The sequence below is a fragment of the Corylus avellana genome, chromosome 2 (genome assembly GCF_965113065.1).
Source record: "Corylus avellana chromosome 2, dhCorAvel1.hap1.2, whole genome shotgun sequence".
NCBI classification, from domain to species: domain Eukaryota; kingdom Viridiplantae; phylum Streptophyta; class Magnoliopsida; order Fagales; family Betulaceae; genus Corylus; species Corylus avellana.
The window spans coordinates 7561470-7802153 of record NC_142491.1 but is presented as its reverse complement, the minus strand read 5'-3'; the positions used below and the strand labels follow the sequence as shown (position 1 = coordinate 7802153).

The following is a 240684-nucleotide window of genomic DNA, read 5'->3' as shown; positions in this document are numbered from 1 at the left end:
GCAGAAGATATGAGGAGCATTTTGAAAATATCCCTACGGAATCCCAGCATGACGAAAATGGTGGAGTCGTTGGTATTATGAAGGACCGTTTTGAAAAACAGTCAATCAACCTTAATGAGGAGCGTACTCAAGTCAAACAGGGAAAGAATCATGGGGGAGTTAAGGAGGCAGATTATTCTGAAATTTCAAAAGGAAAGGATCGGAATTCACCAGCTGGAGATGTGTTGGCGGGACAGGAAATTGAAAGAGAATCCAGCTCTCAACAGGCGCTGATTTTCAGCAGTCCTGGAGGCCCATATTCAGGCCCAATGCTAGCAGACGTTGAAAAATCTATGAGGGGGGCCCAGATAGGAAATATGGCAGCAAAAAGAAAATTTCGCGAAGAGGAAACACAGCTGGAAGGAACGGTTTATAGGAGGAAAAAAACAGGAAGTGAAGGTGATGACTTAGTAGCAGCTCGGGGAAGAGGGGAAATTGATTATGGATCGGGATTGGCGGCGGCTGAGAACCAGCCCCGCCGACCGCAATGATCGCCCTAAGCTGGAACTGCCGGGGGCTTGGGAACCTCCGGACAGTTCATGAACTTCGCCGTATGGTGAAAACAAAGAAACCCAATTTGGTTTTCATCATGGAAACCAAATTAAACAAAAATAAAATGGAGGTGATTCGGATGAAATTGGGATTTGACAACATGTTTGTGGTTGAGAGTGTGGGACGTAGTGGAGGATTGGCGCTTTTTTGGGAGGAGGGATGTGACGTCGAAGTTCAAAATTTCAGTCACCGACATATAAACGCAGTAGTGTATGATCGGGCTGTGGAGGTTGAATGGAAATTCACGGGCTTTTATGGCCACCCGGATACCACCAAACGCCATGAGGCATGGTGTCTCCTAAAAAAATTGGCTCTTTTGACTCCGGACCCTTGGGTGTGTCTCGGGGACTTTAATGAGATTTTGACTTCTACAGAGAAGGTAGGGGGACAAATACGACAAAACAACCTCATGCAAGATTTCCAAAATACACTTGAGGTTTGTGAACTTTTTGACTTAGGCTATGTGGGACCTAAGTTTACATGGAGCAACTGTCAAGAGGGGAGTGCACTTATTAGAGAACGGCTTGATAGGGGAGTAGCTAACGTGGCATGGAGAAACTTGTTCCTGGATGCTGAAATAGGCGTGCAAACAACTACATGCTCTGACCATGCAGCTTTAGTCCTATCTCTGTTTAGGCCTCGAGCAGATATGGGACGACGAGCAAGATTTTTCTATGAGGCGAGCTGGACCTTGGAAGCAGGGTGTAAAGAAGCCATTAACTCAGCCTGGAATCACGATCCTACTGGAGATACTAGCTGGGCGTGTCTTAATAAAAAGCTGGCGGGATGCATACAAGAGTTGACGAGCTGGAGGAGAAAATCGTATGGCAATGTGCCCGAAGCTATTTCCAAGCTGCAAGGGAGGCTTCAACAGATCCAGACCAGGGAGGATCTCTCGGTTTTCCAGGAGACTAAGACCATCCGGGCTGAATTACAAGAATTATTAGACAAAGAGGAAACATGGTGGCGCCAACGAGCGAAAGAAGATTGGCTTAAAATGGGGGATCAAAATACAAAATACTTTCACGCATGCGCAAATGCCAAACGAAGACGTAACCATGTGGGGATGATTTTGGATGAAAGGGGGCAGCGATGGGAAAATCCAGAAGCAATAGAGGAAGCCTTTGTATCGTACTTTACAAGCCTTTTTACCAAGGGACCGGATGGTGACTTTACTCCTTGCCTTACACCTTTGGCTAGCCGGGTAACTGATGATATGAATTCAGCATTGATCCAGAATTTTTCTGTGGAGGAGATTGAAGCAGCTATGTTCCAAATGGCTCCGCTCAAAGCTCCAGGTCCCGACGGGCTGAATGCGTGCTTCTTTCAAAATAATTGGCCTATTATGGGTAAGGAGGTATGTCAAGCCATTATTGATATTGTGAATGTCGGAGTGATGCCACATGATTTGAATTTGACTCATGTCACTCTTATCCCAAAATTAAAAAACCCCACGAGAGTCACTGAGTTTAGGCCTATAAGTTTATGTAATGTGCTATATAAACTTATCTCAAAGGTCCTAGCAAACCGTTTGAAAAAGTTTTTGCCCACTATCATTGCCCCTTCCCAAAGTGCTTTTATCCCGGGGCGCCTCATTTCGGATAATGTCCTTGCAGCATATGAAACACTCCATACCATGCACACGGGAATGAGGGGGAAAAACGGTTTTATGGCGGTTAAACTTGACATGAGTAAGGCGTACGATAGGGTGGAATGGGGTTTCTTGGAGGCGGTGATGAGACGGATGGGTTTTCATGATCGTTGGATTTCTCTTGTTATGATGTGTGTTAAATCGGTGAAATACTCAATATTAGTGAATGGGAAGCCTTGTGGATTGATTACCCCATCTAGGGGCATCCGACAAGGGGATCCCATTTCACCATATCTCTTTTTGTTGTGTGCAGAAGCTCTTAGTTCCATGATCACCCAAGCAAACCGCGAAGGTGTGCTATCGGGCGTGCCCACTTCAAAACGGGGTCCGAAGATAAGCCACCTTTTTTTCGCAGATGACAGCTTACTATTTTGCAGGTCGAATGTATCGCAATGGAATCACCTGTCCACTATTTTACAATCATACGAGCTGGCGTCGGGGCAGAAAATGAATACAAGCAAGACGGCTATATTTTTTAGTCGAAACACACCCCATAGCGACAGAGATCAAATACAAGGGTTGGCTGGAATCCCTGTCAATCAACAATATGATACCTATCTTGGGCTGCCTGCTGTAGTGGGGAGATCACGGACGAGAGCTTTTAATAGAATAAAGGAGAGAGTTTGGAAGCGCCTGCAGGACTGGAAACTAAAATTTTTGTCCCAGGCGGGGAAGGAGATTCTAATAAAAGCGGTGATTCAAGCCATGCCAACCTACAGCATGAGTGTCTTCAAGCTTCCAAAGGCTTTATGCTCCAAGATTAATTCCCTCATGATGAAGTTTTTTTGGGGTCATAAGGAAAGAGACAAACGGATTCATTGGGTGAATTGGAATAAAATGAGCTCCTCAAAAGCTATTGGCGGTATGGGATTTCGTGATATAGAATGCTTTAATAAAGCTCTGTTGGCAAAGCAACTATGGCGATTATGGAAAACGCCGGACAGCTTTATAGCGCGGATAATGAAAGCTAAATACTATCCAAATTGTTCGGTGTTAGAGGCTGTTTGTGGAAAAAAGCCGTCTTTTGCGTGGCGTAGTATACAAAGTTCAAGTGACCTGATCAAGGAAGGGCTGGTGTGGCGAGTCGGCAATGGGAAAAAAGTCAGAATCTGGCAGGATCGTTGGCTTCCATCCCCGACCACTTATCGAGTGATCTCCCCACCACGGCTATTGGATGATTCAGCCACTGTGAGTACTTTGATTGATGAACAAACTAAATGGTGGAATTATGCTCTGTTGGAACAAATTTTTTCGAAAGAAGAAATTATCTCCATTCAATCCATTCCTATTAGTGTTACGGAACAAGAGGATGTTCTAATCTGGAGGGGAACGGCTAAGGGATTATTTTCTGTAAGAAGTGCATATCACCTACAAAAAGAATGTGAGCAGCAGCACAAAGCCGAGAGCTCTGTTCCACTTCAAAATTGTACACTATGGAGACACCTGTGGCAACTCACCATTCCTAATGCAGAAAAGCACTTTATATGGAGAGCTTGCCATGATTCCCTGCCCACTCGAGTCAATTTATATTCGCGCAAGGTTATAACTGATCCTCGCTGCCCAATATGTGAACAGGAGCCTGAAACTCTTTTTCATACATTATGGCAGTGCCCTGCGGCGCGTGATGTCTGGACTGACGGTGGAATTTGCTTCCAAAAGAGCAGTTTTGAGGGTCCTGACTTTGTCCAAGTGGTTGAAGGAATGTACAGCAGGTGTGATCGATCAGAATTTTTACAATTTGTGGGACTAGCTCGGCGAATATGGCTCAGGAGGAACGAGTTTATTCACAATGGCTCGTTCACCCACCCGAAGGTCCTGGCCAAACAGGCTCTTCAGGCCACAGAGCTGTTCCAAATTCTAAAGGAAAGAAGGCAAACCGAGGAGGCACCAATGGAAGAGAAGCAGGCTCTCGCATGGACAGCTCCACCTCCTGGTTGGTTTAAAGCCAACTGGGACGCAGGGGTGGACCTCACGAGAGGACGAGTGGGGCTTGGAGTTGTTATTCGTGATCACAATGGCCGTATGTGGGCTGCTCGTAGCCAGACACGACAAGGATACCTGGACCCGTCAATGGCCGAAGCAATGGGGGCCCTGATGGCAGTGCAACTTTGCCTGGAAATGGGGATCCACCAAGTCCAACTAGAAGGCGATGCAAACACGGTAATAAGGGCGGTAAACTCAGAAGACCCAGATGAGAGCAACAGGGGACAACTGACTGCAGATAGTATACGTAATCTCTTGCAAGCAGATTTCTCTGCTTTGCAAGCTCTGCAATAAATGAATAGCGTCCGCTTCTGATTCAAAAAAAGAAAAATATCAGATAGTGCTCTAACTAAAAAAAAAAAAAACAAAACAATATTATAGATACAATTATAAATTTTTTCCATTCAAATCTAATCTATGTTTTGTTTAACTCTCTCAATGTTCCTATCCCATTCAATTTTTAGATTTGCAGCATATTTCGACGAATCACGTCCCTGGTCACTGTCCGGTCTACCAATACCTTCTCAAGTAGATAATAATTTTGTTCAAAAAAAAAAATAATAATTAAAAACTAGACAACGATTTCCTTGCTTTCCCATCTACCACAAGTGCATTCCCAAAAACAATTTACTTCCTTGCCTCTACCATTAGTGACAATTCTTCAATATGTCTGATAATTCATCTGTCATTGATCAGTGATTTGCTCCCAGAAAATAACCAAAGAGAAAACAAAAAGACAGACAACAAATCTAAGAACACTACTATGTAGGTTTCGTGTAAGCAAAACTTTAGAAAACGACTAAAGAGAATAAAAATAAAAAAAAATAAAAAGAATAAACTTCACCCCCATAGTTTTCTTTTTCTTTTTCTTTTTTCTTTTTTTTTTTTTTTCTTTTTTTTCTTTTTTTCTTTTTTGTTTTTTGATTACCATAGTTTTCTTAAATATACACTATTATTATTTTTTATTTTGTGGTTAGTAATATTTTGTTTAATGTCAAAATAGCAAATGAAATTAATATATATATTTGTCTATATTTTTATCTTATTTTCTTGAGGGACATATATTTTATGTAATTCTAAAATATATAACTTAATGAAGTTATAGTTAATCTATGAATAATGTTATATATCACATTTTCATCATACCATTATTTTATAATGTTGATATGATAGTCACAATCAACTCTTGATTTTATTTTATTTTTAACAATGATTAATCCAAAAATTTGTTGGGACTATTATATCAACATGATGGTATAAAAATATAGTTTCTAACATTAATTTTTAAGCTATTTAGAGTCACTTATATAGTTAGTCTCATATATACTACCTTCATAATCCACATTACTTTTTTAAAATTTTAATTTTAAATTTTTTATGTTTATGTTTGTCGGATTTGTAATTTTTGTTTTATATGTTTGTTAGATTTGTAGTGTTGTTGGATTTCATTGCGCGGAAACTCTTTTAATTTGTTATGACTTAATTGCTTTATATGTTCTTCCTTTATTATTAATTATTATTATTATTATTATCTTTTCAAATATGCGAATAGCCAATACGCATGATGTAGATGCAGATACTTAAAAGTAATAATCGCATTATGTGGATGCGAATATTGTTAATAAATGCATTCACATTTTTTACCTCTAATGGATTAACTCTTATAACATTTGTTTTGATCAAACAAAAACGCCACTTTTACACTATTACTTTAAAAAGACCAATCAAAATTATAATTGGAGTTATTTAGAATTACTTATATAATTTAATCTCTCTTAATAAAGAATTAATGTGGAAGTTTTTGTATTCGTATAATACTTTTATGATTTACTAACTCAATGTGATGCTTTAACTTTATAGAGTATCATGCTTTAACTTTATCAAGTACCGTCCTTCCCTCCTCAAATTATCGCTCAATAAATAATGTTCCCCCCAAACTTTCATTTGCCAGAAAATGTCCTCATCGAACTACTAAAAATTTGATAATGTCACTCCAATGACTAGAATACCCTTAATAAAAAAATAAAAAAACTAAACAATTTCTTTTTTAAAAAGAAAAATCAAGGTATGAAAATTTAAATTTGGAAAATAGTTTAAGGTTTTAAAAAAAGGAAACTATTTTATAGAAATTAAAGAAGGTTTTCTTGGTCAATCAAAAATATTCTCAATTTGACCACAATTTTCCGTCATACTAAACCTGAAAAAAATAAGAAAAACGTTTTTCATAAAACATTTTACATCGAAATAATCAAAGCCTAAAATTAGCGCATATAAAATAAAGGAGAAAATACATTTTATCCTTCCCCAAGTTTCATCCAATTTTCAATTTGGCTTCCAATGTTTAAAAATTGGCAATATACTCTAATCGAGTATCAAAAATTCGCAATTTGACCAATCCATTAATAATTTCCATTTTATCTTACGAAAATTATTGAAAAGACCTAATTGCCCTTATATTTTTATTTTTTGAAAGAAAAAAAAAATAGAAAAACAAGAACAAAAAAAAAAAAAAATTTGGGGTGGCCGTAGCGACCCCCAAAAATTTGTTTTTTTAGTTTAACTAATTCAGGGTATTTTTTGAATTCCTCCAAAAAAATATGGGGCAATTTAGGAAATTTTAGACCAAAAGGCCGCAAGTGAGTCATTTTCTGTTAAATTAGACAAAAAAAGGTTAATGGAGTGGTTAGATTGCGAATTTTTGATATTTTTTTAAGATACATTGCTAATTTTTAAATACTGAATCCCAAATGAAAAACGTGGTGAAACTTTAGGAGGTAAAGTCCATTTCCCACTAAAATAAACACTCCCAAATTAAAGGTGTAATAATATACATTATGTACTGTGGATACGTAAATATAAGATTATATAGGTGAACCATAACCCGACCAATTTAATTAATTAAATGGATTAGACTCCGTAACCCTAACATTTTAATTTATTTTATTGGGTTAATGTCGAATTCGCGAATTGTATCAAAAGCTATCGGCCCAGAACAATAAAGTAGTAGTTTGACTTTTTCCTTAGTTATTGGTAAAACATGAACATATGTGTTTCTCACATGTGAAAAGTTCCTACTGTTACGATATCTACTACAATGCCATCCTTATCTCATCCTCTCATTTCAAATATTGAAGTACAGCAAGATAAGGACAACACACATACAATACAACCCAACCACATCTCTACTTCCGCACAGAACTTGAGATATATATCAAGGCCAAACCAAAGGAAAACCCATGGAAGCATATTTATCCAGTGTACCATGCCTACTTGAAGTCTAATTGTCTATTGTTTATCTCTCTTTTCTTTGTTGTCTTTCGTTTGTTGATAATTGTAAAGCTACGTTTATAGCTTAGGATTTATCTTGTATATAGATTATGATTTATCTTCTCATTCAAACAACTGTACATACATATCAGTTGTATACTTTTTCCTATATATATGACAGTAGTCCAACAGGAAAATTATCCTTGCCAAAATATCTCTTGTTCACATAATTTCACACCTACAACTACAACACAATTTGTACACAATTTGTTGGAAATTTCTAGGATTTTTTCTTTGTTAGAAGCCTGAATATATATATCCACTTAAACTCGGTTTTGTATTGATTTGGTTTCAGATATTCCAACAAAAAGACAGCTTTGGAATGTGAAAACAAGGCAACATAGGATGGAAAGAGTGCTTGACAATATATGAGTACTATTGCAAACACTGCTTCTTCTTTTGGCAAGTTCACGACCGAGGGAATACTCTTCAAATCCAATCCAAATGAAGAAATCTTCGTCGTCACTCCTCACCGTGCATGCATGTATTGACTTTGACCTCCGTTCAAGTCCTCCGATCCATTTCTTTGCAATTGCAGGGTTCAAGGAAATTATTATTATTATTATTATTATTTCTTGCTTGGCAGTTAATTTGTAATCAACCCAATATATATATATATATATATATATACACACATATATATATCAAATTATATATCAATGGGTATGAATACAATTTTACAAAACAGTTTTGTGAATATATATATATACACAAGCAAAATCTCCTGGTTGGTATAGTTTAGGAGTCCAACCAAAATTAAATATGGAAGGAAATAAATGTTTAAGCTCAAAAAAGTATCTAAGAATTTTAAGTGATCAACTATTAGTTTATTAAGTAGCGCAGCAGAAGAGATGATTTTGTATGGATGATCAGATAAGAGTTTGTTTTCATATAATTATAAATACGAAACTATTATGAAATAATAATATTTAATAATATTATTATAGGTAACAAAAGCCTAAAAATCCATAAATAATGGGCATGATATATATCATAGATAGTACATTAAGATTAGAGTTTGTTGAATGAATTTTAATGCGCTTATTGCATTTCTTAATTTCTTCATTCAAAAATATCTAATGGTTTTAGGGGAATAACTTGATAAATTAAAGTATCAAAAAATGATTTTGTACCATGATCACCGAGCAACATATAGGCCAGGAAAACTTCATAATAAAGTTGAAAAACATTGATGAGATTATATTTGAGAAATAGAGATTTTAAGTAAAAAAAAAAAAGTTTTTTCGGCAAAAGCTTTATTTTGAAGCTTTTGCTAAAAGTGCGTTTTGGCAATTTTTAGGCTTTTTGAATTCTTAAAAGCGCTTTTGATTTTTTTATTAAACGAGTATTTTTTTCTTCAAATGAATTTTTTGAATGATAAAAATACTTTTAAGCCACTCAAACGCATCCAAAACAGGCCTTTAATTAGGTGTGATAAATACTTTAATTTTTTAATGGTCTAAATTTAATTTAATTTAATTTTTCTCGATCTTTTGAAAAAACTTGAAGCCAACTTAAGATTGTTGAAAAAACCACAGCATAAGTGCTATAATTTTTTATTTATTTATTTTTTTAAAATCTGATAAATCGCTATTATGGAGCAATATTTAAGTTTATAAAATTGATTTATACTTTTCTTTTCCACGAATTAACACACACACACACACATATATATATATGTGTGTGTGTGTATATATATATATATATATATATAGAGAGAGAGAGAGAGAGAGAGAGAGAGATTGGTCTCCGAAGAAAATGGCTTTCCCACCATACCGTACCGTACGTACGTTTTACACATGTTCTTGAACTCAAATTATCTTTCATTTTGAACTTATTAAAATACAAATATTTAAGATTTACGAGTGCTGAAACTCTAACAAAACACCAATATATACCATGATCATGAATCATGCATGCATGTTACCTAGCCAGGCAAAACATCCATCCATGCATGCATGCCATGCATGATGTTACCTAGGCAAAACATCTCGCTGCCGGCTGCGTACTGTGATCTTCATGATAACTCATAACTCCCAGGTAAATCCATGTAAATATAAACTTAAAGAAATGACGTGCAGCTATAAAAGCCAGAAGAAGCCATATGATGAAAAATAACCACCAAAAAGTGTCCGGCAGAAAGACCGATAACAGTGAGACCGCTACAAGTGCAGCTGAAAGAACACGAAAAGTGTCGATGATTTGAGAGCATGATGATGATGATGTTGTCCAAACCCGTCTGCTGATTAATGATGTTCTTCATGGTTGCATGTGAGAAGCAAAAGATGAGCAGGGCAGCTACGGAGATCCACATGTTTGCAGGGTGTTCCTTAAATTTATCCCCCCCTTGGAATAGCCCAATCACGGAAGAAATCAAAAATAGGAAGGGAATATTACAGCTTGATATGGAAGAATTAATTACTCCTTTGCTCACTTGCTCACTGCACAATCACCAAAAACATATCAAAGGTTAGAATATAAATTAAACAATTAATTAATTAAGAAAAAAATTTATTATTACTTTTCATTAAAGTAAGGTTTTGGAATATATAAGGTGGTGATTTATTAATTAATTACATGGTGCGTATATATTCCTGTGTTTCAACCTTATAACTGTCGTTCTCACACCATTTTAATTAAATATTTCATGTAAAAATTTATTATTTAAGATAAGTAATGATTCAACAACAAACACAGTACTTCTAACTCAAATCGATGCTTGTTACCCTTTTCATTAAAAATAAAAAAAATACTCAAATAGATGCTCAATGTGAATGATAGAGCACACCAAATAGCTAAATGGGTCTTAATTATCTTATGCTAAGCAAAACAATATTTATTTTAAAACGAAATCCATAATCATCGACTTGTCACTCCCACCACAATAAAATCAGTATTAATTCTTAGTTAATTAGAAACTGCATGCAAAATTAACAAGTCATTAATTAATTAATTAATTAGGTTACTTGTATCCCACAAAATCTGTCTGTTTGGTTGCATAGAAACTGCATGCATAGGTTAAATAAAAATGAGAGAGAAAGAAAGTAAGAGAGATGTAGAGAGCAACCTTTTCTTTCTCTTCACCCATTTTGCCACGGCCGGCAGTACTCTAACTTTGTGGATGATCACTCTGAAACTGCGAGTACTTGGAGCTCTAGGGTTTCTGAGCTCTCTCACCACTTCAGTATTATTGTTTAAAGCTGACATTTCTTTCCTTTTGTATTTGGTATTAGAATTCACTCACAGCAAAGCCCTTGTGCTGATAATCTCCCAGTTAAGGAGATGAAAATGGGAGATATATCTACATAGGTGGCTGATGCAGTATATTTTGAACGTGAAAATGCATGGAAGATTCCTGCTGCTTCAACAGGCCAATTCTCATTTGCTTTTTTCTTGTTTTGGACACAGCTTTTTCTTTCTTGTTTGCCAAATCAAGTAAGTGTATATATATAATCACGACCAAAAAAGAAAAATGTAAGTGTATATAATCTGGTCTGTGAATATATAATTATTATACGTAAGATTGTTTGTGTACAAACATGATGTATAAGCTCTTTCTCGATCTTGCCTAAGCTCATTTTGAACACTATCCACCCATTTACAACCAATTACCTTTAAAGACCTAAAAAAGTCTTAAAAACCATTAACATTAATCTATTATCTTATAAATACAACTGCAGGTAATTAATCCTCTTCTTATTAATAACCATAATAGATTTAAAAGTATTAATTATCAAAAAATATTGCTAGTTGATTAAATTGCAAATTTTTGAAATCTATAAAAGTTCCATCGCAAAAATAAGATTATTTAGATATTTTTCAGTTGAAGGATTTAATTAAACAATGATCATGATTTTTATTAAAAGAACTACACTAAACTTACAATAGTTTTTTTTAAAAAAAGATCAAGAAGGCCTAGGGTAAACGGGCCCTAGACAGCTTGCATAAGCCGAGGATCACATGTGCTCTCTTAAACCGAGGTAACGTGACCTAACTCCAGCCACCAAAACATCAATGAGACTAGCCGGTGTTTCACAATAGATCATCATGAGCGCTTTTTATTTCGGGTGTCAAACTTAGGTCGACTTAGTGCCCACCAAACCGCCTAAGGATAAGCTTAAGGACTATTGAACTACCGCTCTTTAAACTTTTGAAATTTCATTAACATTCTCAATTGGAACACAACTTTTACGTATTCATGAGCTTGGAGACTATTAGCATATATATAAATATAACATGAACCCATTAATTGAAAATATTTAAAAAAAAAAAAAAATTAATAGCTATAAAGCATAAAAGTCACATTAAAAATAAAATCATGATGGGTTTTGGGTGTTTAATTAGGCCTCTTTTATTTTTTGGCATCTTTGGAAACCCTTTTCCCTCATTTGATTGTTGTAACAAATGAAATGAGAAGAGAAAAAAATACAGGGAACGTAAAAAAGGTAGTTAATTAGTAGTTATTAACCATCTCTGCTTAAGTACTCTAAAACCGTTAACCCGCTTCGCTTTAGGCGTTTAGCATTTTTTTAAACCACCTACAAAAAAAAGGTTAAAATTTAACAACAACAACCCAATTGTTGGCTTTTAATGTGTGCGAGAGAAACCAAAATCTTAAAAAAAAAAAAATCCAACACAACTTATGCATTGTCATTGATCAGCTTGGAAAGTAGTAGCATAAAAGTCAAATGAACCCATAATTAATTGGAACTATTATGTACTATATATGTTGGCACCCATAGTCGGCGGGCGTTTCCCTAGCTACATGCAACACATGTATAACGCCTAAAAGAGTAATGCATGCTTAGCAATATTCCACAAGTGATGCTCATTTAGCTCAATTGGCTGGGACCACGCTTAATGAAGCGAAGGTCATTAGTTCAAATCTCTCTCCCCCTTCTTGTGCGGACATGTCAAAAAAAAAAAAAAAAAAAGTGACGCTCATTTAACTCCCATATATATAATGATGGCTTGACTATATGTGTGAAACAATTCTATATTGCTACACAAATTAATGTGTGCGAGAACATGCATGTATCCGCAGAAGGAGGGCCAGCTAGATCATTAAGCCAATTAAGCAATAGTATAAGGCCCCAAATAATAATGAATAATAAAGATATATTTTTCTACAAAAATAAATAAACCTTTAATTATGGTTAATACTCTTAATTAAGGCCTCCAATTATATAGTATGATGATATTAATATTATACACAAGACATGATAAAATTTGTCTTATAAGTCAGGCCAAAAAGGCCCTAAAAAGAGGATAAAAAACCAAAAAAAAAACACTAAACTAGTCCCAAAAAATAGGTTCAAAAAAAAAAAAAAGGCCTAAAACACCCATATATTAAAAAACGGGTTATGATTATTTTAATTTAAAACTGCTAACAACTTATTAACGTGAAGCAGTTGTGATTATTAAAAGAAGATAACCGTGCATGTAAGACGGTTATGATTACAGTAAAGCCCTAGTATGCTTTCGATTTACAAAGAGTTGGAAGGCAACGGGCTCAAAGAGATGCTCGGTGCAAATGATAAGAGCACACCAAATAGTTAAATGGATCACTTCCCATAAATTCTTCGGAATCAAAATTGGGAAGGATATCCTCGATCCTCCCTAGCTAGCCCTTCTCCTTTTGTATTTCTTAAAAAATAAAAAAGTGGAGAAGTATGAAATATATGTACTACGGACCCTTTTTAAAAGTTGACAAATGTACAGAAAGTTTAACCTATGTCTAAAGGTCTTACATGTGCAGATTCTCATTCAAAATATGAGAGAGAGAGAGAGAGAGAGAGAGAGAGTAACAATGGATGATGGATGGGGATTGGGGAAGGACAAAGAAATTAAGGGAGATGTAGAGAGAGCAACCTTTTCTTTCCCTTCACCAATTTTGGCATTGTCACTCTTACTTTACTAGGGCTTCTAAGCTCTCTCACTTCTTCATTATTCTTTCTTTCAGCTGACATTTCTTCTTTTTGTGTTTACTTAGAATTCATTCACTCACTGATTTGAAGAATGGCAGCAAAAGCCCTTGTGCTGAAAATCTCCCAAGGAGTTGAGTATGGAGGTAGGTATAGGTGGCTTGATATACAAGCAAGCATGAGAGACCTTCAGAATTTGTGAATGTGAAAATGCATGGAAGATTCCTGCCTCGATCAACATGCAGGCCGGTTCTTTAATCCCGATTGGTTTTTTTTTTTTTTTTTTTTTTAATCCTTTTATGGACAGAGCTTGTTTTTTGTTAATTTGTTTCCTAAATCAAGTGTTTATATATAATCTGGTCTCTGAATATATTATCATACATGAGCTTGTTTGTGTACATAAATGAAAAATGATTATCAAAATTACCTTTAAAGACGTAAAAAAATCATATAAATTATTCATATATATGGTCTTATAAATACAACTGCAGGTAATCCTCTTATTATTAATAACCATATAATAGATTGAAAATTTTTAATTATCAAAAATATTGTTATAAGTTGATTAAATTACCATCTACAATTTTTTCATGGATAAACAATTTTTTTTTTAAAAAAAAAATTCTATAAAAGTTCCATTGCAAAAATAAGATTATCTAGATATTTTTCAGTTAAAGGATTTAAATAATAATGATTTCTTTCTTCTTCTCTCGATCTGGTTGCTTTCCTCTCTATTTGCTTGTTTTGTTTCTGTCTCCATCAAAGCCAATATTTGCACTATGGTGCATGGTGTATATACAGTAGTGTAATACTATTGATCTTATATACTATTAGCAAAAAATACATGCTTTATAACAATATTCTTTTCAATTTCTTCAATTAGAACTTAGAATATTTAAGAGTCAAGCCTAGGATTCCTGTCAAACGTTGTTTTTCCATCACCATCAACATATAGTCTTTGTGTTCATTGATAAACAGAAAGCATAAATTATCTTAAGATCAATGCTGGACCCTACGTACCATGATCTTATCACATTTCACAAACCAAGAAACCAATGGAAATGTATATTGCACAAATGGCTTACATAAGCAGCACCAGAATCCATGCCACTTTATATTCTCCATGGTACTGTAGTACTGTGAAGAGAAGTCATACAGGCTAGTTATGTAATCACTTCAAAATTGATGATAGCTCATAAGTTTCATTTTAATTTTAAAAAATAAAAACACATATTTATATTCATAAAGAAAGGTGAATTTAGAAGTAAAAATTTTGTTCAGGAAGCATTCCAATACATATAACTATGAGATGATCATTGACTGTCCATGTTAAAGCAAACTGCATGCAGCCAAATTTGATAATATTCAGGAACATAATTACCTCAACTAGGACCACTAAACCACCATGTACCCTTGGTGGTGCAATAAGTATAATTTATAGAAAAGAAGAAACAGGATTATGATCTTTATTTCTAGTGAAATGGTGAGGAGGCATTTTATGGTAAAAAATTTATTTTGTTTATGCCTCTCTTCTCTATATGATTGTTGGCTTTTTATGCGTGAGGGAGAAAGCCATATGTAAGGCTCCATTTGTTTCGACGTAAAATAATTTTTGAAAAATGTTTTACAAATTTTTGGTACGACAGAAAATAATAGTCAACAAAAATTATTTTTAGTTTGACTGAAAAAACTTTTTTAATTTCCATAAAATGATTTCCATTTTTGAAAACTGTAAACTATTTTCTGAGTTTGAACTTTTCATTCTCAAATCAATTAACCCAATTGGGATGTCGCCTGAATCCTACCAGGACTTTACCTGCACGCCACCATCAGGACTTGACCAAGTACCGCCAAGACCCACTCGGGACTCGCCGGGACCCACTCGGGACTCACCGGGACCCAATTGGGCCACCACCTGAACTTTGCTCGAACATAAACGGGACTTCACTGGGACTTGGTCGAGACATCGGTGGGACTTAGCCGTGAAACAGCCGGGACCTGATCGGGTCTCAGTCAGGACCCACTGGAACATGATCGGGACTCGTCGGAAACCGACTAGGCCACCACCCAAACTTTGTCAGACCTCGCAGGGACTCGATCGAGACTCAATCAGGACTCCGTGGGGATTCGATTGGGACTTGCCGAGACCAAATTGGGACTCACTGGGACACGACCGAGATTAAACCGTAAACAAACATGGCCTAAAAATCAAAATCTACCAAATCTGATACAACTTAATTGAGCTTGGAGAGTATTAGCAAAAAAGTCAAATGAACGAATTTATTGAAATTATTATGTTCTTAATGTTGGCGTCCATAGTGGGCAACCGTTTCCCTACACACTAAAAAATATTCTTTATGCACACTGTAAAGTATAAGGCGAGCTGTACCGCCTAAAGTAATAATGCGAAGCATTATTCCACATAATGATGCTCATTAGTCTAGATAATGTAGTCCAGATAATGATGGCTTGCTATAAAGCATGTGATATGAAAATCAAGTATTAGGAAAGACAATGGTCATGTGAAACAATTCTATCTTAATTGCTACAAAATGTATGTATGAGAATGTGTATCCATACAAGTTCTCTTACTTTTTAGTTTTTTTTAGCATGTGAGAAATTTAGACTGTGAATATTGTAAACATCACTCTAATTGTTCAACAATATGGTGAAGACTTAAGCGTGAAGGTATATGAAAAAACTACATCATATCTCGTATTTGATGCATTGGAGGTACTAACTTTTATTCTGTTGTATTTTACAACTTTAACATTGGTATTAGAGCGACACTTAGTCACTCTCGTATATATTATTTATAGAAAAATCCAGTAACTTTTGAGTGCATGTAGTGTTCTGAGGCACCACCAAGTAGTACAATCCCACACAATGTTTGCACCATCATACAACACTCAGAGTGTGACATTAGCATTTCAAGTGCAACAATAGTGATGGCCAAAGTGCAAGTCAATCTTAGAGGACACACGCGCTCCTTGCAATTGATCCAACAGGTTGTCAATCCTTGGCAAAGGATACTTGCTCTTAATTGTGACCTTGTTCAGCTCTTGATAGTTGATGCATATCCTCATCGATCCATCATTCTTCTTTACGAACAACACCAGCGCTCCCCACGGTGATGAGCTAGGGCGGATGAACCCCTTGTTTAGTAGCTCTTACTGTTGTTCCTTCACTTCCTTCAACTCCGACGGTGCCATACTATACGGTGCCTTCGATATAGGATTAGTGTCGGTACACATTCGATTCCAAATTCAACTTCCCTTTGGGGTGGCAATCCAACATAGTCTGTTGAGAAGACATTTGGAAAGTCTCGCACCATAAGGATGTCTTGCAGGTTCTTCTCTTCTTCCTTCGTTGGGGTGATGACAAACGCCAAAAATGCCCAGCCTCCTCCTAGAATAAGCTTCCTGGCCTGAACGGCTGAAATAGTGGGAGGTAAACACCTCACTTGCAATCCAACGAATGTGACTTTTCCTTCTCCCTGTGGTCTAAGCATAACTTGCTTTCGAGCCCAGTCGATAATCGCAAAATGCTTCGCTAGCCAATCCATCTTGAGAATAACATCGTAACTATTTCATAGGGAGAATAACTAAGTTTGCGGAAAGTACCCATCCGCAGATGCTCACGGGGCATCCACAAACTGCACACTTACATACTACAGTTTTACCTACGAGGGTAGCTATAGCAAGACTGGTTTTCAAAGTTTGTACTACAAGTCTAGAAAGTCTTATAAACATGATAGATACGAAAGAGTGTGTAGCCCATAAATCAAACAAAATTGAAGCCTCAAAACCGAAACCTATCACCACTTTCGATCCCCCTTCTATCTCTCTCGGAATAAGCGAGTAGGATCATACTAGCGCCAAAGGCCTCTAAGTATTCCCCAACTGAGGAACTACTTTGCCCACGCAATCCTTGCTGAAATTACCGAACTGGCCGCACCAGTAGCACGTCCCCCGCACCCATCCTACAGAGTCCCCAGTAAACCTTGTTGCACTTCCAACACAAATTCGTCGTCTGACCTTTTTGGTGTTGCTGGGCCTCGGAGGTACTCGGGGCATGTCCTTGTGGTCGCTGGGGTGGATAACTTCCCACTGCTATTCTTTTACCTGGCCCGACTACTCCAAACAAAGTACCAGGTCCTTGAGCCCTTCTCTTCTAGTCTGCAAACTCCACCACATTCTCCTTCAAGCTTTCCTCATAGATCAAAGCCCAATCCACTAACTGAGAGAAATTGCGAATGTCAAAGCAGGCCATCATGTCTGACTACAGGTGCATGTTCAAACCCTGCTCGAACTTCTTCGCCTTCTTCTCCTCATCTGGGATGAGGTACATGCCGAACCTCGACAGCTGAAGAACCGACTCGGTTAGAACCAAGCGACCAACCTATGGACTAAGTCCTAACAACTAACTAGCCTATTCTCTGATGTGATCATTACTTAGGCTTTCTTTTCCTATATCTTATAGTCTTTAGAGCATAAGACTCTCATACCAACTATAACGCCTTATGGAAATCAATTCATTGGTAATTGACCCTATGGTTCGTCTCCTAACCTTATCCCTCACGGGACAAGACTTAGGGATCTTAACCCCTCATAATCTAGAGAATACAGTGGAAGACTTCAACTACAGGAATAAGGAAGTAATAACTATATACCACAATTATAACCACTAAAGTAAAGATAAAACCTCATAACATAGATAAATCTTTCAAGTGTACTAGTCAAAGACCGATCATCAAAATATATTACAGGCCATAAGATAATTGTATGAAAATAAGATAACAAAATCAACGCCTAAGTTTAAATAGTGCTAGAATGATCACTATCTCTATCATCTCTGCCTATGAGGTTCCTCCTTCATCCCACATGTACTTCAACCATACCAGGTCCATATCCTCAAAAATGACTTGGATCAGGTCCTGGGCCACCACTATGATGTTGTCCGAATGCATCCTTCTTTATGCTAGCTAAACCACGCAATTTACACATAATGAAGGGAGAAAATAAAATGGGTAAGTTTAAAGGCTTAATGAGTAATAATGCACATAATACCCATGTCATTTAGTGATGAACTCCTTTTGGTAAATCATGCAACAATTTAGGTATGACAGTTATCTATGAATGCAGTATAAATATAGTACATGCTATAATCATTAGAATCAGTGATAGTTCAACTGTATGGTTTACCCAAGGTATTACTCATTTTTAGCAAGGTTGACATTGTCTTGAAAAACCTGTAATACAATGTCGGTGCCTCCGACCATTGTATGCTACCATCTATAACATTAGCAGCCCAATTAAGTCCGACCTTGGGTGGCCCACGCAACTAATGATGTATGTCTTGTAGTGACTTGCTCGGTAAGGTTGCGCTAGTTACAAAATAACCAATAGATTCAATGCTCATATAACACATAGACCAAATATGTATAGTAAGCTCATGATCATTATCCCGCACGTACCAATGTATCATGCCATACAATGCAATTAGTCTTGTCCATATTTTACATGCATGCTTTTACAAATCTCATCGTTTCATTATCTTGTTAAGTAGCATATTTTCACAAATGATAGAGTTCATGATGCAACAAAATATATTTTATGAAGGTTGTAAATATGCATGTTTGGTACAAAAATAGTCTTGCAATGGGGGAAAATAAATGGATAGCATTATGTGAGTTTGTACTCACCCGGATCGTATAAATCCTTTAAAAATTCCTCCAAGGGGTCCGAGTTCTTCAAATCTATGAAAAACCAAACATTTGTCCTAATTTCAATCTAAAACGACCCTAGAGCATAAAAGCAAGACCGTAGAAGTTGGGGTCAAAATGGCATTCTCCTAAAACACTTTTGGGTGAGCGCTCGTGCCCTAGGCTTAGTGTTTGACCAGAGAGTTCAGGTAGAACCTCATTTTGGTCCAACCATCTCCTAAGCCTCTTCAATTGGTCCTAAGGCTACAAAAAGGCCTTCTAACACTCCCTAACCCAAAACCACATCTTCATGCAATAAGAATAAGTCTAATGGAAAGGAAAAGCTTATTACATGATCAAGATTTCCACTTCTAGGTATCTAGCAACTAAGCTACTATAAAGCTAGCATAACATCTAAAGAAAAATACTAGAGAGAGATTATTACTGTAATACAGCAAGAACCTCAGGAAGCTCATTCTTCTCTCCAAGAACACCAAGGTAAACACTCAAGGCTCACAACAACACTCAAGCAGCAATTTTAGAGGGTAACAAAGGCTAAATGAGCTTAAGGGTCGAATGGGGGGTCCTATTTATAGGGAGAAAAAGTTGAGGGCTCTGTAGGCGCAGGCCTGCAAAGCAGCAAGCGCTCGGTACTATAGTGCCAAGCAATCGCGTACTATTTATCTAGTTATTTTAGGGTTGCAGTCGTACGCTCGGGCAATATCTAGTGGTCAACCAAAAGTCAACGTACGCTCGGGCCGGGCTAGTCCCTACATGAGTGCTCATGTATTGTTTGCAGGTGAGTGCTTGTGTGTTTCTCACACGAGCGTTCAGCCAGAAGGTCTGAAATCCCCAAAATGACCCTCCAGCTGTCCCTAGTGACCCAAAGATTCAATTAATCTCATAACCAAGATATCTAAGCCTAGTTAATTATTTAAATCACTACAGTACGCATATACCACGTGTGTCGTTGAGCATGGCAGCAAAGTCGCGCACTGAGGCATCATTGTACATGACGACAACAACATTGCACGTGTGGCACTTGCAACATTGTGAGCTACCGCTCACATGCAGTAGAAACACCACTATGGTTGGTAGTAGATGGTCTACTCTATGCAGGCCGAGCCCCACACTATTGTGCACTACACCACATAGCCAAATCAGGATGGATAGCACAACTAGATGAGGTTGCAACATGCGGCCAGTTTAAGTCGCCACTGTTGATCGGTGACAATGGTAGCTGCGAAGTGTGTTAAAAGGAAAAAAATTCCTACGTACCATATATGTCTTGTCTTGTTATTTTAAAAGTTGTTAAAATGTATAGAAAGTTTAACCTGTGTCTATAGGTCTTATACAGGTGTGCAAATCAAACTCCAAATAATGTACAAAACACCCTAGGGTGTGAAGGAATGTGATATGTCAAATTTGCAACGTGTTAAATAAAACAGTTGCAACTTAAGATATGAAACTGAGAGAGGTTGTTCCCTTAAGATAAGAAAGGGAAAAGTTTTTGGATTGTAAAGGTGCCACAAATGTGCTCGTGGCTTGGAGAAAACTGTTGAAAATGAGGGAAGTTGTTCAAAACTTTATACTCTTAAGTACGAGAGATGGTAGTAATATCTTTCTTTGACTTGCTAGATGGCATTTAGATTGGATTTTATATGATAGATATGGACATAGGATCATCTAAGATTCTGGTAGCAAAAAATGATGCTAACTTGTCATATGTGATCAAAGGGCAGAGGTAGTGTTGGCCTCCAACAAGATCAGAGGAACTAGTGCACATTCAAAGTCAACTTCCCTTGGTAACAATTGGAGAGAAAGAACAACTTATTTGGAGTATAGTAAAGAGAGGTATATATAATGTGGTTGAAACTTGGGAGACCACTCGGATGAGGACTCCTTCTGTTAACTAGTGAAAATTGTATGGTTTAGTTCTTTCATTCTATGGCTTACTATGAAAGATGATTTAGTAACATGGGAGAAAATGGTGTGATTGGGAGATGGTGGGGATTTGCAATGTGTATTCTCTAAGGGGTGTATTGAATGGGGAGAACACTTGTTTTTTCTTTGTGGATTGAGTTAAAAACTTTGGATGGAGATTTTGAAGGCCTAATTGATAATATGTAGATTAGTTAGATTAGTTAGACTAATGCTCTGTCTTGGGGTGTACAGGATGTAAAATAAAAAAAAAAAAGATGAAAGTTTGTAAAGGAAGAAGAAGATGAAAATCACGAAGGTAAAACTAAAAGACTACATTTGTTTTGTTTCTATTAACTTTCCTTGGTTATAAGAGAGAATAACATATAGGCATATGAAGGGAACACATCTCATAAATTATGGATTGGAAGACTGCTTGTTGGAGTGAAAGCATGAGCTATTGTGGGCGTGAATCAGCGTAAATTGAGGGAAATAGTTGTTGAGTGTCAACTTGAAGTCTAGGATTGAGCTGCTGTCAGTCGTGACTTTTATCACTTTAACACAAGATTTAGTGAATGATAGTATGAAATCAGTGTTATGTAGATGAGGCTAGAAGCAGTTGTGTATCATATTTGGAAGCTTAGAAATGACATTAAACACGCAAATCATCTCAAATCAGAGGAATGTGTTTATGCAAATCAAGTGGGAGATTCGATCATGGTTGGTAGCTATAGGTCACTTTCAAGGAACAAGGGAGAATGAAAATTTGTGCGTTAATTGAAGGATCTTTACTAGTATTCTTGGTAAATAGTATAGGATGGTGTTTTATTTGTTTTGTATATTTTGAACTTAAATTCTGCTATATAGTTACATAATAATTGTAAATAGTGGTATGCAAAATATGGAATAAGAGAGCTTGTAGTTTGGTTGAATTCCTACATTGTGCAATTTGTTCCACATGTTTTAGCTGGAGTGTTTGTATCTCTTGAGTTTAGTTGGTCAAATTTACTCATTCTTCCCCCCCAAAATAATTAAGATAGAAAACATATATGAACTAATGCCCAGTCTATATGCCAGGGAAACAATTGCAATGGATAACTCTTGCAATTGAAGATGTTGATTAAAGATCCTTGCTTAAACTATAATCAGATTATTGAGTGGGGAATTCAAGACTGGATGGGGAAGGACCTTATGTCGATTAAGTTTAGAGGCTGTTGTTTATCATTTTGTTAGTTTTTATGCGTTGGCTAAATTTGATGTCAAAACTATGGTTCTAATAGTACAATTTTCTCAAAGCTTAGTTATGAAGAACCACCAAGAAACTCCTCTGTTTTCTCGTCTGCAATGTGTACGAATGAGAAGATCATAGAAGAGCCATCGAGAAGCTCATCTGCGATCTTGGTTGCAATCCGTCCGAACAAGCAATTTGATGAAGAGTCACTGAGATGCTCGTCCACAATGGTGTCTATAGGACGTATAGACGAAATGTTCAGATAAGAGCCACCAAGATGCTCGTCTACAATAGTGTCTGAAGGGCATACAGACGAGAGGTTTAGTGATGACCCGCCGAAATATTTGTCTATAGTCTTGTCTGAAGAGCATACAAATGCACCACTTCAGAAATTCATGCTTATTTTAGTCAACTTAGTTGCGTACAAACAAGTAAACCACTCGTCTAGATGCTACCTTAATATAAGCTATAATCCTATTTCAGTTTGTATTTCTTTAAGCTAGGGTTTTGAGAAGTCTATTTAAAGGGACTTCTAAGCACAATTTTTTTAAGGATTAAAACCTAGAATTTAGTGTGCTAAGAGATATTTTTAGAATGAGAGCATCCAAATTGCTTCTATCTTAGAGTTTTGGTTATAAATCTCAATCGTTCTTCACCAACTACTGAATCCTATCGGAATTTGGATATATGGAAGATCAAGTAAAAGAAATTTCCCGACGTTTTGATAACCTATTGCGGTAGTAAGTAAGTGGGTTGCTTATTTATAATTAATGGAAGAGAGTGTCAACTTTAAAGGTTTTCTAAGTGTGAACTTCTTGTAACTCTATTTCTTTTATAGTTGATTGATTTTCTGGGTTGGCTACTGCAAAGTGGTTTTACTTTTGAAAAGTTCTTCCAAAGGTTTCTACTTTGTCACCAAAATATATGTGTTGATTGATTTATCACTTTATTTATATTTGGTGAATGTTTGTGTGGTAGCTAAATTTTTTTAATTCTGCATTATTGTGCAAACACCTATTCAACCCCCCTTCTAAGTGTCATATGGAGTTTGTATTTATATTTTCAATTTGTGGATGCAAATAAATACTCTTAAACATGAGAATCAGCCAAAAACTGAGGAAGAAATAATTCATATATGACAGCAAAAACTACACCGAAAGAATAGATGGTCTCTCCCTCCCTTCCATAGATCCTCTACAAAAGACACATAGAACATCCCCATTATAACACAAACTAGCCATCATTTCCCCTGTTATAAGTCAATAGTTATATCCTCCACACCTCAAATTCTAATTCTACCCCTCCACTTTTGCAATTGTTTGGTTTTTTATTTTTTTTAATAAAAACTCGGACCTCAAAAGCGTACTAGGCCATGATTGCATTTCGTTTCAAAGATCGTCAACAATATTTTGGCTAAGTTTCACCAACTCGGGGTTTTTATTCCTCTTCTTCATCTTGTTAAACTTAATCGAATCATTATATTCATCATTTCTTGTTAGTATAAAATTTTGTGTAAAATAGTAATTTAACATGATTTTTTTTATATTATTCAATACCGGAAAAAGGAAAAGTGAGATTTTACATAATATCAAAAGCTAAGGCTTTGAGTTGAAACATTATCTTCATCATTCACTTATTTCAATAAAATATCTCATGTGTTAAACACCATTTATTGAAAAAAAAGTTTGAGTCTATGTGGGATAATAATAAGTCTTAATAAAATAATTGAATTTACTTTTTCATATTAACTTAATTTTTTTAGCATAAGTGATTATTTAACACAATTTTCATGATTTATCTTCATAATCTGGATTGTAAATATTGTTATACATGAACTTGCTTGTTAGCTAAATTAGTTAAAATAAAAAACAGAAAAAGAAAAAATATCAAAAAAAAATTGGAGGTGGCTATGGGTGGCTCTTTGGCCATTTAGGGGTGGCCAGGCCAGGCCACTCCCACCTGTCTGAATTGGTGGCGAGATGGGGGCAACCACTCTTTAAGGTGGCTCGGCTGTCCTCATGGGGCGTGGGATGGCTCGCGGTGGTGATGCAATAAGTTTAGTACGTAGAAAATAAGGAACACAATGATCTCAATAAGTTTATAATCAATATTTTATTTTGTTCCATTTAATTTAACTGCCTTATGTATTCCGTTAAAAAGAAAAAAATAAAATAAAAATCTTTGACGATGAAATATTACTTTAAGCACCTGAACACAAAAAGCAATCGCGTTAATGGCCACGAGGTCAAAATCTGAGTATTGGTACCTGTCAACGCCAACGCAACATCCATCGAACCTAGGCTACTTTTGAGACCAATTTATGAATATATTATTATCTACTTGTTTTCCAGTCAAGCATAAAAGAAAAGTTAGATTGGTATAAATAACATAAATAAATAAGCTTTTCCCAAAGTTCAAATATATGGTTTATGATCAATGAGGTTCGTTAAATCGTATCAACGAGAAACAGGTATCGAAATAGGATATTCTTCAGTTTATTTGAATTGGAGAGGATCCTAAGTTCCTAACTCTATCAACTATTAATTAAAAAATATAAGAATTATTAATTATTGAAAATTCCTTTGCCTAACCACAGCGACACACTTTCTTTTTTTTTTTTTTTTTTTTTTTTTTAAGAAATCTATTCTTAAGTTAATGTCAAAATAAATGGACTTGAATGTCCAAGAATTATTTGTTCAAATTCTAGAAAATTCAAACAGAAAATGAGAAAAAATTCGAGAGCTCAAGATGCCTTGGGCAAGTAGGGCCAGGCCATTCCATTATTCTCTAGCTAAGATACATGTACTTGTAGAAAATTTGAGGAGATTCAAGTCCAAAATAAATGCCCCACCATGAATAAGGAAAAAAAATTTTGCCCCACCATGTTATGCTTTTTAGAGTACTCCTTTCTAGCTGGTGAATTCTCTAAAGCACTTAAATGTAGAAAAATCCTAGGCATCCAATAATCATGTACAATTCTTTTACAATTTTCTAGTATAAATTTGAATGTGATTAGAGAGTGATAATTTTGTTTTAAGAAGCTAACTTTACTCAAATCATTTGGTTGCTTCTAGGTGTCAAAAAGTTATAGAAAATTTGTAAAAGGAGTTGGACATATATATAGCATTACCCCTTATCATAACCTCACACAACTAATGAACTTGTATTATCAGATAGAAAAAATTAAGTGATAGGGACAGCCTCTTTCACTAGGAAAAGGCCCCCAAATAATAATAAAATTAATATTAATTAGTAGTATTAAAAAAAATTACAATCAATCTAAAAAAAATGACATGTTTTAAGAAAATGATTTAAGGCCCCAATTATGCTACATAACTATTTGAAAAAAAAAAAAAAAGAAAAAAGACATTGCAATACAATTATGGTGTACACAATAGGCCATTAGGCCCCAATTATGCTACATGTATTCTCTCTTCCAAAAAAATTAGTCAGTACCCAATTGGCTTCTCTTCTTTATATGATTGTTGGTTTTTTTTTTTTTTTTTTTTTTTTTTTTGGACATGTTCAGGTAAGAGGAGGAGAAAGAGAGAAGGAGACTCGATCTAGTGATTTCAACTTCATAAAACGTAGTATCCCGCCGATTCTACCCATTGAAAATGTTGGTTTTCTGTGTCTAAAAGAAACACAAATCTAAAATTTAAAATATAAAAAGTAGTCGCGGTCTATCTCTCTTCTGCATCCAAAAAAATAATAATAATATAAAAATTATTTTTTTATACAAAAATTCTTAACCCCTTCCCACCATCAAATCCTTGGTCAAGGACCGTGGAATTGGGGGTAGAAAAAACCGTGTAAGTGGAGGTAGAAGTGAATTATATTATTTTATTTGATTAGAAGATTAACCAAGTTGGTAAGCGTGTTTGTGGACTTCATGATCTCTAATAGAATACCAAATGAATGTGATAGTGCTCATAAGCTATTAAATTTGTTTTTATTTAAAAAAATTAAAGTATAATGGATATCATACATTAAAAGTAGAGTTGATAATTTTTTACACAATCCGTGAATTTAATGTGAACCTAACATGGAATTAGAGCAACTCCAACAATGATGACTATTTAGCTACTCAAAATACACATTAATTTTTCTATTTTCGTTATTAATTTTTCAATACAAACTTCAACAAATTATCTATTTAACTCTATACTTTATTTAAATATTATTATTTTTATTGTTTGTTCAGGACAAACCGAGGGAGAGAGAGAAAGGGGAGAGAGAAATAATTAACATAATTGTAAAAGGTGCTAAACGTAGCAAAATTTTCAGACTAATTACTTTGCTGGAGACTAACTACCTTTTAGAGTATCTGCTGGAGACGCTCTTAGAGTACTAGCAGCAGCTTCCTTTTAATTTTTCCTAAGTTTAGAGAACAAAACTATTTTTTGCTTCCATATGAAAATATATTTCACAATAACTTCCATTCCATTTTCATATATTATTAAAATATTATTTCTTTACAAAATACAAATTTCCTACCTACCCTCACTTTTTTCACAAAATTTCAACACAATCACCAATTAAAGACAAAAAGATGAAAGAGGGAGAGAAAAGAAAAATGTTTATATTAAAATAACGTATATGAAACCACTTTTGTTTTCCTACACATTGGGAAATATTGTAGCAATTCTTTAAGGGTTGGTTAATTGTAGAGAATTTAATGTGAGTAAGTTTTTGTGATTTTTTTGAATTTTTTCCTAAACATAGGGAAGTGAGTGGCATTTAGGACATTTGCTGCTAGTGCTCTTAAAGGGCTGTAGAGTCTAACCTGCTTAAATAAATTAGTCAGATTAAGGTTGACCTATATAATCTTATACCTATGCAACGACATGTTTCGAACCCAACATGTGACATAATGATTGACAACTTCTAACATATATAACCCATGAACCTAATACCAAATTAGACGATTATGGTTAATGAATTTACTTGTTTAATTAAATGAATCAAATTATAATTAATCTATATAATTTTATACTCAAATCTTAACACGACATCAATCTGACACATGAATATAAATTGTAGTAGGTAATTAAAAGTAGGATGATGGCGATGTGACCCGTGCGGTGAAGGTCTCTGTTGCATGAATTGCATGCCATGTGCGCTTTAGTGCTGTGTTATAACTGGCTTCAAAGTAGATTTTCATATCTTTGTTCCCTTTCCTTAATTATTCCCAAATCTTCTTTTTATCCTTCATATATCTCCTTTCCTTATGTGATTACAAATTTTTTATTCTTAAAGATAATTCATTATCATTCATTCAATCCTTGATGGGATCGATGTAACGAACCTCATTATTCAATTCATGAACGATTTGGACTGAAAAAAAAATATAATAATAAAATAAAATAAAATTATATATATATATATATATATATATATATATATATATATATATATATATATATATATATATATATATATATATTTCCTTTAATTATACTATATATCATTATATTATATTGTTAATGTTCCCCACAACTTACTAATTGTGCTAATGTCTTCTTTAAATTAACAAGACAATGTCAATATCCTCAAGGACAAAAATACTCTTCATAAATTTTTTTTAAAATAGGGTCATTTTATTTTATTTTTAAAAATTTTTGTTTTATTTTTTAAAGTTCATTTTTATTCTTTTTTTTTTTTTCAAATTTATAAGGGTATTTTTGACTTATAAAATTTTTTTAAGGTTATTTTTGTCTTTTTGTTGACTTTGGGAAAAGATTCATATTGTTTTGAAAGTATAAGAAGAATATTGACAAAGTTAATAGTTTAGGGCGAGAGACATAGACAGTATTGGAATATTACTTTGAAGAGAGTATGCGTACTTTAAAAAATAAAAATAAAAAAAAAAAATAAAAAAAACCTATTTGTGTAATTTGCTTTTTACCAACAAACCAAGCTAGCTTTTCTTTGATGCTTGACTAGAAGAAAACAATTACATAAGACAAGAATATATTCATAAATTGGTCTTGTATATGAGGCTATATATATATATATATATATATATATATATATATAGTCAAAATTTGCAAGGTTTTCCGTTGGCATGGCATTGATGGCTCCAAGCCTCTTAATTTGTCTTATACCACCATGATCCTTACTTTTGATTCTTTGAAGTCCATCTTCTTAAAGCAATTCCAATCACATCGGAATTACGGAATTATTAGAAAAGGGAAAGATCGCACTCGCTCTAAAGAAGTAAACAGATAATAATTTTAAAAGACTGAAATGAAAAATAACACAACTTAGATGTCTTTTTTATGTGAGATAGCTAGGTTTTGAGTTTTTTCAAGCAAAATAAGTAAAAGAAAATACAAAAATATCTTTAAACTTGGAGACATAAAAACACAATCCCAAAATATTATGCAGGATTCTGGCCGGAGTAGATTTTCTTTGTTAAGATAGTCCAATGTTATTAATTCAATATCTGACAATTTTGTTGATGATCATTTAGTACCTTCTCGTGCATCAGAACCGAGGGTTGAAAGAGTATCATCTAGAAGTTTAACAAAACATCCATCATGTTATGACACAGTATGACGTAATTATGGGTTTGCAAAGATAAACAACAATAGAGTTACAACTCTTCTCAAAGCCAAGATTATATCGAGTATCAAGGATTCAAGATATATAACTCTTCTCAAAGCCAAGATTATAACGAGTATCAAGGATTCAAAATATATAGGATAGAAAGAAAACATCAATAATCAATCAAAATAACGTACATATTTATAGTAAACAAAACCCTAAACATAGTAAAACATTAAAGAAGTCGGAACTGAATAATTGGAACTCCATCTTCTGTCCAACTTTTTAGTTTTTTGCAGCCGGTTTTGACACACTTAAACATTGAAATAGCAAAACTTCATGAAACTTAACTTTGTAGGTCTTTGAATCAGCTTTCCAACACCACCAAGTTTGCCGTCATCAAAGCGGCTCCGATCAAAAACCACCCCAGATCATATTACTCAGGCAAAACATCTCGCACTGTGATGCGAGCGTTCTACGAATGTATTTGAAGTACTGTTACATAGTGAGTGAAATACTTTGATAATTCCCGGGTAAATTCCTGTATATATAAACTTAAAGAAGTGACGTCGTGTAACTATGAAAGCCAGAAGAACCCATATGCCGGAAAACAACCACCAAAACCGATCCGGCAGGAATATTGAAGTCAGAGACACCGGCACAAGTGCACCTGAAATGTCACGAAACCAGGCAACTGTTGGAGAGTATGTTGCCCAATCTGTGTGAGTAATCTTCTTCTTGGTTGAATGTGAGAGGCAAAAAATAACCAAGGCAGCTACTGAGATCCACATGTTTGCAGGGTGGCTCTTAAACAGATGGGCCACTTGGAGAAGGCCAATCACTGATGAAATCAGGAAGAGGAATGTTGTGGGATGATTACTCCCTTGCTCACTGCACAAGCACCAAAAACATAACAAAAAGTACACTTTTTAGAGTGGAGAAATCTGAAATGCAAATGAAGAAATATGTACAAACTGGGGTTTGTGAATATTATAGTTTATTGATTGATTTAGTTTAACTTTTTAGATAAGTGGTGATTTAACATTGGAATGGAAATATAGGGCTCCCCTTAAGGCTCACATGACAGTTTGCCCTCACCGAAACCCAACTTTATGTGAAGCATACGTCCAACAAGGAAACATCATATGATCAGTCATCTTAATTTATCTGGCAAGTAATGATATCACTTTAAGCTTTTGGACAGGTAGTGGTATAGCATTGGAATGGAAATATAGGGCTCAGCTATCAGGCTCACAGGACGTACAGCTAGCTCTCACCAAAACCTAACTTTACGTTAAGCATACGTCCAACCAGGAAACATCATAGGATCATCAGTCAACCATCTTTCTTTGGAAAGCAATGAGTGCACACGGTTAGGAAAGATAGTTTACTAAAGGAAAGTGGATCAAAATCACCCAAAGAATTAACCTGAAAAGAGAGGGGAAGAGGGGATATGACCTAAAAACAAAAACAGCAAAGGAAAGACACTGAAGATTGAAGAATTAGAAACTTGTTGCATGCGCACGTTATCAACAATATAAAAGTATGGGAGTTGAGCGTACGTTACCAAAATCAGCATCTCAGTCATACAGATAAACTGGCTGATCATCAGGATCATATATAATACACCCCTGTACGTTTTGGTAATTTCCATCCCATTTTATACAAAGAAAAAAGTAACAGAGATGTAGAGACCAACCTTTTCTTTCCCTTGAGTGCCCATTTTGCCACTGGCACTCTATCTTTACGGTTCAGTCTGAAACTGCGACTTGGGCCTCCAGAGTTTCTAAGCTCTCTCACTTCAACATTGTTTTTTTCAGCTGACATTTTTCTCTTTCGTTTGTGTTGAGCTACAACTCAATGAATATTGGCAGCAGAAGAGAGCCAAGCCCCAGAAACACCCTTCTGCTCATCTCTCCCAAGGACTTGAGAATGGCGGTATATATATATATATAGGTGGAAGTATATATAGGATAGAGGATGGCTTTGAAGAGGGTGATAAAAGTTGATGGGTGTAGGATGAGGGATATGCCTTTGAAGAGGATGATAAAAGTTGGTTCTGTAGAAATGAGCAAGGGGTGATAAAGTTGGATGACGATCGAATTTTTAATTTTGTTGCGGTAGACAAGGAAATCAAAATTCTGAAAGTGACTAATTAAAATTAAAAAAAAAAAAATGAAAAAGATTCTGAAAGTGACTTATAGAAATTAGAAAAAAAAAATTGTGAAAGTGAAAATGCATTGAAGATTCCTAGAGACAACAACAGCTTCTCAGGCGACTGAATTTTTTTTTTTTTTTTTTTTTTGACAAAAATGCAAAGTCACTTGCTTAATTACTCCCATGTATATAATAAGCTCTAAGTGGTATAAAAATTTTGTGAGAGTTTTATGTAATATGCAAAAATGATAAGTAGGTCTTTCCACTCAAGTTTTGTTTAATTATTATTATTATTATTATTATTATAAAAATGTCAAATGTTAAGTCAATACCAATCAAATTACGAGATGTGTTACCAATAATGAAAATATATAAAAGTATATAAAATAATAAAAAAATGGAAGAGAGGGTGGCTCTTTACCCAAATGTCAGGTGACTCAGGTGGCAATGGCTATTATAAGAGAATCATGTCATGAAAAAAAATTAAAATAACAAGTATCTGTGAAAATTTTACTCACACTGTTCATAATTTTCCATTGAGGGCCACCTGATAATCTCCACCCTCCAAATCAATGAAATGGTCAATTATTAATCACCGATGTTAAACCTAAAAGGTCCTAAACTCTAAACTCATTCAAAATGGAGTTATTGTTTAGAGTCAATCATTGGGTTTGACCATAGTATATCACCTACCCATTAGGAGCTGTACAGGAATGGCCAAGACAGTAGGAACAATAGACGTTCCCTCAAGTTCAATTGAGCTATAACTTAATCTAAACCTACCAGGACATCAATAAAAATCCAAGATAGCTAATACTAATCAGGGTAGGCCGGTAAAACACCTCACATTAAACCTAGTCCATATTGCATCCTTAATATTCAAAGCAAACTATTTGGGATACAATTAAAACTCAAATATCTCATAACAAAAAAACCTAGTCGCCAAAGAGAGCAGGAGGCCCTTCCCTCCTCCTCTCTCCCTTCCCCCTCTCCCCCCTCCTAATCCCCCCTCTCCTTTTGCGCGTTTTTTTTTTTTTTTTTTTTTTGGGTTTTCCTTGTTTTTGTAGGTGTTTTTCGACCAAAAATCAACAACTCTAGCCACTACCGCCCACCCTCCAAGATGATGCGCCTCCCTTCTACTCCATCCGCTTGATCAACCACGTGCCAACGCTAGCCAATGTCCATCATCTCCTCCACTCCGATCACTTTTGATTTGCTGGCTGTGTTGCTTGTTTTATTCATTTTAAATAATAGTTTTCTCTTTAGATCTGCTCTGTGAGCGATCTACGAGGAAAATGATGTAGTTTCCCGACCGTTTTGGGTCGATGAGGAGTAGATTTATGCTTTATGGCTGTTTTCTGTTGGGGCTGGGTTTTCTCTCTTTTTGTTGTCTGTATTTTTGTTTGAATAAGGATTGTCCAAACATTTGGGTTGTGGATGTGATCGATCTGTTTTTAGAGCAAGGAAGATGAGCTACCTATGCATTGAGTTGAGTCTGTTTGGAACAGATCTGTTGTTACAACTGAAAAGTAGTCATAAGTTAGCAGATATTGATGTCATAGATAGGTCTTGAATGTTTGATTTTTATGTAAGCATCTATGATTTGTAATCTCGTAGTTTCGGCTATGATTTTTCGAAGCTTTTTGCTCTGTGATGTAAAGAGTAGGACGTTATGCTTGTGATCCTTCTTCAATAAGACTGAAATTTTTTCAAAAAAAAATAAAAACTCAAATATCTCCATTCCCATCTTTAATTTTAACGCAACCTAACATAATTACATAGAAAATTTAAAATCTTTCCATTCTCCCTTTCCAATACATGCATGCCTAAATTCATTAAAAACACCAACCTAGAACCATGATACATGCACATACTCTTTTTTTTTTTTTAATATGTCCATACAAAGAAAGGGGAAGAAGGGATTCGAAGTAGTAATCTCTGCTTCATGAAGCGTGATTTATAGTATATCACCTACCCCGTGATTCACCCTCCAAATCATGCACATACATGGTATAGTTAAAGCAATTCACCCAATTTTGTATTATTTCTCACAAGACTTTCCATAAACATGTCTCCACTTAATTTTTTAAAATCAATTCAGTCAAAATGCATGTATGGTATTCCTCGTCAGCTAAATGTGAGACTAATTTATCAAAGTTTTATAAATTATAATATTTCTCGTATTAATTCCTAACACAGAGAGAAAAAGCTGGCAAAAGTTTGAAGTCAGTCAAAATTCTGAAGGTGAAAATGCATACAAGAATATTCCTCTTAACATCAACAGCTAGCTTCTCTCGTGACTGGCTTTTTTTTATAAAAAAAAATTATTTTTTTGACAAAAATGTGAAGTCACTTTGACTGTACCATATATAATAAGCTGATTTTAATTAGGGGGTACAAGGGAAGCAATTATTAATCGTTAACGACCGTAATCCGTTTGGTAACCAGCGATTCAAGAAAAAGTGTTAGTTACATATGTCTGCGCTATCATCTCAAAATGATTAATGCCTGTTTGAGATTGCGTTTGAGGGGCCTAAAAGTACTTTTAACGCTCAAAAAGTCTGTTTGAAGAAAAAAGTACTCGTTTAGTAAAAACATTAAACACGTTTTTAATGGTTTAAAATAGGGGTGAAATTTAAAACCGCCTAACCGCAACCGCTAACCGCTAACCGTTATAACCGTTAACCGCTAACCGCCTAACCGCCTAACCGCTTTGAAAGCGGTTAGTAAAAACCGCTAACCGCCTAGGCGGTTGCGGTTAGCGGTTAGTGGGTTTTGGAAATCCGCTAACCGCTACCCGCTAACCGCTTTTTTTTTATATATAATAACAATAAGTTGTGAGTTTATGAACTTTTTTTGGTTGATTGAAATGAGCCTCAAGCTTCAAATTTAACCATATATGTTGGTTTTTTTGGTTGCTTGTGAGTTTATGAATTTGTTTGTGTTTTATTTTATTTCTATGTGTGAGTTTATGAACTTGCTTGTGAGTTTATGTATAAGACTACAAGTGAAGTGATGATTTTGTTGTAATTTTATTTGTATATTATATGATGTGTAGATTTGTAGAAGGTGGCCAACAAGATTTTGGTATATAGCAATTTTTAATGCTAAAATAGCCATGGAAAGGGAAAAAAAAAATGTTTAAAATGAGAAAAAAAATGTTTAAAGTGAGCCCAAAACCGGCCCAAACCCGGCCCAAAATCGGTCCAAAGAAAAAAGCCCAAAAAAAGAGGTTAGAAAAAAAGCGGTTATTCCAAAGCAGTTAACCGCTAACCGGGCGGTTAACCGCTACCCGGTTAGCGGAGGCGGTTAGTAAAATTTACTAACCGCCTAGGCGGTTACGGTTAGCGGTTTTAGCCACTAACCGCTAACCGCAACCGCTATTTCACCCCTAGTTTAAAAGGCTTAAAAATAGCCAAAACGCACTTTTGGTAAAAACTTAAAAATGAAGCTTTTGAAGCTTTTGCCCAAAAGCTCTTTTTTTACTTAAAAGCTCTATTTCTTAAACGCAATCCCAAACAAACTCTTAGTCAATTTGGAGCTTTCTTATAATTTTTTATAAAACTCTAATGTAACTAAGCAATGATGTGAGATTTATCACTCATAACTATTTTTATAAATCAACTAAGTTATATATGTTGGCTACTCTTCACCTTCCCAATATGAAACTGAAAAAATTTGTGGGTCTAACTCATCTTATAAAACCGGTTTAATAAGAGAATGTTGCCCACTCTTTATAAATTTGCCCAATTAGGTCTTGTCTACAAGCAATGTTGGATTATTCCTTAACACCCTCCGGTCCTTCCCTGACGTGCAGGCCAGGGTCCTTGTTAGGGGGTAAGTAGTGTGGGCCTCATTCATCACGTGGTAGGCTCTAATACCATAAAAAAATTTGTGGGCCTAATTCATCTCATAAAACTGGTTCAATAAGAGAGGGTTGCCCACTCCTTATAAACATGTCAAAGGTCTTGTCTACGAGTAATGTGGGATTATTGTAGGGGTGAAAACCGCTAATGAAGATGGTTATGATTAGTAGTTTTAGGTTTTTTCAAAACCGCTAACCATTTTAGGGTTTTTCAAAACCGCTAACCGTATATATATATATAGAAACGATGTCATATGTAATATAATATTATCATATTACCAGAGAAACGACATTATTTTGGTTTTTTCTTTTTTAAATTTCTATTAAAAAGCAGTTAATGGATTTTACTAACCACCTAGATGGTTGCGTTTAGCGCTTTTAGCCAATAACCGTTAACCAGAACCGTCTTTTCATCCATAATTATTCTTCAACAGAAACCGGGGTGTTACATATAGTAATAGTAATTAAATTAGAGGATGGATGAGAGTCAATCTATGTTTACATTCCACCCAAAGGTTATGCCCTAAAATTTTATAATTCATTGGTCATTAGGAAATTACAACTTACCTTGCTTTGCTCGGATGTAATTATGACACAGGCCAATATTCCTAGTTCCTTTAACAATTTTACTTGCAATTATGTCTACAACAGCCCTTGAACAACTAGCAGTAGGGCATGCACAAGTGAATAAAGTACAATATAGTTAAAGTCAAGCTTCATTCTTTATTGACACTTTAGTTTTGAGAAGGAAGCTTCCTGCTAATGTTGGATAATCTAAAAAAAAACAGTGTTTGAATTTTTATGAAAAGTGGTTACCGGTTAATCACTGGCATTCAATAATTGCATAACTGTCGGTGGCGGTTAATCACTAACTAGTATAACGATTGCAGTTGCTTTTCTAATAGCCGCAACCGTAATTGTAAGGGCAGTTAGCAGTTAACCGTAACCAGTTTCAAATTTAGTCTCTTTTACTAATGGCTTTATTGTAGCGACTTGTGGTCGCCGTTATAAGTGAAAAAAGTTTTGATCCCTTTCGGCTTTAAGCCTTTCTGGGGCGACATTTTTCGACTTAATAAATCCCATACGCTAGCGCGAATTTTGATCCCAATCGTGAAAGTCACCACGCTTATCAAGAACCAGCAGGTCGTTTTACACGCAGAGAGCTTCACAAGCAGAGAACCATGGCTCCGCTCAATTCTACCAAACCCGAGGAGGATCAGGTCCGTCCAGTTCTTCGATTTTCAAGCTTTTCACTTTTCAATCTCACGCTACGTTCTAGAATTCAATTCATTTTCGTGCTTGGTTTGATTTTTCATCAGTTTGGCTGGCTTATGACAGGATTAGCTATCAATTATTATGTTCGAAGCAAGATTATGATCTTCAACATTTAGTAGAGCGATTAATTTGTTTATTCTACTTTCTCACTCTTTCTGGAAAACCAAACAGAGCGTTAGCGTTCAGTTAATTTCTTTTGCAATCACTGGAGGAAACTCCGTTTTTAAATCAAGATATTTCACTCTGATTAGCGGATTAACAGCATGAATTAAAACTATTTGGAAACTACGTGATATTGTTAAATTAGTTCTGAATTTTGCACTAACCTCCTATCATATTTATCATGATTAACATTGCATGTTTCAGGTTTTGGTTGAAGAGAAATCGTATGCAAAAATATTGACGTTGAATAGGCCTAGACAATTGAATGCCCTTTCATTTCAAATGGTATGGCATATAAACTATTGGATACTTTGTGTTTTTCTTGAATTATCCTTTGCATTAGAGATTTAGAATGCCTAATTTGTTCCTTGAAGCATCTATTGTATCAAAAATCTTATGCTTTTTAATTAAAGATTTTTTTTTTTTTTTTTTTTTTTTTTTGTGGCTTACAGCATTTTAAATGCCTAATTTGTTCCTTGAGGCTTTTATGTCTCCTTCTTATCAATATAACTGGTGGAGACATACTCTGCTCATAGCAACTGTATGAATAAAAAAAGAAAAAAAATCAAAGAAACTTGGAGCGTGGTTTATTCTAAGAACATCAGTTATCATTTCTTTTCAGGAAAATTTCTTGTAAATGATCACGCAAACATATATTGGTTGAGTGGCAATACTTTGTGCTCTTATTTTTCTTCAGGAAAAAAATAATAATAATGCAATAGAGATTGTTCTGTTTAGTGAGTACTTTCTACCAATTCCTTTGAGGATTGTCTCGTGAACCAACCTTAGGTTACCAACCGTAGTTGTTCTTATTATCTACAAGCTCAGCTTTCTGGTTGGTTCAGAAGTAATTGTCTAGTATTTACTTGGCTAAGAGTTATTCATTCCCTAGTCCAGTTTTTTCATTAGTTTCGAAGAGCAGTTTGAAAGGAGCCAGTAATTTGACATTTATCTCAGCACATTGTTCTGAAGTTGCCAGCCAACTCTATAAACGTGGTTGGGTTTATCAGGTTCAGTCAACATGTCGGGAAGCATGCATTATAGGATATCTATCCAAGCTTCTATCCAATACTTTGAGTTAATAATTTTGACTCTTTGATGAGTATATCTATCTGCAATCTATTTTGCTGTTGCCTTGGTTTAAAATTGGATTCACTTATCCTTTGAATACTATTTCTCGAATATCAATGATTTGCAATTTCTAGTCCCTTTTGGTGGATAAACCTTCTTCTGCTACTTTTCTTTTTTTTTTTTTTCTGAAAAAAAATTATTTTTAAATCTGTATGTCCTTCTCTTGTCTTTTATGTCCACCAACGATTGAACCTGGGAGTTTTTGCCCTTTTTGTTCCTCTTATGTGGTTTTTCTCATTCCTGTTACTGGTGATATATCTGGTTTGTGTAAGATATTGCTATATATCATTTCAAAAAAAAAAAAAAGAAAAAAAAGAAGAGATATTGCTATATATACCTGTTTCAAATGCAACAATACATGTGCATGAATGTGATGGTGTAAATAAAGTAACCAATTTGCTATAACATGAAATCTAGAACTAGAGTTTAATAGTTCTATCTTTTTCTTTTTAATTATAGATTTCTCAGCTATTGGAGCTTTTTGTTGCCTATGAGGAGAATTCTAATGTCAAGTTGGTAATTGTCAAGGTACTCTTCTTTTATGATACAGTCACCAAGTCTTATCTTCAAATTGTATTGTAAATAAACCAGAAAGAAATTCAGTTGCATCTTGGAGGATGTGAATTTAAAAATCTAAGTAACGGATATCATTTTTATGGAGATTATGTTTTATTCATTTATAATGTATCATTTTTTCATATTTTCTTTTAAGGGAGCTATTTTGTTTGATTACACTAAATACTAATATTCTCCTAGTGCATTATTGTGATGGTTGTTTTTGGTATGTATTTCTACCAACTCTTTTAAGGCTTGTGTTGTGAAGTTAACCCCTAGTTGTTGCTGTTGGTTCGAAATACAAGCCCAGCATTGTAGTGAGTGCAGAAATAATTTTATTTGATTTGATTTTTGTTAAAGAAAATTGATTTGACTCCTTTAGTTATGTTCACAACTTGTTTGAAAAAGCAACCTTCTTAAGGTTGTTAACTTGCAAGACTTGAAGAACCTAATAGTCATCCAATTTAGTTTGTTTCCTTTATATAGCTTGGAAATGTTGTTCATCTGCAGAATTGCAGGAGTTTTAAGAAAGTTTCTCATCCATTCATGTAAGATAGGTCTTTTACTTTGTTTAACTGATTCTTTTCATAAGTTAAAAATTGTACGTGCAACCTTTTGTCTCGGCTTCACTGAGAATGCAATCTTTATGGCATAATCTGTTGTCCTGTTTTTGTAGGGAAAGGGAAGAGCATTTTGTGCTGGTGGGGATGTTGCAGCTGTTGTTCGTGATATTAATGAAGGTATATGTTCTTTTTATTGCTTAATGGACCACTCTGATCCTTAACATTTAGAATATTGATGGCCTACAAACAAGGTTCAATCTCAGCTGATATGGAAGCATCTTCTTCTTCTTCTTTTTCTTCTTCTTCTAGATTCTAGCTTGAATTTCCTTGGAATGTTCTTTTCCCTTTTCTGGTTCTGTGGTGTCCTTCAATCATCTCTTCTTTTGAATATGCTCGATTTATGTGTCAATAATTTATTTTGTAAGACGTAAAGGAAATGAATGCAAAGCATATAATACTGTTCTTTCATATTTGTATGTATTAGGTAACTGGAGCTTAGGCGCACATTTTTTTTGCAAGGAGTACATCTTAAATTACATTATGGCAACATATCGTAAAACCCAGGTGACCCAGTTTTTTTAGACTAGTAGCATTTTTGGTTGAGTTAGTTTTTGCATCTATCTTCCGCATGTATATATTCTTTCTTACACATTACCATGAAAAATTGTTGAAGGTTTCAATTCTTAATGGGATTGTCATGGGAGGTGGGGCTGGCGCTTCAATACATGGTAGATTCCGGGTTGCAACAGAGAACTCGGTATTTGTCTCTTTATCTCTAGTTTAAAGTTATATAGAGTTTTACTTCACCTTGTGGAGGTGAATGTTTTTTTGATAAGTAAATCAATTTCATTAAAAAGCGCAAAGGGGTGCAAGTCTACGGAGGGAGCATACATGATAAATCCCCTACAATGGAGAAAAAAAAGAACAAAATTCCAAAAATTCCATGATACTAGAAAAATGAGGACTACTAGACATCGCCATCCATGCATAAAGGGATTTGAGCATAACAACGGATTTAAGTTGTTCCATTGATCTCTCACAATCTTCAAAGCTCATTGTGTTCTGCTCTAATATTGTCTTATGGGGGAATGGGGTGCCATCTGAACTGTCTGTTTCCCATTTTAACATTCTCTATGGGAATAAATATAAGTGAAAGATCATGTAGAAATGAGTTGGGTTCATTTAATCTACGAAAATGGTAAAGAGTTCTTGATTTCTCTGAATATCTCCAAATTTAGAAGTCCAAGAATTGATTTATTTTGCCAGGGTCTTTGGACCAAGTGGCATCTTCTCTCACTACAAACAATTGATAGTGGAGGGTGAGATCACAAGTTCAATCCCGTTTTGGTACATGAGTTGTTTCTACATATTAAAAAAAAAAAAAAAAAAAAGATTTGAACTGTTCTCTCCTTTTTCTATTTTTCTGAGGAGTATTATTTTAGATTTACTAGCTCTAGCTTTCTTGGTTAACATGTATTCTAATACTGTACTTGTTGCAGGTCTTTGCAATGCCGGAAACAGCTTTGGGACTCTTCCCAGATGTAGGTGCCTCTTATTTCTTGTCAAGACTCCCTGGATTCTTTGGTAATGCCATTTACATTCTTGATCAATCTACTCTCTTTATTCTTTAAAAAGGGAGGTGAAATTTAATTTCATTAGTCGTTCGTACGATTTTAGTCAGCTTATCTGCAGCTTGGGAGTTTCATTGGGGATTAAAGTATTTGGTTATAGGGATCCACTTATAAATTCCTAGCACAAAAGAGAGAGAGAGAGAGAGAGAGAGAGAGTGAGAGAGAGAGAAATAAAACAAAAGACAAAATTGGGATCAAGTACTCAAAATGGGTGGTTACATCTCACTAAAAGTTGAAGAAACAAAGAAACTGGTAACTAATATTTTGAATAAATAAAATCTTAGAATGAGCATTGGTGAACAGACCATCATGGGTACTGGTTCTGTCTACCATGCAAATAATCTTCTAGAAAACTCAAAGTTTCATAATTATCATCAGAATAATAGGTGATTTGACTTGCAATTCGAATGAACTCCAGTGTTTTCTCTCGCTCCCCCCCTCCCCTTCCCCTTCTTCATTTGCATGTAAGGTTATATTTGGTTTACATGAAGGTTTCATTTTGTTTTGATTTTTGTAGCTACTGTCATGAAGTTATAGATTTTGATCTCATTTGTGCTTGAATATTCATTATATTACTAAACCTTTGGCAGGAGAATATGCTGGTCTTACGGGCACTAGGTTGGATGGTGCTGAAATGCTTGCATGTGGTCTTGCAACTCACTTTGTCCCCTCAGCGGTAGTATTTCATCCTACTTTTAATTATTGGATTTTAGATATATAGTGCACAAAGTTCTAATGAAGAAAAAACATCACCTTGCTTGGTTGAGGAGTAGTGTTAGTTGGAAACAGTAACATGCATTGGCATGGTTTTGCTGGCATGTAGAGACTTTGCATGCACATTATGATTGATTGTAGTTTTTCTCTGGACTAAGTTTCCTGTTTAAGTTTTTCCTTTTCCTTTCTTTTTTTGATTGTAGTGTTTCTATTAAAGCCTTTATCCTTTAATCAGGATATTTATGCAATTTGAATGCCTTCTTATGTGTTTTTAGTTATTGGACAGAGATTGTCTTTGTTGGAAGAAGCACTGCACAAGATAGATTCTAGTGATCCGGCCATTATTTCTGCAATTATTGATAAATACTCACAGAAACCTTATTTGAAAGAGCAAAGTGCATATCACAGGTAATTTCTGTGTTCAAATTAATATTATTTGTTTTAGTTCTAATTAAATGGCCTCTATAGCTCGTTCATATAACTGTATTCCATGTATGCCAAGGATTTTTAACAATTGTGGTGGCACTTTAGTCAATCATGAAGTTAACTGCTCTAAGTGAACTCTGTATTGTCACAAGACTAAAATTGTCAATGGAAAATGCCTAGGTAGTAGTGCCCCCACCTCCCCCTTCTCTTCACCCACCCTTTTCTTTCTAATGATGGCCCACCCATGTAAATTAGGTTGAATGCAATAATGCAATTTATTTATCCATGTTATGCTTTAATTGTGGGGCTTGTATTAATTTTTTTTTTTTTAATGTGTATTTATTTTTTTGCCTGTTTTGCATGCATGTCTCTGAAATAAAATACAATTTAATAATCTCAATCCAAATACTTTTTGTTACTTGAAAAAAGACATAATAATTATAATAAAATGACAACCTCAGGTCTTAGATATCTATTTTGTTATGCCTCATATGAAAAAAGCTATATCGATAGGTTGTTTGTATCATCTTAGCATACAGCGATGTCACATACATATATATAAAGGAACTACATTTCAAATATCATATGGTGGAAAGGTTCATTGAAACCATTTTTGTTAGATAAATGCTATATACTGGACAAGTATCCACATTCCATCCATCAAAGCTGATGTGGCGTGGTCCCCCAACCGAATGGTGGGTGGAAATAGGTTTTTTGGTTGGAGGATCACTCCACATCAACTTTGATGGATGAAATGGAAATACTTGTTCATTATATAGCATTTCTCTTTTTGTTAAGCTGCCTATCTTGCCACCATCCATGATCGTCGAACTTCTATTTTTTTTTCTTGATAAGCTCAAGATCCTCATTTCTATTCATCCAAAAAAAAAGATCCTCATTTCTGTGGCTATATGGTTACAGATTGGATGTCATTGATAGGTGCTTCTCTCGAAGAACAGTTGAAGAAATTTTATCTGCCCTTGTAAGTTATTGATATTGGATTGTTTCCACGTTCAGGAACTGAATTTGATATCCTCTTTGCTAGTTGTCTTACGGAAAGTTTGCTTTTGCTTTGAGTACTAGTCTTTTACTTTGGGTGTTTGCAGTGTGCAAAGATAAAATTTTAACCACTTACCTGACTATGTTCTTATGCTTGCTATTGTAGGAGAGAGAGGCCTTGAATAATACAAAGGATGATTGGATCTCTGCAGCAATTCAGTCACTGAAGCAAGCATCTCCAATGAGCCTAAAAATTTCTCTGAGAGCAGTAAGGAAACAGAAAGCCTTAGTAATGCCATTTCATTCAGTGCTTTTAAGTGCTAAAGACTGCTTTGTTGTGTGGTTACCACTATAAAAGAAATTGAGTTCCCCTAATATTTTTTATAAATAAAGACAAATTACAGCAATCATCTGATGAAGAAGTTGTCTAAATCTGCTGAATATTTTTCCCATTAAATGTTGGTTCTCTTCTTGCAAACAGATCAGACAAGGAAGGCTCCAAGGTGTTGGTCAATGCCTTGTTTCTGAGTATAGAATGGTTTGTCATGTCTTGCGAGGAAAAGTCAGCAAGGATTTCATGGAGGTTTTCAGCTTACTCAAATATTTTTCTTCTCCTAATTTCTTCTTTTTGTGGATGATTTTAAAACCTCACGTTTTAATGTAGGGCTGTAGAGCTTTACTGTTGGATAAGGATAAGAACCCAAAGGTAGACCGACATTTTGTTTCTATATCTTTATATTTTGAGGAAAATATACTTTAGCCCTTTGAGCTACTACTACATTTTTATTTATGTTTCCAAACTTTAAAAAGTGTGACATCAGGCGTCCGATACTACCACCGCATGCCAAATGAGACGCTTTTGTGTTTTTCTCCCTAAAATACCCTCACAATTATCAAAAATAACCACTTGAAAAAAGTAATTAGGGGGCTAATTTGAAAATGGCCACCCTTTTTGGGAAATAAAAACGCAAAAATGTTTAATTTGACACGCAATGGTAGAATGGGGGAACTTGATGTCATTTTTAAAGTTTGGAGGTATAAATAAAAATGATTTTTATTTAGATTATCCATTCTCAATAAGTTTTATAAATATAGATTTCTATAGGCTTATTTGGTTATTTCCATCCTTGGTTTCCTTATTTATGGTTTTTCATTCAGTGGGAGCCCTCTAAATTGGAGCTTATTAGCGATGATATGGTGAACTCGTACTTCTCTATGGTGGATGATAAAGAGTGGGTGGATTTAAAGCTTCCTGCAAGATCCAAATTGCCTATATATGCCATTGCGAAGCTTTAGTGTATCATGGTGAAAAGAGGAAATTGCTTCACTATTGATTTCTAAGCCTAGTGTTTCCTAGTTTTGGGTTTTTTATAAGGTTTTGGGAGCCAAAACTTGAGGGAAAGGTAGAAGCACCCAACCCCAGTCAAATAGATCCGAATTTATTCTTACTCCAAACCCAAAAAATAAATATTTCTTTTTTATTATTATTATTATTAGAAAATGATATTATTAAGTGATATTCCAGTCATTTCTTATATTATTAGAGGTCTAGGATTAAGTACAATATGGAGTCTTGTGATATTTAAGATTCCTCTTAATCTTGTTAATATATATTAACTAGAGTTAAATTCTATAATCCCCATTCGCTTGGGCACATATGTTTTATGTGTTTTGCTTTCTGTTTTGAAGACAAATTATTTTTTTTTTTATCATTCACTCCAGACCAGCTGGTCTGGGGTGGTCGAAGCCACCCCTAGGGCAGCGGTGGTGGCTGGCTACTCTTTTTTCTTTTTTCTTTTTTTTTAGTTTTTATTTATTTTTTAAATATTAATTAATTTTTTTTATTAAAAGGACACGTGACACATTTGTGGCACTGGAATTTCTTTAAAGAAATCTCAGCTATGAACTGGATACCCTCCAGTCCATAATGGACTCGAGAGGATCCGGATCCCCTTCTTTGTTCATATAAGTGTATGCCATGAATGATAATTAAGGATTTTCATAACAACAATTGTGGTGGCAATCATGAAGTTAAGGATTTGTTTTTTGTTTTTTTATTTTTTATCATAGTGGATGGCTTCTTTAGTGGTGTAAAAGCCATTAATTCCACGTCTCATGATCACCACTTTGAAAAATCGATAATGCGAAGGGACATGGTAGAATTGTAAGAATTGAGATCCCTTTCAATTGGGGAGTAATTGAAGATTCTCTAATTGTTAATCGTGGCTCTTCATTTTAAATTCAATGGTGTATAAAATGCCAACTGCTTTTGTATCACCGAGGCACTAAATGTTGGCTTTTGTTTTTTCGAGGTTTAAATGATTTTATAGACCATTGGATTTAAAATAAAAGGTCACGATTAACAATTAGAAAATCTCAAATTTCTTCCCAATTAGAGGGGATTCTAATCTGAATTGTAATGGAGGATTTGTGTTGGAAAATTCATTTTCAAGACTCCAATGATCATTACTTTCTAAAGATATTAATGTACATTAGCTTTAATTGAACCACCAGCTTCGTGAAGCACGTTTCACTTTTTCTGTACAAATTTTTAAAAATCTCCTTAAATTTAATCATTTAATGAATTATTTAACACTCAAACTCTTTTCTTAATAGGTCAGACTTAACACGTGGAATATTTAATTGAAATAAGGAATGTATTGACAGAGTCCAGGTTCGAACTCAAGACTTTTAACTCGGAGTCATTACATTTGGTTTTGATACTATGTTAAATCACTATTTGTTTTTATAAGGCCTGTTTGGCAAAGGCCATTAGTGGTCCAGTATTATTCTTCAAAAAATTCAACTTCCCAATATTCATACTTTTTATATCACATCAATTACTTTTTACTACTATTCAAATAAAAAAATCACTATAAATTATTATTATTATTTTAAACTTTTCTATACCAAACATTCTTACTTTTTCCGTATCGATCAATTCCATGCCCATAAATTTCTTTGACTAAACCACCGGCCTATACTAGGTATGTAAATTGTAATAAATGTTATGTTGGATAATAGGACATAAATTATAACTAACGCCAAGTACAATGAGTTGGAGATGATTTAATTGGTTATATTTACAAGGGTAAAATTGTCCTTTCATATTTTTTGGACAATTTTTTTTTTTCAAATAAAACTAATTGTATTCCCTCCTGTTCAAATGAACTTGACAATATCAAAATTCTCTGTACTAGGTAGGTTGGGTGTTAGGTTCGTTAGGTTCATGAATGCCTACATATAGTAAGGACCAATTTTAGGCTTGCCAGAGAGCCAATGCCAGAGTGTCCAAAGACTTTATCACTGCAAGTGTAACATCAAGCCAACTTTTATGCTGGAAATTCATTACTAGTGTACAAGTTCCATAACCAATTTCATAAAGTATGGATTTACCCTTTTGAAGTGAGACTTTTTTTTTTTTTTTTTTTTTTAGCGTTTAAAACGTGACAATTAATGACCCATTTGAAGTTTTAAAATTTGGCACGTTTGTCCATCCGTTAGTCTTTTTTGTCTTTTTTTTGACTAAAAGTCAGTTACATGTGACCATAAACTTTTCAAAATGCCTTTATTTCTCTTTGAAACAAAATAAATAAATAAAATTGGAGGGTGGTTTCCATCACCTTTTTTCTTTAATTTATTTATTTATTTTGTATTCAACTATTTTTTTTTTTTTAACACTTTACCCCTAAGAGCATTTTGAGGACTTCATCCGCCCCTTAAGGGTATTTTGGGAACTTCATCTTCTAAAAACTCATGTGCGACGCACGTAAGTAATTTTTCGTCAGAGAAGACGAAAATGACTATGAGATAGCTAGGCAGACTTGCTACAATTTGAACTTCAAAATATGGATTACTACCTTTTTAACATTATAGAGGCTAAATGGAAAGAGTGGTCCAACTTGGAGGTAAAATGTACATCAATATATAAAAACAGCCACTTTGAGTAATTTTGAAAGCCAACCACCATGGGAAAGCAACTATATATATATGAGCACCTTCATTTTATTCTGAGTTCACCCATAGGCCAGAGCTTCACTTCAAACAACCATGGCTCTACCTCTACGTATCTCTACTCAACAGGCCAATGAAGACAAGGTTAGTACATTTTCATTTTTTCGATTTTCAGTTTCACACTATGTTCTAGATTTCAATGCATTTCCATGCTTTGTTTGGTTCTAAGATAACTGGGTAGAAAAGGAAAAAATAAAAATAAAGAGAGTGGCACAATTTTTATGTGGAATTCAAGATTAAGATCTTCAACCTTTAATTTATTTGTTTATTTACACTCATTTTGGAAACCAAACAGGGCATTAGCGTTTCATGTCCTTTCTTGTATAATTACTTGGGAGGATCAGTAGTACTATGCATGCATACAGCCTATATATATATATATACTGTTTATATTGAAATAATTGATGATGATAGTTCATGTTTTGTATCTTCCAAGGGTAATTTGGATGTAATGGATTTTATTTTTATTTTTTATGATTTCATGAAAGGAGAGAGTTTTCCTCGTGATTGTATTGGAATAAATTCTTCGAACCCAGTTTATAAGATTGTCATGTGTCCATTGACCATGTGTGTAAGTATTGGATTTTGGAAGAAAATTAACGTATGAACATAAAAGAGAATCACAAAACACTCTTCGGCCATTGTTGCTCAAGTACTTTAATTAAAAAAACAGATTGAACGTGTCAATTTGTAGAATCTTAGAACCCTCACAATATGTCCAAAATGGAGAGTGATGAATATAATTTTTAGACTATCTTATTCTCACATAAAACTAATGGAGAATCACAAACTTAGTAATATATATAGATAGGTCAAGACCCTTATTCACAATTTAAGGTTGCTTCCTTTCATCAAATGAGACAACTTTTAATGAAATCTCAAGGGAGACGACCTTTTACCTTTAGTAGTTAATTGTATTTTAATTAGTTAAAGTTTTAGTTTAATAAAAACCCCATTAATACAATACAATATAATAATATATAATATATGTGACATGCAGGCCACTTTAAATCTCCTTCTAGGAGATGTGTCCTAAAAAGAAGCACATACCTTTTTAATAGCATTAAAAGACATTGAGAAAATTCTATTAAAAAAATTATGTGGTTCGTTTTTTCTTTTTTCTTTTTTTTTTGTTTAACAAATACATGTGTTTTTTAAAAAAAAAAAACTAAACAAGAATATCATTTAGTTTCCAAATAATCCAAGTTATGCTGTTAATTTACGAGTGTGAAATTGGTTAATTTTTATGACTGGAGTTTCCTACTGACAAAAAAAAAAAAATCTAATCTGAGAATATTACTAACTGGATGCTTGAATAAATTACTTCTGAATTTTGCAATAACCTCCATCATATTTACCATGATTTCTTTGCATGTTTCAGTTACATATATTTCTCTCTGTTGACAGGTTCTAGTTGAAGAGAAGTCGTCTGCAAGAATATTGACATTGAATAGACCCAGGCAATTGAATGTCCTGTCAGTGCAAATGGTGTGTCATATATATTATTGGATGCTTTGATGTGGGTTCTTGAAATATCCTTGATAATATGAAAATTTCCTGTTAGATTTCATGATATTCTGCATGAATGTGTTAGTGTTAATGAAGTAACCAATTTACTATAGCATGAAATCTGGAACTAGAGTTTAATAGCTCTGCTCTTACTAATTTATTTTTTTCTAATTCTAGATTTCTCGGCTGTTGGAACTTTTCACTGCCTATGAAGAGGATTCTAATGTCAAGTTGATAATCATCAAGGTACTCTCCTTCTAACGATTGTCTGCTTATCTTCAAATTGAGTTGGAAATAAACCTGAATGATATTGAGTTGCATCTTGGAGTATATGAGTTGACAAATTAAAATAATGGATACCCTTTTTGGGGATCGGAGCTGATATTTCATACATTTATACTGTTCATCCATTCTTATAAGGGAGCTTGTGTTGTCTGATTATGCTATTTTTTGGCAGATCCTCATGAGTTTATATATGTTGGTAAATGACACTGCATATTACATTTACTTTTCTCAATTAAGACAGTGCTAATGCATTAGTGTGATAGTTATTTGTAAGGGTTGTGTTGTAAAGTTAAGTCCTGTTTGTTTCTGTTGTTTTGAAATACAAGTCCAGCTTTGTGGTGGGTGCAGAAGTAATTCTATTTTACTTATTTTGGCTCAAGAAAATTGATTGAATACTTTAGTCCTGTTCACAACCATGTTTGAAAAGTAATCTTCTTATGGATTTCAAGCTGCAGAGTTTAAGCACTTGGCACTAATCCAGTTTAGTTGTTGATATCCTTACTATAATTTTAAGAAAGTCTGTCATTTGCAGGAGTTTTAAGAAAGTTTCTCATGCATTCCTGATAAGTTAAAAATTGGACGTGTCACCTAATATTGTTTCAACTTCATGGTGAATGCAACCTTTCTGACTTGCATATCATTTGTGGTTAAATTTTTGTAGGGGAAGGGAAGAGCATTTAGCGCTGGTGGTGATATTGTAAGTGTGGCTCGCAATATTAATGAAGGTATAGGTCTTTTTTGTAAAGACTTAAAATTTAGGGAAGAGAAATGAGAACAAGGAAGAGAGACTTAGAGAATTAAGGTGGTTCACCCTATGGTTTACGTCTACACATCAAACATTTTCTTGGCTACATCTTTCTTTGATAATTTGATTATATACAAGATTCTATTTATAGAGAAAGAGTCTAAACGTTACATGTCTCTTTTACTTCTACATTAACAACTATAATTGCCAGTTGACTTCTTGTAACTCTTGTCTCTTGAACTCTTGTCTTAATATTTTTATTGCTTACTGCTCCACCCTTACTGATCCTCAACATTCAGAATATTGATGACCTACAATATCAAATAAGGTTCAATGTCAGTTGATATGGAAGTGTCTTCTTCTTCTACTAACCTAAAATTTTCATGTAATGTTCTTTTTCCTTTTTCCTGTTTTGTGGAGTCTGTCATTCACCTAGTCTTTAGAAAATGCTCAATAAATGCAAATGTCAAGAATAATTTGTGTAAGATTTGAAGGAAATTAATGCAAAGCATATAATACCTTTTCTCATACTTGTATGTACTAGGTAACTGGAGATCAGGTGTTAAAATATTTTGGGAGCAGTTCATCTTAATTTACGTTTTGGCAACATATCATAAAACCCAGGTGACTCATTATAATGACTTTGGAAGTATAGGCATTCTTGGTCAATTAGTGCATTCATCAGCTTCATGTTTGTGTCCTTCCTTATCCTAGTGCTCAAATATTCTTGAAGGTTTCAATTCTTAATGGAATTGTCATGGGAGGTGGGGTTGGTGCTTCGATACATGGTAGATTCTGGGTTGCAACGGAGAATACGGTATTTCTATACTTACCTGGTTTAATATTATACAGAAATTTTCTTCCATCTTGTAGAGGTGAAGATGATTATGAATTACACATTTTAGATTTTACACTGTAAAAATGCCTTGCCTTTCATTACTATAGCTCACTTTGTTGATGGTTATCAGTTCCAAATGCCAAATTGTGAAGTTTATATATGTTTGTCTATATCATGTTTTTTACTTTCCACTACTTATTTTCTTATTATCCCCCCCACCATCCCTCTGTGTTTTAAATGTTTACTGCTAATTGTAAATATTCATTTTAAATCATTCATAACAAAATCACAAGTGATTAATATGTATATTGGTTTATGCTTACTGTTTAGTGTTGATGTGTTTATGGTGCTATCTTGTGGCATGTGGGACTGTGGGAGTGCAAGTTATGAAAAATTACCAGAAATTAGTGAATTCTGACTGCTAATGCCTTTTTTGGTTAATTACACACATATCAAGAGTGTCTTAAACCCACAATTTCAACTTCTACTGTTACTTGTTAGGAACGAGGTGTCGTGCCATTTGAGCTCTCTCTTTTTCTTCTTGACATTATTGATGGGAAAAAAATGTGAATGAAAGATCCCATAGATTTGTGTTAGGTTCATTTAATCTTAGAAACTAGTGAGAGTTTATGAGTGCAAGATTTGAATCTGTTTTGTTAATGATCTTTAGACCAAAGGGCATCTCCTCTCACCATAAACAAAAATTGAGAATTTTCTTTTTAAAATTAAGTAGCTCTAGCTTTCTTGGTTAGGTTGATACTGGACTTGTTGCAGGTATTTGCAATGCCTGAAACAGCTTTGGGCCTCTTCCCAGATGAAGGTGCCTCTTATTTCTTGTCAAGACTCCCTGGATGCTTTGGTAATGCCAATTATATCCTTCATTAACTTGTAGATGTTATATTACAGTTTCATATTGTTTTGATTATTGTCATGAAGTTATAGATTTTGATCTCATTTGTTCAGGTTTTGTTGTATTTCTGAAAATTTTATAAGCTACATTGTGAATATTGATTGTATTTATAATCCTTTCGCAGGAGAATACGTTGGTCTTACAGGTACCAGGCTGGATGGTGCAGAAATGCTTGCTTGTGGACTTGCAACCCACTTTGTCCCCTCAGTGGTACTACTTCATCCTGCTTTGATTATTTTTTATTTTAGATACAGTTCTTGAAGTTCAAATGAAGGAAAGGGTACCATCTTGTTTGGTTGAGGAATAATGCTAGTTTGGCATCAGCATGGTTTTGCTGGCATATTATGATTGATGCATTAAAGATAAGGGTATTGAAGTTGCTTAAATGGTGCCTCCTCTTTCTATAAGAATGGAAGTGATGGTAAAATCAGGGGTTCAAGACTGAGTGATAAGTGTGCATGTGCAAGTTACCAACAAAAAAATTAAGTGGCAAATTTCCCTTCTCCACCCTCTCTCTCCTCTTTCCTGTTTCTCAACATTAACATCGCTTCAAAAAGCCACAACCAGGCCTCCAGTTTGAGACTTCCCTTCTTCATTTTCATTTCTTTTATCCTTCCCTACATGTACATTTCTATTTGAAAATTTTTGTGATTGTTATTCATCTTTGTATAACAATAACAGTAGGTGAAGTGCTGCTAGGCAAATGACATCATATTCTAGAGAGCATTTCAGGATGTGGTAGTGGCAAGTGTTGTCTGTGAAGCTCTTGCAAAGTCCCATAAACCCACAACATCCTTGTAGAATCTCAAACCAAACCTAATGGTCGAGAAAACCTTCTCAAGTACTTTTTATATGAAGATGTGTAAAACCTAAAATTAGATGGATGGAAGGAACTGAGTTTACATAGTGAGAACATAAGATTGGTGGGGGCTGGCCGATGAATTGGTCAAGGTAGAAACCCTAGACCATGCTTGAGGAATAAGAAATCTTCTTTCTATCATTGTATTTTAGGATCATTTGTTTTGGGATTGACTAAAACAGAATAATATGTAAATGAATTTTTGTCCAAGAAAAATGGGGATGATGCAAACCACTGCAATGCATGTAAGAGATTCTTATATTAATTTGTATGCTCTGTATTTGATAATGTTAGTGCATCCAGCTTTCGATTTCAAATATCAAGTATGGAGACGTTTCGATTGCAGGATATAATTGCCAATTTTCTTTAGAATCTTTTGTTGATCATGCAATTAACATGAAAGGCTATTCATGTTAGTCATGATCTATCTGCTTCTCTGCATTGAATTATTAAAGCTTGCTTCTCTTAATCAGGATACTTGTGCCATTTGCATGCCTTCTTATGTGTTTTTCAATTATTGGACAGAAATTGTCTTTGTTAGAAGAAGCACTGTGCAAGGTAGATTCAATTGATCCAGCCATCATTTCTGAAATTATTGATGAATACTCGGAGAAACCTTATTTGAAAGAGCAAAGTTCATATCACAGGTTATTTTTGCATTTATAATCACAAATACTATTCTTTTTTGTTCTAATTAGATGGCCTCTAAAGTTTTTATTCATTAACTGTACTCCATGTATGCCGTAGATTTTAATTATTTTATATGAGTACAGATTGGATGTCATTAATAGATGCTTCTCTCAAAGAACAGTTGAAGAAATTTTATCTGCCCTTGTAAGTGAATGATACACATTCTTTTGATCTTGAGAAACTGAATTTGATGTCCTCTTGGCTCTTCGTTACGCTTCTTTGGAAAGTTTGTTAAGTTCATTTACTTTTGGTGTTGTGTTCATAGATAAGATGTTTACCACTTACCAGACCATGATATTATGTTTGCTATTGTAGGAGACAGAGGCCTTGAATATGAAGGACAATTGGATCTCTTTCACAATTCAATCAATGAAGAGAGCATCTCCAGTTAGCCTTAAAATTTCTCTGAGATCAGTAAGGGAGAAGAGAGCCTGAGTAACACCATTTCATTAAGTACTTAAGTTCTAAAGACTGTTTTGGTTGTGTTTAATTAAGATTGTCATTCTGCCACACCCTACATGTCTATTGTAATCTAAGACCTCTGCCTTGTTAACTTGATATCATTGTTAGCATTAGGTGAAAAGGAAGTCATAACTTATTTAGAGCATGTTTGGGATTGTGTTTGAGAAATATAGCTTTTAAGTCAAAAAACATTTTTTGGCAAAAGCTTCATTTTTAAGTTTTTACCAAAAGTTCGTTTTGGACATTTTTAGGTTTTTTTCGACACTTAAAAGTGCTTTCAATTCTTTTTACCAAATGGGTACTTTTTTCTTCAAACAAGTTTTTTTAGTGCTAAACGCATTTTTAAGTCCTTCAAATGCATACCCAAACAGGCCATTAGTGTTGTATGCTCATTCCATCTAAGCTAAGAATTTGAGTTCCCTTAACACCAAACAGAACTAAGCAATATCTGAGGAAGCACCTGCCTAAATCTTGTGATTCTGATTCCACTTAATATTGCTTCTCTTATTGCAAACAGATTAGACAAGGAAGGTTCCAAGATCTTGGTCAATGCCTTGTTCGTGAGTATAGAATGGTTTGTCATATCATGCAAGGAAAAGTCAGCAGAGATTTTTTTGAGGTTTTCAGCTTATTCTCAAATATTTCCTCTCCTAGTTTTTTTCTTCTGCAGATGATTTTGTAAGACCTTACCTTTTAATGTAGGGCTATAGGGCTATACTGTTGGAAAAGGATGGGAACCCAAAGGTAGACCAACATTCTGATTCTGTATCTTTGCATTACTCTCAATGCTTTCCCTATACATAGATTTCATTAGATTCATTTGGCTAATTTTCATCTTTGGTTTTCGGCTTAGTGGGAGCCGTCTAGATTGGAGTTTGTTACGTACTGATGATATGGTTGAGTTGTACTTCTCAATGGTGGATGATGAAGAGTGGGAAGAGTTAAAGCTCCCTGCAAGATCCAACTTGCTTTTATCTGCCATTGCAAAGCTTTGATGTGTCAAAAATCACCGTTCCATGGGATCGAATGGTGATTTTGGTGCCACATCAGAGAGTATGAAATTGAGAGCGTAGAAGTGGGAGTGTGTAGCATTTCTCTACGTATTTAACGAGTACGGTTATTTTGTATAAAAACATGGACTAGAAATAAACAACCAAGTCCTAAAAAGGTAGTTCAATCGGTTGGGACCACTCTTAATGAAGTGGAAGTTTCTAGTTCGAATCTCTCTTCCCCTCTTGTACGGACATATCAAAAATAAATAAATAAACAGCCAGAGTCCGGCATCAAACTAGGCATGGTCTATTGGTCATAATTAGGTAATATTGTTAAGTATATTTAAAAGAGAAAAAGAAATGGAAAAAATAAAACAAAGTTTTTCACCCTTCAAATTTCTAATTTGATGCAATCTACCATTTATGTTAGGATTTAAGGCTATAAAAATACCAAAATACCCTCAATTTTTTTTTTTTTAATGTGAAATTAAGGGTAAATTTGAAATTTTATAAAAGTTTCAGGAATATAAAGATCATTTCATCTATTTTAACGTTTGTTTAATACCAAACCCTAACAGAGTGGAATAGATTGCATCAAAATAAAAGTTCGATGAATGAAATTGAGTGCTTTTAAACTTTTGGAGGGCCTTCTCAAAACTCTTGAAAATTCGTGAAACTTCTGTGAAGTTTCCTTTTTTATTTAAGGTTTTCGAGGTGGTCTTTGGTAGATGTTGCCCAATTATTAGCCACTTAACGAGCTTTTGTTAATTGTGCCTAGGCTACTTATTTCCCTATCAGGCTCAATGACATTTATAGATATAAAAAGAAGCCCCATCAAATAGAAAAAAATTCTTCGGATTATTTACAGTAGACGTCAAATCTTTGTATATGTTGTTTGTAAAAGAGTTGAATCTATAAACGTCCATTGTCAGCTGATGCTATGATAGATGGGACAAAAAAAAAGGATAACTTTATTTAAGTAATTAGAAAAGGGTATTATAGTATGGTCAACGAAGAGTAACGAATGAAAAGCATAGATTTTGGTACGTTGTTCTGAATATGGTTCAACTAAGATACCCATTGACCATATTCACATTAATTAGCAGTCATAATCACGTTACAAAACACAGATGTTGACCCACTTAGCCTAAACACTATCTAATGTAACCAGAGAGGTTATTAAAAAACCAAAGTAAAATGTTCAAGAAAAATGAGATCAAAATACCCAAAAAAAGGATGAAACAGAAAATACGGTGTAGAGAATACAACCAAATACTAGAAAATGAGTCGTCAACAATGACCCAATCTTCTCTGAAGGGCTGCAAAAAAAAAAGGTAACTAAAGCAAAGTCAATGAGTACAGAAAGGGACACAAACCTCGGAAGGCCTCAAAACCAGAGAAGGGTTTATCTTATGATCACTTTCGAGGCATGTGCAGAATGATGTTTTCATAAAATAAATAAATGATAAAGTTATCTGTAAATATCGATGTTATAGTTTGCTAATTTTCATAGATGCCGATACTATGAAATAGGGTACCCCATGTGAGACTATGGGCATGCCTTACTCATTAGGGCAAATCCTGAATCCCACCTGTTCAGATAGATAAAGCCTATACCATTTACTATATATACCACATATATATAATTTGTAACATGTCTACTTTGAATAAACTTTAATATAATAGAGTTAAGAGTTTATTGTATTAATTATATATTAATCCATGGGCTAGGTTTATTGCTAGTAAAGTCTTTAGATTTGTACCAAACAAAATATATATCTATTGCAGTCTTTGTTGGGTTTGAAAGTTGATGGGTCAAAAGAGGGCTTTCCATATTTTGTAATTTACCATCATATATTCAAATTAATAAATAAGAAAAAAGATACTAAATTGCTGCTCCCTTTAAGAATTGGATAGTCAACTCCTCAATCTTTTGATCGAAACAAACCTATTGGTAATGCAGATGGGTAATGTAATAGCTAGGTTGATGCAGCTTACCAAAAAAAAAACAGTAGTTGACTAAGGGTGATAATTTCTTTTTAGTAGTTAACGTGGCTCCAATCACATGCTGACATATGTTAATAGACCGTAAAAGAATTGTACATTGGTGTAGCATTACTAAAAAAAATGATAAATATATATGGGATGTGGATTATGAGTGTGGAAAGGGAAATGATTCTTAGGGGTTATGATTCAACTCAAGTATATGATATATTCCTAATTTCAAAAAAAAAAATGTGAAAAATACATATTTTCTTAATAACTTAAAATATACATATTATTTTTAAAAGCTAGTTTGTAAAAATTTTCTACAAGAATTTAATTATGTCCCAAAGAAAACGCTTAGCTATATATGTTGTCATTCAAACCTTGATTGATAGTGATCCAAAAGACAATATATTTGAAAAAGGGTTACATATGAGGGGACCAAATTAATAAACTTTGAAATCTTGGTCCTACGTAGGTAGTATTTATTGAATCTAGGACCATCAAGTTTAGGTCGCTCCCTGAAAACCTTTATGGCTTTATTAATTGAAATAAATGTAAACTTGGTCCTATAATTTGAAGTTTTGGCAATTCATTTTTTGACTTTTAAAAAGTGATTAAACATACACCTCCTTAATTTTTATCGCGAACCCTTTATGACTTTGTTTATCGTGTACGTAGAAATATAAATTATCTCAACGAAGTTTAATTGAAGATTTAAAGGTTAGCGGAAATATGATTTTCTCCATTTTTTAGGGTATATTCTATTCTTAATATTCACTATTAGATGTGTAAACTATAAAATAAATCTTTTTCATTTAGCATGCATGAAATGATCCTGCTTGTATTCTTTATAAAACTTGACTGGCCAACTACCAACCTCCAATATTGCACCATATTCTTTGAAGATTGTCCACAAGTCACTTGTTTTACATTCAACATATATATATATATATATATATATATATATATATATATATATATATATATAAAAGCTAACTACAAATATTGAAAATGTTCGCATTGAAGAATATGCGCTAGAATCGTATATTTTATTTATTTATTTGTTTATTTTTGTCTTTAATTAATAGTCGGCAAATTTTTCAAAATATTCAATGATTTCAATATTCGACAACTTTAATTTACTGTCCGACATACACATATTAAGGCAAAACTCTGGGAAGTTTGGTGATATATCCGGTCATTAGACTAATTATATATATATAGACGTCTAAGAGTAGATTCTTAATGTCAAAGTTGAATATATTTTCCAACTTTAATTTTATGGGGAAGACTAGCTAGAATTAGCGGAGATGATAGAGGATCTAGAATTAGCTTGACAACCTGCAAGTCCACTTTTCCTGCTACATTCATTAGCCTCTTTCATAGTTTTCATTTTCATTAAACTCTCCCAATTTCCTTTTTTCAAAGGAATATTCTTCTAGTTTTAACCACATAGCTAGAGTTATCCAACCACTACCAATATTATATTGCTCCTTTCTTTGTTGTGATTCTCTAAGTTTATTTATTGCTGCAATAAGTCTTGTTTTAAGCATTTCGGTCTTTAAATTGTCCTTACAAACCCTAGTTTCAGACAGACTAGTTTGTAATTAATTTTTGCCCATTTCAGACTACCAATTTCTTGGTCAATAACCTAGAATTCAATGGGTTGGACCATTTATTTAGTGAATTTCCAATAGATCTTAAAAAAATAATAATAATAATTCTATTTAATATGCAGCTATATATAAGACTGTCATACAATTGAAACTACGTGTCAGTGACGTGACAGTGAAAATCAGCCTTTGACATGAATAGACAAGGGGCTCGTAAAAAAAGAAAAATTAAAAACCAATTTTCACTATTATGTCGTCTCAGTTGTCTGACACCTGTATAACAGTCTGTAACCCAAAAAAAAAAAAAAAAAAAATCTATAGCTATCAAAGGTTCATAGATATGGGCATATTTGGAGCAGCAAAATTGGCAGTACTCCACAAGAAACCAACACGTTTTTCTCGTATATATTTAATTAATTAGAATGAAATAGATGTAAAAGTGTTTAAAATATTGATGACTGAGATATGCATAGATCATTCAAATTTCGAATCAATCAAAGCTGACAATCCTGATCTTGTCATGTGTTTTTTAGTCAGATTCTGGAACTTCTTATCCTGCAAAGGGGTTTAGAAAAAATCACCGACTTAATCAAGAATATATATATATATATATATATATATAGCCAAAACTCTGGTGCTCATCATAAACTATATGATTAAATTGTTTGATAAACTAACTGGATAAGAAATAGAAAAACTTGTTAACTTTAAATATGTGATATGTTTAACAAAAAAAAATGTGTTGGCAAAAAATTCAACCGGTTGTTTAACTGAAATGAATGACAAACGGTAAAATTAATGTTCGAATTATCCTAAAAGGTTAAATTGATAATTAAAAAAAAAAAAAAAAAAAAAAAGGTGATCAATTTAATTAATAAAATTGATCAAACTTTATTAGAAATTTACCCAACTACTAGACAATAGGTTCTAAAGCCTTTTGTACTACACAACTAGCATGTGTAGACTAGTTGCCTAGCTAAGCCAAGTGGATAAAGAAATAGGATGTAACGATCTAGAAAAAATGACCATTTAATTTGGAACTTCCGTAGAATCTCTTATAAAACTCAGTTTTATCTAATAACAAGTTATTCACAACTATCTTTATAAACCACATATTCTATGTAAGCTACCCTCATCTTTCAAATATATATGAGATTGGAGTGTTACATGAGATATCTTATATTCAAATTGTTTGTTAGTTGTGAGAAAGCATAACATTATGCAATAGCACTCCTAATTATATATCTTAGTAGCCATAAAATGTGTCACTAGTAAACACTCTCAATGAAGAATATGCTCTTGTACGCTAAGATCTAGAAATATTTCAGCAGATATTTCTTCTTATTTCTCCTTAAAAAGTCGATCCCATTTCATCACATTAACAAGCAACTTTTTTTTTTATATATACTTTTTTCCACAAAAAAATCAAAATTCATTTCTACTTTATATCAAATTAATCAATTCTGACTCTCTTTTAGGTGAAGACTAGAGTTAATCATTGTTTGGGTGTTAGCATTACCTCTCTTGTTGGTGGCTGACTGAGTTTTGGGATTTATCAAAACATTAGTCTCTTGCTATATGGTTGGTTGTATTGTATTGGTTAAGGTGGGCAGATTAACCGATTAGCGACCGTCTACCGAATTTGACCAAACTGATATTAACCATAACTGATAGTTATCGGTTAAAAATTTTATACCGATTAGCTTATCGGTTGGTTAAAGGTTTGTTATCAAAAACCGTTATAACTGTTAAAAAACCGATAGTAGGATTTTTATTGAAACCAAAACGACGTTGTTTTAGTTTCAATATATATACCTCTTTTTAGTCTTTTCCCCTAACCCTAACTCCAGACTCCACCCCCCCCCCCCCCCAAACAAATTCTGCATTCAAAGCCCATTTTTCTGAGCTTAGACTTCTAGGTGTCTGATCTCTGTCTCTGACCATTTGTATTTGCAAAGATGTTGGGGAGCGTTTGATTCATAGATCTTCTTGTTTTCTGGTTTTTTTTTTTTTTTTTTTTTTTTTCATTCTTCAAAAAGTCGTGAAATTTTTGAACACCCTCATTTAGATCTTTGGCCTGATGAATGTCCATGCTTCATTTGTTAGCAAAAAAGGTGAATTTAATATAAATTTGTTAGCAGAGATGCTTCATTTTGTTAGCAAAAAAAATGTGAATTTAAAAGCCCACAAAAACCAGTTTAACCGATAATTTTCAGTATAAATTCTTATCAGTCAGTAATCGGCTAGGAAACCGATTAACTGATAGTTATCAGTCGGTAACTGAAAATGGCCAAAACCAGACTGGTATGACCGATAATCACCCTTAGTATATGTGTTGTCATCACCCTTTAGTTAAGCGTTGAAATCCAAAACCCTTTTACTATTTGATTGCCCGCTCTAGTATAGAGGCTCCTCTATTTTCCTCTCTCTCCCTCCTACTAAACCTATTTTCCATTCCACCATTCCCTACTCTTCTACAACTCTCTTTCTTTCTCTACTCTTCTACAACTCTCTTTCTCTCTCCTCTTTATATCAAAAAATAAAGACTAGGTTTCGGAGTTAGAATTTAGTCGGAAATGGAAACCAACCTCCACTCCTACCTCCGAATTTTATGAGAAACTAAAACAGGACAATACCCTCGCCTCTGCCTGTCATCAAAAGCCTACCTGCGACGGTCAACAGCAAGTCGGCTGTCAAAAACGCCTCTGCTTTCACAACCCTATTTTTGGGGTTGCTTGATTTGTTCAGTCCTTGCCTTTGTTTTCTTGATTTTCTTCATCTATTTCAATCAATTAATCTTATTCATCCAAAAAAAAAAAAAAAGTCCTTTTGCTTTTCTATTTCTACTAGGTCGCCATGACAATGATGCTAACCACCCTCATATATATTTTATATCATAATTACAATCATGAATGGCACAAGGGATACGCATAATATTCATATTATTCAAGAAAATAAGAGTATACAAATAAATCTGAATGTAAGGTACCTCTCACAAGAAACACTCCCACATACGATTAATTACCCAATAGAAAAGTGCAAGCACGATTGATAATGATGATCATTGCAAAAGATAATATAATAATTAAGAACAACATAAAAATAAAAAACACAAGCTGTATACATTTTACTGATCACTCAAACTTTCTGGAGAATATTATAAAATTTTCTAATATTTTGCATCTTTTAATGGTCAAATTTCTCCCATCTTTCAATTTCCTTAATTTAGCAAGATCAATTACTCACAAAGGCCATATATTCCTTCAATTCACAAGGAAAACAAGGGTATCTCTTCCATGAATTCCCATGCAACTTGATCATCTTTATCACTTTATCCTTTGTTGATGAACTCCTTCCATCTATATGCAACAACACCAAAAGCTTCTTCACAGATCCATAAACCAGCATTTCCTCCAACACCCTTTCTGTTGGGTGAAAGCTAGAAATCACCCACAAAATCTTCACCACCATCTTTGTTGCTGTGGTGGAGACATGCAGCATTCTCTTGGATATTGCTGGAATTCCCATCCCATGCTCCACCAAGGCCTGCCTCCCTTCTGCACACTCACATAGCAACTTTATCAGCACCAGCACTTTCTCGCATTTCGATCGGTTCGAGTCCGGCAAAAGCTCGATGAGGACGCAAACCGCGCCCGCTTCGATCGCCCGTAACCGGCTTTTCTTCGACGACCCCAGAATTTCTATCAGAACTTCCAAGGCACATGAGCTTGCCTTGGTGCATATCTCATCAGAAACCATCTCCAGCAATGCCTTGAAGAAATCCACATCTTGAATAACAAAATGCCAATCATACCCACTTTTTGCCATCTTTTGGAATATTGTAATTGTGTAAAGCCTTGACTCAGCACTTCCTCTTTGAAGCATGATTGCCATGGACTTCATAGCTTCTTGCTTTGACAACAAATCAAAGGTTGTTTTTTCTTCCTCGGAGAATGGGAGATTTTGTAAAACTCCCATGGCCTCCTCACAAGCTCTAAACGCAATGAAATCATGAGAGCTCTCAAAAGCAACTTGTACAACAATTTCTACTAGCACTTCAACTCCCTTAGATTGAATAAAATCTGCCTTTACAATCTCATCACCTTTCTCAATAATCGACCGGAGTTTCTTCAAGGAACTCACCTTAAACGGCGACGTCTTAACGGTGTTGAGTAGGCACAACATGTCATCATGGTTGATCGAAGGTTGTCGTGAATATTGCAATATTATTGCTTTGAGGGTGTGATTCGGCGTGATGTCGAAATTCTTGATGCTTTGCATGGTGGCCGGACACGTCTTCTTTTTGTAAGTGAAGAACCATTTCTCGATGTTCTTCCGTTCGTAGCTGACGCCGGTGGAGATGGTCACCGGATCTTTCATGAGCTCCATGGAAATGGGGCAGAGGAAATCTGGTAAAATCTCCATCGTAGGATCTCTGCTTTCCTGGCCTCTCCTTTTTTCAGAGGATGCTGGTAGGTTATATAAAGAAGTAGAAAGTCAAAGTCAAAATGTAATGAGTGCCTTTGCAAGCTGTTAATTAAAACATGGAAGCAACAAGGAAGCTTACAGAAATTATCCAACTTTTGAATTTTTATTTTTTTTCCTTTTTTGCTTTTTAGATTCATATATACATATTAATTAATTATACTGTCTTGCTGCCACTTGTATACACCTAGCTGTGTATTTGACCCAAGTATTTAATTATGTATTCATACATTTTGCCCAACATTTAAAGTTTATTTGACTTACATCCCTTCAAAATTGCATGGCAATCAATAAGGTGGAATTAACAAAAGCAACCAAGCTCATAAGAAAAACTACAATTTCTTTACAAACTCACTTGACAATATTTTAATGGTAAAAAAATTGATAGACAAATTTAATTGTTTAGTGAATGACACGGTAAGTATCATGTCAGTTTGTAAAGAACTTGTTGTAAAAATTGTAGTACTCCTAACGTCATTTAAACTTATAAAAAACATTAATGAAGGGTTGTGCATGTTTGACTTGGAATTTATGCATTTTTATTGCCAGGGATTCAAATGACCATAGAATGAGTTAGTTATTCACTATTGTTCTTACTTTGCAAATCAACCAAGTCTGGCTGGAATTATGTATATATATATATATATATATATAAAGGTTGATTTATTGTTAAGGTACGTAGTGACAGATTTTTGCTGGTTGCAGATCGAGTTATAATTTTGCAGGGTAAAGATAATTGGATGTGCTAAATAACCATTTCATTGACACCCATGGAATTGAATGAGATATATTGTGCTAGAATTTAAATAGCATGAATTGGGCTCATTAATTTGTAGGAGTAATTTAAAATCTTACCATCTATTGAATATAATGGTTATAACTTATGCCAGCATTAAAATGATCCATTATTTATAATAGGTTTCATTTATAGGCCAACCTTCATATATTGCAATATTATTTATAATGGGTATGTCTTTTTTTTTTAAAAAAATGAATCAGTTCAGTCTCATTCATTGATAAACAAGCATAAAGTTCAAATAACACAAAGCAAAAGCTCTGAAGTAACCATACCAAAACTACGAGGTTACAGGCGTCAAAGATGACATTTTACATTCCAGACTCAAACAAAATCCGCTAACATATGACTAATTTTCAAATTAAACAGTAGATCTGCGCCAAATAGACTCAAATCAATGCATAGATAGCTCTTATTCCTCGGCACTGAAGGTAGAGAACCCCAAGCCAAAGCTCATCCTCCTCAACTCGAAAGCCAGATAACGTTCACATCCACAATCCAAAGGTCTGGATCAAAGCAACAAACCCGAAGGGCATCAGGCGAGCAGATCGAGAGAGAGGACCAAGCATTATTACAAGCAAAAACAAAAACGATTACAAGGAAACAAAACAAGACAAAAATAACAAAAAAGGAAAGCCAAACAAAATTACAAGGAAATAAACAACATAAAAAGCACATCAAGAGGATGACAGCAACCAGAAAGAAGAGTCGATCGCGCGCTCGCCGAAAACAGAAGGGGCGTTGGAAGCTTATCGCGGTGGGGGCACGAGAAAAGGCCCAGCAGAGGACAGTGAGCAGTGAAGCATGCGGGGGAGATTGGCGGCGCACTCAAATGGAGGGGGAAGTTTGAGTGAAACCCAGAGAGCATCACCCACAAAGTGTACCTAAACGAGCAGAAAAAACAACAAAAGCAAATATAGAAAGAAACAAAAATTAAGAACCAAAGGAGGGGGAAGAGGCAAAGAGGAAGGGAAAGGAAAAAAATCACCCAAAGAATTAGGGGTATCAGATAAATAGGCTAACTCGCTAAGCGAAAGAGGGCGATGGGAGGGGAGGGGAGGGGGGAGGCAGAAGAGGGAGAGGGGAGGAGGGCCGGAGGGGGAGAACAAAGGTTCTCTCCTTCTTACGGCTACTAGAGATGAAACCCTAGCAGAGAGGGGAGGGAGCTAGAGAGAGAGAATTAGTTGTGAATCCGTATTTATAATGGGTATGTCATAGATAGTGTTGGGGCCATAAAGTTTTCAACTTGTATCTTTGGCATTGTATGATGGAACATTTTGCTCCAAATTGATTTTATATCAATGACGATAACTCGTTTGGTCCCAAAAAAAAAAAAAAAAAAAAAAAAAATTCAAAATATGTCATTAGAGTTACTAAGAAATACTTCACCAAGCAATAAAGGTATAATAATGTATGTACAAATTTTTTTTCTCTAAACTAGGTTGAAGAAAACATATGTCAGTTAATAGATTAAATTGAAAAAATAAAAATAACATGGCAATTAAAAAAAAAAAAAAAAAAAACTTTGTCCATAACCGTTTATGAAATAAATGGTTGATAAAAAGAATTATTTTCACGGAGTTCCTCATTAATTGATAATTAATTATCTCTACTAGCAGAACTAATTATCTAATAATGCCTAAATTAATATCTAAAATTCCATGTACAAATTAGAGATTTAAGCTAGCTAGAAATAGAAGTGAATATTATATTGGTGCACAAAAAAAATAAAGCAAGTTTGTAGGGACTATATTTCAAAACTCACAAAATTATAAAAGTAGACGACCGTTTAGTGTTTGACTTTAGAAAAGGTGGCCCACTAATGTGAAATGGATGAGATCTTAATTTGCGGAAAACATGCATGGCTTAATATTTTTCAAACTATTCATTTCTTTAATGAAGGAAAAATCAATTTTCAACTGTTCCCCAAATATTTATTCAAACCCTACATAAAGAACGTCGGCGAGGACTCCCAGGGTTTACATGTTCTTTATTTTCTGTCATCTTTGGGCCGTTGAGCTGCCTTGCTGACTCTCTCTCTCTCTCTCTCTCATTTCAGGTGAGAATCTTACGCAAATTTAGAAAACAAAAACTGATGATATATATATATATATATATATATATATATATATATATATTGAAAAAATATGTTGACCCAATTAATAATGTGTTTAGTATATCTATAATCTGTGTATATAAAAGGGTTATAGGAGTTGATAAGCTAGGCTTTAGGTGGTAGCTAGCTAAATAATCTGTATATATATATAAAAGAATCATTAATTAGAAAGTACTTGTGAACAAATTAAGCAATTAAAGCCTATGAGCTAAATATACCTAAATATATATACTAATTACAAGATTAAAGAAAAAGAAAAAAAAAAAAGAAAAAAGAAAAAAAAAAGGACTTTGAATACCCAATAGCCAGAGAATATTTGGTGATGTATATATATATATTTACGAGTTTATATTGCCGGCGTCCAATTGATTAGGGCTGGCAACACTCGACCACTTGGGTTCTTTCTTATATATATATATAAGATTCATATGGCTTAATGTGTGGAGAGCCACTCACCTTCAATTGGGTTTGTCCACATATATAGGCGTACGTGTAGATAATGTCACGTCATTTATAAAGCGATCGAGTCATCCGACAAATTAGATGCTTCTGGTTTTCTTCAATAAAGCTTTCGGGTCGAGTCAAAGCGGTGGATTGTGCCTATTTTCAGAGTTGGGGTAATGGTTGTTTCATTATTTTGCTGCTACAAGTGGATTACACGAATCTTCCTTTTGAGCACATAGACCAAAACATTTTTGGAGAAATCATCAACAAATTGAGTTTGATTATCGTTTGCAATGTAAATGACATAACACAAAGTTGACAAACAAGACTTTTGGGAGCCAAATGGAAACTGCCTAATTATTCAAAATATTGTATAAATTAATTAATTAAAGTGATCAATTGCAAACCCATCTTCATATATCAGTATTTACATGATATCCAGATTCGTACGCGTGCACTTAATTATATTATACATCATTAAGTACCTAATTATTACTAGAAATTATGAAAATTGGCCAAGAACAACCAATTAGAATAAATTAATTATATATATATATTGTATGCTTGTTTCTAGTTAAGTATAGGGCTGGCAAAACTTGACCAGTTTGCTATAGTTATGACCATGAACACATTATTTGCTAGCTATTAATATTTTCTATATATATATATATATAGAAAATATATCATGCTGGCTTGCATCTTGTGTCTCTAAATTAGGTCTAACCAATGAGATTAAACCCAAAGCAACAGCTTAGATTCAATGGCCTAATAGGAGGGTCTGTGTAAAAGGAAAAAGAACAAAAAAGACTCAGATATAAAAGGAGAAGAGGAAAAAGGAAGTATATATAATAAACATTCTAAAACCTAAATTTGTGTGAGTGCTAGCTGCTAGGGGTATTAGAACTCCCTTACAAATTAAGGTATAGTCCATACATGTGGTACTTATCACGTCAACCACTAAACAATTGAATTTATCTGCCAAGTTTTGTTGCTTAATTTTTCACCATTACGATATTGTTACCTGAGTTTGTAAGGAAATTGTAGTATACCCCATCCCATTATGATGATGCGGTATTGTCAATTCACCACTTGAAATTTTTTTCCTTTTTAATTAAGATTGATCTTTTTTTAAAAGATAATTAAGATTGATCTAAGGGTGAATAGAATTGACAATGTGAGTATACTATATATATAGCCTTCCTCTTTTCCAATTGAAAAATGATTTTTTGCGCGTCCATCTCTACTGAATTCGCACGCTTCATCCACCATTAATTATCAAATCAATAAAGATATACGCGAGACGGATGCCATAATAAATAAATAAACATTTCTCAATCGGAATTGGTGTAGACTATAAATAAATTAAAGGCCGTCTCTTGGGATGATTTAATCTACAAAACCTGATATTTTAAGCATGATTAAAATAATAATTAAATTGAATATTTTAGAACATATATATATATATATATATATATATATATATATGTGTGTGTGTGTGTGTGGCTAGGTTGTAACAAGGGATCGAGTGTGGTCTGCGATATCAGTTAGGTCATATTCAGAATTAAGTAATAAATTTGTATTTTATATATATATATATATATATATATATATATATATATATGCATGGTTAATTAATTAATTTCCTCTATAATTTATTATCAGATATATTACATCAACCTGTACATGATGGTTAAAAGAAGGTAGAAGAATCAGTTAATCCCTGGTCAAACATCATTATTCTGTCATTTTTAGTTTGATTAATTCATCAGACCAAGGGACGATGTCATCCATGTGGAGATAGAATAGAGTCAGAAATAGTAGGGAAAATAAAATAAAAAACTTTAGTTAATTGGATAAATGACAAAGGGAGGAGAGTAGGCTACAATTGTTTTTCCTTATAGCTCTATTTGGAAATCTTAGGTAATCTATTAGGGCTTTGGTTTTAGTCAATTGGAATATGTTGTCTTTTAGCCAGGCTGTTGGGTAGAAGATATCCATGGATATCTTCTTTTTGTTTCTAGTTGTGATTAATTAGGTCAATAGTTTACACTATCATGATTTTCTTATAATTAGCCTGCAATTTCCTTTTCTTTTTTCCTATTACATGGGGTTTTATGAATTAAGATTGTTTGCAATTTGCTGAGCCAATTCAAACAACTCTACAGAGAAGTTTGATGGGTCTCACACTTCTGAACAAGTAGGCCTTACAATTAGGATTGGCTGCAATTTGCTGACCGAATTGCAGCCAACTCCATAGAGAGGGCAAATGAGTCTTACATTTCTGACTATTTATGATTCTCTACAATTTGCTGACTAAATTGTTGTCAATTCAGGCAGCTCAACAAAAAAGGTAGATGGGTCTTACTTTTCTGACTATTTATGTTTGGCTGCAATTTGCCACGGAGTTGCAGCCAACTCATCCAACTCCCCATACAGGGCAAATGAATCTCTCGTTTTTTGACCATTCGAGACAAGTGAGTCTTGCAACTATCTTCTCTATAGTCTTGCAACTGTTTGGTGCAATTCAATTTGCCAAATGAATTACAATCCATCCTTATCACGTGGTTTCTTTCTTTATAGGTCAGACAAAGTTGAAGTCATGGAGTTGGGTAGGCAGGCTCTCTCATTGGTGGTTTTGAATTATTAGCCGCACTTATGGGCTACACCAAAAAAAAAAAAAAAAATCAAAGTCAAAGGGAGAAAATTGATGCATAATGATGTACGTGACCCCATGTGTGGGTGATTGTTAAACCACAGCACCAACACATAGAAACTTTAAGCGGATTCAAAGTGAGATTTTAAACTAAATTGTAAAAAATATCGTTGAGGATTGCGTTTTAAAAAAATAAAAAGCAGACAAGATGGTACTTTTTTGAAAACATATAATTTTAAAGGCTAAACTGTAATTTTGTCAAACATTTAACTGCGTTTTTAACAATCAAGTTTTCAAGTTGCTAATTTTAAATCACAAATTCAAATAAACCCGGTCAAAAAATAATGCACTGACTTCTCTCTATCAGAATACAAAAGAAAAGTTCACAGGAAAAGAGATGATCCCAGATGTTTCCTTTTGTCCTTTCTTATCATTTTATTACCGGATCAGAAAGGGAATTAGAAGTACGTGGCCGAATTGGTGAGGCAATTACTGTTTACAGGTGATCAAATATATATATATTTTTTTTAATAAAAAAAGAAATGAATTCAAACTACCATATAAGAATAGTTTGTGAAATGGATGGCTAGCTCCCAAAATTTTAAATTTTTTAAAATTATATATTTTTTATGAGATACACCTTCAAAATTATTATTTATTTTAAGTTTTGCCTAAAATTTTAGTTATACGATACAAAAGAGATGTATACATAAAGGGTTGGTTTATGAAACTTTGAATGCCAAAAGAGTACTTGGTTTATGAGGTTCATAAGTCAAGATTCTCTTATGCAGCAGCTTGAACTGCAAATTCTGTCAAGCTGAGTTGAAAATATGCAGATTTTTCTAATATCTTGTACTTGTAGATTCCAAGAAGGCCCTTTAATTTTTTTTTTATTATTTTTTTTAGCGGGAATTAATGGGAATTGTAGGGAATATTTTCACTCAACCAACCCATCGGATATGGGCTTCAAGGCCAATGACAGGCTCATGGCCCAGATAGCAAGATTCTCGAGATTGGGCTTATTCCAGGACCGAAAGTCGTCACCCATTACACAGCCCCGTGACAAACACCTCTCGGGCAATCGATCATGCATACCCAGGACAAACACCTCCCAGGAATATTCATTTACAGAAGATTCCATTAATCTTTATTCCCTTATCTAGGAAAGCATTATTGGAATAAGAGTCTCAATCTAGCTTCAATTAGAACTTCTTGAAGAATTTAACATAACAGTCTTACTCCAAGACTAAGTAAAGTAGAACTCCATATCCAATTCAAACTCTCAAGACCCCTACATTAAGTTAAAGAAGGAGACATATAGTCTAAGTCTAACTTTACTCTTCAGCCTATAAATCGGCCCATGCACCAAGGCATAAAATGATCTCTCTCATATTGAATAATACTCAGGCTGAATTATTGAGTTTTGTTCGTCAAATTGCTCTTCTCCAAGGAACTGACTTAAGCATCGGAGTTTTTCCGGCATAGACGAAAAAAGAGTTGAGATTATGTGATTATGCTTGGGTTGTTTGAAGAATATAAAATTTTGAATAAAGTTGAAAATTTTTAAGTTGAGTTGAGTGTTAGTGGTGTCAATCAACTAAGAAAGAAAATAAAAATTTAGAAAAATTAGGAAGAATTGTCTTCCTAAACAAGCTCTAGCATCCTCATCCATTTTGCTCCGTGCGGTGAAGATAATTAAACAAATTAAAAGCTAAAAAGATCAAGCTAGTTTAAATTACTCGAGCACAGCCTGTTCAGCAATTGAGCTCCTCAAGAGCCTCTCAAAATTAAAGGAAATCTCCGACCTATGTTTGAACTGTATAACCATTTATTTGAACAGGTAAATTTCATATGAACTCTTTATTCTAAATTCTAATGGGTACCATAAGACATTTAAACAAATTAAAAGCTAAAACGACAAGGCGTATTACATTTTGGACACTTTGTGGCCGTATCTTTCTTTGAGAAAAGCCCTTTTGTTGCAAGGTGTAAATCATGCACATGGGCCTAAAGGCATTCAGATAACGGCCCATCTTAAAAGTTATACGACAGATTGAGATTATCATTACACGTGTAATTCCTAATCAGATACGCTTGATTGGCATCATCTGATTTGTCCTTCTGAAACCTCAGTTGACGTACCCTGTCATCCCTCACCACCACCCGATACGGGAAGTTGCGAAATCTCCGGCTCTCCTACGGCCGCGAGTACAGTAAACCCGGCCTCCATCGAAACCTCAAATCTATTTTCATTACGTGGTGTAACGCATTGGAGACAAATAAGTACTTGCAATGAAACTATTCTAATGAAACCGTAGAGGAGCAAAACCCTCTATATTTCTCACACTGTGAAAGCCTCTCTCTCTCTCTCTCTCACTCGCACAGTGTTCTGAGCTCTCTCTCTCTCTCTCTGTTTGTGTGACTCTGAGGAGACAACGGACCCAATTCAACGAAAAGGTTAGTTTCAGTAAGCATTTCATGGATAATTGTCTCTGAAGCATGAAAGGTTGTGTTTTTTTTTTTTTTGGGGGGGGGGGGGGGGGGGGGGGGTTATAATATGTGATTTTCTGTTTGTTGCTGTTTGGCTGCTGAGAAAATAATGCAGGAAAATGAAACAGAAGAAATACGAACTAAAGCGTTATATCTTTTGGGTTGTCGTTTATTCTATGGGAAATTTTATGTTATTGCAAGAAAAGACCAAAAAAAAAATGAAGCTTTAGAGGTTTGAACTTTCAGTTTCTTTATAGGAAATAAGAATCGAAAAATTTTGTTCTTTCTTGGCTTGTTCGGTTTCAGAGTGATTTGATTTCAAGACCCTTTTATCTTTGGTGGATTACAGTAACTGCAAATGTGAATTTTCCTTTTCTTCTCTCTTTAGTTGCTGGGAGAATTCTAGAAAAGGAAAAAGATGTCAGATAAAATGCCGGATTGTTATATTTTTGTCCCATTTTCTTTCTGTTGTATTTATGTTTTTATTTGCGGTTTAGTTGAGATTCTCACTGCTTTTGTCAATGACGGAAACCGAGAATGAGATAAAACTGAGGAACTCAGAATTTTTGTTTTCTTTTGTTGTACTCTGATTTACTCAGCGGCCAAACGGTGTTTTAGGGTTCTTGATTTTGATATTTATGTTGTTTTCTATCCAAAGATGGGTGGCTCAGAAAAACATAAAAAAGGCAAGCGAAAACCCCAATCCAAGAGACCCAACAGCAGCAGTGACAACAACACCAACAACACACCTAGAACAACGGCGTCCAAACCTGAATTGGTTCAAACTCTATCTGATAAAAGTACTGAATTGGTTCGAGCACAATATTATCCTGCTCCTAGTGAATGGGACCCAAATCCTGAACTGCGTCAAGCACCATATGGTGGTCCAGGCAAGAATAATGACGTCTGTAATGTAAAGCTGAACCCGTATGTGAGTTTGGATGTTGATATGAAAGACTGGAAATTCTATACTGAGGAGCAGTTAGAAGAGTTGCTTTTAAGGAAACTTGAAGCGATTTACAATGAAGCTTATGTGAGGTTAATGTCGTATGGTCATCCACCTGATGTTGTGCTGAAAGCGATTTTGACGAATGGACATGGGTTTGGTAACTTGGATATTTTGACAAACATTGTGCAAAATTCGCTTGGTTATATCAAAACTGGCTTCGTAATTGATGATAGACCTTATAGAGGACAACAAGTTTTTGGGGATATGAAGATGTTGGTTAAAAACTCGCTTACAGTGATGATTTACTTGCTTCGCCAAGTTCGGCCCTACTTGATCAAAGGAGATGCCTTGTGGTGTCTCCTCATGTGCAATTTTCATTTGGGTGTAGCAAGTACCATTAAACTGCCGTTTGTGACAAATGAGGGTGAGAACCAGGGGTTTGAGATTAACAGGTCACTTCATGCACCTTCTGGGGTTTGTAAAGTTCAAGGGGATCAGCTTCCTAGTGATGACAAGGCTCATGATTTCAGTGAAAATGGTCCTTCTGAGAAACTTGATGTTTGGATGAAAAGAAATCCAAGTATTGGTAAGAGCTATAAGCTTACACCATCCTTGGAAGCTAAGCTGAAAATGAACATTGGAAATTTTGCAGCTGCTTGCCGTGCTACCGTTAAGATGTCTCCAAAACAACTGCAGGCTTCTAAAAGCTCTTTGCCAAGCAAAAAGTCTACTGAATCATTTGAATGGGAGGACTCTTGTATGGTTAACTTAGTTTTGAGCAGCTTTGGTAATTTAAGTCTAAATGAGAAGTCAGAGAGTGAGCCCCTAGATCCTAAGGTTGAAATCATCTCAAGGTTAGTCCACAATATTAAAGAGATCAAGCAACAGGTAAAGGAGCGCAAGGAATGGGCTCAAAAGAAAGTGGTTCAAGCTGCTAAAAGGCTCAGCCTTGATCTTTCAGAGCTCAAGATTTTGAGAATGGAAAGGGAAGGAAAGCAGCAGCTAAAGAATTACAAACTAGAACTTGAGGAAGAGACAATGAAGAAGCTTATGCAACTGGAGGATGATCTTAGGAAGACAGGTTGTCAAGCTGACCTTGCAAACGCGGCAGTCAAGAGACTCAAGGTTGAAAATGCAGAAATTAGGGCAGAGGTGGAAGCTTTTAAGTTGAGTGCATCAGAGTCGGATAAAGTTTGTGTGGAAGTTGTGAGGAGGGAAAAGAAGTGCCTGAAGAAGATTTTGGCCCTGGAGAAACAGAACAACAAATATCGGGATGAGATTGAAGAAGAAAAAAAGCTGTCCATGCATTTGCATCAGCAGTCAGTTGACCTCAAGAAGGCTCAAGAGGAAATTGAGGTGCGTTACTGGCTTCTGCTGGAAAGTAGACCTAACTATAGCTTTTCATATTTCCCGTGTAAAAAGAAGAGGGCTTTATCCATAAGCATAACTAGATGCATTTCTGTTCTGGATGTTTTCACTCTCTCTTTTCTAATATTTCTGTAGGGATGAAAATTTAGTTACCAGGATAGGACAGTTCATCTTGGCTGCAGTATTTGTTGACATTATAGAAGTAGAGCTTTGTTTTATTTTATTTGGTGTTATTTAACCGGGTCTTGATAATGAACCTAGTTTGCCCTTCATACACCATGAGATTGATTTTATTTTTGTTTGAATTAAGTTTTCAGTTTTTTCTTTCTAGTCTTTGGTGGGGATATCTTTGCTTAATCGCAGTTCAGACTTAGCCTACCTTCCTATATTATCATCACCTAAATATGCTCTTCCCATATGCATGGAGCTCCTTTGTGTTATATGCTAGTAATTTAATGTTTATGCCCCACTTATCCTCAACAGCATGATGTGCAGTTTTCAGTGAGTTTCTTTAACTGGCTAGTGGATTCTAGGGCTATAAATTTTGAAGAAATAACTTGTTAACAGTTGCTTATTCATTCTTGGTTTTTCCTGTTTTTTTATCATGAAAAAAGGAAAAAGTAAAAAAGCCAGAACTTTAATTATGGTTAATAGAAATCAAGTTTACAGAAATAAAACTGCCATAAAATGTGTTTGATATCTACCTGTATTGTGCTTCGGTTACATGTTTCTCAGTGAGACATGAATCTGTGCATCATTTATCTAGGCTGCACTGCTTTCCTCTGAATTTTAACCCACTTGATAAGGGGGGGGGGTGGCATTTAATCTAGACAAGCTATTGCTTAATGCCTGATTTCAGAGACACAGACACAGTACAAGAAGAGTAAATAATGTATAGGACATGGATATTGCATGATATTGTGAAGGACATATTCTTTTGTATGCATAATTGTTTTACAGTTAACTTTCATTTCTTTCTGATTAATTTATTTACACTAATATGTTAAGCAACACATCCCACTGCTGCACCCCCAATATGTCCGTATTTGAAATTTTACTGATTATACATGTCATGTAGAATTAGGTCAACCTTAGTGGCTATCCAGGTAGGGTCTTTTAGGTTGACATGCTCTACTGTAATTATCTGATGCTTTATTCACTCTTATGTTGGTTTTTAAATCAATGTGTACTTTTCATTTCTTAAATGATTATCTAAAACTGTTTTTGAATTTGATAGCACCTATATATTTTATTCCATTCAGGGTAAAAAATTTATGAAGTTTTAATTACAGGTCATGTGGAGGCAGGGAGTAAAGGCTAAAGAGCTTGCCATAGCCCAGGTGCAGGAAGAACTGAGATTAAAGGAAGAAGTGGAAGCCAATATGAAAAGAAAGCAGCACGCATTGCACCAAAAGATGGAGCTAGATTCTCAGCGTTGTAAAGATGACGTGCAGCGACTTGAGATGGAAATATCCCATCTTGAATTGTCGTTGGATTCCAGCAATCCGCATTATCAACAAGATGTTTTCTTCACAGGGGAATTAGGGCTCGCAAGACCAGAGAGAGACGATGCACTTGAGATTATGCTTCCTGATTCACTAGATTTATCTGAGGAAGAAGTAATCCATGATCGAGTTTGCTTGATCTGTATGGAAAATGATGCTTCTATTGTTTTCCTGCCATGTGCCCACCAAGTTCTATGTGCCAATTGCACCGAGAATCACTGCAACAATGTGCAAGCTAAATGTCCATGTTGCCAGGACCCAATTGCACAGAGAATCCGTGTTTATGGCTTAAGCTCATAGATTCAGATTGACATATTTCATTGACTGGTAAGATCCCACCCAAACTATGTAATTGAAATGTCTTAAATTCCTGCTCTCATCATTGTCATAATCATCATTATTTGCATTATTTGAAAAATGAAATTACTCCGATTTTTTTTATATAATTTTTATAGCATAAACCTTTATCAATGTAATGGTTGTGGGAACTACTTCCAAAGTGGTGAAATACTTCCCACAACATACTGTTGGTGATAAGCCAAAGGAAGGTGAGAATCATATCAAACCATCATAAACCTTTGTCATGAGTTTTGATTCATTAATTTCTCTATTCATGTATGTGTTGTGTTATCACATGCACATGCTCGCATTTCTGGACCGTCGCGTCTCACCGACCTTATTTTTAATGATGTTTGTTTTCTATATGTGCAGAAAGTTAGAAGGCAAGAGTAATCCAATGACAGTTCGTGGTTAATGTTACAGAAGAAGAATACATATTCCTATAGTATGACATGCAAACATTAAATATTATGTAAAAATGTGAATAGCCCTTTGGTTTTGCTTCTTCTAGCCTAGTTATGCTGCTCTGTATCTCAGTTTACTTTCAGATATATATCCAGTTTTTGTACATGGGGAAGCTCTTTTTAATCAAAGTAAAATGACTATTAATTACACTACCCTTTGGTTTTCTCCTCGGTATTTAATTGAGTTTTTCATAAGTGGCAATTCAGGAAAAGCTTCAACCATGGTCATTTAATCCAACTGGTGAGAACGACAACGTTTCACTGCTCTCATTTGGGTTAAGATTGACGAGGGACGAGCTGGTGCTTTTCTGGGTAAATGGTACCTTGAACTCAATTGGCATTAATCTCCAAACCTTTCCAATATCAAGAATTTAGGGTTCATTACCCCAAGATAGGGATTTCCTATAATTCTATGCTTGGAGCGGGGAAATTTGTAAGGGGACAATAGAGGGTTCTACTTACCCGAATGGCCCCCCCACTCTGGTAGATGACTAGGTAGGCCATAATTTATTTAAGTAAATGGGTCTTACATATGATCTCTCACATTATCTGTCCCAATTGCTAGTAATTCGGGCAAGTAATTGTTGTAGATTCTTATCCGATTGGGCAGAAGAGAAGTTCTCTTAATGAAGCTTTGCCCAAGACAGAGATAATAATAGGGAGCATTGATTGTAGGGAATCTCGGTCAATTACATCTTCAAATTTTCTTAAGGAAGATCTCTTGGAAACTTAATAACACCAACCAATTCACCTCTTACTGAGTGGCCAAGAATAGCCAAAAAATTTCCGTGGATTTTGTGGTAGTCAAGAACAGAACTTCTATGCTAATATGTAACCAAAACCTTGAGATTGCTTTTTCAAAAAAAAAAAAAAAAAAAAAATTATAATAACTATTGTAAACAAAAACTATCATTTGCCAAAATAAATTACAAAAATAAAAAATAAAAAAATGGTATTCAAGAAAATGTATAGAATAGAAAACAAAAGCGTCATTGAGTGTGGCAGGGTTTAGGATCTATAGTATAGTGTCCCAGCCGTCCAGTACGATAGAGATTTAGTAACTTAGCAGCAACTTTATCTTGAGCCTCCTCACCAAGTTCCATAGGAATCCTAAAAGCTTCACGCAATGCTGTGAATTGTGTCTCAATAAGCCTGCACATGTCCTTCTCGTCTTCCACATTACCATCAAAAGATGAAATCGTCTCAAAGAGAGTTCGACGAATATCATGCACTATGAAATCCTGCATCAACAAGCATGAATTCAATTTCAAATAAAGATAAGAAGGCAAAGGAACCAAAAACCTAACATCAAAGATAATCCCAGTTGGAAAAGATATTCATGCTAAAGCGAGTTTTAATATCTGCTTTTAGAAACAATAATGATAATTGCAACAGAACTTGTTGGAGGGATTCTTTCTGGGGGCAGCAAGATTCCTATTTCTATGACTGTTTGAAGGAAGGATCAAGTAACAAATTGATTGATGTTATTTCAGGGATATTTCTGAATACTATATTTTGATTTATCCCATGAGAACTAAACATGGATAATAGTTACTTTATGATCTAAATATTTGCTACTTTCCTATATATTATTGTTTGAATTTGAGTTATAGATATGCCTTTTTTAACTTTTTGGTACTTGTTATTTATCTTCTAAATCAAAAGATTATATACAAATGTATAATTATCGCTTAATCAATTTATAGTCCTAGTCAAATCATATCTTAATTTTTCAAAAATTTCCATATTACCATATCAATATCATTTCGTATCTTTGTTTCATGTTTCCACAAAGTCGCAATTTTGTATATATCTTACTCGCTAATTTTAAACTAACTTGCTCAAAAGTCTCCCCTCCAACTCCTCTTGTTATCCTAAACCAGTAATAATGTTATTTAATAGACTACTATACGACTGTCATACAACTGGGATGACATAGCTATGAAAATTAATCTTTTTTTTTTTTTTTTATCTATTTTACAAATGTTGATCAAATGACTGATTTTCACTGTCACATCATTAAGTTATATAACAATCTAATAAACATATTACTCTCCTAAAATGAGAATTTTATGTTCCAGTCCCTGCACATGCGTTGCTTACAACTATTACTGTTGAGAGTCACTGCCTTCCGATGTCTTACATAGCAACTACAGAGAGTTACCAAGAAGAAAAGGAAACATAAATAGATAAATCCAAAAGAAGATAATTTACAACAATAATTCTTTTTAGATATATGATAAATTAATAGCTGATACCTGTGTGTGATCTGTGGGGTATTGTCTTTTCTGTTTCATGTCCAACTCAGAGCTACTTAAACACTCTGGTTTGTCATCTACGAATATTCTGTCATTCTCATTCATGGCCAACTTTGCCCATTTCTTGTATTCATCACTTAAGTTGAGGATAGCCAGAAAATACTGAGCGATTTCCCTTTCCCCTACTAAGCAATCTCTAATTGATCCTACAGTTTGGAATAAGCAAAACCTGAGCTGACATTGATCCAAGCTTTGGAATTTTCAACAATCTTATTCATCCAAGATTAGCCACTGTAGTCTATGCAGAAGTACTCAGGTTACAGGCCAAAGTAATTCTAACCCACAGAGTTAAACCAGCTACAGGACTCATCAAAACCCATGGAAGGAAAAAACCCTAGTAGGTATAGTCATACCTGTTAAAGCTAACTTGGAGCAGACCTCAGTGTCAAGAATTTTAGGAGGCAAAACACCTGGGGTGTCCAACACATAAATATTGGGATGGCTACCAATCTGAAATGAAAACTAACTCCCTCTTACAACAAGATTTAAAGGGAAAAAAAATCAAAAGATGAGAAGTCAAGAAAAGAAATATGCAGAAACTCTGAATAGCTATTTGATTATCTTATGCCCGTTTGTTGTAGAGAAGCTAGAGCAAATTCAAAACCAACAAAGTTGTACTCCAAATGTTTTATTCCTTTTCTTTTATTGGATTCAAATGAAGCATGAAAGGGAGTGATAACCACGGACAATAGATTTTTTGCTTCTAGGACATACAATGTACTAATAAATGAAGGACACACCTTCAAGCTGCTGATATCTTTCGTCTCACCTGGGTGAGGACTCACTATTGCATGTTTCAACTTTCCTTTCTCTACCGTCCAAAGATTAAAACATTAGTAATAAAATAAACATTTACAACTCAAAGAATAGAAGAAACTCAATTCCCGCAAAAAAATAATAAATCTTGAAACCAATACCTGCAGCACTAATCCTCCCAATTTGATGCAATGAGTTGACCAGGGCGGACTTACCGACATTTGGAATCCCAACAAGCATTATTGTTGTAGTATAACTAGAATGATCTGTCTTCTTCAATTCTCTGACTTGGGCTTGTAAAAAATTTAGGAACTGTAAGAAATGAAAACTCTGATTGCTACGGAAGTTATGAAAAACAAAAACTAGATTAACAGAATCAGTAACAAAACAACAGATATAAAGTTTAAACTGATCAAGTTGGTATTTTGAAAAAATCAACATACTAATAGAGACACGTTGTAATCACTAGTATATGCATTCTCAAGTAAAATAGGATAGAAGAAAGACATAGCTCAGTGACAAACAACAGATTATACCGCCTTATTTATATTTGCCGATGAGATCCACCTCTAGGCACTTCCACCCCAATAAGAAGGTGATAGAGGGTAAACTAGTGGGTTCAAGACAAATGGGGTGTTTGTGTAAATTATGGAGCATATATATATATATGAACGTAGTGACACTATTACAACCACTGGATGCCATTATCAAGCAAAACAGAACAGATGCAAGACAAGATATTTTTTACATATTTAGGTTGGTTTTAGATATCTAACTAAAATGAAATCACACACTTCAGTTCCTCACTGCATTTCAATGAGATATTAGACGTGTCCACCCACATGCAAACACACACAGAGTCCTCACGACAATGATGTAAAAGTATCAACATAATTTTATTGCATATAGTACTACAGACATCGATTCAGCAAATAATGTTGAGACTCAATTCATAAGCTATTGACAAAATGCCATGCAAAAAACTACCTAACACATAATGGAATACTCCCAATGTTCCAAAGAAATACATACAAAGTAAAAGAAAATCACATTACCTGCTTTATATTTTCCTTATTATGTGAATTCACTCCATAAGATATGCAGTTTTGTTGCTCGAAGTACCTTATCCACTCCTACAAGCCCAAAAAGAGAGAGAGAGAGAGAGAGAGAGAGAGAGAGATTATTTGAAGAGAAACAAGAGTGATCAATGACATGAATTAGAAATGACTATAAATTTTCATTACAATGAAAGTATATATAACTACTAGAGAAAGCTATTTTTGCCTTTTCTGATAAAACATGTCTTTTTTCTTTCATCAAAAGGATTAGAAGTCCCTCAGATGTTTCATATTTAATTAGTTTTAAATACTTAATGACTTCAAGATTGATGGCTATTTCTTTGAGAAAACATGAGAAGAAAAATACCCACCTTCATTTGAGATCGGTTTGCAAGATCCATCTTGTTCATCACTATGATTCGCCTTGGGGAAGATGGGTAGTTTCTTAATTGCTCATACTCCGATGACAATGGAATCTAGAAAGCAATAACAATAAATATTAAAATAATGCAAAATTTAATGAATGTTCCAGATCATCCAGTGCCCAACAGAACGGGGTAATAAAAAGGTTGTTAAAAGTTTCATTAGCTGATATTTAATAAAAACATCATAAGATACAATTCTAGATAACCATTTTGATCTCAAATGTAGCGAAATTTCTTTTTTGACCCATTAAGAAATTCACTTTTATAAAAACCGAGCAAGCAATTTTCTCTTAAAAGAAAGCAAATTACTCAATCTAGCTAAGGAAAATGAACCTACTTCAAAAGAAACAGAAAGAGTATCATTCTCTAAACATAGAGATGAATGACGGCTTTGGATCATTAAACAAAACTGAAGCCACCCCAAACCCAGATTTCATTCCCCACCTACTCCTCTGTGGATTCAACATTCATTAGAAACCCAAACCCAGATTTTAAAACAAGAAACTCTCACATACATTTCATCAAACATTTGGTATACGAAACCAAAAGGACCTTTTCAAGCTTATATAGACAAAGAAAAGTTGACAGAAACGGGAGGTACCCTTGCATCTCTGACTTCAAGAACGAGATCAACCAACGGGATTCGCTCAGCGATGGCACGAGAGGCTGCGGCCATGTGAGGGCCGTACCAGCCTCCGCCACTTGACCCGTTCTTTCTGGCTGCTTGCTTTACCGCATCGCCTATTTGCCTCGCCAAAGTAGCCGTTGCCATTTTGGCTGGAAAATTCAAAAAGTGGTTTGAACGTTACTTGACCCTAGAGTTTAGTTTTTAGGTAACTACTTGAGAGATTTTATTATTTAATGATCATAATTTTCAATTTCAATCAAAGAATTTCTTTGAGGCTTTGGAAAATGCATTAGGCCCATTCCGTAAAATTTTGATTACCAAAGTGTTTTGTACAAATAAAAAAAAAAAAAGAGAAATATTTTTATAAAAAAAAATCAAAATTTGTTGTACAAGAGTAGCGGCAATGCCACTGTGGTGGTGATTCGATAGCCCTAACAATGGCCACAAAATTGTGTGACGGCCACCGTGAGGCCACCAAATGTGATCACCACACAACACCACTATTTTTTGTTTAATTTCAACTTTCTAAAATATTTCTTATTTCTTATTTTTTGAGAAATATTTCGGATTTTGAAAATAGTATTAACGGTGGAAGCACTTAGTGTTTTGCGAAAAAGAAAAAAAAATCAAGTGACCAATGACAACCCCCAACAACCTACCTAAACATGTAGGTCTCATATATGCTCTCTCACATTAAACAATTTAGATAAGTAATTACTATAAATTTTCATCCGGAGGTCAGTTGGCAACGATCACCTTTTTTTCAAATGGATTAAGCCTCATTTACTTTAATTTTCTTTTAGCTATTATTCACAGAAAACAATTTTGCTTCAAATATACAAATATCTATCACATATTTGATCAAAGGCTTCTAATCATACTAGAGGACACATTTCAAGAGATTATAAAAGGCTGAACCTAATCACCCATAACATTTGGTTAGGTGTTCCTCCTAAGGCTGGAAATGGCATATAGTTTGGGGGAAAGGTGCAGAGTTCTCGTTAGTAGTTGATCAAAACGAACTGATCTATGTCTCCATTACAAATCTCACCTTGTAAGGTTTTTGCTTGTCTTTGGACTCAATAGGGTGGGATTTTTTGAGACATGATTTCAGATTCACCGGTTCCCCTGTCAATACAGGTGAGGGAACTGATTCAACTGAAGACTTGGTTCCTCTTCTCCTGTGTTCAAGTTGCTCAAGCCAGAACCGGATATTTGCCCCACCAAATAAAACCTTCTTTTTCTTAGCATATATATAAGCAGCAAATGCATCGAGGGGGCGTAAGAAAACCACCCGAACAGCATCTTTATGAGAAAAGGCTTTTGTCCTCTTGGGATCTACAGTGCCAAATGGACTAAATCTCTTTACCAGCTCCTGCTTCGATGGCAGCTTGAAATCCTTAGGAAACTTTATACACAAAGACGAAGAAGCAGCAATGGTGGCAAGTGCTTTCAATTTCTCTACCCTTTGTGACTTGAATGATGAATTAGAACAAACAGGTGGACATGATTTTGGACTCACTGGTTTCCCTGTCAACGATGTCGATGGGACTGAAAATTTCGTTCCTCTTCTCATGTGTTCCAGCGGGTCGAGCCAAAACCGGATATTAGCCTCACCAAACAAAAGCTTCTCTTTCTTAGCATATTGGCAAGCAGCCATTGCACCAGTTGGGTGTACAAAAACCACCTTGGCAGCACCTGTGCAAGAAGAGATTTTTGTCCTCGAGGAATCTACTGTACCAAATGGACTAAACTTTTTGATCAACTCCTCTTTTGACGGCAGCTCAAAATCCTTGGGAAACTTCATGTGCAAAGATGTAGAAGCAGCAATGTTGGCAAGTGCTTCCAATTGCTTACCCCTTTGCGACTTGAATGATGTATCAGAACTAACAGGTTGGCACGATTTCGGATCTACTGCTTTCCCTGTCAACGAAGGTGAAGGAACTGAAGACTGGGTTCCTCTTCTCTTGTGTTCAAGTGGGTCAAGCCAAAACCGGATATTTGCCCCACCAAATAAAACCCTGTTTTCCTTAGCAAATTGGTAAGCCGCTAATGCATCAGTTGGGTGTAAGAGAACAACCTGGGCAGCACCAGTATAAGAAGAGATTTTTGTCTTCAAGGAATCTACTGTGCTAAATGGGCTCAATTCTTTTACCAACTCCTGCTTTGATGGCAGCTTCAAATCTCTAGGAAACTTCATATGCAAAGTTGTACAAGCAGCAAGTGCTTCCAACTGCTGACCCCTTCGCAACTCAAATGATGAATCTGAAGTAACAGGTTGATAGAGCTCCTTATTCTCCTTATAGCTGTCTCTAGAAGTGACACTAATGCTGGGTTCTTTGTTGGATCTAACGGAGGTAGTACCAACGCCATCACTAGGCAGCATCTTGATTTTATCAACAGTAGGGTCAGATTGTGATGAGCATATTTTGGCTGCCAATTTAGAATCAACCTCAATGACATTGGCATGAGTTTCAATAATATGATTAAACGCTGATTGAGTTGCAAGAGGTCGATGTAAATTCAAATTGCAATCAACTTCAACACCCTCATCATCTTCCCAAATACTTACACTTCTCCCAGTTTCCTGTCTCGTGACACAAGATATGCAGGCCCTAGCATCATTTAGCATATCAACTCTTTCTTCAGGCTCCTGAAGCTTGGCAATTTCAACAATGTGACCATGGTGAGAAAGATCAGACAAAGCAGGCCCTGAAATATAAGAATCGGATGAGTTTTCCTTGCATCCAGTTTTATTTATCTGCAGATATGCAGTAGTTGGGATAGTCTTGTGTAGCTTAAAAGAACTACAAGAAACATAAGGTTGATGATCAAGCTTCCTTTTTAGCCCCAGACAGTTAACAGGATTGTCTGTGTAAGATACAGAGGGGCCAAAACTTTCTCCACAGCTTTGTTTTCTGTCAACCTTCATACTTAGCTCAGACTCGATACTCCCAGGATGAGAAAGCTGGCCTTCAATGGGTTGCGAGCATTTTTTCAAACAGATGTCAGTAATGTTTTGGAAAGACAAACTTCTGAACCTCAAGAGATTCTGCTCCACAGTATTCAAGCCAACTAAATAAAATGGATCTAAAGCAAGACAATGCAAGTTTACCAGCATCTCATCGACTAATTGTGCCTTCTTTTGCTTAATTCGAGTCTCTGAAATACTGCAAAGTTGATGCTCATTAAAAGATTCTTTCAAACCAGGAATTTCAGAGTTCGTTCTGTTTGTCACACCAACTGCCAGGTAAGATACAGAGGGGCCAAAACTTTCTCCACAGCTTTGTTTTCTATCAACCTTCATACTTAGCTCAGACTCGATACTCCCAGGATGAGAAAGCTGGCCTTCAATGCCTTTAGGTTGCAAGCATTTTTTCAAACAAATGTCAGTAATGTTTTGGAATGACAAACTTCTAAACTTCAAGAGATTCTGCTCCACAGTATTCAAGCGTTTTCCAACTAGATAAAATGGATCTAGAGCAAGATAATGCAAGTTTACCAGCATCTCATCGACTGATTGTGACTTCTTTTGCTTAATTCGAGTCTCTGACATACTGCAAAGTTGATGCTCATTAAAAGATTCTTTCAAACCAGGAATTTTAGAGTTCGTTCTGTTTGTCACACCAACTGCCAGCTTATTTTCCACTTCCTCAAAGAATAGCTGAGATTCATCTTCCAGTTCTAAAATATCTGATTCATGAAAAACTGAGTTCTTTTTCTCACTACCTAGAAAGACATTCAAACAGAAAGAAGTTACAACCCATGAAATCAGCCATCTGGTAAGTAGAACACAAGCACCCGAGCTGGATATCCTGTGCTATAAATCCTCAATATTAGGAAATAATCCCACAAACAGGACAAAAGCCCATGTACATTTGACAAAGAGATTAAACTAAACACTTGAGAGTACCTTCTAGCATCAGATTAGTCAAAAATTCACAGAAACATCAAGTTTGTACGTGGAAAAAAAGGGGGGAAACATAGCATGCAAGAGCAACCAACGAAAGAAAACAAGAAAACAAGTTTGCAAGAGCATATATAACCACCAAACAGAGAACTTGTGGATCTTGGACTCGGTTCTAGAGTTTTGACTTTATCAGGGTCATTTTGCCTGCAAAATCTCCTATACTCGCACTACTCACTAACCACAACAACTAAACCCTTATAATAAGACTTTGATGCAAAGTCAAAGACCAAGCAAAGAAGTATACACCAACCATTTCGTTAATGACCCCTTCCCAGACTAGATTGAAAAACAAGTTCCAAATAGAAAATGCATAATTCAATTACAAAAGAGACCACACAAATACAAGAAAATTTAATCAAACCATACCAACCAATTTGACCAACTAAAAAATCTCATCTACCCCAAATTTTTCCATAGATTTGCTTTTCAAATCACAGCATCCACTCCTTCCACGAACCCACATTGTCAAAACAACAAAGCGATCCAATGACAACAAAGCAACCATCCACGATTATCAGATATTCAAGTATACAGAGTGTAAGTAGTTAAATCGAGCATTGGAATAGTAGTAATACGAATGAGCAATTGATATAACATATTTATCGCCCAAAGCCATAAGCTTAAGTCTCTGGGTTAAAACAATGTCCGAATATATCATATCAAAACCACATTTCAAAGAATCTCCAGGTGTTTTTCTTGTTTCATATCCAATACTTCCAACAAATACTCAAATTATCATGGACATTGCATAGACAGGAGTGTAAGAATGAGTAGTTCATATGTTATATCAAAACCTCTTACTTAAAGACTCTACAGATACTAAAATCAACATAGGCATTGCATAGAAAATTGATTACTCTAAAATCCAAAAACAGAGACTCACTACCTCTTCTTTGGCACTGTCCCTTGTACATTAATGTCCGCTTGGCCGACCCATACCCACGAAACGCCTGAACCTGCGCGACCGATCTCACCGCCTCAACAAACTCCGTCTCCTCAACCAAAGGCGACACACCCATCCTCAGCACAAACCCCAACACCCCAACAGCCTGAAACGACGTCGTTCCCCTCAAATCCCGCGGACCACTTCTGTTCGTCCTCTGGCAAGGACACGTTAGGCTCCGAAGCGTCCTCCGACCGAACACCTCCAGCGCACGATCGAACAGCTCATCCTTGTTGTTGCGGACCATCGAAGATCGGAAAGTGTGGTCGAAGGGCCGGAGCTCGGAGTTGAGGAAGTAGCGATTGGGTTGGAGGTCGAAGAAGGATACGAGGACGCCGAGGCTGTCGATGCGGAGGACCACACCGGGCCACCATGAGTGAGGGAACACAACCCTTGCCCATACGACGTCGCCTCTCTGCATCGTCGCTCTCTCTCCCTCTCTCTCTCTAACAAACACACAAACAAAACACTGATTTGTTTTTTTTTGTTTTTTAGGTGGATTTGAACTCTTTTCCGACAATTGAGTGCGCGCGATGGCGGGAATTGTTAAACGATTTTCTTGTTTATTAATTTCTTAATTTAAATATAAATTTTTTGGTATTTTGTAAATTACTGTCAATTTTCTTTCAATTTATAATAATGAGGAGACATGCATCTTTGTTTTTAGCAAATACTTGTATATTTGTCTTTGTTAACTTCCTTACATTCTCGTGTTTCCAAAGGGTACTTCAATCGGTTGTAAACCGCCTTATAAGGCGAAAGTCACTTATTCGAATCCTCCCTCTAAAAAAAAAAAAGAAAGCTTCCCTACATTCTCGCTTTACAGAAATTCATTTGATAACGGTTTTAAAAACACTATTTTATTTTCAAAATAATTAACAAACAATTTAAAATATAAAACATTTTTTTAAAAAAAAATCAAAACTCAAAAACACTTTTTCAAGCTAGCAACCATGCACCCCAACATTAACAAAGAAGAATGCAAACCAATTTGCATTTAACATGACAATACTAACAAACCAGTAAATCATTGTTTAAAAAAAAAAAAATAAGTAGAGCTTTGTCGAGACTACCATATCAATATTGTAAAATAGTTAAAGAATGAAAATATAACTTCTAACATTTCAATGATATAGACATTTTTATCCTACAACTATCCCACAATACTAAAGTGACAATTCTGATCAACCCTTTGATTTTTTTTCTTTAAATAATGACGACTCTAAAGATTGGTTGATTTTTTTTCTTTAAACAATTACTCCAAAGATTGGTTAAGACTGTCATGTCATCATTGTGAGATTGTTATAGAATAAAATTGTCGTATATAAAATTTCTCAAAATATAATATATATGCATTAAGGTGGACTTAATCCTCAGCCTGTAAAATGGTTCATTCTCTGATTTTGCCAAATGGTATTGTAGTCGCATGATGGACAAGCTTTTGCTAGTAGAGCAACAACACCAGAATTCTTGGCAAAAGTTAGAACACATGATTAAAGGTGCAAATACTACAAAAGGAAAGATTTTAGAGGGTGACAGCCATGGCCATTCTACTTGGATTGATTATATTACATGAACAAAAGGAACTTCACCACTGAAATCATACACAATTTGAAAGCAAAACACCCCTAATCCTGGAGGATAAAAGTTTACAGCAAATATTCTAACTAGCTACAAGCTGGGTTGCAAAAAGGAAAATGCAGGGCCACTTAACATGAGCTTTGGCTGGAACTGATCCCAAACAAGCATGTTGTTAACCCTCACCAGCGTTGCTGTTACACTGTACAAGTGAAAGCTCATGTGAGAAACATGAAAGAGGTAAATTATGTTAAAGCATTATAATATAATCGACAGAAGCCATTTATACAAATTTCAATCAGCTTTATTGACAGATGAGAAAAAAGTTGATGACAAATGCTTACTTCCAGGGGTATCTTAAAAGTTAGATCATGCAATCAAATTTCGACCCAATCAAATAGTTTTAACATTTGTAGAATGGAACCTGACAAGGGGATATTCAGCTTTTGTATTATGCTGCAAGTTCCATGGCATATGATTATTTCTTCCTTATATGCACAAACCATTGAATGCCTGGAAAAAGGATTTAATGCAGGTATGAAAATCGAAGATATTTCATCCCACTAGAGTTGCAGTCTTGGATCATTAACTTTTAACTTATGGAAAAACTAATATCATGTTAAACCTTGAATCTTATCTTAAAATATATCACTATAGTAATCTACTGTATTTATTACACCACCCAAATCCATTTAATTAGGCAGGCCATGCTCACTAAGCAAAAAAAGAGTTCATCGGCCAGAAAAGAAATCTAAAGTACAAAAGCAGTTTAAAGTACTTTTAAGATTACAGATTTGCATGTAAAGAATCCAGAAAGGTAAGAAAGAAAGATATGTTGGCTTCAATAGAGACCCACTGAAATAATGACTCAACACAGATGCTTAGCCTACTAAAGGGAGCTCTTCCCCAAAGCAGAGTTAAACTGCGAACCGAATCATGCATCTCAATTCGTGGTAATTTCACATTCCGATTCCACAAAACTAGCTATCTCAATGTGCTGTGTTTGTTAATCATGGTTGAATTAAGAAGGTATATGGTTAAAACTTTATAAGAAAGAAAGAATAATACTAGAAACTACATTTTAAATTCTCACAACTTTTCTACAATGTTGACGTGACAGTCTCAACCAACTATCGATTTAAAAAAATAAAATAAAATAAAAAAAATCAAGGATTGGTTATTCAAAAAAAAAAAATGATTAATTGTGGCTGCCATGTCAACATTGCTGGATAGTTATGGAATAAAAATGGGTATATAGCATTACTCTAAATGAAATAATAAATAATATATGAAAAACATAGAAGAAACAAAGAATATAAGGACTTTCATTGACATTTTATGCGCATGTACATTCGCGTGTACGTACATAGACTGTAAATGTGTGTGTGCATGTGCATGTGCATGTGCGTGTACACATGCAAACCATACGGGACCAAAATAAGCTTTTTGACCCGAATTGTGGATCCAAATAATGCCTAGTCTTACATAGGGTGTACCAAGTATAGGATCTTAATACGTCACTAAACCGTAACATGAATCCAAACACAAGTCCCAGACTATCAGTTTTCCTACATTGTATCTAATTAGTTGCTGGAGATTCTATCCTCTAATGACACAGAAAATTATATTACTAAGCACATTATCAATTCTATTTCTAATGAGAAACCTGAGCAGTTCCATATCTTGAATGTTGTCATTCTTTTTTTTAATGTTGCAATGGAGAAGTAGAAACATGATTCATTCATATTTGAAAGTTGTGTTCGGTTCCAGTATTATGTTCAAAGCTTCCACCTACTTTTAGACCATTAATATCTTTGGAGAGAGAGAGTCCAAATTCTTAACATCATGAATAAGAAAGAAAATCTTTGAATTTTTTTTCTTTTAATAAACAATCAAAATATCTTTTTTTTTTTTTTTTTTTTTTGATAACGTAAGAGAACTTTACTCAGATTAATTGCACGTCGCAAACGCATATTGTACAACAATCCTCACCGTTAATCAAACTCTTACGGGTAACTGACCCCACCCGCCAGAACCAGTTACCAGGAGCTTTCACCCCTAACGGGCTAAGCAGTTTATCCTCATGCCCAGGAGGAAAATAATCAAAATATCATTAAAAACGCAAAAGGCGCAATCAAGTTGCACATGAAGCATAAAAAAGAAACACCTAGTTAGAAAAAGACAAAAGATCAAAAAATTCATGTCAAACACAGCTATCGAAAGGTAAAGAATATTGAAGAAAATAGACTTTATCTCCACAACGGTCCTCCCAAGGTCCTCAGAACTTTTATCATTTATTTCCCTCTAAGATACCACAAAAGGCATGACAGCACCATCTTACGGGAAATGCTAAGTGTTCTTCTAGTGTTTTCCTGGTGTCCTCTCAACTGTGATATAACTTTTAAAATCACCAATAGATTAAAAGTCAATAATAATAATCTCAAATTCAACGGTGATTTTAAAAGCCACATTACAGTTGGAAAGACACTAAGAGAACACTAGAAGAACACCTAACATTTCCCTCATCTTACTCATTGCTGCACAATGAGGAGCTATTGCAGCCTAACTCATGCCAGACCTTCCAAAACAGAGAAGCATAAGTAAAATCAGAAAGCCCCCAATATGTAGGGACCTAAAGGCTTCATTCCAAACCTACTTGGGGAAGGAGAAGGGGGAGTGAGGAAGGGTAATTGCCAGCTTGACTAAATCATATTTTCCACTGCATATCAACTACCTTATAGAGGTATGTTGTATAGAGAGAGGCTTTTTGGCGATAGGTAAAGAATATGGTATTTTATTTTGGCGGGTGGTTGGTGCACTAATGTTGTCATTGGGCCTCACGTGGTGAGTTTATGGAAACACATGAGGGGCTAGGATGCCTTCTCTAGTTTCTTAGTATTGAAGTGGGTGATGGCTCTCAAACCAGATTTTGGCATAACATTTGGTTCGAGGATCACCCTTTATAGGGAACTTTTTTGGAGTTATTTTGCCTTGTATTGTAAGGGATAAGGATGCTCTGGCAGCTGACCATATGTTTACTCACAATAACAAGGTGCATGGGACATAAATTTTATCACATTGGAGGATGATTGGGAGGTGGATTTTGTATTTTATTTCTTTCATGTTTTGTATTTCACCAGGATGGGCTGGGGCAGCAATGATAAGTTCTATTGGATTCCTTCAAAAAGAACGACCATCAGTGGTAAGTGCTTAATAAGAAGATGAGGTTCACCACCACATCATTGCATGCATAGTCTTTTGAGGTCAAAACTTTTACAAAGTTTTCCTTCCCAATGTTGACTCCTCCTTCCCTTGGAAAAAGCATCTGGTCTAGGCTTGTCTGAGGGTGGCTTTCTTCACTTGGACAACATATTTAGGAAAAAACTTCACTCTGAATAATTTTATCGTCACATCATAGTGATGGATCGGTGTTGTATGTGTACCACTTAGTTCTACTGGCATCATCTCCACTTCACATTTTCTGATTGTACATTTCTTTGGGAAAAGAGAGCCAAAAAAAAAAAAAGTAGGATTGTACTGGGGGGGCCCTGTGGGGGGAGAAAATTATGAACTGGATAAACATGAAAGATAAAGATGCAGAAGATACAAGAATTAGATCAAGATACTGTGAGTGCAACATATAATAACTGTTAAAATTTCTTAGACCAGCAGAGGTCACCCAAGAAAATAGATCAGAACAAGGTCTAATGGCGTTTTTTCCCTCCTCACAGTAGCAGCAATGTACAATCAAACAATTACGGAACCACATTTCCGTTCATTGACCATTAAACACAAGCAGTTATTCGTTTGTCCACATAACAAAAATAGCATTCACTCAATATCATTTATGGATATTGTAGAGAAATTCGGCTACAGCAAAATGGAACTGTTTTTTTTATCTAAGATCCATCAATTTTTTTTCCTCTAGCATGCAGGATATAACACCATTATAAAGAATGTTGAGGAAATTAAAGTCTATAAGCCAAGCAAATAAGAAGAAAACTAACAATTTAAGGTTCAGGAATTGTTAATATGTCTTCTTACCTATTGTTCCCACATACGTCTATATTCAGAATAAAACAAGTTTCTGATATAAAAAGAAAATCAAAGACAAGGAAGTAAAATACGCAAACATGTCGTTTACTGAATTAAAGAGATTATCACCTTGAATATTCAAACATTTATTAGCAGTCATCATAACATGTACATAAGAGGGAGAATCCAAACCTATTAGCCAGGACCATGTTTGCCGGCACCATGCTTTTTCTGCTGGAATGGATACCTTAAAACACTAAACAAAATAACCACGGCAGTTTGATGATCCACATAAGCACTTCTTTTTCCTACTGGGCGTAATGTTACCCTCAGCCTCATTAGTGCGGGCAACCCCATAATCAAAAGTCAACTCTGTCATTGGGGGTACATGTCTAATTGCAAAAAATGCAATATGAAGAAAGGATTGATTATTGTGTTCATATAAAACTGGTTGCCAGAAAACATTTGGTGAGCAGCTATGATTCATAAATCGTGCTACATTTCCGACATTCTTGGCACTTATGATTAGGGGAGATGGAATTTCGTAATTCTCATCAGAATCATTAGATCTTTCCTCATCCAATAACCCAGGTTCATAATTCCACTTGAATGAATCATAAACACGGGTTGTATCAAAAATAAACTCATCATTTTCACCTTCCTCCCCACCCGGCTTTGCCTTAGCTTTGTCAATAACTTCACCCGCATACTCACATATAAAAGTACCGGCACGAATAGGATCCCATGACCGCAGGCCCCAACCCTTATCCGTCGTTTTAAATACTTCCAAGTGAACTTTCAAAGGCATTTGGGACACTCGGTTCTTGCAGTTAGGAAAGCAAGGACATGTAGGACCACATTCATATATCAAAGGCTTTCTGCTCACAAGAATCCCATTGGTAGTATATGGAAAATCACCTCCATTTTTGGTAACGCAAGAGCAGTTGGGATCTCCTGGTTGGCATGCATTACGGCAGTTGCAGCCAAAAGACGGCTGTGCTAAGTTGAATGATTTTGAATACTTGAGAGTGGGAAAATAAGTGAAATAAGCAGGGCCCTTCTCTTCATCAACATCATTTACAAGTGAAACAGGTGTATTTTCGGCTCCAGAAGTGAGGTCTGGAAGAATAAGTCCAGCCCTTGAAGAGAAGCCTTCCTTCCACTTCTGAATTGATTTCCAAATGGAAAAGGCAGCAGGCTGCCCTGGCAACCTCACAAATTTGTACTTGAATATATTGCAACCAGATTTGCTCTCAGTCCACGACTCCTGGATTTTGTAAAGGCCATCATAGACATAGATCTTTGATGATGGATTAACAGCATCTTTGATACCCCGAACGACTCTTATGTCATTGCCCCGACGAAAGCTTCTCTCCAAAGCGAGATTACCCCTTTCAAGCTTCTGATCAGATGCCTGTTTGTCTTTCTTTCCAAAATTCCCACCCTGACCACTATAAATCAGAACATTCCCATCCTCTGCATCATCGTCATATCCTTCAGATGAAACAATGCTCAGAGCCACTGGCTCTTCTTCCATATCATCCTTGAGAACCATATAGTCAATTCCACCCATAGACTGAGCATGTAACCCCACCACACACATTTCAAGACGAAAAAAGAAGATGTCCCCAATCTCAAGTCCAGGCAGAGCTCCAATCCTCCTCCTCATGTTCGTCCGGATCCCTTTGCTCATCAAAATATTCCCAGCTTTTAAATCTGCACGCCTTATCCCAGTGCTTCTCTCCTTGGCATCTTCAATTTGGCTGAGCCTCCTCCGAATCGCATCAAATCTCATAAGCACCAGATTATACACTTCCCTGTTACCATCGTCCCTTAGCAATGGACTAATATCAACAACAAAACTTGTACCAGCCCCTTTGCTAGAAACAACAGAGAGAGCAGATTTATTCTTTTTCTTTTGGTATGAGTTGAGGCCACGCAAGTGAGGACCTGCACGTTTTTTACCACCAGAATAACCATCATCATTCCCAGCGTCGCCATTAAAGGCCCCCTGGAATTCTGGTGGTTGCGAGCTTCGGAATGCCCGGAGAGGAGCCGGCATATGACCCACTGGCGTCTGCATTGAGGAAGGACTCTGGTGGTTGAGATCAGGTGAGGCTTGAGATCCTTGTTGCACACTAAATGGATAAAATGGCGTAAACCCAGGAGGGAAAGGGCCATTGGGTGGGGCACACACAAAGGGGGAACCTTGAGGCGTATTTGAGAAGACAGGTTTCAAACTACGCAGAGGCTTTACATCCAAAACTCTGGTCTTATCAGACGAGGTTGAAGAAGGAACAGAATTGTAACCTGACCCTCCTTCCATTACCAAAAAAAAAAAAAAAAAAAAAAGAAAGCCCTTTCAAACAAAAAACAAAATATGCAAAGTCTCCCAAACTTATCCTCCAAATCTAAAATTTACCTTTCCTTCCTTGAATATTATCTAATCCAAAACCCCTATTTCCCAACCTTCTCCTTCTTCCACTGCAAACCCTTTTAACCAAACAACACTAAGCTCAAAGTTTCACAACCATCTCCTCCAAACCACAAAAATACCCATTTCTCCAAAACCTTAAAAACACCCAACTCTATTTCATGTAAGAACAGAGATTTGGGCCTGAAAGCTGTAACTTCTGTGGCAAGAGAGTAAAAACAGGGTTACCCATTGTGAAAAAAATCACACTTTTAGCAGAAATTACCAAAATAAAACTCAAAATGGAAAAGGCAGATGAAGCATGATTTGGGATTGAAATATTCATGGACATGCAAAACAGAATTAACAGATCAGAAAGTTAAAGCAGAGGTTTTTCTAAAGCAAACGTATTTCCAACTACAAGACAAAGTTCCGATCAGAAGATCGTTACCTGTTATAGTTCTGGGATTGGCTCATCGTTAGGGCTGGTGTTGGAGAGACAAGAGCGAGAGATGAAAGGATCTTTGTCTGTTAACTCGCTCATTTCTATCTGAAATTTCCCTTGTCATCAAACTTTCTCCCTCTCTCTCTCTCTCTCTCTCTCTCCTTTTTTTTTTTTGTCCTTTCATTAACAGGGGGAAATTACGCTTATCCCATAATCTACCACTTAATTTACTTTAATCCTATTGCTTAGCCACTTTATTACGATTTTTTAATTAAATCCAACTGAAAATTGGTCACTTGGTGACTCAAAATGGCCAAAAAAAAAAAACCCTGTATAAGATAAAAATAATTAAAAAAAAAAACCATAGCCAGGCCTTGGTTCACCACCATGGCCAGCCAGTTTTTAAAAAAATATATAATCTAAGGATTTCTTTAAGATTGTATTTGAGGAGCTTAAAATTACTTTTAACACTAAAAAAGTTTGAAGAAAAAAGTATTTATTTGGTAAAAAAATTAAAAACCCTTTTAAAGGTCCAAGAGCTTGTTTGGAATTGAAAAATAAAGTTTTTAGGTAAAAAAAAACATTTTTAGACAAAAGATTTATTTTTAGACTTTTGCTAAAAGTACGATTTTGCCATTTTTTTAACTTTTTGGACCATAAAAACGTTTTTAATTTTTTTACTAAACGAATATTTTTTTTTTTCAAACAGACTTTGAGGGTATAATTAAATTTCAACAAACATTATAGGGAGTTATAAACATTTTACATCACGTGTAGGTCACATATGGCCCCTATCGTTTAAGTTAACGAAAATTTTAGAGCTAGATAGTTATGGCCAGTTTTGGTGTGCGTTTGAGGAACCTAAAGTACGTTTAACATTGAAAAAGTACATTTGAAAAAAGTATCAATTTGGTAAAAAAATTGAAAGTACTTTTAAGGATCCAAAAACCCTAAAAATGACTAGAACACACTTTTGATAAAGAGAAATGCTACACATCCCAAATTTTCTTCATAAAACTTGCTTCCTAAACGATGTGTCACCATCCCATGAGTTGACGACACACTTCCCAAAATAATAAATTTCATGAGATGATGACACATCATTTGGAAACTAACTTTTTGGAAGAAAATTTGGGATATGTAACACTCAAATAAAAACTTAAAAATGAAACTATTATCAAAAAAAATGTTTTTTGATTTAAAAACTCTATTTTTCGAACACAATCTCAAACATGTTTTTTAAGGACAAGACATTGTAATTTTTTTAAATTTAAAAAAGATAATTCAAATTGAGCGATAATTTAGGAGAATAAATTACGTCATAAAAGCCATGTGTAATTGGAGAAAATATTTAATTGTAATATGAATATTTGGATCAATAATGTCTTAAATGGACAGATAGTAATCCTCTCATTGGCTGCTTTAAATTTGGTTATATTAAGAAATTATGAAGAGCCAAATTATGAGTATTCTTTTTTCAGGTATCGTGCATATATAATTACCATATCCTCGAATATCTTCCCACTAAAAAAACAAAAGTAGTGTAAATGGGAAAAAAATTAAGCACACTAGCCAGAACAGCATGATTCCCAAAGTAGTACGTACAGTGATTTATTAAAATGGTGCAGTGCTTTTTGTATTTACTAGAACAATAAAAAATAAATAAATAAATTTGTCGTTAATGCTTTTTAGATGGATTTTTTTTTTTCGTTTAAAAAATGTGTTTTAATGTGGTATAAAAGTGAAAATAACTTTTAATGTTTTTATGAATATTTTATGTTTTAAATTATTTATTAATGATGTTTTTTTAAAAAATAAAGAATAAAGAAAAACAAAATAGACAAGAAAAAAGTGTTTGAACTTACTTTTTAATGTTGCAATGATAGTTGCCCCACAAATGATACTTGTGTAAGAAATTTTATTTAAAGTATGTTATTTGTGTTATATATATTTATTGTGATTATAAAATATATATAATTACGGTGTTCAGTGATTTATTTCAATTAAAGGTTATTCTGTGAAATCAAAGATTTTGAATTAAATTATTGATTTGATTCTTGTGGAAACAAATATTTGAATTTATTATTGATTTTATTTTATGGAATCAAATAATCTGAATTGATTATTATTTGATTTTTATTCCTTGATGAGAGGAATAATTAAGCTAACAACTCTAATTGAGGGTCATTGATCTACTTATAAATAAGGCATGTGTATTCCATCGCTTGAGAAAAGCAATGGCCGGAGGTACTTATATAATTAAATTATTTTCGCTGCTAATTTATATTGTTAATTAGCATTTAATTATAAATTAGCAGCGTAAATAATTTAATTTCAAACATAAGGTTTGAAATTAAATTATGCTTACTTTATTTAGTATCCCGATAAGTTTATATAAGATTACAAAGAATTATAACGAAATGTGTTAAAAATAAATTACTCTCATATAGATGTATCATATCACTAACACTTAACATCTACTAATAAAGAGTTAGGGAGTTGTTGCACTACACCTTTGGGGTAGCCGACCACCATCTCAACGGGTGAGGTGGTGGTCGGCTCACCCCAACCACACATTGAGCTGGTTGACAATTTCTTCATCCTTTGAGAAGGAAATTGACATACCTTAACTATATTCTTAGGTAGCCGACCATCATTTTACTCTTTGAGAAAGCAGTTAGAGGGTGATCTTACTACATTTTTGAGGTGCCCGACCACCATCTCAAAGGATAAGGTGGTGGTCAGCTCCCCCCAACTTAAGGCAGCTGACAACTTCATTGAGAAGGTGGTTGACATACTTTAACTATACTTTTGAGAAACCAACCACCTTAAGAGGTGATCCGGCCACCCGTTAGTTTTTAAGATTTTTATTGCTTATGTGGCTCAATCAATTGAAGGAGACCTGGTCCAAGAGAGAGAGAAACAAGGAAATGATTCATTCACTTTCAGTACTTATCCTTTTTTTTTTCATCTATAGGCCTCTGTCTCCTCTGAGGACTAGATATTTATCCATTACAAAAAAATCTCAAAGACTTCATGCCAAGTGTAGCAGATCCAACCCCATTATTGGTACATCCTAAATATGAACTCACCAAAAAAAAAAAAAAAAAATCCAATTTATATAATTTAATTTCACCATTTTTATTTTACAAAATCACTCTCTCAAACTACTCAACATTCACTGTAAACACTGTACGGACAGAATGTCGGCCATCAACCCATGTAAGAGATCCAAAATTGTAGCCACCAGGAGCCTCCTTGCCAAAGAATGACACTTTGTAGGACAACCTTTTCACACCCTCAAGAAAAGCAAGCTTCTTGGGAAAAACCTTCACCACCAACCCCGCAGGAGCATGCAGTTTAGCAATGTACGAGGTATTTGATAATCCCACATTGGTTACAGTTCTTTTGACTGTTTTGGCAGTTTGATGCCGGCTGAGCTTGCCTATGGAGATAGATGGGTAGTTGATATTTGAGATGAGTTCTTCAATGGAGTTTTTTGGGCAGTTGAAGTTGGTGTTTAACAAAGATCTTATGTTTTTCTCTGAATAACCATAGTAGCACAGGAATTGAAGATAATCTTCTGTTGTTGTTTCAAAGACCAATCCTGGATTGAGAGCTTTGTGTGGGGTGATTTCTCCGACACCCATCTCATGTGGATTTGCAAAGTTGTTCGTACTGTTTGTCAAAGGTTTCCTTATGTTGTTGTACACAGTTGCTGCAGAATAAGAAAGACAGAAAATTAATGAAACCATTATATACCTTTCAAGTGCATTCTTATGAAATGTGAAATATGCCAAGAAATAAATAAACTTTGCAGTAATAGTAGATGACTTGAAGCAAATCAACTCTTGTGGAATTGATGGGTCTATTGAATTAATGAACATTGCCTCAAATTCTTGTTAAAAGAACACTACTAGCCTTTAAATGCTAGCTTCTTTAATAACATGTTGAGTTTTTCAATGCAATAATACCCACAATATTGTTTGATAATGGTAGACAGACGTAATATCTAGATTTAAAGTTAGTACATTTAATGGTTTACATTAATATCAGGGTCGGAACTAGAATGTTTAGTTTTGGAAGGGCAAAATTTGAAAAAAAAAAATTCTTTTGGGGGGGAGGGGGGGCAAAAGTTAATTTGTAAATGTATTTAAAAAAATATATAAAAAATTTGGGGACCGCCCATGATTGATTTTAATATTAGCACGAAATTTAAAAATTTAAATAATATGATATCATGTACAAAATTAAATGCACAAACTTTAAATTTCAATGATAAAATGAATATTATATATTTTAAATGAAATAGAGACAATGACGGAATGAGGGGAGACCGGTATAGGCAATGCCCCCCACCCCCAAGCTAAAAAAAAAAAAAAATTTGGCACCTACCCACAATTTTTTTTGGCCATACCTATTAATTTTTTTTTGGCTTTATGCAATAAAAATGTAGGACCCACCCAGTAAATGCTCTTACCCAACAAATCTTTTGGGCCATACCCATTAAAACCTATGGTTACCCATTCTCAAATTTTTTGGCCATTACCTATTAAAAACTATATTAACCTTACTTTTGGCCTTAACCCATTAAACAAGTTACCCATTTGAGATTTGTCCCAACCCACTAAATTTTATCTTTCTCGAGCATTATATTATATATCTTGTTACCTTTCTAACCATAAACAAGCACAAGTCCACAATCAAGAATATTAAAATTTGAAATTTGAACCTTTTTTTTTTTTTTTTTTAAGCTTATGCCTTGGCCCAGCCCATAATATTTTCTGGCTCCGTCCCTTAACGGAGATGCATGATTCAGATTTTGGTAAATTTCCTGCCTTTGAAATGTACCTGTTGTCATAAGTGCTGACTTGATCATAGAAGGAGTCCATCCAGGGTGCACTGACTTGATCAATGAAGCTGCACCAGTTACATGAGGGCAAGCCATTGATGTTCCAGATCTTATGGCAAATAGGGGTGGCTTCTTACCAATTGGCGCACTTCCAGGTTCAGTTTTAGGAATTGTGGCAGCTAAAATGGCCACTCCTGGAGCCATTATATCAGGCTGAATGCCAAAATCAATGTTAAACTAATTAAGGTTAAAATCAGAAATGTAGGCTAGTAAATCATGTTAAATACACATAAATATGCTACATATATATGTTTGGATGGAAGCATGAGAAAGAAAAATAACCTTGAGAATGTTTTCTGTAAGCTGGGCAGGACCCCTGGATGAGAAATATGCAACAACTGGTGCAGGTCTGTGTCTTGGAACTTCAACTGTTGGAAGGATTGTTGCTTTTGGGTTCCTGTTTTTATAGGAATACAACAATGAGTGTGCCGGGATTGAAACTCAAACACCCCAGTTTCATATATAGCTCAAGAAATGTCCCAATCATTTAGAATAACGGTCAAAATATTAATTAAATGATTAAATTCACTCTTTTTTCTTTTTTATTAGTTTAAATTTTCAGGACAAGTCTTGGTTTAATATAGTATAAGAGCAAAAGTTACGAGTTCAAATCTTGTCTCCATCATTTATTAGATCATTTTAATTAGGGGAAACTTAAAAAAACCCTCATGAACTTTCACTCGTTTTGACACTACCCTTCAAAGTTTAAAAACTCTCAATTAAGGGTATCGGACTTTTAATTTCTTTCAATTACCTCATTCCGTTAGGATTTTTCGTTAATTTTTGTCAAAATACCAATTTTTTTTTTATAAAAAAAAATTAATCTTTGAATCTTTACAATTTTTTATTTTATTTTTTATAATAAAAAAATATGGGTATTTTGAAAATTTTGAAGAGATTTAACGAAAAAATGTAATGAAATGGAGTAACTGAAATAAATTAAAAGTTCGATACCCTTAATTGAGAGTTTTTGAACTTTATAAATAATTCAAAACTCGTTGAAGTTAATGAGAATTTTGTAATGTTTGTCCCTTTAATTAAAATAGCCCACTAGAAGGAATGCGAAGGAAGTATTAAAATATTATTTGGGGGACAATAAAGCACAAAGAGTAAGAGTTGATCACCTCTGAGTGAGAAAGGTGGCTAGAAAGGGAATTAGGAACATCGAGAATGTCAACAAAATTAATAAAGTCAAATAAAAAAGAGTGAAGATATATAAATGTTTAATTACCTGGTGGAATTAATGTAGTTAAGAATCTGCAATCCCTCAACACTGCCAACTTGTGCGAATGGGAAAATCCCAGAATCAAAAGGGACACCTGTCTCAGTCTCACTGATAAAAATCAACCCTTTGGCATTCACATCTTCCACAACTAACTTCTTGATTCTTCTTGAAATAGATAAGTCATTGTCAACACAAACAACAATCTTCCCTGCTGCTTTCTTTTGATCCAATGATCCTGGATAGCAATTTCTGCAGTTTATTGTGAAGAGGATTTGTTCTTCATAATTAGACAATGAAGAAAATTAAGCAGATTATTTAGAGGGAGATTTAATATATATATATATATATATACACACAATTGGCCTCTAATTGTTTTGGGTTCAATATAATGAATAGGGAAAAATCAAATGTAGTCCCTCGGTTTTCACATGATTTCAATTTCAACAATTAGGTCTTTAGGTTTTCTTCCGATTTCAAATAGATTTATCCTTCAATCAATAAAAAGTATGTTATGTCAGACCAATAAATTAATATTATGTGACTCTTGTTTGACATGTCATGTCCCAATTAGTACGTGTCACGTAGCACAATTACTTTAAATTAAAAATTGATAGGCCTGACATGACATATTGTTAATTACTTAGAGGATAAGTTGACGGAAAAACCTCTTTAAAACCAGTAGAAACTCTGGACACGTAATTGTCAAAATTGAAAACTTAAAAATTAAATTGAAATCGCAACAAAACCTAGGGAATAAACTTGATCTTTCCCTAATGAAGATAATTTGGCAATTTTGATACTTCTAAATATGTTCAATCAAGTGAGAGACATCATGATCATTATGCATTTTCAAAAGATAAAAGAAATATATATAGTGAAAGAATAATGATCCAAGACTACCTTGCTTCATTTGCGGGGGTATACTTAGCAGCAACATCCTCTCCAAAAGCGAGAAGATATGTCTCCCCCTTGGTCAGGTTTGAGAAGTTAATGGCAGAAGCCTACAAAAACATGGATACAAAGAAATTGGATTGCAAAATTACAAAAAATGTAGCAAGACAATAACCAATATTGCATTTTTCGAGTCTATTCAGGTTTGCGATTTAAAAATATAATGCTATAAGTAGGACTTTTAACCCTTTTTATTTCCGAAAGTAATGTAGCTTTTAAAATCACCATTTAATTTCAGATCGATAACTATTAGATTTTGATCAAATGATGCTTTTAAAAGCCTCACATCACTTTTGCAGAGATAAAGTCTTACTTATAACATTACTCGATTTAAAAATAGCGATTTGAAAACTTGCGATTTTTAGAAACGCAATTTGGCTTTTAAAATTGTACATTTTTTAAAACATATCCCTTAACTGTGATTTGAAAACGCAGATTTTCTACGTTTTTTAATCACAATTTTTAAAAATGCACTCCCAAACGATGCAATTTGGTTTAAAATTGCACTTACAGTAAGTAAAATCGCAGTGTTAAACGCACTCTTAATAAAAATAAGAAAAATGCAAAATTAGTCATTGTGGTTTACCTGATTTACAATTAGATCCCCATGATATCAAAATGAATCAAAAGATCCTTGAGGTATACAAAAAATACAATTTAGTCTCTACATTCAAATTCCGTCCACTAATTTAACAGATTCCGTTAGTCTGACACTAACCTAAATAGAATAAGTATCACAATTTTATTGGTTCTAATGTTTCAAGCTATTATAATCTGTTAAGACAGTGAACGGAATTTGATTGTAAGGACTAAATTATTTTTTTGACATATTTTATAGACTTTTGAGTTCATTTTGATACCAGATGGAGTTAATTGCAAATCAGGTAAACTTTGATTTTTCATTTTTCCAATAAAAATATCTTACTCGGTAAGTTTTCCCATTTCCAAGCAGCACAGAGGACTGGAAATCCCTGTCAATATTAGAAGCTGCAACAGTGAAGATCCATGGAGCAGTATTAACAATGGTGAAAGAATCAGGACCATCATTCCCTCCAGAGCAGACAACCATGACACCCATTTGCTCTGCATGAAAAGCTCCAATGGAAATGGGATCATTTAAATAGTCTGCTTCAAATAATGAGTTCATTCCAACGGAAACTGATATTATGTCTACGCCGTCATCAAGTGCGTCATCAAAAGCTTTCATGATGGCGGAGCCGGCGCAGCCTTCTTCCGAGCACGCCTTGTAGCACGCTATTCTAGCCGACGGCCAGCCGCCCTTTGCCGTGCCTCGGGCTAAGCCGTAATAGCTGGCGTTGGCGGCCGGCGCGCCAGCTGCCGTTGATGCTGTGTGGGTGCCGTGGTCTACAGAATCCCTTGGTGAGCCGAAGGTTTTGGCTGGGCTGGTTTTGTTACCGTTGGATTTCATCAGTGGGATTTTGTAGTATCTTGCTCCTATCAACTTCCTGCAATTTGGGAGCGATAAAATTTAAAAAAAAAAAAAAAAAAATTGGGGGGCAAAATTTAATTTTTAAAGGTCAATTTTTTTTAAATTTTTATTTTTTTGGGATCATCCTATGGCTTGGGCCAGCCCCCAAAGCCAATAGATGGTTCCGCCTCAGCCTGCAATGTACCCCAACAACAATGTTGTCTCACCAAACAACGGATTTGACTTGAGTCCAGTTTTCGTTAAAACTAATAGTTGGAATTGAAATATGTGTTCCATAAGATCATATCATGACACACAAGAGAGACGTCTTCCTTTTTCTCCTTATCACGCTATACATTTTTTAGTAATGTTACTCTTCACGTATAAACTAATTGACGTTGTGTGTTTTAAGTAGTTTTTCTTTTATTTTTGAAGTGGTTGACATGAGAAAATCTACTTAAAACACGCTACTTCAACTTATGTGAAATGAATGTGATAAATTAGGATAATAAATGGGTGTGTGAAGAGTAGAATTACTTAATACATTTTTTAGAAATGCTATATATATAGTACTACACTCTTATTTTACTCTTATCCCACTAACTTGATGTGACACTGTCCATCAGTTCTTGTATTTTATTTTTAACAATGGTTGATCCAAATGCTAATAAACACTGTCACATCAGTACAATCAAGCGAGAGTAAAATATAGCATTGCTCCACCTTTTTGCTCCATGTTTTTTTACTAGCATCTTTGCAACAGAACAAGAGTACTCTTTTTCTCTAGAATGTTTTGTAAGTTCATTGAATCTGCTGGTTAAGACGACAAGTATCTTTAGAGCTTAAAGTTTACTTGAATAAGAGAATATTTATATATATATATATATATGGTTTACCTATTACAATTGGATTTCTTAAAGTCAGGGCCCTCCATGCAAACTCCTTTCCATCTTGAAGGAATTTTCCCAATTCCATTGTCATTGAAACTTGGAGACTCCGGCCATATCCCTAGACAACACATTCAAAATATCAATGCTTTTATTTTTTTTAAGATAAAAATATTAACAAACAACTCTAAATATAAAACACTCCTTAAAAACCATAACTGTACTTCTACAAACAGTTGTCATATTTATACTACACCAAAACAATTTTTTGAACCAAAAATAAAAAAAACACTCATCAAAACACATTAACAAACATACAATTTTGGTTGATTTGATTTGATTTGATTTTTTTTTTTTTTTTTTTTTTTTGTATTGAACTGGTTTATTATCCCTAGTCTAGAGATGCTGCACCTCAATATATATATAGGCATTGGATATGGAATCATACTTTAGTTTCTTGAATTTAAAGAATGAATTTACACATAAACGTAGTTATCAGGCATCCTCTATACTTTATTGTTTTTGTCCTCTACCCCTTCTTCTCTTTTGTCTTGGTTAAGACTGCAGCTACCCCTTCTTCTCTTTTGTCATGGTTAAGACTGCAGCTACCCCTTCTACCACAAATTCTCTACTAAACTGGTTTCCCCCTCACCATATTGAACTTGAATCAACTGCCTTCTTCGTTATAATAAGAGGAAAATTACTTCTTTCGTTGTGTGGTTTACATTTATACCGAACTCATCCTTACGTATCAAAAGTTCGTACTTTAAAGATTTCATAAGTTATCTGTTCAAAATGATCTGTGTCGTCAGCTATTTCACAGAAATCATTAGATGCACATATGAGTCTCCGTCACAACTAATCGTCAATTGACACGTGGTATGATAAATGACTCAGTTTATTGTAAAATTACAGTTTAACCGTTAATAGATTTCATTTTCATTTTTTATTGAGAATTTTTACATGTTTGTGGCTCATTTTAGCTACCACTCTAGACCACCATTTTACCACTTTATAGTATCATATCACACTTAAAAAAAAAAAAAAAAAAAAAATCATACAAGTTTCTTCAACATCAACAAAACTATATAATTAAATATGTTAATTACCTGTGTCTATCATCCCAATTATGACATCACTTGATCCATGCTTATATCTTGGGGTTGCCCTCCTCATGCCTGAATTCTCTTCCAAGAAATCCCAAGAACGTGTTGTATGGAGTTGAAGAACAGAATCGGGGAAGACGGATACAGTCTCAGGACGGCCTGCTTAATTTCACATTTCCATTCATATATATATATATATATAAGCATACAAATTTTTATTCAAGTGTGTTTTTCAACAAGGGTGATAATTTTTGGCCTGATCCATTATCATAAAATAGAAGTAATTAGTTCTATGGAGGTTAAGATTCAAATTCTCTAAACCCTATTCACCGTCGATAATTAGGGACGTTTGACATTCCTACTTTGTATTGTCTTGTGTGTGTGCGCACAGATACAAGACACAAATTAAAGATTGTCTCAAAAAGTATATATACATAATTAACAAGTGAAGAATACATGCCCTATACAAAATTACTATCATAACCTTGCATTATTGATATATTTTTTTTTAGCAACAGACAAATCCAGATATGTCATTTTGTCTTTGCCAAAAGATTATAAAAAGCGGAAAAGTATTTAAAAAATAGATAAAATAATAATTATTAATTACCAGCTAAGATGGAGGCTTCATTCTCAGTAAGCATGGCAGAGAACCCTCTAAAAGCATGATGATAATGGTGGATTAAAGATATTCTCCCACTCTCTTCACTGAAGAAAAGAAAAAAGGAAACTTATAAGTATAATATTGCAACAAAAAAATAAATAAAGGACAATATTGATGATGGTGATGATAATGATGATGATGATGACCTTGGAATAATGGAAGACAATAATTGCAAATGAGCTGATTCTGAAACTTGAACATCTCCATCACTATTTGAAGATGAACTTCCCATGTAAACAACATAAGGCTGCCAAGAAACAAACAAAGTTTTACTGCTAGAAGTCAACAAAGTCTACTGATCTTTCTATCAGCAGAAAAAAACAGAGAGAAAACTGTAATTTGATGCAAAACCCTATTCAAAGTGTTACCTTGGGAGTTTGATTAGATGTGGAGATGGCACAGATAAGAAGACAATGTGTGGATAGGAAACAGAGGAGTTGCAGAAGGGAAGCCATGGGAGATAGGATAAGGGTGCTTGTACAAGTGAATGAAAAGAGTCGCCAATGCAAACAACTTATCTAATAATTGCTTTTTGGTTTTTAGTATTTATTTCTCATGTTCATGGGAAAAGGAATTCATAGACTTGAAATGCAAGTAACAAACCTCTCTTTTGGAAAGGAGCAGGGGAAGGAAGAAGCCTTACATGGCTTCAATGGCATGTGCAATTTTCTTTCTTTAATTTCCCCTTTATTCTCTATCTCTTTCTTTTCCATTATTTTCTCCTCCTTTACGTGTAGTTTAGTTAGTTTTTATATGCCTTCTTTATTCTTGGCTTCCTCTTTTGGTAGAGGTGGCTTGGCACAATTGCAAGGCTGTACTGACAACAATATGAGTTTGACTGCAAGGCTGATGATGATGATGATTATCTTTGTTTTGTTGTTATTTTGAATATGGGCAGCTATACCATGTGCTTTTCATCTAGAATTGGGTTATATTACACTAAACTTCAACCTAAAGTCCTATTGTCGGTCTTCAAGCTCGGAATGTTTGTTAAATTTCTTGTTTTCTGTTCCCAAGACAAATATATTAATAAACAATTCAAAGCACAAAAACAGTTTTCACCTTTATATCACATCATAACACTTTTTCAAATTAAAAACAAAAAATGCCTCTCAAAACACGTTAACAAGCATACCCAGTTTAGACCCAGATGATGAAAAATTGCAAACACTTTCTCAAGCCGGTTAAGCTATAGCCTAACATAGCTTTACCGATGACACTAGCAACACCTAAGCCGATGGACGCTTCCCATTTCGGAATTCGACCATAGACTTTCACAGTTTCACCCACCACCCTCTGTAGTAACTATGGTTATTAGTGAACTCCAACAGCAAACCCATCCTTTGCTGCGTTTAGAGCATCCCTGGTAGGCTTGGTGCCTTTAGGAGCGTGAAAGTAACGTCTTTTACATTCACAAATAGACTTAAGATATTGTATTGAAAGGTGCCGATGAGCATGCTTTTCCATTGACAGACTAAAATAACAAGAAGAATCAAACTGAAGACAGTAATGATTGCAGTGAAGTTTCTATCAAAAAGGGTTAGGTGTGTAGACTTTCAAGCACAAAAACTAAGAGGTAAGGCATTATTTTATGAGTTTGGGCCAAAACTCAAAAGTAATTGCATTACACTCACAAAACAACTATCATTAGTGTGTACTTTCAGATCCATTAATTACACACATCCAAAAGGCGGAAACCTGCTTTTACACATACAATGTATATGTTATCACGTGGTGAATGTGCGGTCACACCATTATATACACCAAAATAAAATCTTAACTATAAAATAACCTCTCTCCATGAAAGGGAGCGAACACTTAATCTGCTTTTTATGGGGAGTTCTTATTTTAGCCTCACACAATGGAATTATACCATCTTAGATTCTTAACGGCGACAATTAAGTGTTGGGGCTATATATCAATATTTGAAACTAATAAGTTGTACCTTCATGTAGAATAGCTGTTCCCAAGTTCAAAAAGATACTATATACATCTAGTTTATGTTTTGAGTTTATTGGAAAGAATTACACACTGAAACTTACAATCGCCACTCTCTTACAACATCTTAGGGAAGACTAGGTAAATTGTCCTTAAAAAAGAGAGAAAAAGTGACGTAAATGGTTGTTTGTCTGGTCATCAGGGGGTTCCAAGAAGAGGAAGCTAGAACCAGCAGGAAGCACTTCAGAGCCAATTAAGAACTGATCCAGACACACAAACCACTCTTCATAAGAGAAAGGACATCTGCAATGCAACTGATTAATACCGACTGAAGGAGGTACTCCCTGCAACAGAATGAAGCAACTGATCACCAGCCACTGTGCTTTAGGAATTCTTGAAATCTCTACGACCCTGAAAGCTCTAAATCTTCAGGGGAATGCCTTCGCTAAACTGGGCTTATTTAGTCCAACATATACAAGCTCAGGGAGATACAGATACAAGGCTGAACATAACCTCATTGAGTTGTATCGGGTTGTTTCTCTGCGAGTTGGCTTTTGAGGAATTCAAGCACAGAAAGGCGCTGCAAGTGGAAACAAACAATATATTTAAATCACTTTTTCAGGATCCAGACTTTTATATGACAAGGCAGGGGACCCTTACCCGTTGCCCAAGACCAGTATCTTCAGATTTCAATTCCAAAGATTCCAACAGTTTTACAGCTTCTCGAAATCCATCTACGGCCACATCCTCATTTCCTAGGCTCCTGTCCACATCTGCAACTTTTGCGAGAGAAACAGCAACATCTAGAATCTGTAATCATAACAAGCAAGATTTACAAAATTGCATGGATCGAATGTCGGAAACTGCAATACTTTATAGTAAACTTGCGAAGAATAAATATGGTTAAAAGTGTTCAACATGAAACAAACTGCTAATATACTTTCCCTTTATTCTAGAATTATAACTGTATCTTTAAATACCGAACACAATGCACTGAAGAGCACAATAAGAATATATGCACATATAAATACATACTTTATACAGTATGTAGGTATGTACATATATATCTATGTGTGCATATCAACAGAAGGTTTATTACTCTACCAGGCGAAAAGATCACATCGAAACAAAGGTGAACCCAAATCATTATCGACTTCTAATAATATTCTATTGCTTGTATTTACTAGATCTTGAACAACCTCTTCCGTTAAGTGTTCTTCAAACACAATTGTTTCTCATATCAACTTTTCTCAGTTGTTCCTTGGAAGTATAGAACCTCATATATCTTAACTTTAAATCAAAAGCCATTAAGGACGTGTAGGTGTTACTTTTGCTAAAACCCACATGCAAATAACTAATTAGTTGCATTAGTCTTCTGTTCCATAAACAAACTCGAAACCCAATTTGGAGGTCTCAGGACCAAACCATCCAGCTCCAGCAACCTATAGAGAATATACGAGCACAATAATATCCACCTTGACTAATGACGTTGGACCCAATAGTCGTTAGATACTTATATGCCACAGGAGTATCTTCATAGCACCCTCCCTGTAAAATGAGTTGCCAACCATTCCCTTCTGCAGTCCCTGTTTTCTGTTCAGTCAGACTTCTGCAGTTCCTCAATTAACCTAATTATCAGAATGACTCTTGCAGTCATTGTCGATGTATATTTCCAAGACACCACCATGAAGCTATAAAACATCCCATATCCATGCAGAAAGCAGTACAATTCCAAAGATGGAACTCAATCTATTTAGATCCAGCAAGATCAAAAATAAAAATAAAAAATTTGTAAGCCAATAGCTACCAAGTGCAAAAGTGAACCGTACCACATCAAATATATGCAAGACCCACTATAAATCAAAAAAAAAGAAAAAAAAGTTCCCGTAACAAAGCATATAATAAAACCGCTTGACATTCAACTAACCAAATTGATCTCCGCACAGCTCTACTCTGACCAACCATGTCACCAATAGGTGTAGGTACAGTTCAACAAGAGCTGGCTCAACGGGTGGTTTGATCTGAAAATTTAACTTTCAACCCCCCTCAGATTGGCACTTGGAAATACTCTATTCTGACCCGATGGGTGAGTTTGCACCCCTAGAATCAAGGCTTAGTTGTGTAATGTCCTCGCTAGTAGGTGGGAGAAAATATTCAGTCTGAGTATGTTACATGCCCATGTGTGTTTCAGTTATCAATTTATTTAGACATCACAATACTAGGTGTGTGGTGGACAGTGAAATTATGTGTCCAGGCTTCTATTTGCGTGTGTTTGTGTCCGCGTATGCATGTAGGATCTCTTCTAGATCCTGCTGCAAAATTGAAGTGATAACACAGGCTAGCTTATCTTATATGCGTGTTTGTTTCTGAAACAACACCATATAACCGAATTATTATTTTGGACTCCAAATATGGATATAATTCATATCCTCTATCAACTTTGTCAATAATAATTCAAAAACTTGCATTAACAACAGCCCTAACATCACGACTCATCTACTTGTTTGAGGAAGATGGAAAAACTTAACCTACACTTGTCTACAACTAGATTGCACAACTTCCAAAAGGACTCAAGCAATTGATTATTCCACCAGAAACCTGCCTCTTGTTTACCAGCCTGTACAAACCAAGCACCAACTGACCAATAAAAATGTGAAAATGTTAGCAAATGAATAAATATGTGAAAGGCGAAGCCTTTCTTCAGGGACCAAACTCAAAAGCTACCTATTTTAAGTCAAAGGACTCCATTCAACAAAATCTCTGCAGTATTTTTGCCTATGACCAAAAGCATCTATAACAATATCCCAACGAAACTAATAGTTTTCCACATCAGCAGGTCAACTATTGCTTTCAACAATTAATAACTTTCTTCAGTAAACAAACTCTCATTAGATAAACTGCAGTCTTTTTACTTCTGACCACTAGTTTAGATCAATATATTAAAAAGCTAGACGCGAAGATCTCATAATATGCAACCTTGCTAGAATCTCAGTAGACCCCAACTGGGTGCTTGATTGAAGCCAAGTCAATCCATGAAATATATCTAAGACATGCAGCACCTAGTCTTGTCAAATATAATTGACAACGTACAGTTATGGTCCAATCTGATACTTCTGATCTGAAGAACCAGTCCATCCAGAGCTAATACATTGATGAAAACTAACCCAAATTTGAATTTCATGTCTCCGTAACTTGACAAGACATTAAGTTCACAATTATCTTCGTAACTGAATTCAAACTAAACATTGTAAATGATAATAACTGAGATAGGCGAATATTGGTTGCTGACCTGGGATGAAACATCTGAATGATGCTTGATGGCATCACGACGAACATTTAGAGACCGAAAATAATAACACCTTGCAGCTTGTAGTTCTCCATCATAATATTTCAGATCTCCAATTTTATTAAGTGAAACAGAAAGTGTATGTGTAATCTGTGGAGGGAAAAATAACAAGACAACAAAGAGGTCAACAATAGTCAGCACAAGCATAGTTAAATGAAAAATATAATGCCATTATTACATAATAAAGGTTAAGATGATATAACCTCTAGATCATCCATTGGCAATTTTGATAGAAATTCAACACTCTCCTCAAAATAAGTGACGGCAGAGCTGGCCTCTCCCAGTGCACGACTGCAATAAAGATGATGCGTTAAAATAATATTACCCCAACAAACACATTAGGAATCAAGGCATTTGTTAGTGCTTTCCATCAACTAGATAACATAAATAGAATGAAAAAACCCCTTGGCTGGGGTGTCACCCAGCCCTCAAATCATTAGAGAGAGAGAGAGAGAGAAACATACAAAAAAGAAAAGAAAAAAAAAAAAGGGAAACTTAAAAATAAACAACCCTAAACTTCCACGCGTTTAGAAATCACCCCCTCTGTTAGCACTTATGTAACAGGCAGGAAATTTTCAATATCCAGCCAAGCTGAAATCAGTCATTTAAGATGTATTTTGTATATATATCAGTTCCTAAGCTACTTAGCCACCTCAAAGGACAAATAATTAAAAATTTCACCCTTGTCCAAAACATCTCATCGTCATCATTCTCAAGCACTTTCCATGGTGCAGGTAAACTTTATATAAAAAGGCAAAGTATCCTTAAAAAAAGCACCATAATGCAAACACATAGCAGCAAAAAAAATTACATGAAGAACTAAAAGGAAGATAAAGACCAAGGACGAACCAGCAGTCACCAAGCATACCCAGAACTGCTCCAAGCTGTGAACACAAATCTGATGTGTTGCCCATTCTTTCTAACTGTTCTCGAATGTCTTCGGCACATAGATTGAGTCTTGATTTGGCACTTTCTACATTCTGGGCTCGGAATGCCTACAAATGAAAATCCATCAGTCCAAAGATAGTTTCGAATAATGAATACTATTAAACATTGTTCGGGTTTTGAAGTGAAAGAACTTCCTTTCTACAAAAGTATCAGATATTTCCCAAAATGAAAAATCAAGTCATACTATTATACTTCAATAGATTGTTGCTCGAACTTAGCAACAATACGAAAGCAAGACATACTCACCCTCATGGCGTGTTGCACCAAGAAAGCACCTCTCTCCAAAGACACATCTGCATATATGACTTGTTTCTTCTCACCAACTTCTTCCTCTTTGTCTATATTAGAATGAGACCTTTTGATTCTAGCATGACCTTCAATGAAGCGATCAACCATGTCCTGAAGTTTTGAATCAGCTTCTATCTTCTCAATATCAGCTCCACATATTGGGCAGTCCTTAAAGCGTAATATACATGCTCTAATTTGAGTTTTTTTTTTTTTTTTTTGCAAAATAAAAATATATATATATATATCAGAAAGGGACAAAGAGATGGATTATGATATAAGTATCAATAAGGGAAAAGAAATCTAAAACAGGAATTCCCATATTTAGCTTACTTGCAATATACATGAGAACAAGGCACACATTTACTACTTTCAAAAAGAAGTGCTTGGCAGATGATACAGCTGAAAGGGCCTAGCTTAAACGTTTCTGAATCATATCCAAATGGGCACTTTGAAGGAACTGTGGCAGAGTCACCAGTATCCTTCTTAGTCTTGCTCTCAGTCTCTTGCTGATATTTACAAAGATTTTCACCCGGTTTTTTTGAATTCGTCTCATCAGGACGAGCAGCTTTGACAAAAGGACAAGCAGGTTTCGAAGTCGTCTCGTCAGGACGAGCAGCTTTGACAAAAGGACAAACAGGTTTCATCTTGGTCAACACCCTGTCTCAGAAACATAACACCAAAAAAAGTCTTTAAAGATCAATAATGATCCTCGAAAGAGGTCCTGCACAAACACATAACATCAAAGAAGCGGCTAGACAAATCTACCCATTAATACATCATATTTCAATATCCTATCACCAGCATAGTGCCTTCCTACCACGCAGAAAAACAAATATAATTCATTCCCTCATCAAATCCACCTTTACCAACACATTCAAAGTTCAAGATTGAAAGAAACTGCGCAATTGCAACCGACCCAACACCACAAATGCAATTCCAGTTCTCGAATTACCCAAACCCAAAAATAAAGCCTACGCGTAAAGATTACATTTGAGGTCATGTTATCACTTTTTTAAGCATAACTTCAAAATTCAACCCAAAAATAACAGTCACAAATGTGCCTTTCGTTCAATCATTCATTCATTCTCAATCTAGCGATCTACTTCCTTATCTTCCACAAATAGTTCAGTTCGTAAGGGTCCAGCTCAACAAACATGAATAAATTTGCTGTCGCACTCAAAGGTTCTTTTGAGATTAAGAACGGGAAACAAAGCTATGAAAATGAAGAGAGAGACCTGGAATTTGGATTGAAGCCCTGAGAATCGAAGCCCTAAACGACGACGCTGTTTTCTTCTTCTTCTTGTCCTTCTTCTTCGCGTTGATTTTGTGATCTGCTGAATAAGGAGATCATCCGGGAAGTAGCAAATATGTATGGTACGTGGATGCCCCCAGTTCAATTATTTTATCCTGATTTTGCAACAAAGCCTTCACGTTATGTTATATTTACAAAAAGCTCCAAATGCCCCTTTTTGTCTTTTCCTTTCTAAATAGTTTTTTTTTTTTGTTGTTGTTGTCCATTTTCTCCTAAAAACACTTTTACCCACTTTTATTGGTGACCACAAATTCATAATTACCATAAAATAAAAAAATAAAAAAATTATTCTTTCGCTTTTTTCGCATCTAACTACTTTAAAACTGGTCATATCCTCTCGAAATTAGTTTCACTCACATTATATATATATTATATTAAAAAAGTAAGGCACCCCTACATATATAAGGGGTATTCATAATTAACTCGAACAATATAGCAAGAATACCAACAAATCCAACTCACATTGATACTTAGAAAGAGTAATGGTATATGTTATATACAACATACTACCAACTTTATTGTTAATATCCTTCAAAATATTGATTGGATCAAATACTCTTTCAAACTATAAAAAATTGTCAATATACTCAAAATCAACAAAAACATAAAAATGACCTTATTAATTTATTTATTTTTAAACAAGATAAAAAAACAAAACAAAAATACTACTGTATACGAAAGCCAAGAAATATGAGTAATGCGACATCCCATCATTCATCAAGATGGAATGTTTTTTCCTTTAGTAAATATGGAAGGGCTACTAGGTAATTCTATTTATCATCACCCTCCTTCCCCATCTCGAAAACTTATGTAGTATGATCCTCTCAATAAAAAAAAACAAATATCCATCCACTACTATGGAAGACTACGCCACATAGGCTTTGAAGGATGGGATATGTATAACATTATTCCAGAAGACAACGCCAGTGCGCCACATAGGCTTTAAAGGATGGGTTATATATAGTATTACTCCAGACTGCCAAAATTTATTTAATTCGGATGAAACGGTGGAAGGTGTAGCATCACTAGAGGAAGATATGTCCGGTATGGAGAGGTTGCAATGAATGTTTGCCTGCCTGGTTTCACCGACCTCAATTCGTTGGAGCAAGTTTTGTATCTCTCTCTCTACCCATGTAGGTTCGGACCGTAATCGAGACGAGCTGAGCCAAACATTGAATTTCCAAACTCGACTAGTCTGATTTTTACTAAGCAGATACTGTTGAGAGCAACCTCACGGGAAGTACACAAATCAGATTTCAGCGTGTTCAATGTCTCAATGATCAATATTTTTTTTTTTGGAAATTAGAAAAATATTTGTTTTGGAAGCTTCTCCACCATCATTGCCATATCCTGTGTTCTGGGGATGAGGAGATTTGAAATGGAGAGGATTATTTTCTGTGTTTTGGGAGGTATTATGATTGATGATATGATATCAACACACAAATTGTCGTAGAACAGAGGAAGAAAGCCAAATATATAATATGATATCAACACACCCGTTAATAAGGATTCATATAATCATACAATTCATTCGTGAAAGACATTAAAAAGCTTGTGTTTATTGAAAAAAAGCAAAGAAAAAACGAATTCTCTCTATGATGAGGATTAGGGCCAGAACTCTGGTGAGGTCGTAGTCCTCGCAACCTGCAAAATTCTCAGAAAGCTCATGGACATTAAAAAGCTTTTGAGAACAATTCCCAAGTTATAAATAAAGCAGAGGAAAGTAAGAGCAATAACGTGATTTTTCTTTTCTTCTATTATCAACAGTACAAAGAATACAACAGACTAATTTACAGAAACACCTGATCAATGATTTACATCCTTTTTTTTGTCCTAAAAAGAATTGATCTTCTAAAACCAGCATCAGCCACTCCAAAACAAATGTAATCCACCAACCATTAGATCCCCTTAATGCTACAGCAATCTCTACTATTCAAGGACAAGTACAGCTATACAGTAACACTATCAAAGATTCGTATCAAACTTTTCCCACTCCACAATCCCATGAACTTCAAAAATCGGCTGCGCTTTCATTTAAGAGAAGATTGAGAAACTGATGTAAACGCAAAGCATTTTCTCTAATGATAGTAGATTCCGTGATCAAGTAGAGTTGTGGATTCGTTGAAGAATCGTCTTTCACGTATAATTTCAGTTTCCAAGCAAGTATTTGCTTCACAGAAGTTGGATCTATTTGACTCGAAATTCATGCCTGAATGTGGTAAGATTCTGTGTGAATTTATCCCTGTTCTTTGAATCCAAGCTTCGAGTAACATCTACCATTAATTTGTCGAAACACAAGGAGAGGCGTTGATGTTGATCTGCGGGCTGCAAGATGATGCAAAAAAGGAATACTTAATTTTAACGGTCACCGAATGTATACTTTCTTCTGATACTTGTAGTATGCAACTAGAAGAACAATTGGCTACAGGACGATATTCATTTTTTATCTTACATAACCTTCAAAGTTTATTTTGCATTTCTCTTCACTATTATTAAACAGACAAAGAGACAACTAACCTGTGAAGACATAATCTGAGCTTTCAAATCAGTGAATATCTGCAGGTGAATGTTATGTCAGAAATGAAGAAGATTACAAACTGTTAAAAAGAAACTAAGAATCTGATAAAAGGTTATGCCAGTCCAAATTAAACCATATGGATCAAGACAACCCCGATCTAATAGAGATGAGGTGTATGAAACTGCCAGAAAATCAATTAATAATATGTTTGATCCTTTCAAGATCAGGCTGGATAACAGACGCAACAACAAAGTTGGCCTAACTTTGCAAGGTTTTGCTAATCCTAGCATTGCCTCGATATCTTTCCTATGCCCGTTATCTCACCAAATATAATATGATCAGAACCTACATGCTTTGTAATGTCTGCTCTAAACTTTAAAATCAAGCAGTAAACCCCAAATTTTGAGCAAAATATCTTGCTAAATATGAGGGAGATTTTAATGAAAGGGGGAAATTTGAGATTATTCTCAACATTTATGGGTTGATTGGTGGAAGAGTTTAAAGTCTAGTGGGGTGCGGAGACATTGCATATCGTTCTATAGTTTAAAATAGAAAAGTGAAACTTATCCTAAAAGCAATCTGATCCACAAATATTCAAATTACTATTTTTAAAATATTCTAGGAAAATGAGTTTAGGAATTAGTTAGAAACTGACATCCTATTGTAGTGAAATTGGGGACATTATGACATTATAGAGAATAGTGATCCAACAATAAGTTTGACAAAAAATTAATCTTATGAAAAGTTACAGAATAGTATAATGTGAGTTACACCAAGGGCAACTTGAACCTAACCTACACACACACACACACAAACACGCATATATATATATGTATACACACACACACAAATATATCGAAGGGGGGAAAAAACAAAAGAAAAAAAAAAAAAACAGAAGAACAAGGAAAATGCACAAGCTTAAATTACAAAGCATCACCTGCTCACTGATGAGTATTAAGCTCAACATTGGTCTGCTAAGGCTCCATTGGTTGCCACAATCCTCGAACAAAACAATCTCAAAGAGTGTCTTCAATATCTTTATATATAAAAGAAAGATAAGTTATTAAACATTCAAAAAGTGCCCCAAATAAGCAGATAGAAAAATAGATCAACACACACACCAACATATACAAACACACGTATATATATGGTGAAATTCAAATAGAAAAAACATATAAATGGACCTTGATTCCTATAATCATCATATACAAGTGACTCATAAAAAATTAGAACAGAAAATAGAGTGCAATTTTTACATCAAGATATTCCCAATGCCCAATTGAAATCATTCTAACAGTTCTGATGATTGGTGATGTCCTCTTGCAATCTTAAGCTGGAAAGAACTCAACACTTAATTTCTTTTTTTGATAATGAGGAACCCCTCCAAGGCAGGACCACTTCGTGTACTCACCTTTGTCAGGTAAACCTCGTACCCATGTGAAGTGCCTCCTCCACTCGGATCAGGTAATACTCCAGCTTCGCCGGTGGGCTGTCTCCAAAGAATTGTTTGCACCTAAGAAGATTTGAACCTTAAACCTAATGGAAACCCCACCAAGACCGAGGCCTTTACTTTACTCAACACATATTTCTGGGATGTGATATATTTAGAATAATATGGAAGCAGGCAAAATGGCCCTTAAACATAGCTGCCTTTGAAGACTTTCCCATTTCACAATGGATAAAGGTCATCTTGGACCCCCTGAAATTCTTAGCTATCCCCAAGAAGGACATCAGGAGGTTCCAACTCTTCGCTATAATAACCATGGATCTGATCTGGTTTAGCAGAGACCAAGTGGTTCATAATTCCCAGAAACTGGATGTCACATCACTTCTAAAGCAAATCAAATCTGGTTTGAAGGCTCATGAGCCGGGGAGAAAAGTTCTATTATATTGATCTTTGGAAAGATCCTCCCCCAGGTATCTACAAGCCTAATTTTGATGTAGCAGTGAGAAATTCTTTTTCACTTGCCTCAGCAAGTATTAGTGATGAAAATGGGAGAGTTAGTGCTGCCAGAACAGCAAGGCTGGACACTACAAATGTCAATATTGGAGCACAGGCAGCCTTATTAGCATCCATTGTTGCTCATTCTATGGGGATTAATCATCTTATCCTCGAAGGGGATTCCACTATCATCATTTTGGCTATAAACAATCCAAATCTCATAACTGATTGGCATATTGCTCCTATTGTCAGAGATATGACTCAATCTTTTTCTACTTTCACTCGATGGGAAGCAATAAAAATCAGCAGGAAAGCCAACTTGAGAGCTCATAACACAGCAAAGTGGTCGGCTTCTCACAATATTTTTGGATTCATTCCATGATCCTCTCCTCTCTTTGTCGATTATAATTCTGGTTGTATATTTTAATCTCCCCTTTCCCCCTTCCTATGTATTGCTCAGAAAAAAGAGAAAAAAAATCATTCAGATCCACAATAATCTTCTATCAAGAGTATATCATCAGCTATGTTCATGAAAAACTCTAAAATTTTAGCAAAATTGTTTATGAAGTCTATCAATTATTATTTTTTTGATAAATAAAGATATATATAACAAAGGCGCAGAGGGGCGCAACCCTAGTACACCGGGAGTATACAAGAGAGCGACTCAGAAGAAGAGAACATAAAAAGAAAATCTTGGAAGTTGATTACTATAGGCGCAAGCCAACCAGCAGTCCAAGTAAAGAGAGTGTACAAGAAAAAATGCATAAGGTCCTCTAAATTCCTAGCCAAGTCTTCAAAACTTCTTGCATTTCTCTCGTTCCAAATGCACCACATGAGGCAAAGAGGTACCATCTTCCACACGACGGCGCTGCTAGTTTTACCACCCGTCCACCAAGAATCGAACATCTCCTTAACGTTACCCGGCATAACCCAACACAAACCAAACCGAATGAAAATGGCGTTCCATAAGGTACGCGCCACCCCACAGTGTAGAAAGAGGTGATCAACAGACTCCCCATCTGATTCACACATGCAACAACGATTTATCACCACAATACCTCTCTTCCGAACATTGTCCAAAGTAAGAATCTTTCCAAGCGCGGTCGTCCAAGCAAAAAAAGCCACTTTCGAAGGAGCCTTGGTGTGCCAAATGCTTTTCCAAGGGAAAGGAGTGGGATCTTTAGGTGCAAGGATCCTATAATAAGATCTTACTTCGAAATTACCTTTCCGAGAAGAAATCCAACTTATTCTATCCTCCCCTTCCCCACCAAATGGGTGCGAATACAATAGCGAATAAAAAGAGGCCAAAACCTCCACTTCCCAATCATGTACCCTGCGAGTGAAGGAAATGTTCCGATGAACAGAGCCATTTGAGCATTCCCTATTGTCTACAATAGACGCATCCTTATTAGCGGCAATACTGAAAAGTCCCGGAAAAACCTCCTTGAAAGGCATGTCACCGCACCAGATATCCTCCCAAAAACTGATATTGGACCCAAGACCTGGGACAAATCTAATGTGGCCTTGGAACGACCTCCACCCCCTACAAATGTGCTTCCATAACCCTACCCCATGCGATCCTCTGGGAACCCTGGAGCACCAACCACCCCAAGCCACACCATACTTTGCCACTAGGATTTTTCTCCACCAAGCCTCTTTCTCATGAGCAAATCTCCACAACCATTTTCCCAATAAAGCTTGATTCATCAAACGCAAATTCCGAATGCCTAAACCTCCCTTAGTGATCGGAGAACAAACCTTATCCCAACTGACCAGATGAAACTTAAACTCTTCATCAATCCCACCCCATAAAAAATCACGTTGAATCTTCTCAATGCGCTTCACCACTGATGCCGGAATAGGAAACAGAGACAGAAAGTAGGTGGGGAGATTGGATAAGGTGCTCTTAATGAGAGTGATCCTCCCCCCCTTAAATAAATACAATCGTTTCTAAGAGGCCAACCTTCTGACATATTTCTCCAACACATCCTCCCAAATGGTCTTGACCTTGAACGAGGCCCCCAGAGGGAGACCCAAATACTTTAACGGCATGGTAGCTATACCACATCCCAAAATACCAGCCAACATGTCCGCATTTTCCGTAGTGCCTACAGGGACCAGAACGGATTTGGCCAAGTTCACCTTTAACGCAGAGACAGCTTCAAAGGATACAAGTAAGGCACCAATATTTCTTACTTGAGTAGGGTCTGCCCCACAAAAAACCAGAGTATCATCAGCAAAGAGGAGATGAGAGACGATTACCTGATCCGCTTCTCTAGCCCCCACAGAAAACCCAGAAATGAGACCCCTATCTATCGAGGCATCAATCAACCTGCTGAAGGCCTCCATGACTAAAACAAACAGGAATGGAGAAAGAGGGTCGCCTTGCCTCACTCCACGTGAACTATCAAAGAATCCGGAAGGAGATCCTTTATTATCAGCACAACACTATCAATTATTATCAGCACAACACTATTGCTATACATGTTTTACCACTAGCATTTAGTACTTATTCATAAGGCTCAACAAACAGATTCCAACACCATCCCTTCATAGTTCTCATCCTAGTTGACAATGTAAGGCACCCCTATATATGAGTTTCCACCTCAGTGAAATTGATGACAGAAAATTTTTGTGAGTTGCATCAGCAATTTCTCTCTTCTATTTGATGAAAAACGTAACCTTGAGATAATTTAACAACTATAACGATTAAATATACAATAATTGAATATTCAAGGACAACTTTGATACAAAGATCAAAGCTGGAGGACCAAAGTAATAGTTAAACCTTGAAACAACTGCTAGACTAAGTTAGAAATCACTAAACAAAATAGAAAAAGACCCCAAAAATAAAATATTAGGCTTATGGGTCATTGGTGAAGTTAGTTCTACAAAATCTTGAACTTGTTGGAATACCCTAGCTTAACATAAGTAAGACTATCATTCAACCTAAATTAGCAATGCAAGGGTTATGTCAGGTAAACGATAAGGAAGTACAAGACCAATGACAACCAGTCATACACTCAGTCACTCTTTTAAGCTGATATGCAGAGATCAAACGGTAATTAGCACAAAACATATTGTTTTAAGCCTTATCTAACAAAGCTGGGGGGAAAAGGGTTATGTCAATCCTGAAGAAAAGTCTTAACAATTAGTTGACCAAAAGAAACACTTAAACTGCAAAGGATAACCCATCTCTCTGTAACACAAATATAGAATTCCTTACTTCTGGAAACAAATTGGGGCACTCTACAATGTGACGAGCAAGGTTTACTGCAGCAGGTGTAGTAGGTGCCTCCCCCATAGCAATGTTGTTGAAATAGAAAGCAGCCAGATTATCAACAGCAGATGCACACTGAAAAGAAAAGTGTAAATTTTTGTGCTTGAATCAGTAAAATTAGTAAAAAGGAAATATACCAAAAGGTTTCCAGCTTAGATAAGAAACAGATTAGCTGTAGACTACATGCTCATAAAAGATGTTAAACATATTGCAGTGAGAAAATGAGGGTTGTAGTAAATGAAGAATAGAATAATGCCAACCCTTAAAATAGAGGCATAAAACACACCTGTGAAGAAATATTCGTATCCAAACCTTTAAGACCAGATTCAAGTGATCCTACTATATGCCTAAAAGTGTTTGTATCCATGTTCAATATGAAAACAATGTGGCTGTTGAAAAGAACCTCCAAGAAGGCAAAATACGCCCTTGTCAGCTGCAAAAAAAAAACAGAAAAAAAGGCAGAAAAGCAATTAAATAATGCAAACAATAAAGTCAACAACCGAGATTAAAAGGACCAACCAATATAATAGGAGGAAGGACTTCAAGAATTGACAAAATCAACTAATTTGCTTCATAATTCATAGGCATAGGCAGGCTTGTGTACAGAATGATTGATACAGTTGGCACTCAAGGCATAGCCGAAGGTGCAAATTCAAAAATTAGGAAAATATTACAGCATCAAAGACAAATAGCTGACCTGTTATCCAATTGAGGCAAGATGATATAAAAATGTTTTTATTTCTTTTTTATTTTTTTTATTTTTGATGTCGGGGAAACTCTCTAAGGCAGGGCCTTTCAAACCCATCCCTGCAGAGTAAACTCCGGTTCCATGCACCGCACCCTTAAAAGTTTTCCTATACGGAATTGGTTAAATCGCTGGTTTTTCACTAGAAGATGTGGCCCCAAGAGATTGTTTACATCCATGAGGTGTTGAACCTTAGATCTTGAAGGAAGCAAGCCTCTTAACGGCTGGCAAAAAACTAAAATAACTTATTTTTAAAAAAATCAGACCAGTTCTAAGGCTTGAACAAATTCGAAGGTCTATGTAGAATATGGTATAGCACCAGGTTAACTGGGCTATCTAGTTATAGGACGTGGTCAATTTTAGTTAAAATTGAGAAGTGCAAGATATTTGTCTTGCCTCTTTTCTTCGGTTGCCTAGGAAACTTCAGTGTCATGCCTGGGGATGATTCTTCTTTTGTTTTTTTGTTTTTTTTTTGGCAAGTAAAATAAGTTCATTAGATAAAAGGAGAAAACTTGAATACACAGGGGGTGCATTATAGCTAATCCTAAAAAATGTGATGCCTAGGGACTCTAGTTTGATGATAGGTTCTCATATTTCTTTTTTTCTTTTTCTTTTTTTGTCTGTTTACCTTCTAAATATTTTACTTCGCCATAAACCAGTACTCAAGCCTCTAACACAATGTATAGCCAAACCTTTACTTAAATATATATTCTGATCATGCTCCCTAAAGCAATATTTACTTTTTATCTCCAGTATTTTCTCCATAGACCAGTACTCACCGGGAGCCAAATGTTTCCTTACCATTGTACCTCTTAAAATGCAGAATTTACCAATGTACCTCACCATGTTCCCTAAAGCACTCTTAAAATGCTTAATTCCTAATCAGTTGAGACTGCTATAGGAAATACTGCATCAAATCTACTATAGAGTTGGAGTCCTACATCAAACTTAGTAAAAAGTACTAAGAGTAGATATGACTCACTCCCCCTCCCCCCCTTTTTTCTGTCCTTTCCAAAGAAAAAATTAACTTGGCATCCAATTAAACTATAAGATTACTCGGCAAAACTTGTAGATAAAAAAGTTTACATACCTTACGGAAAGCCAATATATCAGCCAAAGGAATTAATAGTGTCATCTTAAGAGCAATGTCAAGTGCATCGGAGAGTGCTCTATCCCCATATAGTTCAAAAACACCAAAGTTGACATAGTTTCCAGATAGGGCTGTCATTGGCAGTGACACTAAAATCAGCTTCTAGCACACATTTTTTGTCAAGAAATATTAATTAAAAGAATATTTGACATCTGTGATAAGAGAAAAAATAAAACATCACGAACTAATACTATAAGCTCCAAACCACCAGTATTGGCACTTACTAGTCTCACATATACTGTGCCAGATAATAGAAATAACAAATAATCAAATATAACTGAAAATCTGAAAGATAAATTTCTAACATATAAGAAAATAAATTCCTTTTAGAGCATTGGTCCATTTCCATTCATACAGGTATACCTCAAATTTTGTTTTCAATATGTACCTTTTTTAAGTACCTTTGAATATAAAAGGATTCCCAACTATTCGTTCTCTCTCATCAAAACATTATCGAATGTACAATTAATTTACATGTTTTGAAATCATTTTTAAAGTTATTGATTTTTTCCAGATGATTCACTCAGAGATTTTTGTCACACTACATTGTCTAGTTGGTTTTCTTGCTTCTTTTGCCGTGATTTTTAAGTGTAATTTAACTTTTACATAGCAACTCAAGTTTACATTATATTTGTCATTTTAACAATTGCCAAAAGTTAACAGCAATATACAATAGTTACAAGAACAATAAATAATACATATAAAAGAGCTTACATACATATAAAAGAGCTTTAATAATTCAGCAAAAAAACAAACTTCAAATATATATCTTAAAAAATAAAAGAAAAGACAAACACCACACGAGCACACACCAAAGTATGTCAAACAGAAGGTTAAAAAATGGCAAGAAACTATATGACTTTGCCCAATATAGCCAAGAACAAATGTAATAGGTGTGTTCTCAGTACAATCACTTTTGTTGATGGTAAAAATGGCCGCCAGAACCTATGAAAGGAACTAACACATGTCTGTACTTAGATTAAGAAAAAATACAGCAAATAATACCCACACCAAAATCAAAGTCACCTGACCAAAAATCATGCCAGATTAGACTTCAACACCACAGTGGATAAAACCACAAAGCAATTAATGAGAAGGTCCATAATCTTACCTCTTGAAAGAATGGTTAAGGAAATCCAAATACCCTTGTATTTAAAGGCATATATATCAGCAGCATTGGGAAGAGATAAAATCCTTGACCCATAAGCAACAATCAATTTACTGACTTCGCGGAAAAGAAGTATGCCATTTGGAGAAGAAGAGTCGAAAGTCAAACGTTGGGCTTTGTTTAACACAAATTCAGCCATGAATTTCAACAATGGTGTGGTAACCTGTATCATCAGGTGATTAAGAAAAGACTCCTTTGAGAAAAGCAAAAAGAAAAACCTAGCGAACCAACCAATAAGAATAAGAGCAACCAAACAAAAACTCTAAATAGAAAAACAATATCAGACAATAATTGATTTATGTGTTTTCAGCAGCACACATTGTTCTTTACTACCTTTATTCATTTAAAAAACAAAAAAAAGAATTATTCAGATGTAAAAGAGAGGCAACTAATATATAATATGTATCACATGCTATATGATCTCCACGATCCAAACAGTTGGGCTTTGATCTTTGTAAACAGAAAAAATGTATTCCCAAATGAATCCACAAATCAAAATCTATATCATGTAAATGAACTCAACCAGGATAGTAACCCTAAAATTGGAGTCAGATACTGCAGCTGATTTGGACAATTTGGCCATATGTCTGATCAACTCCAAATTCCACCACAACAATATATAACCTCTGTATCATCAGAAGCCATGAATGTTGGTCGTGACTACAATGGAAAAACTCCACTGAAATAGTTTACATGGAGTGTGAATCTATACTTTGTGTGTTATTCATGTTCTTCGAAGGGAAACAATCCGAGTAGACAAGAAGTACACGAGAACTCCCTTCAACAAAATCAAATAAGAAAAAAACATGAAAATGAAAGAAAAAGTTTATTCATAAAAGAAAAGAGAAAATAGAATCAGCCATCCATGTTTGCAAAGTATCTAAAAAACTTGCTTTAAACTTATCAAAAAAATATGTCCCACACTCAAAGCCGACTGTTCTGTTGCAACCACAAGCACCACACCAGAGGCAACAGAGCAACCTCCCATACGGAACACAATCAACTTCCCAAAAAATGGAAAGTGGGAACAGGTAGTTAGCACTACTAGTCAATCATGTCCAATGAAAGTTGTTTTCACTATTCAATCATTGCTATAGCCACTATTTCACCTCTGTGATGTCAGCATCGCTACTTCGTTTAGGGAGTCCACAATACTATAATCTAGACAAGAAGTGTGAATAAACAGATTCCTCTCCCTTTCTTCCAACCAACAGACTAGCGAGATATGAGATATACTTGTATGTGCTTAAGGGCTATGAATTGTCAAAGGCCAATTTTGCTTCCTCGTACAAGTGCGAGAGCTAGCTAGCCTGATTGAGACCAAGGGAAATAATAACAATGGCCATGACAGGCCTGCTTGGAGTAATGCATTAAATCTAAACATGTAAAATACAATGTGCTTCCCAGATATTTAAGCTAGTTTTGTCAAGTGCAGTTTAACACTTCAAATATTAAACCTATTGACCTATTGAATGTCATTTATTGGTCAACTTCTCAGACTAGAAACCAAGTCTCCAAACCAAACACTCGCTTGAGTCCTCCAGGAGCTGCTAAACCAAATTCACATGTCAAAAGCAAATTTGCACAAATTTTACCGAACAAAGATCAAATATAAATCTGCTTTCAACTCTAGATGTGAGATTCCCATATCAAGTCTACTTTTGATTTTGCAAGAAACATATCAAGAACATGATCTCATACTCTGCTTCGTCTTTTACATTTTCTATACAATAATAAGCCTAATCCCTATTAGAAATCAACTCTAACTAGTTTGTTCTCGTTTCTAGTTTGAGTTTAGAGCCTCGCACTAACACCATTGCAAACGCACATGGCCAATAAATAGAAAAAAAAAAAAAAAAAAGTGGGGGGGGTGGGGGGGGGGGGGGGGGGGGGTGGCGGTGGGGTTGGGGGGGCAAAAGTCTCTAATTAAAAATTCCAGGGGGTTGGGGGAACCAAAACCAAAATTTAAACTATAGATTTACTGTTATGGAAGCAACTATAGAGATACAAAGAAGCATGTGGAAATTATTAACCAGGAAAATTGTCTCGCTTCTCAATACATTTTGATGCAGGATAGCCAGAAAATGTTTGAGACTAAGGGGCTGTCACACTACGCAGATGGTTGCATTGGACATTTTAGGTAGATACGAGAGGTGAGAGAGTCTGAATTTGTTAGATCAAAGAAATGACAAGAATTGCTGAGACATTCAGCAAGCAAGGGAAAAAAAAATTGCACAGAATTCAGTAAGACACAGGAAGAATAGAGAGAGAAGATCAGTGAAGAACAGACATAAAACAATAAGTAACTTTGCAACACAACTCAAATTTCATTCAGCATAAAACATCACAAAGAGTAAATATCACATGCTTCTGTAGCTGAAATTGCTTCCAGAGAAGTAGTCAAAAGTTCATGAGTTCCATAAAAGAACAACACCTATTATTACAGCTACTAGCAATTTTAGTGGCTGCTAGCTAGAGCACACATCAGTGATAAATAAATAGCAAGCCCGTAAGCTCCTTGTGAACTACTTGTAAGCACCATTAAGCTGCATGCTTTCTATGCTTAATAGGAACGTACTTCTGTATGAACATATTTAAGAATGAAAGATCTAATAAGTAATCAAAAGAAGAACCCTATTAACTAATCTTGGTATTCAAAAATATATTCAAGAAAGTGCGGGTGGACATGTCTGAGCAAGCTGGATGCATGGCCAGCTGGAATTCATGGGATACATGGCTAAAGCTCCCTTAATACTGTTTAATTGCCATAGCTTTCAAAGAAGCCAAGTCCAGTTTAGCCATGCCAAGTCAAAATCATCTAGGCCAGTTGATAAATATGGATTATACATGCGTCAATAGAGCCAACCAATTCGAATTAAGGCTTAGTTGAGTTGATAAAAGTGAATTCCAACACCAAAGAGTATAAATGCTTTTTGGGTTGAATGCTTAAATATAAGCGAACACAGTTGAAAAATCTAAATATAGGCAAAATTTGACAATATCTTCCTACCTCAGGTGTATCAGTCCAGTGTGAGATGCCTTTCAAAAGAAGTGGCATGTGAGCAGGATATAGCCAATCAAACAGAAGGCCGTAAGTTCTGCGACTGAGAATATATATAAAAACAGTCATTGATATAGAAGAACCTTCGTTAACAATAAACAAACACAGGAATTTCACATGTACTTACCTATTTGTGGCCATTGCAATTCCTCTGAGGTCCCTCATTAAGCCGATTAAGGCATATTTTACCACATCAGTACGAAACAGTGAATCAGGAGTCGACTCTAAACTGATGAAAACCTAAATGACCATAAATATTCAATCAATGTCAAAATTTAAAAACAGAACGAAAAAAGAAAGAAGAAAATCCATTGGGACGCCATCAATTCAATAAAATACAGCTATGACCACCCCTAACTCTTTTTGACAAGACCACACCAATAATCATAAATAAAAAAAGAAATTAATAATGACAACAACAGCAATAGTAATAATAATAATAATAATAATAATAATAGCATCACTGATAGAATGTTGATCAGGAGAGGAACGAGAGAGAGGGAGGGAGGGAGGGAGTGCTTGCAATAGTGGATTATTTGATGACTTAAATTTCACAGATTATTATTATTTTTATATTAAAGCAGAAACCTTAAAGAATTTAGCCTTGGGTTGTCTAAAAAATTGACAAGTGACATTTTAGGGATGTTAAAATCGAGACACATGTCCACCATTCAAACAAAGCAACAAAACTTAGCGTTTAAGCCATTAACTACTGTTTCATTGAAACAAAAAACGCAAGCCTGTAATGCAGTCTAAGCCCATTACCCGTAGGCCTTCCAAAAAGCCAGTGTGATGGTCAAAAAGGTGTTCGGAAGGCAAAAAGTTTTTAGACTCTACTAATCAAATTCATATTTCCCTGACACTATATAACACAATACCCCCTACCCCTCAGCCACAACCTCTCCAATTCCTAGGATTTTCATAGCTCTCAAGACTAAGCTTGAATCAAAACTCACCGTTTTGGCGATTCATCCTCCGAAGAGCGATTTGCATGAACTGATCATTGAAATCCGAATCTTCTAGGCAGCACGATGTTGACTGAAACGCACGAGAACGTTGAGAAACAAGGTGTGTAAGCGGATGTTGTTATTGAACCCTGGCTTTTGGGAGATCCAGCGGAAGAACCCTAGGGCGGTCTGGGGATTGAGTTCTAGGTGAAGAGGATAGAGACATGGGAGGGGGATAAGGAGGGGATTCGTTTCTTGAGGGAGGGATGTTTCTGCCAATTGGGGCAGGAGAGGATGGAGAGAAGCTGTGAGGGGAAGATCAGGCGGGTCTGGGTGGAGGTTGTCCCGGGGGAGAGAGGCCACAGAATAGAAGGGTTTGAGGAGGAGGACAAAATGGAAGATGAAGAGGGTCTATGGATTTCTCATTGAGGTGCAGCAGAAGGTAGTGAGGAACCCATTCATTAATCGTGAATGGCTAATCCGGATATCGCAATGGGTCCAAGATGCCACTGCCTTAAATCTGGACCAGCAATATTAGGCAAGTACATTCACAACAAAATTTCTTACCATTCTTCCAATCTGGATGCGTCTCTCTGTTTGCTCTTTCTATTTTTCAATTTGGATTAGACCATGTCATGGCCCGAGTTTATGTTACGTGGCCTGAGTTTCTTCAGAACAGATTTATAATAAGGTCACTTTCAGTTTTTAGTTTGGAAAATTTGAATTTACTGTCCAAAATACCAATCATAAGTTTTACTAATATTGCCTTTGTTAAAATTTGCTCTCCTTGAAAGTTTTGTAGTGTATGTTGGAACGGTGTCACACAGATTTATATGTTTCAGAGCAGTTCTGGTCCCAAGTTTTGGTTACTACTCTTAAGTCTTACCAGTTAAAAGCTCAGAGAATCTGGCATGCTAGGTAGAGCGGTTCATCCAGTGACTTTGTTGCGCGCAAGAAGAATATTATAAGGATACATGACCCTGTGATGGCTGTGGTCTGCGGTGGCAAGGAACCCATTCATGAATGATGAATGGTGGTGTGTAGCTATGGCGTTCGAAGCATTTGAACGTATTCCGAAATGGTCTGCGGCGGTGGCAAGAAGGAGGAAGGAGCACAACAGTAGCATTCCTCGATAAAATTTAAAAATAAAAAATTTGACTTACGAAATAAAATTTTCATTTATTTTATTGACAGTGTATAGTTTTTATTTTTTTCTAATCATGTTTGCTATGGTTATTAATTATCCTAATCAATTCTTTTAGTTCATAAACTGAATATTATTGCTATTCACGAACGAGGAATAATTTCTTATATTTATCTATGTGATGATCAATTGTAAATTACCCAATTTGTTTTTATTATTTCCAATATATTTCTTCAAAAAAAAAAAATCGACATTAGATTAAAATGAAAAAAAAAAAAAAAAAAAAAAAAAAAAAAAAAACCGCTATAGGCTAGTAGTATATGCTACACTTGCATAATCAAGACAGGAAGAGAGAGAGAGAGAGAGAGTACTTGCAAAAGTGGATCCATTGATGACTTAAATTTCACAGGGCTGTCCTCCATGAATATTAACCAACCGATGGTGAAATAGAATGTTGTTCTGCTGCGAGAGCATCTATATTCTTCCAAAAATGGAAAGTGCTCCCTCTGAAATTACACATGGGAGAAACGATCATTACAATAAGTATAAAGAAAATAGACGCTCAAATAAAAAATGAAAAATGGATCAAAAAGATATAGTTCAGAGTTTGAATTACAGTATGATTTGCTACTATGAATTTAACAGTATCTAACTTCAAAAGCAGCTTCCCAATCATGTACCTGAAACCCCAAAAGACGTCAGAGGGGTCTACCAGGTAATTGTACTTGAAAAACGAAAAAGAACCAATAAATTTTTTCAAACAAAAAAATATTGGCTTCAAATATATCATCCAAATATTTAAGAAATAAAACTTACCCAGATGCCAGCTCGAAGAACAAGTTTAAGGTGTGATCAATCACCTCTTCACTCTGAGTTAAGCACAAAGAAAAATATAATACACTATCATAGAGAAATTATAACCAACACCCAGGAAAACAATGTTTTCACCTCTGTATAACACTTGAGGTTTGTAGCAATCTTCCCAACGATTACATTCAACAGTAGCAGATGATCATGGAGCCCAAGAAGCTCAGATAACCGGGCATATAACTGCTGCAACAGAAAAAGAGAGCCTCAAAACATATGCAGGAAGATAACTAAATGAAGAAGAGAAAGGACAATTAATTACCTTAGAGGAATGCATGGCCTGATCACCAACATAAGACTTTCGGAAATGCTGAAAGAAAGTAAGAATTGCTCGATCAAGTCTCTGCTTGCATAGTTCACCATATCTCTGCCAAATACCAAGAAGAAGGAATTACTAATGTGAATGGCTAAACATAATGTTAAAATGGACATTGGTGCACTTAGTTCATTATTCACAGATAACATTATCGAAAGCACTGCAAAAAATTAATTTAGAGAGAGCAAGAAAGAGAGACATTTTCATCTTTCACTAATATTTTTCTTTTTTGACAACTAAACTGAAAAAATAATAATAATAATAATAACCGAGAACAAACGATTATGGTCATTTTACTAGACAGAACTATTGAAGGTATGCCTTTTTTTTTTTAATAAGTAATCAAAATATCATTAAAAGCGAAAAGCGCAACTCGAGTACGCAGGAAGTATACAACAGAAACATCTAACTAGAAGCAGAAAAAAGAACTAGGAAATCATGGAACCTAAGTGCAAAAGGAGCTAAAAAAGCAGCTGTCCAAATATAAAGAGTATTAAAAGATAAGGACTTAAACTCCGCCAACGCAGTGGAGAACATAGGTGGCAGTTAAATATGATATGATGAGGGGTGGTTGGTGTTCTAAAGAAGTAGGGGGATCCTATGGGGTGGGAGTGTGGAAATGCATTCAAAGGGGTTGGGATACTTTTAAGCAGCATGTGCGATTTGAGGTAGGAGACGGTTCTAGAGTGTTGTTTTGGAATGATGTTTGGTGTGGGGAGTTACCATTGAAGATTCTTTTTCCAGCCTTGTTTTCTATTGCATGCGCAAAGAAGGCATGGGTGGGGGAGAATATGGATATAGCACATGGTGTTATTCATTGGAATATTATGTTTACTTGTCATGTTCATGACTAGGAAATGGAAGTGGTTTCACAATTCTTTGAGTTACTGTATTCCCAACATATTAGGCAGGGTGGTGCGGATATAATATGTTGGATCCCCTTGAAGAAGAAGAATTTTGAAATGAAGTCCTATTATCATGTAATGGTTAATCCGGCACCGACTATTGGTCCTTGGAAGAGTATTTGGAAGAGTAAAGCTCCTCCGAGAGTGGCTTTTTTTGTGTGGACGGCGGTGTTGGGGAAAATATTAACATTGGACAATTTACGTAAGAAGAACATTATAATGACGGAGTGGTGTTGTATATGTAAACATAATGGAGAATCAATTGATCACTTATTATTGCATTGTGAGGTTGCTAGTGAGTTATGGAGCATGGTCCTTCAGTTGTTTGGTGTTACGTGAGTGATGCAGGGTAGGATGAATGACTGTTTGGGAAGTTGGAAGGGACAAAGGGGTAACTGTACAGCTTTGCAAATTTGGAGAATGGTTTCTTTGTGTGTTATGTGGTGTCTATGCAGAGAAAGGAATGCACAGAGCTTTGAGGACTGTGAACTTGGACTCATCAAGTTGAAGAAAATGGTACTTCAAACACTTTACTCGTGGAAAGTAATGTGGCATTCGTCGCAAGCGTTAACGCTTGTTGAATTCTTAGATTTATGTGCTTTATTCTCAGCTTAAAAGTTTTTGTATACTTAGGCCCTATTGTATACTTCCCGTGTACTTGGGTTGCACCCCTTTGCGCTTATTTATGAATTGATATTACCTATCAAAAAAAAACTCCACCAACGTCCTCTCGCGGTCCTCAAAACTTCTATCATAGTATTCCCTTCAAAGACACTTTGAGTCCCACCAGTAATCCACCAACAAGCATATACAAACTAGCTACTCTTCTGGCATAACCAAAGAAAGCCCAAAACAACTGAAAAACGTAATCTATAATGCACAAGCATCCTCACAACAGAGAACCTCTTGCATATACAATACCTATCAACCACAATGACATGCCACCTCCTAAGATTGTTCATGGCAAAGATCTTTCCTAGAGCCACCGACCAAGCAAAAAAAGGTCACTCTCAAATGAACCTTGGTCCGCCAAATACTCTTCCAAGGAAAAGGAATGCCATCATTACAAACAAGGACCTGGTAGGGTCCACCAAAGCTTGTCCTCACCTTCTCCTCTTATTCTAACTGCATACAACAAATTGAAAAACGAGGCAAAGACATCCACCTCCCAATCATAAATCGCTCTAACAAAGCTTACACTCTTCTGATTGGAACCAACAAAAAGCTCCAAGCAAGCCACTACAGAAGCATCATTTTTTATATATAATTAATAAACCAATCTCATTAAAAGCATAAGGCACCCCTAAATACATAGGAAGTATACAAAATGAACCACCTAACTAGCAAGGGTAAAACAAACAAGGAAATCACTATAACTAATTAACAAAGGAGGCACATACACCGCCGTCCAAAGTTACAAGGTTTCATAAAAGAAAAAAAAAATTCCCCCAACGACCTCTGTTTATCATCAAAATATCTATAATTCATCTTCTTCCATACACACTAAAAGAGGCACGTAGGTACCATTTTTCACACCGTACACCGCCGTCCAAAGTTACAAGGTTTCATAAAAGAAAAAAAAAATTCCCCCAACGACCTCTGTTTATCATCAAAATATCTATAATTCATCTTCTTCCATACACACTAAAAGAGGCACGTAGGTACCATTTTTCACACCGTACACCGCCGTCCAAAGTTACAAGGTTTCATAAAAGAAAAAAAAAATTCCCCCAATGACCTCTGTTTATCATCAAAATATCTATAATTCATTTTCTTCCATACACACTAAAAGAGGCACGTAGGTATCATTTTTCACACTGTAGCACTCATAGGCCTACCAGAGGACCACCAACAATTGAATATATCTACAACACGTCTAGGCAAAACCCAAGAACAACCCAAGACGACTGAAAAATGCACTCCAAATGGCGGAAGCCACATTGCAATGGAGAAAAAGGTGATTTACAAAATCCTCATTCCTCTTGCACATGCAAGATTTGTCCATCATCATGATGTGTTGCCTCCTAAGATTATCCAAGGTGAGGATCTTGCCTAGAGCTACCAACCACACGAAAAAAGCCGCGCTCGAAAGAGCCAAAGTCCACCATGCACTTTTCTAGGGGAAGTGTACCTACAAGAGAAGCCAGAGAGCAATAGAAGAATTTTACCTTAAAACAATCATCTTTTGGAAAAAACCCACCACATCTAATCTTCACGTCCTCTCCTAACTTCAACTTGATGCAAAACCTAACAAAAAGAAGCTAAGACATTCAATTCTCAATCCTATGCCGCTCTTGCAAAGCTCACATTCCACTGATCATGCCAAAGGCTGGTCCTAGTACAATCCCCCACCATCAAATCCCCGACACCCAATCCTCTCTCAGAGATCGAAGAACAAACCTTGGATCAATTCACCAGGTGATATTCGAACTCATCACCTAGCCCGACCCCACAAGAAATCATGCTAGATCTTCTCAATATGTTTGGTAACACTCGCCAGAAGAAGGAACATATATATGTAATACGCAGGCAGATTCGGAAGAGTACTCTTGATGCCTGCCACCCTTGGACAAGTACATCATTTTCCAATTGGCCAACCGATATTCTAGCTTCTCAATAACATCGTCCCATATAGGAGGCCCCCTACGAAAAACCAAAATGCTTGACTGGAAGTTTGGAAACCTCACCCCCTAGGATTCGGGCCAACCTACCCACTTGAAAACATTCCCCACAGGAACCAACTGACTTGTCAAGATTTACCTTTAACCTCAACGCAGCTCCAAAGCAAAGGAATAAGCTCCACAACTGACACAAATGAGAAGACAGCATCACAAAAAAATCAAAGCATCATCCACAAACAGAAGATAAGAAAAAGCATTATCACCCACTGAGAAGCCCTCCATCAACCCCCCACTAACCGCAATAGAAATCATTCTACCCAAAGCCTCTATCACAAAAACAAACAACAAGGGGGATAAGGGATCACCTTCTCTCAGCCCACGAGAATTACTTAAGAAACTTGTAGGAGTACCGTTTACTAAGACCAAGAAGCGCACTAAAGAAATACAATGGGCTATCCACGGGCACCACTTTTCTCCAAAACCACACCTCCTCAGCAAATACAACAAAAAATCCCAATTCACATGATCATACGCTTTCTCCAAATCCATTTTACATATGGCGCCCGACTGGCCAAATCTCAACCTACTATCAAGGCACTCATTGGCAATAAGAACTGGATCAAGAATCTGCCTACCTCGAATGAAGGCACTTTAAGACTTAGATATGATCTTTTAGCTAAAATATTAGCAATAATTTTGTAGATACCCCCCACAAGGCTTATCGAGCGAAAGTCCTTGAGATCAATAGCACCTGGGATCTTTGGACTTGAGCGTAATAAATGAGGCATTGAGGCTCTTCTCAAACTTCCCTTTGGTGTGGAAATCACTAACAACCTTCATAATATCCACTCTCAACACATTGCAGCAAGCTTGAAGGAAGGCCATTAAGAAACCATCAAGGCCTGGCGCCTTATCCCCAACCATTGTGTCACAACCTTCTCTCCAAAGTCTCTTTCCAACCAAGAGGCCTCAGATTCCATAATGGAATCAAAGGAAAGACCATCCACCACCAGCCTCCATCTACATTGCTCAGTATATAACTTTTGATAAAACTGACAAATGTGTTGGCTGATCTCTACTTGATTGGTAATGATACTACCGCCAATCTAAAGGGAGTCAATGGAGGTCTTCCTACTGCTGGAGTTCGCAAACAATACCATATAAATCTTAAAAAGCTTCCTTTAGGGCCTTGTCCCCACACGGGCGACACCAAGATCTGAAAGTGCAACCAAAAAAGTGAAGAAAAACAAAAACTATAAACGAAGGGGACTTAACAAGAACCTAAACCCTAGAACCTTGCTTTGATATCATGTTAACTACGAAGAGGATATGCCAATGTAGGAGAAATGGGGTTGAGTTTCCACATATAGGAAAGGTGGTTAAACCAATACAACTCATGAATTGACGGATAGTGGGACCCCTCATCAAGGACAACCAGAGCCTCACCTACAAGTTCTAGAAACTCCTATCATTTTTTATAAGTATTTCAATCTTATTATAAAGCACAGAGGGGTGTAACAAGTAAAATTAAAGCATCACAAGAAACAACTAGTTAAGGGTATGGCATCATACCAAACACTCTACTTCTTCAAAAAGGAAAAATGAAAATCATATCAGTTTTTCTTTTAGAAATTATTAAGTCAAGTCATGTATTTATTGCTTGAATAAGGGAAAAACCTACTAAAAGTCATCATATTTTTATTTGGGTATGAGATTAAATCAAGATGTTTTCAAAAAGAAAATAACTATAAAAGATCATGAAGATCTCTCTCTCCCCCTCTTTCTTTCTAGTTAATATCAAACCAGTTGATTTCTTAGGACCAGCGAATCTAGAGCTCTGGAAAGCGTCGACACATATCATGAAAGGGTTGCACACTCAGGATTGCAGGTTGGGGAGGGGGGATTTAGCTAATCCGGTATTTGGCAATTATCTTGATATTTGGCAAACATTATAAGTAGAGGGAGGGTATGTAAACCAACACAGATTTCAAAAAAAAAAAATGGTCCAATGATAACTATATTGACTGGTGTAACATTAATTTTTTTTGATAAAACTGGTGTAACAATTTTTTTTTGATAAAACTGGTGTAACATTAATAAAGCATTACACGAAGTATTACGCAATTTTTTTGTAATGTCTCAACCTGTTGACACAAAACGACCATTGAAGCACAAAGATCTAGGTTTGAGGACATGAACCGGGATGCTTATTAATAAACCTAAAATTCAGAAAAATTGAAGGTCTTACTTTCGTCTGAAATTCCATGCATAAGACTACAAGCACTAACGCTGCTATATTAAAGAAATATATCAATTTGGCATTAGATGGTCAATCTTTATCTAATATCAAAAATTGTGTCCAGATACCAGTGACTTGTTTGTCTACCTGGCTATGCAGTCCACTGTCAGTTACATTTATCAGTTGCAAAACACGAGCCGAAAGTTCGGCATCAAGCACTTCTTGTGATTCCACACTGCATATCAGAAATAAAAGTAAACATGCCACAATATTGTATGTTGAAAATAAAAGTAATCAGAACAACAACAAAGCTTAAAGACTTAATATAAAGAATAAAAGGTTATTTACCTACAACCAGTAGATTGTTTTATCTTAAGAATAGCAGCTATAATATGAACAATCCAAGCAAGTTTGGCTTCAATAACGGAGATATCACTGTTATCAGTGGTCTGTAGACGAGCTCTTTCCTATTTTAATCAATCAAGAAGAACAATTATGATCAGCTTAGGAGTAGCCCAAGAGTATTTTAAATTAACATCTAAGGAAACACTCATGATAAATCGCAATACCGTGTACGCTTGCAGAATAGGCTCCATTATGTTTATTATATACATACTACTGCTTTCATACTGCAAATCAACAAAAAAAAAAATTTGTGGTTATTATGCCAATAGAACACCAACAAAATAAGATCTGGAGCTAGATTTTATGTGTATTCAATAAACAAAAGAAAAAACAATTCTTTCTGGGAGCTTCAGACCTGACCTATCTTCAAGGTGACAAAGGAACAAACAAAAATCATGTATAGATATTAAACCTGGAATCGGCAAAGGTAAGGAAAGCAATCTAGTTGATCCTGAAGAAGTTCAACATTGTCTAGCGGGTTCTCAGAAAGATCATCTGCCAATCCAGCCTGCAAATACAAAGAGAAGAAATACAGAGGCTGCTGTTATCACGTTTTTTTTTTTTTTTTAAGTATTATCAACATATCAGTCCCCAAAAAAGGCATGGGTTCCTATACCTGCACAGAGTTAAACCTCGATGTGATGAAACCTTCAGTAATCTTGGGCACAAATTCATCCAACAAACTTGGTGCATCACCTTTCAAATAGGGTACAGATGTCACCAATCTGGACCATAGCCCTAACAGGTAGTATACACTGCTGCTGGCCCACTGACAACAGTACATAAACATAGTCAGAAATGCAAGTTGCAGAAGGTATGATGAATCATTCTTATAGACATCATTTTTACGGAAATACTAGAAAGCAATAAACACCAATCACCTGCCAAGACTGCAAAGACTTTAAAGTAAACTCAGCCACAAGACGTATCCAATCACTATAGCCTTCCACAGTCACGAGCTCTGACAACTGCAACACAATTTTATAAATGTAATAAACATGGGCAATCATGCTCATTAATTCAAAGCATAGTTAAGAAACATAACAATTCTTTAACATGTGTTGCTTCAAGAAGTCACCGGAATGCACTTTCTGCGTCCCCAAAACAAGAAAAAAAAAAAAAAAAAACCTTGAATTCACTAGTTAAAGTTTAAATACAAAGCATCATACAACCAAACCACTGTGATAAAGCATTTGTGTACTTGCATCAGATAAATGTTCAAAGAAAATTTGGACAGTTGAATACTACAACAATTTTCCAAATGACAAGCCACAGAGCTCAGGGAATTTATCACAGTAAGGGCAGATTATAACCTCAAACAACCATGTACAAGCAATACATGTCAGTCCCAAACATTTGGAATGAAGATTGCCACGGAATGCAGATCCCCAATGTCCTTCTCTACAGGGAATCCGCATATATAATAGATGGTTGTAAAGCCAAGAAATTGCAATATAGAGCTTCTCCTATTCTTTAACTTTAGATATCCATCAACAAACTACCAACACAATTAACATAAAGCAGCAGCTATTAGAGAGAGAGAGAGAGAGAGAGAGAAGAAAAAGAAAGACAATGGATGCTGCTTATCCAGTAATCAGTCTCACATTTTAATAAATTCATTTAAAAAGAACACGAACTACAAATAAGCAGACAAGAAGCTCTCCAAATGTTAGTGTCTTCGGCATGGGTCAAAACTTGATATGAATTCAACGTATACTAGCACTAGTGGATATGAAATGGCAACAGATGTTAGTGCAACTAGATTTGCAGGACGACAGACCAATGAGTCCCGCTAATGCAGCAAGGAGTAGAAGACAGATAGGAGAACCAGTGATTTAACTTTATTTTTGAAAACTAACTACAATTTTATTGAAAATTGTAAAATTCTCTTGCTCCTAATTTCTACCTATTTTAGCTCACACTCCTCCAATCTATTGCAGTCCTCAAAACTTATGTCATTCATTTTCATCCAAAGGCACCACAAGAGGAAAAGTGGCACCATCTTCCACACAACCGCACTCCGAGTGCTACCAGCAATCTACCAACAAGCAAGCAAGTCAACTACTCGGCTAGGCAAAACCTGAGACAGCCCAACGTGCCAGAAAAAGACATTCCATAATGCGCAAGCAACCTCACAATGGAGAAGAAAATAGTCCACAGACTCCCCGTTCTTCTTACACATACAACACCTATCAATTACAATGACATGCCGCTTCCTAAGATTGCTCATGGTAAAGATCCTTCCTAAGGCCGCCGACCAAGCAAAGACAACCGCCCTCAAAAGAGACTTAGTCCATCAAATACTCTTCCAAGGGAAAGGAAAACCGTCAATACGAACCAAGTCACTAAAGAAATATCTTACATTGAACAACCCTTTTTTTGAGGGGGTCCACCAAAGCTTGTCTTCACCTTCCCGTCTCTAGCTAACTGAATACAAGAAGTTAAAGAACAAGACAAAGATATCCACCTAGTCATGAGCCGCTCTAGCAAAGCTAAAGTTTCACTAATTGGAGCCACCAAAAAGCTCCAAGTGGACTACTATGGAGGCATCCTTCGCGTAAAAAATATCATATAAATCTGGAAAGGCTTCCTCTTCAGGACCTTATCCCCACACCATAGGTCATCCCAAAATCTAACATTGGAGCCAGTTCCCACCTCAAATCTGGTATGACTTGAAAACTTCTCCCAACCTCTCCTAATATTCTTCCATAACCCCACCCCATACGCCCCTACAGGTTCATTAGAGCACCACCCATCCCACGAACTACCAAATATAATATCCATCACAACTCTCCACAATGCCACTCTCTCATGCACATAGCTCCATTAGTAATGTTATATACATAACCAAGTATCAACCTTTTATCCACCAAATCTAATGTGGTGTGGTCCCCCAACCAAAAAACCCATTTTCATCCACCAAATGCTATGGGAGGGACACCCACATCAGATTTGGTGGATAAAGGGTAGTTACTTGGGCAGTATATAATTACTCTAGCGCCATAACCATTTTCCTAGGAGAGCACAGACATATGCTTGTTCCGAACCCCTCAGAGAATGGAGAACAATCCTTAGACCAACTTACCAGGTGAAAACTCTTCACCTAGCCCCCCCCCCAAATAAGAAATCTCATTGAAGCCTCTCATATGGTTTGCAACACCCACGGGGAGAGGAAAAAGGGACATCAAATACGTAGACAAATTGGAAAGGATGCTCATAATAAGAGTAATCCTGTCACCATTAGACAAATACATCATTTTCCAACTAGTCAGTAGTTGCTCTATCTTTTCAATAACACAATCCCAAATAGACTTGGGACTCGCAGGAGGCCCCCAATGAGAGACCAAGATACTTCATAGGCAAAGAAGAAACCCCATAGCCTAGAATGTCAGCCAACCCATCCACATTCTCAACATTACCAACTGGAACCAACTCCGATATAGCCAGATAAATCTTCAGTACGAAGGCATCTTCGAAACATAAAAATAACGCACACAAATAGTGAAGGTGGCCAAGCTTGGTTTCATAGCAAACTAAAGTGTCATCCGCAAGCAAGAAATGTGAGATGTTAACCTCCCCAAATCCCACAAAAAAGCCTAAAAGAGAACCCCCATCCATAGTTGCAAAAATCATTTTGTTTAAGGCTTCCATAACAATAACAAAAAGAAAAGGCAACAAAGGATCTCTCTGTCTCAGACCATGGGAGATACTTAAAAAACTAGACGGAGTGCCATTCAACAAAACAGATAAGCGCACCCAAGAAATACAATGTGTTATTCAAGAAAGCCATTCTCCCCAAAACCACACCTCCTCAACTAGTAAAGTGAGAAATCCCAATGACATGATCGTAAGCCTTCTCAATATCCAGCTTACAGAGCACCCCTAGCTCACCAGATCTAATCCTACCATCCACACATTCATTAGCAATGGGCACAAAATCAAGGATTTGCCTACCTTTGACAAAAGCGTTTTGGGGTTTCAAAGTAATTTTCTCGGCGACCCTTTTCAACCTATTGGCAAGGACTTTAGCAATAATCTTGTAAACTCCATTCACAAGAGTGATAGCGCGAAAGTCCTCAAGATCAATGGCCCAAGGCAATGAAGGTGGTATTGAGACTTTTCTCAAACTTGCTACTAGCATGAAAATCATGGAACTCCCCCATAATATTTGGCTTGATCACCTGCCAACATGATTGGAATAATGCCATAGAAAAACCATAAGGGTGGTGCCTTCTCATTGTTCATACCTTTCACCACATCAAGGACCTCGCTTTCCTCGAACGGTCTCTCTAACCAGGAAGCCTCCTCCACACCAATGGAATCAAAACCAAGGTCATCCAGCTTGGAGCGCCAACTAAATTATTCTAAGAAAAGACTATCATAGAGTTGCACAATGTGATCTCTGATTGCCCATTGATCAAAAGATACTAAGCCATTGACTGACAATGACTCAATGGATTAGTTCCTCCTCTTCGACTCAACTAGTAGATCTTACCATCAAAAAAATAGGAACACAATTCTAGCAATAGACCCAGCCCCTCAAAGCTCCACCTATGTCTTTCCCTCCATACGGTCCACATGAGACAACAGCACCACATTTCACACAAGCAAAGAATTAGGCACAACCCATGTTACACCAAATGCCACAAAGAGGAAGCCCCATAACTCAATAGCAACTGAACAATGAACCAGCAATTGATTGACATTCCCACCAAACAGTTATATAAACAAACGAGCCCATAATAATTCTCTTATGTTTTATAAGTTTATCAACCGAAAGAAGTTTCCCCAGTGTTTGCTATCGAAACAAAGAAAGCTACCTCCAAAGGTGCCTCACACCAAATAAAAAGCAATTTCACATTATGACTGGCTTGAAAGTAAGATATAAACAGGCCTTTATCCAAGTCAATGGCCAAGACCATCTTCCTCAATAAATAAGGAGCAAGCTCACATCACGACTTACCATAGTGTTCCACCACCTGCCCATAGAAATTCATCTATTACAAGTTGAGGGAACAGTTCCAATAATGGAGGCCAAGGGAGCCCACATCCTAGTACTGCTTTTAGTAACTGAGAGAGTGAAAAATCGCCTTTACACTTACCGTACTAAACAAAAAACAGAGAAGAAAAAAATCACCAGATCTGATAATACAGTGTTATATTTCACAGCAACATAATGGTGTTAGTTGTTCTATGAACATGAAAAGGCATGACCATATATATCAAACAAACACAGGAACTCTCTTTCGAGAAGAGCAATTACACAACAACATTTGGTTGTTGAACATATTCAAATGTGTGAATCACTAAAAAGGAGTACCTGACACTCAGAATTTTACAACAAAAATACCTGATAATTCACTCTGAAACGTCCAAGAAGACGACAATACTCATGGTAATTGTCATGATCGGCAAGACCTGATACACCATCCAATGGAGAAATTGTAAATGCACAACCAAAAGAATGAATAGAGAGTAAAGAACTAGAAACTACAAAATACACCAATAGAATAATAAGTATATTGTGTCTGGTCTACAAAAATAATTCAAGCACTAAATTTGAATCTTACTCCACTATGTAAGAACAGCACACTTACAGGCATTAATATAAGTGTTTAAAATTAAATCAACCGCATATGCCTGGTTTGATAAAAAGCGTAAGTGCATGCATTTACAACAACCTTCAACCACATAACATGTACAGAACAGCCAGAGCAATCAACTAATCTACAAAGTTCTTATAAGCATATTTTAGCTTAAAATTGATGCTCCAACCTCACTTAATTCAAATTCCAACCAAATCTTGTACATAGATAAACAGTGACCCAAAAGGCCAAAAACAGATGAATAGCACCAACACTTCCAAGACAAGTTCCATTGACACCAGAAATGGAACTCAAAAGCCTGACATTGAAGACTTTCAGTTTGAACAAACCAATGACAATCTGTTAAAGGTCAACCAATTGCTTACTAATATTAGTTGGAATAAAAGTCTTTAAAGCTAGTAGTCATATATGGTATACCAAATAAGAAAAGAAAATGGAAAGAATAGTTAAAGCAAAGAACGATTATGTATAGACAGTAACACAGACATGTGAGACATGCATGCATACACGCAGAGATAGAGGAGAGACAGAAAGAGAGAATCAATCATTGAGTTGCCCATCAGCATCAATATAGTAAAAAACAAAACAGAAAAAGAAAAAGACAAAGAATGTGACAAGCCAACCACACCTTGCCCTGTTTGCAGGATTTCTTTGGTTCCTGTCATTAAATGGGCCAAAAACTTAGAACGGGCAGCATCATTTGTAAACAAAGAACGTCTTACAGAAGCTAGTCGCACCAAGCACTCCAGTGCCTGGAAAGAAAAATTACTTTAACCCCAAGAAAAGAGGTTTAAAAGCAGCAAACTCAATAACAATCAACTAGGGAACCTTCACAATTAAAAAAAAAAAAAGAGAGATGGCCTGAAAGTTTTTTACTTCCCAAAGAACAGACCAAGCAAATTGGACAACAAGATAGACATAGTCACAGTCCACCATTGTTAATTCCTAAGTACACACATACAAGAAATTTTATGTGATCACCAATTATCAAAGCAAATACCTGCTCATATAAACCAAAGTACTTCGCAAATATCAATTCACTTATAGCAGGGAGCCATCAACAGTACATCCAAACAATAGTAAGGCAGCCAGGACAAACAATTTGGGTCTTTCAATTTTCCCATTAAAACAGAAATTAATATAGTTCTCAACACTCTGCTTTTTATAAGAAAAGCCAATTCATTAAAAGTACAAGGGGCGCAACCCAAGTACACAGGACGTATACAAGAGAAAACACTTAGCAAGATAAAGAACCAAGTTACTAGGCCAATCTACAAAGCTAGAGATCCACAGAAAGAGTAATTTAAGAAAACAACGTTGTAGCTCCAAACTCGTCTTCTCACAATCTTTGAAACTTACGAGCATTTATTTCTCTCCAAATGCACCATATTAAACAAGAATGGATTACATTCCAAAAAATATTAAAATCATTCCGACTAGGGGTGGGCAAAAACCCCCCCAACCCGCAAACCCGCCCCGCCCCACCCGGGTTTCATGTGTTTTTTTGCGGGTTCAAGTAGAATTCTTTCAACCCGAGCGGGCCGGGTCGGGTTGCGGGGTTTAAATGTTTTTCCTTGCGGGTACCCGACCCGCCCCGACCTGCCCGCATAACTCAAAAAAGAAAAAAACCCTAACCCTACTCTAAGCCTCTCTCTTTTCTTCAGCCGCCGCCTCCCCTTTTCTCTCCCTCTCACTCTCTCGTCTCCCTTGCTCTCTCCAATGGGTTCTCTCTTTCCGCCTCTCGTCTGCTTCTCTCTCTAGTCTATGCCGCCGCTCCACCTCCTTAGACCACTGTTGCTGCGTCGCTCCCACCTCCACAGACAACGATCTTGTCGATCCAGGTTTTTTTTTCTCTCTCTAGACCTCTTTCGTGAATCATTCTTTGGTTTTGATGTAGGGTTGTGCATGTTTGTTTGTTTCTTGAGGTTTTGTGTTTATGGGTTTGAATTGTTTGATGTAGGTAGTGTTTGTTTCTCGGGGTTTTGAGAGGATCTGATGAAAATGGAGGAGAAGAAAGTGGATCTGGAAAAGCACCCGCAATACCCGCCCCGCCCCGCAATACCCGAACCTGCGCGGGTACTATTGTCTGTGCTCGGGTGGCGGGTTGAAAATTTCAAACCCGAAGGGTGTGGGGCGGGTTGGGGAAAAGGCCAATACCCGCCCCGCCCCGACCCGTGCCCACCCCTAATTCCGACTAAACCTTCTTTCTTATCAGCAAGCCAAGAGTTCCACCTCCATTCTACATAACCCACTCTACTTCAAACATCACAAAAACCAAATTCTGCTACTCTTTCGCAACATCACAAATGAAGAAGAAGGTGATCAAGTGTTTTCCCACTCTTTTTACACATACAAAACCAATCAATCACTATGATGTGACACTTGCGGATATTATCCATAGTAAAAATTTTCCTAGATATGTTGTCCAAGTCAAGAAATCCACCCACAAAGGAGCCTTAAACCTCCAAATTATCCACAATAGAAGCATCCTTCACACAAGTGAGACCATATAAAACTGGAAAAGCTACTACCGCTTCCGCACACCACTGGTCATGCCAAAAGCTGATACAGGAACCATCCCCCACCTCAAATCTAGAGAAACTGGAAAATTTTCCAACCCTTTCCTGATAGCAACAAAATCATTGCTTGTAGCATTTTTCTATTAAAAACTCCATTAGCAAGGATGGATGTATATGAAGCACTTGACAAACAAATAAGGTGTCATCCACTTGAATTACTATCTAATATTAGTACTTATTTGAAAGCCTATTTGAGTTGTGTTCATAGAGAAGCTATAATTTTTGATAAGTATAAAGAACCTATTAATCAAAACTGAAGAAAACAAAAGGGCAATCATCTTGAAAAGGTGATATCCTAGGAGCTGTTAAAAATAAAATGAATTTTCTTCTTTGGGTAAGAAATTCCACAAGTCTACCCTATCAGCCGGCAGGCTAAATTATTGTATCCTTTAATGTCTCTTTATTTTTTTTCTTAGTAATAAATTATTGAAAAGAAAAAACTGGCACATCCCTCGTACACGAAATGTATACAAGAGAGACAACCACATTACAGGTGTCTAAAATCTAAAAAATTTATAAGGTCTAAAATATTCGAAAAAGGAGGATGAAGGAACATAGACTACAACCCAAACTACAACCCAGTTTTTTTTTCCTAAGAGGGATCTCAAAAAAATGAATTTTAAGGAAAGCACAGGGGTCTTGCAATCCTCAAAGTAGCAGTGATTCTTTCCTCCAAATGTTCCATATTAAGAACAAACGAACAACTTTCCAGATAGTTTTAAGAATGAATGAAGGAATCTCCTTTAATGTTTCATTCTCTTCATTATATGCAGTTACTAGCTAGTACAAAATGGCATAAAAGGATCCATATAGCCAACTCCAATTACGGGAATCTCCTTTAATTCTTAAAACAAAATGGCATAAAGCTTTTTTTTTTTTATAAATAATAATGATATAAAAAAGCGCAAAGGGGCGCAACCCACATATACGGGAAGTATAAACAGAGAGCGCCTAAGAGGGAGAGAAATGAAAAAGAAAATCAGAGAAATTAATCACTAAAAGAGCTAGCCAAGCAGCCGTCCAAGAGTAAAGAGTAAAAAAGAAAAAATGAGTCAATTCCTCTATAGTCCTGGTGGAATTTTCAAAACATCTAGCATTTCTTTCATTCCATATACACCACATAAGACACAGAGGGATCATCTTCCACACAACCGCGCTTCGAAATCATCCTCCCGACCACCAGCTATTGAACAAGTCCCTCACCCTGCAAGGCATGACCCAATGCAACCCAAACCGATTAAAAATTGTATGCCAAAGAGCACTTGCAAGCTCACAGTGGAGAAGAACATGATCGACTGACTCTCCGGTCTTCTTGCACATACAACACCACTCCACTACCACTATGTTCCTCTTACGCAAAACATTATGAGTCAAAATTTTGCCTAGGGCCGCAGTCCACCCGAAAAAAGCCACTCGCAGAGGCGCCTTAGTACGCCAGATGCTCTTCCAAGGAAACACCTCTTGATTAGAATTGGACAAGGCCTTGTAAAGCAACTTAACCTCAAACTTGCCCTTCTTGGACGAAGACCAGCAAATACGATCTACAATGCTTATGGAAACCTTGCAAGAATACAACCGATCAAAAAAAGGAGAAACCAAATCCATCTCCCAATCTTGGACGGGCCGTACAAAAATGACATTCCACTCGACAACCCCATTCCTCCAAGTAAAATTATCCTTCACCCAAGCTTCTTTGTGTCTAGTGATACTGAATAAGAACGAGAAGGCTTGCTTCAAAGAATTATCCCCACACCAAATATCATGCTAGAAACGAACTTTCGAACCCTCCCCCACCTCAAACCGAATACCTTTGGCAAAAAAATTCCAACCTTGACGAATATGCTTCCATAGACCCACACCATGAGAACCCGAAACCTCCTTCGTGCACCACCCACCTTCCTGGTCTTCATACTTAGCTTTGATAACCTTCCATAGACCCACACCATGAGAACACTTAGTTGGGATTAAAGCTTATTTGAATTGACTTGAGGTGAGTTTAGTCTACAACCATAATCAGCACTTTGCTTCTTCTCCTTCTTTTTGAAATTTGGTTTTTTTGCTAAGTTTCTTTTTTTATAAGTAATCGAATTTCATTAAAAACCAAAGGGCTTACTCAAGTACACAGAAAGTATACAAGAGAAACACTTGACCAAAAAAAGAAAAAATATCAAAAAAACTCATGAAAGCTAGAAATATGCAAACAATCATAGGCAGCCACTCAATGGAAAAGGGGTGTTGATGAAGAAGGCATTTAACTCCGCCACCATCCTCTCACTATCTTCAAAGCTTCAGTCATTTCTTTCTTTCCAAATATACCCATCATGTAGAGCAGAATCATCTTCCAAACTAGTTCAGTTTGAGGCTACCAAATTGTCCTCTCCAACAAGAAAAGAGATCTCTCACCCGATGAGGCATGACCTATTGCTAAACTGAACAAGCCGAAGATAGAGTTCTATAAGGAACTCGCTGTTTTGCAATGGAGTGAAAGGTGCTCAACAGCTACCCACTCTTTTTACACAAGCAGCACCAATCTACTACAATAATATGATGCTTCCTTGAATTACCAAGAGCGGCCAACCAAGCAAAGAAAGCCACTCCCAAAGAGCCTTAATCCACCAAATACCTCTCCCTTATGCACAATTAGGGGTATTGAAAATGAAAGAAAAAGCAGCAATGCCAAGGTAGAGGAATTTCCTGCGCATAACCCTCTTTTGTTCGCTGTTTTCACTCCCTCTATTTATCTAGATCTGACTCTTTTTATCCTTACAAGTTGCTAAACTTTCTTTAGATCCTTCATAGAGTAGCAGATTGCCTTTCATAAAATATGGGGCTGCCTTGTATGCTTCTTATGAACTTGAGATGCTTCCTCCCCCTTAGACATTACTTAATGGTTTTATTTACTTATCAAAAAAATAAAAATTAAAAAAGAGTACAGGAGAAAATATACTCAAAAATCCCTTGTAACCCCAACTTGAAGTCTTGAATAGTTCATAGTAATAATATCAATAAATTAAGGATTAATAATAAATTTGAATAAATATCAAGGTTTAAAAAAGTCTGATTGAATATGAAAGGAACATGACATGTCCTAACCTCCTTAGAAAGAGGGGCCTTTGTAATAGCATAGTAGTCAAAAAATATTTGCAACGATGCAGGGTCCTCCAAAACTGGTCGCCAAGAAGATGGAATCTGTCAAATCACCATCACATTAGAAAACTATTTAACAATCCCATGCACAAGGAACTCACTGAAGGACCATCAAATAACTAATAATTAAGTCAAAAGAGGCAAATACCTGAACAGTACCAAATTCTTCAGAACTTTCATCAATTGATGTCCCAACAAAATCAAACGATAAACATTTAAGTGAAAGAGAAAGCGCTAACTCTTGCAATCGACTGACAACTGCAAGTTAAATAATGCAAAACCTTCAGAACAAAAGTCACCAGCAAAGCAGCAAATGAAAAACTTTTAGGCAGGATGTACGGTCACAGCGTATACACTAAAGCATATTACCATCGCTCTTCAGTTGACGCAATGATGTTAATGATATTTGGAATATTTGATACAGCGATTGATCCCTAAAGTTGCATGCTACCCTTCGATGATGTGTTGAAGGCAAACCAGGATTTGGCTAAGGATTTTAGAGGTCCAGAAAAATAGAAGCAGATATTAGTAAGCAGATCAAAATAATTAAAACAATATCTAAAGAGGAGGGGGGGAGAAGAAAAAGAAAACAACAAAACTCACATTCTAATTGTCCAAAAAAAAAAAGGCTATAACAAGCCTGAATCAATGGCAAACCTAGGGACAAATTATTGCTCAAATATCCAATACTGTTTCACAATAAATAACAATTCATTGCTATAGATGTAATATTTATTATCTTTCAATCTTTATAACATTGGAGTAATTATTCACTATATTGATGATAAACTTGGGAAGAAGTTATAAACTTACCTGATTCATCTCAGATACAAGTTGATTTAATATCTTCAAACCAATAGCATAGTGATCTGATGTCGACTGCCAAAAACAAACAATTTGTGAGCAACATATGTAACCAGCCATATAAAAACAACAGTTGGAACTAGAAACAACTGGTAGCAACACCTTTAAATGAAAGAAATCTACTAATAAATTATGAAACTCAATATAATACCAACCTATCAAAAAAAAAAAAACTCAAATAATACCATGCTAAGAAAGCAACAGCTTAAGGCATTAAAATTATCCATAAGAAGCAAAAAAGTCAAGATGGATGAGCAGCAAAATGTGGGATGATAGTATACGACACAGATGCAATATAAGAAGGTATCAAAAGTAGGCTAATCCAGATTGTGAAAATCAATCTACTGTGACAGGAAAAGAAAAGGCCCAAGGCATTAGAAGTATGCCTAAGAAGCAGAAGAAAAGCCAACATACAATGAAAAAGTCAATATCAAATATAGCAAGCATTCAGTTGCAACCATCCAATCAAAAAGCAATCACAAGAACAACTTCAAACCCAATATAGAAGCTTTACAATCCTCAAAAGTGCAACAATTCCTCTCTCCCCATAAATACCACAAGAGGTATGGCGGAATTGACTTCCATACCATATCGTTTCCATGCCTATTGCTTCCAAGTAAACACATTATTTGTAACAACCCAGAACACTATAAAAGGATTTAACACCAAACAACCCTCTTTGACCCACCACAACTTGTCTTCACCTTCCCGTCTCATTCTAGCTAGATATAACACCCTGAAAAATGAGGCAAAAACATCCACCTCCCAATTATGAGCCACTCTAGCAAAGCTTAGGCTCCATTGAATGAAGCCACCAAAAAGCTCCAAGAGTTCCGAACCAAAAGCATCATTTGTGCAAGCAATACTATATAAAGCTTGAAAGGCTTCCTTAAGTGCCATATCTCCACACCGTTGATCATGTCAAAATCTAATCTTGGAGCTATTTCCCACCTCAAGATATGACTTGAAAACTCCCACAATCCTTCCTAATATTCTTCCAACCCCACACCAAACACCACAAGTCTCATTAAAACACCACGCACCCCAAGAACTGCCAAATTTAGAGTTGGCCACCATTCTCCACCCTCTCTCTCTCAAGCCCATAGCACCAGAATTATTTACCTAAGAGAGCACAATTGAAAATCTGCAAGTTTCAAAGCCTCAGCCCTACCTTAGAGATCGGCAAACAAACCTTAGACCAATTTACCATGTGATATTTGAACTATTCACCTAGTCTACCCAACAAGAAATCATGTTGAAGTTTCTCAATATGGTTTGCAATACTTGCAAGGAGAGGAAAGAGGGACATGAAGTATGCAGGTGAATTAAAAAGTGTGCTCTTGATAAGGGTAACCCTCCCACCCTTAGACAAATACATTATTTTCCAACTAGCCAAACAATGCTCTATCTTCTCAATAACATCGGCTCCCAACAGTAGACCAAGATACTTCAAAGGTAAAGAGGAAACCCCACAACCCATACTACCAACCAACCCAACTACATTATCAACAATTCGCACATAAACCAATTCCTACTTAGCTAAGTTTATCTTCAAGCCCGAAACAACTTCAAAACGTAAGAATAAGCCCGAGGGTGACAAACTTGATTTGGATCAACCCCACAGAAAATCAAAGTACCATCAGTAAACAGAAGGTGAGAGATATCAATCCATGTCCCCACAGAGAAGCCAGACAACAAAACCCCACTCATTGCAGCAGAAACCATCCTACCCAACGTCTCCATCACAATGAGAAAAGAGACAGAGGGTTCCCTTGTCTCAAGCCAAGGGAGCTACTAAAAAATCCCGTGGGCATGCTAGTCACCAATACCAAGGAAATACAAGATGTGCATGATTGAGAGGTGAAAGTGGTCTCTGCTTGCTTTGAATGTTTGTATTCTCAAGCAGTAAGGCAAGGAGGTGAGGATAAAATTTGTTGGATTTCCTTCTAAAAGAAAATTGTTTGAAGTGAAGTCTTACTATCACGTTTTTTTTTTTTTTTTTTATAAGTAATATTCAAGTTTTATTAAAAGCATAAGGTGCCCCTACGTACACTGGAAGTATACAAGCGGAAACACCTAACTAGAAAAAGAAAAACGACCCACCCAAAACCCTCAACATAAGCGCCCAGCACAACCAAGTCTTACTATCACGTGTTATTTACTTTGGTAAGTTTTCATTTTCCTTGGAAGAGTATTTTGAGAGTTAAAGGTTCCCTCGAGAGTAACATTCTTTGTGTGGACGGTAACTTTGGGAAAAATCTTGAATTTGGATAATTTTTTTTTTTTTTTTTTTATGTCGGGAAACCTGTCCAAGGCAGGACCCTTCGGACCCACCCCTGCAGAGTAAACCCCGGTCCCGTGCACCGCACCCTTGGAAGTTTCCCTACACGGAACTGGTTAAATCACTGACTTTTCACCAAGGGATGTGGCCACAAAGGATTGTTTGCACCCATAAGGTATTGAACCTTGGACTTTGAAGGGATGATACCTCAAGACCAAGGCCTCCACCACTTGGGCCAACCCCTTGGGGTTTTGGATAATTTATGAAAGAGGAATGTTATTGTGGTGAAATAGTGTTGAAAGTGAAAGAAAAGTGAAGAATCTATTGATCACCTCTTTCTTCATTGTGAGGTTGCAAAAGATTTATGGAGTTCACTTTTCCAATTGTTTAGTGTTACAAGAGTCATGCCTCAAAAGGTGAGAGAGTTGTTGATGAGTTGGCGAGGACAATTGGGACTCCGTACTGCTTTGAAAGTGTGGAGGTTGGCTCCTTTGTGTTATCCCAAGCATTTCTCAAACTAAGGAATATTCATGTTTATACACGTAAATCTAGACGCAAACTTACACGTGTACTTTTCATATGAACTTTCCTTGCATAAATTGATTTATTTCTAACCAATTAAAAACTCTTGGGATATTTCAAACAAGCATCACCGGTCACCTAAATAATACACAGAAATTAATATGTAGACATTGGAGCATATAATAATAGAGTTACTAGATTCGATCAGCCAGTCAAAACAATAATGATGCAATCCTCTTATTACAAAAAATCAAGACGAGCCAAATAAGCCATACACTGCCAAAAGGGAAAACAACAAAATGTTTAAATTTGAATCATATGCCACTACAATGGCAAATGCATTATCAGTAGCACAACCTACTAAAAATTAAAATCTCTTTTGCATAATTATTAGCAACATAACCAAGCTAAATATTGGAACCACAAGTAATAAACATCAAAGTCGAAAGTGCAAAATAAATTTAAAATAATAAAAGAATAAATTTTAAATTTTAAAAAAATAATAAAATAAAGATCTGCAGAAGGATCATCTAGTAGCTCAATTCATTAAAAAGCCATCAAATCATAAAAACTTGTTAGGCAGGAAAACTTGAATTCAAAGGAATCCAATGGACCAACTTAAAGATGACACTAGAAGCATATCTTAAACATCACAAATGTGTACATGCATGTGTAAAAGGAGTGGAACACAACAGTTAAGATGCATACATAGGCACACACACACACAAATGGACAGATTTCTTAACGTATGCACTATAAGTAACCTGGCTCAAGAAGTTCATCGACTCTTTAACCACATCCCGGAACCGATCATCATCAAACCACCCAAACTTTGTAACTCGACACAAGAGTTGAATTAGTGATGCAGTTACAAAAGTCTGCAATTCAGGTCCTCTGGTGGCCAGATAGTTAATAAGGTAGTTTCCTACAAATAAAGTTCAAAAGTTCAATTTTAGGAAGCAAAGTAAGAAAGAAAAGGAAAAGGAAAAGCATAAGCCATTTAGCGAACAGGATTAAGAAATTACGGATATCAAGACGGAGCTGTAGAGCGAGGCTATGCTCAGTGACTTGCTTCAGCAAACTTGAACTAGCGAGCATCAATGCATAAGGTGTCAATGCATGGTCAAGAATGTATTGGCATTGGGAAATATAATCAGTGTTCACTGAAAAGCATTTCAAAGTGCTCTCTGCATGAGCTCGTTCTACTGAGTCCTGAGAATTGTACAGCCTCTCACACAATGCCTCTAGTTGTGCTAGCTCCATTGCAATGGAATCTGAAACAAATGGCATTAATATCACATTACCAACACCATCCCTTCAAAGCAAGTTCCAGAATATCCATAGCAACAACACCATCGCGTTTCACTTGTTTTACTTCTATGTACCATGGAATGGATTAACTCAATAAGCCTTCGTTTGGATCCAAAGAAAATGAAAGAAAAGAAACATAAATATTTTGATCATTTGTTAAGTCCTTTTAACGCAACAACATTAACCACAGTTCAACAAATTAACCATTCAAATCACTTTTCTCAGCCACCAAACAGAGAATAATAAACAGAAAATAGAAAAACACGACCAAAGTAACATCTAACACCTACGCCACACAGTCAGCCGAGATTTTAACCTATCAAGTGTAGTTGCAAAAGGAAAATGAAAATGAAGTGAAAATCACTGAGATGTATTCATTAGATAACGGCTCTTCCGATAAAACGATTGCAACGAAGATTCAAATATGGGAACTACTGAGTTTCAATTCCAAAGTTTCTAATAAAACAAGGAGAATGTTAAAACCTAAAGATAAAGGCAAAACGAAAAAACCATTCCAATGGCACGCCCTGGCACGAATTCATTGCACAATGAATTTTCCTAAAGAAACATTTTCCGAGAAGGATTGCAACAAAGATTCAACCACAAGGACTAAATTTGACAGTTTTCATTGCCAAATTTCGAAGAAAACATAAAGCAAATTGAAGTCTAAAGCTAAAAAAAAAAAATGAAAAAGCCATTGCACCGAAGCAACTGGAAATTTTTGCCCGAGAAAATGCAAGAAAGCTCTTCTGAAAAAAAAAAAAAAAAAAAAAAAAACAAAAAAAACAAATGCGACCAAGATTGAAAAATAAGTATAACTCAGATTTCATTGCAAATTTTCCAAAAAACGAAAAGGAAAGTCAAGCTTAACGATAAAAAGAGAAATGGAGCAAAGCAGCTGGATTTTTCGTCTTCCAAGAAAACGATTGCAACGAAGATTGAAAGACAAGTACTTCACTACAGAAATTCCAACAAACAAAAAGGAAAGTCAAGTTTTAAAAAAAAAAAAAAAAAAAAAAAAAAAGTCATTGCAGCAAAGCAGCTGGAATTTTTGCCATTTTCCGAGAAAACGAAAGAAAAAAATTTCCAATAGAAAGAAAGAAAACAAAACAAAGAGAAGCATCGCAATGATCAGTGAAAAAAAAAAGGAGAAAAACAGAGTAAACTACCTTATTGGGATCTATCTGAGATCCAAACCTTGTTGGCGTTGCGTTTTATTCTTTTTTTGTTTTTTCAACTGATTTGGATTAAAATAGGGAACATCGACGAGAGAGAGAGAGAGAGAGAGAGAGAGAGAGGAAGTTTTGGTTTTTGCTTTCTTGATTAGTGAAGGCTTGGTTGGGCTTTAATATGCGATGGCGGTGGCGAGAGCGAGAGAGAGGAGGTCCTTTGGAGCACGGTGGTGTCTCGTCGGCTGCGAGGATGGTGCGGTGCGTTGCGTTGCTGTGCGGTCCAGCTTCTCTTTTCTTTGGCTCATCAGGGTTCAATGGGCCGGCTGCCTGATTTGGACCAAACCTTCATTTCTTCCTCTCACTTAATCCCAACACGTGCACTTTCTCCATTTTAGAAAGGAAATTAAGAACTTTTAACTATAATTAAAAAAAAATAAAAAAATAAAATAAAATAAAAAAAGGAAAAGGAAATGTTGGTGTTCTCTTAGTGTTTGTATGGTCATATGAGAATATTATTTTCTAAAAATACCAAAAAATAAACCAGCCCCACCGATCCCTTATTTCTCTCATCTGGTTTTTAGAAAATAATATTCACCTAAAATCGGAAAAACACCTAACATTTCCTTTTTAAAAAAGAACAAAAAAAATAGTTGGTGTTCTCATTGTGTTTTTATGGTCCTAGGAGAATATTATTTTCTAAAAAAAATCAGAAAAGAAACTGGCCCCACCGATCCCTTATTTCTCTCGCCTGATTTTTATAAAATAATATTTACCTAAGACTGAATAATACCTAACATTCCCCTTTTAAAAAAAGAAATGAAGGAGATGATTAATAATATAAGGAGGACTAGAGTCCTTTTAGATATGGTGTGTCATTTAAAATTATAGATCAAAATTCAATAATGATCATCTCAAATTTAATAATGATTTTAAAAGTTTTGTCACATTTGAAAGAACTATAAGAAGACTCTAGTCCTCTTTATATCATTACTCGAAGGAAATCATCATAAATAAAATTAAATAAATAAATTCCTTTTGGATGGCCTCTCCCAACTCTCTTTGGGTCAGTCCATGATAGGCTTATATTATATCTCACAAGTGACCCTAAGGAGCATTTGGATGGGCATATAGGATTTTTGGCTTTCATATTTGGACCAAAGGCTCTTTCTTCGTCACAATGTATATGAGGTTTTAACCTGATTAATCTCAATACGTGCATTTATGTACATCAGCTTGTATTTAGCACATATTTACAATGTTAATGTGACAATTCTAAATTTTAACATTTAATTGAGACGATTACATTAATATTGTAGGTTTGTTGTATGATAAAAATGTAGTTACTAGCACTACTCATAATATAATAGTTATAGGGTTGTACATGAGGATGCAAATGCGCATTAACCACATCCACATTGTCATTATACCGATATCGCTTTTAGGTAACCGCATTCACATCCGCATCATGTAATTACTAATTGATGTCCGCTATTTACATATACAATAATCGAATGCAAATGCGATTATTAGCATTAATCGCATCCACATCGGCATTATGCAGATCTCGCTTTCAGGTAACTGTATTCGCATCCACATCATGCAATTACTAATTGATATATATATATATATATATATATATATAAAAAGGTATGCGGTTGTGGTTATTAATCGTCTGCATTTACAGCCCTAAATAGCCCATCAATTATTTCAGTTGTTATCCTTTTACTAATATGAAATAATATTTAAGTAATTATCAAAAAAAGACATCAACAAGAGGGTAAGAAATAAAACAAAAAACGCTTAAAATAAATTTTATGAAAGAATAATGTTAATCAATCAGCAAAAATTACCAATCATTGTTTAAAGTTTTATATGTCAAAATAGATGCAAGAGCTTGAGAAGTGGGCTTGTAAAAAGCCCATTTGAAGGGTCCATACAAGAGGTGTCCTTGCATGGTATATACAATAGCCCACTGAAAGTTAGTCTACAAATGGGAATTATTGTTTTGTGTCAAAACTTTTAAGACTGAATTAAATTATGTTTTTATTATTTGGCTTAATAAGCCTTGGTTTGTCTTTATCTAAATAAGAACTTTATAAAAAGGTTAGCTAGGTTATATTATGAGAAAAATTTAATAATAATGAACAAATTGAGATATGGGTGTCGGTAGCCCAAATGGAAAAGAAAAAATAACATATTTTGTATTTATCTTTCTTTGTAAGATCTATTCGAAAAGAGTAATTTTATTCATCTCTCTTTCATCCTCCCAAAGCCTATGTGGTGTCGTCCGAGAATGATGCCACATAAGCTTTGGGGGGATGGAAGGGAGACGAGGGGTGATGTAAAGGCTGTATAGCCTTACTCATTCGAAAAAACACTTTGATTATCTTTGATAACTCTACCCTAGGCAGCAGGGGAGGGTCCTCCCTCCCCCCTCCCTTTCCTCCCCTTTTCCTTTCTCTTCTTCCTCATTTGCTTAGATCCGCCATTCAGACTCTCTACCGGCCTGTCATGTTTTTCGCACCGTCATCCCACCAGATTTGATGGGGTTTTTAGATCTATTTTCTTCATAATCAAATATGGCTTTTTCCATCAGTTCCGTCTATCTACACTATCGCTTACCATGCTCGTCGGCCACCCCTTCTTCCAACCGTCGGTTTTCACGCATCATTCTGCAGGCCATGCAGCGGCGCATGGGTCCCACACGCTAGCGTGTCAGCGACATCGTCATTAGGAGTGTGGTGTTTTTTACTATTTTTTTTATTATGTATTTTCGTTTTTGCTTATGAATAAGAAAAGTATGATGTTGCTCCGGTTGCAATAGGTTTTGGATTTGTTGTTTTCTTAAGTTTTGTTTAAGAATAACAAAATAGTTTTCACTTTTCAGTATGTCTTTTGTTTTTTTCTGGTTCTTTTTCTGTAAGCAAACTATTGACCGGTGACGGAAGAGTTATCAAGTTTATGGAAGAATTGTCATTGATGAAAGAGACAGCGACCAGAGATGTGATTCGTCAATTTATGTTGTAGATCTACATATTGATTGTGATGATGACATTTATAAGGTATTATTTTGTAATAGCCCTAGAGGCTATTGGGTATGTCATATATAGTGTTGGAATGGTAGAGTTTTCAACTTGTATCTTTGGCATTGTATGATGAAGGATTTTGCTCAAGATTGATTCTATATCAATGAAGATAATTCGTTCATTTTAAAAAAAAAAATATGGCAGTTTTGAAGGTTTGTTTGATATATTTTGATTTTTTAGACCCTACTTGTGTCATACTGTAGTGAATGATATGCTGCTTTGGAATTGCTTGGAAATGCTGTGCAAAAGCAATTAATAAAAAGTAAAAAACGTACACCTAGTTTAGGGTTTAATAAATAGAGTTGTGAAAATATTGAACATGTTTGAAAAAATTCAAAATTAACATTGGAGTGCCTAGTTACCAAATGTCTTTTGGGCTCAATCGGTGGAGACTCATTTGGGCATGGCAGCAACAAAGCTCATACCCTCAGGTAACCATTTGTTGGTCCAAAGCTCATTGGGTCTCAAGGGGCCCAAAGCCCAACGGGTCACCACCGAGAAGTAAGCGCATGCATGGCAACAAGGCCAAAAATGTTGGGCCACCTCCACGCCACAATGGGCTATATGCCCCACTCGGAACAATCCTTCGAGATCCCGTTCACACGATTCAAATGCTATGGACAACGTTGTATAACCTGATCCTAATACTTGTGAGAGAAACTGTCCACGTCTAAGAGTCTGTTTGGGATTGTGTTTGAAAAATATAATTTTTAAGTCAAAAAGAGTTTTTCGGCAAAAGCTTTATTTTTAAGCTTTTGCCAAAAATGCGTTTTGGTCATTTTTAACTTTTTTGGACCCATAAAAGTGTTTTTAATTTTTTTTACTAAACGAATATTTTTTTCTTCAAATCGATTTTTTTAGTGTTAAAAACACTTTTATATCCCTCAAACAGAATCCCAAACAAGCCCTAAAACCAGTGTGTAAAGAAGATAGACCATACTTTGTGTTCGGAAAGCCTCTTAGCCTATAAATAGAAGGGAAACACACTACCAATTGGTACACTTATTCTGCCACTTAGTAAATACTCTATCCTTTTGCCTTTCTTCCTCACCAAAGATGGTCCGCATTGGTCTCTTATGGAGCCTCTCTAATTTTTTTAAGTCCTTCATTACAGATCTCTTAGAACATTAATTTGATGTGCAGTCACAAATATCATATCCCTAAGTACTTGACCTCATTTGTTTTGAATTTTCCAAAATTATAACCACAAATCACTAAGAAGCCATTCGATGAAAAATATACAAATCCCAATTATGCCGGGAACACAAAAAAAAAAAACCACTATAACTAGAAGTACTGCTATTTCCGCTCCGGTCGTCGTTGCCTCCACATAGTCACGATAATTCTAATCAGATCAAACTACCTTCCACCCTATAGAAAAATGATTGATATCAATAATTTGTCCATATTTTTTTTATATTATTTTACAAATTTAATAAATAAACCATTAAATTTGTTGGGTTCATCATTGATTTACGTAGAATCCACATAAATCCACAAATTTAATAATTAATTTGTAAAATAATATAAACAAAATATTAACACTAATTATTTCTCATAAAAAAAATAAAAAAAAACCCCTAAAACTTATATATTATTATTATTATTATCCATCGCCTCTCTTTTCTTCTGCCTTATTTTTCCTTCGTTTCCATGGGCGGATCTAAGTGCGGCATCACCGGGTTTATAGCCCCCAGAATTTTTATTTTTTTAATATATATACCTTTATATTATTATTATTATTATTTTGGCATATATGGCGGAAATACGGGTAGGATTTTTATCTTTAGCCACCAAATACAACGAACTGAGACCCCTATTTTCCTCACTGAACGCCGACTTTTCCTCTTACTCTATTTTATACGTGAAAGAAAAGAAAAGAAACCAAACCCAGAAGGGAAAAACGCCAAAAACACAAAAGGAAAGAGAGAGAAAAAAAAATCAAAATTGAATACATGTCAACTACTAACTCTAGGACATTGGAGTAGTTGCAATCATGATCGGAAAAATATATCCATGTTCATTGTCTCATGACAAGTTTCACGTAATATTACCATATCTTGATATCATATCTCTTTGTGTCCCAAAACCAATTGTTGAAGTATCTCTTACTCTTTTCTCTCCGTAAATTTTTTTTTTTTTTTTTTTTTTTTTTTTTTTTTTTTTCGGGGCATGCATGAGACTCTGTAACGAGAGTTCTCATATCTGATTAGTATAAATTATTTTGAATCCTACTGATATTCTAATGGATTTAGACCAAACTATGACTCAACCGAACTTAAGGGAGCGCTTGCAATTTTCATCGTTTAGGTTCTTCTTGCTGTTGGTTCCTAGTCAGTAGATGCTACTATGATCATGTCGTGTCCCTCTTGAAACCACTTTTAGAGGACGCTTGAGATTGTATTTGAGAAATAGAGTTTTTAAATAAAAAAAAAAACTTTATTTTTAAGCTTTTTGCCAAAAGTGCGTTTTGACAATTTTTAAGATTTTTTAACCCTTAAAAGTGCTTTCAATTTTTTTTACCAAACGAATTTTTTTAGTGTAAACGCACTTTTAGACTACTCAAACGCACACACAAACAAGCCTTGTGTGCAACAAGCTCTAAATAATTTTTTTCCTATTTTTGGAACAAAGATCTTCATACAAAATGTATCAATTTCTCTTGATTATTTTACAAATTATAAATAAAGTTGTAGGAAAAGTTTTGCATTTTCCAACCAAATAAATCCATACATACATATATACACTATAAAGCAAAATATTCTTTACCATTGAATGCGTGGTTTCATCATCTCACCCCAAAAACATTGTATATATGTTTGAGGGGCTAAGCATTTGTGGCATTGCTTACATCATTTGCCTGCAACTGCAAGTTGGGTGGGAGTTGAGACAAATTAAGAGCAATTGAAGGAAAATAATAAAGGAAAAAGAAACATATTGATTGGGTTTTCATCACGAGAAGCTTGCTTCTTCTATCTGGCTAGCTAGCTTTTCTTCCATTGGAATACTACTTCTTCTTTTTGTTTATAATGTGTTATCATGATCATCTCTTCCTTTCTCTTTTTATCCATAAAAAAGCCTCATCAGCAACCTCTTTACGTTATCGACTCTACGGAATGGGAAAATCCAATAAAGACAATTATAATTAGTGCAACATCATCTTCGATTCTAGTGCTCTTGTTCTCATGCACATTATTGCATGACAAAATTGGATAATGAAAGTAGCCCTTATGTTATCCATTCCTATCCTCTATTTGATTGATCATAATGAGAGAGAGATGACGGATGAGTAATTCTATATACTATATCCGGTCACCTGCCATCACACCTCTATTTACTGGGCTTGTTAAAAAACAAAATAATATTCAATGACTGATGGACACCGGCACATCAACCAGCAGATCAAAGTGTATGTACATTTTTCTTTAGTGAATTAAGAAAAAATGTAAAATTAGTCATTGTGATTTGCTTGATTTACAATTAGATTCATGTGGTATCAAAATGACCTCAAAAGTCTTTGGCGTATGCAAAAAAATTAATTTAGTTTTTACAGTCAAATTTCACCCACTAATTTAACAAATTTTGTTGAGACTGACCTAAATATGACAAATATCACAATTTTATTGGCTCTAATGTTTCACGTTATCAAAATTTGTTAAGTCAGTAAACGTAATTTGATTGTATGGACAAAATTGTTTGTTTGGCATACTTCAAAGACTTTTGAATTCATTTTAATACCACATTAATTTAATTGCAAATCAAGTAATTATGAAGGACTAGTCATACTCGTTTACTTCATTACTTGCAGTGATTTCTACATATATATATATATATATATATATATATATATATATATATATACCGCATTATTTTTGCAGGCTATATATATATATGCCACTTGTGCACAATTTTGCAATAATATGAGAGAGAGAGAGAGAGAGAGAGAGAGATGAATGACATCACTCTATCACCCATCTTGAGAAAAGTGATAATATGAGGCCTCACATTAGCACATTGGCCTAAATTAGGGGATGTACATAGAAAGAACAAAACATTCTCTTTGGTGGCTTCCTATGAATGAAAAATTGCAAAGTCTGATGATGTAATTAGCTCTGCTTCAGTAGTAGAATATTCCAAATGCAATAAGTTTGATACTAGTATCCTGCAATAGTTTATGGCTTTTATATATATATATGAAATTTATTATAATACTCGATTAGTGTCCCATTATTGGCATGCATGCGACTTGAACAATTGAGGCATGTTATAATATTAATTAATTAAAATTTTATTTTTGGGATGAGAGCATTTAAAGTAACTTTTTATATCTGGTTAAGTAATGTTTAAGTGATTAAAATTATCTATTTCTATAAGTTTAAGCTTTCGGAATAAATGATGATTTAACATAGTATCGTCGAATTAAATTTACCTTTCTTATAAGTTTAAGCTTGTAGGACAATTGGTAATTTAACATAGTATCATATCCGACGAATGGCCTCAAACAAATTTTCTGGTTGATGTTCTGTTCTTATTTTTGGCTCGTCGTCCTACATCAGGAGGAATGTAGGGGGCAGGGGATAGTTATAGGTTGAGGACGGCGGGGAGGGTAGAGTTGATAAATTTTGACACGAATCCAACATAAAATTAATGTGTTAGGGTTGAAAGACTTTACTTATTTAATTAAATAAATCGGGTTATGGTTAACTTATATAGTCTTATACCTATGTTTTAAGTTTTGACACGATTTGACTTGACATGCGACGTTTAGAGCTAACAAATTTTGGCACGATTTGCGAATTCAATACGAACCCAATACAAAATTAACAAGATATTATTTTTATTAAAAAAATAAACTAAAGATTATAATGCAGGGAAGGAAGAAAATCCAACTCAGGGTCCGTCAATCGCTGTTGCCCTAAAGTACAGCTTCCTTGATTGTGCAGTGGAAGATCCCACCGAACACCAATCACTTTCGCCTCTGACCTTTGACTGCATAATATTGTTTGATTATGATAAAACTTGTATTATATTCCTCTTTTGTACACTTAAATGCCACCATATTTGACAAATTGATTGAGAGAGTGCACCATATTCACACATGAGTGGATAGATAAATGAACATTTTTTTTTCTTATTTTAGGGTAGACACAGTAAAAGTGAGTTCATTCTAAGATGGAGCTATTATTATTATTATTATTATGGATTTTCATGCTACTTTAAGTCAGTTGGTGAAGGCAGCGGCGGTTCAGACTTCTACGGAGAAAATTTGAATAGGAGAATATACTCTGTTCCTTCATGATATTGTAATCGTCCATAGTTGTACGACTTGATTTTCATGAATGAAATACCGGAAGTTCACTTCATAAAAAGGTCCGTTCCTATACTTTTGATTTGTTCAATTTACTTTTTTATTAATTTATTTTTTAAACGATACTTCAACTTCTTTCATTGCAAACTGCTCTAAAAGAACAATATCATGAATACGTTTAGGGATTTTCTCCATCCATATTTTCTCAGTGACCTCCCTAACCGCTGCCTTAACGAGCCCATGAGCAGCAGCATTCGCTGCTCTATTAAGGTGATAAGACTCCCAACTCCTAAAATTTGTTAACACCACTTTAATATTTTCCACTATTTGCCAAGTCAGGGTAGTAGATTTGATAGCACACAACGCTGATATAGCCTCCCGTACCACCGGTTCTTGATAACCATTGATAGTTTTGCTTTGTCCACAAGCACTATCCCTTTGTAGTCTCGGACTATTACCCCTATTCCCACCTGTTTAAAACTAGAATTGATAGTCACGTCTTAGTTGATTTTGTAGGAGCCACGAGGAGGGTTAGCCCACCGCGCTGGACCCCTGCCCTATAAGTGTAGTCTAAGAGTATTAGTAATAGATGTTCAATATGTCATTTCTTTCTTTATGTTTAAGAAAAATTTCAAAAAAATCACAAAAACCTACTCATATCAGATTCTCTACATTTAACCAACCATTAAGGTTGCTACAGTGTTTCTATATGTCATTAAAGATAAACATTTATCTTTCATCTCTTATCTTTCATCTTTTTATCTTTAATTGAAAATTGTGTGAGATTTTGTAAAAAAAAGTGAGAATAGGTAGAGAAAACTTGTAGAGGGACGTTTTTTAGTTATTAGCAAAGTCAAGTAGTCTTTTTTTTTTTGATAATTATTTTTGTTGTATCTAGACTAATACTAATCCATCTATCAACACTTTTCATTAAATTGTAATATTGATAATTTGTTCAATTGTTCAAACATCGTACGAAAAGCAAACTACTCAATTAAAAAAAAAAATTAGACTAATTATTAGTCAATTAACTATTGTTAAGATTTTATTATTTGAGTTAATTAAATAAATTAATACAAACCTTAAACAATCTAATGTGGAGTCTATATATTTATTACACATATATACATACATACAAACCCACACTTATATTTGGAAAATGTTAAGGTCACAACATAAATCTAACTTATAGCCAACTTCTTTCTTACGTGTCATTTAAAAAAAAAAAAAAATTTTTGATAGAGAGGATTTTGGGTCTGAAAATTTGGGAAAAAAAACAATTTGTTTGGTTTAAAATTCAATTTTTTTTTTACACGTAGGAGAGAAGTTGGCCATGAGTTGGGTTCGTGTTGTGTCTGTATCAAACCTGCTTATATTTATTTATAATTGGATAGAAATTTCCTCCAAACTAATTTGAAGGAAATATTTTCCAACCCATTTAAAATAGTACAAAGTCTTTATAAATATTTAAAACACACATTAAATTCTTAAGGTCATTAATAGCAGTTTACTAATTTAAACTAACGTTTTAAATATTTATAGACACTAGCACTATTTTAAATAGATTGAAGGATATTTTCTTCAGACTTGTTTGGAAGAAATTTCCGTCTTTCATAATTTTATTTAGTAAACTCCTATATAGTTGCCTTACAAGTTACAACTGGCTAATATAACATTAAAACTTAGTTATTGGACCACCAATTTTTTATTTTTTTTAACAAGTACTGATTTTTATTGCTACGTTATACAATTATATGACAATTATAAATGAGTCTACTAAATAACATTACTCCTAAAATTCAAACTATATTTATTACAAAAAATTTGTTCTGTAATGTAATAAATGAGTAATGCTATATATTCAACTCCTATATTCTATTTGATTGACGTGACCGTGCCCATGACTCATAAGCAATGCCACCTCAACAGAGTAAAATGAGAATATAATAAGAGTTGATTATTTAACATTACAGATTTTTTCTTCTTCTTATTTTTATTTGTTAAAATAATAAAAATAAAATTATATACAAATTCATGCAAGCTAGTTATATAGGAAGCCAAGATTAATTAATATATAATAAAATAAAGATAAATGTTATAGTGCAATAAAAATATCATTTTTTGCTTCTAAAAGTCTTAGGTGGCAAGATGTTATAGGCCTCATCCGTAATTTGCTGTAGTTCTACTCACTGATGGGCCTATAACCTCTTACTACTTACGACTTTTATGAGTTAAAAATTGTATTTTTATCATACCGTAGGGTCTCTAAAATATAAGGTAAAAGAGGTAATTTACCCGGTCTTATTCCGAGCACATTGTCCCTAATTTCCCTCGGCTCGTGCCCATTTCTTTCGCTTCTCAAATCCCCCCAATCTCTCAACTCAAAAATCTCTTCCTCCCTCACTTCATTTCCTCTACAAATCTCTCTCTCTCTCTCTCTCTCTCTCTCTCTCCGTATGTGAGTGTTAGTAGTGTGTGTGTGTGTTCGTGTGCGTGCGTGCGGATCTGGGTTTTCTTGCTTTGTTTTGCTCTCTCCCAGCTCTGATCCTCTGCGAACTGTTTCACACTTCACGGTTAGGTTCATTTCTATCTCTCTCTCTGTCTCTCTGTCTCTCTGTGGATTTTCGTTTGCTTTCTTAGGTTTATTTGGATCTAGGAAAGGATTATAATCTGTCTTTGTTTTTGGCTTATTCGTCTCTGCGAAGCTCCTAATTTCGGAGCTTTGAGTTTTCCAGCTGATTTTGTGAAAATTAGGGTTTCTGAGCTGATTTTCGTAGAGATTTCTTGAGTTTTACTTCAAGTTTGGGCGAAATTCAGTTCTTCTGATTTCAATTTGTCTATTTTTTAACCTTATTCTCAGCTCCGAGCTCAATCAGGCGCGCTCTCCGAGCTTTCAATTTATCTTGTAGTCCAATTTCTGCGATAGAACTCGCATTTCGGCGATTTACAGCTTTAATCGCCCTCTTGGTCAGATTCAGGTATCCAGTTTGGCTCTTTCTTTCACTCTTTCTTTTTGGAGAATAAAAGCTTGTAACACTTTTTTTGGTTGAATTGGGTTTGTATAAATATGATGGGTGATTGAGCTGAGAGTTGCTAACTTCTTTATTATTATTACGATTCGCTATATGTAGCAGCCTGCAATTCACTTTTTTCTGAGTCCATTTATTATAATTATAAATGTGTTTCGTGTTGCAATAAATAACATTTATTGTATTTTAATGAATTAAAGATGGGATTTTATTTTGGTGGACAAAATTGAATTCTGATCAGGATTACGTTGGCCTTTCAGGCTTCCATGGGTCAAAGGCATAATCCATTACGAGAACATAAGGGAGATCGAGGTTAACATCATTAATTCACATCAGATTGTTATTTTAATTGCCCATTGGGCTTGCTGAGTTATTGGTGTGCATAAGCTTTTAATGTTACTGTTTTGCATTTTTATGTGTCGTGCCTACGATTCTTTTGGCTATTTACCCCTAAGTTGCTTCTACAATCATCGCAACTATTTTTGTTTCATTTTCCAACTATCATTATCCATACATGATGTTGGGTCGTTTATAATTATGAGATGAAGTGATTTTCATTTATAGCAGTGCTATCTATATTAGCTCTGCTTGTAGTTTGTCATGCTCGGCAACAGGAGCAGCCCCAAAAAATCTCAAAAAATCCTTTTGGCCTCCAAAAATTCTAAAACTCTCCTGAACACCCCACCCCCCAAATCTGAAAAGTTTTCTTTGACCCCACCCCCCACCCCCCCAAAAAAAAAAAAAAAAAAAATCTGAAATAACCGGGGCTCCCCCAGAATCTGAAAGATACATATATCTTGTTTTTTTTTGTTTTTTTTTTTTCTCTTTAAAACCCAAAAATTTGGTCCCAAAATCTTTGAAAAAATATCTGGGAGTATTTTTCAAACCTAATGAGGGGAGGCATTGTCTTGCAATAGGGTGTAGTCCATGCCCCTCAAATCAAAAATCTATGCTCTGCCTGCACGGCGAAGAGTGTATAACAAAAATATTGAGTGAGTGGGAGGTGGAGTGCAAGTATTATGAAGTGGAAAGAAAAAAAGAGCTACCCTTCTACTTATCTGTGTTAAAATTTTGTTCCTTCTCCTCTTTTTGTTCAGGCTGTCATCCTACAGCCTGAACAAAATTGCATGGTTCTCAGCCAGTGGCAAGGGTTGGTTTCATCAAAGATTGAGAAATGACTCACTCAACAAATGAGTGTGAAGGTGGGGTGCTCCCCAAGGATCAGAGTGAGTCTCCTTTGATTAATGAAAGTAACGAAGGAAGCCCGGGTGGAGGGGCTGCTCTGAAAAAAGGGCCATGGACATCTGCTGAAGATGCAATTTTGGTGGACTATGTCAAGAAGCATGGGGAGGGGAACTGGAATGCTGTTCAAAAGCACTCTGGGTTGCTCCGATGTGGAAAAAGCTGTCGATTGCGGTGGGCAAATCACCTAAGGCCAAACTTGAAGAAGGGCTCATTTACAGCAGAAGAAGAACAGCTGATCATTGAACTCCATGCCAAGATGGGAAATAAATGGGCACGTATGGCAGCACATGTAAGTATATAGTATGCTTCTCTTGCTTTGGATAGGCTATAATCGTGCTCTGTTTTTCCCCCCTCTCTGATTTAAGCGTATCATTAGTTTTTGCATGTAAGAGATTCATAACATGGAAAGCTTATACCATGTTATCATGGATCTGTAGTTATATTTCTTTTTTTGAAATATGTAGCAACATATTTTAAGAATACATGCTGTGTACCATGTGGTATTGATAAATATTTTGTTTAGCCAACTCTAGCTAACTTTTCCATGGTGCATTTTCATGTGATAAATTTAGATAGTTGACACAAACTTGCCTAGATGAAGTGGTCACTAATTCTGCCTGGATACTTTGTGCTCCATCAAGGGCTAAGAAAATCAAGTAGTTACTTACCAAAACTTGGAGGATAAAAAAAGGACAGAAAATTGAGGACGCACACTGTAGTATACTAAATTCTCCTGGTTTTATGTTATTGCTAGAGCTGCTAATAAATCATTCTTCATCTGTGAAAATTAAGACTCACTTCTATAATCTTTTATTTTTTTTAAGCTTAAAAATAAAAACTAATGATTAATGTATTTATGTCCTTTCTTCTGGCCCCCAGTAATGAGAGAGGAAAAAAAAAAAAAAAAAAAAAGAGTAAGGAACCTTTTCTGTTAGAGATGAAGCATAAATGGTAGCATCTATGGTTATAATAGTTCAATTATAAAATTGCTGTTTCTGTAATATGTTTGGGATACTAAATGTGGTTTGTTTGGTATGTTTAGTCATTTAGTCTTGCATATCCGTAATATCTTTTTGTCACTGTGAATAGTTTCAAAGTTTTTTCACGTTTTGTTCTTTAGAAATTTGAGTGTATATCTTATCAAAAAAATGTGAGTGTATATATTTATTCATCTAACATAATTTATCATCTTTTTCTCTCTTCTCAGTTGCCTGGTCGTACAGATAATGAGATAAAGAACTACTGGAATACCCGAATTAAGAGGCGTCAAAGAGCTGGCTTACCCCTTTATCCTCCTGAAGTGTGTTTCCAAGCATTGCAGGAAAGTCAACATGGCCAAGACACTGTCGGGGTAAATGGTGGGGATAGAGGGCATGCTGATCTTTTGCAGACCAACAGTTATGAGATACCCGATGTCATATTTGACAGTTTGAAGGCCAATCAGGGTTTCTTACCCTATTTCCCTGATCTTAATGATATGTCCGCAGGCAGCATGGTTGTGAAAGGCCTTGGTTCTCAATATTGTACTCAATCCATGTTGCCTCGGCAGAAGCGTCTTCGAGAATCAATTGAGTTATTCCCTGGTTCTTGTATTGATGTTGGAAACGGGTTCTCTTTGTTTGAGCAGTTTCATGATGATACTTGTGATAAAGTTGCTGGATCATTTGGATGGCCTTCTCCTCTTGATCCTGATCCTACCACTAAGAACTCCGAGTCTTTCGGTGCAATTCAGGGTAGCCATTCCCTCACAAATGGCAATTCCTCTACTTCTAAGCCTACATCTGGGGCTTTGAAGTTGGAGCTCCCTTCACTCCAATATGCAGAAACTGATTTATGTAGCTGGGTTTCATCTCCCCCATGTTTACTTGAGTCAGTTGAAGCTTTTATTCAGTCTCCTCCACCACATGGTGCATTTGAGACAGATTGTTCTTCACCACGTAATAGCGGTTTGCTGGATGCTTTACTTCATGAGTCGAAGACTTTGAGTGGTGCAAAGAATCATTCATCTGACAAGAGTTCAAACTCATCTAGTGCTACTCCTGGTGATATGGCGGACAGTTCTAATTTGAACATTTGCGAGACAGAATGGGAAGATTATGGGGATTCCATTTCACCATTTGGTCATTCTGCAACTTCGTTTTTCAGTGAGTGCACTCCTATCAGTGTTAGTGGAAGTTCATTGGATGAACAACCACCTGCCGAGACATTTACTGGTGAGCATCTCTTAATGTAGTCTAGTGGATTTCGAAGTTCTTCATATCTATAGTTGGAGCAAGACTTTGAGGTGTTTTTTAAAATATTCTCAATTTCATTAAAGTTATCATTTTTTCTTTTCTTTAAGCAGTTAATATCCATCAATAAATTTTATTCTTATAATTCAGTTAGCCCCGAATTATTAATGAATTATTGCCTGCAAAATCTTTGAACCATTTCAAGAAACTCACATATGATGTCTCCTTTTTTATTCTTTTCTTTTTATTTTTTTGGTAATAACTTGCTTTTCTCATTATCAAGTTCCTCCATTGTTGTTCTCGAATTATTACTTTATATATATATAAAGTAATAATTCGAGAACAACAATGGAGGAACTTGATAATGAAAAAAGTAGAATAAGTCCTGTGAATACGTCATTATAGTTTCTCAAGTTACATTTAATTGTTCCCTAGGGATCGTTGTGAAATCAGAACCAGTGGACTTAGCTTGGGCTTCGGATAGAGAAAAAGAAAACAGAACTTGGTTGAATTTTACGCGGCCGGATGCTTTACTTGCAGGAGACTGGCATGAGCAGAGTTCTGGGTATATTAAGGACCAAAGCTTCATGACTGATGCTATTGCAACAATTCTTGGTGATGATTTGGCCTCCGACTACAAGCACGTGGTCCCTGGCACTTCTTCATCAAGTCAGGGATGCGGGTCATGTGGATGGAATAACATGCCTGCTGTTTGTCAAATGTCTGATCTTCCTTGAAACCGCGGTTGGATTTATGAACTGGAAACTTTTATCTCTTCATTCATGTTGATGATTTGTTTAATATCAGTCAAGGCTACTGAGAAAATCTCTCTTGTGGGTAAAACTTCGGGAAAGATATGCATCAGTTGTTGGCTTGCTTTGTTTGTGGCTTTTGTATTTCTCGTTTTTAAACAGTACAATGCAGGTGTGCCAACAAGGAACTATATGAGGTATGCAAGTGCATGCAGGCTTTTGCCACAATTGTAAAATAACTACGCATTCCAAATGTGGACCATTGTGATCCAATTGCTTGTGGTTACTTGATTTCTGAACACCAATTTGGTTGGATTTTTACTGTGTCTCACTTCAAATTCGTATTTTGGCTGCTGATTAGTCAAATTTTTTTGGGCAATATGTTCTTAATTATTAGTTTAGTTGTTTCATTTCACAGTAATTTTGTTGATCATATCGATTTTGGTTGTGCTCTTTATTGCCAATAGTCCCAAGAATTTCCGTGTGGGACATATATCATGGTTTCCCTGCTTTTCTCGAGTAAAAAAAGTTCACTCATCTAAACTCACATTATCTGGTGTTGATTTAGGTAGGATTTTATCAATTTTAATTTGGAAAATATTTTTTATGAGAATTTTGTAAGTGATATTGATATATGCATTTATAAAAGAATCTAATATGTTTATATAATTTAGTATGTCAATTTGAGTACTTTTCTTTTTTTCTATTTATTATAAAACTTTCTCTAAAACTTTTGATTATGAGCCAAAGCATCATGCATATCATACTTAAGACTTTCAAAATTAAGATAATTTCTTTTTCAAGCTAATCCGTTTAATATCACCTCAATCGGCTGGAGAAAATGCGTCATGAAGCGGAGTTTACTAGTTTGAATCCCATTCTCCTCCTTAAAAAAAAAAAAAAAAAAAAAAAGTAGATTTTTTCCAAACAAAAAGATAAAAGACATTAAAAAAAATGCAACCCGAGAATGTATACTATCATTTAAAAAACATTAAACACCTTAAAAAAGAAGCTATAAAAAAAACGTGTTTTTTCTTAAGGCAGAAACGCAAGATTGTCGGAACAAAATCCTCTCCAGTCCAAAATTATAGTAGAGAATATCCAGTTAATGGTCAGTATCTCTTTAAAGAGATTTTGAGGCCATAAATAAGACATCTGTCACATTAATAATAATAATAATAAAAATTATATATATATATATATATATATATATATATATTTTAATTAATTATAAAATCAAATTATTAAAAATTAAGAGGTGGCCAAACCACCCTAGTTAGGGTTGGGAGTGCCTTCGGCCACCCTATGACCCTTGGGGGTGGTCAGGGTTAGATCTAAAAAAAAAAAAAAAAAAATCGTTTGGCCATTGGAGATGGCCGGACCACCCCCAATGACCAGATCTAAAAAAAAAATTATTTCTCCCTTGGGGGTGGTTGGACAAACCCCAAGGGCCAAACGATTTTTTTTTTTTTTTTTTTTTTTTTTTTTTTTTTTTTTTAAAGTTTAGGTTTAGGGGGTGGCCAGACCACCCCAAGGGCTGGGTTGGCCGAAGCCACCCCATGTCCCATGGGGGTTGCTGGTGGCCAAACGATTTTTTTTTTTTTTTTTTTTTTAAGTTTGGGTTTAGGGGGTGGCCGGACCACCTCTCAAAGGCCATGGTGTGGTCCGGCCACACCTGGCTGGCCATTGGAGTGGCTCTCAAGCCACCCCTATCTAAAATGGGGTGGTCTGGCCACTTCTATGGCTAAGATGGGATGGCCAGCCACTCTTTTTTTTTAAAAAAAAATTATTTATTAATTAATTATTTATTTTTTTAATCTGAAATATTATGTTTTTATTTTTATTTTTTATAGTGGGACATGTGTCCTATGAATAGAGATTTTCGGCTGCCATGAGGTAGCCAAGGGTCAGACATTTGACTTTTTTTTTTTTTTTTACATTGAAGAAGAGAGATATTAAAGTAGAATTCAAATTTGAAGTATTAGTACCAAATTTAGGATGATCGAATTCCTTTTAAGTGATACCATCCCTAAAGAGTTAACCTTCTACCTATAGATTTTAGTTTTAAATCTAAAAATAAGTTTTGAGGCATTAGAAACTAAATATTAACTCATAAATTATTATTATTATTATTATTATTATTTTAATATTTATCGTACGCTAGGCTGCCAAAAATTTGGCAACTGCATAGCAGGGCTCGTGTCCTATTTATGACTCTAAAGTTTATAAGATAGAAATTTCAGCCATGAATTAAATATTTTTCGATCCAGGAGAATTGCTGGCTTAGGAGCGACGCTGATTTGGGTTTAATGAAATATGAAAATGGACAAAAATACCACAGTTGTTTTACATAATAACAACTATGCCAATCTATAAACCCTTTTTTTTCGTTCCACCTGATCGAGAAAGATTCGAAGCCGAAGATTGCTTCCCTTCTGGTCGGTAAGTCAGAGCTCCTCTCCTCTTTTCATTTTCTTTCGTTCGTTCTTTCTTATTGGACTTAACTTCCCAAAATTCTTTCATTTTATTCAAAATTCTGATATATTTTTATTTGTTTCATAATATCAATTTTTATTTGCACTTTTTTTTTTTTTTTTTTTTTTTTTTTAAAAAGAAAACGCTCTTTGGGGGATTGAAACCCCAATTTCCGTTTCGTTGGTGGGATTAGAGCAAAGAGAAGGTGAGAGAATTTAATTTGAATTTTATTCTGCTTTCATATGGCTCTTCAAACATAGAATTTCTGAGGAATGAGTATGAATCAAACGTAGCTCATCAAGATTGTTGTGCCGGATTTTAGAGGGTTGATAGTGTTTATATATCTTTGGGAACCCAAATGCTGAAACATATGAGATTTTTAGTTTGTTTTTGCTCCATCTGTCTCTTGAGTAGAATTTTCCTTGGAAAGGTGTTTCTTGGGGTATTCATATTAATTATTAGGTGTAAAAGGTGAAAAAGTGCCTGAAACTAATTGAAGATACTAGATTTTGCTTTGTAGGAGGAGATCCTTCAAGATGAAAGGAGTCTTGAAAAATATACTTTTCGGTGTAAAAGTTTTTAGGAAAATTTTTCTGTGGAAACAAAGTGGGTGTAGTGATTGAGTAGTTAAATGCTTATTTTCATTTTCATTTTTAACTAGTTTTAGCTACCAAACAGTGTGGAATGCTCCATTTATTAAAATTCACCAAGAATAGAACATTTTGAAATTCTTTAATAGCCACTTCAAACCCAATCCTCATTTCGTATACAAGGTTTTTTTTTTTTTTTTTTTTTAAGACATGGCACTCATCAAGCAGTGAGGAGTCAATGCATCTTTCAAGATTTACTTTCAGGATTGGAGCTAAAATTGATCTTGAAAAAATGTCATCTTAAAGCTACTAGCAAAACAAAGTAAGTTGTAGATTTGTGGGATGATGCCAATAATTTATTTCACTGTAATTGGTGGTGTACCAGGTATATGCAGAACTTGTGGACTTAAATCTCAATTTCCATGTTATCATTATATTTTGCTGTTAAAATTTCAGTAATCATGTGAAATTTTAAGTTTTGCTTGAAATTTTGCTGTTCTCGAACCTTGTGAGTGTCATCACCCAGGCATTGATAACGTTTAAGATGGCATGGGTCCAGAAAATAGTAGCAGATCTTCTACAAAACTCAAGTTTTATGAATGCTTCTTATTGAATTGATTTTTCTTCATCTTCATATTCCTTGAGCTATATCTGGTTCTTGGGAAGGTATATTCTCTGGATATTTCTCATTGTTGTTATTCCTGTGGTACGCACAATATCATTTATACTTTGGATGATATTGCTGGACTTCTCCAGGATGATTCTATTTCTTCTTTAAAATGCTATCATTTTAGGTTGGATAATGAACTTTAGAGTTCCTTTCATGTCCTAATATTTAGTGATATGTATGCTCAACTAAGCCTTAGAGCCGGTATGGTATTACGTTTGGTAAATTACCAATTTACCCCCACTAGTTTTACTTGATTCGAAATCCATCCAACCAAATAAAATACACACACACACACACACACACACACACACATATATATATATATATATATATCGCCTCCCATGTTTGACAATTTTATATTTTTATTTGATAAGCTTCAAACAAAGTGTGTACGTGTAGTCATGGGGTGGGTTTTCTATATATACTTCCTTAAATCATGTTGTTTTTCTAAATTATACTATGTGGTATTTTGGATTAAATCTATTTTGATTCCAATCACAAACTTACTTCTTCTCTAATTTATCAGCCTATTTATTGTGTGAGAAACATGACTAAGAAAAGCCAAAGCAACGATGCTGCTGCACAAACTCAAGATGCTCAGACAATGAGGGTAATTTGGACTGATAAAATGGTTGAGGATTATCTTGACGCATGCATTAGTGAGATTTATGCTGGTAATCGCCCAGGAACACATTTCAATAAGACAGGGTGGAAAAATGTGGTAAACAAATTTAGCGCGAAGACTGGTAAACGATATTACTATAAACAACTTAAGAACAAGTGGGATAATTTAAAAAGAGATTGGAACATTTGGATGAGATTGGTAGGAAAAGAAACTGGCCTTAGATGGGATCCGGTGAAAAAGACAATTGATGCTACCGATGCTTGGTGGGAAAAAAAGTTGCAGGTATTATGCTTTTACCTATATGCTTTTGTTTATATAATTCATAAAGATTTATTATTGATATTTGAATGTACCCAAATGTAGGAAATTCCAGAAGCAGCTAAGTTCCGCACTACAGGTTTGGCTCATGTTGTGAAGGTGGAAATATTGTTTACAGATATAACTGCCGCCCGAGAAGGACCTTGGGTGCCATCCTCTATGCTGATTCCTGATGATATTGGTGCCACAAATGGTGTAGGTGTAAGGTGTGATGAAGGCAACGATACGGTGTTAGAGGGTTTAGGTGACTTGGATGACGAACCTAATCTCAGTGCACATGAATGTAGAATGTGTGATAGGAAAAGGAAGAAAGAAGTTCAAATTGTTAGTCAACATTTGGGTCGTATGTGTGATATACTAGAAAGTAGGAGTACAATGCCATCTAAGCGTCCTGATAAACTTGGATGTAGCATTGAAGAGGTTATGGATGTTGTTCGAGGGATATCTGAGATAGAAAATGACATTGATATGCTTATGATTGCGAGCGAGGTACTCCTTACAAGATCGCATAGAGAGATGTTTGTGGCCCTTAAGGAGCCAAAGTTCCAGATTGAATTCCTCAAGCGAATGAGAAATGTAAAAATTAGCCATTGAACCGCCGTGAAGTTGTTTTGTTAGGGATAATTTTTAGGTTATTCTTTTTTAAATTTTGTTTGTTATAAACTATCTCAAAAGTTGTAAGGATTTGTCTTCATGCCTTGTTTTTTATGCGCTAAATAATTTGAAGCGTTGCGAAGCTGCTTCAAAAAAATTATGCCTTCTTATTTTAACGATGTTTATTTCTTAGTATTGCATCTTCATTTTGTGCTTCTTTCTTCCTTTTCCTTTATTTATTTATTTCTACACGGTGCTTATAAAAAGTGTATTGGGCATATTTTTTGCTATTATTTATGTTATGTACTGGAAATTATTTAAGGCACCAATTACTGCGGACTATACATGAAGGCACCAACGTTATTGAATTTATTTGAAGGCCCCTATTGAATGATTTTTTTTTAAAAAAATTATTATTGACAGCATTTGAAAGCATCAATTATCTTGACCTAATATGTGAATGCACCATATATTACCAAAAACATTTGAAGGCACCAAGACGACTAAAAGCATGTTTGGGATTGTGTTTGAGAAATATAGCTTTTAAGTCAAAAAAACGTTTTTTTTTGGCAAAAACTTTATTTTTAAACTTTTGTCAAAAGTGTATTTTGGTCATTTTTAAACTTTTTGGACCCTTTAAAGCGCTTTTTATTTTTTTACCAAACGAGTACGTTTTTCTTTAAACGGATTTTTTAAGTGTTAAAAGCACTTTTAAACTTTTCAAACGTAATCTCAAATATGCCCTAAATATTATGACATCAACTACTCAATTCGAGTTAAAAATAAGAAACTAAACCATTACGAATTTTTTAAGAAAACCATATTAACCATTTAAATATCCTTTTTTTGTCCTTTTTCCTGCTTTTAAAAGCACTTTTTAAATTTTGTTACCAAACAAGTGTAATAACTTCCAAGCACTTTTGACTATAGATTTGATTTGTTTTTTTAGATTGTAGTAGTCTTTAGGGTATTTGGCTCTCTTATACTCTTCCTGTACAAGAGCTTAGCCCTTTTCTTTCAATAATATTACCATTATTCATAAAAAAAAAAAATAATAAATAAATAAAAAAATAAAAAAATAAAAATTGTATTTAGATTATCTAATTCATCGAATTTCCATTTCTCCCTCCTAAACCCAACCGTCATCAACACTCTCGATTTGTTTCTAAGGGGCCTTATTGCAGGCCAGTTTCTCAAACTTTTGTATTCCACTGCCATATAGAACTTGAAAAAATGATTAGAAATTTTTTTTGATTGCTTAACATTCTTCTGTGCATAAAATTTATTTTAGATTTTTTTTTTCTTTGCTCTCCTGGTCTTTTGAATAGCAAAGAGTAATTAACATATAAGTGAAGTTGGGTCCTCTATGGTCTTCTAAGCTTGTAGTATGGAGCAAGCATTCTAATTCATCTGTTTGTTTGTTTGTTCAACAGATGAGATTATTAAAACTAGCAATTTTAAGGGAGCAATATGTAAAGAGATTACTAGCAATTTTGCAATAATTATTAATTTTTGACAGGCTTAGCTTTCACAGAAGCTCAAGATATGGAACATCATATCTACATGACCATCTCATCATAAAGTAACCCACTTTTCTTTTGTGATACTTCTGTTTCACATTCTTCTCTTTTCTTTTCACCCAAAGTAGACATTTCATGCCCAATGGACACACATCTACTTGAAGAACTGAATTTTGCTGGAGGTGACAGTGGAAGTGTTACATTAATCTGATTCAGGTGACTTATTGATGTAGATTCTCTACTGCAGCTTCCATCTTCACATGGTGTCTCAGGGGACTCTGGCATGCTACACTGCGATTTGCCGGAGCCGGGCATGCTACCGACTGAATCCAATTGTGCCGAGGAGCAGTCTCTACCGCAAATAGGGTTGCATTCCATTATGTAATCTAAAGTTTCAACCACCTGCATTGAAGTGTACAACAACCATGCATATTAGATTTTTGTTAGTAAGAAGAATTACTAATGTGATAAACAAATGTCTATATATAGCATGAACAAATAACGAAGAGAATGCAGAAGAGATAACTATTTAGGCAGAGATAGGATTTGCCATGTTCTTGGTCTCTCACATGAATCTGTAATATACAAAAAATCTATGAATACAAACAAATGTATATACACATAAATGCATGGATAAACCTAGTTCCGGCAGATGCATATACACATAAATTTATAAATTTCCTGTTGCTTTCTTTTATGGTCAAAATTCAGCCAAAAATCTACAACATTTCTTAAGCTCTTCTGATAACAATGATGTGATTGTTGAAGACACCCAAGTGCACCAATAGGTTGTCTAATGATCATTTCAGAAGTCCTGCCAATTCCTAAGAAATCTGGTTGCATTCCTTAAACATGGAGGATTTAGTTTATGCATAGGCAAAGGCAAATTCAGGCAATGTGTCCAGAATGTAAAAAAGCACTGGAATTCTTAATGCTGTAGTTTTCACACAAAGGCTATACACATGGAGACTAACTGTTACGAGAATGGAGTTTTATGCGGAACAATTATTAATATTAGAATATATTAAAATATATGATACAGTAGGATATTTTATTGTGTTTATTTTTATTTGATATTGTGTTTATTTTATTCTATGTAAGAGTCTTAATGACTCAGCCCTAGTTTATATTATAATAAAAGCTTATGACTCAGCCTTAGAAAATATTATAATAGTTTGTCTATTTAAAGGTTATTATGTTATGAATAAAGCAACTAGAAAATTAATCCAAACTTTATGTTTGAAAATGTTTTAGGTTTCCTTCAACGAATCTAAAGGGTTTAGGTTCCCTCAAAACCTAATAATCTATCCCGTTACTTGTATGTAAAAGCATTCACGTAACACTAACCTTATCCATCGTCAATCTCGCAGCAGGATCCCTGGTGAGACATTTTTCTGCCATTCGAACCATCCAAAACAGTTGATGGACATCATGCGAGTCCATGATCCTTTGGTCAATTAAACGTGGGTAGTTCTTTTCTTTTAATAGTGGTCTTGCCTGCATAGAAACGAAATCTGTGAAGATAATGAAGAATTGTGACATATACTCAAGAATTGTTAAAATATTATTTAAATGATTAAATTTATCCTTTCTTATCGGCGTAAGATTTAGAAATAACTGGTAATTCAATATAGTTTAGAGCCAAGGTATTGAGTTCTTCACATTTTCTAGCAGCTTAAACTTTTGGGTTTCGGGATAATTAAAGGACAGAATTGTCTTGTTATTAAATCCTTTTGCTCATTTCCCTTCTTTATTTGTCCCCACTCAAAGATATCAAATAGCTACTTTCTTAAGAAATTAACATGAGAATGTTCTCAACAGGTCAAGTTTCACCAGAACATATCAGAAATAGCCAGCATTGGCATTAAGATTGACTATAAGACACTAATTCATATGAATAAAAAACTTTAAGGTGTTGAGGCTGTTACCCATCCCACAAGACTTCTCCCTTCAAGTCTCTTGTCTGTAGTCCTCATCCCAGTTATAAGCTGTAATAGAACCACCCCAAAAGCATACACGTCAGTCTTGGGTGACACTTTTCCACATTCTGCATATTCTGGTGCCAAGTATCCGAGAGTTCCAACCACTCTTGTCTCTGAGGATTTATCTGGGTCTTCATTTTGAGGTCTTGCAAGGCCAAAGTCTCCTAGCTAATAATAAACACATTTGACATGTTAGATTGACATCTATGGCATAATATGTTTTAGAATCAGTTAAAAGAATTTAAGACAAATACAAACAATCTTCAAATGATGCAACATCAGTTGATATGGTATGACTTGGCTAGGTGCTTTGCTCTAGCAGGTGAATTTTGCAATGATGATAATAGATCCTACTATTAATAGTTTTACAAATATGTAAAAGGGACAAAGCTAGATATCATAAGTTTAAAAGGGTGCCTTTTACATATGTCAAATGGTAGAATGACTGTATTGTAACTATTTTATAGATCAATAGGCAGATAGGATCTTAAGAACTGATTCAAAAGCATGATTTTGGGTTATTACCAGTGCTTCATAATCATGAGTTATAAGGATGTTGTTTGGTCTCATATCTCTGTGGATGAACTGGTTTTCATGCAGATATTGCAAGCCTTTGGCAGCTCCTGACGCTATTCTTATCCTTTTTTCCCAGCTGAGGGGTTTGCGGCTGTGTTCTGCAGCATTTCAGCAAACGTTCCTCTTTGATTAGATTTCCCTATTTTGCAGTAGTTAGTATCAGAGAAAAAATACATTTCAAGTATTGTATAAAGGGTATCTATAGTAAGGAATCTTTTGATTTTATTTCATTTTTACTTGATAGATGTTGATCCAGGGAGCCGTTGCAGACGTATTCATAAACGAGCAGCCTGCGGCTTCCTTCTGAACATGACCCCAGTAGCCTGACCAGATTCTTATGTCTCACTTTGCTAAGTACATGAACTTCAACCTTGAATTCTTTCTCTCCTTGAAAACTTGCATTTTTATGTTGCTTAACAGCAATCTTCAATCCATCCACTTCTCCACTGTAGACAGAACCAAATCCACCTTCTGATATGAAATTCTTTTTTGCAAATCCCTGTGTGGCAGATGTGAGCTCCAAATAAGTAAACTCTCTCCTCCACTCAATTTTTGGTCGTCTATTCTTGCAGATAGAACATAGGTATTCAGGATACTCCTCCTCCATCTTGCTCCCTGCATTAAATGCTTCTTTTGTCCCAATCTCTTGATTATTGGCTGTGGACAATGGGGATTGCTCTCCTGCTGTTTCTTGTTCTGTATTTGTAGTGTTTCCTTCCTCTTGAAACTGAATAGGAGAACACTTTACCCCAGTTAAAACTGAACTTGATGCTTCACTATTCTCCAGAGTTGAAACTCCAGTTGACATCAGCTGCTCACTTGGTGAGGATTTAGAAACTGAAGTAGAAGTCCATTGACCACAGGGTTGACAACCATCAGAAAATTGCCCCTTGTCTAAGCTGGTCTTCTGATCACTTGGTGATTCTGTAACAGTGCAGACTTTGGTGCATAAGTTCTTGTTGTGATTGTGGATATGGACAAATTTGTATTCTTCAAATTTAGACACCAAGAACTTTCAGGTTAAATTTGGTCAGATACACTTACTGTTACTAGATTGTTCTTCATCTGGGCTCCCTGGAACCATTTTATTGTATGTTACTAGGCTCATAGTGCTGCTTTCATTGGACACTTTGCTGTTCCCTATTGCTTGTGGCGCTCTCAACAATTGAATGCTGTTGCTGCGTTTCATACTTGAGATACCACATGAAAGCATCTCCATGAAGTATTTCTTGTATTGCTTCATCTGCCTGTGCAAAACATTATATAGCAAGCAGATTTTTTAAACCAATTATTTGATTGCCTTCATATCTTCTATCTTTATTTATTTTTCTATATAAATTGCAGTTTTTTTTTTGTTTGTTTGTGAAGATTATTAAGTTCATCTGACATGTTTTAGAAATCTTCAAATGAATAGAAATCTTCAAGTGATTTAAAACAGTGACTTCAAATGAGCTGCAACTTGAATGTTGATTTCTTAAGCTTGAAACCTTAAATTTTAAACAAGTTAGAAGTTGGTTTTAAATATAGTGTACAGTAATCATCAGAATAATGTCAACAGTTTAACGTTTGACTCACCTGTCGAGTATCACCCATGTTGCCTCCAAACTTTTGGCGGCCAGTAGAGCAACCCTCTTTGGACATGCTCCTGCTTGAACCTCTATATGGAACTCAATCTGAGAAATTTTCATGTGCAAAAAATTGTCCAATTAGCCATTTGATAAATAGGGGATGATGTAGTAAACTTTTTCCTATAAGTTGCAGTACTAAGAATTGCTTTTGAATTATAACAACCACTAGAGGGTACCTTGTTTCTGATCAGTCAATAGTTTGCAGAAAGTTTTTGATGAAAACAAGATGGAGAGGTTTGATATATTTGAGGAAATTCAAAGCATAATAGTGCTGCTGTTACTTTATAAGTTTACATTCTTAATGTGTGAAGTTTTTATATGTGGAGATTATGAAATATTAGCAATAAAGTTGGCCTATATAGATGATATCCTTTACTCAATCTGTCAATGCTTGCCGGTTAATGATAAAATTCAGAATCAGATTTCAGAAGCTCCAGGGTGAAGCACTGAAATGAAACAGGATATAATGGTTGGCTACTACAAAGTACAAAGGTACAGATGTTTATTGCTCTTTATTCTTAATTTGAGCTTTTAGATTAATTCTCCTACCAATATAAGAGCCTGTTTGGAATTGCGTTTGAAAATTAGAGCTTTTGAGTCAAAAAACGCTTTTTGGCAAAAGCTTTATTTTTAAGCTTTTGTCAAAAGTGTGTTTTGGTCATTTTTAGGCATTTTGAACCCCTTAAAAGCACTTTCAATTATTTTGAATGTTAAACGTACTTTTACGCCCGTCCCCTCAAACGCACACCCAAACATGCCCTAAGTCATCTCTCTAGTTTCATGACTATGGACTAGAAAAATATTTAGTCTGGCTGCAACTTTAAGACTTACCTTTTCTGTTTTGCAGTGCTCAGAAATTTCCTTGATCTCCTCATTGTTAAGGTACTCTTCCTGCTTTCTGTCAAGCTCTTCCTGAATGATTATGTTGTTTGTTTTGTCCACCTTGATCTTGTATCCCACTGAAAGCAACAAGAAAAAGAAGAAAAGGGTGTAGGGGAGAAGAAAAAAGTTAGCAAATCTGTCTAGTGTGACACAGCAGTGAATTATTATTATTATTTTTTCTTTTTTGCTTCCATATTACTTCAATTATGTTCATTATTTATTTATTTTACTTTAATCAAGAAGAAAAAGAAGGAGAAATCCTTACTGAATCTCCCATTTCTTATGAAAGAAAACGTACTAGGATCAGTAACATGGTGAAGAACTCCAAGAATTGTAACCACATCCCCAGCCTTAAGTGAAAAGCCTTGCAGGGCAGCTCTGATTGCGCCTGGACTAACATCTCTTGATGCATCCTGGATCACCAGTATCCTCTGAGCCTCTTCTGGCATGATTTATCTTGAAGATGTTCTATATAGTTTGAACTTTCTATATGATATTGTGCTGAAGAGAACATAATAAAGTAGTAAAATTAGATTTTATGCTGTGATTTTGTTGATATCTTTCATCATTTATCTATATATATTGTGTGCTAATTATTGAAGACAAATAAATGCATTGTAGATGATGACTAAAAGGAAAATGATTGAGAATATTTTACACCCACACCCCCCCCCCCCCAAAAAAAAAAAAAAAAAAAAATTATGAAGGGACAGAACTCAATGATGTTCACAGATTCTGACAAGTGAAATAGAAAGTTGAGAAGGGTGTTGGAGAATCAGGCAAGCATCTTCAATAATGTTAGTTCAAGCGCATATTCGGATATCTTGGGAGTTTCTTCACTCATGTTGTGGGAAGAAGATCAACTTTGGTCTTGGTTTATAAGCTGCAAATTCCTATGCTACTTTCCAAACATAACAGCCATTTTACTGCTGATTCTTGGACTCCAGCCAGCAGCAGAAATAAATTAATGTGAATGATGAAATCAAAGCTCCTTAAGAATTCTGTCCTTGTGGGAGTGTGCCTTTTTTTTTAATCTTCCTATGATTCCTTTTGTTGTAATAGTTGATAGGGAATTTGCCTATGTTTCAGCCGGACATGATTATAAAATTTTCTAACAACCTACCTTAAGCTGGTTTCGCTGGTTTTATAAAGGGGTGACAATTTGTGTTCAAGTGTTGGGCTCAGATTGTGTTTTGGTATGGGTATAAGCTTATATAAGTTAATTCTAACCCGACCCATTTTATTAAATGAGTCAAACTCTTCAACACTAATTCGCTAATTTTGTATTGGGTTCGTGAATTGTGTCAAAAATTGTTAGCCATGAATGTCTTGTGTCGATTAGAGGTGAAAATATGGTTACGGTTAGTGGTTATTAGCTAAAATCGTTAACCGCAATCGCCTGGGCGGTTAGCAAAATTAGATAACCGCCTTTGCTAACCGCTTTTTAAAAGGGAAAGAAAAAGAAAACAGAAAAAATCAAAACGAATATATATATATATATATATATATATATATATATATATATATATATATATATATATAACCACTAACTGCACCGTCCTAGGCGGTTTCTCTAAATCCTAAAATCGCTAACTGCACTGCTTTACACGGTTATCGATTTTTTCTAATTGCCTTCAAAAGCGAGTAGGTTGCTAACGAAGTTAGCAGGTGATTAATAACTGTTTGTTATTTCAACCCTAGTGTCGGTTTGGGCTATGTTGAGGGATGAATAAAGATTATATAGGTTAACCCTAATTCGATCTATTTAAATAAATGTTATAGACGTTTCAACTCTAATCCGTTAATTTATTTTGTATTGAATTTGCGTGGAAATTGCAAATTTGTTTTTTTTTTTTTTTTTTTTTTTTTTTTTGGCAAAAACATAGTGACCAAGATGAGTCTTCACCTGATCGATTATGTGAAAATAATCGCCGTGTATAAGTAATTTGTCTTTTCATGCTTTAAAAAAAAGCCCTAGAAAAGAACGCCAAGATTTTTGTTTTTGTTTCTATACCTTTTTGTGTCCAAGTTGAAAGCACACGCACACACGTGGGTGTATGTGAGTATTCTTTTGGCGTTTGAACTTTGAATGAAAGAATCGGTGAAAGATGAGCTTGTGGTAAACACGCTTGCTTTAGACAATATTAATTAAACCCTAATTTTATCTTCAATATTAACTCTATTGATTCTCACTCTCAATTGCTATGGACTTATTTTGATTTTATAAATTACAAGGAAATCCATTGTGATTGGCAAATTGACCCTATCATTGCGCATAATTTGGCTAGATGGGGACACTTTTACCTCCATGGTCGGAAGCATTTCAATATGTTCTCAATCTTTTAATTTTTGCAATGTTTATGTCAATTTACCATTGGGTTTATAATGTCTCTCTTTCACGATCCAACCATGGGTCAATTTCAGAATTTTTTGTTTTTGTTTTGTTTTGATTTTTTTTTTAATCTTATACACCCTGGTTAGAACAAATGGCTTATATTATCCCGAGCATAGAGAGTAATACTGAAATACTAGTGGTTGGCCGGGTAGTCGGAGTGAAGTGAACGGGGTGCGGGGGCACGATTAGGTTGTGGGGTACAATACGTGGTATTTGAAGTTTTTCAAAATACGTCCGTACAATTAGAGTTTTTTTATATATATATGTTATATTGTAACCCTGAATCGTTAATAGTAAAATATAGTCGCATTCTCTTGTGGACATAGGCACCTTGCCGAACCACGTAAATCTGTGTCTCAACTCTCTATTGTTCTCTCTCTCTTTTCAATTTTATATTATTCATTATTGTTGTGCACAGTAACAGCCCCAATAATAAATTAGTGAAAACATTGCAAAAATTGAAAGATTGAGAGACATTTCAAATAGGAAATAGGATGATAAATTGAGGAGAATTATGTCCACACAAGAGGGGGAGGGGAGAGAGAGGATTCGAATTAGTGATCTCCGCTTCATGAGGCGTGATTCTTAACTGATAGAGCTACCTATTGAGGATATATATATATATATATATATATATATATATATATATATAAACCATGCTTGTGACTGGCTAAATAATGGATGACTATTGGTGGCATCTATGTTTGAAGCCTGAACATGAATTTGGTCCAGTAAATGGATGCAAGTTCATTTTCCTTGATTTTATAAACTCATTCCAGCATATGTACAGATATGAATAAATGGTTTATTCTGGATAAGGTTCATCTGTATTTGGACATTGTCTGGATACAGTATAATTTTTAACTCACCACAGAGCAGTAGCCAGTAGTCCCCATTATTAGATATTTAGATAAAGGTTCATTTTCCTCGATTCTGGTGGTAATAACCAAGTGGAAGCTTAGTGACAAAGCAAATGGAGACAAGGGAAAGTTAATTCTATATTCTACTCATTCTTACCAAAAAACAAAAAAGAAAAAGAAAAAAGGAAATGCTGTATACTATACCTCATGTCATCACCTCATCTCTCTAGGGGTGAGTGCATGTTAGTCGAATCAGTGTCGGTATGAGCATTTTTCACTCACTACACTGACGTAGTCAGCGATGTCGGTAAATTCACTAATGTACCGATAAGAGGATTTCCGACCATCATTGCCACTACCAAGTCGGTGGCGGTGACCGTTGGTATAGTTAGCAGTTGAGCTAGTGATCTATCCATCGTGAGGGGTGTGCAGTACTTAACACCAAGGGAGAGGGAAGAGGAAGTACTTCTGACTCATAAAGGAGAGGAAAGTTGAAGGGGTCCAAGGGAGGTGTCGACGTCGCTGGTCTCGACAAAGAGGGCGGAGGGAGAGGAGTCGTGGTCATAGGCCACGATGGAAACGACAAGAGAGAGAGAGAGAGTATGAGAGTTAGGGGTCTTAAGTTTCAAAAGTGATGAATATATAACGCAGTTAAAACTACATCGTTTTGTTCCCAAGAAGTAGTTCAATCGGCTGGGACCATGCCTAATAAAGCGAATGTTACTAGTTCGAATCCCCCTCCCCTCTCTTGTGCGGATATGTCAAAAAAAAAAAAAAAACCACATCGTTTTGTTTTGACAACGTTTTTGGTAAACTAATGTAAAAAGATTAAAAAAAAAAAAAAATGTTGCTGGTGAGGCTGAGTTCAAAAATCTTCATCGTCTATCGAACTAACCGACATAGGTGACGATTTTTTCCTACCGCCTACCAGTTGCCGATCATTGGTAGTGGGGCGATCAATAGGCGATTTCATTTTGATTTGCGCACCCTTACTCATCTCATCCCATCAGCCTATAGTGGGATGAGAGTACAGTATATAGTATAACTCAAAGTTTTATGGTAATATATTTTGATTAATGTTATTTAGTAGATTCATGTACAACTATCACACAATTGAATGATGTATCAGTAAAAATCAGCACATAAATTTAGAGCAGTATATGCGGTGGCGGAGGCAATTATGGCCTTTAACTACATTCGCTAACCGCACCGCCCGTCTAAGGTAGACAGTTACCATGTTACCAACCGTCCTCACTGTCGGCTAGCGGTTATTTATGCTCAAACCGCACTGTGATAACCGACTGTCAGGTATGGGCTTTTTAAGCCTATTTTGGTGTTTTGGACTTCTTTTTAGGGCATGTTTCAGACAGTTTTGGTCCTGTTTTAATATAAAATAAGACTTTAACATAAAACACTATAAAGCTACAACTTTTAAAAAAAATAAAAAAATGTGACCATATTCTCATTGATGAAATTTCAAAACAAATGGAGCAATTAGGGATATGAAATAGGATCCTCTTCGGTCTATTTTGGACTGAAAAATATCTAGTTAATGGTCCGGATCTCTCTAAAGGATTCCTAAGGTCATATATGAGATATCTGTTTATAAATAAAAAATAATAAAATAAATATATTTTAAAAAATAATAAAATAATAAAATAATAAAAATTAAAAAAAAAAACTATGGGGTGGCTTAGGGGGCCACCCCAAGGGCCATGCGGTGGCTCCGGCCACCCCAAACCAGCCCTTGTGGGTGGCCAAAGCTACCCCAAGGGCCCTTGGGGTAAATCGACCACCCCCAAATGCCAAATTAATTTTTAGTGACTTTTTTATTTTTTTAATTTGACCCTGGCTTCGGCAACCACATACTGGCGGCTTGGAGAAAGCCACCTCGGCCTCAAGTGGGGTTGAAAAAGAAAAAAAAGGAAAAATATAAAAAAGCTCCCTAAACTACCAGCCGTTTTCGATTTAGCCCATGATGTTCCAAAAGTCATAAAGTAGCCCTCAAACTACCAAACTATTGCATTTTGGCCACTCCGTTAGTTAAAACCGTCAGTCTGGACGGAAACTACAAAACGACGTTGTTTGGTTACGGGTAAGTTACAAAAATGCCCTTGTATGCATTTTTATTTTTATTTTTTAAGAATGAGCAAAACAGCGCCGTTTTGCTCCAAAAATGGTTCACTTACCCTAAGCAAAACGACGCCGTTTTGCTTAGGGTAAGTCATTAGAACTCAAAATCTCCCAACTCACGTAGCACAGGTCATCCCCCTCACGCACAGCCTTCGCCGATTGTCTCCCACGCACAGCTCCGATCATCTAGCCGATCGTGCTGGTCGTCCCCCTCACGCACAGGTTCCATCGTCCCGCAAAACCGAAAAAGCCACAAAACATTCCGTCCAAATAGCCCAATCGAATCATTTCTCAAAGCAAAGACCATGACAATACAGGGGATTCCAAATCCTAGACCCCAGCTAAGGTTATCTTGTACATAGCTCATTATCATTACTGTTACTCCGCTGCCCGCACATACACCAAAGTACCACCAATTGAAGAATGAACTTTTGGATCTACACTCGTCTGGATCTTGCCCATCAAACTGATCCACCCCAAAAGCCTGAACACAAGGCATGTGCCCCCTGCCCAACAGCTACTATATATAGAGATACAAAGAAGGATTAAATACTCCATACCCCCCCTGGGGTTTTCCAACTTTATTTTTTCCTCCCTGGGGTTTCATTTTTACCACAGGAGGTCCCTGTGGTTTTGATAAGTGACCAAGTTAGTCCATCCGTTAGTTGACCGTTAGTTGACTGTACGGACTGACACGTGGACCAATCAGACGTCGACACGTGGCACATATATTAATTTTTTAAATTTTTTTTAATTAAAAAAAATGTTTTTTTTTTAAAAAAATGTATTTAAAACAAAAAAAAGGGAAAAAACTGGGGGTGGCTCGGCAATTTGGGGGTGGCCCATCTGGCCGGATGGGGGTGGTCGAGCCACCCCCTGGGCGGCCACCCCCAAGGCTCCATGGGGGTGGCCGAGCCACCCCCAGTGGGTACTGGGGGTGGTTTCGGCCACCCCTTTGGGGCCGAAGGGGGTGGCCGAGCCACCCCCTGGTGCCCAGGGGGTGGCTCGGCCACCCCCATGGCCGGCCACCCCCAAATTGCCAAGGGGGTGGCTCGGCCACCCCCAGTTTTTTCCCTTTTTTTTTTTTTTTTTTTAAAAAAAAAAAATATTTTTTTTAAAATTTTAAAAAAAAAATACATTTTTTTTATTAAAAAAAAAATATAAAAATATGCCACGTGTCGACGTCTGATTGGTCCACGTGTCAGTCCTAACGGTCAACTAACGGATGGACTAACTTGGTCACTTATCAAAACCACAGGGACCTCCTGTGATAAAAATGAAACCCCAGGGGGGAAAAAATAAAGTTGGGAAACCCCAGGGGGGTATGGAGTATTTAACCCTACAAAGAATAAGATTTCTTGGAGCTGACTTGAAGAACCCAGTGTGATGGGGAAGACCGGCACGATCGGTTGGATGACCGGAGCTGTGTGTGGGAGATGATCGGCGAAGGCTGTGCATGAGGGGGACGACCTGTGCTGCGTGGGTTGGGAGATTTTGAGTTTTAATGACTTACCCTAAGCAAAACAGCACCGTTTTGCTTAGGGTAAGTGAACCCTTTTTGGAGCAAAACGGCTCCTTAAAAAAAAAAAAAGTACATACAAGGGCATTTTTGTAACTTACCCGTAACCAAACGACGTCGTTTTGTAATTTTCATCCAGACTGACGATTTTGACTAACAGAGTGGCCAAAATGCAATAGTTTGGTAGTTTGGGCGACTACTTTATGACTTTTGGAACATCAAAGAGTTAAATCGAAAACGACCGATAGTTTGGGAGGCTTTTTTATATTTTTCCCAAGAAAAAAAGAAAGGCTTAGAAATTAAATGCTTCTCCTCCAGGCTCCAGCCTAATAAACCTTTTATCTGCACAAAAGATTTCTCTCTCTCTCTCTCTCCACCTCATGTCTGTTTCACTCAAGCTCAACGGTCACCCTCTACCCGTTTTTCATCATCACCTGGTAATTCTAACCATTTTTTTTTTCCTTTCTTTATTTCCAATTACTCCCTCTTGTATAATTTTTCTTTCTTCTGGGTTTTAAGGGCTTCGATGAATTCTCGTCCGCGAACATTCCCAGAGTTTTTTCCAGGCCCTATTGCTCACACCAATTCAACAACTCCTCAGTTAATCTGAGCCGTAATCGACGACCCAGAGTCCGCTCAATTGACGGCGACAACAGTGTGAGCATTCCACTCTTCGTCTTCATTTTTTTTTTCCTTCGATTTTCATCACGTGGTACAGTTTTGTTAAGAAAATTTTGACTGTGTGCTAATGGTTTCACGAATTATTGTTTGTTTTGCTGAATTTACACGCGGCCCGATTATAAAGTTATCGCTTTTGATTGTTTTGATATTTATGAGGCATTGATTTTTGAGACTTTGTTGTATAATATTTGCCATTTTCTGTGTGATGCCTAATTGGTTTAAATTTCTTGTAATATTATTATGTTTATTGCAATTATCACTAAAATCGTGTAAAGGAGTTACGTTTTTTGTTAATTCTATTGAGGAATTGATGTTTTGAGAGTTTCTTTGTATACATTGCATTTTAAGTGCTGTATAGCCTATTGCATTTCCATTTTCTATGTCTCAGCCTGAGTGGTTTCATTCGGGTTAGAATTTAATGTAATGCAATTTATATTTTATCATTGCAATTATCGCTAAAATATGCGTAACGGAGTTAAGTAGTGTGGTAATTCTATTATTCTATCATGAGTTTCTATTCTTGTGAAGTTTTTACTGAAATCTATTCTGATTTTTCATTTTGTTCCCCTTTTTTTTTTTTTTTTTGTGTGTGTGTGTGGTTAGGGTTATGGTATGTCGGATGCTCCGAACCACAAAGGTGATTGACATTTTCAACTAAATTAAGTGGAAACAGATATATTACAAATTGAATCTTGAAAAGTTTACACCTTTGCGTGTCTTTTTTAGGTTCTGCAGAGAAGAATGAAAGTAGTCGAGGAGGATCGCTCACGTCCAATGAGTACTTACTACTTGCCTTTCGATATTTTTGGGTCAATATGCTAAAGACTACTGGTTTTTGTTAATGACATGATGATGGTGAGTCTATTGTGTTCTGGGTCCCAATTGATCTAACTTCATGACTTGAGTACAAAGTTTAACCGCTATGGCATTATCAATGTGGTAGAAGGCAAATGTCCCAAGAGGTTTTCCAGTTACTTTATGGGACAGAGCGCATGCTGGAATTTTCAAATCAAACTAATAACTATTCATTGAGAGCCATAACCCCAAGTTCAATTAGTTGGGGACTACGCCTTATGAAGCGGATATCACTAGTTTAAATCTCCCGTTTCCTTTCCCCTTGGGGCCAATTACTTATTAGAAAAAAAAGCTATTCATTGAGAGTCATATATCTTAGATGTTATTCTTTGAAGTCTTGTTGTTGACAAGACATTATAAATAACTTATAAAAAACAAAGACAAGATGTTACTATTGAATGACTGCCCCCGTCATGTTCAAATTCTTCAAAATCTTTTAGGTCTCTTAGCTATGGTAATCCCATTGATTTAAGTGGTTTTCCATGTCGGTCACTTAAAAAAAACAAAATAAAAAGAAAGCCATTTAAAACATGCCAAGTTAGCTGGTGTGAAATGGGTAATGAAGAGTAGCATCACTCTTCTTTTTTCACTGCTGTAGAGTTCTATGGATCTCTCATCCTTGCCTTTCGTTTTTCATTCTCTTTTGCTTATCAAAAGGGAAATCTTTCTCTCTCTCTCAAGGTTTCTTCTTCTTCTTCTTCTTTTTTTTTTTTTTTTTTGAACAATGAACATTAGAATAAACAAAAAGCCAAAAAGAAGGGAAAAAGGAAAAGAAGAAGAAAAAGAAGAGAAATGAATGCGTATTTGGATGCATGTCCAATTACTTTGGTTTCTTTGTGATGTGATGTGTTTACTCAATGCTAGAGCTTATTCTTGTTTGTTCAATTTGGCAGGATGTTGATGAGATTAAAGAGATATGGAATTTCAGGAATATTGTCCTATGGCCTATTGAATACTGCCTACTATCTTACAGCGTTTCTCTTGGTTTGGTTAGTGAAATTATGATTTTCATGTGAATTGTTATTATCTTGCCAATTTCTTTTGGTGTACACATTAACATCAGAAGAAACATAATGCATAAATGCTATTCATTACCTTGGCTATTATTTTTGTGTGAAGCCATCACCTTGGCTAGGTTGGACTTCCAACATCCTGCCGTAAAAATAACATGGGAACTCTTCTATGTCTAGCTACAAGTTGTTAGTTTTGGCATTTTTGTATATGCAAATGCCTCCAAAATAATTATTTAAAATATTAACATTTAGTCAAATTCGGTTGCTTATACTTTATGACAAAGTTCCATTGTTGAACTCTAATTGCTTGTTATTTTCTTTAGGGTAGATTATACTAACCTCGCTCATGGTTTGTGAAAAATGGTTTTGATCCCAAAACCGATCGCCTAGAGGGAGTGAATAGGTGATGTGCAACAGTGAACACCAATTAAAAATTCTGTGTAGTGCAATATAATAAGATATTAAACCATCGAAAACATTATCAAGACAATCATATAATCAACACAAATTTTTGTTGGCGAAGTGAAACCTTTGAAGAACTCTTCAAAGGTAAAACATTTCAGGGTAGCTAAACTCAGGAAATCTGTTCACTATAGAAGAATGAGAAATTACAAGAAGTTCATACTCACAAAACCTTTGTAGACAACACACTCTTGTATTAGACAACCAATCTACTTGCCCGCTACCATAATAGTTCTCCTAGAACTTCTAGACAATTATTCTACTTGATCTCCTTAATCAGAACTCCAATTAGATTGAAGGTTTGTTGATTGGTGAACGTGTGGCTTGAAACAACAACTCTAAGAGAGAAACAATAAAGCTCACAACATAAATCTCTCTTTGCACACAAACAATGAAACAAAGGCTAAACTCTCTGTAATGAACAACTTCAGCAAGGAAAACTTGGTGCTTAGTAACCGTTATAAAGAACAAGAGCCAAAACCCTAAGCTGGACTTTGAAGAAGGCTTGAGTTTATGCAATTTCACATAGTGGCGTAAGGACGCATAAGTGATCTCATCAGGATGCCTCTAGGATTTCATCGAGGAACAACAGTGTAATAACAAAGCCATCAAGACGGGTTGCTGGCGGATTTGCTGATGGCACTCTCCAGAAGTCCTCGCATTAGGATATCTTGTTGATGACCTTGCTGACGACAAATTTGGTTAGTCACTTGAACCAGCCATGTCAGAATGGCTTGCTAACGCCATTGTTGATGGAGCTCTTAGTGGCTATGTGAAACTATCTTGTCAGGATGGCTAGCTAACGCCTTTGCTGACGAGGCTCTCAAGTAGCTTTCTTAGGTGACCATGTCAAGACGCATTTGCAGCCCAAAAAGAATTTTCTTTTAGGCACTATACTCGCTTGCTATCTAATGTATCATCATCAAAAACATAATAATAAAGAAAAGGACGGAAGAAATAAAATAAAGGAATGCACCGCAATCCAAATTTCTTATATTTAAAGAATAAATGCTACTTAATTTACAAATTAAATGGTGATTCAAGATTCATATGGTGACAAGCAATATTTGGAATAGCAATGTTTTTGAAAAATTAATTGTAAAATGTACAGGGAAGATGCCTCACTTCTTTCATTTGTATTCTACAGTACTCAGAAGGTATTCTGCATATACTACATCATAACTTCAACCTATTCTTGCTTTTTAGGTTTTATGTTGCTCCTGCCCCTGGAAGGATGGGATATCTTGCAGCAGCTGAAAGGTGACTACTATTATATTAATATTTTTCTAAAGCATAAATGGACTAATATATAATATTTTATGAAGCATAAAGGATCTGAAAAATTTTACGCTTGTCTCAAAAGAGTTCAATAAATGATTTGAAATTTTTTGGTAATTTTCAGATTCCTCAAAGTAATGGCCATGGTGTGGGCTGGAAGCCAAGTTACTAAGCTTGTAAGAGTTGGCGGGTGAGCTGCTAGAACTCAAAATTTTCTTCCTTAATTTAGTTATTTAACCATGATGTTTCTACATTCTTGAAAAAGCAAGACTTGCTGAAAGTTTGTTGAGATGTCAAATCCAGCCGGTTCAATTAATGAAAATAACTCATTTGAACTATGGATCGAACTTTTGAGTTTTGCTATTAATTTTCATTCTGTATTGTATATTGTGGCTGAATTTCTTGAAGTTATAATCGCCAAACCGTACTTGTACTTGAAAAGTACAATGGCACTATAAGGGGGTAGAAAATGGGAAAATCACCTAGTAATGAAGTGTTAAATCTATATCTGGTGCTGTTGACATGCATTATTTCTTTTATGTAACTGAACAGATCATCTTAGCCGTAGTTCCCATCTTAAAAAGCGTGAGACAGTATAGTTATACGATAATTCCTGGTGTTTTTTGTTATTTTAGGTTGTATTATTGCTGGGAACATTGTTTGAAAATTTCAAAATTCCTTCTTTTGATGCTGGCATATTGTTTTCAATCTTGTCAAATTTTCATTCCATCTAATATTTATAATGATATTGCTAAACTGCTAGTTTTATTTAAATCCCATTACACCCATTCTGATTGTGTAAAAGTTATTTTTGCTGTTAAATACAACAACCTTTTGATTCTACAGAGGTGGTCCTTATGCAGGGCGCTTGCTCTTGCACCTTTTGTTGACAGAGGGTTGTCATGGTTCACTGTCAAATTAAAGTTCGAGTCTCAAGGGAAGGTATGCATTATGCAACACTAGAAATATCAATAAATTCTTAGTGTTGTTCAATTATGAGTATCTCATTCCTTTAACTGTCTCCAGGCTTTCATGGCGATTGTTGGGTTTTGTGTTGGACTGGCTATCATGCTATTTGTGGTTTTGACAATGCTTTGGGCCTAGAGCAATTCCTGTTGTTTGTTCTCACTTGTCTAGGTGGACAGAACTGATCATGAAAAAGAAAAAAAGAAAAAGAAATAAAAGGTGCATTTGTTGGGAACGAAGAACAAATGCACCAAAATGGTAACTTATGATCTTGTCTTTGCATGATCAATGAGTAACTTATATACTATTGCATTTTCATTTTTCAACTTTGTATAAAATAATTTAACAATATTCAATGAGTAATGCTATATAATATATATACTGCATTTCTATCTCTTCCCTAATCTACTAGACTGATGTGGTAGTATTTATCACCTTTTAGATTTTTTTTTTTTTTTTTTTTTTTTAGTAAAGACTGATCCAAAAGTTGATGGATACTACCAGATTAGTCCAATGGAATGAGAGTCGAATGGGACTAGGGTGTAGTATATAACATTACTCATATTCAATATTTCTATTGCTGAAATTTACTAAAACGAGAATTTTGTTGATCCACTTCAAATGGAATTCCTCAATTTTGTCGTTTTTATAGCAATCTCTACATATTTATCATAGAAAACTAGATTAAAAAAAGAAGTGTAACTATCTTTTTTCGGTAAGTGGTTCAGTGAAATATAATCGCAACCGTCATTGGTTATGATAATGTTAAGAAATTGTTTGGTATCAACTTAGTCATTTGAATTACTAATTAAATGTTACATAAACAAGAAAAAAAGTTGTATTGAATATCTTGTCCTGATTTATGTAATTTCTGTAATCTTGTGATCATATTGATTTGCTGTAAATCAATGTAATAGTCATTGACTCATGGTATTGCTGTTTTGTACTATCCAAGGCTTTCATTTAGTTTTGCATGGGCTATTAATAATAAAAATAAAGCACTATAAAAACAAATGACATGTTTTTTCAGCCAAATTTGACAACCCAATAAAGTCCTAGAATGCGTCACAACTAGAGCTGGGCGTCGGTCGGTGTTGGTAGAAAAATTTTTGTTTTGCCAAAATGTCGGTAAAGTCGGAAATCTCACCGACTTATTCCGCCAAATTTTTGTCTCGACATCGATAAACGGTTGGTAAAGTCAGTATGTGAAAGAATTCAAAATTATCGGCGAAGTCGGTTGGTAGGTGGTCGGTAAAGTCGGTTCGGTTAACAAATTTTATTTTGCCTACAGAATCGAATTTGTTGAAAGAAAAAAAAATGTTTTGCCTACCGCCCATTGGTTAATCGGTGTCGGTAGAAGTCGGTTGGCTATCAGTCGGTAGGCGATCGAAAGTTGGTAGGCGGTGAATTTGCCCAGGCCTAATCACAACCATAAATTTACAACGATTAAGGACTCACAATGTGATAGAAGATAAAATGATAGAGCGATTGTCTGAATTTAGGCAGTGAAGAAATTATAAATCATAACATATAAATTCCCAGGGATCACTGAAAATTATAAATCATAATAAAATATAAATTTCATAATCTATGTTGGCATCGGATTATTCTGAGCCTCATATCCAAGTAAGATGTCACATTTGGTTGCCCCTTTCTACTTTTTTCTGCACAAAAAAAAAAGAAGAAAAAACAAAAGATCATTTATTCTTGAAAGTACAATAATCAAAATGAATTGTCCAAAAATTAAGGAATCTTGCATATAGTAAGATGAAGAGAAACACTAAGAGAAACCGTAGCATTTTTTTATTAAATATCTGCATAATCGTCTTTTGAGAGAGAGAAAGAGAGAAATTAATTACCAAATCTAAAGCTGTCTGGAACTCATGATTTATTGAAATGCCTAAGAAGTTTTTCGAGATGCTCTTGTTGAACTCGACTTTTGGGATCTTCTTGATAGGTTTGGGGGGTTTCTTGTTTTGCTCTAAATAAATAAATAATAATAAAATAAATTAAAAATTGCATGAGGTGGCCAGCCACCCCATTTTGGCCCCCAAATCCCTTGCGGGTGGCCGGCCACCCCATGTCGGCCGCAGAGGGTGGCTCCTGGGGGTGACTCAACCACCCCAAGGCCAAAGGGGGTGGTTTGGCCACCCCCAGAGGGGCCGTAGGGGCCACCCCCCATGGCCTCTAGGGGTGGCCGAGCCACCCTTAAGGGCTTTGGGGGTGGTTTCGGCCTCCCCCTTTTTGGCTCTTGGGGATGGTTCGGTTACTCCCAAACTGGCCTTGGGGGTGGCTATTGGCCAAAATGGGGTGGCCGGCCACCCCCATTAATTTTTATTTTTTTTAGTTTAGTTTTTTTTATTATTTTTTTTAATTACTTTTAATTTTTAGGACACATGGCATATTTTGGGAGTGACACGTGGCAAATCGTTAATTTTCTCTCACAAAAGCTAAATGAGGTATCGATTTTGTCTTTTTTCATAAGTCAGGTACCATTTTTGACTGTTTTAGAAACCTAGGGGGGAAAATAAAAAAAGTGCAAACTAAGGTACCAAAAAAGTACTTAACCCTATTTTTTAATAAAATTATTATTTGAAGGGCTCAATTAAAAATCAAGAAAAACTTAGGGTTTTAAAAAGAGGAAGAAAAAAAAAACACGCCTAAAGAGTTATCTGTAAAGAAGCATTTACACCAGAGTTTATGTTAATGTTATGTATTTCTTAATGATATTGTTAAAACTCTATTTTTATTTTTATCCATTTTAATTGAGTGAAACCTTCTTTTTTCTGTTAGAATATATATAACAGCCTTTTCATTCTATTGAGGAGTTTCTTCTGCAGGACCTTATATTTTAGTGGTTAATAGACAAAAATTTAAGGTAAAGTCTTAGGGCCTGATATTTCAACAAATTCTTAATAATGCTAATTCTTCTTGGGTGTTTAGATGTATCTTTGGTAGTCTTTCTGAGCATCTTTGGTAGTGTCCTCTTGTTAGGTCAATTTTGATTGTAGTAAAATGTTGGTTTTTTTCACTAGAAATTCAGTCGGCCCACCAAAAAGTGGTAGCGGGACAAACTTGCCGTGGGCAGGCCCTAGGTTGACTAGGACAAGTGAGCCCTACAACTCCCCTCTCTGTAAACTCCTTGAATTTCATTAAAATTCGAACCACCTAATTTCAAGTGATCCTGATTCTGATGATACTTGTTTAGCCATGAAATTGAGCTGTATGCACCATAGACAAGGAATGTAACAAGAAAGTTGATAGTTCTAAGACAGTCTAGGTTATTTTGCATCCATTTCACTCAATGAACTTGTGCCAAGAAATTCTATTATTTCATTTGCATTCAATGCCTGGCATGAATTCTTTGCTTGCAAACTCAGGTAAACTCTCTCCTCTTCACTCTTTTCTCACATGCCTAAACTGTGAATTACCATGATTATCATTTATACAACTGAAAAAAAAAAAGAAAAACAAACAAACAAACACCTTGGTGATTAGATGAATTATTACTTCTAAGAACAACACCCACTTAGGATCAGAGGTGAGAGACATGAACATGCCTACAAATACTGGAACTTTTGAAATAATTGACAGGTTGAGAAGTTAAATTGCATTGGTGGGCCAAAATAAGAAGCCATCCGTACAATTGTACAAATTTTCTACAACCAGAACAATTTACAATAGGCATCTTCTACCCTCAAATACTGCTTAGACTAAAAATGAAATTCTTGAAGTGAAAGTTGATTGAAACATCTACTTTTAATGGAAACAACAATCGAATTACAACACCCAATAATTATTGTTAACAGTCAGAGCAAATATACAGAAACCATGTAGCAGTCCAGCCATGAGTGCATGCTAATTCACCCCTTCTTCAGTGTGCAAAATTATCTGTTCTATCTTGCTCGACTCTTGGATTATCTTATTTTGGCCCATGCCAAACGATACTCTCAAATTGCATACACAGACACACATATCCATTAATCTATAGCCAAAGGGGTGAAGGATGGTGTTCTCTGAAAGCTCAACCCAACAAACAAAAAGAAATCTCTTCAAGTTATCTCTCCAACGGTTGCAAACCTGAAAAGCTGCAGCTCTGAAACCCTCCCTTGGGACAACAAAAAGTTGTTTGCTTGGTGGGTAACAACTTATTTCCTGCTTCGTCTGTGTTCGTTTCAAGACCACAAGCATTGCAAAATGATACCAAATCTGATTCCTAAAAGAATCAAATGGAGCTTTTAAAACTCTCTACATTTTACACATTCAAACAATGAAAAACAGCAAAATCCATTTAATAAAAATTGTACCTTCATCATCAAGAGTTTGCATAGGTGTGCCAGTGGATATGGATGAAGCTTGTACCCACCATTATTGATACATGACAAAGCCAGTGCTCGTACCTTTTATGGTCAGCGACAGAAGCAAGAGATAGATAGTCTCAATATTTTTATTGAAGTATGCAAAAATATAATTCTGGAAGTACACCAAAGAGAGAGTTGAAAGCAACTTCTACCCCGCATCAACAAAAATAAATTTATGAATAAAATTGAAAAAGAGCCAAATAACAGAATGGAAGACATCCCCACCCCAAAAAGGAAACAAGAAAAAGAAAAACAACTAGCTTCTTTCCAAAATAAGTGTCTTGCTTTCCTGTTTGGAATGTCCCAAGACAAGCCTCCACTTTCAGAAGTAAAATCATTTCCTACTACTTTTTTCTATACACCCCCAACCTAAAAAAAAAGAAAAAAAAGAAAAAAAAGAGAGAAAAAAGAATACCCTCATTAAGAGATTCTAGGGGTGTTCAAAATACCCGCAAGACCAACCTGACCGAACTCGATCATGTGTGGCCGGTATTTCAGCTGGTTCAGTCTGGGGTCGAGTGATTTTGAGACTTCGACTTTTTTCAGTTTGGGGGACGGTTTTCAAACTTTGAACCAACCCCAAGTTGTGTCCTCGACTTGAATCAACTTTGCTTATTTTGTGGTAATGTGTCAAAAAGTATGCTATGTGCCGCGTCCTTAATTAATGGTGAAAAGTCTTGAATCAGGAGTCAAGTGTTGACTAAGAAGCTTTACACTTGTTGCAAAGTTAATAATGTCCTTTTGATTTAAATGAAAATGTCCTTGTAGTGTCTTAGCTGTCCTTGTAATGGAAGAGTATCTAGTAAGACGTGAGTCTTGTATTTAGTGGGTAAGAACTTAGAAAGTTGTGGGTCATGTATGAAGTGGGTAGCCTAACGTCTACTTCAGAAAAGGACTACATTGATGTAATACTTTGTCAAAGAGTGTATAAATAGTGCAGTGCTGTTGAAACTGATAGCTGTAGTTACCAAAGATCCAAGATACTAAAATGCCAGAAAGAAAGGTCAGGAAAAAACTGATATATACAATTACCTCACTGATATAGGGTTCAATGATACAATACTGTAGATAGGATGCCTCAGCTGCAGCACTTAGAAGGAAACGCTTATAATTTCCAATTCGGAAAAAGCTGTTACAAAACAGAGACAATCTTTTAGTTTCCAGTAACTCATATTATAAATGAATACGATATAGAAGATCATAAGACAACTAAAAATACAAAAAGAGCCTCCTAAACATGTTAATTTTAACTAACCAACACTCATGAAGCAAATGAAACCATTGAAAAATTATGGAAAATACCGCAAGATTCTCCGAGCAAAACACATTTCCTTTGACTTGATTATTGGAATGGGCACATGACGAAACCACAAAGAAAGTGATTCTCCCTGTGGATCAGAAATAGCTATATTTCACGTATTTACGACTCAGCACAAAGCTGAAATTAAGAATGAACAAAATGAATTAACCACACCAATGAAGCAGAGATCAACCGTTGGTTGGCTGTTAGAACCAAGATGAAGAAGTACATAAAATGAATGGAACTCGGCTTCATTCTCATAAATAGAATCGGAACATCGATTTGCATCGTACAGATTAAATAGAGATGTTAGAGCCTTCGCAAGCTGCTCCATGTTAAGGTAGTGCACTGAAGAAATATTTGGGTCGCTACTACAACTTCGTAGCTTATGAAGAGAAATGACATGAAATTTAACCTGTGTGATAACGCATAGCAGGAATTAATGCAGAAAGCTTTAGAATGATTCCATGGTTTCAAGATCCCAACAAAAAAATTATGATTTTGATACAGTTTTCCTGCAAAGCCATGTAGAAAAGATGCATTCCATGTTTTGAAGTTTCAATTACAGTGAAGGGTATCAAGTGTGCTAATATGTAAATATGCGCATGCCAGAAGTTAAAAAATAAAAGCTGCTTTTCTGGTCATCTGCCTAGGGCAACTTGGCAAGAAAGTTAAATTAATCTAGGAACTTTCAAAGCTTTATAATTAAAAATAAAAAAAAACACTATGACCACATCTGGGGATGCAAGGAAGATACAGAAATTGACCTCAAAAGGGGAGAGAGAGAGAGAGAGGTTACTGAAATTTGTCACTGGTGCTACAGTAGAAACTACAGTAAGTGAACATCAGAATTCATATCCTTTACTAGTTGAGCTAAATCAGCATGGGTATATGAAACTGACTTATTCAATAACATTTTTTTTGTTCAACTCCATACCTTCAGCAGCATGACTTTCATAACTTAAGTCAGCTGCCCCCCCAGGCCCTCTCCCAATCCTCTATTCCATTACAGTCCCCTGTTTCCCTCCAAAAAGACGACAATGGCACCCCTCCCCTGACCACGCCTCAGTATGATCCAACCAAATTCCATTATGTATCAATCTCTAGATGGAAACTAGGGAACAATGATGCTATTCATTCTCTTTTGATAAATACAAGCATTTCTTCTTTATAATGTAACATCCTAGTTGAAAAACTTGCCTAATGTAACGTCATCTATTTGGGACCAACAAATAGGTCCCAAATGCTACTAAGTACCGGTTTGGTTTATGGAAGTATGTTCTATATCAAGCAATAGCATCAAGGAACCAGTGAGTTTTCAACTCTCAAGCTTACCTCCACCTTGATCTTACACAGGAGGAAGCATCATTTGAACTAGAGCTGATTGGCTTCAATGGCATTTCATAAAATGATAAAATGACAACATCATCTTAAACTGAATAGCTTTTTCATGTCTATTATGAGATAAATGAATTTCTTGCACAATAACATAGATTGAAAAGGTTTAGAAAAGAAAAACACTAATGTTTTGGTCAATGAGAAATCATGTTTAGAGAAGGAATATGCTAACGTTGAATGGCTTATGACAAGGATGAAGAAGAGGTAGACAATTGAAAGGCTTTCTCCAAGATAAACATACCATTTTCTCATACATGTAAATTGCTTTATCATTGACAATATTCTGCATGCTCAGATCTTGCCTTATTGACCTTGTCCTATCGAAAATGAAGTCATGAACCACTTGAAAAGGATATTCTGTAGAGTCCGACAAGCTTAAAAGGTAGTCTAATGTGTCTTCCAATACTGGAAGAGGTCGCATATCTGATGCTTGCACATCTCTGATGGATATAGTTCTGCAAAACTAGTGAGAGGAAAGGAGGGTGAATATTTTTCTTCAATCAACTACATGTGCGCCCACACACACAATGGAAATTATAAACATCAAATGGCAATGTGGCCAAAAAGATAATTCCACCAAATTAAACCTCTATATTATCATGCATCAAAGACGTCTTTATCTGAAAAATGAGGTTTCAAAGAGAGACTCGGTGAAATAGACGTGCTTGTGATATTATACCATATGAGATATTCAAGTAGATAGACGAAATTGAACAAAAAAAGGGTCATGATGCCTAGCATCAACTTAACAAAAATTGGAAACCATTATTCTGCTTCAATAAATACTACACACATAACTAAAATGTGATCAAGCTGTTGCAACCAATATAGAAATAATATATGAGATAACCAAGTATCAACAATGAAGGAGACACAAAAAAACCAGCTCTTCATAAAAGATCAAAAGAAACATTGGACATTACATATGAAAAACTAAAGACTCTTCAGGAAGGACTGCTTTGAAAAATAGGCTCCAGCCATGTGATAATGAAAAAAAAACGAAGACAGATGAGATGAGGCTGATTTCCAGGCCACTCACTACTAAGCAAAGACATAAACAGAAACAAGGAAATCTTGGTCAAGTGACTCCATTTTAGCACGCCCCAATTTCAATTGCATGACTTCATCTTTCATAGGATCAATTAAAACAACAATTAAATTAACTGGAGCAATGCAAATAGCATAACTTGAACAGCATATTGAGGCTGCCCATCAACTCAAGTCTTAATAGAAAGAAACATGATTGAGGCAGAGCCTCAAATAACGTATCGAAACATACATTTTGAAAGTAGGGAGGAGGCAAAACAGTGCACAATAAACTTTAATGATAATGCGTCTATTTTTAAAATATTGATTAAGCGATTAAATTCACAATTTCCTTTCCTACCAGTTTAAGTTTTTAAGATAACAACTAATAATTTATCATAGTACCAAAGCATGTGGTTTTGAATTCGAACCCCACTCTTCACTCTACCTCCCATTCAAAGTTAAAATTTCCAGTTAAAATTCTACTTGTATCTAAAGTTTCATTTCCTACTAGTTTAAGTGTTGGGACAACCGGTAATCTATTAATCTGACACAACGAAATCCGTTCCAAAGCAATGCCATTAAAGCATGTAAATACATATTTCAGGAGGAAAATATCAACATTTTTAAAGACAAACACAAAGATCTTACCTTTTTGACAGCAAGATCAGGAGACGTTTTTCTAGGATTCCCATCCAGCCTCTCAAACACAGCTAAATCTCGTAGACGCTCCCGTTGGGCCCTTTCACCCGCTAATATCACAATGATCAACGCATAAATTCCACTATAATCCTTGTCACAAAGAGTAGCAAAATGACTATGAATCATAGATTAGAATCTTCCATATTTTCCTGTATAACTTCAAAGCAAATTTCTTAAAACCCCCCATCATATTTTTCCATCCCACCCTTTATCAAATAGTATCTTAATTCTACTTAATTCATCATATATCCTTAAGTTGTATACTGAAGTAACAAAATCTGAACCATTCGATTAGAACTTAAGAACCCACCATAAAATTACATAAGAAAACCAAGACTTAGTGAAATGCAGTGGCAGCAGGACCAAAATTAAAAATTAAAAAATAAATAAATAAATAAAAAAAAGTACCTGGGCACATAAAGGGGCAAGTGCCAACTAAGGGGGGACGATTGGAAGGGTTGTCCACGTCTCGGTCTTCTTGACCAGCTCTTCTGGGTTTAGCAAGGCCAGGGGCATCGCGGTTTGTGCTTGGAGATTTGGAATTTTGGGTCGGATTAGAAGGGAATCTTCTGTATGACTGCGAACGCGTCGAAGATGAAGATGAAGAGGAAGGGTTTGGACGTTGACGCCGGCTCCTCTCCATTGCTTACAGGCTTACAGCTTGCTCTTCCTTTTCGGCATGGCTCTTTCGTCTTTAAAAACAAAGGAGAAAAAGTTTTTGGTTCTTTGCTTTTAATCTGTTGAGTTGATTTTCGGTGCCGCATCATCTCTTAAGTCTCAAGTTTTTCAGTGCCACATCATCTCAAGTCAAAAGTTTATTGTGTCTTTATCATTTTTCTTTTGAATTTATGATTTAAAAAAGTGCAATTTAATTTAAAAATAGCGACATGAAATGTGTAATTTGAGCTTGGTTGTCCCCATCTCGCCTATTTTTGATTTTCGGTGTCACATCATCTCAAGTCGTAAGTTTTTCGGTGCCACTTCATCTCAAGTCAAAAGTTTATTGCATCTTTTTGAATTTATAATTTCAAAAAGTGCGAATTAAAAATAACGACATACAAATGTGTAATTTGAGCTTGGTTGTTCCCATCTCGCTTATTTCTACCGCAATCAATAAGGCTATTAAGTAGCTTGCACCTTAATAGTAAAGACATATCATCATAGTAAATTTAACTTTAAGGATAAATGCAAAATTGGTTCTTGTAGTTGGCCTAATTTATAAATTACTCTCTGTGGTTTAAAAAATAATTTATAGGTCCCTAGGGTAGGCCAAAATAACATTTTACTCCCTGAACTCATTTCCCGTTAAATGACTTTACAGAAGCCGTTTCATTGCCACCTCACACCCAATAAAAATAAGACACGTATTCTTTTTTATTTATGCTTTTAAAAAATGACAAATAAGTTTTTCCACGTCATTTTGAGGCTTCAGCACACACTCCACGTCAAATTAAATAAACATAATCCCTTTATATCCCTCTAAAAAAATGTAGTTTTTGTTTTTAATAGGTATGAGCATAATCCCAATGACGAACACCAGTATTTCTAATGTAAGAAGATAATGTTTTATATAAGGCATAGTTATCTTGTAGGTCTACTCGACATATTACTCATTTTCAGCATGGTTGGCATTGTTCCGAATAAGCTATAATATAACACCGGTGCCTCGGATATTGTACGCTACCGTCCATAATACTAGCAGCCTGACTGAGTCCGAATTCGAGTGGCTCATACTACTAATGATGTACGTCATGTAACGACCCGCCAATCAAACATAGTTGCGCCGATCATGAACAACCATTAGATTGAATGCACATATAAACACACATACATTTAACCATAGAGTCAAGTCTATATAATAAGCTCATGGCCATTATACAACACGTACCGGTGTACCATGTCATACGATGCATATCATTAATCAATTATTAAATCATTTACCTAGTTAAATAAGAAATAGAAGGCTCATAACATAAGTGTACTAGGACAACTAACACATCGCATGTTTTTAGTGAAAACAGTTTTAAGTATTGACTTACCTTATCTGCTCATCCTCAGATTCTGACATCTCAGCTCTCCTGGCTACTGTGAAGCATTATCTAATGTCATTCATAATATCTCGAGAACCTACATCATGCATCCAATGTTAAACCATCAATAAAACCCTAATTAGACAATTTTGGACACTACCGAACATTCGGTCACCAAGGGTCGAACATTCGATGAGTACCATAATGCATGCAAAATTCTAAAACTCCTAACTAACCCATGTTTTAATCCAACCAAAGTTACTAATAAACCAATATAATCATGTCAAGCCATATTAACGTGTCAACCTTAAAAAACAAGAGTGTGTGCATGACTTCTTTGAAGCTATTTACTTCAAAATAAGAGAAACTTCATTAAACACTTTTAAGCATGTTGAAAACCTATATATAACATGACAAATCACGTTGGCAAAATGTAAACAACATGAAAATGAGTTGGGTTTCAAGGCTTACCTTGGAGAGGGTGGTTTTAAACCAAAAGCAACCATTTTCTCTCCCTAAAATTCATTTCTCTCTCAAGAACTTGATTGTGGTGCAGCATGAAAGCTTGAATGTGCTACGAGGGGTGGGTTTATATAAGAGTGGTTTGGTGGATAAAGTTTGAATATGTGGTAATAGGTTAAATTTGCTTTTTAGAGATCAACCAATGCTTTGTGTACTATTCTCAAACGTTCGATATATTATTGTACTACAGTTCTAGGGTTTTCATCGACCATTCGGTGGTCCATAGGGAACGTACAATGCTAGGGTTTAAGCAAATGTTCGGTGATCCATGAATGAACATTAGGTCAGGTGGTAAAAGTTAAAATTGATATTTGAATTTTTCTCAAAATATTTTATGCCATCTTTTAAAATACTGGGTGTTTTGTAGAATTTGATTAACAGTGATTAAATGCATTTCTTAAATGTTCAGGGCATCACAAGCTCTGATACCAAATTGACACAGTATAAAAGAAAAAAATATATAGAAACTAAAGATAAATTTCGTGTTGAACAGAGTCTTACTAGCCAAAATGGGGTTTGTTAAAGTCTCACCCGTGAAGGGAAAATGAGTTACACCTCAAAAAGGAGAAATCTTATCTTTAAGAAAGCTTGAAAAAGTTAAAATAATTCTCATGCATTGATAATTACTATGCTATGTACATCAACTTATATAAGACTGCCAACTTATTAGACAACCTTACAATAAATATAAGGATTAAATACTTTTTTGCCCTCTGTGGTTTAATAACTTTATTTTTTTGTCCCATCGGTTTCGCTTTGTATCATAGATTGTACCTCAATAATGGTTAAAAATGGATATGGTACCTCCGTCTAAATTTCGTTCAAAAATTGACTGAAATCCACGTCAACACCCCTAAAAAATTGACACATGTCCATATACCTAATTAAAAATAAAAATAAATAAATTTTTTAAATTAAAATGATTAAAAATATTAAAAAATTAAATTAAAATTTTTTTTATAAAAAAAATGGTTTTCTTTTTTTAAAAAAAAATTAAAAAAATAAAGGATTTTTAATCATTTAAATTTTTTTTTTTTAATTAGGCATATGAACACGTGTCGAGTTTTTGGGGGCGCTGACGTGGATTTCCGTCAAATTTTAGACAGAAGTATCATCTTCGACTTTATCCATAACCGAGGTACCAACTGTGATAAAAACGAAAACCAAGGAAACAAAAAATAAAGTTATTAAAACACAGGTGACAACAAAATATTTAACCTAAAATATAAATAACATAAACAACGTTGGACTTGAACTTGAGTAGGACTTGAACCGGAACTAAACAACAAATAAAAACACCTTAAGGATAAGGAAGATAAAGACACCAGATAATTAACAATATACTCCTAACACCATTAGTCTTCATACGTCAACACTATTCATCTTGTCATCACAAATGCAATCCTTGATGATTTGTTGAATCAATCCAAACCTTTGATGACAGAGCATTTCCTTATTCACTTTTGATAGTAGAACTGCATATTAGATAACAGGTTCTGCATCACGACCACCCATATTCCGCTATCCGGGTATCCGTCCGCCCTAGGCTACGGCCTAAAAACCTACCAGTAACCCATGCGGACGGGCGGATAGTAGATGCAAGTAGGGAGAGTTTTTAACCGCCCATCTGAACACCCTTATTCCTGACATGCTTTTCATAACATCATATGTAACAAGTCACAACCTCGATTCCATGTTTATGTTGTTGGCATGTAGTTAAGCATCTTGAGATTCGTTGAGGCCATTTTTGGCCAATTTTTACACGTTTTAGGCAATCTGTAAATCTTTTGAACATACAATTTTCACGTTGAATGCTAGCATGTGGCCATCTTTCATCACAATCCTTAATTCCATTTTCAAGGCATTTGGGCAGCGGGTCTTGGTCCTCTTGGACTTCTGCAGGTTTAGAAGAAAGAAGATAGCGGATGGGCAGCGTAGAACGAGAAAAAGTGGTAGGAGCAAGATCGTTTGCTTGCAGTTTGAGAATAAAGAGAAACAATTCCATCATCACCACCGTAAATATTCTAATATATTTCCAAGCCATCAATTTTCTTCCACTTTCCAAACTTTCTACTTTTGATATATAAATCAATCAAAACAATAATGTAAAGGCTCAAACCCTTATATATTATTTGCAATTGAATGATTAGATACGTGTTATTCTATATATAAATTGATTTACTGTTAGAGTATTTTGATGTAAATAAGTGTTGTTTGATAGTTATGACTTTTAGAGTTGCGAACCTTTTTAGTTAAGTGACTTTTGGTATAAGTCATATATCCTTTGGATATGGTCGAAAGGTTTACAAATGTTATTTTGTTTTAGTTAACCTTTGATTTTTAGAAAAAATTAAGTAACTCCTAATAATTCAAGTAGTTTCAAATGAGCAAGCAAAGGGAATGATCTCCTAGTTGCTCAATATTATATCCAATCCAAGCACCCATACAAGTTTTCGAAAAGCGTAATAAACATGCATGTCATATATATATATATATATATGAGTAATGCTATAAATCATCTTTTTATCTTCCTAAAGCTGATGTGACTTTTAAAATCACTATTAAATTTTACATTAATCATACTTGAATTTTGATCTAATGGTGATTTTGAAAGCCACATCAGCTTTAAGAGGTAAAAAGAGGATAAAAAGATGGTTCCTAGCATTACTCGTATATATATATATATATATATATATATATATATATATCAAAACACTCAAATATGCATTTTTAAGATCAGTTTAGATTTGAGATTTCAAAAAGTGCAATTAAAAATAATGATTTTAAAATATGCGATTTGAAAACATGATTTTTTAAAATGTAGTTAAAGCATTTGACAAAAACACAGTTTGACCTTTAATCGTAGTTTAGCCTTTAAAAGTGTGCATTTTTTAAAAAAAATGTCTCCTTACCTACGTTTTCAAATAGCAATTTTTAAAAAACACAATGCCAAACAATCTATTTTTTGTGATTTAGTTTAAAATCACACTTTTTATCTATAAAATCGCAATGTCAAACACACCCTTAATAAGATTAATAAAGCATCCCAATGAGTAGCTCAATCGGTTAGAGACCACGCTTCATAAAGTGGAAGTCACTAGTTTAAATTCTCCTCCCCCTTCTTGTGGACATGTAAAAAAAAAATTAATAAAGCATGTGACATATGTTTTTAAAGCATATTATTCTCACATGGTCTAAAGATAAATACCAATTTAATATATCAATTTAGAGGATTTTCTTTCCACCACATTTAAAGTAAAACCTTATCCACTAAATAATTAATAACTTCTAAACCAAAAAAACAAAAAAAAAATCACCTAAACTCGAAACTTGGTGGCATATAAACGAGTGAAGAGCCCATCCAAAAGGCACAATACATTAAACAAAAGTTGCTTTTCAAAAGCTCAAGAATTACTAATTTCTTTTTAGTCTCCATCATGAAATGGCATGCCCCAACCATGAAGCCAAATAGTGCTGATTATGATTTTATGATTTAGGGCATGTTTGAGTGTGTTTGAAGAACCTAAAAGTACGTTTAATGCTCAAAAAGTCCGTTTGAAGAAAAAAGTTTATGTTTGGTAAAAAAATTTGAAACCACTTTTAATTGTCCAAAAAGAGTAAAAATAGCCAAAAAGCTTTAAAATAAAAGTTTTGCCGAAATATTTTACGTGTCAGGTCTACTAAAAGAAAAATTTAAGCCACACGTGATGAGGAATGCTAAAGTATTAATTAAATAATAAAATTTACATATTTCTAATTCAACTCCCAAATGACTTTTTTTGGCCAAGAGGTCCAGTCAACAAATACAACTTAAAAATTCAAAGATACTTATTATACAACTCAAAACAACATGATTTAAAACAAGATACGTCTAAAAAATGTTATCCAGCAAGTCTTGCCTTCGCTCCTACCATGAGAAGCCTCCGATTGAATCTGAAACCATACCATATTAAAAGCTTGCAACAAGCTTCCAGTAAAATAATTAAGTAGAAGGTCAGTTACATGAAAATTTGTGTTTAATGCACAAAAGACAAGCAATAAAATGTGAGAAATGGATCATCGATCTCTATTTTAAATGAAATGGAGAGTGGCCATTTAGGCAAAAGGTTGTAAAATAAGACAAAATTGTCCTCAACTTTTAAAACTACGACAATTTTGTCCCATCCTTTTCCTAACCGGCTCCTCTCCACTTCATTTGAAATTAAGAGAATCCGTTTCCTAAAATGTTAATAAGTTTATTGTTTGAGAACCTTTATTTCTCTTTTTCTTTTTCTGATGTCGGGAAACCTCTCCAAGGCTTCGGATCCACCTCTACATAGTAAACCTCGGTTCTGAGCCTTTATTTCTAAAATTCACTAAACTGAGAACTTTATGGCTTCAATTCAAATGAAAGTACTCTATTTAGTGATCTTTTGACAATCTATACATATTTACAGTAGAAAACTAGATCAATCATAAATTATAAATTTTAGGTATATTGAAATTACTACTTAAAACTTAAAAGCTCCATAAAATAGAAAAAATTTATGACTATCACCACTGTGCATGTACAAATTAAGATTCATGAAGAGTAAATATTTTGTTGAGAATGCAAGCAAATATTTATCATAATTAACCTCTATTGTGAAATAGAGATAAATCATTTCATATTCTAAATTTTGTTTAACAAAAAATTAATGTAAAAATTTGAAAGGTTGAAAAGTCTTGTTTTACGCCGGAGGTCACCCACCGTTGTTGATTTCCCATATGAACCAAACACCGAAAAATGTTTTTAGCATAAATCAATTTTTTTAAAAATAAAAATATTTTACGTCGAAACAAACAGAGTATAAATTAAACGATACGCTGCCGATAGCATCTTAACAAACAAGGTGGATAATCGCGGCCTTCTATGTTTGTTAATAAGGAGCAATCACGTAAGCACCATTCAGCGGCTGGAAACGCCCTGTCGTGTGCAATAGGCAAACGACTCATGCAGCTTGGAAAAGTATTAACTATTTATTTTTCATTTTCAATGCTTCGAAGTATTGGCAGCCATTTCTTTCTTCGAAGTTCGGAAAATTGAGTGATTAGACATGCTTGCTTTAAAGACACATTACTTTATGAATTAGTTTACTCTTGAAGTGTTTTTATTATTAGTAAGTGTTGTTTAAGAATTGTGTCTTTTGAAGGCCAAATGACTTGGTTTAAGTAATGTTTTTTTGGTAGGATCACAAGATCTCAGAATAATTTGGATTTAAATGAACAAGTGAAAAAAAGAGATGATGTAATAGTCACAATACAATATCAAAGTATCCACTCGAAAGGTTTTAAAAGAAAATATTGATGCAATAAATTTGTCATATTATAATATATAGAATTCAAATTATTTGATTAGTCATTTACTTAATTAAAAACTTGTGTTTACTGAAAAAGTACACTTATATTTTCTTTTTCCTTTTTAGAAAATATATATATATATATATATATATATATATATATATATATATATATATATATATATGAAGAGACATTTGAAGCCAAGTGAAAGATCAACTTGTCCATGATGTTAAGATGTATAGTTTTTTTTTTTTTTTTTTTTTTTTGACATGTTTATACAAGAGGAGGAGGATGATTCGAACTAGCGACCTCTGCTTCATTAGGCGTAGTTCCAGCCGATTGAACTACTTCTTGAGGACAAGATGTATAATTTCAGATAGGAATAAATGGATTGATTCAATTTAATGGATAATTATTTCAAAACAATAACTTTTGAGTGAGTATATACGTAGTAATGTCCTTTAGAACTTAAGGTTATGAGCTTGCATTAAAGTTACTATGTAATTAAAAGTAATGTTTCTCATTGTCGGAAAATAAAGTTTGAGAATTTGGGCTACTTATGTCTTTAAATTTAGCCTACCTGGAACAGATCTGTTTCATAACTGTAATTATACATGGATTAGCGGAAGCTGAAGTCATAGATAGTACTTCTTTTTTCTTTTCTTTTTTAGTCATAGATAGTAATTGATTGTATCTATGATTTTGTAATCTTATAGTTTTTTGTTATGATTTATCAGAGTTTTATGCTTTATGATGTAAGAGTTTTATACTTTTGATCTTTTATTAATAAAAATCTGACAAGATTCCCGTTAGGGTGACATAAGAATAAATAATATTGGTACATACAATGCAACTTACACTATATAAATGTATTAAAAGACACAAATGGTCAAATTTACATATGTAAGTGACTAATAAAATATTAAAAATATACAAGTGAAACCTTTTTTATTATTTTTTGACAGAATATGCAAGTGAAAACTATATACAAGATATTGTTAGATTCTAATAAAGAGTACGTAATGTTATTTAGTAGACGATTATATAATTAGAATGGTGTAGCAATGAAAATTAGTTTTCGGTTTTTTTTTTTTTTCACATGTGCTAATTCAAAAGCTAATTTCCATTGTCATACTAATGAATTGTATGACAATCGTATAACAGTATATTAAATAACATTATTTAATTTGAATAATTATTAATGGGATGCAATGATATAATAATTTGGTCTATTTAGCGATGTAAAATAGAGGAAAATGGTGGATCCCGGTCGAGTATAATTAAGGTTGTTAGGTAAATCTCACGTACAAGTACTCACATGCAAGACTCGTGTATCAGCATCCCAATGTTTAAGGCAATTGGGATTCAAACCGACGATTTCATGCTTATATGAGAGGATAGAGATCTCTAGCGATTTGGTTTTCAAATTGCTAACAATTTATGCAATAAAAGTAAGAGAGTTCGTATAGAACCTACTTGTCCAAATAAGTTTTGGGCTGTCCAACCACCTATAAGGATCCTTATTCCCACATGAGCACTCTCGCAATTGCTACCCAACCTACCCAAATAAATTTTGGGCGGTCCAACCACCTATTCAAGCACGTGAGTTCCATATAAATTCTTTCACAATTGCTATTTGGACAACAAATTACTATACCAATCCTCTCGTTTATACACAAATTACTTGAAGTAATGATATAAGAATGACTAAAGTCCTCCTAGACTAGGACTGGCAAATTTAATCCGCGAACATGACAAGTAATTTTAGGGTTAAGGCTTAGTTAACCGGGTTCGACTCATAAACGGGTTGTGTCGTGTCAACCCGCGAGTTAACTCGTTTATTTTTTTTAACTTAAATTTTTAACCAAAAAAATATATATATATTGAATTGTCATTCATTTGTTTTGTATTGCATGCTATAGATGTCCATTGGAATTATACATGTATCTTAAAGTTGAGCTAAATAGATTGTCCATATGTTTGTTGAATTTATGCAAGTTATTTTAAGATATGTTGAGATGTACATGCTGAAGCTCAATTAACACTAATAATAGATCCATGAATTAGCTTTTGTTGTTTTGGAGGCTTTCTATCAATTCTCTCAACAACCATTCTTTTTCAATTAAAAACTGCCACATTGTTGCTTGGTTGCTGGAATTTTGCCATTTTGGTTATGCTATAAAAATTAAAATGACTTCATAGTCGTGTTCGGTCAGGTCAGATTGTGTCGGGTCATGTCGGGTTGGAACCTATTATCAGTTAAATTAAACGTGTTCACTTGTCGGGTCGGGTCAGGTCAACTCGAAATGACACATTTATCTAAACAGATTACACGTGTCGTGTCGTGTTTGGGTTTGGGTGTTCGACACGTTTATATAAATGTGTTGGGTTTGTGTTGACATAAACGAGTTCGTGGGTCAACCGGGTTGACACGAACCCAACATACTAACTCGTTTTGTCAGCCCTAGAGTCCTCCTAAATGTAACTAACTTTCAAAATTACCATTAAATTTGTAATGTTTATTATTAAATTTCAACCTATTAGTAATTTTAAAAGCCACCGATATCACATATCGATCTATTAAGTATTAAGGATCAATGTGTTTGCCGGCCTTAAAAACTTGAAGCTCTGCTTCTGTGTGTAACGACTAATGAGAATCCTACGACTTCCTCGTAGTACTTCTAAGCTGAAACAATTTTTTCCCTTTGCAAGTATAACTTGTCAGTTGCACATAATCTTCCAACATCAACACCGCCGCTACAGTTCCAAATCCTGCTCTTCATACTCTAATCTCTTGGTGGGGAAAGACCCAACTGCCATTGCCACTGCTCTTTACCACTCTGAGAATACGAAATCATATTTTCTGGGTACCCAAATACATGGGCATATCATCAAGTTAGGACTCACTAGTGACGTTTTTTCACAGAATAATCTTGTTAAGATGTACTCAAAATTTGGGGTATTGAGTTCTGGGCTTAATGTGTTCGATGAAATGTTACAAAGAAATCTTGTTTCTTGGACTTTAATTATCTCGGGTGCCATTCAAAATGGTGAATTTGATTTGGGTTGGGAGATTTATTTGGACATGATGAGAAGTGGGTTGAGGCCGAACGAGTTCACTTTCGGCAGTGTTATGAAAGCGTGTGCTATCATGGGAGCTTATGAACTTGGTTTGTGTATTCACGGTTTTGCTTTGAAAATTGGAATGGAGAAGAACCCTTTCGTGGGTAGTTCTATGTTAAACATGTACGCTAAATTGGGGGATATTCAATCGTCTGAGAGAGTATTTGAGTGTATGGACAATCTTGATGTTGCTTGTTGGAATGCTATGATTGGAGGGTATGCACAATCTGGCTGTAGCTTTGAAGCCTTGAAGATTGTATCTTTGATGCTGTATAGGGGTGTAAAAATCGACCAGTTCACCTTGGTTAATGCTCTTAAGGGGTGCTCGATTAGGGGACATTTGGAATCCGGTAAACAGCTTCATGGAATAATCATTAGGCTTGAGGTTGAATCTAGTGCTTCAGTGATGAACGCTCTCATGGATATGTATTTCAAGAATGATGGAAAGGACTCGGCTCTGAAAGTTTTCAATAGAATGCAAAACAAAGATGTGATATCATGGAATACTGTATTTGGTGGCTTCTCTCAAGAAAAGGATGCAAGAGAAATAGCAATCTTATTTTATGAGTTCATGCTGACAGGATTAAAGCCCAGCCATATCACTTTCTCAGTCCTGTTTAGAAAATGTGGTGAGCTACTGGATCTCGATCTTGGGCTTCAATTTTTTTCACTTGCCTTACGTCTTGGATTTTTTTATGAAGTTAATGTCACAAGCTCAATAATCAATATGTTCTCTAGATGTGGGGCAGTGGAGATGGCACATTTAGTGTTTGACAGCATACATATCAGAAACATATTAACTTGGAATGAGTTGATTTCTGGGTATAAGGTAATATGTCAATACACGGAAGCTCTTAAGATTTTTTGTAATTTATGGGAATTGGGAGTTAAAGCAGATAAATATACCTTCTCCAGCATTTTGGAGGCTTGTTGTGAATGTGGAAGTCAACAGATTGGAAGACAAATTCATGGTGCTATTCTCAAGTGCGGTTTTGCTTCTTATGGATATGTCTGCAGTTCATTAATTAAAGCTTATATTACATTTGGTCTCCTAGATGATTCCTTTGAATTTCTTAATGATGTTAACAGATTAGATTTGCCATCCTGGGGGGCAATGATATCTGCGTTGGTGCATCAAGGTTACAATCATGAAGCTATAAGATCCTTCAACTCTCTAATAGAAGCTGGTGAGAAGCCTGATGAGTTTATTTTGGGGAGCGTTTTGAATAGTTGTGCTGTTGTTGCAGCTTATCACCAAACTAAGTCTGTCCATCCACATGTTCTAAAAATGGGATTCGACAAACATGTGTTTGTTTCTAGTGCGGTTATAGATGCTTATGCAAAATGCGGAGACCTTGAGAGCTCGAAAATGGCTTTCGAACAGTCATTTATATCAAATGATGTGATTATATATAATACTATGATCACAGCTTATGCCCATCATGGTCTGGTTATGGAAGCTCTTGAAATCTTTGAGAAAATGAAGTTGGCTAATCTACAGCCCAGCCAAGCCACATTTGTGTCGGTTATATCAGCTTGTAGTCATATGGGTCTTGTTGATCAAGGCCGTCTTCTCTTTGAATCAATGACATTAAACTATGGGATGGAACCATCTCCGGATAATTATGGTTGCTTAGTTGATATGTTTTCACGAAATGGATACCTTGCTGATGCTAAACACATAATAGAAGTGATGCCTTTTCCTCCTTGGCCTGCTATTTGGAGATCCTTGCTTAGTGGTAGTAGGATACTTGGGAACACAGAATTGGGAGAATGGGCAGCTCACAATTTAGTTAAGATGGTCCCTGAGAACGATGCAGCTTATGTATTGTTATCCAAGGTTTATTCTGAAGGGGGTAGTTGGGAAGATGCTGCAAAGGTGAGGAGGGGGATGATTGAGAAAGGTGTTTCAAAAGACCCAGGGTATAGTCGGATTGAGATATATTGTGATACTACAGAAAATTAGTTTTATATTTGGGTGTGTGGATTGCTGATATTGACCGGATAGATTATAAAGGAACTCACAAATGCTAAGTTCCACATGGGGTTTCCTTATTAATTAGTTGAGATTGTGCTTTACTAGTGATTATAGAGAACTCCAATTGCAATTTGACTAGTCCTTTTGAAGTTTCACAAATGTGACTAGCACTTTCTTTGGATTGTTACAAATGGTATCAAAGTAACCTAATAACACCATATGGTGTTGAAGCACGATATGACGTAAATCATGAAGAGGACTTCAAGGATCTAAGCGAGGGAATTGTTACTACCCAAAAAGTCAGTCTCACATTAGATGGGTGAATTACCCACATTAAATGGATGGATTACAAATATGTCTATGGGTGCTAAATTCTATATTAATTCTTTATTGGGTGATTAGCACTTTTCTTAGATCATTACATTCATCCTCCTTTGCAAAGAAACTGTTAACAGCTTTCAAAAGAGCTGATTGGATGATGATCCTTCAAGAACTTTAGGGAAAGAGATCCAGCTTCCAACAAATGAAGCCTAAGGTGTCGCATGCAAGTTATTCTCTCACTCGCTCTACACTTTATTTTATTGTCTGCAGGCAGAGCTAAGCATCTCACCTTTTTCTTCCTGGCTTCTTTGTAATTTGCTTGGAAATGCCTTGTTACTTTCGTAACCCATTGCAAGAAAGTAAGCTGGCAATGATATTATGGTTTGTATTGGGTTGATTGAATTTGAGTCCTCTATATTTGGAATGCCAGATTCCTAGACATGCCATTATCTAATATTATGCTCAAATTGGCATGCTGTATCATGGAACAGAAGCAATGAAAATCTCTACAATTTGAAGTGTCATGCTAAATTGATGCAACCATGAGTATTGGGAGTTCAGTATTTGTGTGTTTCTACTGCAATGGGTGCCAAAAATATGCATGCCCTAGGGGGGATTGTTCGGGCACTCGAAGAGCCCCATATTGCCAGCAATAAAGAAATAAACTGAAAATATTAAAATTTTAATTAGTACAAACTACAAACCACATTCTATATTCCAAAGCAAAGCTATTCGATTTTTGCTTTCTGCTTTTGTGTCTTTTATCTTTTGTCACATCCAGAGGACTTTTACCAAAAGATTTGTATTTGTGCAAATATCATGAAAGGTTCTCTAGCTTAAAGTAATTGAGAGAATTTTATTATAATATTATTTAATCATATCTCGTTCTGCTTTTGTATTTTCCTTGATTAGTGAGTATATTTTCCAGGTCAAGGCGAATGTAGGAAAAAAGAAAAAGATTTGGCATGTTCGATAAGTTGGGAAGGGGCGACCAGTGTAATATCAACTTGGGCGTGACCATCGGAGTTCCCATCAGCTGTGGAATGTCCGATTTGAGCCATAGCTACTGCCTGAGAAGGCGAACCTATCACCACAACCCCACCAAAGATAAAAACACCTTTCAAAACAAAAATTATAGAACAGTAGATCTTTACTCCATTCCTTGATGCCCTCAAACTTCCATCTTTCTTGTGATGGGTCATACCCTAAGAACTACATATATCCAAGTGAAATTCAGAATATCAAAGAGATTCTCAAGCTTGAAAATGAACTAAAATAGAGAAACACAAGCTCCAATTGATAACTCACCGATAAGTCACTCGGTTCATTACAAGTACAACAGAAAAAGTAAAAGAGAGAATTTTGTAAAATTGAAAAACGATAGAAACCATAAAACTGCTAAATCATCACATAGAAAACATGTAAAAAGCTTCTCTTTTCCTCAGTTGGTAAGATCCATTATTGCAGTAACTATGTCGCCTTCTGCAGTCTTCAATGCTTTCACTGCCTTCGACCTAGAGACTCCTGCCTGTGTCATCACCAACTCAATGTCCTTGGGTTCCACTCCGGTCTCATCAACTTCCTCATCATCTTGAGCCACGGCCGAAGTCTCTGGTTTGGAAATAACATGGCTCAGATCAGGAGCCTTAAACTGCTCTGCAGCCTGAGTCTGAAGTTGAGAGCTCAAATCCTCAATCTTCGCCTCCCCGAAGATTACATAAGTGTCCGAAGTTGGACTCTTGAAAACATCCGGCTTTGAGATGACAAACAATATCTGATTTGCGTGGCATATGTTAGACAAAACACCAAGCACTAAAGTGGACAAATATGGAAAGTAAAACCACATGAATAAGGTGAAAGGCACCAACATTCTTGCTCTTTTTAACAGTGACCCGGCTAACACCTGGGATAGGTTTCATGCCAAGCTTCAACATTGCTTTGCGACTTTTCTTTTCACTTCTACTTTGCTTCGACCTACCACTTGCATCTCCATCTTGTTGTCCTGATAATACAGAAAGGATGAAAAAATGAGACGTTATATTCATAAATAAATTATTGAAGTTAATATCAGCTGCAGTTGCATCCTTATTGCACATGCTAATATATTCAGAAAAGGTTGAAAAAAAATAGGAGGAATCACAAACTGCACAAGTGTATTCATTTAATTTAGTTAAACAAGACATTTATTTCATTACCAGTGGGCATCTTCCACAGATCCATTTGTATCATTCAAGCACAAAACAAGACGTCCATTTTGCATTATTCTAGGAAAAACTTCCAAGTATATCTCACTTGAGCACATGGCATATAAAGTGACCAAAAAATGGTAGAAAACTAACAGAGCGAGAAAACAGATGAAAAGTGTAAAAAGACAAGGATAATTGTGCAATACAACTTGACAGAAACATTCTATTATAACAAATTCTGTAAATGAAAGAACCCAAAAGAAATAATGAAGGAATAATGATACAAAGAGAGAATAGCATAACTCAGGATAGACAAATGATACCACATCTTAACTCTATAATCCAAATATAAGACAACCGGATATGTACATTCAAGGACTTCTTATCAGCCTGGGCAATCTGGTTGTGACTCCCTCTTTGCTCACAAGATATGGCTGGGCCTAAGATATTAACAATCTTCTGGTTCCAGAACCAATAGCCATGTGTTATGTTATGTGAGCTAACCTATACGAGAGAGAGAGACTAGCATAACTCAGGATAGACAAATGATACCACATCTTAACTCTATAATCCAAATATAAGACAACCAGATATGTACATTCAAGGACTTCTTAGTACATATTCAAACGCTTGGCCAATCTGGTTGTGACTCCCTCTTTGCACACAAGATATGGCTCGGCCTAAGATATTAACAATCTTCTGGTTCCAGAACCAATAGCCATGTGTTATGTTATGTGAGCTAACCTATAAGAGAGCGAGAGAGAGAGAGAGATGGAACAAGCGGCATCAAACACTCCCTTAAACTTGATTTTCTTCTAATGGGATACGAAGAGCTTATAAAATAAAACCACAAAAAAATTCTGATAACTTGTTGCACATTACTAAATTTTTTAGGAGAAACTACATTTACCCCCCTCAATCTACCACCCTTGTTGCAACATCTCTCCAATCTTCTAATCTGGTTAATGTAACCAATCGATCTACCATTGGAGTTGCAATGTCCCCCTTTTGCCCCTCAAAAAGACAAATACACCCTTAAAATCCCCCCCCCCCCCCCCCAAAAAAAAAAAAAAATCCTGAAAATCTGAAAAGGGCCAAAAAAAAAATTAAAAAAACCTGCCAACAACTTATGCGTGGATCTTGAGTGACCACTAGTGTGGCTCTGGGTTAGATTTTTTCCCTGAATTTTGTTTCCTTTTTTATTTTTTATGGCCATTTTTGTGTTTTTGGAGGCAAAAGGTGGAAACATTGCAACTCCAATGGTAGATTGGTAGGGCACATTAACCAAATTGAAAGACTGGGGAGTATTGTAAATTGAGTGATATATTGAGAGGAGGGTGAGTTCAATTTCCCCCATCTTTCAATTAAAACATTTATTTTTTTTTATTGGTAATTTATATATGAAACTAACGAATCTTCTCGAAGCAATTACCTCACCCTCCACCCATTCTCATGGGAAGAGGAAGTGCCCTTTCAGTTAGAGCTCACTGGCATCATAAAATCATTAGCACAGGAGTAGTAACCACTACAGCTATCAGCACATGACAGTACAATAAGAACCGTGTATCTCTCCCATTGAAAGAAAATGAGATTGCTACATGGTACACCATATATTACAACATTTGTTTATTAAATCATACCAAATTATGGTAAAAAGTGCAAGAGTTCATATATATGTATAGATACATCAACAGAAACTAGTGAGAGAGAGAGAGAGAGAGAGAGAGAGAGAGAGAGAGAAACAGAAAACATAGAACACCACAACAATATCACAATGAACTTACCCTCGGCTTCATCTTCATCCTTGTCATCATCGTCATCCTCATCATCATCCTCATCATCATCTTCAACTAAGGGCTCATCAGGCTACCCAAATAAAAATAACGATTACAATATTACAACCAGTATTTCATATTGGTAAAAAAAAACTTCAAAAAGAAAACAGTAACATATTATAACTACAGTATTATCAGCAATTAGTTGCAGAGTACGTACAAGCTTATCAGCATGGAAACAATAACTACTTGAAACCAAAGTGAAGGGAATTTAGAGCAAAAGGATAAATATGGTCACATGCGATGTATGAAAGGTAAAGGACATAAACAAAGAGAAAGGGTTAATATTGCAGGAACAAAGAAGCCAAAATCATTTAGGTAAACTATGGTGGACGTGATGTATATCAGTCATGATTTGTTGTCTTCCTTGTATCAATACGGGAAAAAAGGGAAAGACTTGCTACTTTTTCTCCACAGTGACTTCAACAAAGTGAATAAAAAACATCAATCTAACTTCAGGCATGGATAACCAAACCCATCATAAATTTTTTTCTTTTTAATCTTTGCATAGTCCCGGAATACCCACCATGTAACCATTAACATACCAAGTCTGTACTTTGCTCTACACACCATTACAGCTAACAATGTTTCTGTTTTTACACCCACGAAATATACTCCCAATACAACCATCATTCAAATCTATGTATGCAAAAGATCCAGAATCATATCTCAATCATCAAGTACAAATCACTGGCGCTTTTCAAGTCATCTACTATCTTATTTAGGTTTACTTCTAACTCAATGCCCTGCATTCCTGCAACAATCAATTGATTCCAACTTTCCCACTTTCTATCAGATTCTTAGCAAGCAACTGGGTAAGAAAATCATTAAGATCTAACCCACATACAGTTACCCCAAAAACACAAAAAATAAAAAATAAAAAATCTTCCCATTTTCAGTGTCTAAAATGACCCTGAATCATAAAACTAAACAGATCTAACATGTTATGATAGAACTTGGCCACATATAAGATCAAACTCGTAATTAAAGTATCAAGAACATTGTTTTAGAAAAAAATCAAGAACTTCTTTTTAAAATGTAATCAAGCACTTGAATACATATACATAAGCAGAGAGAGAGAGATACATCGATCTTCTGCTGCTCGAGATGGGCAGCAAGGAGTTCTTCCTGGGTTTGAGCAGTCATGGCTGAATTTTGCAGAAAAAGAGAGTGTGGACTATGTGTGAGAGAGAGAGTATACGCAAAAACCCTAAAACCCCAAAAATGGATGTCCAAAGAGGCTCTTGATAAATGGGTATTTTATAGTCACGGCCAGGACAAATCAAATTACGAGACTGACATTGGGCCCAGATGGGTCGGTCTTCACAGAAGCCCCATGTCTCCATACGACATTTCTTGTCAGAGAGACCAAGCGACTCTATTTGGGCCCAATTCGTGTTCATACGTTGAGTTTGAGTCGTATCAAATGATAGCAGCATATGTATAAGATTATATAAGTTAATTATAATCCGATAAATGTAATTAAGCAGGTCAATCTCTTTAACTTTAACTCACTGATTTTGCGTTTGGTTCTTATCAAATTTATGGGTTGTATCAAAAATTGATAATCTGAATTTCAGTACTTTAAAAAAAAAAGGGTTGGATGATTTGTTTTGCTCGAATATGAATTGTATGTCATTTGCACAATTCAAGTAGCCATCACAAATAGGGCAAATGCAAGGTTCACTTGCTCTGAGCAATTCGAAATTTGGGGTCTACTTGTCCCAAGCATGTGAATCATATGAGTAATACTATAAGTTACTCTTGTATTCCTCCAAGAATGACGTGGCTTGTAAATCACCATTGAGCTTGTAATTGATTATTATTGAATTTTGATCGAATAGTAATTTTAAAAGCTACCTCATTTTTTTAAAGATACAAAATAGACTCTTAAAATTACTCGAATCAAATACTTATCCTCTTTGTGGGGCTATTTGAATTTATTACAATTCGATCAACAAATTGTAGGCAATTCCGATATGTTCACTCCAACCTAAATCTTAGTGTGTACTTATATACTAAGTCGGTATATCACAAATACTTTCCAATTAATGTTCAAATCTTGGGAGAGGATTGCATTGCAGATCAAGTGATACCCACATAGAATAATACCTATGAAATCGACTATTCTTTAGCGAAGGTAAAGAAGTCAAGGGAAATTCATTAATTGTCCAAATTAAAGTGAAAGATAGCACAAAATGAGTTTTATTACAAATGCTATAGCTTTTATTGTAAGTTTTCTTATAAATCGATGTTGTAATTTATATAGGACTTGATGATTTAATTAGTTAGCAACTGACTTATCAACTATCTATTCTTAATCATTTTATCAATTATAATCTATCAAGTCAATTTATAAGAAGATTGCAGTAAAAAATTGTAGGGCCCAAAACATTTTTCATATGATATTAAGGTCTTTATAATGTTATTACAAGTTAAATCTACCTAGTAAACTAAAATGCATCAATAATATAGACACATATTAAATGTCTAGACTCCATTTGTCTAAAAAAATAAATGTTTTTGTCTTTTATTTTTTATTTTCAAAACAAAAATATTAACAAACAATCCCAACACAAAATATTCATAAAAGCACAAAAATTGTTTTCACATTTATGTTACATTATAACACTTTTCCAAAAAAAAAAAAAAAAAAAACCCTAAAAAAAACATTAATAAATAGAGCCTTGCCAAGAATTTCACCTAAAATTTATCCACATTTAAATTTGAATGATGACAGCCTAGCCAAACATAAAAAAAAAATATAAATTGCCACCCCTAATTGTATGGTATTTCAAGTGCAAATTCATTTAGGAAGGTGCATGCAACTTGTCCAAAGCCATATAATGACAAACCCTCAGTAATGTCAGAAATCATGTTTTTATCTTACAGCCATCTCACAATAATTACATGTCAATACTAATAAATTATTAGATTAGTCAATTGTATTTTTATCCTATAATTGTTCAACAATATTAATACAATTTTTTTAATTTAATAATAATTAATCTAAAAGTTAGTTAAAAGTATCACACATTTGATGAATGTTTGATTGAATTATATATAACATTTCTCGTACAAATAAGGTTAGCGTTTTGCTGAGTAATTCTATAAGTCATTATTGTGTCACTCGTAACTATCTCAAAAAATGACGTGACTATTAAAATTATTATTTAATCAAAATTCAATAACGATAAATTACAAGCCCAATGGTGATTTTAATAGCCACATCATTCCTGGAGGGACATAAGAAGGACTTGTAGCATTACTCCCTTTTGCTTTCTTTAACCATGCAACTTACGTGGCGTATAATGATAGGGCCTTTGTATAAACTACCGGACCCTCGTGCACGGGAGCAAGCGGACCCCAAGTACACTTTTCTCGTCAGCGTTTGGTTTTCGAGAAAGTGGGGGTCGAGAAAATTTTCAAAACTTTATTTTCTCGAGAAAAAGAAAAACCCTAACTTCCCAATGACCCGTCAGAGTAGTGGGAGTCCTCTTTCACAGTCTTGACGCCATCGCTGCATCTCCCGGCGATCAGATGCAGTCTAAATCGGCGATCTGATCGGCGAGAGAATTCCACCACTCCCAAGATCGGAATTCCTACTCTCCGTTGACTCTGGTATCTCTCTCTCTCTCTCTCTCTCTCTCTCTATGTGTGTGTGTGTGTGTGTGTGTGTGTGTGTATATATATATATATATATATATATATATGAAGTCTCTTTTTCTCTGCGTGAGTGTGTGTTTGTTTAATTTATTGTAAATTTTGTTAAGAAAAAAATGTGGGTACTATAGCTGGGTAAATTTGATTAGTGCCCATGATGTTGTAGTAGTTGCTTTCTGTATAACTGTGTCATTCTAAGTGTTAGCCTTTGGATTCGTTTTACTGGTCTTTCTCTGTGGGGGTGTGTTGTGTGTGTTTTTAGAGTAATTTTAGAAGTTACTCTGGACATGTCCCTTAAAAAATGAGGTGGCTTTTAAAATCATCATTTGATTAAAATCTAATAATAATAAATCACAAGCTCAATAGTGATTTTAAGAGCCACATCATTCTTGGGAGTGACACAAGAGGGACACAAAAGTGACTTCTAGCATTACTCATGTTTTTATGCTTATTATGTTTGGGAATTTTTAAGCATCACTTCTTGGGCATGGTGGAATAATTGCATGAGACGAATTCTTAACAATTTTGTATTTTTAGTTGTGGTTTAGGCTCTAATTTTCCTATGGTATGTTTAAGTTATAGTTTTTTGCTTGCATACACTGAAAACCCTTATGGACTGACTAGTTGTTCGCGGAATGACCGTAACTTCTGGAAAACTATTATATGAAGGTGTGCTGTGTATGATTTAGGAGAAAGCCAAGAATTGTGACTAGGCGTAATGGCAAGCACAGCTTCTCAGGATTAATTCAAATATTATGATAAGCTGTAATGAATTTGCTCTGCCATTTTTCTTGTTTAATTATGGATGAGTCAAAATTTTTTATAGTGACTATAAATTGGAAGTTGCAAGTAACACGTTCTTTTTTCCGTTCCCTCCATATTCTTTGTAAATATGTGTGACATCACTTTTTTGTTTCGTGAGGGTGTTTTCTTGTAGCTCCCTAAATCACTTTTTTGTTCAGACATGATAATGTGTTGTCAAAGTTTTGAACATTGGTAAGAATTACTTGTGGACTTCCATGTTTTCAATTTTCATGCTTACATAATAATGTCCTTTAAAAAAAATGTTCAGGTTGAATTACTTTGATTATTATGGAATGTGCAACCATAATTGCATGTACACATAGTTAGTCTATTTCTAAAAAAATTAAAAGGAAGCAGCATATTATGCACTTTGTATTGCTACGGATGGTGTTAGAATGTATTTAAACTAATCATATGTTGGTAGGATGAAGTTGATAGTGGATAACTGGATATATGACTTGACTTCCATTTATGGTATATTCTGCAAGTGAAGCCACTTTGATCCAAGAATGCATTATCATTTTTATATGTAATTAGCTGAATTGAATTGCAGGCCTTGGTTTATGATTTTGGTGTGATAACACCTGCGGTATAGTAGTTACATCCATGTCTATTGAGGGATAATATGTTATTGGCATATGAATATTCACTTATTTTTCATAAGTCTAATGTATACGTCTGATATGTTTAGTTCCATACAGTGATACATTGGATGCATGATGTGGAACCTAAAATTGATTGTTTTTAATAAGTAAACGCAATTTATTAAAAAGCGCAACCCAAGTATACAACAAGTATACAAGAGAAACATCACAAAAAAAAAAAAAAAAACTATACAAGAGAAACATCTAACTAAAGGAAGAAAAAAGCTCAAGAAAAACTAGAAATATTTGAGTCAAAGGCAATTGTCCATAGGTAAATAGTCTTAAAGAAAAAATCCTTTAATTCCTCCATTGTCCGTTCACGGTCTTCAAAACATCGATCATTTATTTCCCTCCAAAGACACCACATAAGGCACAATGGGACCTATACGATCATTTCTTTCCCACCAAAAGTTTAGTCTTTGAGTATGATATAAATTATTAAAAGCGCAATTTTCAATCAAATGGGTGTAAAAGGCCATCTATCTATTAATCAAAATAAAATGAGGCAGAAGCTATTTTATATAACATTGTGAATTATAGAGTTAAATTTTCACAATTATCATCAAATAAAGATGTAATTGCCAAAGAAATGAACCTATTGTTTTTCTTACAAAAGGGTGTGTGTGTGTGTGCATGTACTTGCCATATTGCCAATGTTTGCAGGTGTTTATTAATGATGTTCGTGTTCTAATAATCTTTTGTGCTTTTTTTTTTTTTTGTGAGCAATAATCTTTTGTGCTTCATTTGGTGGTTTATGGTCCCAATATCTTTTGGAGAAGGATGTGTTTCAGGACTAGCTCAACCAGATGCATGTGTGCGTGAAGTTATTGACTTTTGTGTTTGTGTGAAGTTCATTTTGTGTGTGTGCGCGCGAAGTTATTGGCTTTTCTCAGTTGTTCCAGGGCTTCTAACAAGTTATGCAGTTTAAAAAAAAATCTGCTTACTGAGGAATGATTTCTTAGAGTTCCTTGAGCGTAGGAATGTGCATTTGCACGACTAAAATGTAGCATAAACATGCTAAGTGTATTCTATTTAAAGTATATAGTGAGTTCAATGCAAATTGCTCAGGACCCTAGATGGAGGTTTGAGACTATACTTCCAAGGATGTATAGCTTCTTTTTCTTTTGCTATCTTGAACCCATCATCATTCATGTCTTACTCTGTACCTTTCTTATTGTTGATCTTGACATTAAACTATGCCATGTAATAATACATGATCCATGTAGATTATCTTGGAGTAGGTCCACTGCATTCTCTATTAGTAATCACTTGGATGAGGATGAGGATGCAGTCAATATCTATCATTCAGTTTGTTGAATTCTTCTTTATCATACGGCAAAAAATATAGTTATCTGTCTTTTACTGATTTAGGAATGGAGCAATATGACCTGCATGGACAGAGACGGGATATGAAGCACAAAGGAAGGAACGTAGTATGGTCAATTGCAATGGATAAGTGCCTTATTGAATCCCTTGCTATTCAGGCTAGAAACGGGAACAAAATCGACAAATGTTTTAATGAAAATGCTTACACTGCTGCTTGTATTGCCGTGAACTCTCATTTTAACTTGAACTTGAATAATCAAAAAGTTGTTAATCGACTTAAGACTATTAAGAAGAGATATAAGATAATTAGGGATATGCTAAGTCAAGACGGATTCAGGTGGAATCCGAATGCAAAGATGATTGAATGTGACAGCGATGATATTTGGAAGAGATACATTGTAGTAAGTTTTTCTTTTTACTTTTTTAAAAAAAGTTTCTCTCTCTCTCTCTCTCTCTCTCTCTCCTTTTTTGCCCTTTTAAAATGTGTCAGGCTGTTTTTTACAATATGCTTCTTGTGTTTTTCATTTCATTGGATAGACACACCCTGATGCAAGAGGATTTCGAGGGAAACAGATAGAGATGTACGATGAACTAAAAATTGTTTGTGGAAATTATCAAGCCCCTAGTCGTTGGGCAAAGATGAAGGATGGAGGCCATCCAACAGATTCAAGGAATTGTGATGATGACTCTGCTTCATATCTTTCCCCAAGTTCTGAAGACCAAAGCGAGACAGATGGAACAGAGTCATATACGGGAACGCCAGAGTATGCCCAGATGCCAGATGGTACTCAAGATCCTCCCCTGATACCACCTCTGAGACAGCTCCCAAAACGGCCTCGTGGCTCAGATGCTCTCCAGGATGCAATGTTGGCCGTGGCATCAAGCATCCGGCGCTTAGCTGATGCGATGGATCGAAGAAAATGCTCAATTGATGCCCATGAGCTATTAGAGGCGGTAATGGAGATCGATGGCTTGGAAGAGGCTAAACAGATGTATGCTTTTGAGTATTTGAATGCTGACCCTGTCAAAGCCAGAGCCTTCTTGACATACAATGCTCGAATGAGGAAGACATATTTGTTTCGACAATTCTGGTGGTGGAAGTGAATGCACAGAGTTGTCTCACAGCTTTTTCGGGTATATAGTTATGATATTGTGGGTGTTTTCTGGATATTTTCTGGCTATTTGCACATTATTTGAACCATCCTTGTTTGGTGTTTTGTTAGGTGAATGTATAGATATTAGATCTTCACTGGGTGAATGTAACTGGCTTGAAGCTTGGATTGTAAAGACATTTTCTGGCTTCCTTGCTGCCTCTTTTGGAAGTGAAGCGAGCAGTAGGTTTAAGAAGATTTCTTTTCTTACTTTTACATCTGTAAGAGGTCAAGTACTCGCTTATGCTTTTCTAAACTCCCTGGTGAATTTTTGTCTTTCAGCCTTCAATGGATTTGGGCTGTGCTTTCTTCACATTTGTTATGCTTTTTCCCCGTCTTTATGACCATATCAAGGGATTCGGATCCAGCAATTTGATGTTCGAATTGCTAATAATTTGGTTAGCAAATATTAGTCTTTACAAGATCTATCTGTCCAAATAGGTAGCGAATAATTCGAAACTTGCTTGGTAAGGTAAACTCTTTGAAGTGTTATTTATGGCAGAAATTGCACAAACGATCAAATGATAAAAAGGAATATTTTTTTGGGTTTGTCTTCAATTATTAGCATATTACTGCTGAGAATGCCGTTGGGAACAAATTCTGACTCAATGATGATCTTTTCTGATGATGATTCGGACCGAGAAATCACTTTTATAAAAGCACTTTTGAAGTCAAAGGCAAAATTAATTTGACAGTTGGAAGTTTTGTTTCTTTTTTCTTTTGGTGATTGTTCTTTCTTTCTTTTAGTTGATCCAATCCAATATTATCAAGAAATCCCCAAACTACAAGTCTTTCCATAGCAACTTCAAGCACAAGCAGAGGTATCGGTCGTGTAACACATGAAGTTGTGTTGTTTTTCATATTTGACAAACTTGAGGGCCCTTTTTTATTATATTAATTATTTGCTAGAAAAGAGCACCTCCCAAACTTGAAATTGTATTAGTTTGTCTTTAGGACTAAAATAAAATGTTTCTCTACACTACCAATTGCTGTATAATTCATTAAGAGTTCGTTTGGTCTTACAATTTTGTAGGTCAAAAGTGCGTTGTTAAACAAAATCGTTGACACTTGAAAGTGTCTCGTTTAAGTGCGTTTTTAGAAAATGGCAGTTTGAAAATAAGAAAAATCTCTCAAATCACAACATGTAAGGATGTGCGTTTTAAAATGCACGATTTTAAAGGCTGAATTGCGATTTTACCAAACATTTAACTATATTTTAAAAATTTCTTTTTTTAAATTGCATGTTTCGAAACCACAAAACTAAATGGACCTAAGGCTACTATTATGTACTTAGTACTCGCGGAATAACGAACGATCACAAAGGCTTTAAGAATTATTAAGGGACTAGAGCAATATGGTCTTCTATACAAGGACAAAAACAAAGTTTTCATTTGAACTAAGTTGGAAAAAATTCTTTCAGCCTAGTGTACCAAACTGACATTTGTCCCTAGAGCATGTGATTCTTGCATGTATTTTTAATAGGATCAACAAAGCATGTGAGCATGTATTTGTAGTAGAGGTATTTTAGGATTATAACTTATTATCTCTAAGGTATTCTAATCCTAAAATACCTCTACTATTAGACTCGTAACACCTTCCATGACTAGAGACTGTGTAACTGAGTGAGCATGCACCATCCACTTCAAATCAACAAGCAACTAGAACATAGTCAAAAACAGGTACCAAGAATTTCTTTGCTTAAACGAATCAATCAAAGAATAAACAGGTGAATGAGAAGGAGCTCTTGATAATTAAAAATAAAAAATAAAAAATAAAAACTAAATTTTGATACAAGGATTTCCATAAAGACTATAATGGTCTGGTTATCTTATGAAGAATTAAAAAATATCAAAATATGACAAGATGTACCTTATTTTTGTTGTATGGCTAGACAAATTTGCAGCCTACTTCCAGACCTTCTATTTGTTCCTGTTCTTAAGATATTGATTTGCACTATTTGGGCATGACAGCCGGATGATATCATGACGTTTGAAAATTATGGAAAAACCAAACTTCATCCAAGCATCCTTTTATCTGCTTCACAAGACCCTGTTCCTTGTAAACATTCCGCGGCGGCTAGTACAGTTACAGCCACTCTCAAGAATCAAGACATGTACATTGACCACTTCACCAATAATCTCCACAAGAGCAGATTCCATTTTTGAAATGGTGGAACCGATGCATATCACGCACTATGATTTCCCGTCCGGTTACAAGTGAAATGTACTTGGTCGCATTATGGCAATCACCACAAACTCGTAGGTTTTTTCGGATGTGTATGGTTGTGCCTGGACGGGTGTTTAAGAGTCCAAAGGCAATAGCCAGCTTCTCACTATGACTATTGAGCAACTGCACCTTAACGTCATCCTCCACATCATGAATTGAATTGGTATCAGGCACATAGCCAGCAGCCCTGATGTCTTCTCCCAGTTTCTCAAGAAAAGCATATATTCTTTTGGATTGGGGATGGCTCGTGCTTCCAGAATGGAAACTATGAACCTCATTTCTCAAGTCCACTAAACTGCAACCAGGAGTTTTCCGAAGCCCGCTCTTCTCCATCACGGTTCTCACTTTCGCCATTTTGTCCCACATTGAAGCTGTGGCATATATATTACAGAGCAGTACATGGTACCCACCTTCATGCGGGTTTAACTCGAACAGTTTGTCTGCTGCCTTCTCCCCCAACTCAACATTTTTATGGATTTTGCAGGCTCCCAACATAGCCCCAAATACGGTAATCCCAGGCTCAATAGGCATCTTTTGAATGAAATCCCAGGCTTCATTGAGCTTTCCAGCTCGACCAAGAAGGTCAACCATAGCTCCATAGTGATCCATTGAGGGCACTAAGCCATAATCTTCCTTCATGCTGGAAAAGAAGCCGAGTCCCTCTTCCACCAAGCCTGAGTGGCTGCAAGCAGAGATAACACACAGAAAAGTTATGTCATTTGGCTTGACGGTTCCCTTTTGCATATCACAGAACAGTTCTACAGCAGCTTTTCCAAGGCCGTGTGTCCCATATCCATCTATCATAGCATTCCATGTTGTCACATGCCGCTCTTCCATCATGTCAAAGAGCTTTCTTGCGATGTGAATAGCTCCACATTTAGCATACATGTCGACAATAGCAGTCATCACAAAGGCATTTTTGTCCAAGCAAGTTCTTATAACGAGTCCATGCATCCACTTTGCTTGTCGAGTAACTGACAACTCGGCAAGAGCAGGCATAACGCTTACCATGGTAAATGAATCTGGTTTTATATTTTGTGATTTCATCTCACAAAAGTAATTTAAAGCCTCATTTACCCGCCCATTTTGAGCATAACCTAATATCATGGCATTCCATGAGACAAGGGTTTTGCCCTGCAAGTTTTCAAATACTTTAGCAGCAAGATCAACTCTCTTACATTTGGAATACATGGATATCAAAGAGTTCATCACAGAAACATCAGATCCAAGTTTCAATTGATCCAATAATTTATGAATGAATTTTCCCCGCTCAAGATCACCCAAGTCAGCACACGCATGTAAAGTTTCCATAATAGTAACATTGGTTGGTTCAACTCCTTCATCCAGCATCCTCTGAAAAATTGCCATTGCTTCCTCAGGATCCCCACTTTGTACATACCCATCAATCATGGTATTCCACGAAACAGCAGTCCTTTGTCTCATCCTGTCGAAGATTAACCGAGCAATCCCCACCGAACTACATTTTGAGTACATGTCTACCAAAGCAGTAGAAATATTTACAAGCGATCCAAACCCAGCTCTCATAACATAGCCATGAATCAACTTTCCAATCCTCAAAGACCCAATGTCTGCAGCGGCAGGCAAGATAGTGACCATCGTAATTGAATCAGGCTTTTGTCCTTCCTCCTGCATCTGTAAAACCAACTCTAACGCTACTTTTGCCAACCCGTTTTGTGCATATCCAGCAATAATCGTATTCCAAGACACTAAGTCCCTTTCGGGCATTCTATCAAACATCTTATAAGCTTCATTGATCTGCCTACACTTTGCATACAAATTCACCACTCCAGTCATTGCAAACAAATTGGACGAATGCCCACTAGTTATCAGCTGTGCATGAATCTCCTTACCCCTCCTAAGGTCCGTATTATCACCGCAAACTTTCAACAAATAAGTGAAATTATAAACCACGGGCTCAACTTCATCATACTTCATTCGACAAAAAAACGACACAGCATTGTTCAATGACGAGTTCTTGGCATACCCTTTGAGCATAGTGTGATAAAGCGCGTCGAGTTTATCCTCAATGGGCTCGAAAACGCGAGCAGCGTCGTTCACGCTACCGTACTTACAGAACAAACTGACGAGCTTGGTTTGGAACAGATGCTCATCGGAGAGGCCGTTCTTGATGATGAGAGGTAGAATTTGGTGGAGCTCTTTCATGCAAGTGCAGAGCTCAAGGAGAAGGGCTGCAGGGTGCTTATAGACATGAGAAGGAATGTGGGTTCTTGGTGATAGAGTGTGAGAGACAGTGAGTGATGAAGAGGGGCTTGTTTTGAAGGGAGTTGCCGGGGCTTTGCTGTTTGTAATGGGGAGGATGGGCGTGGGGTGCAGTAGCTGTGAGCTCATCGTTCTCGCTCTCTACATTTCCTGTGGATCCTTTGAGGATAAGTTTTTCAAATTTATATTTTTTTGGAAAAATAAAATAAAATAAAAGATATTTTGTTCTTTTGGACACAAAGAGGGACATTACAACCTTTTAACGGTAGATTGGAAGAACATTGCAAAACTAAAAATATTGAAAGTTTTTGCTTTTAGTTTGTTGCTTGTTTTCAATGGAAAAAAGGGCTTGAAGAGTGATAGATAATTCAAAGTTGACAAAGTTTGTTCGATTCAACATTTTCACGTGCATTTTTAAATAGAAAGTTGTCCGAGCAAGATGCTCGCTTTGCCGACCAAAGTGCTTTTGTCCGAGCCGGAGGCCTACCTGCCTGAGCAACTACAATTTTTTTATTCTCCTCTTTGGACAATGAATTGTAAAGGATCTAAATCCCTCATTTTAAAGGCATAGTTGGCATGTCAAATTCAACCAAGCAAATGTAGACGTTTATTAGCAAGTTAAGGACAAATAACCAGAAGCTGAACTCTCTATCTGGTGTAACCATAATAGATTATTAAAAGAAAGTAGGCGAACAAGATTAACGACCATGAATCTCGTCTTCTTATCTATGGTTTGGTGAGACAGAACATGAATTCGAGTCTACTAAGAAGATAAGAAGATGATATATATATATATATATATATATATATATATATATATATATATATATAGAGAGAGAGAGAGAGAGAGAGAGAGGGAGTTCGGACAAAGTTTTCATTTAAATTGAATTTGACGAATTTTTTCAAATCTAATTCATTAAATTGATATCTATTCAAAAGGCATGTAATTTTTAAATGCATTTTTAATTCTCCCATACATTTTAAACACATGTTAATTTAATATTTCCTCCAACCCACTTTATAAAAAATATTAAAAAAAAACAAAAAAACAAAAATCTGCATTCACAAGTATAATTTCATACATATCCCATGATACGCCATACAAACTCAGCCAATCATGAAATGCTTGCAATCTACTGTAAGAGTCCAGTGATATAGCATTGAATGGAAGCAAACAAGTTACTAGCATCCTGAACCTACGTAAGACTACTTTGATGGTTTTTCAGTACAATAATCTGCACCTTTTCAACTGTGCTATCCAGAAGCATGTAGAGAGCAACTTGAAAGGAACCACTAGGGTTTTGGGCAGAAAATAAAACTTGCTTCCTCAATTCTGCAACTGCTGACAACAGCCATTGGTAGTCTTCCTATGTAACTCCCCAAGTATTAGTCTTTCTTCATACCAACACACCCAAACCAAGAAGGCACCATCTTCTTAAAGAGTCAACTATACTAGCATTCTGCAAGGAAGGGTCTCTGCAACAATGCTTAAATGTATCAATAATTTTTGTTAAACATAGGATCTCTGCAACAATGCTTAATGTAACATGACATCTATAAGAACATAACCCATAAAGAGATTCAATACTGAGGTCAACCCAACTAAGCTTTAATCCCAATTAAATTTAGATTGGCTTTAATCCCACTTGAGAATCAGATTATCACTATTAAATGTCATAGCAAATATAAATTCAGAACATTTGAATTCTACTCACAGATACATGATACACTATACTGAACATTGGTGAAGGCATTAAAACTGAAAATTCCAGTGAAAATAAGTTCCATGTTCATCATAGATGATATAAGAATTTCATGTGGTTGCAAAAAATATGCATGTAGTTATAAGTTCACTTAATTTCCATGCATGTTGTGGATAAGGTACATGGCACACAGTGTGTTTCTAGTTTTGGATGTCCAAGTTGTGCAGAACATTTCTCAATGCAACATAGAATAAGAAGATAATTATGTACCAAAGTACTCAGAATATTTGTGTGACTTAGATTATGTAAGTTACAGTACAAGCAGAAGACACATAATCACTTGAAACACTTACAATAATAGTAAAAGTACATGATTAGTAATGTTAGGTACCAGCAATAATCATTATGCAGGCCTATCGAATTATGTCCTAAGGATTCTCTTAAGCTGTCTCATAAGCTCGCAAGGTTCTAAGATTACTCATAGAACACCACAAAAAACAACTACAATCATCACTGAAAGTTGTCCCCTTGTCCTAAAATCAAAGTAGACACTCCAAGACATGGCTTTGTAATGAGTATACCAGAATTACCAACAAGAAACATTTTGATTACACAACCTGTTCAAAAACCCTTCTATAGCGACTCCATAAGGTTGTCATAGAATTGTCAAATATCAGTATTCTAATTGAGAACCACAGTCGTGTATCATCTATAAGAACTAAGAAGTGTCACATCCTAACGCTCCAAGGTCAGAATGATGATACGCTTATGAATGTAGCTAACAACTATCTACTTAACCTACACATTCAGCTTAGAGTTCACGTCAGAATAATCATTTGATAATGCAACTAAACCATGCTTTTTTTCTTTTTGGCTTCATGGAGGCAATGAATTAGAGATGATCTTTCTACTTCATGTTTAAAGATATATCAAGATTTAAGGAAATGACTCACACATGGTAAGGAGAAGAAGAGAACCCCTTTGATAGTGACTAGAAAACACTTCGATATTAGAACTTATTCTAAACTCCTAAGCTTGGTCAGCTGCTACAGCCGTTACTAGTGTTGGATATAGTGACTAGAAAATGCTTCAATATTAGAAAGTAATTATGAATGTGCCTACCACTTATGCTAAATTCATAACTTTGGTAGACTGCTACAACAATTACTGGTGTTGGATACATTTTGCAAAGCTCTTGAAGGCTAAAAAGTGCATCAATTTCGTAACATTGCAAAATGGTAACAAATCTGGACGAAGTTGCCTACCTAACTTGTAGTCTCAAAAGCAAACCCATCTGCCAAACATAGAGAAGCCCTCACACACCAAGATACAATTGAGGGAAGACTTGGGCTAACATCTGTGTTGCATCTTTCATATAGTTCTTATAATAATAGACCAAAGACACCTAGCAACACGCCACCTGATGTCCAGACCCAGACCCTATATAATCAGGATGAATCAAGAGTTACAGCATTTTGGATGAACATATCTCCTAATTTTATTGGAAGCAAACAGATATCAATTCCTATTTATTAAGTACATACAGTGTTTGAAATTTATAAACTAATACTGCAGTATCAAATTGTTACTTATCCACCAGATAGACTAGCATGTCAGGAAAATATTATAGTAGCCGACACAAGCACAGTGGCTCAAGGAAGAAGCATCAGCAACCTTTATGCTCTTAACAATAAACTGGAGAACCTAAACGCAACTAACTAAACCACAAACTTGATACTCACAACAAACCTTCCTCTGTACATTCTCTCATTAAAACATATCAACTCGTCCATCCATTGGATAGAAGAATAGTATCGCAGAGGCGAAAAAAATAAATGACACAACACGGAACAGAATGAGATGTTATTTGCATTGCAAGAGACCGACATCGGAAGATCCTGCTCATGTGAAGCACAAGTTATTCACTTGTTTGTAACAATACCGTGAACAAATACATATATAATCAAAGAAACATCCCAAATATTCTCGATGTTTCCTTGATCAAAGATGTCAAATTTTAACCATATTACAACACAAAATGCTTCTTCCCCTGTATGCGAATGAAATAAACCATAAGAAATGCATAAATATCGACAATGTGTCAAAAATTTAACATTAACCCATCAATTATTCAATCACAACATACACAACAACTCGTATAAGCTTGCCCTATGGATACAAATCATTATCAAACAATCCAAAACCATTAACCGTTGACAAATTTTCACATGAATCTGACCTGACGTTACACGATACGACTTGGTATAACCAATCAACCAAGCTCAAGCTCGAACACGCAGTTGCTCCGCATCACCGCCATAATGCGAAATCCTGGCGGCCATATTGGCCACCTGCGCCTGCATCTGTGCAGCACGCACCTTGGCAGCAGTGGCGCGGTGGAAGAATTGTTCGCGCGACAACAATCGCACGGACCTCAGGTACTGATCGAACGGCATGGCACCCTCCTGCGCCGCCTTGTCCAGCGCGTACACCACGTCCTCGACGGCCAAGTCCGCGGCCGTGCACTCCATCATCTGCTTCGACAACACGTCGACACACTCGAACGCGTCGTCCACGTCGATCACGTCGCCTCCTAAACCCCTTGTAATCTTCGCTTCGTTGTCTCTAAGCCACGACTCCAAAACGTCGCCGTTCATCAACACCATCTGCAACTGCTGCTCCAACGCTTCCTTCTCGTCGATCATCTCCTTGAGGCCTCTGTTCAGCTCTTCTCCGCGGTGTCTGAGCACGGCCTGCGCGTTGAAGTGCGCGTCCATCTCCCCTTCACGCCCCTTTCTCATCGCGGTGATGTCCCCATGGACGACCTCCACCAGCCTGTTCACCGCGTTCCTCTTGTACACCTCCGCCGGGTCCTCCGCCTGCACCCCACCGTACGGCGACGGCGGATACACCCTCGGCGGGCGCGTATAGCCCACGCTCGAGGCATTTCCATTGGGATGATTGAAACTAGGGCTAGGGCTGGGGCTGGGGCTGGGGCTAGGGTTAGGGTTGGGGTTGGAGCGGCGCTGGGAATAGAGAGGGGGGTCGCGGCCAAAGTAGAGGCTGAGATCGCGGGCCAGTTCGACGAGATTGGAGCTGGGGTAGATCCAGTTTTGGAGATAAGGGACGGAGACGAGGCCGGAGGGGTTGACGTGGGCGTGGGGGCGCTTGATGACCATGTCGCGCGTGGGATTCACGTAGACGCAGGGAGGGTGGCGGGGGTAGGACTCCATGAGCCAGATGATGACGGGGATGTTGTAGGTGAGGCCCTGGAAGGACATGGGGACGGTGCCGTCTGCCTGGAGGAGGTTGACGGAACGGCCGTCGTTGTGGGTGAACGTCGCCGTTTTGGGCTCGAGAGAGGGGTAGTTGGAGGAGAGAGCGACGAGGTGCTGGCGGATGAGCCACTTGGTGTCCTCGGAGTAGGGGAGCGCTGAGGGGCCGCGCTGGGAGAGGACGGAGCTCAGGAATTGCTGGGTCTGCTGGGGGTTCGGCGGCGCCGGACCCGCGTGCACCGGCGGTGACACCATCTGAAACAAAGGAATTTGCTTTGGTTGTACGTGTTGTGAATTGTGGTTGGTTGCGTTGTGATGGATTTGGTTTTGGGCAAAAGAAAGAGGGAGGAGTTGGGGAAATGCTTGGAAAGCGTTGCGTGGGAGACACAGTACACGTGCTTGTCGTCGTTTGGAAGGGGTGGACTCTCTTGGGTGGTCACTCAACGGATCGGGACAAAAAGGTTATTAGGGGGTGTTTTCCAAATGACTAAAAAAAACCTTATTAATTCTCTCAAAATTAACTCAAAAATTCTTATTTTTTACATCATATCAATCACTTTTTATTATTATTTAAATAAAAAAACACTACAAAACAATTTTTTTTTTTTTCACTTTTTCATACAAAACATTCTACTTTTTTTTTTTTTTTTTTTTTTCTCACTTCAATTTTCAAGTCCTTTACCAATTGCCATACACACCATACAAGTCTTGACCATATTCTAATTAGTTTTAAGAGCCTGTTTGTAATTACGTTTGAGAAATACAGTTTTTAAGTTCAAAAGAGCTTTAAAGCAAAAGTTTCATTTTTAAGCTTTTGCTAAAAGTAGTTTTTTGCCATTTCTAAGCTTTTTGAACCCTTAGCGCTTTTAATTTTTTTACCAAACGAATACTTTTTTTTTTTTTTTTTTTTTTCAAACTTAGGGTTTGTTTAGGATTGCGTTTAAAGGTTTTAAAAGTGCTTTTAACACTTAAAAATTTCATTTGAAAAAAAAAATATTCATTTGATAAAAAAATAAAAAACGCTAAGGGTCCAAAAAACTTAAAAAATGGTCAAAAAAACATTTTTAGCAAAAACTTAAAAATAAATTTTTTGCTCTAAAGCTCTTTTGGACTTAAAAACTGTATTTTTCAAACGCAATTCTAAATAGGCTCTAAGTAATTACCTATATTCAATATTTACAAGCGTGATGATTAATAAGGACTATAGCTATAGTTTTAGTGGCATTGTTTTGAAATAGTTCGTATAAATATATTTTTTTTAAGGCTTAAAAATAATATTTATATCTATCTTTGAAGACACTCTGTTCAAATTTCAAATATCATATGTACAGTAAAATAATAAGCATAGGTCAAATAATTATAATTATTTTAAATGATCATAAATAATATATATACTATTAAATCTATAAAATCCAATATAAACCATTAAATAAATCTTGTGAAATGAAAAAAGGGTCTTGTTTAACATAATAGTGCACTTTCATCCAAGATACAGTAGACAATAGTAGATGACTCCGTCCCTGAGGGATAGTTCAATCAGTTGTAGACCACGCTTAATAAAGTAAAAGTCACTAATTCGAATTCCCCTTCCCCCATTCCCTTGTTTGAACCTGTCAAAAAATAAAAAAAAAAATAGTAGATGGCCCCTAGAAAAATTCTTTAGTATATTATAATTATTATTACAACTCAATTCACATTTTATAAAAATGAATGCCATGTGAATTGTACAGTGGCAGCACATACTAAATAGTTACATAAAAATAAATAACATTTTTTTATTGTCACATCAGACTTCGAAAGTTTATCCAACTACTTAATGATTCTTTGGTATAAATTTAATGATTTAAAACCAGAAGGCAGAACTAGAATCTTGAATTCTAAATTCATAGTTTAGTCTTATTCATTTATTTATTTTTTGTTTTTCTTTTTAATATATATCCTCTACAAAAATGCCCTCTTCCTCAACTCTCCTAATCCAAATGGGGCCTTACGAATATAGATCGGCCAACTACGTCAAACGCGTTTGGAAGTAGAGGCAGATTTCATGACTTAAAAAAAATAAAAAATAAAAAAATTATAAGGCAGAAACTACTAAACGCATTTTCATTGGCAAACAAGAAACAACCATGAACACAGCCGTAATAGGCCAACCACAATCCTTGTCTATATTTTTTCCTTTTGCTCCAAAGTCCTATTCCTAGTCCTAAGGAGATGGAGAAATAACAAATTGCCTGGGCACACTGAAGATGTCCTTGCCTGCAAAGGGGGACGTCCACTCGCGCGAACCGGTGGAAGATGATGATTCTGTAGCCACCCCACCATCCTGTAACCCTGATATGAATTTCCCATTTGGATTGCCCAGCCTCATGCCTGAGCGGTTCCTCAATAAGGAAGATAATCCCAGCAACAACCCGCTTGATGATTTGGAATCTGCAGGGTAATTCACAGCCCAATTTATACTGGTATAGTCACAGTCAGGCATCAAGCCACCTGTGTTCCAATCCACATGTGAAGATGAGCCGAATGTTCCTGCTGAACCCTGTGCCGGAAACAGCCCGAGAGAGGATGGAGCTGTAAGTGAATGCGAGGATCCACCCATTGTGCTCCATGAACCCTGCCGAGGCTCAGAAGGAACCATAAGTGACGGCGAAGATGCAGCACCCCTTGTGCTCCATGAACTTCCCAGACCAGATGATGTGGGATCCACTTGCCTGAACATGAAAGGAAATTCTTTATAGGGAGCCGCCTGATGGTAGAACTGCTCAGAGCTCTGATTTTCCCGACCAAGGCCGCCTATGGTCTGGTTTTGCATGATCTTCCCATTTGACCTTATGTTTTCAACAGCTGGAACACTACTTACATACCATGGAACTGTTCCTGCAGGTGAAGCACTTACGCTAGAAACATGGTTTTGCTTGGCATTTATGGTTTGGGGACGCTGCATCACTACTACTGGTTCCCTCACTGCTCCTTGCTGTAATATTCTTCCTTCATTTCCAACAACACCAAGCCGCGCCTCCACTTTTGCTGATAGAGGTGCTACCTGCATAGGTGGTGCCAAATTTAATGACGCAGAAGGGCTTGATCCGGTAGCAGCCCACCTCTTCTCTGCCAGTGACTTCAGTTGATTCGTCTTTAAAAGCTGCAGATTCCGATTCCCAGGTTCAGGAAATGTTGGCACTGCTGCAGTTGTCTTGGGGTAGTTAAAATCCCTTTCATTTCTTCTTTGCTGTAATGTAGCTGAAGCTGCAGGCATTTCTTGTGGCCTCGTCAGGTTCTTGGTCCCAGCAGTTTCTTCTGGCTTTGGAGTAGCAGGTTGTTCCTGCTTCTGTGTTCTTATCGTATCTTCTGCCTTGTCAAGATCGCCTTCACAGGCAACAACAGCTCGTTCAACCTCCTGCTTGGACCATTTGTATCTCTCCTCCAACACTGAAATCCGAGCCAGCTCTTCACTAATATCAATTTTCAGATTGGCCCCACTTCCAAGTTCAGTAATATCTTTCTGGTGAGCTGCTTCTTCACTTCCATCGAAAAGCCAGGCAACTGATTCCTCCACCTTGCCCTCATTCAAAATCAGCGCCAATGTTGCCCTTTCAGAAGAGAACCCCATTGCCACTAGCTGCTGAGAAAGTGCTTCCAGCTTCCTTGACATGAGATAGCCACTGCAACGATCGTGCAACTCTTGTGCTCGCTTCTCTCTCTGCCTCTGGTGCTTCCGCTCATTTTTCAGACGAATCTTCTCTCGCCTGTCATTGTCAGAACCAGGTACTACGTCCTGCCGAAGAGTAGAATGGGCTATCTTCTCCTTTGGGTCTTCGGACTCACCAGAGCAGCTGCCATTGTTGGAAACTGAGTCATACTCGGATACAGTTCCATGAGGGCTGCTAGAATGCTCATCTGTATCATCTATATTACGGAACCGACCACTGTCATGTAAAGGTGGCAAAGGGGCAACTGATGATGTTTCTAGGGTATGAAATGTTCCAGAAACTGGATTGTAAGCACTTGCTTGACTGCCACCCCCAGTGTTAGTAGAAGCGGAAGGCTTGGAAGAAGTCTTCTGTTGTTCCTTTGCAGCCCCTGCAGAGGGCTTGCTCTTGGATTTGGACTTGGATTTTGATGCTGGAGACATCTTTCTGGCTTCAAATTAGCTAAAACGTTTTTTTGATCTGAAAAATAAACAAAGTTAGCTAAAACATTACTACAACAACTATAAGGAAAATCAAATCTTGCTTTGCTAAAATTAGTATATGAAAACAATATCTATGCAACCAAAGAACCTACATAATATTGATTAAACACAAAAACAGAGATGATCAGTATGCAAAACCCAGAGAATGTTAAGCCAATAAATTTCGTACACAGAAATCCTTCCCCTTGCTACTACTGATTCACACTTAACATTAAATAAAACTAAGAATGCGAAAACTTACTAGCAATAGCCCCATAGTGCACTACAGTTACAAGCTGCCACAAATGATTTGCAGCAAGTCAAAACGTTTCACAGAATCATACCTAAATAAATGCAGAACTGAAACCTTCCAAAATTCTAAGAGCATGCCAAGCCTGCTAGGCAACTTCTTAGAGGCCGACTTTCATCCAAAATCCTATAGGAACCAGAAAGATAGTTGAAGCTACC

At 35.6% G+C, this 240684-nt stretch overlaps 20 protein-coding genes and 1 pseudogene across 30 annotated transcripts in view; 8 read left to right on the top strand and 13 right to left on the bottom strand.

The window, feature by feature from the left end:
- The first annotated feature begins 36012 nt into the window (after positions 1 to 36012).
- Positions 36013 to 43986, top strand: LOC132167013 (3-hydroxyisobutyryl-CoA hydrolase 1). Its single transcript, XM_059577906.2, has 14 exons — positions 36013 to 36122; positions 36544 to 36624; positions 37930 to 37998; positions 38702 to 38765; positions 39073 to 39152; positions 39262 to 39345; positions 40088 to 40172; positions 40810 to 40895; positions 41220 to 41341; positions 42281 to 42341; positions 42525 to 42626; positions 42840 to 42941; positions 43023 to 43064; positions 43517 to 43986. The coding sequence occupies exons 1-14, from the start codon at positions 36084 to 36086 to the stop codon at positions 43652 to 43654; spliced, it is 1155 nt and encodes a 384-aa protein (XP_059433889.2). The 5' UTR covers positions 36013 to 36083; the 3' UTR covers positions 43655 to 43986.
- Positions 43987 to 46391: 2405 nt separating this feature from the next.
- LOC132167144 (3-hydroxyisobutyryl-CoA hydrolase 1-like) lies at positions 46392 to 53776 on the top strand (annotated as a pseudogene). The gene is made up of 14 exons (XR_015911469.1): positions 46392 to 46456; positions 47780 to 47860; positions 48059 to 48127; positions 48828 to 48891; positions 49456 to 49535; positions 49645 to 49728; positions 50524 to 50608; positions 50784 to 50869; positions 52044 to 52165; positions 52292 to 52352; positions 52524 to 52622; positions 53188 to 53289; positions 53373 to 53414; positions 53524 to 53776. The product of XR_015911469.1 is annotated as a 3-hydroxyisobutyryl-CoA hydrolase 1-like (transcript).
- Positions 53777 to 60473: 6697 nt separating this feature from the next.
- Positions 60474 to 61692, bottom strand: LOC132167848 (E3 ubiquitin-protein ligase PUB23-like). Its single transcript, XM_059578883.2, has one exon. The coding sequence runs from the start codon at positions 61687 to 61689 to the stop codon at positions 60499 to 60501; it is 1191 nt and encodes a 396-aa protein (XP_059434866.1). The 5' UTR covers positions 61690 to 61692; the 3' UTR covers positions 60474 to 60498.
- Positions 61693 to 70120: 8428 nt separating this feature from the next.
- On the top strand, positions 70121 to 75026 carry LOC132167761 (MND1-interacting protein 1). Of its 2 annotated transcripts, none has more exons than XM_059578786.2 (4): positions 70121 to 70215; positions 70907 to 72553; positions 73858 to 74397; positions 74782 to 75026. In XM_059578786.2, exons 2-3 carry the CDS (start codon positions 70907 to 70909, stop codon positions 74368 to 74370), a joined length of 2160 nt encoding a protein of 719 aa, XP_059434769.2. In that variant the 5' UTR covers positions 70121 to 70215; the 3' UTR covers positions 74371 to 74397; positions 74782 to 75026. The 2 variants fall into 2 exon arrangements, with proteins under 2 accessions (XP_059434769.2, XP_059434770.2); XM_059578787.2 differs by having other exon boundaries at positions 70133 to 70215; positions 70848 to 72553.
- Positions 75027 to 75794: 768 nt separating this feature from the next.
- Positions 75795 to 81196, bottom strand: LOC148587269 (P-loop containing nucleoside triphosphate hydrolases superfamily protein). Its single transcript, XM_088512503.1, has 9 exons — positions 81110 to 81196; positions 80032 to 80207; positions 79377 to 79481; positions 79003 to 79080; positions 78109 to 78259; positions 77932 to 78002; positions 77545 to 77641; positions 77132 to 77337; positions 75795 to 76114 (listed from the first exon to the last, which is right to left on the bottom strand). Exons 2-9 carry the CDS (start codon positions 80200 to 80202, stop codon positions 75863 to 75865), a joined length of 1131 nt encoding a protein of 376 aa, XP_088368629.1. The 5' UTR covers positions 80203 to 80207; positions 81110 to 81196; the 3' UTR covers positions 75795 to 75862.
- Positions 80920 to 85420, bottom strand: LOC132174933 (uncharacterized). The gene is made up of 2 exons (XM_059586703.2): positions 84915 to 85420; positions 80920 to 83787 (listed from the first exon to the last, which is right to left on the bottom strand). The coding sequence occupies exons 1-2, from the start codon at positions 85390 to 85392 to the stop codon at positions 81086 to 81088; spliced, it is 3180 nt and encodes a 1059-aa protein (XP_059442686.2). The 5' UTR covers positions 85393 to 85420; the 3' UTR covers positions 80920 to 81085.
- An 893-nt stretch (positions 85421 to 86313) lies between these two features.
- Positions 86314 to 93586, bottom strand: LOC132179005 (histone-lysine N-methyltransferase, H3 lysine-9 specific SUVH3). Its single transcript, XM_059591615.2, has 3 exons — positions 93449 to 93586; positions 90777 to 93217; positions 86314 to 86751 (listed from the first exon to the last, which is right to left on the bottom strand). Exon 2 carries the CDS (start codon positions 92908 to 92910, stop codon positions 90841 to 90843), a length of 2070 nt encoding a protein of 689 aa, XP_059447598.2. The 5' UTR covers positions 92911 to 93217; positions 93449 to 93586; the 3' UTR covers positions 86314 to 86751; positions 90777 to 90840.
- A 2981-nt stretch (positions 93587 to 96567) lies between these two features.
- Positions 96568 to 105229, bottom strand: LOC132167129 (CO(2)-response secreted protease). Its single transcript, XM_059578029.2, has 11 exons — positions 104985 to 105229; positions 104763 to 104863; positions 104563 to 104660; positions 103956 to 104111; positions 102856 to 102967; positions 101456 to 101996; positions 100480 to 100580; positions 99586 to 99828; positions 98637 to 98751; positions 98294 to 98507; positions 96568 to 97160 (listed from the first exon to the last, which is right to left on the bottom strand). The coding sequence occupies exons 1-11, from the start codon at positions 105069 to 105071 to the stop codon at positions 96610 to 96612; spliced, it is 2319 nt and encodes a 772-aa protein (XP_059434012.2). The 5' UTR covers positions 105072 to 105229; the 3' UTR covers positions 96568 to 96609.
- Positions 105230 to 106577: 1348 nt separating this feature from the next.
- On the bottom strand, positions 106578 to 112505 carry LOC132161968 (zinc ion binding protein). The gene is made up of 8 exons (XM_059572200.2): positions 112372 to 112505; positions 111467 to 111793; positions 111095 to 111326; positions 110750 to 110895; positions 110104 to 110191; positions 109844 to 109990; positions 107215 to 107364; positions 106578 to 107134 (listed from the first exon to the last, which is right to left on the bottom strand). The coding sequence occupies exons 2-8, from the start codon at positions 111778 to 111780 to the stop codon at positions 107069 to 107071; spliced, it is 1143 nt and encodes a 380-aa protein (XP_059428183.2). The 5' UTR covers positions 111781 to 111793; positions 112372 to 112505; the 3' UTR covers positions 106578 to 107068.
- Positions 112506 to 114171: 1666 nt separating this feature from the next.
- Positions 114172 to 153553, bottom strand: LOC132177969 (ARM repeat superfamily protein). Of its 2 annotated transcripts, none has more exons than XM_059590439.2 (29): positions 153236 to 153553; positions 151781 to 152029; positions 151520 to 151680; positions 147902 to 147967; positions 147458 to 147575; positions 147237 to 147346; positions 147035 to 147130; positions 141991 to 142114; positions 141107 to 141174; positions 136638 to 136724; positions 136373 to 136525; positions 136169 to 136264; positions 135921 to 135980; positions 135700 to 135818; positions 135499 to 135586; positions 129533 to 129637; positions 129352 to 129456; positions 129220 to 129272; positions 129020 to 129083; positions 128775 to 128909; positions 126440 to 126552; positions 126262 to 126355; positions 123195 to 123414; positions 122024 to 122154; positions 120475 to 120621; positions 120135 to 120263; positions 115904 to 116002; positions 114966 to 115004; positions 114172 to 114773 (listed from the first exon to the last, which is right to left on the bottom strand). In XM_059590439.2, the coding sequence occupies exons 2-29, from the start codon at positions 152016 to 152018 to the stop codon at positions 114636 to 114638; spliced, it is 3156 nt and encodes a 1051-aa protein (XP_059446422.1). In that variant the 5' UTR covers positions 152019 to 152029; positions 153236 to 153553; the 3' UTR covers positions 114172 to 114635. The 2 variants fall into 2 exon arrangements, with proteins under 2 accessions (XP_059446422.1, XP_059446428.1); XM_059590445.2 differs by having other exon boundaries at positions 129352 to 129453.
- Positions 153554 to 163952: 10399 nt separating this feature from the next.
- LOC132186575 (transcription factor MYB33) lies at positions 163953 to 169175 on the top strand. 2 transcript variants are annotated; one of them, XM_059600565.2, is made up of 6 exons: positions 163953 to 164210; positions 164493 to 164610; positions 164922 to 164973; positions 165759 to 166195; positions 167114 to 168119; positions 168573 to 169175. In XM_059600565.2, exons 4-6 carry the CDS (start codon positions 165836 to 165838, stop codon positions 168872 to 168874), a joined length of 1668 nt encoding a protein of 555 aa, XP_059456548.2. In that variant the 5' UTR covers positions 163953 to 164210; positions 164493 to 164610; positions 164922 to 164973; positions 165759 to 165835; the 3' UTR covers positions 168875 to 169175. The 2 variants fall into 2 exon arrangements, with proteins under 2 accessions (XP_059456548.2, XP_059456554.2); XM_059600571.2 differs by lacking the exons at positions 163953 to 164210; positions 164493 to 164610; positions 164922 to 164973 and having other exon boundaries at positions 165456 to 166195.
- A 2056-nt stretch (positions 169176 to 171231) lies between these two features.
- On the top strand, positions 171232 to 174273 carry LOC132162071 (L10-interacting MYB domain-containing protein). Of its 3 annotated transcripts, XM_059572328.2 has the most exons (4): positions 171296 to 171331; positions 171504 to 171569; positions 173151 to 173531; positions 173613 to 174273. In XM_059572328.2, the coding sequence occupies exons 3-4, from the start codon at positions 173172 to 173174 to the stop codon at positions 174159 to 174161; spliced, it is 909 nt and encodes a 302-aa protein (XP_059428311.1). In that variant the 5' UTR covers positions 171296 to 171331; positions 171504 to 171569; positions 173151 to 173171; the 3' UTR covers positions 174162 to 174273. The 3 variants fall into 3 exon arrangements, with proteins under 3 accessions (XP_059428305.1, XP_059428311.1, XP_059428319.1); XM_059572322.2 differs by lacking the exon at positions 171504 to 171569 and having other exon boundaries at positions 171232 to 171331; XM_059572336.2 differs by lacking the exons at positions 171296 to 171331; positions 171504 to 171569 and adding an exon at positions 172148 to 172276.
- Positions 174274 to 175720: 1447 nt separating this feature from the next.
- On the bottom strand, positions 175721 to 181198 carry LOC132172774 (uncharacterized). Its single transcript, XM_088512522.1, has 9 exons — positions 181015 to 181198; positions 180699 to 180826; positions 179815 to 179912; positions 179284 to 179486; positions 178477 to 179163; positions 178189 to 178337; positions 177610 to 177831; positions 177029 to 177178; positions 175721 to 176083 (listed from the first exon to the last, which is right to left on the bottom strand). Exons 1-9 carry the CDS (start codon positions 181196 to 181198, stop codon positions 175721 to 175723), a joined length of 2184 nt encoding a protein of 727 aa, XP_088368648.1.
- Positions 181199 to 187969: 6771 nt separating this feature from the next.
- On the top strand, positions 187970 to 193229 carry LOC132190615 (Gag-Pol polyprotein/retrotransposon). Of its 2 annotated transcripts, none has more exons than XM_059605655.2 (9): positions 187970 to 188093; positions 188176 to 188313; positions 188941 to 188974; positions 189064 to 189115; positions 190086 to 190181; positions 191874 to 191927; positions 192070 to 192135; positions 192809 to 192887; positions 192972 to 193229. In XM_059605655.2, the coding sequence occupies exons 1-9, from the start codon at positions 188037 to 188039 to the stop codon at positions 193047 to 193049; spliced, it is 654 nt and encodes a 217-aa protein (XP_059461638.1). In that variant the 5' UTR covers positions 187970 to 188036; the 3' UTR covers positions 193050 to 193229. The 2 variants fall into 2 exon arrangements, with proteins under 2 accessions (XP_059461638.1, XP_088369574.1); XM_088513448.1 differs by having other exon boundaries at positions 192792 to 192887; positions 192972 to 193061.
- Positions 193230 to 196506: 3277 nt separating this feature from the next.
- Positions 196507 to 202424, bottom strand: SAC3C (SAC3/GANP/Nin1/mts3/eIF-3 p25 family). Of its 2 annotated transcripts, XM_059578057.2 has the most exons (8): positions 202107 to 202424; positions 201648 to 201748; positions 200212 to 200433; positions 198766 to 198987; positions 198575 to 198660; positions 198305 to 198401; positions 197219 to 197311; positions 196507 to 197127 (listed from the first exon to the last, which is right to left on the bottom strand). In XM_059578057.2, the coding sequence occupies exons 1-8, from the start codon at positions 202339 to 202341 to the stop codon at positions 196969 to 196971; spliced, it is 1215 nt and encodes a 404-aa protein (XP_059434040.2). In that variant the 5' UTR covers positions 202342 to 202424; the 3' UTR covers positions 196507 to 196968. The 2 variants fall into 2 exon arrangements, with proteins under 2 accessions (XP_059434040.2, XP_059434041.2); XM_059578058.2 differs by lacking the exon at positions 198766 to 198987.
- A 9793-nt stretch (positions 202425 to 212217) lies between these two features.
- LOC132167111 (pentatricopeptide repeat-containing protein At3g09040, mitochondrial-like) lies at positions 212218 to 215546 on the top strand. The gene has a single exon (XM_059578008.2). It carries the CDS (start codon positions 212220 to 212222, stop codon positions 214656 to 214658), a length of 2439 nt encoding a protein of 812 aa, XP_059433991.2. The 5' UTR covers positions 212218 to 212219; the 3' UTR covers positions 214659 to 215546.
- A 711-nt stretch (positions 215547 to 216257) lies between these two features.
- LOC132167314 (Nascent polypeptide-associated complex (NAC), alpha subunit family protein) lies at positions 216258 to 220240 on the bottom strand. The gene is made up of 4 exons (XM_059578238.2): positions 220099 to 220240; positions 218962 to 219043; positions 216860 to 216993; positions 216258 to 216765 (listed from the first exon to the last, which is right to left on the bottom strand). Exons 1-4 carry the CDS (start codon positions 220156 to 220158, stop codon positions 216433 to 216435), a joined length of 609 nt encoding a protein of 202 aa, XP_059434221.1. The 5' UTR covers positions 220159 to 220240; the 3' UTR covers positions 216258 to 216432.
- A 2145-nt stretch (positions 220241 to 222385) lies between these two features.
- Positions 222386 to 227026, top strand: LOC132167803 (Myb/SANT-like DNA-binding domain protein). 2 transcript variants are annotated; one of them, XM_059578831.2, is made up of 4 exons: positions 222386 to 222633; positions 225495 to 225850; positions 225987 to 226583; positions 226673 to 227026. In XM_059578831.2, exons 2-3 carry the CDS (start codon positions 225497 to 225499, stop codon positions 226551 to 226553), a joined length of 921 nt encoding a protein of 306 aa, XP_059434814.1. In that variant the 5' UTR covers positions 222386 to 222633; positions 225495 to 225496; the 3' UTR covers positions 226554 to 226583; positions 226673 to 227026. The 2 variants fall into 2 exon arrangements, with proteins under 2 accessions (XP_059434814.1, XP_059434813.1); XM_059578830.2 differs by having other exon boundaries at positions 225987 to 227026.
- A 1317-nt stretch (positions 227027 to 228343) lies between these two features.
- On the bottom strand, positions 228344 to 231238 carry CRR22 (Pentatricopeptide repeat (PPR) superfamily protein). Its single transcript, XM_059591741.2, has one exon. It carries the CDS (start codon positions 231194 to 231196, stop codon positions 228728 to 228730), a length of 2469 nt encoding a protein of 822 aa, XP_059447724.2. The 5' UTR covers positions 231197 to 231238; the 3' UTR covers positions 228344 to 228727.
- An 867-nt stretch (positions 231239 to 232105) lies between these two features.
- Positions 232106 to 236463, bottom strand: LOC132179109 (protein ELC-like). Of its 2 annotated transcripts, none has more exons than XR_015911446.1 (2): positions 234036 to 236463; positions 232106 to 232543 (listed from the first exon to the last, which is right to left on the bottom strand). XR_015911446.1 is itself a non-coding variant. In XM_059591753.2 (2 exons), the coding sequence occupies exon 1, from the start codon at positions 236298 to 236300 to the stop codon at positions 235053 to 235055; it is 1248 nt and encodes a 415-aa protein (XP_059447736.1). In that variant the 5' UTR covers positions 236301 to 236463; the 3' UTR covers positions 232106 to 232543; positions 235010 to 235052. The 2 variants fall into 2 exon arrangements, 1 of the variants encoding a protein (XP_059447736.1); XM_059591753.2 differs by having other exon boundaries at positions 235010 to 236463.
- Positions 236464 to 238134: 1671 nt separating this feature from the next.
- Positions 238135 to 240684, bottom strand: part of LOC132166984 (uncharacterized) — a 4533-nt gene continuing 1983 nt past the window's right edge. Inside the window, exon 2 of the mRNA XM_059577862.2 lies at positions 238135 to 240214. Within this exon, the coding sequence (XP_059433845.2) occupies positions 238249 to 240177 (1929 nt within the window). The 5' untranslated portion in view covers positions 240178 to 240214 and the 3' untranslated portion in view covers positions 238135 to 238248. The remainder of the gene's footprint in view (positions 240215 to 240684) is intronic.

Coding starts and splice junctions, on each gene's coding strand:
- LOC132167013 (XM_059577906.2), top strand. CDS start 36,084: ATGGCTCCGCTCAATTCTACCAAACCCGAGGAGGATCAG. Junction 36,625..37,929: donor ATGCCCTTTCATTTCAAATG/GTATGGCATATA, acceptor TTTTAATTATAG/ATTTCTCAGCTATTGGAGCT. Junction 43,065..43,516: donor ATAAGGATAAGAACCCAAAG/GTAGACCGACAT, acceptor TTTTTCATTCAG/TGGGAGCCCTCTAAATTGGA.
- LOC132167848 (XM_059578883.2), bottom strand. CDS start 61,689: ATGGAGATTTTACCAGATTTCCTCTGCCCCATTTCCATGGAGCTCATG.
- LOC132167761 (XM_059578786.2), top strand. CDS start 70,907: ATGGGTGGCTCAGAAAAACATAAAAAAGGCAAGCGAAAACCCCAATCC. Junction 72,554..73,857: donor AGGCTCAAGAGGAAATTGAG/GTGCGTTACTGG, acceptor TTTTAATTACAG/GTCATGTGGAGGCAGGGAGT.
- LOC148587269 (XM_088512503.1), bottom strand. CDS start 80,202: ATGGCAACGGCTACTTTGGCGAGGCAAATAGGCGATGCGGTAAAGCAA. Junction 77,642..77,931: donor AAGATATCAGCAGCTTGAAG/GTGTGTCCTTCA, acceptor TTTTCATTTCAG/ATTGGTAGCCATCCCAATAT. Junction 77,338..77,544: donor CTCCAAGTTAGCTTTAACAG/GTATGACTATAC, acceptor TCCAAACTGTAG/GATCAATTAGAGATTGCTTA.
- LOC132174933 (XM_059586703.2), bottom strand. CDS start 85,392: ATGCAGAGAGGCGACGTCGTATGGGCAAGGGTTGTGTTCCCTCACTCA. Junction 83,788..84,914: donor GGGACAGTGCCAAAGAAGAG/GTAGTGAGTCTC, acceptor ATGTCTTTCTAG/GTAGTGAGAAAAAGAACTCA.
- LOC132179005 (XM_059591615.2), bottom strand. CDS start 92,910: ATGGAAGGAGGGTCAGGTTACAATTCTGTTCCTTCTTCAACCTCGTCT.
- LOC132167129 (XM_059578029.2), bottom strand. CDS start 105,071: ATGGCTTCCCTTCTGCAACTCCTCTGTTTCCTATCCACACATTGTCTT. Junction 102,968..103,955: donor AATTGGGATGATAGACACAG/GTAATTAACATA, acceptor TGTGTTGTCTAG/GGATATGGCCGGAGTCTCCA. Junction 101,997..102,855: donor AAGAAATCCAATTGTAATAG/GTAAACCATATA, acceptor CCCAAATTGCAG/GAAGTTGATAGGAGCAAGAT.
- LOC132161968 (XM_059572200.2), bottom strand. CDS start 111,780: ATGAAACCTGTTTGTCCTTTTGTCAAAGCTGCTCGTCCTGACGAGACG. Junction 111,327..111,466: donor TGTTCTCATGTATATTGCAA/GTAAGCTAAATA, acceptor AACTCAAATTAG/AGCATGTATATTACGCTTTA. Junction 110,896..111,094: donor TGGTGCAACACGCCATGAGG/GTGAGTATGTCT, acceptor TTTCATTTGTAG/GCATTCCGAGCCCAGAATGT.
- LOC132177969 (XM_059590439.2), bottom strand. CDS start 152,018: ATGGAGCTAGCACAACTAGAGGCATTGTGTGAGAGGCTGTACAATTCT. Junction 135,981..136,168: donor CTTACCTTTGCCGATTCCAG/GTTTAATATCTA, acceptor GTTGATTTGCAG/TATGAAAGCAGTAGTATGTA. Junction 126,553..128,774: donor CAATGGATCCACTTTTGCAA/GTACTCTCTCTC, acceptor ATGGTCATTTAG/GTTTTCATCAGTTTAGAGTC.
- LOC132186575 (XM_059600565.2), top strand. CDS start 165,836: ATGACTCACTCAACAAATGAGTGTGAAGGTGGGGTGCTCCCCAAGGAT. Junction 166,196..167,113: donor GGGCACGTATGGCAGCACAT/GTAAGTATATAG, acceptor CTCTCTTCTCAG/TTGCCTGGTCGTACAGATAA. Junction 168,120..168,572: donor ACCTGCCGAGACATTTACTG/GTGAGCATCTCT, acceptor ATTGTTCCCTAG/GGATCGTTGTGAAATCAGAA.
- LOC132162071 (XM_059572322.2), top strand. CDS start 173,172: ATGACTAAGAAAAGCCAAAGCAACGATGCTGCTGCACAAACTCAAGAT. Junction 173,532..173,612: donor GGTGGGAAAAAAAGTTGCAG/GTATTATGCTTT, acceptor ACCCAAATGTAG/GAAATTCCAGAAGCAGCTAA.
- LOC132172774 (XM_088512522.1), bottom strand. CDS start 181,198: ATGCCAGAAGAGGCTCAGAGGATACTGGTGATCCAGGATGCATCAAGA. Junction 178,338..178,476: donor CCTGGATCAACATCTATCAA/GTAAAAATGAAA, acceptor GAAATGCTGCAG/AACACAGCCGCAAACCCCTC. Junction 176,084..177,028: donor CGAGATTGACGATGGATAAG/GTTAGTGTTACG, acceptor ACTTCAATGCAG/GTGGTTGAAACTTTAGATTA.
- LOC132190615 (XM_059605655.2), top strand. CDS start 188,037: ATGTCTGTTTCACTCAAGCTCAACGGTCACCCTCTACCCGTTTTTCAT. Junction 188,094..188,175: donor CCGTTTTTCATCATCACCTG/GTAATTCTAACC, acceptor CTGGGTTTTAAG/GGCTTCGATGAATTCTCGTC. Junction 192,136..192,808: donor AAGCTTGTAAGAGTTGGCGG/GTGAGCTGCTAG, acceptor GTCCTTATGCAG/GGCGCTTGCTCTTGCACCTT.
- SAC3C (XM_059578057.2), bottom strand. CDS start 202,341: ATGGAGAGGAGCCGGCGTCAACGTCCAAACCCTTCCTCTTCATCTTCA. Junction 201,749..202,106: donor TTGCCCCTTTATGTGCCCAG/GTACTTTTTTTT, acceptor TTGTGATATTAG/CGGGTGAAAGGGCCCAACGG. Junction 198,988..200,211: donor TTTACATGTATGAGAAAATG/GTATGTTTATCT, acceptor GTTATCACACAG/GTTAAATTTCATGTCATTTC.
- LOC132167111 (XM_059578008.2), top strand. CDS start 212,220: ATGAGAATCCTACGACTTCCTCGTAGTACTTCTAAGCTGAAACAATTT.
- LOC132167314 (XM_059578238.2), bottom strand. CDS start 220,158: ATGACTGCTCAAACCCAGGAAGAACTCCTTGCTGCCCATCTCGAGCAG. Junction 219,044..220,098: donor TCGAGCAGCAGAAGATCGAT/GTATCTCTCTCT, acceptor TTATTTGGGTAG/CCTGATGAGCCCTTAGTTGA. Junction 216,766..216,859: donor CTGTTAAAAAGAGCAAGAAT/GTTGGTGCCTTT, acceptor CACGCAAATCAG/ATATTGTTTGTCATCTCAAA.
- LOC132167803 (XM_059578831.2), top strand. CDS start 225,497: ATGGAGCAATATGACCTGCATGGACAGAGACGGGATATGAAGCACAAA. Junction 225,851..225,986: donor TTTGGAAGAGATACATTGTA/GTAAGTTTTTCT, acceptor TTCATTGGATAG/ACACACCCTGATGCAAGAGG.
- CRR22 (XM_059591741.2), bottom strand. CDS start 231,196: ATGAGCTCACAGCTACTGCACCCCACGCCCATCCTCCCCATTACAAAC.
- LOC132179109 (XM_059591753.2), bottom strand. CDS start 236,300: ATGGTGTCACCGCCGGTGCACGCGGGTCCGGCGCCGCCGAACCCCCAG.